Source organism: Balearica regulorum, chromosome 1 (assembly GCF_011004875.1).
Source record: "Balearica regulorum gibbericeps isolate bBalReg1 chromosome 1, bBalReg1.pri, whole genome shotgun sequence".
In the NCBI taxonomy this organism is placed as follows: Eukaryota; Metazoa; Chordata; class Aves; order Gruiformes; family Gruidae; genus Balearica; species Balearica regulorum.
The window spans coordinates 138,057,557-138,345,914 of NC_046184.1; the positions used below are offsets into that span (position 1 = coordinate 138,057,557).

At 40.7% G+C, this 288,358-nt stretch overlaps 1 protein-coding gene and 2 long non-coding RNA genes across 6 annotated transcripts; 2 read left to right on the plus strand and 1 right to left on the minus strand.

Annotated features, from left to right (window-relative positions):
* Positions 1–5,055: 5,055 nt before the first annotated feature.
* On the minus strand, positions 5,056–209,935 carry TBL1X (transducin beta like 1 X-linked). 4 transcript variants are annotated; one of them, XM_075776651.1, is made up of 17 exons: positions 209,506–209,935; positions 150,788–150,860; positions 100,378–100,485; positions 64,727–64,834; positions 46,046–46,191; positions 43,086–43,335; positions 36,289–36,421; positions 27,597–27,738; positions 24,678–24,741; positions 24,470–24,567; positions 22,883–22,943; positions 18,515–18,636; positions 16,991–17,065; positions 13,426–13,553; positions 12,100–12,265; positions 10,643–10,744; positions 5,056–9,504 (listed from the first exon to the last, which is right to left on the minus strand). In XM_075776651.1, the coding sequence occupies exons 4-17, from the start codon at positions 64,782–64,784 to the stop codon at positions 9,478–9,480; spliced, it is 1,572 nt and encodes a 523-aa protein (XP_075632766.1). In that variant the 5' UTR covers positions 64,785–64,834; positions 100,378–100,485; positions 150,788–150,860; positions 209,506–209,935; the 3' UTR covers positions 5,056–9,477. The 4 variants fall into 4 exon arrangements, with proteins under 4 accessions (XP_075632766.1, XP_075632774.1, XP_075632781.1 ...); XM_075776659.1 differs by lacking the exon at positions 209,506–209,935 and adding an exon at positions 208,771–208,846; XM_075776666.1 differs by lacking the exon at positions 150,788–150,860.
* A 49-nt stretch (positions 209,936–209,984) lies between these two features.
* Positions 209,985–219,950, plus strand: LOC142605303 (uncharacterized). The gene is made up of 3 exons (XR_012839003.1): positions 209,985–210,159; positions 218,808–218,903; positions 219,767–219,950. It is a non-coding gene; the product is annotated as an uncharacterized LOC142605303 (long non-coding RNA).
* Positions 219,951–227,297: 7,347 nt separating this feature from the next.
* LOC142605306 (uncharacterized) lies at positions 227,298–236,531 on the plus strand. Its single transcript, XR_012839004.1, has 3 exons — positions 227,298–227,694; positions 234,025–234,116; positions 235,546–236,531. It is a non-coding gene; the product is annotated as an uncharacterized LOC142605306 (long non-coding RNA).
* Positions 236,532–288,358: the final 51,827 nt, after the last annotated feature.

Below are 288,358 nucleotides of genomic sequence, written 5' to 3' on the forward strand. Positions count from 1 at the left end.
ACACAACCAACCCATATGTCAGTGCACACATACGTACCACACACATATAAGTACTCCTTAGGTTTTTAATATTACAGCTTCATAGTTTCTGATGATGGGTAAAAGATAGTTTTGTTGTTGTTGTTTTAGAACTTTTTTGGTGGTTCTCCCCCAAATGTTAATGCCTTTTATTAAAACCACCACCACCAAGCTTACCAGAAGATACTACTGAAATGACAGAAAAAAATTCTGTTTACCAAAACTTAAATTTTCATTGACATAAAATTTCAACATGCAATTCACTACTGCCCCCCAATATCCTTCAGAAACACCATCAAAAATTCCAGCAACATTTTCTTACTAAATTGCCATTGCTTTGTCTTCTCAGCACGGTTTTTTTCAGGGCCATTGTCCAACGACAGTTGGGGTGTTTGGTTGGTTTTGTTTTATTTCAACCAACTCAAGCAATAATCTATTACATGGGCCTCCAAGACGCTATGGTAGGATATTTGCTTCGGAGAAGTAAGTCCAAAGAAGTCCATCTTAGACAAGAATCCAGATATACACAGCTCTTGCTGGGCAATAATATCTTCCCCTGCCCAAGACATACAGGGCATAGCAAGGAGAAAGACAGAATTAATGAATTAGGCCAAAATAGTAGAGCAGCAAGCAAGATGTTCTTTATTCTCTTAATTGCATTTTGGGAGCTGATCAGCTCATCTTTCCACTGAAGGAGGAATGAGCACCAACCTTTTTGGGGTTCAGAATGTGGAAAGGAGTGACCAAGTGCCAATATGTAATAAAATGAACTTTTTTCTTTTCTGTTAGAGGTGCTGTTGTGAGTTCAGTTCCTACTGGAATAGATTTGGCTCACGAAATGGATCAGGGTGTTGGTGGGTTTTGTTAAAGTGAATTGTATCTAAGGTTTGGCAGGGAAAGCTGTGGGACACGTCCTCAGCTTAGAGCTGCGCATAGACTAAAACTAAAAACAGGCAGAAATGTGCTGATACATATTGATAGGAATGGAGTTTTTTTGTTGGTAAGGGGTCTTCAGTGATGCGTGCAGTTCATCTTCTATTAGCTTCCCCACTCAGAAGGGCTGGTGGAACTTCTGCAGTGACGAGAAATGCTGGTTTTCCCCATAGCAACACCTTCAGTTTCTGTGTTTGCATGTGGAGAAATACGCCTGAATCTCTCCATCTTTTGCAGACTCTGGCACAGAGTCCAGAGCATTTTTTTTATTCCAACACATTTTTTTAACCACTCTATCTAGGAGATCTAGGATTTTCTGTTAAAACCTGATGATTCTTGTCTGATGCAGGCCCAAGTCAGAATGTCATTCTAAATTTGGTAGATTAGAAGCTTTGATTTTTTTAATTGCTCTGATCTGTATTCCTTGATCAAGTCATAAGACCTCGACCTTTAATGTGGATATGAAAAAAACCACCAATGAGTGTCTGCGTGGTCTGACTGAACCACAGGCTCTCTGCCTGCATCATCCTCCGTGGAGGAAGGTTAGTGGCTGGATGATTAGACATGGTCATCTCATTGTAAAGGGATTTCTCACGATTCTCCCCAAACTAGCCTGTGGGGAAGAAGCCGCCAAGCAGCTGTTGTCCACGACTTAAGAGATGGTAACATCACGCTGCAGACTTTTCCCATCAGATTTCTGTTATTCTCAGGAGTCTGTGATCCTGCCCCCCCTAAGTCACCTCCCTGAGGGTACTCTCTGCAGGGACTCGACACCTTTTTCAATCCACCTGGCAGGACACCATGGCTGTAAGGATTGCAGAAAGTCTCAAAAACCCTTCTAAGGGTTTGACCTTTCTGTTTTGCTCTCGAAGAAAATATTCAGAGTTTTTCAGGAACTGCAACACAGACTGTAGGGACGTGATGCTCTCTTGACACCACTGATTTTTCAGAAACCTACAGTTTTGGAACTGCAGAATGGCAGTGCTTCAGAACTAAATCCATTCTCTTTTGTTGTGCATTTCTTACTGTGCTGAACTACTCTAGCGAAGGACGAGGATGTCAACTTTGTCCCGGTATTTAATGGGAAGGATTTGGAAAGAGATGAGCAGAATCTTTTCTTGATCTTTTGTATTGAGGTAGATACTAATGATTTATATAGGTAGAAGATGTTAGACCTTGCAGCAGGAAAAGAGGATATAGCTGCTTTCCTGTGGTTATTAAGTTTTGTATTCTTTTGCATTTGTGAATATACTCAAAAGGAAATAGAAAAAAACCTATCTCTAAGGAAGCAAAGAGCTTCCTTCCTGTTGGGAAAGGAGTCAGCAAGGATGATAAATTCCTTGCCAAGTGAGTCATTTCTTCACTTAAGAGACTTCAAAGCTTTAAAAATTACTTTTTGTACCATAGAGCTTAGATATGAAATTGCATGTGCTCTTAATGGATGAAGCTGATCTGTCTCTTGACGGGAAATGATACACAGAAAGATGGCAGGGAAGTAAGTGGTTTTGAGTGAGATGCTGCAATATTACATCTTCCCAGAATTGCTCTGACGAATGCTCTTTTATTCTATTGCATGCTGACAGAAGCGAGGAGCAAGTGTTTAGGACGGCTCAATGCTTCCAGTGTTAGTTGTCAAATTGTTAACAGGCTAAATAAATATTTATAAGATAAATAAAGGAAAACTAACCTACCGTTTCAGTCTGGCAGTCATGCATTTTCTTGAAACATGCCTGGAAATGACATGACTGAAAACCGGACCATTGCACAGCGTTTATTTCAGAAGCAGGTAAAGTGAGAGCTTTTATACAGTGTTGGCTATTAAAGCTCTAGCCCCAGCATGGCTGCCTCCTCAGCTCTCATGTTCTTTATTTTGAGAAACTGTTCCAAAAACTGCTGGTGGTTCCTGGTCTTGTGAGAGCTGAACAAACGTATTTGTCCTACTGCTTTCAACCCATACAGTTACACATTAATTGTACATTAATGCTGTGCAAATTTTAGAGCACGAGCTGAGACAAGTGGCATGAAAGGGCATTGCTTTGTCTTTTCTGAGTATTTGATGACGTGGTAAGGTGCTTATCGTCAGCTTACCAGTTTTTCTAGAAGTTGTGCTAGAAATGTTCCAGATGTTGTACATCAATCCTAACTTAAGGCTCTAGGTCCTTAAACATCTAAAAACTAGGTGATGTGACACATCATAGACTGTGTTTGATCTGAGCGCCAGTTCCTTTTGAAGGCTTTTGATAATCTTTCAGCCTTAGCTTAGGCGAATGGTCAGTGTGATACACGGTCACAAAGCAAAAATCCCATGTTTCATGTTGAATCCCCCACTAAGTACCGTGGGTACCATTATGTGAAATAAAAACCAGCTAAAACCCACACAACATTCAGCCTGTTAAAGCTAAAAACTCGTCACCGTCTCCTTTGAGGTGTCGGTGCCACGAGCCCCAAGCAGAGAGAGGGGCTATGAGATGGTGCCCATGGGAGCTCCTGCCGGAGGGGACAACTGCGACCCCACCCTGTGAGCTGCAATATTCTGGAGTTCTTCAAAAACCTCCAACTGCTCAAGCAAAGTTGAATTTAAGCCTTGCTAGCTTAAAGAAAAATGAACATTTTTACTTTGATCAGAATTAAAGTCCCATTTATTTTATCTGCTGAATCTTCCTTTTGAGGAAACTTTTTAAAAGAAACTTTAAAAAATACTTCAACCCAATCTTGCTCAAATTGTTTCCTTATCAGCTGTATGGATTTGCAATAAATGCATCACGGGGGGGGGGGAGAAATAAAAACTGAACAATAAACATGTGATGTGGTGAACTTCCATAAAGGTGACCTGGTTAGAAGGGAAAAAGTACTGAACAAAGGATGTCTGCTGAAATACCGGGAGAGAAATAGCCTGTCAGCCTGGGAGCCGGGAGCCTGGGAACCAGAAGCATCTTTGAGAAGCACGGCCAGCATCTGTGCAGTGCAGCTGGGTACCCAGAAACTGGAGACATCCTGAGATACCCTCTGTAAGTGGAAAGCTAAGGAACTGTAATGGTAACTTATCATCTGAAAAGATGAAAAATAGTCTGGAAAAAGGGGAAAACATCCTGAGAACACAAGAATCGGTAACTGCCACGGGCTGTTCTAAATGCAAGAACAGGAGAAGTCCCAAAAAGTAAGAATTGGTCTAAGAGAATAGAAATCATTGTCATCTACTGGCTGTCCCAGATGAAACCCAGAAATTAGCAGCATCTATTGGCTGTTCATGGTGGTGGTGTCCTACAGCCTCTTAGGTGTCTATGATATAAAAATGACTTCATTTTTATCCAAACTAGAGCAGCTTTCTGCAAGAACTTCCCGTGCTGCAGGTACTTTTCCTTCCTCAAAAAGGTCTGTGAGAACTTTCTACAAGACCTTGGTCCCTCGCTGGGAACACCTGGCTGACTCCGAACTCTCTGACATGGATCATCTTCAAAGTGAGACTCCATCTGTTGTTTTACTGTTCCCCTTGAACCCACACCTGGGGCCGGTTCTGTTTGTCCAGCTCTGGGATGGCTGGGTCCCTCCCTGGGATCGGTTTGTCCCCCGCTCTGGGATGGTTGGGCCCCCTCTGAAATGCACTTGCTGCCATACAGATAGACCTGTGAGCGATCTACCGTATCTGCTGTTGTATTATCGATACGTTTGCTTTGTAGTAACTTTGTCATAAACTGTAATATTACATATATGTACTTTGCTGCTATTATTGGGTGCTGCTGTAATTGGCGCTATAATCGATCGCTGCTGTGTTATTGATTGTTTCTATACTATTGCTTGCTGATAATAATTTCTAATAGCTTCATATATATATTTGCTTTCTTAATCATAGCTAGACTTGCTAGTTGTGATTTTTGTGGTATTTGCGGCTATCTGTAATAAAGTAGAGAAATTTAGAGGATAAAGCCTCCATGGCTTGGTGTATTACAAACTCCTATGAACCTGCAGTGGTGATCTCTCCACACCCGCAGGGCGGGTCACCCCTTAGGTCACGCCGCCACGCTACAACTTAAGTCACCCGACCCCAGCTCTTAAGTGCAGGATGCAAAACAGGCAGGAAAGAATAAGGAACAACAACACACAGAATTCTCTAATATCAAAATATAGCAATTTATTCAAGACACTGAATATGATCTGTTGATTCTCTCCTTAAAACAAATGAGCTACAATACACAAGGTGAATTTGAAGAAAGTGTGGTTGGGGGAGAAACAAAATAAGGGTTGATGTTGTTTCAACAGAACCTGGGAAATGCTGAAATGAGAACCAAGTCTGGCTGCAAGTCTGACACAGACAATAAAAACTGCAGAAGCCAGAATTCAGAATTTCAGTGAGTGGCTGAAAGAACATTTCTGCAATTGACAAAGAACCACATCTTTTAAAAAGGCAAAAGGAAGAAAAAAAGGAGGAAAAAATTAAAAAGGGAAAAAGAAAAAAGAAACCCAAAACCAAAGCAGACCCTTACATTTGACAAAGTGCACTTCACTTGGCTCTAAAATTAGCTATTTTTTTCTTTTTCTTTTTTTAAACAAATTAAAAGGAAATTTCTAAGATGTAGCATGGGGTTAATGTGTGTATAACCCTGTAAGTCAGGCCCTTTAGTGCCCCATAAGGGACCCAGTGTTTTCTACATAAAAGATTCAGTATCCTTCTAACCCCCAGAGTTGAGTGGTTTTTCAGAGACTTTTTTTTTCACTTCGATGCCAGTTCCAGACAGCCAGCAATGATAAAAATCCAGCTAATCTCTCGATGGTTTTACAATCCTGTTTGGTCACTCAGGTTTTGCAATTTCTCTTCTGTTACAAAGAGCTATCAACAAAATTATCAAAACACATTGTACGAAGAAACCGCTGAAGTCCACCAGCCTGCTGCTTCACGGTGTTGTGTTCCAGGGCAGGCGCAGAAAGGCACCGCTGGCCAGGGGATGTCACGGCGGCAGAGGAGGAAAGCCAGAGCTCCCCCGAGGGTGGTTCTGCAGGGCTGGCCTTAGACGTCCACGTTGAACCACAGCCTGGAAAGGCCTCTCTCTCCCCATTGCCCACCTCCTAAAGAAACCAGCTCCGTAGGCTAGGATTAACCTTCGCAGCTACATCTTCTGCCTTCCTTAGGAGCTGCCCTTGTTTTAGCTGAAAACTATCTACGACAGTATCTTTGAGAATTTTCCAGTCTTTAGGGTCTTAGAGAGGGGAAGAAAGATGACTTTTCTTAGCTTCTTGCACAGACTGCTTTCAAATCTGATGGTCCGTACAGAAAACTCTCTGGACCAGCAGCCTCTCTCACACCTAGGCTTTGCAAACCAACTGATTTTCAAATTATGTTTCTCTTCTTCTTACCTCCACATAGGCGGGCAGAGCAAAGGTGGTGTTCTGACAATTTAAAAAAAGGAAAAAGCAAAAAGAAACAGGTATCATGGACACTGCCGAGTTATCTACAGTAGCTGTCCCAGGAGCAAGCACACAACATGGGCTGTGTGGCCAATCAGCCATGAGGCATCGCTGAACTCGGACTGAGCAACCTCATCTCTCTGAGTCCTGAGGTGTGGCCTACGCAGGCGCCACTGGAGGGACAGAGGCAAGGCCAGGGCCCCATCCCCGCTGCCCTCCGCCGCCTGCAGACCGGGACCTTCTGCGTGTTATTCTCAGAAACGCCACCCAAAAGCAGCTTAGGAAGTTAACCGTGTACATGCAAGGATTGTAATCAAATCATCAACCCAACCGTGCTTTATAAAACCACATTAAACCTTTTTATTCAAATTCAAGTCTCTCTTCGAACAAGTACTATTTTTTTTTCCTTTTTAAATAGGGACTTTAAATTAGTAGGTACACGTGGTTATTATAAAACAGTGCAAAACTGCAACGTGATCATCTACAGCCCATGCTCTTGGAGCAGAAAACTAAAACCAACACATAAAAGCATTTAACACCAAAAATAATCCTTGATACCTTCCAGTGTCCAATTCTTTGACACAAATTACAAGCAAGCCTAACTGTCATTACTAACCAAAATCCCCCACATAACTGTTTTCACCTCAGGACTGAGCAGTTACTTTTAGCAGTTACTTCTTTTCTCCTTTCCAAATGTGCATCTTGAAGAAATGCAGCTGAACCTGGCAGTGGCTGGTTCCACTGGAAGGACTAAGATACTGTGCAGATGCGAGTGTAAAGAGAAGAAAACCCAGGAGAAAAAAAATGAGGTACGGATTGCACGATGCCATGATGATGTCAGGATGATACCATGATGCTTGGTGCGTCTTGCACCACCAGTTCAGCAGTAGGGCTCTGGTTTTGGTTTTGCTCAGATCAAATCACCACTTCAGCAGTCGAGGTCAAATTGAAGGGAAGATCCTGTGTTACACAAACTTTGGGCAGGAAGGTACTACGTGATGTTAAGGGGGTTCTCTGTGTCGTTCTTCTCTCTCCTACAAATCCTAGCCTAGCCTGTGGGCTAGAGAGGACACCTGTTTGACTAAGTAATGGCTGCCACCACCCCAAGGTGGCCTTATAGTTTACAGCACTTTCAGTAACCTCTGCCTATGCATCCTTCGTCGCATCCATCATTTGCTCTTCGAGTAATGTAGCATTCTGTAGGCGTCCCTGCAGATGTCTAGCTCGCAGTAAGGAAATCTTGTTCAAAGTGGATAGGTGGTGCTTTGGAAGTCTTTATCATCATTCCGATCATTTCACCCACTATAACTCTGTAGTGGTATACAGGTTGACATACAATTTATATATCCTGTATCCTGTCCTCAGCTAATGGAGAGTTCTATGTTGTCTTCTGAGCACCGCGCTGAGGACACCCTCAAGGCTAATGTGCCTGGACAGACGGGGAGCCCCCAGACCCAGAGCTCTCCTTGTCGCACACGGCACACGCACGGCTGAGGGTGACGGCAGCACCACAGACCACCCGATGCAATGGAAGAGCCTGCTTCTAAGGTGTGTGCTGACCACGGATGGACAGGAGCTTGGCAAGACTCCATTCTTCAACAACGATAGATGCAGTCAATAGATCTCCGCCCGACTGATCTCATTCAGTCAGTGGTAAAATCCCATTGACTTCCTGGAACAGAAACAGCTGAGTGGGATGAGACTGGAAGACGGCGCTGCTCAGCAAGGCCACGGGCAGCCAAACCCACGTTCTGCATGACATTTCACCTATTGCTAGAGGAAAGAAGATACACAAGCGTTTTCCCCTGGCTACTGAGGATAAACGAAAATACGGACTCAAGAAAATGAATGCTATATTTATAGTCTCAAACTTATGAATCCCTTTTAATAAGCGCACATCATCAAACAGCCACGAAAATGAAATGAGACTATATAAATGCCTGGCTGCTGGAAGAGGACTCTTAGTAAATGACTGGCATTTATTGTATCAAACGGCATTTTTTTCTTACAGCACTTTCTGAGAGAGAAAGAAAAAGGATACTGCACCTTTCATGTTCCTTGGACTCTGTGTCATTCTTTTTGCTTGAATTACACAACTGGTCTACATTTGGTGGCCATTTCAGGCTTTTAAAACTGTTTAACATAAAAAATATTTTTTTTCCAAAAATACACTGGGTTCTTTCTGTTAAAAGTCATCTTTCTCCTGTAAAAATCTTCCCCAGCACTGCATTCTTATATAAAGCACTTATTACACAATTTGCTGAAAGTGCCCTTGAGACGCTAAGATCTGAAGCATGGAGGATTTTTTTTTCTTTTCAACGGAGAGAAAGAAAGGAAAAGGAAGAGAGAGAAGAGAGGAGAAGCAGTCTGTCAAAAATTTTCATTGTCATGTCCACCTGGCTGCATCTACTATGGGCATACAGGGAAAAAAAGAAAAAAAAAACGTTAAGAAGAAACAGAAGGAGGAAAAAAAAAAAAGGAAGGAGAAGTTGGGAGTGGAAGGGAGAAATAAAAGGAAAACAAAAGTTTCATCCTAAGCCCGGGATCCTCCAGGCTGTAATATTCCAGCTGATAGAAAAAACACTGAACAAAAAAAGTAGTCTAGAAAATAGAAAGTGTTGTGATTACAAAGTTGAGCATTTCATCAGTACAAACTGGTCTTTGAACGTCCTTTGGGAGAGCAACTGTAGTGTCCAAATTGGAAGGAAAAAATACAACACCGCATGGAGGAGGATTTTTTTTTCCCTTTTGGTTTATCACAGCATTTTTCTTTTTTTTTATTAATTTTTTTTTTGGCACAGCTTTTTTTTTCCCAGCCATCAGAGCAAGTTCTCAGACGCAAACCAAACAGTGCAATGCCTAGCTGGTGGCTTCATGCTTCCAAGGCTGAATGTTCCAGGTGGAAACCATTCCCTCCCCCTCTGAAGTGACTGTGTTTTTACTCCTTGATGAAGGTTACAGACAAAATACTAGACACCTGTGGCCAGGGAGAGTTGGTTTCACGGTACACTCTAACTTTGTTCAAGTTCGTACAGTTCTGGAGCTGTTAAGAATGGTTTTGAAGAGTGCTTCTCCCCACACATTCACTGCTGGTCCATTTGAAATTTCTTCTAAAACATTTCACTTTTACTTCCGCAGATCTAGAACACAAACCTGGAGAGAAAAGACTCAGCATTAAGAACCATTTCTGAAGGTGATGTGGATTCATATATGACCCCACAGACAGGCTGATCAGCCAGCAGTGTGTTATACTCCCAAGCTGCAAAACAGCCTGTCCCAAGTATCAGTTGACACGCACACAAGCAACGGAACAAACCGACGTGGGAGAAAACCCAAGTGAAAACCACGCATTTAACATTTAGCTGGGCTTTCATGGGATTACAAATGTACATTTGGGTGGCATATCCCAAACAAGACTATGGGCTCTATTTAGTTGCCTGAATACGGTGCCCACTTCCATTTCTGAAACACCCAAAGTAGATGCAGCCTGGCAGGTGTGACAGCACCCATAGCAGACACGTGCCCGTTTGGAGCAGCTGTTGGAAGCCAGGCATGGCACCAGCTCAAATGGCACAACTACTAAGCTCAAGCAACTGAATTGTGTCATAGGGGTACCCTTTGTTAAAAACAGTTGAAAAATACTGCTCTAGAGTAGTTACACCAGCCAGCCATGTAGAACTATTTTAAAAAGCTGTAGAGTGTGTTATAACATCTGTGCGTCCTTCACAAGCCGATCACGCTACAATTGAGAATTTTTTAAAGTAGCATTAACAGCAAAACCAGTAATGAGTAACTGGTATCTCTGCAGCAATATTTCTCCTTTACCATGCGATGAAATCTTTGGGTATCATGCTGAAAACTTCCTCTTTTAGGTACTATTTAAGGGTAAACTTTGGGATAAAACTTAGAAAGCTCCAAGACAACTGTTTTTTAGAGAGTTCATTGCTGTGACCTGACCTTCATTAAAAACTGACAGATGAGATAAATAATGACAGAAACAATATTACTGGTGTTCTTATCACATACGTGTTTAAAAGTCATTCCTATCTTCTGCAACATCCACCTATTCCAGAAGCATTCGTCATTTCCAATAGGAACATCACCTCCTAGTATTCAAAACCTTCCAAAGCAGCAGCGTTTTTACTGTACTCCACAGAACTACTTCTTTCTCTCTCGAGCTGCCTACCCTTCAGCTCTGTCCAGAGAAGGCAATATGGCATGCACGGTTTTTGTTGGCACTCTCCAGAAGAGTAATCTCCACCTAACATTTACAATGTGTAAAGCTTCTTACCGATCCATCTGATGCACTTGCTCCCACTTTGTCTCCTCTAGCATTCCAGCAGACTTCAAAGATGCCCCCGGTGCCTCGGTAGCTATGTACTAGAGTTCCACTCTACAAAGCAAAACAGCATGCAAACATTTGATACAGAAGTTCCCCTTCTCTTTCTCTGTTGCATGGCACTACATTAAAAAGAAGAGAGTGGTGGCAAGGTGGGGGCTATTCACATCACCCAACTATTGTCACCTCCGTAAGGTGATGAAGTCAGGAAACTGGTCTTTGATAATGAAGAGAAACAGGCTCCTTGTGCTGGTTTCAGCTGGGATAGAGTTAATTTTCTTCCTAGCAGCTGGTATAGTGCTGTGTTTTGGATTTACCATGAGAATAACGCTGATAACACATTGATGTTTTCAGTTGTTGCCAAGCAGTCGAGGACTTTTCAGCTTCTCATACTGGCCTGCCAACGAGAAAGTAGCGGGTGCCCAAGAAGCTGGGAGGGGACGCAGCCAGGACAGCTGACTCAAACTGGCCAACGGGATATTCCATACCATATGACGTCATGTGCTGTATATAACTGGGGGTTGGGCCGGGAGGTGGGGTAGCTCGGGGCCTTGCAGAGCATTGACTTCAGGTGGCGAGAAATTGTGCTGTTCATCATGTTTTGTATATTCTATTATTATCACTATTATTATCATTATAATTGTTATTATTATCATTATTATTTACCTTTTTTGTCCTATTAAACTGTCTTTATCTCAACCCATGAGCTTTTTGGTTGTTTTTTTCTTTTCCATCCCACTGAGAGGCGGAAGTGAGTGAACGGCTGTAGGGTTGTTTTAGCTGCCTGCCGGGTTAAACCATGACACTCCTCCAGAAAGCAATTTACAGTAGGACTCTTAAGACATCTGTTTTTGTCAACTTTGTAACAGTAAAGGCCTGGGGAGTTAGGCTGAGGTGGTCTTTTCTAAAGTTTGTTGTTAATTCAGGCTGTGAGGCATCAGTATCCAGAATTAAATCTGTGGAACTATGATGTCCCACTTTGGATTTTCCAGAGTATCCCCAGTCCCCAGCCTGTGATAGACCCTTTGGATCTATCACCTCCTCATCACAGAGTATCAGCCAGGTGCATCGGACTCACAACTAAACTCAGCTTGTCACTGAACAAAAGTATCACTTATTTCTAAGAATCAATCCACACTTTTGCTTCACAAAGCTGATGGCACGATACGACGTACCACGCGTATTTTCACGCATGCTAGCGTTTTAGCATACAACGAAGCCCGAATAGAAACGTTCTGGACAGTCACCTCACTCCACCTGAGTGACTCAACTGTTATGCTGGGATTTGTATCAGTCGATACAATCAGGTTCACCTTGGCTGGCAGGTCATACGCTACAGAGGTACATGTATTTTTCATTTAGGCATTTGCTATTAACGTGTCATCTAAACCAGATGTGCTTCACAGTACCTGAGTATTCCATATATGGACACATTTGTCAAAGGACCCACTGGCTAGATATTTTCCATCGGGACTAAAAGCTACACTGTAGACAGGCTCTTGATGTTTTGTTAACGTATGGATGCAGACTCCTCGGTCAACGTCCCACAGCCGGACAGTGGAATCAAACGAAGCACTGCAAGAAGCATTCAAACACAAGCATGGCTTAATTTGAGGGTTAATCAATTTGCAGTTTGATACTGTAAATGTTTTAAGAGAATAACACAGGGTTTTTTCCTTGGCTAAGCAAGAACTAATGTTTCAAAGAGAAAAGCTAATATTCGCTACAGCCTTGAAAAGGACTATATCTACAGAACTGATTTCTTGTATGTGGAACCTTCGAGTTTATCTCAGGGTGCTGCACATAGGTTCAGATCACTGGCCCTAAAAGGGCCAAGCTCCTGCTTTTTGAGATTCTACCTGATATTATTCAGGAAGGTAAAATATATATTGTCATTAATAGGGTAAATGGTTCCAGAGAAATCTTATTCCTAATGGGTTTGTATTATTTAATGAATTAGCAGTCTGTAATTATCTAGAACTGTGGTTCTTCTCACTTTGTTTTCGTGCTGTTTTTTGCTACAATCCATCTAAATCCCAAACTGTGGGCTTAGAAAAAGGCAGGGGAAATAACTGGTATTAAAAATATTAAAAGAAGAACTCTGAGAAAGCAAAGTTCTTCTTCCCTGTCCACTTCCAGACTAAGGAGTAAAATAAATAAAACAGCTTTGATACAACTCCTCCCCAAACTGAATACACCATGAGCTGATTTGATAATCCCATGGCACTACCATCAATTGGCATTCTACAAGTCAACATGTTCCCTAAACTCAAAGAATTTTGAACAGATTTCCAAGTGGACTTTTAAAGATTATCCAAACTTTTCTCTGTTAGATAACAAGATGTAAAACCTGTCAGTATCTGCCCAGGTGAGCTGATGACCCTGGTCAGAACACATTCCAACTGGCTGAATGGGCTGCCATTGGTCTCATAAAGTACTTCAATTCATAACAACTGGATGCCGGATGTGAAGGTGCAATGACAAATTTACAATCCTTTTATCAAGGCAGCTGAAAAGTTAAATATCATAAATACCAGATGACTCAATTTTCCTTCTTTTTCTTCTTCCCTTTTCAAATATGATTCCTTTTCCTTTGTTTCCACCCCTCTGATTTACAAATGCAGGTACTTTTTACTGGAATTGTCCACAGGAAGACTGGCACGGTGACAGTAGAGTTACATGTCAGAAAGATGATCCTCCTTCTTGGCAGGCAACAGAAAGAGGTACATTTTTACCTTGCTAACATGATGTTGGAGTTTGGGTTGCTGGTGCCTGGTCCTGTAGGACTCCATTTGATAGTATAAATCTCTTTGCTGTGAGCCTGAAGATCATGTACACAGGTATCTTGCTTCATACTCCAAATCTGAGTAATTATGAAGGGGAAAAATGGCAACGTAACTATTCTCAGATGAGTTATTTCAGTTCTACGTTTTTCTTACCATTTGTTTATTTAAGATCTCGACACAGATGTACACACATAAACATAAAAACATAACTGAAGTTTATTAATGCAGCAGTTTGGCACATACAGTACACAGATGTTAGAATAACCCTATTAGGGGAAAGAGCTACACATTTAATAGTATTTATTCAATAGATAAGAAGAACTAAACAGTTGCTGTACTGCCCATAATCTTGTATTGGGTTTGCATAGCAAGGTTTTGGTAGCGAGGGGGCTACAGAGGTGGCTTCTGTGAGAAGCTGCTAGAAGCTTCCCCCATGTCCGATAGAGCCAATGCCAGCCGGCTCCAAGATGGAGCTGCTGCCAGAAGGGGGAAAAACCCACCAGGAGCAATTGCAACCAGAGAGAGAAGTGAGAATATGGGAAATGAACAACTCTGCAGACACCAAGGTCAGTGCAGAAGGAGGGGCAGGAGGTGCTCCAGGTGCCAGAGCAGAGATCCCCCTGCAGCCCACGGAGCAGCCCATGGTGAGGCAGGCTGTCCCCCTGCAGCCCATGGAGGATGATGCGGAGCAGATATCCACCTGCAGCCCACGCAGGACTCCACGCCGGAGCAGGTGGGGACACCCGAAGGAGGCTGTGACTCCATGGGAAGCCCGTGCTGGAGCAAGCTCCTGGCAGGACCTGTGGCCCCGTGGAGAGAGGAGCCCACGCCAGAGCAGGTTTGCTGGCAGGGCTTGTGACCCCGTGGGGGACCCACGCTGGAGCAGTATGGTCCTGAAGGTCTGCACCCAATGGAAGGGACCCACGCTGGAGCAGTTCATGAAGAACTGCAGCCCGTGGGAGGGACCCCATGCTGGAGCAGGACAGAGTGTGAGGAGTCCTCCCCCTGAGGACGAAGAAGCGGCAGAGACAGCGTGTGATGAACTGACCGTAACCCCCATTCCCCGTCCCCCTGTGCCGCTGGGGGGAGGAGGCAGAGAAACTGGGAGTAAAGTTAAGCCTGGGAAGAAGGGAGGGGTGGGTAGAGGTGTTTTAAGATTTGGGTTTATTTCTCATTATCCCACTCTGATCTGTTTGGTAATAAATTAGATTATTTTTTCTAAGTTGAGTCTGTTTTGCCTGTGACGGTAATTGGTGAGTGATCTCTCCCTGCCCTTATCTCAACCCACAAGCCTTTTGTTATATTTTCTCTCCCCTGTGCAGCTGAGGAGGGGAGTGACAGAGCAGCTTTGGTGGGCACCTGGCCTCCAGCATACAGAAGCTTAAGTTACTCTATTTAGAGAAGTTTAACCTGAAGTCACACATTGCAACAGCAGTCATCTTAAAGAATGAAAATAAAGTTTCAATAACTGCTTAGAACCTAATCATCTTTTCCTACGCCAGTCAAGAGCCACAGCAAATTTTCTCTTCCCTCCTAACTCCATTTGTTTTCCTGATGTTTTTAACAGCACAGACAATGGAACGAGATCAGCTATTTATGCACTGTTACATGGCCAAATACTTCAGCATGAGATAAAGAATATGCTCAACAGAGACGACAGCTAATTTAGTAGATCTTTTCTTCAGCTAACTGAGAAAACAAGATTAAGCTGATTCACAGCAGGGAAAATAACTCAAATTTAGTCAGTCAATTTCAGAGAGATACCAAAAATGTAGTAATGATTTAACTCACTTGTTGTAAGTCTGCACTATGAGGGAAACGATGTGCTCCTATGCCGATTTTCATCAGCATACCTGAGTCTGCTTTTGGAAATGTTACACAAAGCTTACCCATGTTCTATGGCTAACAGGCAACAGATGCTGCAAGAAGCTGTAGGAAAATATCAAGAACTCCAAAAAAAGAGAAAGAAAAAAAAAGAATCCAGAGAGCACTGATTTCCAAAGGAAAAGGAAGAAGAATAATAATTTCTTGAAGAGGATTTGCAGTCTCTATCACTGAAGGTTTTTAGAAACAAGTGAGGCCAGGGGTAGCAAACCATTAGCTCTTGTGCCAAATTCAGTGGTCAGAAATATGAAGTGGCACCAACAACTCTGAGCCACAGTGGTTTTTAAAACACAGCATGCAACTGGGCACCAAAAAATGTGCTACCTCTGGGTCAGGATGTTTAAGCAGAGCAATACTGGTTACTACCATACTGCTTCGTAGCAGCGTAACAGACAAGGTGCTCTAGTTCAGTCTCTCCTAGCCCTATTTTCTGTAAATTTTAAGTTATATGAACAGTTCAGAATAATACATCTAGAATCCAGAGGGATGAAAACCCGAGTAGGTATTGTGAGAGAGTAGAACTGAGCAGAACTCAGTCTACCTATGAAGAGAAAACATTAATAATCTGATGTTCACTTAGCTCTTCAAGTTTTGCTGCTTTTTCAGTTTCAGTTCTTATTCACAGCCTGTATGCATGCTAGAAGCATCTCTTACCTCAGCTGTGTCCATCAACAGTGGAAAGAGGTACGAGCCTTAATTAACACAACTATACTATGAGGAATCTGTATTACTGGTACAATTCAATCCACAAAACCAAATCCTTCCTGGGATGTTGGCTTTGCTCAAGGAACCAGCATAAATCAACAGTCCAGCAGGGCGACTTTGCTGTTATGACACACAGCTATTCCTAGGTGGATACAGCCTTCACTCAATGCAGCTGGGAAAGGAGAATGAGACCGAGGGGAGTTTGGGCTGGAAAAGCTCTATTGTGAAAAGTATTTCTGCAAGCCCTGACTCCCCCCTGTATAAGCAACAGTTTGCTGGTACAATGCCATGGCCCAGGTGTGCTGGTAAAGAGACCTACGCTGCCTGCGAGCCAGAATCCAGATCCGTTCCATCTCACTTCAGGCACCTAACAGAGGCACATACGTTGGCAGCATAGCTGCCTTAGCCTTCCCATACAGTGCATGGACAAAGATAGGCATTTTCAGAGAGCAATTCAGATTTTTGGTGGGCTCTGAATTTACATGTCCTGTCCCATTGCGTAGTGTTAAAAAAAAAAAAATTAAACGGCTCCAATGAAATTACTTTCAGAAAAAAGCCTCCAAAGAGAAAACTCTTTGTTTTTATATCCTTTTCAACATGAAACAAATAGACTGCTTCTTAGCATAGGGTTGGGCCTCTGTTGACAGGCAAGCGTATGTGTATGTACATGTGTTTATTTAAACTACGACTATTATGTGACACTGACGTATCACTCACTTAAAACTTATTTGGATAGGATGTCTCAGTTTTCCCAGTGGTTGCTTCCCTGTCTTCAATCTTTCAGACTGGCTTTAAGAAATATGGGAAAAAATTAAACTATTGTTTGTGCAGAGTTTTAAGTGATACAGTACCATCATTCTGGAGAAGATTAAAAAATAGACGTAATTTTTGTCTTTTTGAAGATCAGGAATGGAAATTATATTACCTTTAATGTCATATCATCGGAGCAAGATGCTAGTAGCATGCCAGACGGGTCCCATTTGATTGCATTAACCTCGTTCTGAAATAAAAGGTCATATTGATTAACTAACGATTGCAGTTATGTGCATTGTACTGGGCACCCAGAAGAGGGCACTCAAGGTTTATGCATGCCACAGGTTCAACCACAAATTACAGCCCTGGCTGCTGTGTGGATGAACAAAAGCACATGCTATTTAGGTGTCATTTAGGAATGGTAACCGTTTGTGTTTGTGAACAATACACAGTCAGTCTTCTGAGACATGTTCTGGCACAAAGTCTCTCATACTCTTTCTTCATATGGTAGGATTTAAATGAGCCCTCAAACCAGACAGACTGATGATACAGCATTAACTTTGTGAAATTGTGGTATTTCTTTGGTTAATGTTCTGCATAGATCTTGGAGAAACAAATTTTCAATAGAAAATATGGGTGGGGTGTGAAGTTTTGTGGAGTTTATAATTCGTAGTACTGCAGCTCTACAACAATGCTGGTCTCTCTAAACAGAGGTGTATATGTAAATGAAATCCAGGATGGAATATTAAATAGCTTACAATGCTTTCTCTATCAATCTTTCTAGCACTTTGTAATTAACTAAGCCTAGTGTATCCCCTTGGTAATCAGTAAGGTTGCTGTGCTTTTTTGAGGGTCATACATGGGGGGGGGGGAAGCATTTCATAAAAAGGGAAAGATGGGGTTTTTTTAAAATATAAATTGGGTCAGGGTCTCAGTGAAAATAATCCTGGAAAATATTAAAATTTTGCTTTATCCATTTTACATGTTTCAGTCATAATTAAAAGGAACTGTACATATATTTGAAGTGAAAATTTGGATCATGTGTAAAATAGTGCACTTCATATAATCATAAAAAGCACCAGTCTGTTGGGAGGAATGTCATGAAGTATCAGTTTAGTATCAGTTTAGTATCAGTTTAACCATGGACTTGATAAAGGTCTCCAAATTCACAGGTTTTCCTCAGTGGGGAACAAGTTCTGGAAGCTGGTATCTGAATTACAGGTCAGTATATGAAAGCAGTTTTCTCATGAATGAAAGCTAGAAAAACTAGCCTTTGATGGTCATTAAATACCACCAGGAAAAGAAGGGGGAAATACATCCAGATTAAATTGATTCTAAAACTGAACAATGGTTGGAAGTAAATTGTTCTTTCCTTATTCATAGTTCTGATTTACTAAAGGAAATTAAGCCAGTGGGAAACAAAATCTTATTTATTAAAGTGCCCTTAGTATGCAGCTCATGCTACATATAAATAGCCTCACTGTTTAAGCTGCAGGTTTTGCCTCCTACAGTGATTTAGAACAGTTTATCCCCTCTCACAGGCAGTGAGTCACTCCTGAGGAATATGGTTTCAGGGAAGCAATGGGATGTAACACCTTTGGTGCTAGAACACACCCTGCAAACCCATCAGCTGCCATCATTGTTACATGCTGTGGTGACTTGATCATCACTAACATTCTGGAGTTCTTAAACTTACCGTGTGTCCTTGAAAGGTTTTAACAGGACGATCACAGCTGAGTCTGCATACGTGAATGCACATGTCAGTGCTGCAGGAGGCAAAAGTAGTGTTGTTCTGCCAGTCTACATCCAGAGCAGGAGCTGTGAAGTACGAACAACGGAAGGAACATCAGGGAAGACAGCAAAGAAAGAACTACCCCAGGTAATTTTCCTCCTGTAATCCGTCTGGATCAAACGGACTAGAAGCTACTTCTTGGACTATCACCTACTACCAGTTACAGGGATCATAAGGACTGTCTGAAGGGGACAAATTATTTTTTCTCTTGCAGCAGACAAGCTTGATCCTTTGCGTGGCACCTGTTAGTGTTAAGGCTTGGTTTTTTGGGTTAAGTTACATAAGAGGGGGCAAAACAATCTGCCTCCACCCTCCCACCCCGCTCCCAGCTGCACACTGCTCTGGGGCTGTCTCTACCATTCATTCCTCTATAAGCCAGCTCAGGGAAGAATCTGGAAAAAAAACTAATCCAGAAAAAAAACCTGGATAATTTCAGCTGGGTTAGAAAAAATGCTCCTGTGAATGCCAGGCACAGCACATGGGAAGGAGAAGCAGCAGGTGGCCATCTCCCTTTGCGCTAGCTCTTTGTAACCACTGATGCAAACCTATCATTCCGTGCAGACATGTGGATTAATAATACCTACATTCAGTTTAATTTGGTTGGGGATTGATTAAAGATAGGTACATCAATCAAGCTGATCTGAAATGAGAGGAAGAGTTTCTGTAAAGGGTTTGGCATTAACTAGGACTGAGCTAATGAAACCTTGTGCACAGATTGTACATGAACATGTAACTAGTGCCTGTATGCAACACAGGCATTTTGCAAAAAGTGTGGAAAAACAAAAAAACAAAACCCTTTTGCAGCATGTCACTGCAGACTAAAAGCATGCACAGGAGTAGGAGACAACTCCTGACATACAGCTTGCTTGTGTTTCTACAACTGCTGCTTGGTTTTCTGCTCAGGAAAGACTTTAGCTGCCCTCCAGAGGATGACATCAGACTTGCTACAATACAGAAATCTTCATTCTCAGCACACTCCTGTGAGAAGCAAGTGTGTCAGAACAAGAGCAGCATATAGGAAGCAAAGTTGAATCTCTTCCTGGCAACAATACAATGCAAGTTTATCATTAAAATGAAACCAAGAAATGCCTTACTCCAATATGTTCAGAAAAATACTTTTGCAATGCAGAGGTGAAAAGATACCTGTTCTGCCAAGCCTATCATATTTAAATATGTTTTAATCTTGGTATAACTTTTATGAACTGCAAAATGAGATGGATCCCCATCACCTTCTGAATCATCGGGTAGCTCTCTAAATGAGAATGGAGGGCTGAAATTGTTCCATATACGAGTATTTTTTTTAGAATATTAATGAAAAAGGTCAATAATTCTGTGTAACGTGTAAGGAATTTCTGCCTTGCAGAAATTCAAAGAAAGTTTGTGTGAGGAAGGCAAGGTAATTCCGAGATTTCCAATGAAAATGAGTAGGGATCAGGAAACAGCAAAGGATTTTGTTTCTTTAACTGTTTGTGTTTCTTTTTATGCTGCAAGCTTTGTATTACTGTTTCAGAGCAAACAAAAATCTATCTTCATTAATAGCAATATGCCTTCAAGGCTAATATCTAGTATGATATGTATGAGTTGAAAAGTAATTTTCTGAGAGCTACTGGCACCTAAAGCAATGGATTTCTATCGCAGCATAATTTGAATCATAGAGTGTTGATAATTAATACTAATTCACTTACTGGTGTATTTAATCATACGTTTACTGGATAAGTAACTACATAAAATGGTCTGGAAAAAACAACCAAATGTGGGTTGATGCAAGTAATTGAATTGCCAAAGTGTCTCCAAAACCACAGGATACTAGCCAACTGCATAAAAACAATTAGAATGTCATCTAATAAAAGCAGCAACAAATCCTTAAGAAATGCAGCTAAAATAAATCCCAACAATAAAAGTGTTGCAAGAATTATCAGTTAATTTAAGCTTTTTCTGAACAAATTTAGGTGTGATTCAGAATTAGCAGCTCAGAAGAGGATAGAGTTAGGTGTCTGCAGGCAGTGATCCAGAGCATTTAGATGTCTAAAACTGGGTCATACAAATACCTCTTATGGTATCAATGAACCCATTTGTTCCTGCATGCATAGACATCAGTTGACATCTATCACTATGTGAAAATTGGATTACTTCATTCCATTTTAAAGAAATAAGCTTTGTGAATACATATTTTGACCAAATACCCTACAATGACTCATAGTTTTGCAAAGAATAATGAAACCCTAGAAGCTACTTATCCATACTTACATTTTTTGACCATAAAACCTTAACGTTACATGGGATCATCAATGATACAGAAGCCTTCAAGACCCAGACAAAAGTGTCTTCCTTCCGTATTTTAAGATGACAGCTTTGTCCATATGGGTGTAAAACTAAATAGGTTGTAGAGCAGCCAAGAGTAAAAAATTTATGTTATTCCCAGGCCAACTATCTCTAGACTTCAAAGAAGTATGCTAAGAAGTACGCCACACAAGTACGTGTTAAAGGAATTGTACTCCGTCTAGACTAGACTTTTAATTGTTAAAATGCCACCTTTAATCCTTGTGTCAACAAGGTTTCCAGATTCCAGATATGGTAAGGAATCTGCTGCTGTTTGTTCTGGTGCATAAGTGAGGACAAGGCAAGGTCTTCGTGGGTTTAGACTTAATGTGAGGACAAAGACTTCAGCTGATTTTAAGGGGCTTTTTGTAGGACATATGCTTTTGGCCTAACAACAATTTCCTGAATAACTAACTGCTTTACTGCCCTTTGAAAACATATTTGAAATAATGAAAAAACAAAAATAAATTAGCCTCTCCACATCTCCACTTCAGTTGTGTCTCACGGTCTAAAGAGAGACAGCAAGAGTAATAAGAATTTTTTTAAAAAATCTATTAGCAGCAGATGGACATTGGCATATTGCATTGGAAGATGTAATTAAGTTTTCAATGTGCTACAAGGGGAATGGAGTGCTATGTCCTTGATGCACATTGCTGCTGAGACAGCTACATGTCAGTGAACGTGATTCTGAAAGAGCAACCAAATTCTGAATCTGCAACTACTTAGATTAATAGCGATCAGAAGGCTTAAGAGTCAACTACATCGCTATTCAGCACAAAGTTTACTTGTATGAAAGTTATGAAAGATAAATAAATGCCACAGTGAGAAAATCTGTCAGCAGACACTGACTCCTCCAAACTGACAATTGCATTAATAAGGGAGAAGATGAGTGACCAAAGTGCAGTGTATGGATCTGCTATGCACATGGACATACTTTTTGTCTTCTGATGAATAACCATTTAAATTGCTACTGCATATTAATAACATCTGTAAAAATGTGAGAATGAGAACAACTAGAAATTGAGTTGAAAAGCATGTGCAAATTAATGTTTTAGAAGTAGTAGTAAAATATATGCTTTTAAACACCATTAAGCACCTTGTGAAAGTCTGCTGTATTTAAAAATGGATTAGGTACAGTGAACACACAGGAAGATGAACACTGCTAGCATCAGAATCTGGAGTGTTTTGGTGGTTTTAAACTCAGTTTGACTGTGCTCCTTAAAAATTCTTCACTGTGACAACTTATCCAGTTTGGGCCATGAATTCAGTCATCATCTTGCAAGTCTGGTCTCAGGTAAATTTAAGATTATGTCCTTGACTGCCTGTTACTCAAGATTACTTAGTATCTGTGACATGTCCTGTCTTCTTGAAGCAGACCAGATCTACAAATGACCATCCAGGTCAGGTTTTGGTGCAGTGAGGTTTTGAAACTCAAGGTTGGCAACTGACTTCTGATAATCAGAGAAAGCAAATACTGAAGATCTTCAAGATAATAAATTCCTGAGGACCTTCATGCTTCCAGTGGTGAATGCAAGCTTCTGAGAGATATGTATCTGCCTCTGTCTGAAGTCAGCTTCACTGCAACAGGGGCAGAAACAGCAAAACAGATCCCAGAAATCTCCATAGAAAAGTCTCTTCATAACCCACCATTTTAACCTTGATACTATTCAAGCAGATAGATAATGACAGAATCATTCAGCTAGGTAGACACGGCTGGTGTATAAATACTCTCCTAGAGTCAGTTTGACTTTCAAAGCTGATTCTCACAGAACCCCATCTTTCTGAAAAAAAGAATAAACCCAAAGCCACGATACATAGCACAGTTAAAGCACAGAAACCCTTGCTCCGCTATTTACTTCTCTCTGGCAGATAGGTTTTTACAAAAGGATAAATTACACTGACAAAATTAAAAACTGCGTTTTGTCTCACTAAGAAGAGTTATGCAGAAATTACCTGAATGGAAAGGAAACTGCTGTTTAGCTTCGCCTGTGTGAGCATCCCAAATTATTGTTGTCTGCATCCAAAGGAAGGCGGAAAAAAAAGATTAGTGACTGTTCACCTCAGAGAAAACAAATAGAGAGAGCCCTCACTGAGGAGTAATTCTAAAAGATGGACTGATAAAATTATTGACTGCAGAGAGCCTTGTATGCTGAACAGCTGAAAAAACAGAAATCACTTCCAAATAGTACAGACAAATAACCTATGTGTAGATAAAGAAGTATCACCCCTACAGAGGAAGTAATATAACTACTAAGAATGGGCATATTCTCTCTGAATAATGCTAGAAAACAGTACTACAAAATTTTAATAACCACTTTGTTACAGCTGTTTCAGTTATCTTCTTCAAAGATGACTTTTTCCCCTTGTCAAAGAAGCAAGTTGAATTCTATTATAAAACGATGTGATACTCCATTTCTAACAATTAAACCACCCAGTGAAATGTTTATCTAGCAGCAGAATACACACCACTCCTTGCCACTGGTGGGACAGACTGAAGTGTAATTTGCTTACTACAGGTTTAATCCATACTCACAGCACATGTAAGCAACTCTCCTGTAGAGCTCAATACCACCCTCTGAGCGCATTGTCAGTTTATTGGGAGTACATGCTTCCAGAAAATAAAGTCAGGATGCCTCATCTCGCTGATAATCATCTAAAGAATCACTGCTCTTACCAGAAAATTTGCCAGAATAATGAAACTACCCTTGGGAGACAAGTGTAGCTGAATATAAGTCAGTATTAAAAGGAATAAAACTAAGGTTCCATTTTCACAAGTCTGTGAAAATATAGGGATTCACTTAGCCCCCGTATCAGAGGTACAAGCCTGCGCTGGTTTCCGCAGGCTGCCTCATGCAGGTGCTGGAGAGGAGCACTGTCAGTGCCTCTCACGGTAACACAGGCCATGCAACACATCACTTGGAAGTGCCATTTTTCTCCCCAAATTTTATAAAGGAAGCCAAGGATGACATGCATATTGAATTTTTAGACACCAAAAGTAAAGCAAGATGAATGCTGTGTGCTTTCCAGTTTCAATTTTAATGGATTCGTGCTCATCAGCAGCAGTCACCTGCACTCAGCTGAAACTACCATGTTTTGCTCAGTTTTGAGTTCAGAACTACCATTTTTTAGTATATTTGCAAGGGAAGCCATATATATTTTATTCAAATACAAGTGCTTCAATAATTAGATGAACACTAAAAAGTCACGTATCTTTCAGATCACTTCCTTTCTGGAAACAGTCGATAAAACTATAAACATAAGTAGTGGAAGCAGTTTTTTCCTTAACTGAGAAACATTTAAGATTAACATTACACAGGGGACAAGTGGAGTTACCTTCTTTTAAAGTAAAATCTTTTACATAAAAATAGTACACATTTATGCAGCCTGAAAAATGTAATCAACACGCACTAAAACATATTGAGGAAAAGTAAACTCTCCAGGATGCCTGGAGGAGAAGAAAATCATCTTACGGATTTCAGAAGCACAAGCTCATGGAGTCAGTACATTTATATGTTAGAATAATGTATTTTTAAAACTCACTTTATCAACACCAGCACTTAAAATATAATTCCCCTTTTTGTTCCATTTCAGGGCAAATATGGGACCTTTATGTTGACCTAAGGTGCTTGCAAGGTTACCTGGAATAAAGAAAAGGTTAATATTACAATTTGTTTACAAAATTTGTTTACAAATCAGCCAAATTCACTGCTGTTTGATGCTTAAGAACAATAAATGTTGCTTGACTTACCATCTTCTGTCCATATTCTTGCAAAACCATCATATGAGCCAGTAGCCAATAGTGTTCCATCACTCTGTTGGGATATATAAAAATGGCAAAGGTAGATACTAGATGAAATCTGTTTCAACAAACCTTTTTATTTCCTTTTTTTTTTTGGTAAGGTTTGTGCATTGTGATTTATGGGAAATCTGAGTTCACACAGTGAGACAGATTATACTATGATTTAAACTAAAGGTTAGTACTGAAGTCAGCAAAGAGGAAATAAAACCCTCTAACATACTGTGAAATACTGGGCTACACTATCAGATAAGAATAATTTAATCAAAAGGATTAGAAAAAGAAAACACGATATAACAATTTCTATGTGATTCTTCCAGATAACAGATACTACCTCTTAGACATAAAGACCTTATAAAACATCAACAGATCATCTAAATCCTGACTAAATCCTACTTCAGTGAAATCTAGGCACCTATATGTGAAAGAAGGACCTAAACACCTAAGCCACCCACACTCACAGTCGACACCTCACACGCTATCTACCACAAAGCAGCTGCTTCCTTCTTGTCTAAACACAGACTGCCACAGATGCTTAGAGGCACAGCACCATGATAGACAGCCTCAGAAAAGCTGGATTCATGGGTCCCAGGTAGGAGGAAAAAAACCCATGGGAATTGTAATCAGCAAATTACGTGTATTGTGCTGGAGGGAGCCCTTCACTGAAGGATACCTCCTGTGCAGCCAATGAGTTATTGGACCAAAATGAGAATAATTAAAAAGGAATTTGACTCTGCAACCTGGTGAGCTGGAGCTCCAACTGTTGGAGCTGGGCTTTTAGTCTTTAAACACTTCAGCACTTGGATTAGGAGTGAGATTTACCCCATTTATCTCCAGACATCCAGAAGTTAGGAGTTAGTTTAAGAGAGTAACCTGGTCTCCCTCTATAACTAACAGCATCAACCGCCTCTGGAGTGTAATTCATGATCCCACTTGCTTTAGACTCTGCCCAGGCCAGCATGAAGGCATGCGTCTCTGTTTCTGCTGACTTGGAGTCTAGATGACTAGTTGAGATGGTTAAATATAAGGGAGATGAATCCTACCCTTGGTACCAAAGGACATGATCTGAATATGGCCTCTAGGAATAACCTTTCTCATTATAACATAAATCACATAAACCAGAGAAGAACTGATTTAGTATCACCAGTGTGAAAATTTCAGAGTGAAATATGATTAATATTGTGGTTCTAAATAAACAATAAAGGCAGATGGCAATTCTAGCATCATGAATATAAAATTAGGAAAAACCATAAAATAATCCTTTAAAACATATGTCCACTTCAACCCTTCAAAAACAGTGAGTCAGAGCAGTTGTAAATTTAACTCATACGTATAATGATGTAGGGGGGGAAATATCAAAACTTAAGCCACCTTCACTGTGATATACCCTTATCTGGACAGGAGAACAAAGGTGGTAAGAGCAAAAAGAGAAAAGGGAAGGAAAGCTGAGGGATTAGATGTACAGTTTATCCAAATTTGTTGGTGGTAATTCACATTTTTTGGAAAACTCAAATTCAGCTGGAAGCACTTCAAGCGTTGAAATTAGGAACACTTCCTTACATTAAATACCAGCATAATGCAAGTGAAGTATCAGTGATCACTGAAGTCTGGAAAGGTAAGGAACTACTACAGGAAATACTAGAGGATGCCCTATGTGGTTTGGACAACTTTTCTCCTAACTGTTCTGCACCTTTGCATGTTTTCCTTTATCAACCATTCTTTTCCTACTCCTCAATTAGGTTTTTCCAACTATTTTTCCTCACTATGATATCCACAGGAAACAAGTAATGAACATTCTTAGGTTTCATCTCTATTTGCTTTGTTAACCCACCTCTGCTTTCTGTACTATTCACAAACTTCTTCCATTGTGTCAAATGTAAGATGCATAGGGGAAGCTGGTTTGTGCAGTGACCTTATCTTTTACTTTTGAGAAGCACCTAGCTCACCTGAAGGACAATAATATTGCAGCAAAGATTAATCGAATCTTAGCCTCTGGCCAGCAACTCAGACTGTATGTAATTGCTGAGAATCCTTTCTGGTACTTAATTTTTAAACTGTTTTCCTACAAAAACAACACTAACGTGTACTAGTATCAGCAAAACAGACAGTATGTAAGTGATCTCAAAATTAATTAAGGTTTCCGCAAGGTCTTCTAAGTTCCTTTTACAATGCTTGGTGGCAGAAAGGAGACACGAAGCAGCCTTAAAGCTGCCCAAAGACATTGCCCAGACACTGGGGATTCTTAACAATACCTGTCTCCTCTCTGCTCACTTCAGTCTTCACTGTGCAGGACCATATTATCTAAGATAGAAGGTTTTGCAGGAGTAAAAAAAGGATCAGGCCAGAGAGTCCCACCCAGAAGGTGGGTAGGTAAAGAGAGAATGACTACACATGCTCCTACCAAGATAAAGACGATAATGTGAGCATGTTTTGCTATGCACAGCATAATTCAGATGAGAGAGGGTCTTGATAGTCCAACCTCAGAAAAAGCTTCACTGGTGCTTGTATCTCTTCAGATGCCAAAATAAAGTAACTATAAGATGCAAATACATTATTAATCAGGCTTCATTACTACATAGATTGTTTGTTTAATCTTAATTCTTACATTTAGCTAAGCTTATTTTTACCCACGCACCTAAAATAGAGATATAAATACATCATTATTAAGCTTGAAGACAGCAACCGTCCTGGAAAATTATAGCATATAGGGGAAAGTTCAGTCTATTATGAGTATTTGAAACAAGAGGTCAGTAGGTTAGGACAGAGCTTCTGGTCACCTCAGATATAAAAGATATGGAGCAGCAGCTGTAATTGCCTCTGAATTAAATTTAGACAGTTAAAAACCATACACAGTCTTAGAAGTTAGCTTACATTCCAGTCCAATGAAGTCACATCCTTATTGCTGGGGACATCGTGTCCTCCTTCTCTTATGCAGTGCCTCAAAACTAGTTGAGTGGAACCGCTGTTGCTGTTTTCATTGAGATTCCATATTCTGGCTGTTGAGTCTCCAGACCTATAAAAGCAATTGTGCAGGGATGAAAACTCCTCTTGGTGTCAATGCAGGAAACAAAGTAAAAACCTTTATTTCTGTTTTCATTGAGAGAACATAGCAGTCTTTCAAATGTAATTTTTCTTTCCAATTCTGCCCTTCCTGCACTCCCTATACTTATTAAAAAATGCTAGCATGTCTTTAAATTACAGATACCATCTAAAGCCACATCATCACATCATTTGCTTTATTCAGAAAAATTTTACCTAAAAGACATTTGCTTGCTCTCTACATTTTGTTCTGGATACATAAAGCTGATGTAACCGTAACCGAGATACTCTGGTGGAACTCAGCATCACAAACATAACACTGGTGAGACCCCAGTAAGGACACAAACACAAAGGCTGTGCCCACGCGCTTCCCATAAAAAGTGTGCACAGTCCCATTAGCTCCTAATGGCTCACGGAGTCCCCGGAGTTGCCCTGGAGCTGCAGAAGGCTCCGAACACGGATGGCAGGACCTGCAGGGTCACCACCTGCAGAGCTGCCGGCTCCCTGGTCCTGCCCAGGCTCCTCTGACAGCTATGGCAGGAGCAGGAGGTGAACTTAAGGCTGCCTTTAATTCGGCCACGGACCTTTCATAACGTACTGCTGTTCAGGACACCGCAGAACATAACCTCTGATAGAAGTTGCTTGCAAAACAGTCTCTCAGCAGTAAAACTTAAGATTAGGAAAGTAGAAAGGTAATTTAATTTTAAAAATTCATCTTAATTTCATTTTTTAAACTTATGTCTACAGGGTCCTTTGCTGTCTGTAGCCTGGCTGCTTAGCTCACGTTGTCCAAAAAAGTGACAAAAAAATTATTGACTTAATAAAGCAAGACAGAGACAGTATCAGGATTTTAATCTATTTTATAGACCAAATATTTTCTAGGGAGATGTTTTTATTGCAGGCTGAAACCCTGATTTTGTCTTTTGTCTAGAAAATGTTGTGAGGAGGAAGTGAAGAGTTTATCATAATCTGCTTGTAAATAATATATTTATTTTCACTTTGCATAAATCTTTCTTCCAATGAAAAACATCTCTGAGGTCAGAAATCAATTTGCAACGGGGTAGAAGCTACTACGCTTTCTAGTTTATTGGGATTTGTCTCTCGCCCCCCCCCCCCCCTTTTTTTTTTAAAACAATCAATAACAACACCAACCAAAACAATCAAAGTACCCTGGATTGCTTGTTTTGTCCAGAGGGTAATTTTCATTTACATGCAGTAAGTAGACTCTTGGAGCAGAATCAGGATCTCTCTTATCCTTCCAAGAATTCACACAGTCTAGATGAAATTTTACTGTTGATATACCTGATGTGTTAGCTTTTCCTTATTATAAAGTAATGACTAAAGCTTCCTTTCCTGTACACTAACAAGGAGAAAAAGTCTTTCTTTGAAGACTAAAAACCTGAGATCTGTTTTTGCTTTGATAAACCATGTTTTACTGAACAGGAAATCTGTCACAAGAGAATATTAAATTTTCTTCTGGTCTACTAATAAAACATTTTAACTATTTATGCTACAAGTACTGGGCAAATTTTAAACACTTGACGCGTCTTAGTGTGCAAATATTGCCCAATCAAGTATCAAACTTGACTGACCTTTGTGTATTATTTTACCAATAATTTAGCCAAATTTTATAGGAACAACGGTTCAACTGTAAAAGCAAAAACTTCTCTGCCTGTACGAGTGGCTCTGAGCTCCGCTGGGTCACGGCACGCCTGGGCAATGTGCCCCCCATCTCCTCTGAACCCTTTGTGTCAACCTGAGATGCGATGGCTGGCCCGAGCTTTGCCAGGCTAACCACAAGCTACTGCTGTATAGCCAGTCTTTTAATGTTTGGCACAAATCTTTCAACTTTAGCGACTAAGAAATAATTTGAATCAGGATAATTTTTGCCACCACACAGAGCTGTGACTGTGATATAACTCCTTATTTCTTCAGAGGCCTGGAAAAATGAGCAACAATTTTGCACATTGGCTGGAAAATTAACACAGTTAATTGTGAGGCTCAGAAGTTAAGGAACATTTTTAGTTGTGATAATTTACAATAATGGGAACATAAGTCTTTCATAGGCTTGGGTTATTGGTTAATATGCTAAGTAGGAAATTCCTTCAGTGCTGGCTTCTCTGCTATATAGGACTCTGGGCCAGTCCTGTCCTCATTGTAATAATCCAGTTTGTTATTGGACCCTGTGAATAATGTACTCAGCCACTTGGCTATCAAACACAATATCCCATTTGCTAGTTCTAAAGGGTTGTGTGTTGTTTTTCAACAGTTTTATTTAGTCAGCTTTCTGGCGATGCTTGGGCAATCTTATTTTCCAGTATTTTATTTTTGTTTTTCCATTTTCTTCTTCCTAAGGCTACATAAGCTATTACGTGTCCCTGCAGAGAGGCTTTATAAGCCTACCAGTGTGTGGCAGGGGTATTTGTGTGTCTTCCTTTTGTTGCTGGGGAAAATAAAAAAAGAGTATTCTCAGCTCTGGAAAGTGTTCTGATTTCTGTTGAACGATTCAATGAACCCTGCCTTATTAGAGGACCACAGTTCAAGCACAATTCAGAAATATATTTAATCTCCTTAGCCGGCAGAAGCATTTCTATCTGCATGATAAAGCAGCTCATTCCAACATGCAAGTCATGAACACTTGAGTAATAGGTATACTGTTCTGCACTATGGTAGGGTACTGCCAAATTTTAGGAAGGCTTAGTTCTGAAAGAATTTTATTTCATGCTCTCCAGCCTCTGTATAATCATGAATCAAGGTGGGCGAATGTTTGCAGAATTTTATTTGTGACATGTAAAATCCCGATTCCCATCAGCTGGGAGGTTAAAACAGCTACACTTGCGTAAAGAAAATTGCAAGATGATTGTTGACCCCTGGTATTTCTAATCTTCAGCTGCAAGTCTTATAATCACTGCGATTTTGATATGCAATATTGCTAATGTGTATTTAACAGTTCTGGCTCAAACAGGCTAGACTTTTTATTATTTTATTTTAAAAGAGATTATTAAAAGCATAAAGGAAATGAAACTCCTCCTCATCATTTACACTCCTCATTTTCCTTAATAAAACAGGTCTCTTAAAGTAAGTGCTTAAGCTTCCTAGGCAGTCAGTAGAGGGAGGTGCCTCAGAGGTATCCAGAGGGAGATCTCTGTCCCACTGATTCTACAACATTGCTACCTGCAACAGGTTATTCTGGTAGACCTCACCTAATAGCTGACCGCTTTGCATTAATGGACTTGATGCAATGAGGAAGCTGGCCGCAACACAGTCACCTGCTAATGAATAAGCACTTACAGTAAGCAGAATTAACACCTGGCATTGAGTAGAGGGGCGGTGTGTGGAATCAACTCCCTCAACCTGGTAATTCAAAAGGATTATTCAGAAAGGTAATTCACAATGGATCCTAAACCACTGATAGGAGGAATACAGTAACTCGAAGCATTGTATAAAACCCAGAGATGATGACAGGAGATGGCCTAGAAACATCCTTTCGTGCTTCTGAGAGATACAGCCAGAGCTGAAAGATCTTATGGACAAGAGTTTTTTATGACTATTTTGCTGACTAGGGAAGAGCGAAGGTGCACAGAGTGCTCTGCACGAGACAAAGCTCTGCTGTGTGAAAAAGGCTGGTATAGATCAGCAAAGATAAGCAAAGAAACCTGCTGTTGGGTACTGGGAATGAGGCCAAGTCCCTCTGCTTCATGGCTACGGGAATTACTTGAAGGGCACGGCTGGATATAACAGCACGCTCTTGGAAGCAGCAGCTGAACGTGCGGACAGAGCATCCTAAATTCAGCTAGCAAAGCTTTTGGAGTTCAAGGCTCCACCAACCTTGACATTCACAGTCCATCCACTTCCGTACTGGGAAATTCAACCATGTTCAGGAACACTCTGTGTCACTGGACCATGATCACCTATGCTCGCAAACTGAGAGGTGATTCCCTGGCCAGACTCTGGCCTGTTTTAATTAGCACTCTTGCTCAGGGCCCTGATGTTCCCTCTGAATAGCTCCTGGGCATGGCTTGGTGGTTATAATGGTCCAGAGACAATTCCCAATATGCAGTTTGTTTGGCAGCCAGGACAGTTTGCTAGCACAGACACTGGCCATTCTGTGCCAGTTGGCCTCAGTGCCTAGGAATATTCCCAGGCATGGTTAGTTTACTAATGTGGACATAGCTGTAATGGGTTTCTGCACTACCCAGGGAACATAAGCATCTGTAACAATTTACATGTGTCATAAAATTACAACTTACATATTGAAAGATATCTCACGGAAGAAATCAGTCTTTGAAGAGGAGGACAACAGGAATTATGGCCAGAAATGGCCAAATCTTGCGATTTAGCCAAGCATCTCCCCCTTTCTTTTTTAACCTGTCCAAAACACTATATGCAATTATTTGCTTTGGAATGTTGATTTCCTTCATAAAGGGTCATTAATCCTCTTACATGGCTGTATGTATGCACTTTACTGTACTATTATAATGTTTCCATTCATAACATCTAAGCGTTCTTCTCATCAGCATCTGGTGACAGTCATGCCTTTGGCAGCCTTTACTGGCATCTCTAGTCTCCTCCTTCATCCGCTTTAAGGGTTATGGGTGTGGTGGAGGAGGAAGAGCAGCTGCAGAATATATTTTTATGGCTATTTGATCAGAGAAATTCCTGTCTCCATTGTTGGTTTTTTTTTTCAAATAGCCCTTTGCAAAGTTCACAGAGTATATATTCCTGTGCTAGCCTTCACACCCTAAAAAGTCATAGCAATGGAGTAGATGGGACATCAAATACCAAAATTCCTTTCTGTCAGTGGGATACTCACTAAATCTGGAAACCAGTGCTCTAGTTTTGGGTAGTTCATTCTGCAAAGAAATCCCCTTATACAGCTTGCTTCAGACTAAGTTGTGAACCTGCATTATTCTTTAAGTGCTTTGAAGATTACATCAAGTTGCTGTCTAAAGTGCCACTAATTGTTAGAAAAATGTATTGCCTGTATAACAAGGCTTGAAGAAAATACTTTGCCATGAATTGAGATTTGATTGTGCTAGGCACTTTATAAACAGAACAAATGTGTTATTTCCTTTATTTAATAGTTTTTACATGTATTTTTTAAGAAGACAACAGATGGGTACAATCAGGCAGATGGGAAACCAGAAGAAAACTACGGACTGGGCAGCACAATATGGCTATTATAGAATCTAACAATTCGGTCTTCGCACATCAGACTAACTGCAGTTTTCTTTTTTGAAGAATTACTTTGTGAAGGACAAACAGAACTGCAGCATACTGTAGATCCTGGAGAATTTCTCGCCCTCGTTTAATTGGTGCCATAATACATAGTTTACCTGTAGATGATAGCTTGCACTGTTATTATACCAGACATCTCAAACGCTTCTTTGTGCAGTGGCATACTCAGGCACTCAGCTCTCTTCCTTTGGTTTCATTTTCTTCTGTGCATTCTATGCCATTTCAGTCATGAAAGCATCATCAGGCACTCGCTGCTGCATTATGGGAAGGCTAACTGCATCATGTACTTTCCTTCTTGCAAGCAGACTAAAATCTGATCAAGATGCAGACGGTTCTAAATTACTTGCATTTTCATTGCATTGCCATTAGTCTGCATGAGACACAGCACCTGACTGTACTTTCTAACCACGCATGTATTTATGTGCCTCCAAAACCAACAGCAAAGCTTATTAAGAAAGATCTATTACACTGAAGGGTAAAGCTTAATTGAAGGGATAGTGAGATTGTACTCCTCTACCTTAGACATCTGACTAATGGTTCTGATTATCATCCTCCAGGTTTACCTGAAGCTGTGTAAGAAGATATCACTGTCCCAGCGATCCGTCTACCAGTGCCTAGCACCCTGCAGTAAAATTAAACGCCCACTAGTTCCTCCGTCCCTGCAGCACATACTCTGGTTTATTAAATGGTCCACAGTTTAACCTACGCACACTAGGGCTGTGAACCACGGATCCTAGGGAAGCAGTACAGTACGGCAAAAGCACCAGCAGAGACGTGAGTTCGATACCAGGAAGTAGTTACCAATGCCAAAGCCAACAGATGAGGTCTGAGCAGCTCTACTTCGGAGTCTTAACTCCCTGTGTAATGGGTTGAGAGATGTAGGTACCTGCAGAGGGACAGAGCACTTGAGTAGATGCCTAATTTCAGCTGTGCGGATATTCTCCAGAATATAGCAGCGTGTTCATTTCATCTCAGGCGCCACCAGGTGTCCCTAAAGAATAATTCTGTGTGGTATCCTTCTCCCCGATTTTCCTTCAGATAATAACGTGGGTGTGCTAACTGATCGCCTGCAGACTGTTCTCCATATAATTCAAATAAATCCCATAATGGGTAAGTTTACTTGTATTAAAAAGTGTATTGTTTGGGATGACAGGGCTAAAAGAGATCTATTGTATCAACAAATACAGTCCCTTCATTTGAATGATCCTAAATAGGGGAGCTATTGGTGTCAAGACAGCCCATGAAATTCTAATTAATTTTGTCCCCACTAAGGGAAAGCTATTCCAGATTTTATGAAATCTCTAGATTTTCATCTTTAATAAGAAACAACCATGAAAATAATTTAATGGGGTTAACTAAATTCTTCTTAGTTTTTGAGGCTTTCTTCACTATTAGGACATGATTTAACATCTATGGGTAGTCAGGCATACATTGAAAAGTTAGAGGATTAGTACAGAAGCATGTTCATCCAAGATCATTTGATGCTGATTTACAAATCATTATCTAGGCAGGAACATTCCTGTAAATCACAGATTCATTGCCTTCCCCTGATTCATTTATTTTTCCTTGAAAATATCCTCTCAGATTTGGGCCGGGATGATTAAGGAATATCACATGCTACAGTTCTTTCACATTTGTCAATCCTAATTTTTATTTATACATTAAACAGATCTCATTTTATGGCTCACTCAATTGTATGCTGGGAAGAGGGCAATATGAAGAGGGCAATCTGTGTGAAATAACTGTTTTATACTTGCCTATTGTAACTGGAGACTGACCTTAAACATCAGGACTTCCCTTCTTAATAATAATAATTTGCTAGGGATAAGTAATACTGCCAAGAAATATTGCCTGAGACACTAGAAAACTGAGTGGTTAGAGGCATATGGTTAGCAGAAGATACAGCAAATGCATGGTGCAGGAGTGTGGCTGCTATTACTGCTCTTGTCTGTATCATGGCATCACCTGGGGACTCTATCGCAAACCAGAAGACACACTGAGCCTATGAAAAAAAGAGCTGAAACCCCAAGTTTTTCATCCAAACACCCTACATACAGTTTTTGCAAATTCTAATGCTGTATCTATTTAAAATTAATAAATGAAGACACCTAGGTGCTACAGATGCTAAAAGTACTATCAGGCCTGGACATCCCAGAAATGAAGCATATTCAGTAAGATTATATTTTTGAAAAATCCAGTTTGTTATCTGAAATTCTTCTTTGGAAAGTTCTGTCTTCACTCTCTTAGAGATCTGGTGCTGTTTATCCAATCTGGTATTTAGTTTTCCTATTTATTCTTTCTCACGTGCACTCTAATTCCTTATTTTCATGTATTAAGTCAACAAAGACAAGAAGATTATTCTGATGATCTTGCAAAAAGTTTGAAATAAAATAAGAACTCTCCTCTTCCTTCTAAGAAATGTCTTCGATACTGCTAAGCAACTTACAGTGATGAAGACCCATGTCTTTCCTCTAACTTGGATCAGCTTTCCTCCATGTTCCCAGCTAGCCTTCTTAAATTTAGCCTTTGTTTTAAGGTTTAACTTTATGCATGAACAAACACAAATTCCAACAGTGCCTGTATACAGCCCTCGGGGTATGTTTACGTTAGCATTTTTATTTGGATCAGAAGTGCTTTTTGTAAGTCAGTCTCATGATTGTCCCACTTACCACGCTTTGGTTGTCACTGAGAAGTCCTGAAGAACACAAACTAGGTTCCTTTTCAATGACAATAAACCAAAGCACGCTCTCATGATCTGCTCATCATACAAAACTAGGTCCAGCCTGAAGCGCTCCTCCAATACAAACAGTGGTGACATAAGGTCCTCACGCAACAGTATTGCTTTACAGATCTATTCCTGTTTGTGCTGCACTATGCCAATGTGGACATAGCCAAAGAGAACTCCGTTTTAGAGTCTCCATACTTCACAGCAAAACTGGGATGCCAAAAACTTTCTGAGACTCCAATGTGAACCATTAACTAAGTAGGAGTAGATTACATGAACCTCAAATACTCTGAGAATTATCCACAGTTATTTTAAAACCCTTTTAAAAATGTATGTGTATTCAGGGCCATATGCTGCACATCTTAAATGTGCAAATGCTTCATATTCTGCATCACCTTATAATTACTTAAGCCCTACATAGGTACAGGACTACTGAAAGATACAGTTGCAGGCTGAAAAAAGAGTGAAGCGAATGCTCATTCATCTCTAGTAGACACTCGGAAGTTCTTGCATCTCTAAATATACTCTAATTGCAGCAGCTGGTTTCAGTCATGGTCTTACCCAGATGCTAGCAGGTCACTGACAGGGTTCCAGGCACAGATGAACACCTCTGATTCATGGCCCCGAAGGACTGTTGCTTTGTTAGGAGGAATTTCAACATCCCCATCAATTTCCATTGGCTTTGAATGATTATCTGTAAGGAGATATATCAGAATAAGTAGTTTGCAAGATGTTGTTAGGTCTGCTTTAAAAACAAGCTGGCTACCCATAGCCTAAAGCTTAGAGCAACGTATGCACTATAAATAAAATTCTGTGTTATGTCACTGACCATATTACCCTTTTTTCTTCCCTATAATGATTCAGATTTATAGTACTTTCACAGAATGTAGAGCTTTCAGAAATATTTCGTATAAATGCACATAGCTTTTCTTCAAAAAATAGTTAGCATTTATGTCATATAGTTTTTTTTGAAGCTAGCTTCATTAAAAATGACTTACAGATTTATTAAAATAGTGGACTGCCACATTTGAGAAAAGGTTTATGTGTGTACAGCACATACATTTTCTTACACAGTGTCCTGTAAGTAATATGTGTGCTACTCACAGATGAAGAATATACTGAATAAGGGCCTCATTCCCTGAGCACAGCAGGGAAATGGTGAGTGATCACCTTCTCAAGGATATCGTAATATATGCAAAGGTACCAACTGAGGCATAGATATACTTAGCCTGCATGCTGTAATTCTGGGGTTCTTTAGACTGCAGTCTAAGTAACTTTGTTTTTATAAAGCACTTTTATTTCCCGAAGGGGGAAAAAAGTGAATTTAAAATTATTGATTTCTGTTAGTGGCAGCAATTCATTCCAATCTGCATGACGAACAATGTTTTCACTCCAGATTTTCCTTGCTTCAGTATAAATCTTCCTCATTCAGCTCAAACCACACTTCCTGGCAGCAACACGAAAGGTTATTATCCTCTGCGAACAAGACACCAAGCAAGGACAGGTAACAGACTGAAAGAGCAGACAGCAGGCATCGCACGCAGAAGCGTGGCCCATTCCGCAGAAGGCACATCCAAGAGCAGATAGCTGGCAGGCTGGGGGAAAGGCAGCCTCCTGTTAGCTCATCAACGCCTTGGCCAGCTGATCTGCTCTGATTGATCAAAATCCAAGTTCTCATTCTGGGTTAAGTCTTTTAGTTAGTCATTCTTTAATCACATATGGAGATCCATAGGTTCGCAAGTGGAATAATTATGCTCCTTTATTGCCACATGTTTATGGCATTTAAAATCAGCCATCTGTCCCGATACTCGAGCTCTGCGGAGCTATCACCCCTCGACTGGGAAAGCAGGATGTGATGTTGCACAACTGCCATCAGGAGGAAGATCTCTAGATTTCTACCCTTACCCAGGCTTTCAAATACCCTGTTTTGTTCTAATCTATGCCGAGTCACGCAAGTAGCGCTTCTCATTGCGTATTTGGTTAGGTACACTATTGACTATGTCTGTGCTCTATCTACACCAGAGATGAATTGTAATTCACATGTAATTCAATGAGTTGCACAGCACTGAGCATCAACATTAGAAAACAACTAACAGTAGTTTCACAGCTCCCATTTCTAGTTCAAAATACCTATATTTTTAACTACGTCTATTACCTATGGACTTGTTGCATAAAACTAAACATATTACAAATACCTATTTGCAACATCTACACCTATGCTGAGTCCCTACATTAAGCACTGTCCTTGATAACTCCCTATGTATACAAGTACTAAAATCAACACTGTCCAGATATACTAGTATTCGAGATTTAGCCTGCCACTAGCATCTGGGAACTTTGATATGATATGCTCAGAAATCAGGGCAATGAAGAGCAAAGCACTATTAAAACCCACCAGAAAATACGAGTTTGGAACTCACAATCCTCTATTTCTCAGCACAGCACAGTCACCAGGTTTAAAGCATATTTTCATCAGAAAAACAGCAGCATGATAATGGCTATGCATCCATCTGTGTCCTGTTCACAGTGTAAGTTGGAAGCTGGGGGTAAATCAAGAAGTAAGATCTTTCAAGTGTTTTAATTTTAAAAATTTAAATGAGATGCTACTCTCACCACATACCATCCTACTGTTACCTGCCTGGCTCTAAAGGCAGAGCTGCTTTTCACTCTCGACTAAAACCAAGTGACAGCTTGGAAGCAGCATTACTCCCAGGTCCCAGAGTCATGATGTGCTATCAGAGCAAGGCCACCTGATACTGAGAAGTATTCTTCCTTTGTATATGGCCAGATGGAGGAACCTAGATACACACTTTGAATGTTATTAACTGCTGTAAAAAACCCCACAAATAGTCGTGCTGTGAAAAAGACACCTTGATCGGCTGATACCTGAATTAGTACCTGCAAGACTGACTGGCCTCTGGGAGCAATGAAATACCTGCAGGATTATTTTCTGTTGTCTTCCAGTAATGATTTTGACACTACAGCTTTGATGGTTCAGAAGAAAAGGGAGGGAAAGATGAGAAGTCTTTCAGAAATCATTCGCAAATGTTCATGTTATATGAGTTCCTGTTTTCATCAGTAATTTGGCACATTCATATTTAGAGTGTTACTGCTAAGCACAAAAGTTAAAATGCCCCACTGAACAAACAGGACAGTTCATCCTTCTGCGATACTGCTTCAGGCTCTTCTCAGATTCGGATGGACACCAGCAATATAAAATGGATACGATTATGGTAACAAGAAAAAACTGCAGAAACCCCTGAGCACCAGACGGCTCCCTCGTAAGAATGCTGAGCTCATGACACAGCGCGAGCTCTTGTGAGCCCTGGTCTCATCCGAAAATTTGGCTTTCCTAAGGATGCAGCTACAGTGTGTACATGGGGAATGAGGGCAGTTCTACCGAGTGTAACAGATCCTTGTAGATGAAAAACTTGTTTGCAGGTCACGTAGTGGAGGATTCTGCTCAAATGTTAAAACAAACCGTTTTCTAAAGGCCAGCAGATCTTTGGTGAAGTCTATGCTATATTCTTCTAATTATTAAATATTTAAAAAATATCTATTAAAAATCCAAAATAAGTGGAAATTAAAAGTCCTATTCCCCCAAACGATTATGATTAAGTTTCTTAAGAAAATATAATTCTAACATACCAGTGAGTAATACTGACTCTATTTCCTCCCAATTAAAAAAAAAAGATATATTTTTAAGATCTTACCAGTGCTTACCCTGTCTTTTCTCAGGAAATGTGTTTTTTTACTTAAATCTTTGACAGGCCTTTCACTGAAGTTGCTCTTTACAGCTGTAGTTATAATAAATGAACTGGGCTCAGCCTTTTTTCCAGAGCTTTATTTTTCTTAAACACAAGCCAATCCTTGCAAATATAATGAAACAAATGACACTAAAAATATTTGAGTTGGAAAACAATCCGAAGTTTGGCTCCGTTTCGACATGCCAATTTTTATTTTTTTTACTAATTTTTAAAGTGACTCAAAGCTGAAAACATTACTCAGGAAGGAGCAATAGAAGGCAGCAATTTTATTTATTTATTTATTATCTGAATCTACCCTCAAACTGTTGCCATTGTTAGATTTTTTTTCTGCCTGTCCCTTTCTTAAATCAAATCACCCTATCATATTATATTAATTATAAAATATAAAAAAATTATCATATTATATGAAATATATTAACTCTCTTTTGGAAGACTTATAGTGTCATGGAGAACTCCGTGTCAGAATAAATGCAAACTCGGTAACTTTCCAAAGACATCTCTTTCCCCCGCTCCCCCCATCCCACCTTTTTACGACAGGTTGATATATGGGTGACTGCCAGGTTATGACTAAGGACTAGCAGACTAGTCAAAACTGTCCCTATACATGCCAGTTTTATGGAGTCCAACAACAGTGAAAATGAAGGCTTGGGAAGTTTCTCACACCTTTCGTACCAGCGGGCTTTTCTACCCAGTAGGTCTCCCAGCTTTCACCTCACCCGTCTTACGTCCTATCCTAAACTTTTGTCCAATCCTACCCTAGACCTTTTGTCCTCAACTAAGCTCTTGCCAGATCTCTCATCTTAGTCTATCCTGGGCTAACCAGGCTCTCTAAACACAGTGATAACGGAAAAGGTGAGGCTGGATATACAGTTTGCCCTGCATAAACAATGAAAAGGAAGGGTATGACCCTTTTGTTATTTCATTAACGTCACTATATTTTTCTAACTTTACCACAAGAGAGGGAAATACAATTGCGAGAGTGTTAATCGGACCTATGCAGTAAACTGCCAGCTAGATATGTTAGTCTTTATTTCTAGTAGTTTCTGATAATTACTGTGGCAGATCTCTTGGAGTTTATTTAAGCAGGTCTGTTCAAGGGTGAAAATGCCAGATTTGCAGTTCTGTGTGCCTCTCCCATGTATAATCCTCATCTGCAGTTGTGCTACACCACCTTGCTGTTATCCTCCAAATGCCTCAGACGGAAAGGTTCTAGTCCTCCCAAAGCGAGCGAGTCATATAGATCAGACAGTTGGCTGTCCCTGGATTTCTCAGCAGCTTCTTTCCAACGCCTCTTGCTCCTTAAACTGCAGACCTCACCTCTTCACTCAGGATGACCAGCTGGCACAACAGCAGCTGCCAATGACACATGCCAGCTAGCCAGCTACTCCTCAAGGACTCCTGGATTGAGAGCAGCCCTGAGGAGAAGGACTTGGGGGTGCTGGCGGACGAGGAGCTCAACAGGAGCTGGCAATGTGCACTCGCAGCCCCAAAAGCCAACCGTATCCTGGGCTGCACCAAAAGAGGTGTGACCATCAGGTTGAGGGAGGTGATTTTGCCCCTCTGCTCTGCTCCTGTGAGATCCCACCTGGAGTCCTTTCCAACCCAAACCATTCTATGATTTTATCATTTTCTGTCTTCCCATTGCCCCGTTAACTTGTTTGCCTGGTAGGCTGCTTAGCCACAGTAATGCTTTGAAATTTGCTGTCTGGTAGAGCATCTCGTTGGTTGACATGTATCCTACCTCTGTGAAATTTTACTGGACAACACAGTCTCATGTTCTTGCATCCTGCTCCAGAGCTACTGGATGATGTTCAGTCATACAGGACTTTTCCTCCTCAACACTCCAAGAAAGGTCTCCAACTGTTCATGAAAATCCTTCCTACTGAGTATCACTGTGTGAATTTTTATTTTTTAATAATAAAATGGCAGATCTGAGAGATCGAAGCTTAGAGTGTGGTCATACATGTGAACTGATCTGCAAGGCTCTCCTTTTAGCATGTGTGTTTCTTCAGATCAGAAGGAAGTAAGTCTGAGCAGTTCTGTTTTAGTGATGAGCTGATAATCAGTTTTCTACCTTCAGAATTTACTTTTTTTTGGTCCTGGGACAGGAAGACATTCCCCCCAAATTTTCACAAACTAACTGAAGGAAAGTGTCAACAAACAAAATGTCAGCATTTGATACATTTCAAAGCGCTTTCTTTTCTGTTTGCACCATTTCACATAAGAAGTAAGTTCAATTTCAAAAGAAAGGGTCAGTTGGAAGTAAAACATGAGCATTCCATAGTCTAAAAAACAGATTAATATTTTCAATTTTTTCAGAACTTTTAAAAAATTGCTTTCTCAGAAGAAAAATACAATTTACGTCATTGCAGTTTTATTGGGGGAAACTATCCCATCTAACTGGAGAACAACCTGGTTTGAAAGCATTTTTCTCACTGACCCACAGAGGAATCTATTCAGATCAAAGAGAAGATGGAAACCGATAAAGGTATTGACAGTGCAGAACAAATAAAATCTGTTATATGACTACAGTCCTGACCTGTTACTTGTCTAAGCCAAAGAGCTGTTGGGGCTTCCTACAAAACTTGCCATGCATGTTCCTCTGGAATTTCCTTGGAAGACAGTCAGGCATTAAGGTCTCATTTCAGAAGTTAGCCAGTGTCCTAATATGGTTTGCACAGAGAAACCAGAACCATTAATCATATCTGCCTCACAATGTTAGCACAGCCATCAAGATGCAGTTACGCAAGCAGGTATGTCCACTCCTTGTTTTACATGTCTGACTTTAGAGGTCTAAGATACAAGCTCAGTCTCCCTTTGTCAGCAATAAACAAAGGTGAATTCAGAAGTCTTGAGAACTAAGTGTTCCCACAGACCGAGGAAGTCTCAGGAAGGTAGGACCTTCACTTAGGTAGCTGCAGTTGACTGTATGACTAAGCATGTGCTATTAAATAAAAAAGTGAGGAACTCTTCCCTCTGTGACTTCCAAGACAGGCTGGCTACATCCAAGCTGTCCGCTGGGAATGGTCCTTGGCACATGCGACCCTCTATCCTGCGCTTGGCCATGCTGTTCAAGAATGGATAGCTGGTATAGGCCAAACTGTGCCAAGGACTGTGCCAAGACTATGGATGATCACAGGACAGTTAGTGCTCAAGGCTATATTCTGGTCATGATGCTTTTACACAGATATGGCTTGTAGGTCCTAGCCTCTCCACCCATCTCCCTCCTAGCCTGGCCAATATGATTGACTGATCTATCAAATATTTAAAAGCACCTATAAAGCTGCTAATATTAAAACAGTCTGGCTAGCCGGCTCCAAGGAGACAGCATATAGCTCCACTTCATGATACTGGCCTCAATTTGCAATTCTGGAGATATGTGAAGTTTTTGGACTCTGAGAGGACACCAGTAAAACGCAGCACTGTGACGTGAAACGTGATTTTTACTCTGCAGCTTTTCTAGAAATACCCTGTCCTCCTGAAATGATTCCCCCAAGTTCTCCCACCATGCAGACACCAACTAAATACAAGAATATTATTGAAACTCATCTTCTACCCCAGCAGTGGAAGCAGCTGCATGGGTTGGCTTACTTATTGCATGTGCCCCATTCTCCTCTCCATTCACAGTGGCTTCTCCGTTCTTTGGTGTGTTCTGCTGGGAAACAGCAGTCGTCGTTGCTCCCGCTGTTGCTGCCGTTGCCGCCGCTGCCGCTGCCGCACTGGCTTGTTGCTGAGCTAGTTTCTCTCTGAATGCTTGCTGCCGGGTCTGTACAACATCAGGCATCACTGCGTCTATCAGAGACAGTGACTCTATTGGCCTGCCGTCAAATACTGTACCATCCTGCGGGGAAAATGAGCAGAAGTGAAACTGCAAGTTTAGGATCTTCACCACTGCTGATCTTTGAGGTCGGCAAAGAGGTAATGATATAAAGAAACAAAACTGGGTTGTGTGAAGAAACTGCACTTTGACTTAACCAACAGTGACACATTACCACGGACCATCTCTCAGACCTGTGATGGTGGTACTCGTGTTCCACTTAGAAATCTGTTTGGTGAATAAGTCATTTAATGGAATTTTGTAGGAAAGTCAGGTGTATAAACTCTTTACAGATGCAAAAAAATTATGTTGTGGGAAAAAAAGTCTGACTGATGAGAGAAAGTTTCTCTTTGTTTAGTATTTTGAAAAAAAGTCATGGCTAAAGCGATGATAAAGGCAAATGGACTCTGGATGAATTGTTTGTCTTCCTGTACTTGCAGGGGCATAGGAATGGAAGCAGCTGATGAGTAATGAACCTCAGCCAAAAGAAGACGTATGCAAAAATTCTTACACTGCATTCATCAGCCCAGCACCACCAGTTGTAGCTGGTTGTACAGGACTGCTTTTCGATCATTTTTCCTTTTTTTTTCTGCTAGTTTTACTCATAATAGTTATAGCTTTCATTTTGATTTCTGTAAATTAGGCTTCAGGTTTAACAACCAATTGAGTTAACCTTTAAGAGCTGTTTTTTAAGACTCAATACAGACTCAGGTCAACGACTGCTCTATCTACTTAGCTTTGCTTCACTTTCACTTTCCTATTGTCTTAAATATAGGAAAAAGATTTTAGTAGTCTCCATAAAGTGCCATTTTACTGATCTTCTGCACACTTCCCTCAATTCTTTGAAATAATCAAGACCCAGCAGTGAAAGATTTGTGTTTGAGGAATAACAGGTAAGATTAGGATATGGATAGATGAAGCAGCTGGTAAACAATATCATTTTTAATAGATAACTAACTAATAAAGAAAAATATAGCAGTTTGGCTGACTAGTATGCTTCTGTTGGACTGGTCATTGAATTACCCCTTACAATTACAATATTAAGATAATACATATTTGTTTCCTCATGGGGAAGAAAAAGGAGAGGAAAGAGTCATTGGAGAAGAAAAAGACAAGCTCTCTTTCTCCTCAACATTTTTTATGTAAATGTCTCTACCAACATTTATTTGAATCCTGGCTCAAGTCCTTGCTACACAATGAAAAAAATGTTTGCCAATGGATTTTGGCATCTTACATTTTTAACTTTAAAACTGCTTACTGGACTATTTCCATGACTGCCCTTTCACAGATCACAAACAATACTTTCATTTTATACACATTAGTTTATAGACTCACTGATTACTCGCTGCTCTTAAGTAATACACACACACAGAGAAGCGTACATTATTGGCGTTCAGATGTCAGAAAGAATAGCCTTTGCTTTGCCATAATGTATTTGAACAGAATCAAACCAGGATGACAGTAGCATAAATCTTAATGGTGACCACACACGTATTTTTACATTATTCTCTCAACTGAGGCCAACTGTAAAGCTGGATGCACAGGAGCAGACCCCTAGAGCTGTCATACGACCTGAACTGATAGGTGCTGTTCATGGCCGAAAGTTTCTAACTGTGTAGCTCCAGTTTCAGGCACAGGGCAAAATGTTAAGTAGCAGTGAACTGGGATAGATTCGTAACGCTGGTTTGTTATTACAACTGCATCAAAGTGCAGCTTGGCATGAATGTCAAATGTCATTGCCCCAATTAAAAAATAACACGGACACAACTCTTAAACACCGTATTGAGTCATGAAAAGAAAACCACACAGAATGTTAGCGATAAAAACAAGTGAGTTTCCAAACAACACAACCTTTTCTCTATTTTATATTCCTTTGTTCTCACCCATGCTATTCACATGCTACATTCAGCTACAGAGGAAAAAGCAATAGCTTTTTATGTATTAATATTTATTACAGATCTCTGACAATTACGAATGTCTATGGTAAATACTTTGTAATGTGGCACTTGCTTATCTGCCATACTTCACTCCCTCTTGAAGCATCACGCCTTTAAGGTTGGCAGGGCAAAAACACTGGCTTTTCCCACATCCCCTCTTTGTTTCCCCGGGCAGCTCAAGGAGAACAGAGACACTTTGTGGCTGCTCACACAATCCCCACAGACAACCAGTGCCCTGGCCAGGGTTAGAATTTACACAACCGTTTCGCCGTGTACGTGAGAGGATGATGCCTGGTCTTAGACGCTATGAGCCAAAGTCACTGAAATCAGAGAGAAACTCTCCAGCGACCTCCGTGGGTTTTTGATCAGGCTTCTCACGGCTTGCAAGCAGTGCTGCCTGCTAGCAGGTGTCAGGGAGTGAAGGTTTAACCTACACTGCAGGCTTTTCCTGCCAAATTCTGCTGTGACCTTGAAAAGGCAAGACTGTAAACACAGACACATTTTCTTCTTTGCTGCAAGAATCTGTGCATCCTGGACTTATTGACTGGGGTAGCAGAAACAGCACAAAATCCATTTAAGTAGCGCAAAGGCAGCCTAATGCCAGAGCTAAAATTTGAACTCGCTATCTACCTCAGAGCTTTTCAGCTCTCTGCTGGGAGTGGGGCAAAGTCCAAGGAATGAAACCAGATAGACAGAAACAGCAGAGCGGTGGTTTGTGTCTCTGGGCTGTTGGGATGCGTGCCTTTGCAAGCCCCAGTGTGCTGGCCGGGGGTGCCGGGGGTGTCGCGCGTACTTACTTCGTTGATGCTGATCTCAGCCTCCACATACTGGAGCCCCTTCTGGAGGATGGAGATGAGTGCGGCAGGTGGCACTAGTGTTCCGTTGATGTTGGACTGGCTGATGTGGCTCTCGATACCGAAGGTGAAGGCCGAGTGGGAGAAACCTGAGAGCAGGAAAAGGAAGCCATGACATGAAATCTAAATGCATCAGCCAGATACACCTTCACTTCACGGTCTAAAAATAATTCTGCTCCAAGATCTGAGAGACGTTGCAGTGCAAGCAGAAGGACGCGGGCTGGCTGCACGGAGCCCGGGAGGTTAACCAGAGCCATCCTGACCACCCTGCAACCGCCACCGCCCATCCCCCTTCCCTGCACGTATAGGGGAAGCCGTATAGAAATGGAAATGCACGCAGAGAAAAATAACCGGAGCACTGCACTAACTGAAAAGAAAAAACACAAAAAATTAGGAATCGCCACAAGGGCAAGTCCAGCTAAAAAAAAGTGCCTTGAATCTTTATTTCCCTTGCTGCATTTTAGTGTGGGTGTTTTCTGAAGATAAATACTTAAATCCCTATCAGTGCATAAGTTGTATAAAATCAAGCCATAGATTCAGCTGACACAAGGGAGCCATTCCCTTATACCAGGGAGAAGATTTCAAATCCTCTGCTCATTTATTGTCGAGTACAATATGACGTGCAGAGCATTGCCATTAAACTGGGAAACAACTGAAAGGCTGCCCCTGTAAACCTATTTTCTGAAAGTGAACAGTAATAGCAAAAGTAATTAATTGGGATCTGCCAAACAGCAGACAACAAACCAGTGCGGCGGCCTGTCTAACCAGAAGTCTTTCTCTTACTTCTTTCATTTTTGTCATTGTCCTAGAAATAAGGGGTAATGAAGGTGAAGGCACTGAAGATTAAATAAATTTGCCGGACACATTTTAAAGAGCGAGCTGTGCCTTAAACGCTGGCTGAAGCTGCTGAAAACTGTTGCTGGGTATGAAGGCGAGCGCTGCAGAGTGACTGTACGTAGGGGCAGATGCAGGAGGGGGATGGGGAAACAGGATGTAGATATAACTGTAGGAACCCATTTATCACCACACTGTCTCCAGAGCATTAATCTAACATTAAAAGCCTTGGGGAAACCACCCATGCACTGTCTCAGACAGGAAGAGCCTTTGCAGTCTCCACCGACTAGACGAGAAAGAAAAAAAAAAAAAAAAAAAAAAGAAAAAGAAAAAGAAAGCAGTGCTCAAATGAAAATACTTCCGTTAAATATAGCTGTGCCTCTTCCCCTTGTCAACAGTAGCTTCATTTATAGTTTTGACCGTTAAAGGATTTCCCCCATATCACTGCAATGTCCAATTGTGTGTGGGCTGGAGGATGGGATTTTGGGCTCGCTCCACAGTAATGCGTTCTCTCTCTCTCACTCACATTGTTTTCAGGATCCTTTTTGTAGCTAGCTCAATTATGATTGTAGATAGATAGCAAAAACAAGCTGAGAAATAGAATGCCTCCCACATTTGAAGCCGAGGTATGTATTTCTCTGTGATTCTCTCCCCCTACACATTGCATTTTGCCACTGTTTTTCTCCTCTTCCTGGTAACTGCCTCTTATCCTCTCCTTTCCCGACCCTACCTTCCCTTCATGGCACTCCCCCAGTTTTATGGGATGCTTGGGATGCTTTGCATACTTTTTAGCAAGTGGCAGGTCCACCTATGAGCAGAATTACGTAGGATTACAAAGCATAAAAATAAAGCACAGTAAAAACCACCTGAAAACTGCGGTATCATTTATTTAATCCCTGGTCCAATTCTTATCCTGTATTGCTCTTTATGGCCTGGTCTAGTTTATGAGCTGCTGGACCTCCTGCTGCATCCAAAATAGACTGTAAGATCTGCAGAGCAGTGTTCTTCCCTTGTTATTAGTTTTGTAGGACACCAAAGCATATTACTGGGCACCACAATGAGGAAGAAATCAAGCAGTGAGCATACACAGCCTGCGTCCGAGAGCTGGGGCTTGATCACTGAACACTGAAATGTCTATGCATATATAAATAGATGTCATGCAACTAACTGGAATTAGAGAATCAGATCCCACGTAATTTATATTTACGTATATTTAAATTAATCAACAACAGTAACAGCGTTTTCTTGAAAAGGAATGGACTTTAAAATGCATGATGGATAAATCAGCAAATCTACTTAGGAATGGAGAGGAATGAGATAATTAACCTGTTGTCCAGAAGCACGGAAGTTGACTGCTAAAAAAGCCAGCAGCTAGTTTGTGAGTCGGCAGCTCAGAAAACTGTAACATGGTCTCTGATTCAGTCAAAAGGTGGATGGCATAAAAATGGCAACCAACAAACATCAGTAGAAAATGTATAAAAGTGGAAAATCAGTACTGTAGATCTACAGTAGGCTTAATTTTAACTCTGACTTTGTACCTCTCATTATTGCATTTGGTATCTTGCAGACCTTTTATTTGCTGCTGGCATATATCTAGTCCCATCTTTGCCAGCAAAGAGATGACCGTGGCACACTGGTAACCTCTTTGTCTAGTACTGAGCTGCCACATCCCCAAAGAGCGACACATCTCACCTGGCTGCGCGTGAGAGAAGGAACTTCTCAGCACTAAACTCACTTGTGTTATTGCCATGAATCTTGTTATTTTACTGTTTCTCTTGATGCTAAGAAACTACTACCAAAGCACCTGTTAGATGACAAAACACAAAACTCCTCGCCACTTTGTCACTGAAGAGCAATCTCACTCATGCATTTCCAGCACTTGTAACAAACTTTCCTAAAATCTTACCTGATAAGATCCAAATACTGATAATCAACAGAGTGAAACTGCTTGAGTGCTGCTGGACACCGTGGTCCCCGTCCCTCTTGGAAAAATCCTCCCATACAATTGTAATTAAAAGAAAAACAAACACAACAGAAACAACTCAACCAGACCACCGACCGACAGCTAATTACCTCCTGATTTCTTGTACTACCATAGCATTTATGTAAGGCTCATATGAAAGCAAACTGGTTTTAAAAGTAACACACACAGTTAACAAAATCCTGAATGAAGCTGTATCCACGTCAGGTTTCTGATAACGCTGAAAAATCACTTGAGCTTTGCTTTTATAGTTACCAGATGTCATCAGTTCTCTTTGGGGCTCTGCATCTGAGTACACTGAATTATATAGCAATGTTGCAGCTCTATAGTTCAGTCTTAGAAAAAGGTGATTTCTGTTAAATAAAGGCAAGGGTTTTTTAAATGTTAGCTTGTGTTTCAACTGTTAACTTGGCCCTCCTTCTGGAGTTCATGAAACCACATTGGGAAACACAAAAGCCAAGACACGAGCATCCCCGCCCCCCTAGGTGACTCCGTGCAGGCTGTGGAGGCAGTTGGGGAGCGAGCACAGGGATCTGAGGAAAGGACGCGGTAGGGATGACACGACATTACAATAGACTCAAACCTGAAATGCTGTAGTAGTAGTGACACAAATGAAAGTTGCAAACCTATGTCCATATGCATTATTTCTCATAAATTCTGTCATTTCAGTGACTGTAATAATCGCTTTATAAAAAAATAACTTCCATTCAAACAGTACCAATAAATGAAATCAATGTAGTTAACCCTTCGAGGAGACATGCAATGAGATTACGAGCTTTTAAGGTTAAAGACGTGTTCAGAAAGGGCCAAAGGGGAGAGAGCTGAACACACACTGAACCGGTTTTGTACCAGTGAACCAGACAGTCACTTGTGTCGTGACAGGACCAGTGCCCTAAACAGCACTTTTCGGCAGACTTGAGAGAATGGGTCCCAGGTTTTTTTCCACCTCAAAAAAGATGGGAAAACATAAACCGTCAAACTATGTACAATCTGTAAATACACTATCAGACATGAAAAAAATAGCCAAATGAACAGTGCAGAACTTGGTATGATCACTTTACAGGGAGGTGACCTATCAACTGTGGAATAGTTGGTCTTGAAAGATTTTACAAAGCATAAAAGCACAGAGAATATTTTTATGAATGCAGAAAAAATGACTTAAACGACTCTCCCCCAACCCAGAAATTGTTATGCAAGTGGTTTTGACTTGAAAACGGAGTGAAATTCCTCATTGAGAAACTCCTGCACTTCTTTGTACTGACAGTGATAACAGGTCCTGGTTATGTGCTGAATCTTTTCCCACACCGAGGTGTCTGTATATACTCTCAGTGGTATGTACACAGCCATTTGGGAATTCTTGCCCCAGGCAGTGCCAAAAAATGCATATGTAGGGCTGTGTTTTGCAAAATTTCACTGATAGATTTTGCTGTAACTGCAAAAATAGAGGTGATCAAGATTTTTTTTTCCCTTGGCTGCTCCTTTTTTTAGCTAAAAATGGCCACCCCTTAAAACAAGATTTGTCATCGATCATAAGTTGACTAGGTTTTATTTAATGAACATAATGCTGTTGTTTGTGTGCTTGTCTGATCTGCAGGCTACATAGTTTTAATTGTTCTTAATATGCCTGCCCAGGCAGAAATGCCTGTCCAATGTAGGTGCAGGAAAGGGCACTGGGCAGCCACGCAGCCCGGGGAATACCTTGTCTTCTCCAGAGATGTGTCTCACCTCTTCTGGCAGTGAAGGATTCTTCATTTTAGCCACACACCTGGGGTGCTGCTGAGTATTCCCTGTGCTAGCTCATCTGGCACTCACAGATCCATCTAACCAATGTTCACGAAGCGCTCCTTTCCTTTTCCTATCCCTTTAGCATGGTGAAAAGCAGTCTTGTTTAAATCACAATCTTAAATTGCAACAGCTACAGCATCTACTGCTGCATTGGTAGAAGTGAAGGGAAAGAGAAAGAGGGGTCTGTGGAAATGACGACTTCTGAAGTGTTCCAGTCTTTGCTGGTTACTCAGGAATTACCCCAGCGATGCCCCAATTAGCAATAGTTAAGCGATCTATTGAACACAGCACAAGCTTTCCGTTTGTGAACTAACTGGACTTGGTTTTCTCTGGTAAATTTAACTAGTATACTGTTCAAATAATTTTTATAAAACCCAGATGTCTCTAAGTTATTTGCAAATTGTTCAGTTTAATTATTCATACTATCTGATTCTTCACTGAAACATTTGTTACTGTAGAATGAAACAGAGAATAAAGAATTATGAACATCAAATTGCCTTTCACACACATCTCAGGCATCTTTATGATAAACAGCCTCTATCCCAACACTGAGTACAAGTAACAACCCATTCCTACAAATCATTGTATAAGTAATGCCCAGTGTGGCCCTCCTAGAAAATAGTGAGATTTCATACGGAGGCCTGTGTCACTGCTCTTAATAAATTTTCCTATTTCTTTAACTCAAGCAGTTCAGATTGAGGTTTTCAAATCCAGGGATCTTATGTTCGATTTCCAGAAATCACTAAATTAGTGATGTTATTACCTCAATAGAAAGACAGGAAAAAAAAATAAATGAGGAGGCATAAACTATCTGACAGCCCTTTCTTTTTTTTCTGTAACAATTCAACCATCTCCAGGTGGAAATACTCAACATTACTTATTTCACTGATTTCTCTGACATTGCATTGTCTTTCTTTTTGGAAATTCCCAATACCAGCCCTTCCAATCCTGATCTCTGAAGTAACATGCTGTTCTCTTTGAAAGTATATGGCAGGTACAGGATACAAAAATGAGCAAGGTTTTAGAAATGATTCACGCTTTTGGCTCAGTAGAACCCACCTGCAACTGCTAAAATGGGATCCACTGGCAATCTTTAAGTTTTCTGGCTGCCTGAGCACCTATTTTCTTAAGGCACTCTTGTACCTGGCACCACTGCTGAGACTTTGACCGATGTAAAATTCATGCAAGAATGGAAGGCACGTAAGAGCTGACTACAGCTGGACAGGCTGCAAGGAAAAAAAGATGGTTGTGAGGGGGTAAAGGGAAGTCATCTTTATGACCATAAATGGGTATATGGGCAAAAATCCTGGGAGATTTAGACGCATTAAGTAGAAACATTCCACCGTGTAATGAGTCAAAAGAAAATCACACGCAGGAGGAAAAGATGTCCCCACACAGTTCCATTGGCCGCTTTACCGTGTTACCAAACCCAAGTAACTCCAAAGCTGCCCGCACAGCTGCTTGCCAAAGAAACCAGATGCAACCAGTGGAAAAACATCTTCCCAAGTTTGACGTCTGGGTCTTGGGAGTGCCATCTAAGCAGGAAGGCAAGAAGGGAAGAGTGGTGCAATGTGGTGATCTGAAATAAATTAGAGCCCCAGCACTGCAGTTTAAAGAAATTCCACTAAAGAACAGTGAAATAGGACCATTACCAAAATCATTGCCTCCAAATACTAATGACGTATAAAGAGTTAACTCTAAGTTAAGGCTTTTGTAGGTCTAGATTTACCAGTGTAGAGAAGCAAGGGATACCTATCACAAAGGGCATATTTGAATGCTATTTCTGGCTGCAAAAACCAGACGCAAACAGTTTAACTTAGAGCAACTGTATTTTCTTAATCCTGGGTCTAACACACGCTAATCTAGTTCCTGAGGTGAATGACATAATTTCTTGCCCATTGCCCAAGAGACTACCATGATGTTGTTCACTGTACTTGACTGCAGCTGCCATTTTAGAGCCTAGTATTTCGCCTTGCATATGATGCACCGAGTGAGAACTGAGAATGTAACACGGATCCCTATCCTTGCTTCTCCCCACATTTCTGTCTAAATATAATTATATATCCATAAAAATATGGCCATAAACCCCTAGTGTACATACACAGAGGTTTCACAAAAAGGACACCAGTTTCTCCGAAATATGTTCAGTTGCAGTTAATAAGAGTCTGGTGCCTCAAGCCACTGATAAGGTTCTACAAAGAGTTAAAAAACAAACAAAAAAAAAGGTGGGCAAAAATCCCACACCACATCTTGCTTATTATTCACAGCAGACTGAGATTCTTCTTCTAGCTGAGCTTTTTCTTTCTCCGTAATACATCCTAGAGTGCCTCTCTGGTTTTGGCAGTGTCTGCTTATTTTTGAAGACTTACCTTCGCAATTACATAAAGGGCTTAACAAGGACACACATTAGCAATTTAAAATAAGAACTGCAGTTGAAATATATTTTTAGAAAAATCAGCTGAACAATAGGGCTTGTACATTTGTTTCAAGATTAGGCCTGCTGAACGATTAAAATTATTTCCAGAACCCTGGGAAATGTGTCCTGTATTACAAGCTCTTTCACAGTCCCTGGGAAGTACAAAGAAAGGATCTCTAGCTGTAGCTTGTGCCAGTTACCAAAATTATAGTGTGCCTGGTTACCCGAAGTTTTGTAGAAGTGATTATTCACTAATATTAAACGTTACACCCTTTTTTCTTGGATATCTGACCTGTTCACCTTCTGCCAAGAATTCAGAGTAAATGTCTGCTGCCCCAAATTATTTTATTATGCGCCAAAGAATGTTTTTGGCAGGTTTTTTTTTCTTTTTCATGCAGGAAAATATGTTGGAAAAGATTAATACAACTTGGAAATGATATTTTGATGAGCAGTACTTGGCACTCACTATTTAAGCCTTTTTGAGGGCTGCAAATTAACAAAAAGAGAAATACGATACAGACAGAAAACAGAACATGAGCAGTGGAAAGAGGAACTTAAAAAAAATTCTTTTGAAAACAAGGTCTGAAATAATCCCCTTTTTCACACACTCTGTGTAAATTAGACTGACAATTATGAGTAAATGTCAACACAGATCTAGAAATTTAATGCAACTATGGGCAAGGTTTGAAATAACTTACAAAGGCCACAGCAAGAAAAAAAAAAAAAGAATCTTTTCCTTCTAAATTCATGTGATGCTGTTATCTGTAAGCCCTGTCTGTGCAACCAAACATCCAAATAGATGTGCATCGTTTTAAGGATCACATTTATAGAAAAGACTTTCACAGTCATATGTATTTCATTCCTCCCCCCCCGCCCCGTAAGCTATGTTCTCCTACCAGTTCTAATATGCACCTATAAGCAGCGGCAAGTAGGACACCGCAGCTGACGCTCAGTGGGTATTCAGGAACTTCAGCACCAGGATGGTTTCTGCCCATGGTGACTACAAAGGGAGTCCTAATACAGCTGGTTGGGTGCGAGGAGGGGTGACTTGTAACTGCCATGGCCGTGCAGGCAGAACGTCCCCAGCGTGCAGGTTATTAGCACAATTTGAAATGATGCAAGATACAGCTTCTTTCACTGGGGCTGGAGAATTGTAAGGAAAAGCAGTAAAATGACAAATATGTAGCATTTCACTGGTTTTATACCAGCAAAGCCATCTTGACCTATAGATATGTCTTCCACCCACATACTATTTTCTTAATACCCCTATAATACTGCATTTATGCAAGCCTTAAAAAACAGCACATGAAGTGACCAGAACCAAAATCTGTGCTATGGACTAAATTTGCAAAGGTGTAATTGTTTATGGTTGTGTAGCTTAAAAATCACTGTGTTTCCTCAGTGTCTGAGATCCAATGCTGTACAGCAACTTTCAGGCCAAAGAAAAATTAAAATAGCCAAGTGTAGAAAACTGTGAAGAGACCTAGAAGGAAATACCAAGTAAGTACGGTTTTGCAAATGGCAAAAGAACAAGATACTCAGTGTACTTTTTTTTCCTTCACAGGAACTTACAAAATTCTGCACCAAGTATTGCTTTTCTTACATGGTATTTATATTGCTCTTGTTATGCAACAGGGGTAAAAGACACAGAGAAAGAAGTTTTCAGAAGGCCTTGAACTGCACCACAATACAGTTGAAACTAGCGTTTATATGTATGTATGTAAACTAGGTATTTGGTCACAAAACTCTAAGTCCGTCCATATAAACACACATAAAAATGGCCCTCATACAGCTTATTACATTCTTTCGAAAATCTAACCAGAACAAAGTATGACAAAATCAGTAACTTCTGTAGCTGTAAAGATATTTTTCCTCTCCACTGCAGAATTTGGATTTTGGGAAGCCAACCATCAAATACTGCTAGTACGTATTCACTGCTCTACGGAAAAAGTACACAGCGTGGTTTTGACTCACACATTGTTTCACACGATACAGAGGGGCTGTCTGCTTAGAAACCAATTTGCTTATCTTTAAAGGAAGCTGGGAAAAGTATTTATCTTTAACCTATCAGCTTCATCCTTCCCAAGATCTATAGCTTTGATAAGTTTAAAACCAAATGGTTTTGGAACTACAGCCCAATAAGGCTTGTGGTCTTCTAATGCTCACCCTGTTTTTTTTGAAATGTACTTAATATTTGCAAAGAGAATAAATGATTACTAGCAGAGAGAGAAACTGTGCATAATAATACAGTTCTTATTTGAGAAATGGATTTGTCTTTTCAGCAGTCATCCATCCTCCAACTATGAAGTATAATTTACAATTCAGAGTCAGTCCCACTATGTCTGGAATCATACAGTCACTTCCTTCCTAGTTTAAAAGAAATACAGAAAGTAGGGGAGAGATTAAAAAAAAAAGAGCAGGAGTTTATTAAAACCTCTTATAAACCCTTTTGATAGTACACTCTATTTTTACTATGTACGTATTATACAGGGCGGAGTTATATATATTATGTTTCATTATATGGAATATATATAGTTACAGATGGTTTCTCATTAGATGGAAATGTTTATTCTGGGGTGACTTTCAGGGAACACTTTTATTTAAATCAAACGTGTTTTTGTCAAATTTCTCAAGCACTCTTATCCAAGAATCACTGTAACACATATTCCACTGCTAGAACAACACCGTGGCTTTTATTTATCGCAAATAATTCATGACAGGTCACAAATGTTGGTTCTATATCCAACTTGCAGTATATAATGGATTTGGATCAGAAGCTTAAGTCATATTATTTTAATTGAGTAGGCTGGCCCTAAAGAGGATAACACATCATATAAATAGGGCTGCATGCTCACAAATCAGATCTGTGCTAAACCATGAGAATTAAAAATGGAGTTTGCATTGCTCTGAAGCCTAGCTATTGCACAGCTGAGAGGGTCAAAGAAACCCTGCCTACTGTCTTAACGCCAGTTCCTGCATCTCGTTCCCACTGCATTTAGATATATATATTCACCTGTATATATTCACCCATAAATTCACAAATAGTACTTTGAAATAACAGAAAAAAAGTTAAATAGTGTCCCAGCACACCTGTAATAGTCTTTCCTCAGAGAATTTCAACACATTTTAGGACCAAAACCTTTTACCATCTGCTGTGAAGTACCATACACAGTATTAACCTCACTTTCAAACAGGAATACTGAGGCACAAAAATTTTAAATCCAGGTTTAAACACCTAGTTTTTACACGTTTCCTTAAAAAGTGTATTATTTTCTCAGTAATACCTGTTCAGCCCCCAGTTACACTAGCACAAAAGTACCTGTTCAAATAGGTGCTAAGCAAATACTTAAGCGTCTTTCCATGAGTGCAGCTGAGTTTGGTCTATGAACTACAGTTACTCTATACCACAGGCAGACTACACATGGCCCAAGAGCCGGTGATAAGATGTATGTAGACACAAATGACGCAGCCATAGATTGCCATCTATGACAGATGTCATTTCAAGGATGTATTTTTCCCTTCAGCAAAAAAAAGGTCTCCATCCTTGGCAATACTCAAAACCCAACTGGACACAGCCCTGAGCAGGAGAGTTGGCCTAGATGATCTCCAAAGGTCCCTGCCAACCCAAACTATTCTCTGGTTCTGTCATCCCCTGAGATATCCTCCAGCCTCAACTATCCTATGATCCTAATGAGCCAAATCGGAAGAAACCATAAAAAAACAAAAGAAAAATTATTATTCACTGGCTCTACTATCAGCGCACGCTATTGTTTTTACTGTCACACTGGACAAGTGCTTTTACTGACCAAGTGCTTCATTCTTCTAATGAATTATTCTTCAAGGTGTAGGTTTTAGTAATTTAAGCAACACTTATGCACTGTACATTCACCTTCTACCTAGCAGCAGCCTTCCAACGCAAAGGAAGCTGATAGCTTTGAAGCAAATTTAGCTGACCTATATATGCCAGTATTTTATGCTATGCTTAATCTGATTTATTTTCAACATGCACTTTTCTCATCTGTGACTCAGGAACTCTATGCCATACACAGTTGTTCAAAATACTCTAAACGTACCTCACATGCAGAAAAAATATGTACTTCAGAGAAAAATTACATAGGCTTATGTAAGTAAAGACTATTGTGTAAGGTACGAATTCAAAAGAACAGAATATTGATCTTCAGTCATTCCCTATTGCCTGAGAACTTACCGAAGCAAATGCAATATTTACATTTTGTATAAAATGTATTTGTTAAAAAAGAGAATGAGTCATAAAGAAGATATTTTCCTTTAAATGGGGAACAAACAAGAGGACTTGGAGACGTGTGTGTGCCTGCAAGGCTACGACATCATTGGCATTACAGAGACATGGTGGGATAGCTCCTATGACTGGAGTGTTGGGATGGAAGGGTACAGGCTCTTTAGGAAGGACAGGCAGGGCAGACGAGGAGGGGGCGTTGCCCTCTATGTCAATGACCAGCTGGAGTGCGTGGAGCTCCACCTGGGGATGGAGGAGGAGCCCACCAAGAGCCAATGGGTCAGGATTAAAGGGAGGGCTGGGGCAGGGGACATCACAGCGGGTGTCTGCTACAGGCCACCTGGCCAGGGGGACCGAGCAGATGAAGCCCCCTATAGGCAGATAGGAGCAGCCTCACGCTCACAAGCCCTGGTCCTCATGGGGGACTCCAACCACCCCGACATCTGTTGGAGGGACAACGCAGCTGAGCGCAAGCAATGCAGGAAGTTCCTGGAATGTGTCAATGACAACTTTCTCCTACAAGTGGTAGAGGAGCCCACAAGGAGAGGTGCCATGCTGGACCTTATTCTCACCAATAAGGAGGGCCTAGTAGGGGATGTCAAGGGCAGCCTTGGCTGCAGTGACCACGAAAGGGTGGAATTCAGGATCCTCAGGGCAGAGAGGAGAGCACTCAGCAAGCTCACTACCCCGGACTTCAGGAGAGCAGACTTTGGCCTCTTCAGGGGTCTGCTTGGTAGAATACCATGGGACAAAGCCCTGGAAGGAAGAGGGGCCCAAGACAGCTGGCTAATATTCAAGGGTCATCTCCTCCAAGCTCAGGAGCGATGCATCCCAACAAAGAGGACGTCAAGAAAAAACACCAAGAGGCTCCTGTGGATGAACAAGGAGCTCCTGGGCAAAGTGAAACACAAAAAGGAAGCCTCCAGAGGGTGGAAGCAAGGGCAGGTAACCTGGGAAGAATACAGAGAAACTGTCCGAGCAGCCAGGGATCAGGTTAGGAAAGCCAAAGCCCTGACAGAAATTAGTCTGGCCAGGGACACCAAGAACAAGAAGAAAAGCTTCTATGGGTATGTCAGTGACAAGAGGAGGATGAGGGAAAATGTGGGTCCCCTCCAGAATGAAACAGGTAAACTCGTTACCCAGGATATGGAGAAGGCTGAGATACTCAATGACTTCTTTGCCTCAGTCTTCACTGGCAAATGCTTGAGCCACACTGCCCAGGTCACAGAAGGCAGGGAGAATGCAGAACCACCCACTGCAGGAGAAGATCAGGTTCGAGAATATCTAAGGAACCTAAAGGTGCACAAGTCCATGGGACCTGATGAGTTGCATCCATGGGTCTTGAGGGAACTGGCGGATAAAGTGGCCAGGCCACTCGCCATCATATTTGAGAAGTCCTGGCAGTCTGGCAAAGCTCCTGCCAATTGGAAGAGGGGGAGCATAACCCCCATTTTTAAGAGGGGTAAAAAGGAAGACCCAGGGAACTATGGGCCGGTCAGTCTCACCTCCGTGCCTGGCAAGATCATGGAGCAGACCCTCCTGGAGACGATGCTCAGGCACATGGAAAATAAGGAGGTGACTGGTGACAGCCAACACGGCTTCACTAAGGGCAAATTGTGCCTGACAAACTTGGTGGCCATCTATGATGGGGTTACAGCGTCGGTGGATAAGGGAAGGGCAACTGATGTCATGTACCTGGACTTGTGCAAGGCATTTGACACGGTCTCGCACGACATCCTTGTCTCTAAATTGGAGAGACATGGATTCGATGGATGGACCACGCAGTGGATAAGGAATTGGCTGGATGGTCGCACTCAAAGGGTTGTGATCAATGGCTCAATGTCCACGTGGAGAACAGTGACGAGTGGTGTTCCTCAGGGGTCGGTACTGGGACCGGCACTGTTCAACATCTTTGTTGTCGGCGACATGGACAGTGGGATCGAGTGCATCCTCAGCAAGTTTCCTGATGACACCAAGCTGTGTGGTGTGGTCAACACGCTGGAGGGAAGGGATGCCATGCAGAGGGACCTTGACAGGCTGGAGAAGTGGGTCCATGAGAACCGCATGAAGTTCAACAAGGCCAAGTGCAAGGTCCTGCACGTGGGTTGGTGCAATCCCAAGCACGACTATAGGCTGGGCGAGGAATGGATTGAAAGCAGCCCCGAGGAGAAGGACTTGGGGGTTCTGATTGATGAGAAGCTCAACATGACCCAGCAGTGTGCGCTTGCAGCCCAGAAAGCCAACCGTGTCCTGGGCTGCATCAAAAGAGGTGTGACCAGCAGGTCGAGGGAGGCGATCCCGCCCCTCTACTCCACTCTCATGAGACCCCACCTGGAGTACTGCGTCCAGCTCTGGGGGCCCCAGTACAGGAGAGACATGGAGCTGTTGGAGCGAGTCCAGAGGAGGGCCACGAAGCTGATAAGAGGGCTGGAGCACCTCTCCTGTGAGGACAGGCTGAGAGAGTTGGGGTTGTTCAGCCTGGAGAAGAGAAGGCTCCGGGGAGATCTAATTGCTGCTTACCAGTTTCTGAAGGGGCCTACAGGAAAGCTGGTGAGGGACTGTTTATCAGGGAGTGTAGTGACAGGACAAGGAGTAATGGGTTTAAGCTAAAGAAGGGTCAATTTAGATTAGATGTTAGAAAGAAATTCTTTACTGTTAGAGTGATGAGGCACCTGAACAGGTTGCCCAGAGAGGTTGTGGATGCCCCTTCCATGGAAGTGTTCAAGGTCAGGTTGGATGGGGCCTTGGGCAACCTGGTCTAGTGGAGGGTGTCCCTGCCCGCAGCAGGGGGCTTGGAACTAGATGATCCTTGAGGTCCCTTCCAACCCTAACCATTCTATGATCCTATGATTCTAAATTTTATTGGTTCCTTTTAAAAAAAATTGTAAAGAGCATTGGAAATACTGTAATCTAGTACTATTCCAACTATTACTACTACTAGTCCAGCAGTATCTAGTTGGACAACACCACAATGATTAAATCCCAGAAGCTTCAGAATATCCATGTTTTGGATTCTCTCATAGTTTCCAAAGGCAGAATGAGAGTAAGATGCCCTGGATGTGATTAACAGGAAAGGCTCATGTTTGCACGTGCCTACCTCCACAAAGGACTTCGTGCTGTGATTCACAGAAACGCTTCATGCTGTATGTGCCCTTGAGCCTATGCGTAAAACCTGAGAGAAAATCTTATCCTTTAGGAAAACAAGGAAAATCTGTCAACCATAAACCAAATAGACCAACGCTGCTGTCATCCTGAATCTACACAGGGAAAACAACTACGTTATTAGCTGCCTTAATTTGTACGGTTGGGAAGAAAACAAATAGCAATTCTGAAGTATAATGGTAAAGTGTCCCAAGTCAGCAGCTAAAAATTTCATTGACATCTTTTTAGCAAAAGCATCCAGCTAGTGTTTTTATTGTCTTGGACATGGTACGGATTGTACACTGAGGAATATTTTATCAAGTGTATGTCATAAAACATGGAAAAATTCAAACTGAACAGTAAAAGTATGAGCAAAAATGGAAACTGTTACACAACCTGAACACTAACAAGTCACTGCCAGACATCCACTACAATAAATGCCCTACTAGAGAGCAGTACAAGCTGCAGACAGCTGAGGAGCTGATTTTCAGATAAGGATTCTATACTGCAACATGCATGTAAGTGCTAGAACAGGAACACAATTAACTCAATCAATACATCAAAAATACCAAATTTTAAAAAGCTTTAATAACTGAATTGACATGTTGGGCTGGGTAGGGAAGGTAATTTACTGTAGCATTTGGACCTATGATAGGATTTGTCATTCACAACAGATGGCAGCACATTTTAGATTAAAAGGAATGTGAGAGATTTGATTTCCCTTGGTTTTGCCACCTCTCCCCTGCCCCCTTTCAATTTTCCTCGGGATCCTATTACTCCCGTTGCATAGTACTGCTCTGACCATTCCAAAAGACAAGTAATTATCTGTTTCTCTTTTGCGCAGACAAAGCAGAACGGGACAACTCTGTATTCTGAATTCTATACGATCTTGTAGAAACACAGTTCTTCACCCTGAAGAAAACCAATAGAAGGACTATGTCAGCAGTGAAGATGGCTGCTAGCAAAAGTATGCTGCTCAGGAATTTGAAGAGGTGCTAACCTAAACAATGTAATTTGGATGCCAGAACTGTGGCTTTTTTGGTATAGCTTGTTTCACTTCTGTCAATGCACCTGCTTTGTTGGTATAATGACGTCCACCACGGGAGTATTTTGTGTACTCTCTCCACGCTGGTAGTACACTCATAGTGTAGACACAACCTAAGCCTGATTTTAGTAACTGAGGCCAACATTTTCACTTAAAGGTAGCCTTTAAATCAAGACACCTACAAATAATTATAACTTCACTTTTAAAAGTTTGACTCCAGAGATAAACAATGCTGGGAAGCACTCAGCACTTTTAAGAGTTGGGCCACTTTAAATTGTGCACCAAAAGGCTCATATTAAAAAGGAGCAAAGTGAACATTACAGGACTTGACTTTTGGATAGGAAGCAGCAATCTTAAACTGAGATTAATCACTCGATTTCTTTATACCTCAAGAAGGGGGGCATTCATGGTCCTGCAGTGGAAGTGACAACACCTAGCCACCTCAGTGGTGGAATTCCTATGCCATCAACCCATGGACCCTAAATGGAAGTTATGCCTGGCTGCTCTGTTTTTCCGGGCATAGCTAAGCCCTGAGGCAGTCACTTATGTGAAGAGGCAACTATTTACTTACTTATTTTAAAACAGCTAAGCAATTAGAGCCTCAACTTGTCCGAGTCCTGTCTTGTACTGGAGGGATTTGACTGTACTGCCCCTGGACCAGGCATCTTCTCCAGCCTGCTTCTCCAGCAGCAGAAAGCTCAAAGCAGTCTCCCTGGCTGGATTTTTTTTCTGTTAAACCACATGATCAGTCAGTATAACTCATCGAGTGCCACAACTTACCATTTCATTCCATCTGCAAATGTACTCAAATATCATTTTATATTTCCTTCCAGGTAACTGATAAAGCTATTGAGCGGTATCATGCCAAGAACAGATTCCTGTGAGTTCCCACTAGAAGCAACCTGTGAGATGAATATTCCCCAACTCTAATCACTTTTCAAGATGTTTCCGTTAGTCCATTTTTAATCCATTTGGTAACCCTGGATTACACTGATTTTACACACTGTTCTTTCGTTTTGTTTTTTAACCACAGTGTCATCAAGGCTAAGTAAATGCCATAAAGTAGTCCAAGTGCATTATTATCAGCACAGTTGTCTTTGTCAACTTCATTTGTGATCTTGGAAAAAGCAGTATCAAGTTTGCTTGACAAGATCTATTATCCACAAAAACTTGCTAGCTGGCATTAGACGCTGTCATCTCTTCATTTTTTGTTGGAGGTATCTAGTTTCACCCTTTCAATGACTTTGCTTGACCTATAGTTACCTGGATCATCTTGTTTATCCTTTAAAAATTCTGGCACAACATTTGCTTTTTCCAGTTCACTGGAACTCCGCTTGGTATGCCAAGATTTGTTAAAAAGCAACAATAATGGTTTAGACAGTTCAACTCTATTAATACTGTCCTGTGCGAGTTTTCTAGTCTGACAGAGAATTAAGGAGGAAATATAACCACTGAATTTCACTTCTAACTTCAATTTTAGAAGAGCTGAACTTCTACTAGAATGACCTGCCATTTTCATAATGAAGTGTAAAGCACCCATCAGTATCTTTGCTATAATGTTTCACATAATCTCAAGTGTTTCTGTGCCTTGCAGTTGCAAAATACTTGAAATATTACAGGGACAGTTTGCTTTTGACATAGTTGTTCCACCATACGTATTTCCTTTTGTCGTTGCTCTCTTCCTCCCACCACTTGCCTACATTTTATGGGAAAGCCTGGAAGTTTTACAGGATAAGATTAAAGGACAGATACCTAAAAAAAATTTTAACTTTTGTACAGTCTTGTAAGCAACATTTATGGCTCTGTTTGATATAATTTTTAGAAGTTTTGGGTTCAGCTAATGTTAATAAACGATCAATGTAATAATCTTGGTTTTGGCAAATTCCTTTAAACTGCAGGGGTTTGAACAATTTTTTTTACAAGCTCTGTTATTACAGAGAAGAATACAATGTGAGTAAACAGCTACTAACAGAGGCCACAACTTGACTCTCAAAAAGCTGTGTAGAAGATCAAATCCTGATAAAGTATTATAAATCTTCTTCTCAATTTCAGTGGAGATTCTTTGCATAGAGATTTGGGTTCCTGGGATTGAAACAGTCTTGGAAGTAGAAGAAATAAATCAAAATAACATATCTAATGAATGCTAGTTATAATGACCAATGGAAGCAGGCTAACTCAGTATCTTCTAGCTACTAGGATTCTGGTCTCCCGTCCAAGACATCTCGTGTCTGGAGGGTTTATTCTAAAACTGGCTTCAAGTCTTCTGGCAGGAAGACATGGATTTTTCACAGAATTTTTTTTTTGTTTTTTTCAGCATATGAAACAGCAAATATTTTTAGTCGATTCTACTTTTACCAACCCAGGACATAGGGCCAGGACAAACAAAACGGGGATCCTGGCTATACATCCTTTGTCAATGTCTCTCACCTCCTCGATCACCTCTGCACTAACAGAACATTTTCCATTAGTGAACAGAACTTCTACTTCTTGTAGTCAAACAGTGGAATCAAGACTATGAAAACAAAATAGACCCTAAATTTAAGTTTCAATTTCAATGTTGTTTTTTTTTTTTTTGAAGGAAAGATGAAGCTTTCCTTCTAAACAGAAAAGCCCTGTAAAGACATTATTTTCCAATATGAAAACAGACAGAGGTGGAAATGATACTAAGACAGAGCCACTCTGACACTTGCGCAGCTCAGTTTACATATGTAATTACCGTAATGAAATTATTAAACATCAGATGCTTGCACCCAAATTTCCATTTACAGCCAATATAAAACCAATTTAGAGGATCCCTCTTTACTTAATAAGTATCTAACAGAACTAAGTAGCTAAGAAAAAAGATACAAAATCCATGTGCTTTGTGCCTGTGCTGCCAAAAATGTCTGGCTGAGATGATATAACTCTACAAAAACATGTTAACACAATGTTATTTATTTCCTTGTTTTGCCTAACTGCAATGTTTACTTTGTACCTGCGTATGTTTGCATGTTTATTATGTTCAAGACCATGATTTCAAAGAAACATAGGTTTATGCAAGAAATATTTAGTCTGAGTTTATTAGCTTGAAACACTCAACGCAACATCCCTAAAGCAACACCATGCAAAAAGCCAATTTTCCCATTTCATCTATGACCTGAAGTTGTGAGGAAAGACAGGAAATTTACCCGATTCCTGGAGATAGCGATACACCAAGAAATTCACTTCGTCACTGGTTATGCTCATCTTAGCCCAACCTCAATATGATGAGGTTTACGAGAAGTGTGATCCACGCTCTGTTCAAAGGGAAAGAAAAGAACAGGTTTTGTTTTATCTCAATTTAGTTGAAATTTGTTATCAAAATAGAGGTGGGAATTGTTAAGATATTTAAAGATCCCATATAGTTACTAGAGCTGTTACGTCCCAATGTGAGGCACCCATTAAATATTATGAATCAAGTACTCAAGCTGTACTGTACCTTTTATTATAATTAAAGAGCAGTATTTAACATACATGATAGAGTCAGAGCATTTTAAATCTGGGAAGCCTTTGCAAATGTCAACTCTTTTACTTGTGTGGTTTTACTACAGGTTCTCTGGAACTTTTTACTTTTACCTTTTTACTGTGTGAGCATTTGCTTTTCAGAACTGCTGGCAATTACAGTCATGTAGAACACACCAAATCATAACCTTTTTGCAGCCTCAAATTTGTAATCTAGTTTTCTGTCCAGTAGTTCATCCACCAAAAAGACAGATTCTTTCCTTACAAAACCATGTTACGCAGAGAACTTTATTTAAGTTCCCATAAAACAGAAATAAATCTAAATTTAAGACAAGATTATAAATTTTATTACTGGGGGAGGCGAGGGAAGAGAGAGAAAAAAAGAGAGAGAACACCATATACCTTGTGCCAACAAGGAATACAAATATTCTGGCATTATATAAAGTTATAATGTTATAATGTCTCTGCTGATTAATGGTGAGCAAGAAAAAAAACTTCAATTATTCACTTAAGTAATCATAACCTTTAGGATGACAATTTTGTATTACTATTTTGGGCATATAGTCTGATAACAAACCCACTGTTTTTTAGATGATGAATTTGTTTTGAACATTTTCCATTAAATCTTGATGATTCATTTCTGTTTGGGAATCTGACTTAAGTAGTTTAGTTTGAAAAGCTGTAAGCACTTCTCAGACATAAACTTCGCAACTTTGTCAGCCACACCACACCATACCTACAACTAATCATATAAAGATTTGGACGCAGAAGCACACGCTACCCTCTCGTCGCGTATTACAAATGAAAGACAGTAGGCGTGTGCCGTTTGTTTCAATTTCCCGTATGTCTCTTCTTGGCAAGCGGAAAGGTCTTTGTTCATCGAAAACCTCTTCATTAATTCCTGTTGCCTAAAGTAGCACCTGCTACTGCAGGCAATGCTGATCAACTACAAGTTTCCCTTGCTGATGATTTAAACCAGCAGGTCACTCATGACTGTAACAGATGTCTCTGCATATTTATGTAAATGGCGGTCTTTCAAACTCTGGTAAGCCTTTTATTCTCCTGGGCTGCTATATTTCATCAATGGGTGGGATGCAGGTTTTCCATAAGAAGCCATAGCTTGCTAACTTGGGAGACATCTTCCTCAAGTGTTCCAGTCTTTATTATTACAGTTTGCATTTCACGGAGAACAAGAAGAAACAAAATACTGGAAATTGTGCAGTCTTGGTTGAGAAAATTTCATCCACTTTGGAAAGGATGATCACTTTCTGCTAAGATTTTGGACGAGGACAACATCAGCTGTCTCCAAGATCCAGTTCTGTCACACACACCACGTATTGCCCTGGGAAGTCGTTTGGTCTCTTTTCTCCTCAATCCCTCATCTGTAAAATGGGCTCAAATTTCTCTGCCACGGGATCAGGAGACTGGAAGCACCAGTAGCCGCAAGGGCTTTAGTTACCAAGGTTGGTGACTGCAGGCAGTGAAAGCACTATTTTCAGTATAACTTTATACGTACTTCTTCCAGATAAACAGACTTGTTTCTGAATAACTAATAAACTCCTGTGCCCCTTGTTGCACAATCAGCACCATACAATGAAGAACAAGACAGACATTCACAGCAACAGTTAAGGCAGTTTTCATCCCTGAGTACTTAAAATACATTCATATCGCTGCTATGGCCATGATAACAATAAATCAAAAAACTTTGATAGCTGTGGGTTTAAAAAAAAATACCTGACGTAACACTTCTAAAATAATTTTAAAAATAGCAGTTTCAGTATTTGGTGGTAGGAAAGTTGGTAAAGATGAAAAATTTCAAAAATTCAGTTTCAGCAATGACGTACTTTGTGGTAAAATGAACTTTATTAAAAAAAAAATCAAGAAACTACAAATGCTGTTTCTGGATGTATCCTGCTAATTTAAGACAATAACATGATATTTCCCACATACAGAGGGTTGTTTTGGGAAAGGGAAGGGAAAGAAGGAGTGTCATTTTTTGTTTGTTTTCTTAAAGAAGACTTTTCTTAAATTAATTAAAACCAGACAAGATCAGCCTGGCTGCAAAATAAATAGTCTGACAGCCCCAGAAAAACCTCCACAGCAGCTACCTTTGTATCAGAATCCCAAGTGCACCGAGTGGCTGGATTTACAATGCATTTTCCCTGAAGTCAGTCAACAGGAATTACTTTGACATATGTGTCGGATCATATCTTTATACACATTGTTACCATGCCATAAATAACCAGATGATCCCCACTCATACATTGAAGGTTTCTTCCCTCCCACAGATGCCAGTGCAGCAATCAGATACACAACTGTAAAGCTTTTACCCGTCCAAAACGATTCACAGATCTTGGCTTTGACCCAGAGAAATCTATTCATTAGAAATTTGGCTGAGCTATGAAAGACCATACTCAATTTCATTAAGGCTCTTTTTGATTTCCTTCTTCTCTGCTGATAAACACCTCAAATAAAAGAGGCTACAGACAACATGGTGGGGAGGCGAGGAACATATTTATCTTTTGAGTACCTCCAAGTCTGATTCATAAGGAACAAAAAAACTAGCCTCCCCTTCAATACAATTTGTTTTAGTGTAGAAATGCAAACTTCGGTAGAAAATCGCAGAAACCTTTAGTACTCATTGTCATAAATTTATTCCTGCTAATTGATGGTCGCCTTTTGTTACTAGAAATTGGTATTACCTAGATTAATAGTTTTTTAAAAGAAATAAATTAGTTTATTAACAATACTGATGTGCCTTTGCAGACACTTCCCATTTAAATCAGCAATAACATCTTAATTCTTCACAATGTCAAGAGGATTTACAAAAAGCATTCAAACGTGTTTGAGCTTTCTTTACTTGCAACACTTTTTCCTGTACCCAATTACACATAACGGAAAGTTCTACTTTCTTCAACCTCGCCTTAACAATTTGGGTTGTAATCCTGCAGATATTTGAGAATGCCCAAACATGTGAGCAGAGCTCACTAAAGAGTTCCCAAAGTATAATGGATCCTAAACATTCAACACCACCACCACCCCCAGTGGATGGGTTGTCAAGATTACGCAAAATTAAATTTAACACTTATTTTAAATAAACACTCCAATCTCAGTTCTGCTGGGACAGGTTTGCAGAAATGCTTCCCTCACAGAGGTAAAAATCTGGGTAATTAGTTCAGATACGCTACCGTTGTGCTTCTGCGGCTGCCTGGCTTTTGCTGAACTAAGTTGTTCAGTTGGAGTTGAGCTGGGTCCAGCAAAGCCAACCCTGCAGCAAGCTCCCCTGTGCCCTGGGCAACCAGGGCAGCCTATTTCCTCGAGCACACCACTGGACCCGATTTGGCTCTGTGCACCGACATACCACTGTTCTCAAATTAAACCTTCCTGAAGCACTGGGAATCTTGCTAATGGGCCATGCAAGCAGCTCTGGAGAAGGCAGCCCCACGTATAGCTACGGTTCAGCACAGCACTAGTCTGTGAATAAACTAGTTTATTCACATCCCATCTCCTTACTCAAGGATTGCTCTTCCTTCTTCCGGCATATTTTAGCACTGTTGTCATAAATTAGGGAGATCTGGCTGAAGAATCAAGGGAAAGTAACTTTTTCAGCTTTGAAATAGCATCCAAGACACAAGTCCTCTGCCTCTCTTCTAAATCATGCTCACAGGGTCCTCCAGGGCCATGCCCTGACCTCCAGGCTAACCCCAGGGCAGAGGACGGCCGAGGCTATTTCAGGAAAGGAGTTCACATTTGTTACTCGAAGCAGCATTGCCATCCACAGGGACTGGGAGTTACCAGTCCAATCTTCCCCTCAGGAAAGCGGAAACAGGCCAGACATCTAGGGAAAACACCTAAACTAAAACTTAAACCTCAAACCTAAATAGGAAGCCGGGCACTTCCCATTTCTGCATCCAGCCCTGCCGACAGAAAATCATCAGACGGCTCGGCTCGTCTGGCCCTCGTCTTATCCCCTGAAGAGATTGGCAAGCTTCAGTCTGCTTTAACTGAGTGTTGAGCAGTCATCAGCTTCTTGGAAGGATTTTTTTGGGGTCACTACTAGTAGTTAAATAAACACCCTCCCCTCAAAAACCCCACCCAAATCCACAAATTTTCATTTGTCTCCTGGAACGGTTGCACTATTTACCTACTTAGTTGACAAGGCTAGGCAAAATACCTTTTCCCAATCAGTTTTAATGACAACAATATTATCATTAAAATGATGGGAGGCCAAAGGAAATTATGTATTTGTTTTAGGTAAAAAAACCCCAAAGGCAAAAAAATGAGAGATTTCAATAAAATGAAAACATTCAAAAAGTTCAAATATTTAATTTTATCAAATTGATGCCCTGCCACATGGAACCGGAGTTCACGTACTTGTGCTCCCACTTTCTCGTCCAAGATGGCTCCACGCATCAAGCTGCGTCTCTCAGGACCTGCTACTGTCTCCCCATCTCAAAGAAGAGAATGTGAACATGAGAACTAAAATAGACGCTAGGAAGGCACCGTGACAGCATAGCCAAATCAATGTGCTACTGTTTTGCATATGCTCTGTAGCTTAATGAAAAACAACATTTCCCAAAGCCAGAAGCCACTTCTCACAAAACGAGTCACTTCAGTCAATCTCAGTATTTTCTGTTGAAAAATACTTTCATCAGAAACTTTCAATGAGCCCTACACTTCTGTATTTCTAGGCCGTGTCTTACCATAGAGTCAGAACAGAGTCAGCAGCCAGCAGCTCCTCCCCAAAGGCTAAGGAGCTCTGCTTGGCTCACATCACTGCATTCTTCAGTCTTGGCTTTTATTGCAGCTGCCTCTTCTCGAGGAGGAACTCCAGTACGCTTCTTTCCCAAAATGCCCAAACCAAACTTCTGGAGAGAAAAAAAGCACACTCGGCCTTCTCTCCCCTTGCAGTCTCTCCTGCCATTTCAAGAAGCTAAAGAGTAAAGCATCTCTTCTTCACAAGCATCCCGAAAAAGGAATGAGACCATTGCGTGCCTGCTGATTACAAGGTATGGAGCATGTAGGACGGTTCTTTCCAAACTCCACCATGCTAGTCACCAAAGTAACAGCTAGCTTTGTTCAAAATGCAGCTTGTGCATGCATGACTTCCAGACTCCTCCTTGTAAGGCCTGAACTTGACACCTTGCTTTAAAAAAACAAACCTAAAATATAAACAGCTGCCCCTTCTAGAGCTCATGCACTTAAGAAAGCAAAGAAAGATTGCTCACAGTACAACTTGCACCATATCTCCCTGGCTTTTCTTAATGAGGAGGCAAATAGTTAACTGTCCTCATTCTCTAAATGATCACCACAGGTCACCCGAAACCTCTCACAGCTACTGTCCTAGGCTCTTTACAGATGGTCACAGATGCCTTTGCATCACTTCTACTGTTAATATTTTGAGATTTTTTTCACAGACACAATAACGAATCTGACAAAAATGGGGTTTTCATTTAAATAAAATAAAAACTTTGTTCAGAGAGAAGGTCGGTTTACTATGCAATAGCTATAAAGACATGCTTTTGAACAGATGAATCTCTTTTTTTTAAAGCATAACTGTGCCTACTGTGCTTATCCTTCTAAAAATCTGCAATAAATTGTCAAAATGGTTGTCCTGTCCTGAAAAAAATGCTAACAAAGTAATACATAATCCAGTAAAATATCAAAACATTAAAAAATAATCAAACCTAATACAAAAATATTAATAAAAATAACTTGGCCAGTTAAACACTCTGGTGGACATCACTGTAGAAAGTTTGATTTCTGCATGAATACTACTTTTCTTTAAATTACCATTTGGAACCAAACCCACATCTATTTATTCAAAAAAACCCGAAAGGCAACAAGAGATATTCCAGCAATTTCTAAGTGCTATTCAAATGATTTTCAATTGATCAACAATTTCCAGGGCAAAATAATTGTCAACAAAAATTTGGCCTTTCATTGCCAAATTCCCAGCAAACTCTACTTCCTCTAGCAAAAGATGCAGAACTGTGCATCAGCTCTTTCATAAGTATAATCTCTTCATTTGATCAGGTAATTTTTCAGTTCTCAGCTGGTTTGGTTAATTACATCAGCCTCCAGCACTTCAGTTGTAAGAGTTCAAGTGGATCTTTTCCACCTCCCTTTACTGAAGAGTGAAATGGGTTTTCCTGTATTGATCTTTCTTTTTTGGCACTTTGCTGGGGGGGGGGGGGGGGGGGGAAGACAAACAAATCCAACCGCTCTTCTTAATTAGTGCAATTGTGTTATACCTCTTTTAGAGCTTAGTTCTAAGAAGAGGCAACTTCAATTAATTTTTTTCCTCTTTAAAAAAAAAAAAAGTTTACACTAGTATATTGTACGGAAAGCTCCAGGAAGCCAAAAATAAGATTGATGCGAGAGTAAAGGTTGACAGTAGTTCTAGAGCTTGCAAATGAAATGAACTGTTTTAAAATAAATTTTTAAAAAAAGGAAGGAATTACAGAGGCTTGAGAAATCAAACCCCATGATTTGATTTAGTTTGAGAATCAAGATTCCTCATCACTCTTGGAACAACTGAAGTCAATTGGGAATGCTGCCACTAAACAGAACCAGAATTTTCTTCCTTACATGAGCACAAAATGGCAATTAGGACAAACTGGGGGACAATAGCATGTGTCCACTCATTTCAAACCAATTACGCCAAAATACATGATCGTCTGGTTGTGCAGTTACTTGTCTGTGTGTGCATGTGCATTTCCATCTACGTAATGCAACAAGAAATGTGTTTTAAATCTTACAAGTAGTGCTCCACGCTCAAAAAAGTTAAGGAAGATTGCAACTTCAAAAAGATGGCACAACTTCTCTATCAATATTTGATTTTCTTCATTTTTGGTAAGAGGAACAGTGTATTAATACTATCTCAAATTTAACTCTTCACTTAATTTACCTGGATTTTTACAAAAACCTCAAAAAAACCAAAAGGAACAAATATTAGCATTTACATTTTTCATCCGTGCTTCACATTCACAGAGTACTGAGGTGAAAGAAATACGATGGGATGAGTTCCTACCAGAACTGGTTGTACCTATTTAATTTTTGTTCTGTGATCGCAGACATGACTAAAATAACACAGCTGAATGTTTAGAATTAACATTTCTCCAAATATTTAGAATAAAGCACAGTTTCTTTTCCAGCTGTCAACAATTTCTCTGACATCTAACAGTAAAGATCCACTAAAACTTCAATGTGAGTCCCAAGCTTGCCCATAAGAGTGGACATAGACAGACACCCAACTGTGATGAGACAGGCTGAGGTCCAGTTGATAAAACATTTGCTTGTGAGGTGACACCATGTGGCTGGGACAGAAAAGGAACTTCCAGAAACCTCCGTAAGGCCCCAGGCCACCCACTGCATAGGCAACAGGGCTTAGCAGGCATGATGCCCACTTTAAATGAGGCAACGCCATAGCAAGGAATGAAGGGCCTGGAAGGACAAGTGAGAGACAGCCCGAAGGCCTTGCCCAAAAGATGAAATGTTTGAATAAGATTTTTTCGATTATTTTTGCATTTTATCCTGCAACTTTGCAGTTTTAAATGGTACAACTCCAGTAGCAGGGGCCAAAATCCTGATTTTTCCCAACACATCTAAGCGCTTAAATAGGCTGCAGAATTGGGTTGTGTCTTGCTCGTGCGCCTTATATTTGAAGAGTGAGATAAGGATAAAACATCCATGTGTGCCTTTTACCATATTCCTTACATAAACCACTTCTCATACCACCCTGAGGGTGAACCCTCGTTTTAAAAACCACACCGGTATCACCTTACTGGTTTCAATAGTACTGGTGCCAGCTACCGTGGTAGGCATCTCCACTAGCCAACACGTTACGGACAGACACGGCAGGCCTGTCGCATAAACCCCGTGAGACTAGGGAGGTGAGGCACAGTAAGCGTAAAGGGGTTTGAGATCTTTTCACACCCGTAATCTTGCACTTTGTCCCCGAGCTGTGGGGCACAGGAGATGCTCTCCAGGCAAGGGGCAGCAATGCAAACACAGCGGCAACGCCACGCAAAAGCGCCTGTTTGTCCACATACCTGTAGGTTTGTGTGTACTCCTCTCCCACAAGGCCCAGATATTCAGTAAAACCTGGGTTTCAATTCCATGTACATTTGAATTTCATGCTATTTTAGTATCTTTCAGGACGGCTTGACACAGAGAAAGACTAAACGTGAAAGCCATTCTGGTACTACGGTCTCATGACAACACCTATAAACTTGTGTGACAAAACCAATCCTTAGACTTAGCAAAGCTTTACGTAAAAGATGATACAAAACAACAGGAGTCTGCCCTGGGCTAAAAACCTACATTTTTTTAGCCATGTAGGCTAGCCCCACACGGCTGTAGGGTGGCAGAGGCAGTGGACAGGAGAAGCACCAGCATTGCTCCTCACACGTGGGAAGAGGACGGGCACATCCCTGACCGCTACGAGTTGGGGTGGCGAGGCTGCCCAGCGAGCGAGAGCCATGCTAAGGATCTGCGGAGGTCTAGAGACCAGTGGGGAGCCACAGCAGCCCGCCTAGCTCACGTCTGGATGGCCTCAGGCAAAGGGAATGTGCAGCGACATCATTAAGGGGGTGGGTTTTATTAGTTTCTGCTAATAAGCTTAGCAGATGTTACTGGGAACAGTTTGATGTTATTTTTCCATCATTTATAACTTTATTTTTAATTTTTCCCTTACAGCAAGCAAAGGCAGTAGATCTTACCACATATTTCAACCCTAACTTGTTTTCCCTGTAGTATTGCTAAAAGTGTAGCTGAGGATTTGCTTTATTTTTATGATGATGATGATGATGATTATTATTGTACGAAGGGAAAAAGTATTTTTCCCATTTGCCTATAATTCAAAAATAGCTGAAAGGATTACACTCTGAGTTAAAGAGGAAAAAAAACTTTTCAGACTCACAACATGGAAAATTTCTCACACCCCCCAAACAAGTATTTTGTAAATTTTAGAATATGTGAAAACAAAGAATTATAATGGAAACTATTTCAAACTTTTATTATGGCAGATCCTATTATAAACTATTTATAAAGATAGTAACTATGGCTATAAATACTTGATGTTTTCTCTTGAATAATCCTAAGAGAATGTCAATGTTAAATGCTGTAAGGACAAAGATTATATAGCATAGGGCAACTGAACAACAGAAAAATAAATACACAAATTCAGGATATTTTCCTATATCCAACATTTAGTTCTCAGCGGAAATCTGTTGGCTTTTTTTTTTTTTTTTAACACAAGTATCACTAGGTTTACTCCTCGTTTATACTGGTTTGAGCTTTGGAGAAGGGTCACTAAATGCCTCCACTTTTATGGCAGGTATAATAGTACTTCCCTTGTTGGAAGGTGGAGGGGGAAGGAATAAAGATGAAGATACATAATTTGCTTTCAAAGAATGCCTGCAGAAACTTCTAAGCAGCCACTGGAGTAAAGTTACTTTTCTGCATTCACATTGCTAAATATTTCATAGAGAAACTTCCCATAAAAATAAATACAAAGAATTAAGACTGAGACATCTCTGTCTTATGGATACCACCTCAAGCACCAGCTTCAGATACTGTTTTTATTTCTTTTAACTTTTCCTCTGTATGCTCTAGTTCCAGACTGCAAAGAAAAATTCACGCACAGCATATCCATTAGGATAATCCATTTTGTACAACACTATCACACATATTATCTGTCTTTTCATCCATCCTTCTTCCTTTGCATGTTGTAATTGGCCATCAGGTGTGAGGCAGTCTCTCTGTCATTTTAGGTTTTCCTGGGTTTCTGTCTTACTGGTAAAACCAGTGGAATAGTCTGTCCTTCTCTTTAGCTGGAGGGTTTTTAACCTTTTTCACAAACACATCACTGGCCATGTATGGCGGTACCAAATGTACAAAAGTTTTTCCCCCCTCCCAATCTTCTATCAATTTTTGGTACATTTCAAGATGGTATTTTGCTGTTTCCTCCAGTCTAGGGATAGCAGGAGACAAGCAGCACCACTTTGTAAGGTTTGTGTATTCAGATAGTATTTTAAGAGTGACTTGCTAGTCCTCAGTAGGTTTTTTTTTTTTCCATTTGTAGATGGGTGAAGAATGTAGAACACAGAAAGATAAAGAATCACATTTCTGGTGACAGCATCATGAAGTCCTACACAGCCCTAATATAAATAGCAAATTCCATAGATTAAAAGGCAACACTAAGAGGAAAGCTTTTTAACCTACTTTTTAAAAAGCTAAACAGCCTAGAAACTAAGATGAACTCAAAAGTCCTTGGGGAGTCAGAGACAGACATGACATAATCTAAGTTTTTCATAAAAAAATTTCAGCTGAATACTTCTCAGGAAGGATTTTAATATATTATGACACAGTTACTAGTTAGATCAGATTAAATAAAAAAGCACTCCTCTTCTTTAAAAATCAAGATATAGAGAACTGAAGCCTTAAATATATACATACAGAGCTTGAGAAACTTTTAAAGGTTTTAATCCCTAGACAAGAATTGTATCGTCAGAGAATAAAAAGATTCTAAGTTCTTGGCCTTCCCTCCAAGAAGGACTTGAGAGAAGCTAGAGGTGATCAGAAGGGTTGAAATAGATGTCAATCATATGTCTGCTATTACAAAAATACTTTAAAAGCCATTGCACATCAGTAGGATTTTGGGCGTCTAAAGGCTTGAAGGTCACGGGCTGGAGGGGACCTCAGGTCTCTAGTCCCCAAAGCAGGGCCAGGTCTGGGGCCAGACCAGGCTGCTCACGGCTTGGACCAGTCAGGGCTTGAAACCCCCCAAGGACGGAGATGGTGCAGCCTCCCAGGGTGACCTGCTCCACTGCCTCACTCTCCATGGGAACACATAGGAAAATGTTTCTCCTTATACCCAGCCTGAACCTGTTGCAACTTGTACCTCTCGTCTCACCTTCCCACCCTGCACCGCTGTGAGGAGCCTGGCTCCGTCTCCTCAATGATCCCTTGTAGATGCTGGGGGGCTGTTAGGTACCCCTGAAGCCATCCCTTCTCTGGGCTGTCCCATCTCCCCGAGCCCCTCCTCACAGGGCAAGTGCTCCAGCCCCACCGCCTTGGGGTGCTCCCAACCTCCCTCCAGTTCATCCACATCTTTCCTCTGTCAGGTCTCAAAACTGGACGCAGTGCCTAGATGTGGTCTGATGAGTGCCACATAGAGGGGGACAATCCTCCCGCTCACACAGCTCAGATCATTTGTTTCTTCTAGTTCACACAAAGAGAAATTACACTAGTGTTATAAAGACGCAAAACCTCCATACGGCTTTAAAACTAACATCAGTATTGGCGTTAATTGAAAGGAAGTAATTTTTCCAAATTGGAACAGTCTCATTCATTGTCCTCTTTACTAATTTTATTTGGAAAAAGAATTTTTATTTCGAAAAGGCATGCAGGAAGGAAGATGGGGTAACACTCCATACTGTCATTCCTACTGGATCTTCTAAGGATACTGTAACCAAGCGAGTATTTTAGCCATCCAGCTCCTGGAACATCATTCTCAAAGGCAAGTTAGCTATGAAATTCCCTCTACAAGGAATGGGGAAAGTTATGTGCCTGTTTCAAAGATTTATGTGTTTTCCTGTAGCCGTGGATTAGACACTTGTCTGAGACTGGGATTCATTGCTTCAAATTTCCCCTCTAAATCTAGGCTCCAATTTGTATCTTTGGCTGTAGAGAACTGACTCAGTATTTTTATTTGGAAAAAAAAAAAAAGAGAAAGGTGGCAGTGGAAGTGGTATAGGAGATTTAAGAGACTGAAGATTAGAGTATTCACTTAAGAATTAGCAGGTTCAAACTTGCATTTTCCAGCTCTCAGGAGAGCACACTTCACACCTGGTTACACGTTGCTGAAACAAAAACTCTGTGGAGCAAAGAATGTGAGACTCACAAGTCACAAGGATGGGGGAAAGAAACAGAGATCTGTAAACTCTCCTAATGGTCGATCCCATGCTTATTGCAGGTATCTTTCAGCTGAATCATGAACCATACACGTTTCAGTTTTTTCAGCAACAATGAAAAATATGCAGAGTAAGTATGCGCATTCGTGTATTATTTACTCAAAGATTAATTTTCATTATTTTTTTCACTCTTCACTACTATTTTTTACCTACATTTTACATTCCCTTATTAAGAGAAGACAATTTTGGTCTCTTCTTATTTCTACAGAAACTCAAGTCTTTGTAGTATTATGCAAGGAGCAGGCATCAATACCTATATTTAAGTATGACACATTATAAGCTTATATTATCACTTATAATTTGACACCATTTTAACTATTTGGACTGTCAAGCTCCACGGTGAGTGTTTGCCTCAGGCAAAATTTTTTACGGAAGGAATAAGCAAAAATGGTTGAGTCGTTTCAGAGTGAAGGTGGGGAAAACCCCGTTTTGCTGATATTTATACAGCTGCTTCAATGAGAATCTCTAGTGCTTCCACGCTTCAGAGCAGGGACTTGACATTTGGCAGAGAGGTTGCTCTCATGGCAAAGTGCCTTTTCCGTCACAGTGAAAATCCACACAAATTTGACTAAAATAAAACCTCCTGAAAATACTACTTCTATACTCTCTGCACAGGTTTGTTGGAAGCCTGTAATTGAATTACCAAAATATTTTCCTTGCATTGACTTTGCTTCCTACTCAGGTGACAGGAGCTCAGGGTCTTTTTACAGAAGGGAAAGCAGACACATTCTGGTGCAGAAGAAAGGGTGAGGGATGGGACAGGGACGGGGAAAGATGAAGGACATCATGGCTACAGGCTGATGGACCACTGAGTTGGTAGCCTCAGGTGTCTCATCTCTCTCCAGATAGCAGAGAATACTCCCTCTTCCCAACAAATATTTCAGAGGAAAAATATTATAGCTAAAATATAACACTGATTTTGAAATTTCTCTCTTGTTCTTCATATTAATTTTTATTAGTAGTGTATTCCTGCACATTTTGACCGTGTGATCTTTAATGCCTTGTACCTGTATTTATTAACAACTTTTATTATTTTTATGAGTTAAGGATTCTCCCTTCCCCTCCCCCTCCCCAATTACGAGACTTAGCTAGTTTAGGGAATTATTAATAAAAAACAAAAAATTAAAAAGTGTAATTTTTTTTCAACAGAAAGTAATTTTTTTCCCCTCTCCCATTTGTTTTTTCTCAGTTAAGAACAGGCTTAAATAGCATAGCTGTTTGCTTATAAGGACCTGTATTTTACTTTGGTCAAATTTAATTTGAAAATTGCAGAAATTTTTAGCTCTTAATAAACTGCTAATATTTACTCAACTACTTTGAACACCAGAAATGCACACAAACACGCACCATTCGACGCATGCTCATTCTCAGGGACTGGATTCAAAGACAGAAAACCAACAGAACATTTTCTTGTCAATGACACTTTTGAAATGCTGGGTTTTGAGGAGGTACATTTTTAAGTCTTTTCAGCTGTCACTGAGCAATATTTTGGTACTATAAACTAGACAAAAGGCGATCAAATAAAATGCATCAGTGTAGAGCCATCACTTAATTTTTTATTCACTACCAACTTGTACAGAATTGATCTCGAGCTTGAGAAAAGGGATATTCTAAACCCTACTATCTGCAAAGGAAGCAAAGATTTACTCCTAAGACTTTCAGAGTTATGCAAAGGATGATTCTTTTCTCTCCTTTATTAATAGATGCCTTAAAATTTAACCTGATGTTTAAGAATCCTTACAACCCCCCAGTTCCAAAAGACATTTTTTTCCCCACCAAATACACTGATGCTGATGATCCTCCTTCCAATCAAATATCTTGTGAAAGAAAGCTTAAAGAGAGGAAAAGGTCTGACCAATTCCACATTTCATACTAATACATCACCATTACCTGATATGGTAATAGCTTTTTGCTGTCTTTAAGAAAAGGAAAAAAAAATACTACCAAAGATATATTGTAAAGAAATTTTATTTTTTAGCTGCCGATACTATAAATCCAGACCTGTGTGCAAGTCTTAGATGTTTCTGTGTAGGTTTTGGTGTTATACAGAGCTTCTCAGGCTCTCATTAGATGTCAGCCATGACATCTAATGGTTTAACCATTACGGGCATACGTTACCACATCCATTCTCTTCCAAAGTGAAGGACCACAGTGCATCTGTGACGAATGCAAAGCACATGTTTCGCAAATTCACATCTGTAACCTCTCTGATCATTTCAACTGTTAGTAAGAAGCACAAAATCATTTCTACTGTTTCTCAAAAAGGAAAGCTAACCACAGACTTTCTAGTTCCACATCAAGTTATACCATAACATAACCTGCCAATAACGTTACAATGTAAGAATGGCTCTTCAGATACTTGGAGTAATCCTTCTGACACAACGTATGAGAAAAAGACCAGAAACATTCACCCATGTGTCAGCTGTTCACTTCCCCACCTCCCATCCTTCTTTAACCTAGCTTTCAGCTCCTACTGATTCTGCCTGCCACTACAGCAGCGGCAACCAGCAGAGCTGCATCCATCCTCACCAGTGAGCTTCCACAAAGCACCTCAATTAGCACAGGGGGTGGCTGACATGCTCTGGGTGAAGGTTCAAGTGCTAGAGAATCTCCAGATGACTGATCTCTCAACTGACTTGCATATTTTTGACTATAAAAATCAAGGAGAGGTGGAGGAAAGAGAAGCCTGGGGACAAGTAGTCAAATAAATTTCTACCAGCATGGAGGTAGATGTAAATAACACGTAAATCACTGACTTAAAAATAATTCTAATGAACCAAACAGCCCTGTGAATGTGCGCACAGTGTTGTTACTTCATCACTAAATATGGTCCAGTTCCTTGTATTATTAAATTTGTAAAATATTCTGTAAGACATATGGAGTCATTAAGATGCAATGGATATCTATTCATAGTAAATGAAACCCTTAAAACTGCTTTATTTGATGTAAGCTAAGCAGTGAGAGAATAATGGCATGTCTCAATACATCAACTCTTACAATCACTTTTCTAAATAAATACTCAGTTGCAGCAGCTTTATTTTTAATCTGGGGCAATTGGTTTATCTAAAGTGAAATGCACAACTTCTATTTAAGTTTTTTTTAAGGATCCTTTTTGCTTAAAAGGACACTTTAATTTAAATTTTGTGCTCATGTGAAGTCATTCAAAACCAAGTTGCTAGAATGCCTATGAGGTGAAGCTGAAGGGGTAAACCATATACACTTGAGGTCTCCAACCACTAAATCCATAGGATATAGAACCACGTAACACACAAATTGCCACAGAGACACAGCACCTCATCAAGTCACCTTACAATGGGTGATTGTTAAAATTAAAGCTGCAAAGGCTACTAAGTGATACGGCTTCTCCTGCCCCCAGCTGCTGGAGCAGTCACCTTTTCTTCCGCAAAGGCAAACCCACTCCCTAAGCTTCTCTCTGGACCCAGCCAGCTGAGCCGGAGAAGAGGCATCATGAACTTTCGCAGGCCGCAAGGTCTGAGCAGAGTTTGAACTGCGGGGCTTAAATTCAGGGGACTAGTGGCAAATTGCACGGTGAGAGAGCTGACGGGTAGGACCGCATACGTGTGTCTGGGAGCGTGGAAGAAAAGCTTCAATGAAAGGGCAAGGACGGACGTGCAGCGATGAAGGAGGTGGCTGGCAAGTTGTGGGAAGCAGCCTAGCGAGAGCCGTGATGGGCGAGAGTGCCTGCGGAAGTGAGGCTCCATTCCGAGAGCAAAGAAATGGTTTCCTATTTGATTCTTGCTGTTTAATTTCACCCTCTAATGGCATTTAAGAAACACCATTTACTTTGATTACAGGTGAGGCTATAAAACAGAAAAGTTGCACAACTGCTTCTGCCTCCAGTCTGTGTTCCAGCTATTTCACAACTCCTGAAACACCCACACCATATTACCCCACTGAAACCACTCAATGGTGCTCAAAAAACCTGGAAAAAACCCAACCCTGATTTCCCCCTGCCGCCAAGATCACACATGAAAAAAACTTGTATTCAGCAACTGGAATAAATGGGTTTCACACTAGCGGAATTGGTGCCTGTAACTATACCTCTACTGTAAAATGGCATTTTTGTCATCTCAAGAAATCATCCATATTCTTTAGGTACAAGCAGGATACTCACTCATGCCACTTTCAGAAGAAAGGGATTACACACAGAAGAATGGAAACCTATATTCTATGTAAATATTCCCAAGATAGGATCTGAAATATCACTAATATTAGATGTGAATACACTATTCTGAAGATTTTGTCTTCATTCAGACATAAAATCAATCCATTTGCATGAAGCAAGAACACAGTCTTGCACACTACTCTCACACCTCTGGAAAAATAGGAAAGAAGCTCCTCGTGGTACCGAGTAAATATCCCCTATGTTCTTCCATGTTTGAACGAAGTCTATCATTCTTCTTTATACAGTTATAATACAGAAAAACCACACAGGAGACCAAAGAGCTGGGAGTACATCTCCAATCTTGTGTTAATTCAGAAATCAAACTCCCTCTAAAGTCTAAATTGTCCAGCTGTTCCTATTTCCCATATATCAGCTTAATTTTTGGCTGACTCTGGGGTAAACTAACTGGCTGACCAACTCGGGTGGTGATGGTAGAGAACAGTTTACAGACAAAATTTGCTGCTGCAGGCACAGGGGACACAATGGCGTGGACCTACTGAATCTCCAATCTCAATCCAGGTTCAGCCATGTGAAAGATAACACAGTAGTAGTTAGTTTTTACTCAATTAACATGGCAATTCAGACTTTCTTACCTGTACACACCACTCTTCTGGTAGGTAACATAAGTAAGAGGCAGAACAAACCATTAGAGGACTCACAAACTATTTAATAGAATAGCATCCAGGTCCTTCACACTAATACTTTCTCTTCAATATAAACCGGCAGTTTTGAAGTCACAAATGTATGGCGATAATTGGATGCTCAGTGTTAAACAAACCAGATCAGGGAGGTGGTTTACAACTATTCTCTTAATAGTATCTCTTAGGCTTCCTGACAGCATCCTAAATAGTGCCTGGACTGCCTGACATGGCTGGAGAACCTCAACAGCTTTATCCGGCATATCCATTAACAATAAAAACTGGGAAACAGACTTGTTACAGGTTACAGAGTTCAGGTTAAGGACCTCAACAGAAGTCATTTAGGTGTGATACCTCATTAAAATTGTGCTCAAAAGCTGCTATTGTGTCACCTGTGACACAGAAATGCTTGTCAGAAAACCAGTCATTAATATCTCTATTTTTACTCCTGCATAGAAAGGCTGCAATTGAGTTTCACTGTTTATGGCTATTTCTGTTGGTTTAGAATCATTATTTCTAGACTAGGCTTAAAAAAAAAAAAAAAGTCTGAATGTAGTAACTTGTATGACAAATTTGATATAACTTCATTTAAAAACTTTAAAAAACTTTTAAAAGTTTTAAAACTTTTTTTTTTTTAAATTCTTCAGATCTGAGTTAACTTCTACTATCGCTCTCGATGTTTCAGAAATACCAAACCTGAAATCTTAAAATATTAAGAAGAGTCTTAACATTTCCACTGCCTGCACTGAACCACTTCACACGGTCTCCTTCAGGGCATTCAGAAACCGTGTGGTCCAAAGTCTCCTTGTGGATTTCATTCCATGAGATACCAGGCCACTCCCAAGGAAGAAAAGGAGCCTGGTTATTTCCCAACAAGCTTGACACTGTTTTGCCATTTCCTGAATGAGCATATCAGTCCTTGGCCACCACACAAATCATCTAGTCAGGACAGGCTATTTTTATAGTTCCCAGATGGTCTTTATGTACTTTCATGCATGACATGAGCTTTGCAGGATACAACCACTCTGGCGACCTTGGTGCATGTGAAACTGCTCTCTCCAAGCAAAGAAACGTAGGAGCCGTGTTGTGCACGTGGGTACATCTATTCATAGTTATGCCGTGCACTTTAGCTAGCACTGTATCATTTTATTTTCACAAGGTACCTTGGCATTTGTTATTGGCAGGAGTTCAATTTGTGTCATAAAAAATATACTGCCTCCAGTTTCAGTTCATTCTAGTTTTCTGCTGCTTTCGAAGGGAAATGTGACAAGCCATTTGCATTCAGGAGTCGATTGGTACTTTTGACCCCAGCTCCGTATTTTGAGAGTGAACACTCAGCAGTATTACCCATTTCTGAAATTATATTGGAGATACTATCGATATTCAGCGTTGCTGAATAAACTCTTCCAAAAGATTCCCTTGAGGCTGTCTTCACATAGTCTTGGAACTAGTACGGAAAAAAAAGTCCAGATTCAATATTTGGACTTCACCATTATTAAAACTATATGATTGAAACATACCAACCAACTACCTCTAGGAAACTCAACAGAAACATGCCACAAAATTCATTCCTTTCTGAGGATAACCACTTATTCATATAGATTGCTGCTTAACAAAATGGGTAACTTACCACCTGTACAGCAATTCATCTAAATGGACATAAATGGTGTTAGTCCATGCAAAAACCAACAACTTGGATGCAGTCAAGATGCTTATAGCCTCTGAAGGCTCCTTCCACACTACTGAGACCCTAAAGCACAGCAAAGCACGACTGTAGTTTTGGAGACCACAGAGAAGGTGGGGCCTGCTGTACAAAAGTGGAGAGGACTGTTTATCTGCCCGAGAATATGAGTTACAGGGGAAGAATTTGAAGAGTCTCTCTGGTGCCTCAAGTGCCCTTTTTGGCTCATTACTGTGTAGCTCCAGGCCATAACTGAAACCAAACTACACATCAACGAGGGGTATTGACACACGACCGAAAAAGCTCACGGACTTGGACTTGTAACTAAGCCAGCAAATAACAAAAAAGTGCTATTCCAAGCACTTGCTAGACTGGTTTTCATATTCTGCCCCACTTCTGGGCACATCAACTTGCAACAACTTAAAGAAAAGTTGTTGTTGATGATGATGAATGGCATGCTGGTTTCAAATAGCTTTATATATAGAACATGAGAAACATTTTATGGAGCTGGAAATATAATGAAAAAGTGACGGTATGCATAAAGCCACAGGACACACAACATAAAGGATGGAATGTGCCTTTCTTCTCTCACTTGGAACAACTTCATAATTTTAGTAGAGTGTTACAACAAACTTCATGTTTTTTCTCTCCATTAGGGACTCAAGGAAAAACTCTGCTCTGGGTGCCTGAAGTTCAAATTACACTTTCCAGTATTAAACTCCTTGGTCTGTACTTTTGACAGAGAATTGACATTTTCCTTCCTCATGTTCAAAACTCTCTACAGGTTTAAAAGCAAGTCTGGTACTCAATACAGTCACGCATTAATCTCTCTGACCTCAAAACTAAGGAAAATAAATGCCCCTGAACAATCTAAAAGAAAAAATACTACTCTTGGACAGCTGAATTGTGCCCGTAAACATGGCAACAGACTATTACTGGAACCACAGACACATTTTTGTTTGGTTGGCTTAGCTACAGAGATCAGGGCTGAAGGAGAATGAAGTCCCCAGGCATGTGCTTTAGGTGCACCCTGACTTGCAGCCTGGAAGGAGACGTGGGTCTCGCTCCAGAGCTTCGCTCTTTCTCCTGAGCTCTCAGCCACTTTGGGCAGAAGTCTGCAGTGCGGGCAGGGAAGGACCCCAGTGTGCGGGGACACCCCCCGGCTCACAAACTGTGGGAGCAGGCTATGCCAGAGCTTCACCTGCCCTGGGCTCAGGACAAGGTGCTGTGACAAGCATCCAGTCCGTATCAGCTGGGGATTAGCATCCTGCAGCCCCTGGTCTCACCCCTCAGCTGGTAAGTCTGAGCGCTACATTAGATGCTACTTCAATATGAACAGCAGCAATTGATAAAAACAAATGGATAAAACCCAGGATGTTGGGCAGATTTGTTTTGTGACCTTGATTTACACCTGAAAGGGGTGTTTTGTCAGCTTCAGTCAGGAGAGGTAAGGTGGCTTTGGTAGGTGAATGATGCAATGGAGGCGTCATCTGGCAGCAGAAAATACTCCTGCCATGGTTCTCCACACTACAGCCCCAGTCCTGCCACTGAAAATGCCTCTGCACCAGTGTGAACGCGGTGCAGAGGCAGCAATGCCTGTGTAACTCCTACCTAGCAATTAAAGTGCAAAACTGTGTCTTATATTAAGAGACCTATGCGCACACACAAATATTTTTCACTACTTTACTAAAGTGAAAAATCCCGTTTTAGGAAGAATTTCACTGGCATGTTGTGGTGGGTTGACCCTGGCGGAGGGCCAGGTGCCCACCAGAGCTGCTCTATCACTCCCCTCTTTCATTAGACAGGGGAGAAAAAAGTACAACAAAAAAGCTTATGGGTCAAGATAAGGACAGGGAGAGATCACTCACTAATTATCGTCACAAGCAAAACAGACTGAACTGAGAGAGGGAATTCATCTAATTTATTACTAAGCAAAACAGAGTAGAGGAATGAGAAATAAAATAAAATCAAATCTTAAAACACCTCCCCCCACCCCTCCCATCTTCCCAGGCTCAACTTCACTCCCGGCTTCAACCTCCTCCCCCCTCAGCGGCACAGGGGGACGGGAATGGGGGTTACAGTCAGTTCATCACATGGTGTTTCTGCCGCTTCTTCATCCTCAGGGGGAGGACTCCTCTCATTGTTCCCCTGCTCCAGCGTGGAGTCCCTCTCACGGGAGACAGTCCTTCACGACCTTCTCCAACATGAGTCCTTCCCATGGGCTACAGTCCTTCACAAACTGCTCCAGCGTGGGTTTCCCCCACGGGGTGCAGACCTTCAGGAGCAAACTGCTCCAGCATGGGTCCCCCATGGGGTCACAAGCCCTGCCAGCAAACCTGCTCTGGCGTGGGCTCCTCTCTCCACGGATCCACAGGTCCTGCCAGGAGCTTGCTCCAGCGCGGGCTTCCCACAGGCCACAGCCTCCTTCAGGTGTCTCCACCTGCTCCGGCATGGGGTCCTCCACGGGCTGCAGGTGGAATCTCTACACCCCCTCATCCTTCCTCCATGGGCTGCAGGGGGACAGCCTGCTTCACCATGGTCTTCACCACGGGCTGCAGGGGAATCTCTGCTCCGGCGCCTGGAGCACCTCCTCCCCCTCCTTCTGCACTGACCTGGGTGTCTGCAGAGTTTCTTACATCTTCTCACTCCTCTCTCCGGCTGCAAAAGCTCTAAGTGTTTTTTCTCTTTCTTAAATATCTTATCCCAGAGGCGCTGATTGGCTTGGCCTTGGCCAGCAGCGGGTCTGTCTTGGAGCCGGCTGGCATTGGCTCTGTCAGACAGAGGGGAAGCTTCTGGCAGCTTCTCACAGAAGCCACCCCTGTAGCCCCCCCCGCTACCAAAACCTTGCCACACAAACTCAACACACATGTTACAATCTCTATTTAGCTACCAGCTTAAATAATGTAGTTCGAGTCAGATGGTAAATGGAATCCATGGTTAATCCAGCGATTAATTACGAATTGTTGAAGTCTGTTTATATTAGCTTAAAAACATATGTGAAAAAGACATATATTAGTTTTCATATCCTATACAATCCCCCTTGCCTTACAACCTCAGAACTATCCCAAAACTGAGGAACAGCCACCTGCACCCATAGAGGAAAACAGTATTATTCAGAGATAAAATCCTTTGCCATGAAGTCTTACGCTTTGTCTTGTATAATCCCTAAACCATTTTTGTGCCAGAGCAAGAAAAACGCCTGTAGTACTGAAAATTACTACATTTATTTGGAACCACAACATGCTTGTGAATAAAACCATCATTTGAACACTGAAATTAAGAGAAAGTATTTCAAGCTTGCTCTATATTATCCTAATGAAGTATGTTTTCTAATTCAAAATTATGAGAGAAATTAAGCAGTTTAAGCTGAAGACTGATTCCTGAAGATTACAACTGAGCCTCAATTCCAACTCTGCAATCTTGGGAAATACAACTTAATCTTTTTACTTATAGCGCACTGTAAAGTGCTTTATAATAGTTTACGTAGGATTCATCCACCTCACAGGTGTTTTGTGCTTTTTAGCTGGACAAAATTTACATAAAAATTGAAACGAAAAACAAGATGATAATGCAAACCTTATCAAAGGATATAAACCACCACACATCTTCACTTTAAAAATTCCCTTCAAGATACATCACCATCACCATAGTAACAACCCTGACTTTGAATTCAAGGTTGATTGAATTTCGTCACACTCCCAGCCTTCCAGCTTCCTGTTAATTCAAATTATTAATTGGCAGATATCCAGAAGAAGCAGGGGAGGGGAAATCTAATTTGTGCATGTACTTAGACAACTAAAAACTCCCTTTACAATTGCTTATCTCCATATTCCCTCTGTTCATCTTCCAGAAAAGCAACAGAATAAAAGCAGAAGCACTTTCTTAGTGGAAGAAAATGAAGTGCTAAAAGTATAACCCATTTTTCAGCAACTGCAGAAACACACATCCTTGCCTTTTTGCTGCCCTTGTTTTCATCACTGGCATTAGTAGTTATTTTTTAACCACTGCTCAATGTGGCAAGTCCCTCTGACAGGAGATGCAAAGGCAAAGCGTCTTTCCCGAAGAACTTGCGGTTAAAGCTCTCGACTAAACCCACAGGAGTTACTAAAGTAAAGGATGAGACTTGATGGCTCTCAAGTGAAGCAGGGGCATGACAGTGGTCCTGCGGTACCTGCAGAACCTCACCTCTTGCAGGGCTAACGGAGGCACACTTTACAAGGAAGAAGAGGAGGGATGCAGGGGTCTACATGTAAGTGCACAAATAACAAGGGATTACTCCACTTTCTCAGCTCACTCTTTCTTATGTCACCTCCCACGATTATTTTTGTCTTTTATCATTTCTTTGTTATGCTTTTAGAATTTCCCTATTTCCCCTCAGGGTTTGGGGTATTCGGAAGGAAGGTTATATTTACACTGGGGTGGCTGAAACTTTGCCTTTTTCCAAGACACAGTTGACTAAACAGTTGACTAAACTTGGCAACATTTACAGTATCTGCTGAAATCAACACCTGACTTCCTCTACACCAAGTAAAATTAATTAGATAACTGTCATTAAAAAAAAAAAAAGAAAAAGAAAGAAGATGATCACTGTCATCTGCCTCTTTTTGGTATCAGTCACTTTTTTACTGGTACCATTAGAAGAGTGAATGGTTAAATCTGGAAATATTTGTAACATAAAAAAAATACCCAAAAATTCAAACTCAGTTGTGCCAGGTTATATAGGCAGTAGAAGGGCTGGAGCTAGAAGTAGTACATACAATTGTAGAACCATTTAGGTTGAAAAAGACCTTTAACATCATCGAGTCCAACCATACAATAATTGTATTCATCTGCCCTGCAATTTGTCCCTTACTGGAAGCCCTATGAATGCCCAGTGGCCGAAAGCAGAAAGGCCAGGATGTTCCGGCTGCCTCTGTCGGGTGACCCCAGGAGGCTGCAGGCCACCGATGGGGTGGGAAGATCTCCACCGCGAGGAGCTCAGCCACGGTCGGGTAGAACTAGCACAGCGCCGCAGCCCCGCTGGAGAGGTTTTGCACTTCTTGCTGTATGGCCAACAAAGATATTTGAACAGATGGCACTATGGACTTGGGATTTTATGTTGCTTTTCATATTATTCCCATAGTCAACGGGGATAAAACTGACTTTGACGCATGAAAAGTCAACCCACAGACATTATTTTTTTTTACACACCACTGCTAATAAGATGTCTCAAAATAAAATTACCTCAGATCTTTAGGGGCAATACCCCAATACCCCCTTTTGCAGTAGTGTTGCCATACATAGATACGAACAGCTGTAATCGACCAAAACTTATTCAACCACCGGAGTGTTGCACAGGGAGGGCAGGTTACACCTGCCCGTCTTTCGTCAGCACGGACTCCGGCTAACAGTCAAACGCGCAAATATGCAGCAGCACCAGTTCTCCGTATACGGTGAAGATACTCATGTATGAAAGATATCTGAGCTACAAGCCACGCTCTTACTTTCCAGAATCTGCACGCAAATGAGAAGGCATAATTTAGCCTTTAACATAATGAAATACCCTTTCAACGTGAGGGGAGTAATTTCAGTAGGTTTCAGTTTATTTCAGTAGGTTCAACACTCAATTCTAACATTTCAAAAGACGGTCCGTCATTAAGCAAAGCACAAAATCTCAGTTTTCCATTGCTTCCCCTTCCCATATCTTTACGTATTCCGAAATACTTCAGCTGTTCTGCCAGTTCCAAGAGGTAAATAACTTCAGTTGTTGTTTAAACTGACTTGGAAAAAACTGTGCACCCTGTCATCCCTTCCCCGAGCCCTGGGGTGCTGCAAAATCCAGTCACATCTGCACTGCATACAGTAAGTAACCACATCTTGTTTTTAAGTCTTGACCACATCCTTTTACCTCCATTTCAGCTTGGTGGGCCTAATTTAAGTAGTGGTTTACTAATTAGATGAAAAAGCATTCAAAATGCCTGCAAAACCAATCAGGAGTCAAGTCCCAGTGGCTATCTGGCCTTCAATGGGCTAATTTCCTTAGTTGCCAGATCAAAGGTAACGCAGATGGCACGGACGCAAAGAACAGAATTCAAACTGGAGGATTACAGACAATCAAATGCTGCTGATGAGCAAACCAAAACTACTAATTATAGTTTTTATAAAATGCATAGGAAGTAAGAGGTTCAGAAGAATTCTACTGATAGCCCAGTTCCTTTTTGCTCCCAGGTCTGTCTACTTTTACCATGCCAATTGGGTGTAATACAAATAGGGATGAGGGGAGCATAACATTGACTGGTTTTATTCCAATACTGGACTGAAAAGCCTATTAATTATGTGAGATTACACACCATCCACAAGGAAATCACTGTTGTTTTCAACTGTTAAACTGAAATTACTAAGGGGGAAAAAAAGTCACTGTGCTTTTAAAGCAATGACCAAATAACTTTTTACATATTGCCCGTGATCCAGAAGGAAAGGAGGTAATTTCTAAGGGTGGAATATTAATTTGTATGTGCTGTATCAGTTAAAAACTCTACAAGGTAACCAAAACCTATTCTGCATTGTTCAACACAAAACTGAGAGTGGCTAAACTAATAGAACTGTTCAGCTGACAAGATATAGCATACAATAAATTGTCATTGGTTTTATGCCCACTCTTCAGGCTCAGATAATACAAAATACAGGAGTAGGAAAATGTGATCACAGATGCACGAATTTATCTCTTTTATCAGTTCAGTTCTAGTTTAAAGCAGTTTAAATGAGCTTTGATAATGAAAGGCGACGGGACCAGATCCAATAGTGCAAGTGATTTGATTAGCTCCCTGCTAACCATCACAGGTAGATTTAATTTAGAACGGAGTGATCACGTCTGACTGTGGTAAACAGCTCTGCATCTGCCTTCCAAGGTAACACCTTCATAGGAGAGAGCTTGAGATCTGCTGTCTTCGCAAAGTTTTTAGCTAAATCCCCCATTTCAAGCTTCTTGTAACTTCTCCAAATAACTACAATAAAAAGAACGATGCAAGTTTCTAGAACACCAAGAAACCACTTGATGAATAAAATCTGCTGTGTAAACTCTCTCTAAATCTACTGAAAAGTATAATTAAAATTATGTACACAAGCCCTGGGGCTGAGTTTAAGGGTCAACTAGAGCAACTGGGACAAAGCTACAGCAAACCCCATATACCTAAAATACTTCATCAACAAATAAACTCCAGTAGTAACGAACATCCCACAGTACCTGAAATTTTATTTCCTCCATCCCTTTAAAAACAAGGCCACTCCTATTTTGCTCTCTCTTTCAAAGGGATACGTAATTCTTCCACTGCATAGCAACAATGGTTTAAATCAATACAAATGCAATTTCATTTGTCTCCCACATATTTCTGTCAAAATTTTAGGAACGCAAAACATAACACAATGATGCAGACCATCACCTACCAATGAGTTCTTAATATTCGCTCTCCTGTGAAATCCTAAACCAAAACCAACTTAAGAGTCAAGAGAAGAACGTATGCAAAGAGGCTAGACTTCAAAAACCCTCCAGCAAAGTTAGATACTCTTTAGTCACAGTGCTGTATGCAAGGTGAGAGCAAACACTGATTACAGGACAGGCAACCAGAGTACGAAGAGAGAGCTCTGAGTTACACGGCACCGTGAAACCTTTGGGGAATGACTGAAATAAGCACCACAAGAGAAATGGAAATTCTATGTAAAGAGACTTTGTAAATTCTCTAATTATTGACACTGATGGAAAAGCTAATATAAAGGAAAGAAAGATGGTTAGTTTATCCAAAAAAAAAAAAAAAGGAAAACAGTTGGCAAATTTGTATTTATACCTATCACAAAATTGGTAACAGGCAATAACCACAGGCTTAATCTACCTCGGACAGATACCAAGTTTTCCCTCATTTTTGTTTTTTGGCTGCACTAGCTAATCAAGCATCTACAGAGTGGAGAAACTCATAGCATCCCTAGGCTCCAGCCTCCCGTTCTTTCCTCCCCTTCCACTCAACCGCCCTGACCCACTGCTTCTACTGATCCCCTTCCCATCCCTTGGAGCACAGTTCTCAGATCCATGTCATGATGGATAGCTTGCTTCCTTGACTTTTGCTGGTCTGACCTTGGGATATTTATTAAAAACTCATATTGTTACTGTTTTTCTTTAATGATCTTTGCATAATTTTAGACATCTATTTATGGGGAGAATTTTTACTCTTTCAGCTTGTAAAGACTGTATATAATAACACATTTCCATTATCTAATTAGGATGAATTCAAAATATTTGGGCTTACTCTTAAGCAGATAATTTGCAAAGATCTATCAATATCTATAGAGCAAATGCATACATAAAAAGAGAAAACGGCTTCTCCAGTTTACTACTAAATAGAGATTTATCAACTCAAATTGTTTAAAACAGAATCATCCCACTATGACAAATACTTTGATGTAAAGCTAGAGTTGTTATAATCAAGGAAATTAACAAAAATATTGGAATGATATTGTATAATCTGAAAAGGTCTGAAGCAATGTTTTGGGAAAACATGGCTGGAAAGACCTCCTAACATATCAGACACAAGTTTAGCCTTAGTCATATTTTTATCACAGCTGAACTTTTGGCTCAAAAAATAAAGAATTTGCAAAAAAATCATGAAACTGGCAGTGTGAAAGGAGGTTATTGTGCTAAAACCTAAAGTAATACATTTTAAAAACATGGGATTAATTTACATTTGAGGTCAACAAACATTTTGAAGCAAATGATTAAGCCTCAAATGACCAAAGATATTTAATATCTGTATTCATGGAATGTAATGTCACATAAGTAACACAGAGATACTATTTTGCTTAAGGCCAAATTACAATGTTTATTCAAAAAGGTGTACTGAACCCTTCTTTTGTGCCAGTACAAGGATTATTGTTTTTTGCATGATGATGCTGAATTTTTAATATAGAGGAAAAGACTCATCTCAATGTCAAAACGTATTCATGTCAAATCTTTTTTGGAACAAAGCTCGTAACTTGAAAGCTCAAAGGACAAATAAGCATATTTTCTGCATTTCATTTCTCTACAGACATAAGAAGATATTCTAACATTAAGCAAGTCTTTAACATTGAACTTTATTAATAATAAGGCAAGATGATTAGCATGTTTAAAGTCTAGTTTGAGTTATATGGGCAATATGATTCAATTCCTGTATAAAAGCCAGCAGCCACACTAGAATTACACCAAGATTTCTCCAAACTAATTTTGTTTTGCTATCAGCATGGAGCTGAAGAAGAGGCAGAAACAGCAGCAGCATCCTTAAGCTAAAATACCAGAAGCAGCATTTGACTGCTCAAGATGCATTTAATACCATTTGGAAGCAAGTCCTTGCAATACCTTGATCTGGAACAGTATTTCTGAACCAGCAGTCTAGCATCTGTCATTAACTAGTATAGTAGGAATACTTCTAAGGACAGATTGTTGTTTTTCTAATCTTGTCAACTACACTTAATGGGACACATTCTGAACATTCGATTCTGGATAGAACACAAGTTTGCCTTGATACCTTTTGCAATAGCAAAAAGAAGAATTGGTTCGTAAAGGTAAGCTGTAAAACACTATTAAAATACTGAAACACTACAGCTCAGCAGCTGTAAATTACTACTGTAAACAAATTGTAAGTTGATCTTTCACATATTATACATTTTTCATAACTGCCTATCTAAAGTTATTTAATATGTGGTATACTATGTATGTGTATACAATTAAAAAATCATAGACAATATATAATGTAAATAGTTCAGCATAAAAGTATTATTTCATCTGTAGGCCAGTTCCAGTTCCATGTGGGAATAAGGTACGTGATGTAGCTAATCTATTAAGGAGGCTCTCAAGCAGTAACCTAAAGCTTTAATTGTTTTGTTGGGTTTTTTTCTAGTATCTTCCATGAAGCTAACCTCAGGTTTTGCTTGGCACTTTATATTTCAACAGAGAGAGAAAATGTCTAACCAAAGTCTTAGACTCCTTGGAATCAGTAAGAAAGGTGCCAGTGGCCTCAGACCAGCTATTACTAGTAAGGATGAATATATATCAAAAGACTTGAAAACATGGTATCGTTGCCTTTTTGTTTATGTAGAATTCTCAGAGTCAGACTGGTATCTTTTCTGTGTTGTGGAGAATCAAAAATATCTTGTACTTTTAAATTAGTTTTACAATGTTGAATGTAATCAATCTTTAAACACACAAACTAAAAAAAAGGGTGGGTTTTTTTCCGTTTTCCGTCAAGAAATGTAAAAATGATTAAGATGAATCATTATATCCAGGGACCTTGATTATGGGGGAACTGAGTAGGGATTAGAGAAATTATTTTACATTTCCTTGATCAGGAATATACAATCATGTTATAGAAGGCGGCTTCTATGATTGATTATTCTGTTTATTAGGACTGGAAACAGGCTAGATAAAAGGCAAATTAATTTGTGCATGCATCAGTTGAACTAAACTTATTTAAACGGATTTAAGTTGATGATAAACACAATTCATGTTACAGAGATTTGGGATGCTTGCTAATTTACATTGTAGCCCACAGAGTAACCAATATATAAACATTAACCATCTCAGATGTAACAAAAATTATAAATCCACTTTGTTTTATTACAACAGATATACTGTTTGGAAGAGTGTCTTTCCTGTTCCCCATGTATTTTCTAAGTAGGTAACAGCCATATTAACCCAATCTCTTGAAATACTCATTAGGAGAAGATACAACACTATACAGCCCTGGGAAGCCACCTCACGTGTGAAGGTCTGAATGCAGTATGGGTTATTCAAAGGGAATGGGCTTTGCCCAAGTCAATCCAAAGACTATTTTGAGAAATACCGCACAAACTGTTGCACCAATGTAGAATTGAGTGTGCTGCAGCTGCTTGCCTCTGCTTGTTTTAAAACACAAGCTTCAAGTGAACCAACCGTTAAAACGTATTCTTCTTCAGAGGGAGACTCTCCTAATTCTGTTTGGGGAGCAGCAGATTTACTGCACATACACAGCCCCTTGTTACAGGTAATTTGCAGAAGACACTACACCCCTGAAATGTGCTACACGCACAGGGTTTGCATGGTACGTGTACAAGGACATACCTGAATTTTCCAAGGGTGCTGCAGCCTAACCCGGATTTGCTGACCTGAGCAAGTTTCTGCAGTTCTGCCCAGACAGGTTGAGCAGACTTCAGGTGGGTGAAGAAGAACCATTTGCCCTGTGTGCAGTCTGTGTCTCTGCTGATAAAACTCACAGGAGCAGTTTTGGGCAATACAGAGCTCTACTCTCACCCACCCTGTGGCAGCTCCCACACTTCTCAGCAGCAGCAGATTTCAAAAACAGATTTCATTCACACCTATCACTTAATCTGGCACTCTAGGTAAGCTAAATATAAACTTATTAACGATTACAACAAAAATTGTCTTTCTCCACTCTGCGTATCTATTACTAGCACTTTTAAGTGACGGGCACAGTGAATGTGGTATCCTAATGCGCTCTGCAAATCAAAGGACAGAGAACACAGGATTGTCACAGCTCAGTCCTAAAAAGTCTGAGTTATGCCTTAAAAAATCACCAGCTTAGTTTAAAAATCAAAGGATAATGTATTTTACCATCTTATTTTGGAATGCTAGCATCCTCAAGCCTCTCTTCACTATCATAGAAAAAACCTTTCTTGGAAGCTTAGCTGGGGTGAAGAAAAAAAAATTAAAAAAAAAAAAAAAGAAAAAAAAAGTGCAATAATCTCATTCTACTAGCATTAGTTTAAAATGCTACCGTATAAAAGGCAGGCTCAAAGCAAGTATCTCAGAAGTTGGCCATGACTAGAATAGTAGTTTCCTCATCTCTCCAGCACAATGTAAAGGCATAAAATTTGTTACCTAATATACAATTTCCTTTTCTAGCTGGATATACTTTCTTCTGACTTGGCTGAAAGGTCAAAAAATACTGATTAAGTCATATTTAATGAATAATACCAGAGTTCAGTTAACTATGATTCACCAAGTAGCAAGAGAAGTATCAGGGAATATAGAAATAAAACTCTGCCTTAGCCTTGAAACAGCTGCAAATTTAAAGAATGTTTATTTTTATGTCATTTTAAAATATGCTTATTTGTAAAAATAATATGACAACAGTTCACTATTTTTCGTGAACAGACACAATGCCAGGTGACTTTTAGGAATAACCACACACTATGAATAATGAATGCTGAGGAGTCAAAGGGAATAGTTCATATGTAGGCCCACAGGTGCCATATTATTTGTTGACAACACTTGGAAAATAATTTTAGAAATCAAAATCAATACACAGTTTATTAACTAAACCCAAGAACTATGTTGTAAAAGATATTGTTTAAAAGTAGTTTGATTTTTCTAGTTCATACATCTAACTGACGAATGAAATGATTTGGTGGGATCTAGTGCCAACAGCATCTGTTGTTACCATACAGAAAACTTCTCTCTCTGCCCATGCAATACCATTGATAAAGTTCTAAATAAATTAAAACAAACCATTAGTAATCACTAATTGTGAAAAAATTATAAAAGATGTTAAGGAACAAGTGTGCACAGGTATAATACTTCTCAAATTCATGCACTTGCAAGCCAACTCTTTGATGATAGTTTCTTTTACTCTCCTTGTATAAAATGCAATGTTCTTGTAAAAAGAAGAGTCGCATTTCATCAAAATCAACCATCTTAATGCTGACCTATATATAATGAAACATTCTCTTCAATCATACCAAATGAATGCTTCTGAAATGTTGCTGAAAAAATAATGCTCTGGAAATGTATTTCAAAAAGAATATTGAACATTTTCTTATGTTAATCTGTCCCTGTGCACTTCTACCAAAACCAGCCACAACCCGCACTATCACATTTCATTTGTGACTTTCTCAAACCGTGACATTCCAAGCCCCTTCAACACAGAAACCTGTTCAGCGTATCAGCTGACAGTTTGAAATAATCTTCCACTTACATCCTATCCATCTTGTTCTTAAATTCAAACTAACTAATTCATACAATAAACATCAATCTAGTAAAGGGTGATCTGTTTCTTCCCAGGTATCATGTGCGTGCTCCTACTATTTCTAACTGAGCTCCCCCAATTCTGCATGTTGTCACATCTAATTTTGCCTCATCTCTCTGTTTCATCTTGCTTTTTACACTCCAAGGTTTTCTAGTCAAGATACTGTAATTCCCTATGCATTCATACAATGTATCACACCTGATCTTGATATAGTCGGCCTCTTGTTATTGTTACCTCCACCATATCAATAATAAACAATGATAACAGTAAGAATGCATGGGACAAAATTAACATGCCCGTATTTTGTTAAAACAGATTTTGATTAGTCTTGATGGTGATTTTGGCCATGATTTGCAAAAGCCACTACTAACTTAGGGAAATAATTTTGGTGCCTTTGGTACCTAGTAGAAAGTACTAAAGTGGTCTGACACTTACAATGTAAAAATTGTTCGCCTAGCTTGGGCAACTAAACTAGTAAAACACAGGACTGACGAAACTTCTGCAGTCCATTCCCAGGCACAAGAGAAGATCCACTAAAAAGGATTACTAACTCTGTAAAGTCCTAATGTTTTTCTCTGCTTCTGGTTTTCCTTATGCTGGTTCAGATAAGCAATTGTTACAGAACTCTCCAAGTAGATTTGCACCACTCCTCCTAATAACTCTCCAAAATCCAATAAGGAGTTTCTACAACATTTGATGCCAGGAAGTTATAGGAAATTTTCCTGGAGCTTCTTTCTTAGAAACATGACATTTTCTACCTGTATTGGCTCTGCCCTCACTATAGATTAGTGAGAGACGTTCCCTTGCAGAGAGGAAGGTCCCAGTGCTACTATGAGATGGAAAAGTACTAAAGCATGTACCATCACCCCTTGTTACAAAATCTCTGGCTAGCATAAGACCAGCTGCACATGTCAGAAGGAAAATGCGAAAGAGATCCTGGAGATCTGCCTGTACTTCAGAGGGATGGAAAATAAAAAGACTGATGATCAATTACTGGCTACATATCTGGTGAAAAGTTGAGAGGTTCTGGCCTTTGGAACAGCAACTCGCATCCATGGTGAGAAGGAGCCATATTTAGGGAATAAGCTTCATCTCACTGACATGCGGTTACTCTCTGGATAAGGATGACCTAGGGCTTGCAAAAAGCTTCTCAAGTAAACTGGGAGGTGTTAACAGAAACAGACGCAGTACAAACTCAACCCCACACAGGGATGCCCAAGAGGAGGGAACAATCAGATGTTGGGGAACGGGCAAGACAGGCCGTAAACTCTTCTTTAGAAAGTTGTATAGTTGCTATCACTTTACGCTGTTGGGGACATCTCCACAATTAAAACACTAAAACCAGTACTTCTAACTTTTCGGGAAAGGAGAGCCAGAGAAAAAGAAATAGAAGATGGTACTCTACATTATTGGCACCATTATCTCTCAGAATTACTAATAAGCCAGGGGGGACAAGATCTTGAATTCATCTAAGTATTACGCTAGCAGATCCTGGGAGGATATACTGTTGGTAACATGAGATAAAGCAAACCACCAAGCATATCAGAGAACTGAGTAAGTATCCGTAAGCTCCGCAAGTATCTGTTTGTAAAACATGAAAAGACATACGAAGGACATCCATCTGAGAGATGCAAGACAGAAATACCACACAGGCGCTCCTAAATTTTTCTTTTTCTAATACCAAAAGGATAATTACACTCTGGACCTGCGCATTCAACATGTAAAGTTTAGTTAATCAAAAGCATGGAAGTTCATTGGCTCCGGAAACTAGAGGAAAATTCTGCATTTGGGAGAAAGTACAGAGATGAAAATGTGGAAGGACTCTCCCTACCCCACTCCCACCAGGGATCAAAGGCCACTATTAAACAGTCCAAAAAAGGCAACCTGTGGCCAAAAATCACACTCTAATTCTGGGTTAAGGGTATAATTAGATTGAAATATACATTACCCATGAAAAAAACCCACCACACTCAGCTAGAAATTAATTTAAATAGGAAATTTTGGGCTAAAAAAAAAAAAAAACAGACAAGAAAAGCAGAGGGCCTCCAACTTTTGACTCATATTTTAAGAGAATACAAGCATGCTGTGCAGAAAACCCAAAAAACCCTCATACATATTTTCTTCCCTGTAAGTAGGAAAAAAAATGTTTTTACAGATAAGGAGGCCATTAGTAACTAAAATGAATGTTAAAAGACAACTTTAAAATAGCACACCCAGATAATTTGTGCCTTAGAGTCCTAAAAGTGTTTGCTAGAGTATAATTTCAATGATGCTAATTTTCAATACATTTTGGAACACCAGAGAAATTCAGTAAAACTGCTAGCATTTTCTGCCAGTATTTGAAGATGGTAAGCGGTATGATCTCAGTAATTATAGAGCTTTACGCCATTATTAATCTCAGGCAAAATAACCAGCAAACAGATAAAGCATAAATTCACTGGGAAATGACACGAATAAAACTGATGCCAATCAACACCATTTTATAGAAACTTGTTCAGTAAAACAGAAAGTTTGATTTAATCATCTGATAAAGTTATGAACTGTGGTCAATAGAAGTTACTCCACAGATGAAACACGCAGATTTTTGAACAGCATTTAGCTTACAGCCACACAACATTCAAGAGTAAGAAATCATTATCAGTGTCATCAAATGTGATTAAGATATAGATATAAAATAGTAGCTGTTAACAGGAAATCATAATTGAAGAAGAATGTTCTACTACTCTTCCCAATAAAATCACCCCATACTAGCTAAACATTATCTAAGAGTATCATCAAGGGTACAAAAGTAAATATTGTTGTAACAGTTATGGCACAAAAACTGTCAGACTGGTTAATAACAGTAGCAGAGTGGTTATTCAGAGTAATATGGATTGCTTTGTAAGATGGGGACAATGTATGGCAGCCAAGTGAACTTATGTAGCAAGAAAGAATGAATGAATGCAGGCAATACTCAGAAAATAGTGCACAGAAAAAAAAGGACTTAAAAAAGAAATACAATCTTCATGGCACAGAAACAATTCAATACAAATGCCAGTGAAACCTTATTACTTAAAGAGTAATAAAACCCCCACACATGTAAGTGAGTACGAACAGAGATGCTACTTTTGTTCACAGCATTAGTGATACTGGAATAGTGAATTCAGCTGTACAGCCTCTATATCGTTTTCTCAAGATGGCAAAAATCTTGTTTTTTCTTGGTGTTTTCTCCATAATTCGCCAAAAAAGGAGAAGAATTCTGTACCTCCTGAAGATGTTAACCAGAACGCCCCACATGCTGTTATTAGCACAGCAAGGGGTTTAGAAGGTCGCTGTGCGAAAAGAGCACAGCAGCAATTTGAAAAGGCTGCAGAGTACCAATGACTGTTACAGGAACACAGAAACAATGTCTACAGACCATTCCAAGAGGCTAAGAGAGCTCGAGCCTAACGTTAGTGACCGGGCAGTATCAACAGCGGTGCAGCTGCAGTGGTACAACAGATCTTAGCATTGATGTGTTTTGGGGTTATTTCCTACCATAGCAATCACTTAACACCGAAGCCACTTAAGGAATCGTACAGTACTTCTTTGCTGTCCTGTATTTTGGCTCTTCAAACTGTAGCTGAAAAACCAACCCTGATTAAACCTCGACTTTTTGTCAGACATCTCTATTTGAGAGAGCTGGTCTGCCATACCCTTAAATGACAGCACCGGTAGAAGTACATCATCACGTTTATGCGTAGGAACTAGCTGCATGCGTGGCTTCACCAGGGAAAAATGTGAAAGGCAGCTGGGTGGGAAACCATGTTCCCGAGGTAAGCTCCTGTTTGGCGAGATTGCTTTTGGCTTACCTGGTCGTGAGACCCTTGAGCTGCTGAATGCTGCTCCTCGCAGGCTGCTGTCAGGAGTCTGGGGGTTGGAGTTACCATGGAGATCACCGCATCTGACAGCTGAGGGGGCTGCAATGAGAGACAGAGGTACCCGTCAAGCCAGTGTGCATCACCTCATCAAACAAGAGCATTTGCCTCCTTTCACTTTTGGCATTTACCAAGGTACTATGCATCAAGTTAGGACATTTGGCAGGGCCATAAGGGGAAAAACCCAACACCCATCACAGAAGGAATTAGAGAGGCAAGGGCAAGCCCCAGCGACTCACAGCATTCGAGCGCTTTGCACTTCTTCAGGGACATGGAAGAATCCTAATACACCCTGAGCTTGGATCAACAATTTTCAGCCTCTTTGGTCAAGTATAAAATCAGCAAGCACTTCATCGAGAACCACCGCTGAGTACAGGACTGAAACGCCAGTGCGCTGCCCCAGAACAGCAGGGGGGCGAGACACAGAAGTGCTCTCTGAGAAGGCTTCCAGTGGGAACTGATTGAGCGTCACTTCTGTGCAAAAAGAAGTAAGTAGGCCAAAGAAATTATCTTCCTGTTATGTTTTGCGTGGAAAGTCTAAAAGAAAATATTTATGAAAACCAAACATGAAAGATAGCCTGGCATTCTTCTGCAATAATAAACCTGTTTGCAGACTCTTCCATGCCTGCCATTGAGCATGATGAGCAAAGCCTTATTTCCTATTACCTCTGCGATTCGACCGTCATGTGTCTTGACTAGCCTCCTACTCCTGCATTGCAAGCCTTAACTCTTATGCTCAGGTTGTGTCTACATAATCTAATAATTAAATGCTGTAAAGTGAAATGAGATATTCATTGGAGACTTTTTAAACTAATTATACTCTTCCACACAAATGTCTAACAGCTTTTAAACCTATACATTAAGGATCATTTTATGATATAATCAATTTAATAAATAACATATTTAAACACATCATCAGGAGAAGCTTTCATAAATTCAATTCTAATTCTCAGTCTGCAGTACTACAACATGTTCTCATTTACATCACTGTGAGACAAGTACACCATCTAACCAAATACAACTACTCACTTGAGAAAGAGTTATACCTATTCTAATCAGAGGTGAATGACTATGCAAGGGACAAGAAATGACTATTTTAGCACCACAAAGTATTAACAATACCTCAGGTAGAAGTCCATAGTTTTTCTGAGTTTGTCTCCGGAATGCACATGAACCTCCACCTACCTGGCTACCTACGTAATTACCCAGCTAATTCTCAGATGGCACTCTGAGATGACTGTTGTCACCTCTCAATCTTATTTTCAAATTGACTCCCATCTCATTTTTCTGTGGACCATGTTATGTTTATGCAAAATATAACATACTTAAGAAGCGTAACTCTATGTAAATATAAAATCTGAAAATCCAAGCAACAATTACAGGATTTTTCTGTTACAACTTCTCCAAGTCTTATGGGCAAATTGTTAAGAGTATTATTATATTAAAATTATCTCTATTCAATACTCTCAAATTATGCTATGCAACAGTAACTAACACATACTGAGGCTGCTCTGATGACAAATACCAGGAAAATAACTGGCTTGTCTGTGCTAAAGGCTTCTGCAAGATTCATGGAGTTTAAAGGACACTGTAGAATACCAGATACTCATACTGTAGCACTGTAGATGGAAGTATTGTTATTGAAGAAATTGTATTTAATTTATTCTGTCATAATCACACTCATAAATTGGTTGGGCCATGTTTTCATTTGTGCTGTTTACAAATCTTCTATACTGGATCACTGGTAGCTTTTTGTCAGTGATGGGATCACTTAAAGGCCATTCATCTTCCCAGGTTGCTACAGAGCAGGCAGGAGGTACCAGCACGGGCAGCACTGCTAACACGGGCTGGGAGAGCTAATCGAATCCTGCGATAAGCCTGGCTTTGGTTACCCTGCCAGGCAACTGTTTGGTAAAAGCGTTCATACTGGCTCTCTACTGAAAAGGGGTTTTGTGTGAAGACTAGAGCCAAGTAAATAAATTACTTTCAAGAATGAAGCAAGGGGAAAGAGACAAATTAGAGATTAAAAGATATTATTTATTATTATTTTATTACCCATAAGTGTCAGTGACACTTAAAAGTTCCTTAGATTTCCCTTATGATTGGGCGAGAACATACAAGTGGATGGTTGTAATAATTTGTCATGCTAGCAGACATGCCAGCAGATGCCCCTATCTATAAGGCTTTACTCAACAATAAAGGAGTTTCTTAAAATCTAATTTCATACAGAAATAAGTGCTAATATAAGCTTTGCAATAAACAGTATGCAAAACCAGAAAATGTTTTTTAAACTTTCACTGGTAACATTAACACTACAAACTATCAGTACTTACAATGGGATTAAGGTCTCCCCAATTCAGAAAGAAATTGAAAAAGCATCCCAACAGAGATCACAGAATACAGCTGCAAAAATGTTTAGAGCGCTGCAGAAATATTTGGAGAGATCAACTTGTACAGTTTATTAAAAAAAAAAAAAAAAAGACAGATGACCTGATTACAGCACCAAAGAATTTTCACGGGGAGAAAATACTAAGTACCAACTGGCTTGTTAATCTAGCAAAGAAGGGTAATACATAAACCAAATCAGCATCTGGAAGCTGACACCAAATTCAAATGAGAAATAAAGCACATGCTTTTCATCACCTGTGACTAACCATTAGTGCAGCTATCAAAAGAAGAATGCAGAGATTCTCCATTTGTTGGTATCAAGGTCTAGTGGGTCTTTTCTAGATGATTTTTAGTGAAAAAGCAAGGTATCCTGTAGTCACGTACAAGTTACTGGGCTTCATACAGACAGGCAAAGTTTGCAATATGGAGAGAGGGAGATCAGGTGATGTAGTCATCCCTTCCTGGTCATAAATTAAGTATATTATGATCTGAAACAATTGTCTAGCTTTGTAACTGAAGGGCTGCAAGGCAATGAGCACTGTGCATGCTAAGCTGCTGGTGCTAGCCCATACCTAGTGACACATATGCACATATAACCACGCTGACCATATAACCATATAACATATAACACATATAACCATACTGAGAGAGGAGGTGCGTGTTCAGGCCGTATGTGAAGTCAGAGAATTACAACCACCCTTCCAGAGACAGGTGGACTAAACTCTGCTACAAGTAATACTCAAGCTTCTAATTTAGGAAGCTGGTTCTTTCCTCCGTGAGCTGAAAGGACTCGGTCCCACGAGAGCGGTAGCAGGAGCTCTCTTTACACGGGTCATTTGGGGCATCAGTAAGATGACCGAAGGCAATACGAACGCTGCTCTCTGAATCTGCGCCTCTGCTCCACAGGCGTAGAGCAATGAATAACGGTGCTTCGGGTTATTAGCTACTTGCCAGTCCCATCCTTGCAAGCCATAAGCCTTCTGGGCAGAAAAAGCTTCCTACCGGGGTATTTCGGTGGGTCAGAGGAGCAGTTCGGCACCTCTGCTGAAATGCAGGTGCTGCCGTGGCCCCGCAGCACCACGATCCCAGCTCTCTCCCTACAATGGCAGCCTTACTGCGGGCACACGAGTAGCACGGGCTTCTCACAACAGGGGGAATGGGAGAAGAAAAGGAATTAAGAACAAGAAATGGCCTAAACGTTACACCAAACTGCTCTCAATTAGCAACCTTAAAAATTTCATCCCTCAAGCTAAGATAAGGGAAGATATTGGAAGTGTCAATTTAGCTAGCGTTAGTGCTGTTGCTGTGCCTTGGGCTGCTAAGCTGCCAGGAAATTTAACCATGTTTAAATATCAACCAAAAATAATAGCTAAAAAATTTCATTCATTTTTCACTACTTGTAAATCTGGTACACACAGTTTGACTTTGGACGTTGCACTACTTTTGAAAACACACAAGTCAGCCAAACAGTGCAAATACATCTATCAATCTCCTCATCTCCCAGCTGCTCCATCGGACACAACCTCCGTGAAGCAAAACCGTGGAAAACTCGGACATCCAACTCCCATGCAGGCACAGTTGATACAAAAATCCCCGCTTCGATCAGAAGTGCAAATTTAAGTGAAGAATATGGATGTTGCCTCCCACCCTTGTCAGGAAACTGAAATTGGGGGCCAGATTTATAGGAGGCGCTTGAAATTGTGCACGTGGCTAGGGGTAAGAACACCTAAATGGTATAGTAGATTTACTCTTGATTTAAACTCAGAATAGTTAGTCACATCATTTAGGAAGATGTTTTTGTAACTCCTACTAAATCCCTCTAAATAGATTTAGATACTTAAATATTTTTTTTCCAATCTGATTTATGTTTAAATGCTGTTTGTGCGTAGTTTCAACTAAATAATTTGATTTCTTTTTACTAAACAACATAGATGAGGAAAAACCAAACCAGTGACATTACTATTTTGTTTCATCAGATTTCTCTTAATGTTGTTCCATAGCAAAATGCCTTTAATTGGGTGACTAATTTATTATCCGCCTCCTTTCTGGCTTTTAAAGGCACAGGAGAGTTTAAATGATAACTAGGCCATCTTCAACAGACACTGAACTACAGAGGCATTTTTGAGAGATTTCACTATATCTCTGGGAAAGAAATGCAGGATACCTAGTGCAGAACAGGAGTATTTTTCCTTCTTTCCAATTGATAAACAGCTTTAATATTTTCAAACAACCCCTGGGGGATTATACTCATAGTAAACCAGGACTATATGGAAGATTCCAATAGGACACCAATGATTATGCCACCCTCCTGCAAAAAATAACCTAAAATGTATTTTCTAAAGCAATTCCTAAAAAGTGTACGAATCAGTGAAGAAAACATTCCAACATTTACAAAATTTCTGCTGATGTGCTGGGATTTTAATTTCCTTATGGATCAACGTTGTGCATAAATCTAATCCACAGCGGTATAACCAACCACAACAATTAGTCTGTACAAGGACCATGGATAACACTGCGTTCACGTGGAGCCAAATCCAGGACCACCATTTTCAACACAACACAACACCACACCACACCACAACATGCTGGGTTTCTCTGTCGTGTTTCCACAGAGTACCTATGTACTGGAACTGCAATCTCTGTTCAGAAAAAGCCACACAATGCCTGCGTATTGATGTATTTGCCCTCAGGTCTTGTAGAGTAAACAAATATTATTTAATGGCTTGCTATGATAAAAAATTTCATCTCTAGACACTTATGTATCTATCTTTCCCCCATAGCCGCTGCGTCTAAAGGAAGTTAGGAGAGTTTCTTTTATTTTAAATCTACCATAGACAAATGCTCAGATTCGATGAAGGCAGCAAAGTCATGAGTCAGAGTCAACTTTCAAATAAATATTCATTACAGTACTAGTGCAGAAAGTCTTCCCATGGTAAAATCTGAGCCAAAGCAACAAAAAAAAACCCCTCAGAAACAACCTGTCTTCCCAGAAAAACTTAAAATACTTAGACTTGAGAGCTTCTCCCCAAAGTAGTTCAGGTGCGGCTCACAGAGCCTGGGCTGCCACTTCGATGCAAGTGTCTCGAGGGTACACAAAACTGCAAGTGGAAACTCTTTTCATGTTTTCTCTTAACCAATTCTCTCAAAGCTAGTGGACATCATGAAATGAAGAATTTCGGAAGCATGGTCTCATTAATTTGGCTATATCCTGCCACTCCTTTTCTGCAGGCTCCTCCAAAGATTAATTAGCTCCTAGCATCCCGGATAGTAACTCAATACAACCAGTCTTACAGCCAGACTGGAAGCCACAGTTACAACATGGACTCTCAGAATTACCTACCACAGCCAGCGCTTTGCCTCCATGGACGCTTCAACACCTTTAGTCTTTTTCTGCTTCAGCTGTGCATTTCAATGTAGCAGATATTTTCTCTATTGTGCATAACAGTTTCAGAGGCAGGAGATACACGAGCTACCAACCATTATTTGATAGGCTGGTACTTTCAGCAATAATGACGAATTTATGGAAAGCTTAGCTGTCAGTAACCAAGGCAGGTACCAATACTGAAAATGCCTTGTACTATAAGAGGATCTTTTTTCACAGTACACAGATTCAAGGGTGCTGTGGCCTACAACACAGCAATTCTGATTTTTTTTTTATTAGAAAGATATACACACATCAAATAGCATAACTTTTATTTTGGCAGCCCTCAGGCAAACTGAATGCTATTTTTCTAATTAACAAGTCCAGATTAAAAAAAAATACTTCTCTCTTGATAGTAACTCATGAGATTTCTGTTGAACTTTAAAAAACACGAAACAGAAAGCCCAGCATGCCTAGGACTGTTGTGATGGAAACACAAAGAAAAGCACTTAATTATTAAATCTGTGATACTGCAGGTAGGTGGGAAAGAATTATCCCCTTCAGAAGCACTGAACTGTAATCCCCTCGTTTGTCTATTTAGCTCTACCTCAGGCAAAAGCGTAAGAAACAGAAAAGAAGAAATGTAGTCTCCTCGGCATTGCCCTAACAATCACCATTAAGCAATTTAAAAGTAAGTGCAAGCTTAAAAAGAAAAACCACACAATTTAGTTTAATTCATGTAACTTTTTCCCCGAGTAGATCTGTCATTCTAACCTAAGAAATGAACTTTCAAGTCTTTGTGCAAATTCCGCATTGCTTTCATCACGGACACCTTGGAGGTACCCAAGTGCAGAGCAGCACGTGAAAGGATTTGCTGTTTCCCACATCTGGACGATGCAGAGTGTGTAGAGTTTTCTTGAGGTGCATTGGGAATGTGAATTGCAGCCTGCGGCAAAGACAGTTTAATATGTGTAGCCAATATCGTCAGCTTCATTTTGGATTAGCTGCAGTTTCCAAGAAATTTTGAAGGTGGGGTATGATGGGCACTGTGGTAATATAATCTTGATGTTGCGGAGGCATAAATAACCGTTGCAAGGTCAGGCTTTAGGAGAAACGGCTACAATCAACTTAGTAGGAAGAGAGATGGCGGGCACTTTGGACATGCCACAGGGAATCTGGGGAGCGGCTTGTCCCCAAAGGACCTTTTGTAACTTCATCTTGGGTGGAACTCCAGCTACACACCACTGTAACCAGATGCATATATATGGTAATTAATGTATTTAAGTTGCCGTTTCCCCTTACATTACAACAATTGTATGAAACACTGTAGGCTAGAAGCTGCTGAATCAGGAAATGGATCAGAAGCTAACTAAAATGTCTTTCTAGTTATTGATTCCTGCTCTCTGTTTCATGTCAGCTTCCTAGAATCCATCCAACACAAGCACGAAAGGGTAATGAGTTTCTGAACACACACTCTAATAGTGCACACTGCATCAAAGCTTTCAGTAATTGCCTGGATGCTGCTTCCCAGCAGTACTAAACAACTTAAATATAATTAGCTGGAAGCCCTATGGGCTGCATTTCCCCACTGGAACACCTCTTACACTAATCCATTTATCAGGCTGACAGATGACTGAATCGCTGGTACTATGGACCCATTCTACTAATAATATTTCTCAAGCCAACATTTTGGTTCATTCCTTATCTGGTACATTTTTGCAAAGAAAAAACCTGCATTATTTCATGTGAGGAAAGAACCAGACGCATAACACATCCATCTCTTCCCAATACTGAACAATGTTATTTGTTTGATTAGCCCACTAAGTATAAAATGCTGGAGCTATCAGGCAGAAAATGGAAATGAAACATATGCATTATGGAACTGTATATGGAACTGTAATGCCAAAAATAATAGGGAAACACACAAACACTAGAAGGACTTTTGGAATTTTTCCAGCCATTCAAAAGTTTTCACAAGTTTGGATAATAGGATAGTGTTCAGTGTGTCCTTCCTGAAGACGGCTTGACTATAGCTGTCAAGCCATAATTTCTCCATACTATTTATTTCTTGTACATCCTTCTGAATGATAGGTGACAAAAGAAATTTTAAAGCTGTTTGCATTATATGCAAATAGACATGAACCGAACATCATGCTGCCACAGAACTATGCACTTTGCAAGGTGCTAGAGAAGTCTCATAAAAGTACAAAAAAAATATTTAATTTCTTGGGTAGAGTTTTATAATGTTGTAATAAACTATTTTATCATTGTATCCCTGTGGCTTTTATTTCCAGACAGGTTCCAATAAGTGGACCTCTGCAGGGGCTGAAATTTTCAGGACTGTAGGCAAGGTCTTCCCAAATGTGCCACGCTGTTGAAATGAAGTTATTGTAAAAATACTGAATTCTCATCCAATTCTTTTAAATGATGTAAAAATATTACTCTAGGATGTTATAATCTCATGTTTCCTTTCTAACAAGTTGTGGGACAGGAGATAAAAAAGGGACAAAGATGGTAATGGCCAGTAAGAAGACCTAGAAAAAGAGGGGGTTTTAAAAGTGGCCGCCTTCTAGACCCATTATACTGCAGTCAGTAACCCACATTCTGGCTTGGAATCACCAGGACACCAGGATGGAGCGGTAGCGTTGTTTATCTGGTTATTTCCCCTGGATGTTGTCACCAGGGACACAGAAAATCTTGATGTTGCAAAACAACAAACCAAGAAGAAATGACTCCTTGTACTACTTCTACATGAGCCAAACCAATATGCTTGTTGTAAAGCTGACGGCCAACATTGATGAAGTCTCTTAAAAATTCTCTCAACTGCAAGTTGACGTTAACCCATAGGCTCATCCTTTTACCTGGAAAGATGGCCATCAGTAGGAATTCAATTCCAAAGAGTGACTACAAAAGCTATACTTAAACATTTAACAATGAAAGAGATAATTGAAATATAGTTATTCAGGGATCAGAAACAAACTGATTTAGCTTGTGAATCAAGCAGCAGCAAGATGACGTACAGCCAGGACTTCCCTGGATCACAGGCCAACCTCATCCATCTTAGAACAGGGCCAAGGAACGGCAGCTACTCGGACATTACCAGACTTGATTTTTTGAAAATGCAATCACAGGTGTTCACACTGCCTGGTAAAGTACCTAGCAGGTTATAAAATACTGAGCCTTTGGAGAGGTCTTCACGTGAACCCAGGAGCAGACATCTCAGTTTCACATGCACTCTCCACCCACTCCTTCCCTCCGGCCTGAAACTGGAAAACTCATCCCAGAGACACTGACACTTGCACACCCGCCAGCCGACCTCCCTGTCATTCTAAGCCAGCCTCTTCCTTCCCAGCTTCTTCTCCTCTGTTTTGTGTATTTTCTTCTTCTACAAAAGAGCAGACAGTATCCTGAGCAAGGGCTGCCCTGAACCATGTGAACCTCAACACTTGTCAGTCATTCACTTTCACAGGAAACGCAGCATTTTACACTCCTGTTTCCACAGACTCCTTTGAAAGGCAGCAGTATTGAGCAGAACAAACATCAGATCTCATCAAAAGAACATCTTGAAGTAAAAAATGTTGAAAAATCTTCTCCTGATTTTAGCCATTTTTAATGAAACAGATCGTGGTCATGAATTTTGTAAGTAAGAAACTCTCTTTGCCAGGCAGAGAATGTAACATTACTTTCATTCCTATGCTTCACGGAAGGGTTTGCTATATTGTCAGTGAAGTTGAATTTCCTGGGTATTATTTCTCATTTGAGACAATTCTTTAATTCTTGACATAAATAATATCTCTTTAAAGCACTTCCAAAATTATTACATAAACAGATTGTTCCCTTTACTTTAAGCCAGGGGCAAATACACAGCAGCAGCTTTATAGTTAAATAGGTGCACTAATTTCTTGGAGTTTGTTAACAGAAACAGAAAAAAGAGTTTGAGGAAAAGAGAGGAATCATCTAAGAACAAAACCTACAGCTGGAGTCATACTCCACTAACTGCTGTACTTCGTATGGTAGGCAGCGTACACTCGGAAGGACGTGGCATGCTAAGCAGTTAGACACTGCAAACACGCAGAGGATATTGTGAGTGCAAATAAATGGCTGTTCTCAAAAGCATGGCAGAAGTGACCTAATACATTGATCTGCAAACAGAACACATATATGTAATACCTACTTGAAAATTAGACTTTTATATTCAGTAACTACTATCCTTCAGCATTCATATAAATATACGGAGTTTTCTTGCAAGACGACTTCTGTGGAGTCTCCATCTTTGGGCTCCTGAGTGGACCAAACCCAGAACAGCCGGGTCTAACCTGGAGCTGGCCCTGCTTTGAGTCAGGTGTTGGACTAAAGACCTCCTGAGGTCCCCCCCAACCTGAATTATCTTATGATCCTACAACAATAACCTCTCCATATTAAAATTACATATGCTTGCATATTGTGCTATTTACATAGAAAATAAGGAGCTTAATAAGAAACGTATGGGCACAAACTTGCATATTGAATTCAGACAGATCCAAGGTCTTAAAGATATCAAACATGAGATGTTCTTTCCGATCACACAAAGTTTATGCTGGTTAAGCAACTGTAACAAAGCTGAAGACTGATGACTAAAGACACAGAATGTTTTTGTTATACTGCAGATTACCTTCCAACATTACCTTTTCCTTTTACCTAAATCATTTGTAGAGCTATAGGAGTAAAAAGTATTTATATTAAATTAAATTACAGTTTAACTATGTGAATTGCAATCCTCCCTCCAATTAAAATTCCACAAAAAAAACCCAACCACCCCTTCAAAATTATCATTGCATGTTACAGGAAGCAACTTCTCCAAATTTTGGTCCAGTTGATGCTCTCTCATCATCATATGCCTTATAGGAGTTAAATGAATATCTCTACGCTAAGACCAAATTCACCTCTTTTGACTAGCATATATGAGAAAAGTTTGATTGTATAATGAGATTCCCAAAGTATTATCTCTCAATATATGTAATGTTCTGTGCTTTAACACAATTCTGATACCATAAACACTATGATCTAACCATCTTTGTTTTATTTAATTTCATTTTTGCCATGTACTTTAAGAGGTATTTTAGCTAATAAAACTCACAGATTTTTAATGACTCTCTAGTGTCTACTTTATTGAAGATACACACAGAAAGAGTTGTCAAGATCTTAGTATTAGTAAATGGTTATCTAAATGATTTAGCCAATACATAGTTTATATTCCCTATCTCATGGTATGTTCAAACACAGTAAAGTCTGCGAAGTACGTTCCACAGTCATTACAAAAAATTTTAAAGTGAAATTCTGACACTCGATTAAGAAAAAAAACAACCACCAAACAAACGCAAAACCACACCAAAGCTTGAAAATTCAGCTAATTGGTTAAAACTTGTGGAGGAGGGAGAAGGACTTTGAAATGCAGAAAACTACAAAGTTAAGTTTTTTTTGTTTTTCCTGAAGCTTCCTTGACCTTGCTATTCCAGCATGAAAGCCCAAAGGTCCTGATTCTGTTGCTCCAAACATAATTTCTTCAAAGTCTGCAAGGACCAAAGAGCTTAAGAATGGAAAGAGGAAAATGCTTCTTATTACTTCCAGCACCGCAAAGTGTCTCAGTGTTTAATGCCTGCCTGCACACCAACTGTATTTAATAAATTCTTCTAGCTCTGTTCAATAAATAGTAGATCTATTTTTTCAAATGCTAAAGTGAGAAATCAAGACCATCTGAAAGTCATACAGATCAGGACAATAATCTGAATTACAATGCAGACTGCTTATATTTGTGTGTGTCTCCTAATATAACACTGCACCTTCATGTACATTTTATAGTACTGAATTTTATGCAGCCAGCATGTGATGTTACTTTTAGTCAGCACTAAAAGTTGATTTTTCCCAGGGTCTAAGAAGTCCAATTACCATTGACTTCAAAACAAAAGGGAAGCAGCTTGCAGTTCTGGAAACCATGTCAGGTCTTTCATCTTGAAAACTAAACTCTCCTTCTGCAAATTGAGAAAACTGTGAAAAGTGAGAGCAAGTATTTGCACAGAAAGATATCTGCTTTTATTGTGCTGTATTAAATGAAACAGAACGTTTTTGTTTCATGATGGAACATGTCAGGGTTGTTCATACCACTTAACTTTTGATTCCAATTTAAGTGTATGTATATGGGTGCTGATGCCTAAAGCTGGGTTGTATGAATATTCAGTCTTCATTATAATGAGTGGTTTTCTTGTATTACATTAGCAGGAAAAGAAGCATCTAATAGCAAAAGATTCACTGAAGTCAAAGAAGAATTACAGGAATGATAGCACCAACAAAACAAAGGATCATTGAGAGTCTTCTTGCATCTCTGTTTAGAGATTTTGTTTACTTTACATCTAAATGTTTTAGTGAGATGGAAGCTGTTACAGTCATTTTTTACCCTAGCCTTTGAAATTATTTAGGAAAATTCTGAGGCATAGGATAAGAGGCTTAGAAGCTTTGCTTAGATATTTTGGAGGACAGGTATTAAAAAGTTAAATTTCATCAGGGTAGCAGAAAGTCTAGCCATATTCCCTACGCTATCCACTATAGTTTGCAATTTCAGGCTGCAGTCATGCTTCTTGTGCCGAATGAAGCTTCACTGGTGTAGCCTTATTCCCTTGCTTCTCGTAATCACTCTTCCCTTACATTCCTGCCCAACGTTGCTGCCCCTCAGTATCTCTAGAATAACTGCTTATGTCAAAATGATTCTGATTAAAAGAGTTCAGAGAGTTGGTGTTAAAAAGTGTTTAAACTAACTTAGATTACAGTGAACAAATCAGGTTAGGGAGTGACTACATGATCAATTAAATCTCGTGGGAGCAACACTGAACAGTTGTGAACAGTGGAGGACAGGAGCCTGTGCAGCCAATGCAGCTGCTGCCAGAATAACATGTAGGAGACACTGAGAACTGGCCTCGTTCTTAGGTTTTGCCCCTTTATTTTCTTTTCTCTTCCCAATATCTAAAATCCTAAAATTCTTATTCCTGATTCAGGCTGCCAAATTTCCTCAAAACAATTACCTCTCCAGCAGTGCCCGTGTCCAGACCTTTCTAAAAGTCAAGGCACATCGATATGGTGGCTAAAAAAACCCACCCAAAACAAACACCTCCCCCCCCCCACCTCCCCAATCACCACCCCAGTAAACCAGCAATGAGCTTAAACACAGTCATCTTGGCGTCCTCAATTCACCTTGTTATTGCACCTCCAGTTGCTGCAGCACAGACGGGATGCAACATCTCCCACTGTTTGGGGACTGCCCCTAAAGGTGAGCCGTATGTTTTGCAATACCTAGAAACAGCAGGGTAAGATAAGGAAATCTCTGCAGCCTTAAGGCAGAGTTGCTTTGATTTCACTGCTTTGTGGCCTGCCATTATTTTATTTTAGTATTTTTTTTTAAGTGAGAGCTTTTGCAATTTAATTTATCTGGGTTAAGCCTACAGAAAAAAAATATAAATACTGTGTCTGTGTGTGTGTATAGGGGTGTGGGTGTAATGCCTAGGAAATCTCCTGTGTTATCTGTCTGTGTAACATTTTACCTTCCACTAGACAAATATATTTTTAAACAGTCTGGAATCAAAACAACATTCTCAGCATTCAAGACATTCTGTCATCACTGCCCATTTGTTGCCCTCTAGGTTTCTCTCAGCTGGCAAATCTCCCATTTAAGGAATTATCAGATTCATCTGCTTAGACAAGGCTGCAAAATAAAATGAAAAGCTGGATTATTCTAGAGAACTCGTATTTTTCTTTCAGGGCAGAAAATCCAGCGCACAAGAGCTGAGCATTAATAGCAAATGGAACCAATCTCTCAGACTTCACAATTCTACCTCACTATAGTCTGCAAAATCTAATTTTGACCAAGACGCCACAACATTTATTTTACATTTATCCTTTACTTCTTTAAATACGTTTATTGCCACTTATTATGTTAACCTGCTTTGGAGCCCCAAATATTATGCTCATAGGCAATTTTTTTTTTCTGCTGTAGTTCTAGTAAGCATGCTGCTTGTGCATACTGCTGCTTCTATGTCATTTTTCATCAAGAATTACCAATTGCTTTGCTACCGTTTCCCCTACATCATATTTTTTTGCAGAGAAAGTGTAAGAAAAAAAGGAAGAAACCATGTAGAAATGAATAAATTACCAGTTTTCCACAGCAAGATGGCTCAGGATTTTTTGAGTGATGGGAGTAGCTTTCATGTTAGAAGCTGTACTGCAAAACCTTGCTTGTGTTTCTGGGCCCATTGGCTGCAGCACCAAGATTTCTGGAGGCATATGCCATGGTTCTTAGCACTTAAATACACTAAATACACTAAAACTCTACACAACCCTTTTGTATCGAAGTGTGGGAACACTACTTTCTCCCCCTAGGTAGAAAGAAAACTGTGGGAAGGTCTGGAGAAACATCTCAACATCACGTTTCCTTACTAAACAGCTAAAGTAGGTTTCATTTTCTTGCCACAGATGAGGGAACTAACAAAAACTCTGTCAAATTCAGGTTAGGGTTTCACCCAGTGAGTGTGTACACACACGCACGTGCACCAAGTTAAGCAGAAGATGAACATATGAGAAATCGTAAGTGATCCTAACGTGATTAACATACTGCAAACCCATTATGGAGCCAGAACTGCTTTATGGAGACTACTGCCTTCCAGTATTGATACTAAACCACTATCTTATGCTTTCACCCAAGTAAAAGTCTATTTCAAGGTATTATGTGGTTATAACACAGTGATTAATCAACTTCTTTTTTAGAGCCTTCTCTGAGAGCTAGAAATTCATGATTCACTTTATTAGTATTCTGTAAAGCTTTCCGTATTTTTTGAGTGGTATGATTAAATTTATCTGTGGTTGCTAATGGCTGCAATATGGAAAATGCTCCATATGAAAGTCACACACACCAAATGGATCTCCTTAAACACACTGCAAATCCCAAACAAAAAGGACTGCAACTGACAAATACTTTTCATCTATTCTCAAACAGGCTAACCTGAATATGCTGTTTGTGCAAAAGGCAGACAGGGAGGACTTGTGAGTTGTGCACAACTCACAACATTATATTCACCACATCTTAAGGTTGGAGATTAGTCCATAAGCTCATTTTCAGCGTTCAGGCCCTGTCGACTCACATTTTACAAGATAAAAACTCATCCAAGGTTTGATGCCATTAAATGAGGACTACCAAAAAGCATGCTGAATTTGGAAATCTGATGTGTTCCAGTGCATCACTAAATACAAAGATTTTCTACTAGGTTTCAAGGGTCGTCACACTGTCTTAATTCTTTAGACTGCACGTTCCAGTTGTCCAGGCTTGGGCACCAACAGCTACTGAATACACTTTGCCGTTCTGATCATAAAGTATTGAAAAATTATTAAAGAAATCAAGCCAACTGTTTAATAAGATTGAATCCATCAGCCATACAGACCTACAAATACATTTGGTTTTATTGAATGTTGCAAGATATTAGAGCATACAATCTCATTAAAGAGCCAACCGATAAATAATTTTGTGCCATCTGAAATGACAGTTCATTCTAAAACCCAAAGTCATGCCCCAAAGAACAGTAAGATATACTGTAACATAAAACAACCAACGTAAGAGCAGCAATGTCTCAAGGTATCTATCATTAAGTAATACTAGCAACAGAAACCATGGCTGATATCTGAGCAATTTCTCTGTTGCGTGCATTGCAATGTGTACTCTGGAAGCACAAAGTTCATTATGCAGAAGTTAAATGATCTTGTTGTTTCTCCTTTATTTCTTCATGAGCTGCTGAGCCATTCGAAGTTATTTTCAGATGGAAAAAGTACCTTTGTTCCAAAAGAGACACTGGTGTGACTTTTCAGAAATATCATGTTAAAAATAAACCATCATAAAAATTGCATTGTATTGACTCCGTGACTCTAAAAATGCACTCTAGCCTGTCATTACCAGTAAAGGTGATGAATATGTTCTAATTCACTGGTGATTTTTCGGGTACAGGCGTCCCTCCACCAAGGCACTTCACTTCTTCCTCCCTGTGAAAAGGGGGCTCAAATATTATCATCGAGTTGCAATGCAGACCCCCCACAGGGCTAGTGAAGGGGCACTTCATTAGGAGTCTGCTGACAGATGCAAACATACTGCAAAATTCTTTAAAGCAGAAGCATGCCATTAATTTTGATATTTATTGCTTTCTATGAAAGATAAGTGACTCAAGGTTGGGAAGGGCTTTACAAGGCTAATATTTCGTCCCTGTCTAATGCTCTTCTGCTCCGTGATGTGCCTGCCTATTACGAGACTAAACTTATTCCGAAGAATAAATTAAGCAGTAAGACATGACAAGCAGCGCATTTGTAGGCAATTTACTTACCACCTGAGGCATGCTACAGCGGCTCAAGGCCAAAGGCTGAGTAACTTTAACCATTCAATAAATGCAATAATCATTGAACTGAAATGCACAGCATTGGGAGACTTATTTCTATCACGATACAGAATTTATACATAGAACCAAGTGCTTCTGTGCATTTAGTGTCTGTTATTAAATAAATTATATCGTTGAGAAACTTTTTTTAACCATTGTTCTGAAAATGCTATCCAATACAAATTAAATGTGGAGGTTTCTATACGTTGTGCTATGACCAGACATTGCTTGTGAAATGACAGAACTCCCCCCCCGGGGACTATAGGTCCAGTATCAGTTTAAAAAACATCCATGCTGACCTGTATAAATACTAAAGGAGTGGGCAGCATAGGACAGAACAGGTATCAGCCACTCAAGAGAGATTTAGCAACTGGCCTGTGCTATCCTGCTCACATACCAATTAATTAAGGTCTAGTTGTGGAAGCAACAAAGAATTAATTTTAAATAATTTATTTTTTCTAACAACAGCACTACCTCATCTCATGCTGAAGAGACCATGCACAGACATGTGGTTGTGCTCCTGGAACATTGTTGACTTTGTTGCTCCAGCATTAATGAGTAAAATGACGACATTATTTAGGTTCTTGATCTATTCGGCAGTGACAGTAAAGTTCACCTCTTAAGTAAGTAGTGCGACAAGCTGGCTTTAATTTGTACACGGCATCCCAACAATTGATTTCTCGCCTAAACTCACTCTCTTTCTGCTCCACTTTGTGACTACACGGTCTCACCCGATTTAACCATGGTGCAGAGAGCTGCCTTCCATCCATGTTCCTAGAAACTCCAAAAAATTAACACGACTGAGAATTTAAAAGATGTAAAGATCTACTCGTGAGGTGGAAAGACTGGGCTGTAAACTGTTTCACAAGGAAGTGCAGCACCTGATAGTTCTGCTGTCTTCCTTCTGCTCCGATGAGTCTTAATTTGTAAGGAGGGCTATTTTTAAAGATGAAAATAAAAATAGTAATTTCAAAACCTGAGAATTAGCTACTGGATTCTCTTTTCCTGTCTCTTCTAAACAAGGGAAAAAAGTCCATCCATAGTTGAATACTGAATATGAACACAAATAAATAAAACCAAACCCCTTTAAACATCAGCCGACTGATGTTTTCTATATTCATTAGTAAATGAATGGTATCACATCCAAGCTCTTGGATGTTAAAGACAAATGTACAGCTCTGGGACAGGGTGCCATAGCTCCTAATGCTGAACTAAAACATGCTAGCAAAAACCCAAACAAGACTATTGTTGTCTTCTGATTTAAGAAATCACATTCTATAAATATGTTTCTTACAGTTTAGTCCAGACAAAATGTAACTTACAGTCTCATACTAAAAGAAGTGCATTTGTGTTCCAATTTACAGAAGTCATTCTTTTCAAGCATTTTAAAATTTTTAATGTATTTCCCACCAAACACAATTCTGCATAATATATACAATATTTTAAATTATTTTAAATACAAATTTAAAATTAAAAGACCACAAAACCACACTTACTACATCAAGTCAAACATCCACTTTAGCCATACCTCTTCTCTAACTATTGCAAAAGAAGATATCTAATGAAGAACGTATGAACAAAGCAAGGACACAGTGGTACTCTTCCAGCCCCCAACAGCCTACAGCTCTGGGACCTCCTCGTGGTTCCAGCTTCGAGACACACCAGGACATGTTTTAGTGGCACATTCATGCAGACTCCTTGCAATTTATGACCATAGGAAAAAATCCTGCTATAGAGTTGTGGCAGGTATCACTGTCATGTTATGGGATAAAATTATCTAATGGAGAGTTTAGCTATCAACTCTTATTAGTTGAACACAACCCTGACCATAATTTTTATATTTCATGTTCTAAGTATGAAAAAGATTCCGGCATTCAACTCCTCCTTTTGAACCTGGCCCAAATCCAAATCCAAACAAACATGCGAATACTTCTACAATAAATTTGCATATTGAAGCTAAGCATGAGAACTGGGGATTTTCACAAATATTTATTCAACAAACGTGAAATCATCACGTACATGTACAAAAGTACAATTTGTAGAGGTGACAGACCTCAAAAAATTAATCAGAGAAACGCGCTTGCACATTTCTTCTTTTTTGAAAACCTGACTTTAGGAATATTGCGTCTCTGGTAAAATGGTGTTCTTTTCACGTGAGCATAATCACTTGGCATTGCTCCTAAGAACAACCCCAAAGTATGCAGTGATCTTGAGGACAAGCCCATCGCTCACTTACACTCTCCAAACAGTCAGTCCTCAGACTTCTATGAATTTCCTTCAAACTAGAGGGACAGAATTATTCTATTTTAGAGATGAAGTGCCAATGTCTTCTGTTACAGCAGCTGCTGCTGCTGCACTGCCTTCCACTTTATTCTAGCTGAATAATTAAATACCCTTTAGTCCTTCTGACAGTCCTAGACTCAGCATGGCTGTTAATCAATATCACATAAAAGGGAATTAGGCTTAGGCAACAGTTGCGCAAGGCAGAATGGATAAGGCAGGAGGGAAAGAGATCTATCTCCTCGTCAGAGCAGAAGACTAATTTTCTGTAGTTTGCAACACGCTCTCCCACATGTGCACACAGACTGGTGAACACACGATGCATACGTAGATATGCAGGGGAATCTAAATTAACCTCAAGAGATTTGTTACATCATAATGGCAACCAACAGTCACTTCTCCTTCCGTTCTTTCTTAAATTCTCTGCCTTCACGTGTTTTGGGGATCAAAGAAAACTCTCAGTGCCACCATATTTAAAGTATTCAGTTTACAGTGAAAACTTGACTGCATTAAACCATTTCTGAAACTTTTACCACGTGATTGCAAAAGGGAAAGATAAACAAAAGAAGACCTTAAATAAATACTATCTTAATTCTTCTCAGTGCAAAACATTTAGGAAGACTGATGTTTCCAATAATTTTAGGAATTTTTCTAGAATCTCTAAACTGGCCAGAAGTTATGTATTTTTTCAGTCTTTTCTTGTCCTGCAATGAAATCAATAAGGGTATTAAGAGCAATCCTAGGCTGAGACTCCCAACAAATGAAAGATTCACATGAAGGGGTGTAAATTTTCCCCACTCAGCCCTGCCACCATGCTAATGCTCAGATACACCCAGAGAAAAGGAGACGCAGTTCCCAAGTCTCTTCAACAACTCTTTCTTTCTGATTAAATACTCCAGTATTGAATTTAGAAACACTTAAAATTTCCCACATGGCCAAGAAATGAACTCACAAGCTGAACAGCAGCAATTTCAGGTGGTTAAATAAATAAATTAACAGTGATGATTACACCATCAAGCCACTGACGTAGCGGTGAAAGACTCTCTACAGTCCTCTATTCTGGGTGGCCTCTTATATTTCACGTTTAAAGACCTAGTATTTATAAAACACGCTAATTCAACTTTAACCCATGCACAGTGTAAAATGAACAACTCTGAGGAACGAGGAATGGACAGCATTTCAAATGGAAAACATTTACTAAGTAACTGATTATTCTTGGTATTATACTTTCCAAAGCATTTAGCTGAAATTCAATTTTGCAAGAAGCTAGAACAGTATTTTCCCCCAAATTCTACTGGTAACGTGAACTGTGCCTACATGTTCTATATCTAATTTATAACTTATTTCAACTTTTTTGTCTCACCAAGATTCACTTCAAGCTGTAGGAAGTGTGCTCCAGCTAGCATCTCCCTCAAAACGATCCAGAAAACATATTCCATACAGCACGCACTCCACACCCACAAATCACACAAGGAACAGCAAAACAACTTCAAACAAACCTGCGTTTTTTTAGTTTCCTTGGTCCCTACCCTGGAACTGCTTAGCCTCAAGGAAGCGGCCAACTTCTGGCTCCCAAGGCGGAGAAGCGATGGTGGTGTGCCAGAGCTACGCTGCTGAACCGGCCAGGGAAGGCACCAGCAGGAGGGATAGGGCACCTCCGGGCATGAAAAGAGGCAAGGCAGAAGGGGCGGCCACGGCCAGAACAGCCATGGGCTTCGGTACGTGCCCGGAGCGAGCATCGGCTGTGTGCCCAGCCCAACCTCCTCCCGCAGGGCTGCAAAGGGTGCCTTGCTGCTCTCATCTCCCCCTCCCAGAGCTTGCCCGCTTCACTCCAGCCAACACCCTACATGTTTTGTGGGTCTAGGCCAAACAGACTCTGGTGCTGCACAACCATTTACACCCTGATATTTCAGGTTGGGTTTTTTTTTCAGAATTTCTCATCACACGCTCATTACCATATATTGAAATGCAATCTTTACGCCAACTTAATACTGCCGTTTGCTTTCCATGAAGCTGTGTTGCATATATGCCTACAAATAATGTGTACAAAGCCACATTTATTAGTTCTGTGCGCTATTTAGGTGAGAAAGTAATGAATGACCCTTTCTTATTTATATACAGGGTCATTTTTTTTTTTAATGGAAATTGAACTTCAATGAAAATGTAAAAAGAATATTCCATCTTTTAAACAGTAAGATCTTTTGAAGCAATGTTTTACCAGTTAATAAAAGTTCATGTAACATGTGCATGACATTTAATGAAAAGTTCTGCATTTTGAACCAATTCAATACATACAAGAGGAATTATCAGTAGCTATCAAGATTAACTGAACATTTCTGGTCCTTATGTCCTCCAAGATTTTAAAACCAACCGATCTCAGTCTCTCTCAGTTTTGTAATGAAATCACTAATTAGGAGAAAGTAGAGGCTTTCCTGCCCAATAATCTCCCAAGCAGTCTCCATCTTTAAGCTATTTGCTAAATTGATAATCAGAAATGAAGAAAAGCCCTTCACATGCTGCAAAGCCTACGGTTGCCAAATGTGGGTTTACTACCCTGTCCAGATCCAGGTGCATAGTTAGAGTCTTCTCACAGTTGAGTTGATGACTTTCTCTAAAACTCCAGCAGCAAATACTGTCTGAATATTATTTTCATTAGATCAATGAAAATCATAAAATTGCATAGGACTGAATAGGACTTACAGGTCATGATTCTGTATTTCATATTAAATTGCAAAGAAAATCTGTTCCACTTCTAGTAAAAATTCAAATATTTCATTTTAAGGAGATTTATATTGACTTGTGATTCAGCAGAATCTCCTCATGATGCAGCAATCGTCTGGAGTGGATGCAGTGTGTCAGGCGATACTCCTAGACTTGCAGAACGTTGACTAAAAGGCACATCTTAAAAAATGGAAGTGGTAAGTACAATTATAATGAAAGCATCCAGAGAAATCCAAGCAAGAGACTAAAACCAAAGAAATAAATTCACAGCTCAGTTCCCAAAATAGTTTACATTACCAAACTAATCTCTCCTTCTGTAGGGTCACAGTCAAGTGTCATTGTATTTGTAACCTAAACTGAAGCCAAAAATAAATATATATAGAAATAATATTTAGAGCACAAGTATTCCACCTTCAAAACTTGATTTTTTAATGACTACTTTAGGAGATGTCTAAATGGAAAGCAATTTTTTAAAACTATGTTTGACAGAAATGCTAATTCTTGCTTAAAGTGCCTTTATTTAACCCAGCTGACCATGATGTCTAACAATTTAGCTCAGCGTACAAAGACCTTGTTTCTCCCTTCCATCAAAACGGACTGCCACACAGACCAGGCTGTTAAATGGGCATATTCGCCCCTCCTCCAGACAGGTTTCCTCTGATACCTTCCTCTTTTGTTTCTTACAGAGGCTCTGGCTGGGATGGGAGACTGCATGAGACGAACCTTCCTTTAATTAGTGTCAATTGCTATGCTGTGAATCAACAAATACACGCCACCAGCGCTACAGCTATAGTTGTCTTTGTCTCGAAGGCCTATTTGTTTGCCTCCAGTTTCCACTAGAATTCAGCTGCCTTAATCCCCCATATGCCACTCACCTTCTTATTTCACTGTGTGCCAATTCTTCATGCTAAAAGGCAGTCTGTACATGTATGGAATTTTTTTTAATTATGTCTCCAACCTACCAGCTGTCAAACTCTTCTTGACATTTACAATAGTGTCTGCAGAGTAATCTGTATCTATTCCAGTTTTTTCCACTGTGAACTACTCTTGCTCTTACTTTATGAATTCACTTTCATTGTATACTCCTCATATAAACTCATCCTTTTTTGTATACATCTATATTACAGCTGAATACGAAATTTGAAATAGAGAGACAGTTATGTTCTTTATGACGAGGATGAATTGCATAATGTGTGTTGAACAACTCCTCTCCAGTTTGGCAGGCAGAACGCATATTCTTCTCTCTCTGTTCAGGCATTCAACCATCACTTTGGACTTTGGGAAAAAAAGCTAAATTAAGTTTTCAGTGAAGCTTTGCTATAGAGCTCTGCTAAAAAGTAAAAGCTATATCAAGCAACCAACAGTCAGCATAAATCCCAAATGTTTTCATGTTTTGCATTTAAGGTTGGATGATAACTTTGCTCTTTTCTTTTACTGCAGCTCTCAACAACAATGAGCACTCTCAAGAGATGAAAATAGTTTCTTAGTCTGAAAATCATATGGAAAAAATCAACTGCCCTTTAAAAAAAGTTATAAACGTCTGGACAAACTTTTCGCAGATTTTCCTTCTTCAGTTACTTAATGAACATATGGTTATTTATAATGTGAGCTACACTTGTAGTATTTCAAAAATTAGTTATAAACATGCCTAGAGCTACCCAGCTCCTCCCAGGACTGTACTGACCTCACTCAATACCCTTCCAGCATTGTTTGCTTTGGGATCTCTTTGACAGTGAACCCCTGTTCTTACTTCAGCGTCTTTTCTCTGCCTTAAAACTTAGTTTAGTTTTCTTCTCTTAGCAAGCACCTTACAGCAGGTAACTTTAATTTCAGAAAGATCGTAACATCAGATATCAATTCCGACAAATAAAAACCTTGGCCAGCAGGCATAGCCGATTAAAAATATGTATAAAATGAATGCAAGCTCAGCTGCATTTTAAACTAAGTATTTAATGAACAATACGAGTCAACCATTTAGGTTAGTGAAATGCAGCGGAAGCTAACACCTGGGTTGATGTCTTTTTTGACTGACAGGTACAATATAAACAATATGTGTCCGAGTGAGGCTCCTCTCAAAGTTGGGAGATGGGCACTTCCGGAGCACAGCACACCTGATGGGTGAGACTGTGGCCCCAAGGAGAGGGGCTGTGTGCCGGCACGCCTACTTTCCCTCTCACCAGGAATGAAGTCTGGGGTCAGGGATGGCTCGAATTTGACAGACATCTCTGTTCCCTCGAGAAGTTAGGTGAGGTGACCCCACCCAAAAGACCCTATGTTAATAAGGAACAGGGATACAGCTAAGACAGTAGAAACACAGTCTTCTACTTTCCTTTTCCATGTATGTATGCAAGTTTGTGTGTATTTTTTTTTTCCAAACAAAAAGAATTAGGCAACATCACCTTGAAAATCCAAATGAATCTGCTTCCATGTTTATACAGTTTATTTTACCCACTGGTAGTATATATGGGGTTTAATGGAACTTCTCATGTAAATATACTGGTTTGCTCAAACTCCTTCCTGTTTAATGGAGATTTAATTCAATTCAGTGTATCATTTAACTCAATAAAATGGTAAAATGACAGGTTTTTTCCTATGCAATCAACATAAACTGCAGAGGTAAAACGTGTGTCAGAAAATGGCAGGGTTTTTTACTCCAACTTCTACCATTTCCTGAAGTATTCTAGAATACTGTTTTTTCTACTTTTGAAATTCGATCCTACTGTAAAAATAAACCAAACACAAAGCAAAACATTGACTGAAACATGAATGTTGCATATAACCATGATTTCAACTGAAAAAGAAACTGTTCATTTCTTAAATTTCTGCTTAAAGTATATGGAATTACTCTTTGTTATAAATGTTCCTATTCATGGTTAATTGTATTTTATACTTCATTTGGGGATTCCACAGAGCTCTGTCCTTGACTCCCTTATTCTCCACTCAGAAGGGTATCTCATTCAATAGTGATTTTAATTATCACTTGTTGAATAGATTCTCTGTGCTGCAGACTTGCTTCTTCTCCACTGAAGTCCAGAATCCTCATCCATTTCTGATGCAATCAGGACTTTTGGCTGTCATCTCCAGAATCATTTTGAACACTCAATACTCCTTCTCCCCTTGCCCTGCAGCCTAGCTTTTAACGTATACATTATTCCAGATCTCCATCTGGAAAAATCTCCAAATTTATGTAAGTATATTTGTTTTTCTATAAAATCACAGAATCACAGAGTGGTTTGGGTTGGAAGGGACCTCAAAGATCATCTAGTTCCAACCCTCCTGCCATGGGCAGGGACACCCTCCACTAGACCCAGTTGCCCAAAGCCCCATCCAACCTGGTCTTAAACACCTCCAGGGAGGGGGCCTCCACAGCTTCTCAGGGCAACCTGTTCCAGTGTCTATAGTATACCTGAATGCAACTTTTACTAAACACAAAGTTTATGCATAACATTTCTAAGTAACTTACCACTAAACTGCACAATCAACTCGAATGCAAGCATTTTTTATCATTTTTAAGGACTTTCATAGTCCTTCTCTAACCTCCTTTATCTATTTGCATGTTAGTGCCCTTTTCTACTTACTACACTTTCAAACAGTAATCTTCATGTTTCTTCTCATGCTGCCTCTTCTATTGGGAAAATGTTTCCTACAAACATCCATCAAGCTACTTCACTAAGGTCCTCCATATTCTTATTCAGAACTTTAGAAAAGATGAACATTTTGTATGAAAAATGTTGTTTTGGTAAGAAAACCAAAATGGGCTATTCTAATGAGAAAAAAAAAATCAGGTTTTCAATTCAAATAATGTTAAGCCATTTAATTCCTTCAGACATGCCTTTAAAAATGAATGGGAAGAATGGCTACAGTTAAGGGACTCCAGTGACTTGTCAACCAACTCTGTTCAGTCTACCAGTATTATTCCAGATTCACATCCTACAAATTCATTCTGGACTTGTAAGTCAAATAGACTTTCTCTCTCACAGCTAACCAAAGTACTGAAGATTTTCCACGTAAAAACATTTTGCCACCACACCTGTTGTAATTCCATTGACATTACAGAGGCAGCCAGGATAAGGTTTGGCTCAAGACTTGGAATTTAGTTAACAACCTCGCTGATGTCTCAGCCAGAAAATAATTTAATTTACAATTCTTTAAGCATTTCTACATGAATAAAAAAAGCAGTACACAGGATCTCAGCACATTAAAATATAAAGAACGTGAGGATCTGATCCACAGAAAAAGAGCCAAACAAATTAATCTAGAGTACAGGCTTTCAGTTTTGTAAAATAAAATTTGAAGTGTTGAATTTTTTGTACTGTATGCTCTCCTGAACATGATTCCTTGCTTGTTCATGTACTTATTGTGTCCGATTTTACTATATGTTGTGAAAAAAAGCAAAAGCTGTAATTATAGCAGTGTACTCGGACAATGTTTTATGGCACAATGAAAGTCTTTGAAAGCCCAGTCTCTCCAACACCTCCACATCCCCCTCAGATGCTGAACCCAGGTGACACCACTCCTGGTTATTTCATGTTTACCACACAAACACACCATCACCAAGGAAGGAAATTCCAAGGTGTGCTTCAAGAAGCTTTCCAAACAAAGAGCTCTTCTGAGAGATGTTTTATGTTTTAACATATTTTCCTAAGAAAAGCTACACAGTCTTGAAATCTCTCTAACCTGGGCAGCTGCAAGCTCTGGGTGGAATTTCTGCGAATCCATGCGTGGCTTCGTGAGAAAGGCTTTTGATCACCGACATCGGAAATCCCAGGGCAAAGACAATAGCCTGCTAACTTTTTCTTCTCTGCTGTTCCACAATCGCTAACAAAATCAAGATTAGTTAACCCCTCCTCCTCAAAAAAAAAAAAAAAAAAAAAGATGGGTCACAGTCGGAGAGTTTTATTTAGGTAAACCTGTGCAATGCTTTTATTAGGCTACAAGGAAAAGATGAGAGCAAGCTTTTAACATGCACCACGCTTCTAAAAGCTCTTTTGCCTCACTCTCAAATGTACGGCTTATCTAAAAGAAACTGGAGAAAAGGCACAGAAGTAAGATTGGAATGACACATCAGATAGATAAAACACTTCAAATAAATATTAAGTATTCCAAGAAATTGTAACTGATTAAGCAAACTTTCCTGATGTGGTTACTTCTGTTTTCTCTTTGCTCACAGAAGTTAGGGGTTCCCCCCTCACACCCTTTGTGTACTTCTCCAAATTCAGGCAGAACTGATGAAGCATTACAAAGGTGCACTGTTTCTTCTACTCTTTCCTCTCCATACATACTGATCTTTTTGTAAGGAAAGTGTATTACTCAACTGGCTCATGTCCTCCTAAAATACAGTGGCCAAAATGGATAAATAAATCCTTTGAGAAGATTGACAACAAATTGAATATTTAATAAGTGTTGTGGACATTATTAAATATGGGAGCATGCAATGAGATTATCATATTCTGGTAACTGTAACCCAGACACTTGGTTTGCTATAGGTTATCAGATATGCATGCGGGCAGGATCGTTGGACTGGGGTGAGATTTTGTTTTACAGGGAGTCAGCTGTGGGAGATTACACAGTGAGGACAAGCACTGGGATGAAAACTTTCCCTACAACTACACACACACAAACACACACACCCCCCCCTCCTCCTCCTCCAGGGATGGTTGTTCTAGGTTTTGAACAGATCACTCAGAACTTACACAGATGAAGACAGAATAATTTGATGTAGGAAGTTCTGCTTTAATGTAAATTAGCTCTCTGTTAACTTAGAGATGATTATTTCTAACATGTGAGTATAAACTTTTCTCTTACAACCAAGCTGTTTCTTGTTTTCAGTTGAAACAAATACTTTATCCTGCAAATTTGCTTAAAAGAATTTTTCTTTCTCCTATAAAAGCGTGTGCCATATTTTCAGTTCACGTAGATGACTTTGGTTAACTGAATTGTAACAGCTTTTTGCATATGAAAATCAAAGCTTTTCATGCACAGCAGTGTATTTCATGATATATAACACATATTGACAAAATAAAAGAAAAATTAACAACTAATATCCCATATTGCCAACTAATGGTTTATTAATGGCACTAGAGAAAAGAGAAAAGGAAAAGCAAGTGAAAGTTTTAATGTTAAACTATGCATCAAAACCACTGAACAGCTATCATTGTGGCCGTATTGGAAATGGGGAACACCAAGAGCTGGCAACATTCTTTTTTTTTTTCCTGCTCTGCCTCCAGCCCCTGGTGACACCCGCACAGGCATGGCAGATTCCTTTATTCTGGAACGCTAAGAGCAGAAATGATGTGGTATCGCCTACACATGTGCTAAGAATTCACTAAAAAAAGACGACTATCAGGTTCTTTCTGAAAAACTGGCGGAAAAGTGTTTTCCCAGAACACCAACACGTTCTAGACACAAATTTTCCCAGGTTCAAATGGGGTTGGTACCTTGTCCCTCACTGGCCACTAACACTGTCTCCAACCAAGAGATGAACAGTCTAGGAACAGTGTCCAAAACAATGTAATTTGATTCAGGTACTAACAGACTACAACAGCAGCACTGGTCAGCACTTCAGAGCAGTTTGGGGCCACGTTGTTTTATTTTGCTACACACAAGCACAGGCCCACTGAACTTCTCCAGTCCAGCACCACTTCAAAAGAAAAACAACAACAAAAACCCCAAGAAAAAACAAAGACTACGAGAAGTCAAACACTGTAACAAAGTACCAATCAGTCTTATCCTTCGACAAAACCATAATCAAATAAATAAGTAACCTAATATCTCCTTCTGCCTTAAATCCTTCCCCATTCCTCACCGACCCCCACTTCCCTTGAAAACCAGATGGCCTCGGCAATATGCCCTGAAGGTCAACAGATGCACCATGTCTTTGGATGAAGAAAAGGTATAATAATATCTTTAATAATATTTCCAGATGATAAAACTGGAAAACACACAGTGAAAAAAAGCACAAAAACATCTACAGCAAGGAAACAGACCAAGCACAGTTACTGTGTTAAAATATCCAAGACACCAATGAAAATAAAAGCCAAGTAGTGAGCTCTTACTAATGCTATGAATAATAAATAACAAGTGAAAAGAAGATTGATTTTTTAAAAAAAAATTACTGTAAGAAATTACATAAAGAAAGGGTAGTAGATAACTCTGGGGACTGGTAATGGACACGGCTGCTTATTTGTTATGGCTGTCAAAAGTTATGAATTTTAAGATTTCCATGTTTTTATAAAATGTGTCCCTGTCTTTTGGCTTCATAGGAAACTGTGTCAGTGGGTGAGTAGCTGCCCGTGTCCACAGGTGAATAAGCACATGAATGATTTAGCCTGGAGTGGGTTGGCTGAGGCTGCAGTCAGTTCCAGCCTGGAAGGACGTCTGGAGAGAATCAAACGAATTACAGATTAAGCTATTCCACCAGTGAATTTGAGGTCCAAATCCAGGCCTATGACTCTTAACGCAAAAACTGATTCTAGCGACAACATTATTGTGCTCCATGCTTTCTGTGTTCCGCTATTTCCAGATCAAATTTGTCCAACTTACTGATATAAACAACTCTTTAACTGCTGGATCTATCAGACAGTCAGGTACACATCTTTCCTTAGAACATCCATGATAAAATACTTTATTCTGCTCCCTGTCAAAACTGGGAAATTGTATATCCGTTACCTTTTGTGCATGGGTACGGTTGTGATTATCACTGACTGCAGTATCACTCCCTAAGTTGGATCCCAAGACAGAACTGCGTTTTAAGGCTTAGTAACTGAGGTTCTGTAGACATCCTGTAACTCACTACTCATAGGAATAGAGAGGTGTGTCTACGAAGACAGTCTAAGCTCATGGCACATAAAAAGTTGTGCAACTTAACTTAGCACTCTTTCCTCAACATGAAATAACTTGTTAGCCCACAGTAACTTGCTCATGTGTCCTTAATTTAAAACTCTATGCTCCAGAAAAAATACAAGTCAGTTTTATTTCCCCATAGGTTCAGGGCTAATAGAAGTACTAACAAACAAACAAAACCTCTCCCAAGTATATATGCATCAATAAAGTACCCTGAGTAGCTAGATTACAATAAAAGCGGCCTCTTTTCACTTGAGTAGATTTATGCCACCTTTTGAAATAAAACTTTTTGTACTTGTACACAAACAATATAATAAAGCTTAATCCTGTCTGAAACTACAACCATACGAGTCAAAAAGCCTTCAGCTACCTGCTGCTAACAGCACAATGCTGATGTGGATATGCCGCTGGGGCCAGAAGGTGTTAATAACCTTTAGCCTTGGACTGATACCAGCAGTGCAAAGTAGCTTCCACCAAAGCAAACGATGAAAGCCAGACTTCCCTGGGAGGAGTAACACATCTACTTTAGCTTAAACTCTGGAGGCCAGACTTTCTACTGGAGGTCTGACCTTCAGATGTGAGGAGCTGTCTCCATTAGAAAGCCACTTCTGGCCTAGGGGAGATGCCATGTATACAAGTAGAAAGAGTTTGTTCACCAGCAAGGACCCACCACCTTCCCAAACAACACTACGTACAATGGCAGAGGCCTCCACACTTTGGCAGATAGGGCCTCTGCCAGCATCTTTCCTGGCCCTGAGGAGGGCCCGTTCCCCTTTTTCCTGCCCACTCCTTATCGGCAGAGGCCCACGGTGTAGACCAAGGCAGAAAGGGCAGCCATGCTTTCAGGGGACCCAGAACTGAACTGCAAAACAAGGCAGAAACACACCGGCAGGGATGTGCTGGCAGTTTGAAATGCAAGGCACGGGCATACATACAAAATGAAGAGCAACTGAAAAGCCCATAACCAAAAAAGAGAAAAACAAACCAAACCAAACCACACGTGCTTTATAATTTTATTGGGTTTTTTTGCCATCAGTTTAAGGAGAGTAGAGTTCAAACTTGAAAGCAAGCTCTAGAACCACTATTTGAAACAAAAGAAAATCCATTTGCAGACTGCTTAGGCCTCACATAGTCCTGCACACACATGAGCATCGCTATGGAATTTACTTGGTAATGTTAGTGAGAAAATTAATTTGTGTGAGAATATTATTTAAGACAAGTTCTGTTGTATGCTGGAGCTGTCAACATCCTTGTGACTTTTGGTCCTCTGAGTACACTTTTAGAGTCCCGCGTTTAAACACTACAGAAATGGTGCCAAATGCAGAAGAGATAACGGGGCCATTTCCGTCCCTATAAGGGGGTTCAGCATTGAGCTCACAAGCATTTTTCAACAAATCCTTGTAATTTAAATGTATTTGTTCTGTATCCAGGTGGACATGCAAAGGCATCATGGCTTTCAGTATTACTGAAGACACAGTAATACTACACTCTTGAAGAGGGTTTAAAAGCCCTGAGGAGAGTTTTATTTTTCTCTTCCCCCCTCTATGGAAGCCAGACCGTGTGCAGTGTAACATCACTTCAAAGCCCACGTAACACAGAAGCCAGAGTGGGTATATATCAGACAAGAAGACTCAATGCATCCTAAAGCAGTATTGTAAATGTATATTCTATTTCAAGAAAAAATTGAATAAAGTGTTGAGAAATTAAAGCTATTAATCTGAATCATTTTATTCATTTCCATAATCCCACTGTAAAGAGTATGGAATCTGTAGAGAGACTTCACTAGATTTTTCAGTGTGAATAAGGAGTAACATCATTATCATAGAATCATAGAATGGTTTGGGTTGGAAGGGACCTCAAAGACCATCTAGTTCCAACCCCCCCTGCCATGGACAGGGACACCCTCCATTAAACCAGGTTGCCCAAAGCCCCATTCAACCTGGCCTTGAACACTTCCACGGAGGGGGCACCCATAATTTCTCTGGGCAAACTGTTCCAGTGCCTCACCACCCTCATTGTAAACATTTTTTTCCTAGTATCTAATCTAAATCTACCCTCTTTCAGCTTAAAGCCATTACCCCTGGTCCTGTCGCAACAGGCCCTACTAAAAAGTCTGTCCCATCTTTCTTATAAGCGTCCTTTAAGTATTGAAAGACTGCAACAAGATGTCCTCAGAACCTTCTCTTCTCCAGGCTTAACAACCCCAACTCTCTCAGCCTGTCCTCACAGGAGAGGTGCTCCAGCCCTCTGATCATTTTTGTGGCACTCCTCTGGACTTGCTCCAACAAGTCCATGTCTTATGTTCAGGGCCCCAGAGCTGGACGCAGTACTCCAGGTGGGGTCTCATGAGAGTGGAGTAGAGGGGCAGAATCACCTCCCTCGACCTGCTGGTCATGTTTCTTTTTACGCAGCCCAGGATACAGCTGGCTTTCTGGACTGCAAGCGCATATTGCCGGCTCACGTCAACTTTTTCATCCACCAACATCCCCAAATCCTTCTCCACAGGGCTGCTCTCAATCCTTTCATCTCCCAGCCTGTACTGACATTGCGGATTGCCCTGACCCATGTGCAGGACCTTGCACTTGGCCTTGTTGAACTTCATGCGGTTCACGGTGGCTCACTTCTCAAGCCTGTCAAGGTCCCTCTGGATGGCATCCCTTCCTTCCAGCTTGTCAATCGCACCACACAGCTTGGTGTCACATTATGTCAATGGAGCACCATTACAATCTGGGAAATGCCTGTTACTGATGAAATTGAAAAATAAAGCAGTATGCGTGTCAGCCCAGCAAAACAACCAGCTGATTTCTAGGTTTGATTGTGTGAAAAGGGAGAAGTTATATGAGAATAAAAGACTGTGAAAACTGTTCCATTTGTAGAACATTTTACACACAGTAGTTCAGGTTCAGGGCCTAACATCAGCAGCCTAGTAGTTGCATTACATAACAAAAAAGCCAGAAGAGATCTCCAAAGCAGCTCCACATTATTAGTCCATTGAAATATTTATTTGGCAAGACAGAACATCAGTAACATTATCTCATAAGTTTTCTATTCTTTAACATATTTGGAGTTACATTAGATGGGCCTAATGTTCAAACCACTTTGTTGCAACATTTTTTTAAAAGATAAACAAAAACTTCTAGCCAGATCTGAATTATTTATCCTTCTCTTCAAAATTACTAGCCAGTGAATATTGGTGTACAGAAGCTCAGAAGCATCCAATCCAGTTTTCAAGATACAACAGGAGACAGGAAGCCCTGATCAATAATAATGCATCATTACCTGTATTAAGCTGCTGCCTAGGAATCCTAACCATGAGTCTTACATGCAAGATGACATTAAAATCTAGAAAAATCCAGATGAAAAAAGAGACAAGATAATCCTTGGTCCCAGAAGTTATAATTTAAGAATAAAATCAGAGCTATGGGATGGATGTATTCTGGTAGATGAAAAGTACAACAAAACAATTCATATGTCTCCAGGCCACACTGTGAAGGAGATACTCATACCAGCTTGAGTACTGCAAGACATGCTACATCCACGTTATTTAATTTTTCCTGTAGTAAAGTATAACTGGCCCAGGTAAAGCACTGCCCTAAAGAAGCTGCACTGTTTTGCTAACCATGCTAACTTGGGCATCTGTACAAAACGCCACACTGTGCAGTGCTGTTACAGCCAATAAACAAACATTACACAGCATTTTCAATGTGATAATTTGTTCTTCTTTGTTTTACAGTTGATACCTCTTAGAGTCACCTGATCACTGTCGCACTCTGCCCAAATTCTAGTCGTCACAGACCTTGTGGGACCCATCCAAAACAAGGGACATAATGAAAGCAGGCAGCCGAGTAACAAGCCCGCTCCAAAAAGCACTGCAGTGGAGCCTTGCTCTGAGGGACGAAGCAGCTCTGCCAGCTTCCATGCTGGCACAGCAGTATGAAACAGGTATTCTTTCCAAAGGGCTTTTCAAAACAAAACCTGCAGTTTTCTTTCCAGTTACATTTTCAGACTCCTCTGCTCCAGTTGTTAAAAAAGAAATGACAGTGACAGAAGAATAAATGTGAAGAAAACTGTAATACCTCCTACAAATAGTATCCCTCCTATTCCTTTGATACACACACAATTTCAATGTGCAGTTCCTTGAAAAAGCCTTCTCTTCCCCCAAATACAAAAAAAGGTTATCTGGACAGCTCTAGAAAATATAAAGGAAACACAGTGAGGGTTTGATTCACAAGAACACATCTTCTGTTTGATATTGGTACAGCTGCAGTGATCTCTGTGAAGCGTTTTCCCTGGGCCTGCTGCGACACTGAAGCAGCACAGCCAACCTCTGCAAGAGGGAATCAGCTACCTGGGCACTCTTGCGTTTCCAACCCATGTGCAGCATAGCATCCACAGAATTAGAGGTGTTTTGGCATCGGTTTTGCAGTGCTATGTTTAACTGAAAAAAAGGGAGCCAAAATATCTATCTCTCTCTCTCTCCAGCTCTTCATTACAAAATGAAGAGAGTACACTACATTTTGCCTTCAACTGATTTGGACTACATATGTTGTGATTATGCTCAAAACCAACATCGGTCCTGCAGAAAGGGCTTATTGCATTATTGCGTTAAAGAAATGACCGGGAAGAAGAAGAAAAGTCTATTCAAGGGAAAAAATGAGCCCTCAGAAACCAATGTACATCAGTGCCACAATATTGACATTGCTAGTAGTTACCTGAAAACAACACTTTTGAAGTACTGCCTGGAAGCTGGTAGGGAAGCCCACAGTTAAAGGCAACATGCCTGACTGTTCCGGTTTTTTTGGTTTTGTTTTTGCTTTTTTACTCTTTTATTTTTTCCTCTCCTTTATTACTGTGAACAGATGTGGATGATTATGAGCCTGTCAGTTAAGAGCTCTGGTAGTTTCAGACCGGAGAGCCCCCTGCACAACCTACCAGGCAGAAGGGAGCTCACAGGCTAGCTCCCGCTTGCTTCGGCAGGCGATGAAGGATTAAGCCCAGCAGATGAATAAAAGAGGTAATTGTCACATCTTAAACCACCCCATCTAAATCTACCAGACTATATGGAGCAGTTGTTTACATTAAAGGTCCAAATGCCAAAGGAGCTAATCACTCTCTTTAAAAGACTTCCCATGATATTCCAAATAAGTTACTTTCTTGCTCTATGAGAGTTAAGAATTCCTTAAACAATTTCTGCCTTTTTCCATGGGATACTGAGAGAATCAATTCATTAAAGCATTAAGATCCTTTGAAGGACGGAAGGAAACAAACTGCTGCAAAAAGCTAGTACAATTCGCTAAAAATTTTTATTATCCCACCTAATAATGGAGTAATGCACTTGAACAGCAGAGAATTTAGTAGCAGGTTATTCAGAGGGAATTGTTTTCTGCAGATCATTTCTGCATTAATATTAAAAGCTTCTTGGCCTAGAGATACTTCAATGTAATGGTTATGTGCTTTTCTATTTCACATCACATGATGTCTGCTTATAATGCAATGTTATGTCACTCAGAAGGTGAGAAAATGAAGACAGACATTTTTAGAAGCACTAAATACTTTAGAAAACAACACTTCATTAATATAATCACTAAAATGCGATTACAGTACTAGCACCTTAAAGATGACTTTCAAGTCTAAAATCTCACCTTTTACATATATGCATATATATGCGCATATATAGGCACAGCAGCGGGCACACAGCCCATGGGGGAAGGAGGGCACCCAATGAGCCCCCATGAGGGGTAGCAATGGCTACCCCCTTCCCTCCTCCTCAGAGGGAGCCACCATTGAAGCAGCCCAGCCAGGGTCACCGTGCTGAACGGCAAATCTGCAAGGACTGAAGTCAGGCAGCTACCTGGAGAGAAAAAGGATCCTTCACAGCATATTTATAAATGCTAAATGGCCCGGGAAACTGCTGAGAGATTTCTCATGCTCGGATCCTCATTTTCTCTTGCGCGGTCATCCCTGGGACAGCTCTGGAGAACACGGCAGCCATTTTCTCATAAGCTGTTACGCTCAGCAAACCAGATTGAAGTGCTTGATAAGCTGCTGTTCTCTTCTGTGCCTGCAGCGATCGGAGGGGAAAAACAACCCATCACCCACAAACAGGTACAACCACAGCCATTTCGGTACTTGCCTGCTGTGAGTCAGGGCGCAGACGGAGCCGGGGGAGGGGACGGACGGGCAGGCCTGGATGCAAACACATCCATGATATGCAGGGCCACCGCCAGTCCTACCCCCACTGCTCATGCCACGGGTCAGCCCTGCAAAAACTTAGACCTGCTTCTGCATTGCCAAAAATGAACTGCCACTGTTAGAAAATAATTTGCTTCTGCAGAACCTGTGGGTATAAGGTACTGCCTTGTGCACGCTGCGAAAATGCCTCTAAACCTCAGGGTCAGTATGGGAAGAAAGTGATTTTCACGTGCAGTCGGCAGACACGCAGGCGCACAGGCAGGTATATGTGCACCTGTACGCACACACAAACATGACATAATTTTTAGAAGCTACATGGCTGTAAGAAACCTCTCTCACATAATTTCTTAGGGGACCAGACTGTCAAAACCATCAAGCACCCCAACTCTTTCCCGTGTACAAATCTGGATATTCAAAATCGCTAATCACTTGAAACTATAAAGGGCTGTCCCCACAGGTAAGGCAAGAAAGCTATGGAACCTATACTTATATTTGCTTCAGTTTTCCATTATAACCCTCTTTCTTGTCATTTTTGCAAACCTCCCTATTTTGCAGCAGTGTTTTTAAAGCTGGCAGTGAGAAGCCCTGGGCGCAGGGAGAAGCCTTCTTAGTCCCATGTGAAATGTGTTCAGACTTAGCTACACTCAAAGGTGCTGGGGAAGAGACAGCTAAAAACGGGCTGCTAAGTTACCTTGCTACCTTGTGCACACTGCCTGCCCAGCCCTGGCTCTTCCTTTCAACACATGTAACATGAAGTCAGGCTCTGGACAGGCCCTCAGCAGCCTCGGTGCCACTTGCCCAGGCAGGCCTGAGGGAAGCCCAACTGTTGGGGGACACGTGCCCCCATTTGGCCACCTCTGATGCCTTCTGCTTGCCTAGCGCAAGCGTGCTGTGCCGGGCTCCTTCTCCACCCGGAGGCTGCACAAACAGAAGGTGATTCCCTGAGGCCACCGAAGTCCCCACGCCTCAGGCTCTGTGCGACCCACATAGGGTCTGGCAGACCTGCCTGGCTTGGCTCTGTTGGTGCAAGACAGTTCTAATTCATTACTTTCAACTCGCGCAGCTCTCTCCCCAGTGGCTGGCCCACAAGAGACAGCAGTCCAATATTGCTACCTAAGGTACTCGTTTCAGTCAGCTTTAAGAGATTTTGTTATGCAAAATCCCAAAACTAGGACTGCTGACAATGCTAAGTGTTTTTAGCATTACACTTAATAAGTTTCTGTTTTCTACAGAAAACCGTAGAACAGCCAAGGAGATGACACATAAATAAAAATGCTATTAAGACTGTGGAGACCCTAAACATGAGAAAAGCCCACCCAAGCTGTCAAAACCTAAGACATCTCCTCTCTCTTGCTTCCTCCAGCCAGAAGCACAATCCTGCTCTGATCTCTCCCTTCCTACCGCCTCTCCGGGCTCTGGCAGCTCCCACTACCACCCACCGCCGCTCGGGAAAGGGCAGCAGCTGAACTTGGGCAACACTAACAAGGTCATTTCTTGCCCTTGTGCCTGCCCCAGCTCTTAGGCACAAGTGTTAAGTTTGCCCCTGCAACCTTTGCCTTTGCACTTTAACACATGCTTGCTAAGGCCATTTTTAAATCAAGATGGTCCCCAACCCGTCATTCCTAATGCTGCAAACTCTGTAACTGGCTCCCAAATTTACTACATTACTTTACACCATGCTTTGCAATGGGGCTACTATAAAGGAAGGTACTACACCAAAAGTGACTCACTAGCTTTGCAGAACCCCAGTAAGATAGAAAGTCCGAATAAACGCAAGTAGAGCACCCATACTTCAACCATGCGATGCCCTCATCGGTCCCCAAAACTGCTGAAACATAGCCACATCGTACATGTTTAGCTTGTGAAGAACACTTTCATTCTGTGACCATTGATTTTCACTGGGTAAAGCAGTTAAGTCTTGTTTTTCTGCCAAGTATACATGCACCACGGTATTTTTTAATATCTTTTATTTTGGAATGCAGGATAGTGTAAGTTTAAGAGTAGACAGTCTCCTCACGCCACTAAAATTCAAAGTATGTAAAACCACAGCTCTATCAATCATGCCATCTGTGCTAGAAATGCCATTCTTTTCTCTTTTTTTTGCCACAGGACTATTATATCATGTGCAGGTGGTAATGCCTAAAAATATATCAGAGAAGCTATATGTAAAATCAGACTACTCCTTTTCCTGATCAAAACAGTAAGCAGAAATGAGCCCATGCTGATCTAGCTCGTACCTCTTGGCACTGGAGGTTTTCTCACTAGACCTGCAACCCTCGTGCTGAAACGCTGTTTCCAGAAGGGAAGCGCACAGCTCCTCACACCTGTTTCACACCATCAAACCAGATAAAATGGCTTGATCTCTTCCAGGAAGGGAGGAGTTAGGCGGTGGAGCGCGGAGTCAGACAAGCACCATATGGCCAGAAGGGAGAGAAGACAAAAGCAAGGGCCGACCACCTCTCTCAGCGGCAGCAAGAGTTACGTTGGCTCAGCTGTGTTGTCTAATCAAGTATTCTAAATCAATTAAGACTGAAGCCAATTTGTACACATGAATCTTTGTATTTATAAATGAACCTAAATATTCCACAGTAACATTCCATACGGTTTAATTTCTGTAGTACATGGACAGAACCCAAGGACTGGCTCAGCTCATCAGCCATGAAAACATGCAGCTCTATCAGGCAAGCCTTTGTCCAGCAGTACAAAAAATGAGAGTGAATGAATGAACCCCTTCCCACCCTATAAAACAATGGTCCCCAATGCAGGAATGTCAGTTAATGTCAGTTAACAGTCGAGATGCTCTCTCTCAGTTGTTTGGAACTGTCACCAGGGCCGAGCTCCAGCCTGCTGAGGTATTCGTATAACAACAACAATAACAAGAGAGAGTTTATTGACATCAGTCGTCTGGGTGATAAGACTGCCAGTGTTTGTAAATAATTCTCACAGATCTTCCCAGAATCCTAAATTTCCCACAGGTTTTAAAGAAAACAGAAAGATTTCTCTGCCTGGAAAGCGTTTCCCCAGGTTCTTATTTGGGCAGCGATGCTGGAGCAGAGGCAGGGCGGCTGCAGCCACCCGCTGAGATAATTCTCCACGCGTGCCTACCTCGCCTCTCCGCACAAATGGCTGAGCTGCTCATCAAATGGCCCAGGACGGCGATTTATAGCCTGTTCTAGGCAGACCGGATCTGGCAAAGGTTTGCTTTAAAAAGGTGCACAGCAAAGTAAAGCATTTCAGCAGTGACTCAGCGTTGTGTATTAATAGCCAGTCTAAGCTTTATTTAAGACCCTACTGTTGCCATGTGTCGGGGACAGCGGCTGGATCAGACTGTTGATCTGGCTGGAAGCTCACCTCACAAATAAAACCATTTTTCAGCACTGCGCAGCAGCACAATGAGAGAGCCGACAGCACCCAGGGAACGGGAGCACGGGGTCAAGGAGAAGCGGAGGGAGGGCAGGACAGGCCCTCCTGGTGCAGCTGCCTTCCCATCAGCTCAGGTCAACTGCGAAGAGTTGGATTCCTTGGCCTCCAGGAGGAAGCGGAGGCTGAGAAGCTGCTGAAGTTGGGAAGAATTAGGTGCCACATAAGTCTTTATATCCACCATGCAAAGTGAATGGAACAGAAAGCAGTGTTTAGAAGATTCCTGTATACTCATCCTGCAGGCACATAAATACCTGTGTGCAGAAATGAAGAGAATCAGCTCCGGGTATGTGCATTTGGTCAAATTGGAAAGCACAGGGAGGTGAGAAATGGAAAAAGTCACCATAATCTGATTAGCTGTGTAATTAAGACTAAACTGGGATATCAATAAGGGAAACTATAAGGAGGGTTTTTTCAGCACAGTATGCTGGAGAGAAAATGGGAAATCTGGTGGAAATCTAATGGGATAAAGTAACAGATGGTAGGTAGACACCCAGGGGACATGGAATACGTTTAAAGATGATACTGGCTAACAGTATGATTAAGAGTATGTGCAATATCACAATGCACTGAAATTGAACTAGAACGTAAGTAGTAAGGCCATAAAAACCTTAGTATTCTAGGTTAGACTTACATACTTTTATAGACATCTGCAAGACTAATCAGAAGAACACTTAGGAAAAAGCTCCACATAATGCAAGCATCCAGGATATTTTAGGCAACAGCTCTTGGCCTTGAGAAACACGGCAAACGACTGTCTACACATACGACACAGGATACCATAAAGAGGACGAGTAATTGCATGAATCAGCAAAGATCTAACAATAAACAATGGATTCAATATTCAGAAAATAAAATTTGAGTTACGTTTCTAGAACCAACTTAGCAGAATAAGCTCCCAGTGGAGCTGCACAAACCACTGTCATCTGGGTGACCTGATGCCCACCTGACAGCGCATCATTCCACCAGGCCTGTAAGGACTCTGAGGAAAAAAACTAGATCAATTGCCATCCATTCTTTCAAACACAAATACATCAGTAACTTCCAGCAAAATCTTCCACATAACCACTTCCAGTTGGTACGCATGCTCAAAGTCTATAAGCTGAACACACAAGCAGGTCAATTCAAGGTGGCCTCTCATGCTCAGCCAGCACTTTCAATTTTCTCCTGGGTACAGTCAAGTTTGCTATACTGGTCTCATGAAACTATGGTGGTCCTGTGCCTTCCAAATATTTGCCAACAATTAAATAATACCTATAAACAATACAGTCCAGCTGTAGAACTGCTTATGTCTCCATAAAATAAATAAACTTTATATATATAAACTCCAGATATATACAGATAGATGGATACATATATATGTACAATAGAGTGAGTGTTAAACGGAGCAGATGTAAACAAATGATATAAAAAGATGTAAACCAATGCTGCATTATTATAAGCCAGTTATTTATGTAGATTTATTTTAAAATATGTCTGATTGCATTCATAGCACTGATGAAAAGAACAGTAATGCACTAAACATCATTAAACATTTAAAGTAAAATTCCTCCTTGATCGTCCCTTCACAACCAGTTTGATTCCATTTTGCTACCCAGGACAGTAACAACCTCATGACCTGAAGGTCAGAAAATTATTACTGCAGCATAACAGCAAACTGAATAATTTCCAAAAGCAGAGCCCTCTCCCATGCACAACGCTGCTTTTGGCTCTCCCATCTCCGACTGGCACTAATTTAAATTAGGGGACTGGTAGCTTTAGCACTTCAGCTGATATCAATTACCATTATATCATGCAAAGCACTCCCTGAAGTAATCAGGAACCAAGCTGCTTACGGAAATAGTGTAAAAAACGCCCCAGAAATGGAATAGAAGCCAGTACACAGCAGAGACATAACCAGCCCCTCTGTACGAAAAAGAGATTTAAATGGGCAGCTGCATTCTGCATCAGCAGAATTACAACCATTTCTGTGAATGGTTTTAAGGTGCATAGAGAGGTCACTGTCTTCCATAGATTGGATTACTGCAAAGCCAATGGATAATAACTGCAGCAAGGAAGCAACTGGGTGCTGGACTGCCTTAAAACAGCTGAGGAGAAACAGAATAAGCCAGAATGATGCTGACTCTGACGCAGCTTCTAATTTACTCACAGCTAGCTCATGAAAACTTCACAGTGTTTTTACAGCCATAAAACCCAATAAACCAAGCCCCAAAACACAGTTGGTTGGTTTTTTTTTTTTAGTCCTAGTCCAGGAAAATGGTGAGAGGTAATGAGCTTGGGCCCAATTAAATGTGATGTAAGGAACCAACAAGAAGCCCAAGTTGTAACAGCCATCTTGCACTGTCGTGCTTGTGTCTGGTCTTGGTAGCCCACCTAAATGGCTTTTGCCCGCATAGAAAGTATTTTATATAAGGAAACTTAAACCAGTACTCGTCATATAGGGCAAGCTTGCTCAACTGAGCAGCCAGCTGAAGTCATTCAAGGCCCACCTTACGTGTACTGAAAAGGCAGATATAGATAGGCTTCCTGGCACCCTTCCATCCTACAATTTCCTACCGCTATTACACTGATGATTCAAATCTAATTTTAACAAGCAAGCAAGCCTTCTGCTGTCAGCAACCATTGTTCCAAGACAGAAGGAAAATACTTTAAACACATTTTCATGCCTTTCAACATCTGCATTTTTGTAATGCCTTTGTTCCTGGAGAGGGGCACGGAAAAGGAAAATAAGGGAAGCACTTCCCAAGGTAGGGAACTAAGATATCAGTGCTGTCACTTATCACTTCCTAAACAAGCCTAATTTTTCCAAACAATACATGGGTAGGAGAAGGGTATTATTAATTTAAGAACTAATGCTTTGAAAGTCTAAAATACTTGCTGCAGTAACAAAGCAAGTTTCAAAAACACATTCCCTTAAGATCACATAAAAATAATGGGGTTTGTTTCAAAAATACAAAAATATTTTCCACATCCTTTGCTAAAATTGAGTCCTACACAGCCACAATTTTTTTTAATAACTAACTATATGCATCTCTTTACAGTTAAGCTTGTATGTAAATGAAACTTCTCCACCAGTTTAGAGAGAAGCTAAGAATTTCTTTGATTGTATACTATCTCCTAAGAGCAGACCACTCACCATGTTTGTAAGTGTTGGCATAAGAGATCAGAAATAGCAAAAGAATTTGAATATTCTTTTACCTATTTTCAGATGGCCTTCAAAAGCAAATTCAACACGATGAAAAGCTGAGTTCATTAGTTGTAGAGCAAAAGAAGTCATTCCATATAATATGCGTTGGTAGTGAAAAGTTGCAAGGGGTAAGATATTCACTGAACATAATTAGTTCTGAAGATTATTGTAGAAGAAAGACATAAACATGGTTCCAATAACCAAGGAAAAGTCCTCCTGACAAGGAAGAAATAGCCCAGTTTGTTCTCAGTTACAGCACAATCAAGTTAGCTATGCACCATATTCTACTGTTTATATCACATGATTTTAATAACTTAAAATAGAAGATTAAAGCCATCTGCAGGTCTCTGAAACAAAACAAATGCTATACTGTGGTGCTGAAAAATGTAAGATGCTTCCATTACCTAGAATTCATATCATAGAAGGTTATTTATACATTGGAATGGGGAATATTTAATAGCATTTACCACTCTAACAGGTACAGAAAATATTACCTGTGTAACACACTGCCTTGTTTTTGCAGCCCACGTAAAATACACTGCTATACTGTTAACTGGATGGCAGTAGTCAAAACATGGGGGATCAAGTGTTGCGGTCATCTCAGACAGACATTACGGAACCTGTGCAAGGTATTTCATTTGAAGTCTTTGGTCAAGTCAGTGCCATTTGCATTCATCCACATTCAGCAAGTTATTCATCTAAAACCCCTAAGACTCTTTCATTTCTCCTTTTCTTCCAAACTCCATTTATTCTTCTATAGAATTACTGCCATAAATGTTGCATTTAGACGAGCTGTGATACTGCCAGCCAATTTCACTGTAGGTAAAGGTCACAGGAAAAATTATTAAAAACAAAATAACATTTTTTTCCAAATTCTCTACATAAAACATCAGTGCCAAGCATTCAAGTAAACTTTGAACGTCAGTCAATCCTTACTGGGCTCCTAAGTGGGCTGTATGTTTTATCTGCCATAACGGAAACACTGGGCAGAAGTAAAAAATTACTGAACTATTTCTGCACTTTCTTGCACAGTAACTCCTGCGTTGTGACTGTCCTCCTGAAATATAAGACCATCATCTCTGCTAAATAATCTGTGTGTATGAAACCCCTAACCTTAACTGAAGACCTTCATAATCGTGAAGACAAAAAGAGACCAGTACATCATCTAACTGGGTTTCCTCAATAACACAAGTTTCGAAACTCTAACATGCATTCCTGCACTACATGTAACTTTGAAACATTGAAAGAAATCTATATTTTAGAAATTCATCTGAAAAGGATGCAAAAATTTCAGCTAATGGATAATTCTTCATCTCAATTTCAACAACTTTCCAGCTTTAAAATAGCTATGAATATTGGGGGGATAACAAAATCTGTTTCCTGATTGAATTCTACTTTTAGGTTATTTCCAGTGCATCTTTTTATTTCCGTATCTTCCAAACAAAAGAGCCTTCTCATATCATAAATCTTCACACACTTATTAAAAGATGATGACCAACTCACCAATCCAGTCTCTATTTGACAAGATGGACTGGATTTTATCAGTTTCCTACCAGAAAGATAGGCTCTTCCAGAACTCCCAAACTCTCTCCCCAATACGTCCAAACACTTTGAGTTTCAGGTATGAGTACTGCTCCTCCACACTGCACCTCCATACTAGTTAAATATCATCCATTTCATATGGACAGTAAATACACTTTTTTATTTCTTAGTCTTGCAATCAAAACTTCGTATCACAGAATGGCAGACTTATGTGCAAGGTGTACAGTACGGCCGCAGCGCACCTCAAGATACACAAAGGACAACTTCTGAAGGAGCTTTAGATATTATGTGCTTGCACAGATCAAAAAAAACCAAACCAAAACAAAAACAAAAAACCATCACTTTATTCCTCATCACTATCTTCACAACTGAGTAGTATATAACTTGAAACAATAAACTGAAGAGCACAATAAGAAAACTAACATCTAAAATCAGCTGAAGATCTGGAGTAGGGAAACAGGAGAAAACCGCTGGTATTTAGTTCAGAACGAGGATGCTCAGAGACAGCTCAACATAGCTTTTTTCCCAGTGATTACAACTGGAGCCAGTAACTACTGGATTTGCTTACAAATTCAGCCAGTGTTTTAGGGACAGCACGCAGGGCAGGCTTCTGCAAAAGTAGGCAAATACTTAAGCGTGTGTTATTATCATACAGCATTAGCAGAGACGCAGGCCTGTACCTCTGGCTTCAAAGCACAGGAGATACTGAGATCTGCGCCCACTGCTTTCCTCATTGCAGATGTGCACACAAACCACTGGGCTATTTTGTATGAATGCTTAAGGTTGGCTAGACAGATTAGAAGTCACAGAGACAAGAAGGACTTGGGATTTAATGCAATGAAGAGGAAACATAGAAATACAAATGGAGAGTAACAAAGAGATGTTACTTGGGGAAATGCAAGACATAACAAGTTCGGTACCAAAAAACAAACAAACAAACAAAAAAAAATCAGTAATAAGGAAGGAAGGGAAAAAGTGCACTAAGCCATAAATGAAGTAGAAGATATTATGGGCAGGCAAGCTACATAGTAGAATTAAAAAAAAGAAAAGAATCAGAAATGCTAACAGAAAACCCATATATCCTCTATAAATTTAGGAGGACCTGGACTCCTGAATCTCCTGGTTAAATGAAGGAGGGTCTCTAAAAAGCAAAAACTTGAAGAACTGACTTTTGAGTAAAGACTGAGAGATAAATTTGTACAGGTGAAAAATGGCAAAGTGCGGCAAAGAGAAAGTAGGGTAATAGTCTACAAATACCTAAAAGGAGGAATCTGAATAGCAGAAAAAGAAGACATTTTCTATCAGATATGGAAACTCAAGAAAGAATAAATGGAAGTTTTTGTGGGGTTTTTTTTTAAATGGAAAATATTGAGTGACTAGCAGGAAAAGCTTTTTGGAGGGAACAACTGTTGGCCTGTGAAAAAACTGCCAGAGGGAATACTGCAAAGCTAGTGCTGGAGAAAATAACAGAAAACGCACTGATGGGAACAATCCTGTATCAGCAAGGAGAAATGCCTCAGATGATGTGAAAGACCACTTCCCAGTCTGCCCATCTGTACACTGTGCATACTGTAAGTAAGATATATTACCTGAAAATTTGTGCTCCCTTTTTAATATAACACTAATATACTTTATTACTGATTTTAACAGGTTTTAATAGGAGGAAGCATATATTCAATTATTTTATTACATGCTTTGAATATAAATGGCAAGCATCTGCACTCTAGTTTACTCCTTCCGTCCTCGCCCTCTCATAAAAAAAGCACTGGCACATTTCAGAATTCAGAGCAGCCCTCCCCAGCCCAGCCACTTTCTTGGCTGGTTTGCTGGGATCTATATATCCAATCTAATTATTTTGATTCCCATTTCCAACCCTATCAGTGGTGCAGCGGTGCAAGAAATCAAAATGCCAGTCTCCTCAATGTGTTAGAACCTAAAAGCTAACAGCTACTCATTTGCAGAGGCATCACTGTGTGGCCCAAAGCCCCTGTCATCGTGCAATTTATGTTCAACGTTCTGGATGTGACTCGAGAGGAGTTTCCCAGTGTACCAATACTGAGCATTTCATGTAACATTTCAGACAGGCTACAGCTTGTTGCATCATCTTGTTCTGTCACAGCACAACTGACTAACAAAACCCAGCAACACTTCAGTTTAGATTTTGTCTCTCTCTAAAGTCTTCCTTAAGTCCTTCTTCTTTGTTATTTTCCCCTTTGTTTTCTTAAAAGAGAAAAAACAGGATCATACCAGCTTATCTCCCCTGAAGTGATCAGAAGAGAGAGTCAGCAATACTCCTGCCAAAACACCTACTATCCTCTCAAGTCAGGGGGATCATATGTTGCTCGCTAGCTGAATTCCCTTGGGGGTCTTTTCCTTGACTATACGCTTTCCCCCTCTTGAATTACAGTCTTACTTAGATTACTAATGCCTCAGCACCACCAAAAATATTCCCATTCATTTCCACAGCTTTTACAAATATGATAACATGATTTGTGTTTAAATACAAGCGTCCCCGTTTTACTTTTTATTATGAATATCATATGTTTGGCAAGCTGTCTGACCTTCCTTAAGATGATGAATGCCACAGCAAACAATTTGCTGTATCTTTAAAGAAATGGCCAATTCAATTACATTATGCCAGAAGCTTTCAAATCCCTCTCTGCCAAACGTCTTTGCTATATCCTGCCACAGACAGCCCATTTGTATTCCAGCACAGTAGGACACTTGTTTTATTGAAGCATACAGTTCTAGTTAGGTACTATCAACAGAGCACTATTTCAGTTCTCCAGCTCTGTATTCCTTCCATCCCCTCTAGCCCCAGTTATTAGGATTTTCAATTTTACTGACCAAACGTGTATGCATTACTAATTACATGCATGAAATCTGGTAGTTATCAACTGCTACAACAAAATACATTAGTGACCAATTACAGGAGTTCTTGGCAGCAATGGTTATCATTTTAGTGGATTTAATCATTGCACTTAAAGCGAAGCTTGAGATTCCCTTTGAGATTACATCACTAATTGCTTCTGTTTTGCCAGTTACTGCATGAGCTGCTTTGCAAAAAGGATCACTAAAGATGTTTTCTAAATATCGAAGAGCAGTAAACAGATGAAGCACCCTGTAATGAGTCCCCCCCCACCCCCAATAAAACCACAGCGTCAATTCATTCATACCACAACGCCAATCTCCGATACATATCCCCCTTGTCATCCCCTCCTTCCTTCTCATTTCTTGTTATTTGGGCAGACAACAGCAATACAGCTGCATTGCTGCTCACGTCAATTGTGTGACACACTATCATTTATTTATATAGATAGTGAGAATATTACACTTTTTTTAAAAAAAATCATTTCCCCCCTTTTTCTGTGTTTGCAGAGAGGGTACTACTTGTTATTCTTATGACAGATTCTTTGAATGGTCTTAGACCTTTAAGAAAAGAAAAAGAGACAAGAACAAAAAAGAACAAAAAAAAAAAGAAAAAAAAAAGAAAAAAACCACAACAGAAACCAACCTAAGCAAAGAACATGATTTATTACATGCCCAATACCACCATAATAGGCTTCCATTCTCCAGGAATCCCTAAAAACAAACACTCCCCCTCCAAAGGAATTTGCAATATAACATATTGTTCTTTAAAAGGCCACATCTACCTCCAGATCCCCACTAGTGATGAATTATCTGGTTTACAGCCTCATAAAGCAGAAGTGTCTATATATTTTAATACTGAGGCCAACCACAGGACTTTGGTACCTTTCAAATTTAGAGATATACAACTTTCCAAACACCAGTGAAAGGCTGTGACACTTGGCTTCAGGCAAAACAAGGAGATATAATTTCATCAACATTTTAGGTCTGATCAAAATAAGCTGTCTTTCAGAGACAGAAACCAGGGGGGAGGGTTGCAACTACAGTTCTCTTAGCTGTCTGAGAACAAGTTATTTTAATAAATAACATTGTTTAAATAAATTTGTTTCATTCATTTTCACTACAATTTCAGCTACTGGAGCCTTCCATTACTCAAACACCACTTTCTGAACAACAAAGAACCCCTCTCAAAAATATAAAACCCAAAAAATCCTTAACCAAAAATTTCTCATAAGATTAAAAAGCATTCTAGAATTGTCTCAGCAAACATCAGCTTTTTTAGGATTTCAGTAGATGCTAAGTTGATACCACTCTAAGTAGAAACTTAATTGATCTCTGTGAGAGAGATACTGTAGAAAGCTTTAAATCCCCAGAGACTTCTAGACTATGAACAGCAGAACGTATGATACCTTTAAAAACTGTCAGAAACCATACACTACAGTTTACAAAAATAATTATCTCCCCGAAATTAAATGCTAAAAGAAGTTGCAGAGCTTCATCCTACAGTATCAACAGGCTGCGTAGCAACAGTACCAGCCAGCTTCACTTCAGCCTCTAGACTACGGTACAGACTATTACCTACCGATCACCGAAAAAGAACATAATGCAGGACATGGAGGGTTGCATCACAGATACATTTTATCTTGCTTCAAACCCAGATGCAGATTTGCACAAACCCATCGATCTTTTCAGAGCACCAGGCACAAGAACTGCTACATGCAGGATGCTCTCAAAAACAAGGCCAGTTCACTTCCATGCTTAACTGAGAAAATCTTGCCCCAGGGCACTCAATTTCAAGTCTGAATGAGAAAAATTGTAGGTGATGCAGTAACTACAATAACTAGCAAATAATAAACGGGATAAAAAACTAGAATTAGAGCAGAGATCAAGCCTATATTCATAAAGGAATAGGCTACACAATTTAATTGGATTATCCCCATCTCTTAGTTGAATAGTTCTTGACTTCTGCCTTCCTCAAACAACAATTAAGGACAATTTTCAAGTAAAAAGTAACGTAACATTGACATGATATCTTTGTCAAGGCGGAAGCCACTACACCTAGAAATCCTCAAGCCCTGCAGAATGACCACCCTTCTTTTGTATGGGCAAGCTCCCGTCTCATGTACACAAGCACAAAATTTAAACTATAATTCCAAAAAGATTGCAATTGCACCTGGAATTTCTAGTGCTGCCTTCCAAATGAGGAAATGGGAACAAGATAGGAGAAGAAAATATTCCCAAAAGGAACAGCTGAGCTTATGTAGCACCCAAAATACAAAAGATCAGGAAATACCTGTCTTTCATCACTGTCAAAAGCAATAGACTAAAATATGCAGAGTAGGACTGATAACATAGGAAATAAATGAAAACATTTGCTGTGTGTTAGTATAGAAGTTAAAAGAAACAAGGCAAAAACCTCTCTCAAAGGTCCCTGCTGGATTTAAAACAGAGCTGTTGAGCCAATTTTGATTTCAAAACATGCCATTATCATTTAAGAATACTGAACTTCTCTCCTTCAACAAACCTTACACCTGTTCACTAGGCCACAGACCTAATTCCTAAAACCATGCACAGTGAGTGCAAATATGACACGGCACAGTATTTTGCAGGAACCAGCACTTCAGTGAGAACTACAAATGCACAGGAAAGCAACCAGCATTATTTGTGATTCACTACCTAACTTACAAATCGAAGAATGATAATGGTAAATGTTGCTATGATGCATTTCTCAATGAATTAAAAGTCTTCAGTGTGTATAGTTCACAAAGCCTGGCGTATTTTTAAGTTACATATTTAATTCTTTCTAATATAAAAGCAATGAGAGAGTTTTTTGTCTACTTCTCTATTGCAAAGAGATAAACACAGTAAATATGATGGCAAAATGAAATACAGTTTTTTACACAGTGACGTGACAGATACCAATTTAGAAGTTCATGCATTCAGTACAAGAATATGATTAAACCACAGCACAGATTTGGAATAAAATGTACTGATAACAAGTTTATACCAGATTAAATCGAGAGACTCTTAGCTGATAAGTAGTCTGTACAATTTAATGTAGATACCAGTAAGGATATTCAACTTACTGAAGCATTCCAAAACTAAACATAGTTCTTTTAGCATGATAAATGTCAGCAGGAAGAAAAGCTCCAGCACTGGCAATTGTTTCAGAAAACTCAATTAACTTGCCCGTTATTAAAAATATGTTACCAGTAGAAAGAAGTTTCACGATATACTATACTTATCTGCTTATTAATATTACACACATTTCATATATGAATATGTATGACTAGATAAATAAGTTAAATAATACAACAAAGTACCTTTTGGACATGTAACATAATTCATTGTAACCAGGAATAATGCTTGCATTGCCAGAAAAGGAAGTTAGGTGGGTAACTGAAAAATATTCTTCCTGCCTTTTCAGAAGCCTGTGCAGGCTGGGGTTGGGGCTGAGTGGGGACCTTCAGACGCCTAGGGATGTCTGCTACGTGCCCCCTCAAAGCTGATGGAGATAGGCTGTCCCTGTCCTATTTTAAATGAAGCTAAGCCAACTATTTTAATGGAAGCAAACCTAACCGAGACAATAGCTTTTGTCTCAAACAACGTGAAATGAGCATTCACCCTTCCTAAGACAACCATATTAGGCTACCACAAGGTTGCCTTCTCAGCCTTCATCCTCTGATGACCTCATACTTAACCTGACCTCCTCTTAGGACTTCAGTCCTGCTGAATCTCAGTGCCTTACTATGATCACAAACCAACAAGATCGAGTTTAAGAAACAGAGAGGTCATTCAAAATCAGAAATTAGTCTCAAGATAAATACCTGAAAAGGCAAAACACCAAAATACCGAGAAATCCTGCATGTAATCCATGTTTAATTATATGGAGGCTTTAAGGCTAGCGATAAAAGCAAACCTACTGTAAAGCACTAAAGGCTCTATACAACATTCCCTTGAGCTATCCCTAGTACTTCTAGTCTTTTTCAATTCAAAAGCCAAGGTATTGTCTCAAGTTACAGACTGCAGTTAGGCATGGAGATGCTGAAAAATATTAAACAGTTCTAACATTTTGTAAAGCTGATTTCCAGATAAGCATTCACTTACTCAGGTGCAAGAACAGTCAAGCTCCCCAGTTTCCCCCAGATTTTCCCTTCAGGCCAGTTTTATCCTTAGGTACCTGTGTACGATTAAAAAAAAAAAGAAAAAAATCAATTTACATACCTCCTTCTAAGTTCATCTCTTGATTATATCAACTCTTATTGCCCCAAATTGTCAGCAGTTTAAAAATTCAGATATCCAGCTTTTCTAACAGGATTGTTTCCCATCAATTGGCTTAACCAGAAGGAAATGCAAAGCTCTTTTCCCTGCAAAAGGACTGGGGTTTATTTGATTTTTTTAGACTCAGCACAACCTTAAATGAAAGAGTTTTCTGTGGGAAACCTCATGTAAATTCAACCTAGTATGTGGGATGATTTAGGTATATTTCATCACTTGTTTTTTAGGAGTACAAACAGACAGCAACACAGTTAAGGCTTCGGTTGCCACAGATTTAAGTTACCTTAAAACTGTTAACGTGTGACAAGAAAATCCTACATATTCAATTACCACTTTAAAAATTGAAAGAAGGTTTGGGTACAGGTGCACTGTCACTTAGTTAAAATAAAGTTATTCTGCTTTCTCCTGGCACTAGTATATATTAAAGAAACATTTTCAAAATGTGCTATTCAACCATATGGAATCAATTTTTGCAGACATATGGAGCTCCAATTAAATAACTGTGGCTTTGCTGACACAAAAGTCCACCTGCACGTATTCAAATTTTCCAGAATTAGACCATCTAATCTAGAGCAGCCCATCTAACAATAACAGAGTAAAAAAGCAATGCATTTGATATGACACAACCACTGAAACTAGTCTCTTTAAATAGTAATTGCAGCCTTACGTTTGAACATGGTCAAAATATAACCAGACTAGAAAGAAAACCAATATGGAATCAGTTCCCCTAAAACACAATTACTATTACATCAGATCAAAAGAAAATTATCTTTCATATTCTCCATCACACAACTAAATGTATAACTGAAAAAGTAAGCAAGGTACAGTTTTTCAAAGATTTCACCAGGCAATGGCAATTAAAGAACTGACTGTAATTGTGCTTCCTAGTTTTTACATTTTCTTTTCACATTGTGTATCCAGGATAAATATATGGAAAGCATACTATTAAAAAAAAAAAAAAACCTAAAAAAACCCCACAAGGCAACAAGCTATATATAAACACTAACATCCTCACAACCCTAAAATCTTAAAATAAGAAAGGTGTCCAATGAGGTGGAAATGAATAAATTTTTAAGGTAAGCACTTTAGAAGCCCCTATTTTTGTTTTTTTAAGTATCTGGAGTTAACTGGGTCTCATTGTTCATATCTAGTCTGCCTGGCTTTTTATTAGGTGATGACATGCAATGTTTTTCCACAGGACCCTGACCTCATTCAGTGAACACAGTAACTAGAAGAAAAGAGAATACTGAAAATCTACACATTAACTGAATTACATATGGTCACCGCATAGATAACAACAGATTGCATTATAGTCCCCTGCAAAGTACGTCGTATGATGCCCATAGACCGTGAACTTAAAGAATGCAAATTTTGAATTAGAAGCATTACAAACTGTAGTATCCAACCAGAGATTCCTAAAACTCATTTTTCAAAGTAAGTACTTAGCCTTATATAATACTTTAATTTTCTGGGGAAGCTGTATTCATCTGCCTCAACTAGGCAACACATCTTTCTTGTAGCGCATTGCCCCATTCACCACCTGCCTTAGAGTTTCTACAGCAACTGAGGGTAACTGTTCAAAGACCTGCCTCCTTTTCTGTACAGTCTTCATACACTTCTGGCCTAGTAGAAAAGACCATACAGTTGTGAGATCGTATAATTTAAAACTATATCATAATGCATATGTCCAAGGCAGCTCAGTTAACATGTTCTAGACAACCTTAATTCTTCTCCTTCCCAGCTCTGCAGTGCTTGTTTGTAACTCTAACAACATGCTTTAAGACAGCTTTCTGAGCTTGGTTTAATTTCCAGCTCTTTTAAAAGACAGTAACCCTTGAAAACGAGAAGCTCCATCTTGTTCAACACAGACACCCAGAGTCTCCCTCTAAACATGGCCACCTCTACTTCTCATCCAAGCTGTACCTTTGCCAATCCTGGGGACTTGTGCCACCACCCCCCTCACGCTCCTTGTCATCAGGCTCAGGCTCCTATTTCCGAGCTCAGTCCTGTCTCCCTGCCTCTTTAGAGTAATTGCTTCGTTCTTATCAACTTCATTATATGATATATTGCCCTCTCCCCTCCTCACAATCAGAATCCCATTTCCCATGAGCTTCCAGCTCTCATACACTAGTTTTCCTTCCAATTTCTGTGTCATCTCTCAGCTTTCTGTCCCCTTCACACACCTGTTAGCTCTTCTCCGCACTGCTTTTCACCTTCCAATGGTTTTCCCACTGCTTCACTCACCCACTCAGCCTCTTGCGTTTGCCTCTTGCCCTAGCAATATTCAGATTTATTCTCAACAACCAACTCCCTATCTTTCCCATATTTCCTTTCCTGGTTCTTGCACAGTCTTTGTGAGTCTAGTGGGCCATAGCTGTGGCTGCTACGCTTTGTGCAGAACTCACTTGTAATGATGGGCATTAAAGAGATCTGTACAAGGGCTAATGAGTAAGAACACTTAATTTCAGGATCCCAAAAGGACTTGGGCAGAAGACAAGCCAAACCAGCACTGCCATCTGTGCAGAAGTAGAATTTTAGGCACTTAAATCCCTTGCCACTGAAAAACATAGACACCTGTATATTTAGACGTCAAGCAGCTGTATGGAGGCTTTCTGGACTGTAGGTACTTCAGTCTTGATGTTAGATTAACACCATCTACTTTTTTAACTGTTTTTTAGAAAATCATTCTACAAAAACCCCAAAGTTAGAGTCTAAATCTCCACCTAAACTCATTCTACACTTCAGTTAATACAGAGTTATGAATACTTCTCTATATCATTCTTTCTGAAGACAAAAGAGCCCTTGATTCAGTCAATATTAACTACTGGGGGAAGAAGGGATGAATGGTTTTCAATTAAGAACAGGGTTTTCTTGGCACTGTCTACCAAGGATAAGTGTACTTATCTTTATTCCCCTGGAAGAAAGCACATGATAGCATACTTTCACCTATCTTTGCCAGAACGTACGAGCCAGCCAAAGACAAAGAATCACAGAATCATAGAATGGTTTGGGTTGGAAGGGACCTCAAAGGGACCTCATCTAGTTCCAAACCCCCTGCCATGGGCAGGGACACCCTCCACTAGACCACGTTGCCCAAGGCCCCATCCAACCTGGCCTTGAACACTTCCGGGGATGGGGCCTCCACAACCTCTCTGGGCAACCTGTTCCAGTGCCTCACCACTCTAACAGTAAAGAATTTCTTTCTAACATCTAATCTAAATTGACCCTCCTTCAGCTTGAACCCATTACCCCTTGTCCTGTCACTTCACTCCCTGATAAACAGTCCCTCTCCAGCTTTCCTGTAGGCCCCTCCAGGTACTGGCAGGCCGCAATTAGATCTCCCCGGAGCCTTCTCTTCTCCAGGCTGAACAACCCCAACTCCCTCAGCCTGTCCTCACAGGAGAGGTGCTCCAGCCCTCTCATCAGCTTCATGGCCCTCCTCTGGACTCTCTCCAACAGCTCCATGTCTGTCTTGTACTGGGGCCCCCAGAGCTGGACGCAGTACTCCAGGTGGGGTCTCATGAGAGCGGAGTAGAGGGGCAGGATCACCTCCTCGACCTGCTGGCCACGCTGCTTTTGATGCAGCCCAGGATACAGTTGGCTTTCTGGGCTGCAAGCACACACTGCCGGCTCATGTGGAGCTTCTCGCCCACCAACGCCTCCAAGTCCTTCTCCTCAGGGCTACTCTCAATTCATTCTCCACCCAGCCTGTAGCTGTGCTTGGGATTGCCCTGACCCATGTGCAAGACCTTGCACTTGGCCTTGTTGAACTTCATGCGGTTCACACGGGCCCACCTCTCCAGCCTGTCAAGGTCCCTCTGGATGGCATCCCTTCCCTCCACTGTGTCGACCAGAGCACACAGCTTGGTGCCATCGGCAAACTTGCTGAGGGTGCACTCAATAAGTATCTACCAGGTTAAGGCTGAATTTAAGATGATTTTATACAGTTGGGAGAGGTTGATTCCCACAAGATGTAAAATGATAAAGCAAATTAAAAGATGTTTGATTTATTGTGCAAGTCCTGTTTTTAGAATAGTTTCAATATTTGGCTTGGTAACAATAAAGTTTGTATCAACAGAATATGAACTAAATCAACACAAACAGAAGTCAGAATTACGTAATCAATTCAAATATGATGAGAATTCAATTAAGAACATTCTCCCCACCTTTGAATACACAAAAATAGTTCTTTGGATTACTTCATGACATCACCCTCATTTGTAGCAGGCATCTTTTGAAAAGAAGAGGTAACACAAACCTTAATATCGATGAGGTGATCTCAGCTTTTTGGTATCAATGAAAACTAACAGCTAGCCACAGGATTGTTCCTAACATAGATTTATGTATCAGTATCCTAAACCTGTCAGATCTCCCACTAATCTGCCCTTCTACCTAATTTTTTCTTTTCCCATATTTTAGAAATTCTCCTACATCATACAACTCCTCCTCTTCCATTCATGTCCCTATGTTTGTTCCTTCCTCTTCCCCATAATTTCCTCACTGAAACACAACCCAAGTTTCAAATAATGAAGAATTCAGTTGCCTTTCTGTGCAGGATAATCAGTACTTTGCGGGCACAACCCATACATGCTGCAAATGCTGCAAGAGCTTTTCTTTAGCTTTCGTACAATTCATGACTGATATACCAGAGGGGTGAATGTAAAAGAAAATACTAAATTGGTGTAAGTGAATATCTTTGCAAATAGCTTCCAAAGATTTATAATCTTGTTTGGTGCAACCTGTATGTTGATTGTCCAGAAGACAGAAGTTCTGGAAAAATAAGAATCTGGGAGGGTCACACTTGATTTAAAACCAGATCTGTTGTTGATTGTTATCCTCAGCTTATTCTCAGTATTATTCCTTCTTCTTTCAATCCTCCCTCATTCCGGCACACATAGCGTCACATTTTCACAGCACAGTTAACATGCCATTTTGCCTCGCCTGCTGGTAAATTTCTGTGTGCCTAAGCCTTGCGTTTCTTTCACAAGTACAGCATTTGCACTATTTCTACATGGTGTAAAAAGTCACACAGCTTTTCTTCACTTTTTCTCCTGAGCCGCTATACTTCCCTTTCTCATGATGATAAAACAGTAGCCGGTCACATCACTCCTTTTGTCTAACCAAGTAGCAGGTCCAGGCTCCCTTTCCGTCGAATGCAACCTGATCCCTTCAGGGTGACAACAGCAATCTCAGTTCTCTCTCATCTACTTTTGTGCTCCACTGCCGTCCAAAATCTTACTCCTCCCAAACAACCAATGGGGTCTGTTCCTGAATCCCTCAATGTGCCACGCACTGAAATATTCAGGAAGCTGACCAGCGCGCATGTGTGTGTGCAAGCATGTGTGCGAGAGCGGGAGCAAGTACTAGCTCAGGAGGCGAAGGGAGGCAGCCTCTCTTCAGGGCAAAATTTTCACATGCAGCCTGGGAGGTTAAGCTCTAGGATTCTCACAGCCTGTAATAAAACCTGTGCAACTCAACCTCCTTCTTGATTTAAAAATCTTAACCTCCACTGAAATGATGCAGATTCCACAAAGAAGGCACATATCCCTCCTATGCTGCTACTGTATTATGAATGGCCATTTAATAACAGCATACTTTACTTAATGAGTACAGATGAATGATTCAGTGCTAGAAGGTGTCTACTAAATGGGAATTTCTATTACATCTTGATTCTTCCAATACTGAAGCTAAAAAGAAAAAATAACTCTCTGATTTATCCGAATAAAGACAGTATATGGAAGTTACTTTTCATATTTAAATAACAAATCATGGATAATATTTATGTACACTACAACAAGGCGGCCATTCAACATTTTGTGTGTGTCCGATATATAAGTATAAATGCAATATCATCAAAGTATAAGTGCAATATCATCAATGAATGCACTATTTACAAAAAAATCACTCATTTCTCTGTTGAGCCACACCGTGTTAAGTACACTTTAATGCTGAAAGTGGTACCTAATCATCTTTATTAGACCCCGAATCGAACAGGGAACTAAAAATGTTCAAAATACTTGGGTCTTGCTGATAAACACTCAACATTAAAAGGTACATGTCAGGATAACGTAAGATGGTATTTATTCTTATTTCTTCTGAAGAGGTCTCAAACAGTTACACCAATATATTTAATGTTGTACTATCTCTTGTTCTTCAATTTGGTATACTGCCCACTGGTGTTAAAGGTAGAATGAGATTCAGTCATCAGTATGGCCTGACCCTGCAAATCCACCACTGTCATGTCTCACGGTGGAAGCAGGGCTGTTAATATGAATCATGCCCTTGGAATTAGGCTTCAAAACCTGAATAATCCAATGGCTGTAACTCATACAGAAGCCAATTATCACTGGTGATCCTAGACATGTCTCAAAAGTTGACAGTCCCAGTCTCTCCTATTCATCAGCATGTTCACATCTGTTTGGTAGTTAGGGTAACAGTAACTTAAATATCTGTAACTATTAGTAGTACATTGATGCTGAATTTAAAATAAATAAATAAATAAATAAAAACCAAACACAAAAAACCCACTGGTAAACTGACCAAAATTACATAAAACAAATTTCAGTATTTGCCTGCACTGACTTTAGGGAACCCTTCTCCTCTGTTTATTTTCTCTTCCTCCTCACAAGCTCCTGGCATCCCTCGTACCATGGTGTTTACATTTTAGTTTCCATCACCAGTGACATGAAAAAGATGCTTCGTTCACCCACACATACCTCCTTGTCAGAAAGGTCAAGAGAATCATTTATAAACAAAGGTCCATCATCTTCCCCCACAGATTACCCATATGATGCCAAGAATTGTTCCATCCTGTGCCACTGGCTGAATTCAACAGCCGCACTTCATTATGTCAACAAGTGCCTGTGCCTCCCCAGGACCCGCACAACTGAAGGCAAATAATGATTCTTACCATCTAGTGGTTTCCCGGCACAAAAAATTTTGCCAGTATAATGGTGACAGAATCATACCACTGCACTAGTTTAAATGAGGGTGGTGAGGCACTGGAACAGGTTGCCCAGAGGAGCTGTGGCTGCCCCCTCCCTGGAAGTGTTCAAGGCCAGGTTGGATGGGGCTTTGGGCAACCTCATCTAGTGGAGGGTGTCCCTGCCTGTGGCAGGGGGGTTGGAACTAGATGGTCTTTGAGGTCCCTTCCAACCTAAATCATTCTATCATTCTATGAAATCTTCCATGAATGGGTCTAGGGTGGGTTTATTTTTGTAATAAACAGGTTTTTGGCTTAACAACCTTCATCCAAAACAAGCCCAGCTCACCTCGAAACATCTTTCTTGCTAGAGTAAGAGGATTTTAGTGTTATGGCTATAGCAATTATAGTCTGGCTGATGCTAGTTATATTGCCCACACAGATGAGTCCTAGAACTTTTCAGCAAACAAGTGATCAGGGTTTATACTTTGTACAGCCTAAAGCCAATATAGTTAACATTTCTTTGATCCTTGAGCTTCACACTTCAGAGAGCTGTGGGAGACAGGAAGTGCTGGAGGCCTGGTAGTTTCAGGAACCATTAATTATAGGAACTCATCATGAAGGGCATTGCTAGAAGTTCGCTTCAGACCATCTGAAAGTATTAGTGATAATCCCATGGTTTAAACATAAACAACACAGTTGCTGTCACACAGTTGTCCAGGAAACACAAGGTCTCAGTGCTTTTTTTTCCCCCCAGATCAAGGATCTGTAAGGTGTTGAACAGGAAAGAAATTTACCACAGTATAAGCCCCTTCCATTAAAATGCATTCCTTAGCATGTTTTTCATGTTTGATCTCAAACTATAAATCACATCCATTTTTTAACTGTCTACTATTCTATAAATATTATGGCTAAAATTTTCAAAAGACTAGCTATTGAATTCAGTCAGCAAAGTTAAAGTACACACTTGGGAACTCAACTAATTTTTGAAACAGAATTCATCCTAAATGGGAGTCAGTCTTTCTATGGGAAAAACCAAAAGTGACATTCAACTGGCCCAAATTATAAAATTAATGAGCTACTCAAAATTATTTGTCTCATTTTCAAGTAATATATATAAAACCACACAGCAAGTTATTGGTAAAAGCAGGAATAGTATCTTACTTAACTAGTTCGCTTTCTTAAGAGTTCTCTACTGCCTAACAATATATTTTCTAAACATTCAGGTTTATATTACAGTGGTTGCCTATAAGAATAAATTTTTATTATAACAATAGTCACCTAAAGAGTAGAGTCCTTTTCAGAGTCAACTGAAAATCTGGTGGCATGACATGGCCTGAGCCTAAAAAAACCAGCAATGTAAGAAGTTTTTAAGATTTCACTTTTTAATCTGAGTCTCCGGTGAAACGCTAAAAACAAACTTTCTCTTTAAATCCTGTCCAGAATAAAATCTAGAAAGCTGTAGCCCATCCTTTACCAGCTGCTTTTTCACTTACTAATTTAAGAACAACACTTCTTCCTGTTGCACACTTACCAGGAAGCAGCTATGCCACGAATGTGTTATAAACACTACGCATCTCTCAGGCTGCACGGCTTTCTGAAAAACAAGACAACCTAATCGAAGTGCTGCTTTTTATCATCCTCTACTTCCTGCCCACATTCTGGTTATTTAATTCAATATCAAAGTTAGAGCCTGTGAAAGAATTTCACATCTCATTTTCCTTCCGTATTTCCCCTTTCGATCTGAGGTCTTTGATGATATGCTGATTTCCCTGGAAGTCCGCTTTCTCATAGAAATGCTGCAAATGCAAAGGCAGAGAGATAACCAGACTGCAAGGCATCACTCACTGAGAACAATCCTTTTGGGGCATAGGAGAAGACAAATACATATATTCTTCAGACAACGTGACAGAAAAACTCCGCACCAAACAGCAAAGTTTGGGTAGCAGAAATAACGCAACACCTCGCCTGGATCACCAACAGCATTTCAGTGTGTGCCTCAGCATAGCTGAGAGATGCAGGATGGTCCTTCAGGATGGATGTCCAACTGCAGGCAACCACACAATCAATGTTCAGTTCTCAAGTTTCCATAGTATGTCCGCTCCGCGTGCCCTGAACACCACAAAATGCTTCTCAATACCCTACGAAAGGCAAAATAGCTATAGGAAAGGCTATAATTATAGAATACCGTAGAAGGAGAGATGGAGCTGGAGGGCACTATGTCCTATGTCTTTGCAATAGTTGCGCATTTTTTTAACAATTGCCAAGTAACAACTTCTCCTAAACGATCACAGGAAGTCGACCATGCATCGCACAACAAAAGGGGATAAAAATATCTGGTTTATCCTGTATTTCCCGAGAGGGAGCCATTCATTCCTGATCCCAGATCTTGTAATCAGTCCCACGGTGAATGTGAGAAGATGGGGGGTAGAACAGGGAACAAGTAAAATAAGCTGTTATTAAAGGGTTTGGGAGAAGAGCAGGAAAAACATACTTCTTATGCACAAGCAACCGCTGGAAACCCTGAAGCATGTTGTTAGTGCCAAATAAATATAATGAAAACAAACAGTTTCAGCCTCCCTTCAGAGCCCTTGGAGACTTCAATAATGCAAATCCAAAGACTCATCCCATAAACTTTCTATAGTCATTCCAGAATAAAATCTCCTGTATAGCTTACTAAAGTCAGGCTTAAAACTGTTCAGGTTCTTTACCCCACTGTCCTGTTCAGAAGAAATGGTGAGGAACATTCCTATAATTTCTTGTCTAAATTAACTCGGGACCAATTTATAGTATCAATACCAAAAAAAAATGGTTATATTTCAGCTGAAACAGTTCTCCATTCTTGATGTTTACCCATAAATTTGTTTACAAAGAATAACTTAGCCCTTCTCAACCTTCATCTGACTAAGCTGAACAACAAAAGCTTTCTAATTCTCTCTTTGAAAGATAAATACTCTGTTAACTCTGATCAGCCTAGTAGTCTGTCTTGGCACCTCTTCCAATTTAAGTCCATCTTTCTGTTCACTCTAAGGAAAGAGCCAATACTCCAGATGAGGTCTCAGGAAGGCTTTGTGAAATGCTATTAGCATTTCTCCCTCTCTCTACAAAAATATCATGTCTAATGCATCACAGAAGCACATTAGCCTTTTTCACAGCTGCATCATACTGGTGGCTTAGAGCCATCTTAGTGGCATTATCACAGCACTTTACCTAATTCAGACTGCTACAACCATTAAATCATCTACACAACACCCTAAGATGTTAACAGATGTTCTTCTCATTTTAAATATTTGCATATCAAGATAAAGACTAGCATGACCTGTCTGTGACCAGACACCGGGGGCTTGCAGAGCTGAATTAGCAACTAAGACTTTCTGATTCTTAATCCTAAATATACACCTCCAAACACTCCCAGCAAACAGATGAACTACACAGTGCACACTAACAAGGGGACTCCTGTTACTCCACACCAAATGCCTGCACCTGCACTCAAAGGCCATCTCTAAATGAATGGTTATAGATGGCCACTTCTCTCCTCTACCACGGAATCGCATTAGCCTGCGGAGGAGCCACACAGAAGATACCCAGAAAGGCCAAACCTCCACCACCGTGACACGGGGGTGGCCTCCACACTGCTTGCTCTCATCTTCACATCCTCAGCTGGCACTGAAAGTGCCTTTTTGTGGTGATCCCATCTAGACAAGCCTCTAGGTGTTAGGCCACCTCCCCACACATACTTGCTCTTATTTGCCAGAGCAAAAGCTGCTCAATCACAACCACTTCTCATGTTTACACTGATATAGTCTCCTGAAAAATGTTTTTTCAATATTCTGAATTTATAATTTGAATGTTCTTCTTGTTCTAAAATTCAGATCAGACTGAAACTGACAGTCCACAATAAAAAGATGAAAAGATCTAAAAATGCAGGACCACAAATTCAAAGAATAATGATGGACAAAGGAGCTGACTGGTACCAAGCAAACACCTTGGTGGTTCCTACACAAGGTAGCATGTTGTAGCTACTCACATCATAGTGTTAATTTCACAATCAAATACTCCTAATACTATTAATAAAAAAACCTATCTTCTCCAGAATATGAACATTACTAGAACTAGACAGAACATGAATTACTTTCCCTTAAAGCTCAGGATCTCTTAATTGCCTCCAAAATGCCATGCATGTTTTACAGTCACATTCCAAAACATACTTTTTCTTCCAAGCAACTAGCAGAGCCAGCACTGTCCTCCAAGCTAAGACATGGGAGTCTTTTTCTGTAAATAAAGCAAGCATTCTAGTCAAGCAACACACTACTACTTCTCAGAAAAAAAAATCCCAGTTATACTTGAACTTGGTTTCTCTTTTTCGCCCATTATCACATGTATACCTTTAACCATTTCCCATATAGATCTGTAGTATGAGCTGTCCTCCACAGATGAACGTATTCCTGATAAGGGAAAAGGCTCACAAACATCTAAGGCAGATGGGATGACTTCTGCTGGTACCTTGTGATGTAGAAGTCAATGTTAATACCAGTGCTGCACTAAAATGAAAGAGCGTAGCTGTGCAAAGCCTCGAGCATTACCTCATAGAAATTGTAGACTAATATAACTTACTACAACACTTCTACAGATAAAGAATATCTACCTTCTAGATATTTATGTTTTCAGAACACTTTCATGCATCCCTGAAGGAAGGTATGGACCAGAAACAACTGAATTGACATGACCTAGCACATTACCTCTGGTTGGCTGAGCTGAGTCAGTTACAAGGAGGGGTAGGTATCCTTCACGGTTAGCTAATTCCCCAGCAGTGGGGAAAATGTAACTCCAAGGTGGCTTAAGCACATGTCTTTTGCTTTACAGCTGAAGGGATGAAAAAGCCATCATACAGCCAGTTATGCAAAGCCTGATGATGACCCATTTCATACAAAGCTGCAGTAACACCCAGCATTTTATTAATCAGCAGTAGTGCAATTTGCCCCACGCTATAAAGATGGTTTTCTGTCCTCCAAGCCACATGCACTCATTAGTTAGATGTGAATGTATCACTTTGGTCCTTTTGGTTTTGATAATGGAAAAGGTTATGCTTCACTGAAATTGCAGATAAATACCAGGAACAATTCTGGTTAGGTTCTTGGTCTATGACACATGGAATATAAAATACACACACTTTTGACTGAGTGCATGCTCGACTCATTCTGACAAAAAGTAAGTAATCTGAAAACCAGGACAACTATCTCCTGATGTTTACAGGTGAGATCTATGTAAATAAGATTTACATATCAAAATTTCAGAGTCCATAAATCTAGTAAAACCGAAGTGTATTTTTTATTTCTAATACGGAATCTCCATGCAGAAAACCAGCATGATTTCAAACAGATTTCAAAAATGACTTTTGTTTGAATACAAATGCATGTACCTCTTGTAAAGTCCTACCAGCAAAATCCACTCACATTCCTAGCTGGAAAATACATATGCCAAGATACATTTGCAAATAACGCATACAGTTTGCATGTATACAAACATATACTGAAATCTTTGTGTGTATACATGGTAAAAGAAAAACTGCAGTTTGCAAGCAAAAATGAGCAGGCAGTGTTTCAAATTGACAATGTGGTACGGTGTTATCAGGAAGGACAAGAATTAAAGTGATTTACAGTAAATTACCCGTACTGGCCAGGGATGATACACAGTTACGAGACTAAATTAAGGAAGTTTGCATTGCTGCTTTATGGTGCTTGATCTTTCAATTAATGTCTCGAGAATACTGAATTATCTATATCTGAGCACTGTTTGGTTTTGATGTTAGCATGAAAGAAACAGGTTTTTAAAATCACAACACACTTGAACAGATTCAATTATCGTCAATACTTCCATTTCTAGTCACTAAGCCCCACTCATCCCCTCTGACTGACCTCACCACTTTACCTTTTAATCTTTAGAATCTTATAAATCAAAATTATCAAAGTAAGAAAAAAATAAAGCATAGACCCAACACAGAGCCTGTGTCGACCTTAAGGAGCCTAACACCCTTCAAATTCAGGGCATCTAAAGCTCCCAAATGTATGTTTATCTACAGCACACTCCTTTCTGACACTGAAGAGTATCTTGCGATGAATGTATTCTGTGAATGCGGTGTGCATGTATGTGTATGATGTGAGAGAAAGTATAGGTATGACACAGGATAAGGACTCAGTATATGCAAATGTCAGGTGGGATAACCACCTGCAAGCCAGAAACAATAGTGTAGTTAATGGCCATAAAAAGGAAGCAAGAAAGTACAAGAGGAGCACTCAAAAATTTTACAAGTGGTATTTTACCAGGTTTGCTAGGGGCATCACTTCAGTGATACTTTTTGGCTTGAGTTTCCTAACTTTGATCAATTTACAGTACATTTCAATTTGTTCAGAAGATCAAAAGCAAAACACACAAGACCAGAATTACTTCCTTCAGTTTATTGTCTTGCACTTTGCATCAAAGCAACAGCATAGGCAATTAAGATTTCTGAAAACTACTCATGCCACACATACCCACTGAAGTTCTCCATACAGAGTAACCAGCTGGCCACTCAGACACTGAGCAGGGGACCGAACCTGTGTCTCCCATCTTTTTAGGCCATTCGTAACATCCCAGTGCAGATGTTCAGTACTACCAATTAAATGAATATCACAGGTGACATTTGGCAAGGGTGACCACATTCAGAGTCTGAAACCAAACCGTGCTGAACCTCTACATCATGTAGATCTAGCCCCTCTGGAACACATTACAGCTGAGTACAGGGAAATACATTGAAGGTACAGGGAATTTTCCACAGAATGGAGTACCTGATATTTAACATACAAATTTGGATGCTGAAATACAAAGTTACAGCTTTGTTGAAAGATCAGTAGAAATATTTGCATTACTTAGGAACTGAGTAACTCCTAATATCAATTGGTTGGACCTAAATACCTGCTGATATAGTTCCAGCCAAACAGTGATGTATTTTTTATTAGTGCATGAGAGCCAGAGTATTAAACTAGGCTAATCTAATGAAAAGCAGAAAGTATCAGTGTGGAAGAAAAAACATTTCTGAAACACAATTTTATATTATTCATGTAGGACCTACTAATTAAGAAATAAAATAATAAAAATAAAAGGTAATTTCCTAGGAATGTATATTTTTTTATTTTATATGTATATTTTATTTAATAGACTCCTGTGATGCACGTCAGACTAAACAGCCCAGTCAAGACCTTTGAAAATTAGTCTAGACACGAGAAGAGGCATACCCTGCATAGTAAGACTTCTGAAAGGCTTTGAAAAGAAACACTTTGGAGAATTCTTATTGTTTCTGATAAGGCACATAGCATTGCTTTCTCCTGAAGTAATTCTTCATATAAAGATGAAACAGATTTTAAAGCATAACTGTTGGACACCTTCACACTTCTGAAAGCCAACGATTCTGCTCATGGATCTCTTACTACATGCAAAAGAGTCACAATTCACCTCAGCAATCTCCACATCAGTAAAATGCTTATCTGAGCAAGTTTCATGCATGCTTTGGTGTCTGCAGGATTAGGTTTTTGGTTTGCCATTACCTGACATATGGGTCAAACATCTTTATAAAAATATTGGCCAGAAAAGGTTATGTTATCTAGTTAAAGCAACAGAAAAATGATGCAAGATATCAGTTATTTACTTCAGGACCTCCATGCCTCCCTGATGACCAAGCATGCTAATGGCAGGCTACATCACAATTATCCTAAATATCAACACACAACAATAAACCAACCAACGCCATCTGAAAGAGATACGATTTTGTGCAATTAACACTAAAGTATTGGTAAATAACTTAAGATACTTACACGCAGAAGAGCTTTAAAAAGGAGAGATTTCTAATTTCCCTGACACGTCAACTGCACTAGAGACTACTGGCCAGACACTGCTCTGAGTCAATTCTTCCCAATCTCAGACACTAAGTCAATGTTAGAATACTAACGTAGTCACAAAAGATAGTAAAAAACCAAGTCAATGTATTGTTTTCTGGTAAATCCTGTTGAGATTGGGAAGGGCAAATGTGAAAAAAAGAGAGCAGAAGGATTCACTCCAAATTACTTCTCTGCAGGATACCCACACTCATTTCAACATACAGAGAACACTAGAATTTTTCAAGGGAAACTTACTGAAGTAAAAGCAATTACCAATGACACAATGGCTTTTCCACTAAAATTTCTTCTTTTAAAACCTCTGAATATTTTTAGTGCATTATTTTTATTAATTTTTTTTCAGCTTTGGATTCCCATCTTCTAAGTTTCCTCCTCTTGAAGACACAGAGAAAAGAGAAAGTAAGCAAAATGCTTAAAACCAGAATAAGATAGAAATTTTAATCAAGGGTTTAAAATTTCTATCCTATTAAGTCCCAAGGAAATTAGATCTTTTTTTCTATCTTCAGCTATTTTATCATTTGCAGGAAGTATTTTTGCACGTTGTCAAAACAGCCCTTATCAAAATATTTGCAGTCTAACAATCACATTGACCCTGTCCAGTTTGAAGGAAAGAATGGGTGAGTTGACTTGCATGCAACACACAAGCAGAGACCCTAACTGTGCCTGCAAAAAGCAAACCAAAGAAAGAAACCCTTTTATCAAAGCGATGGTATTACCATGTGACATTACAGTTGAAACTATAAGCAGTTTCAAAATAACAAGGGGATCTTCTTCACCTCAAAAGGTGCATGTATTGTGGTTAAGATCTTACTGGGCAAGTAGAAACGGAGAATTTCCCGTGATCTCTGATGCTCAGCTTTCCACAGATTTTCATCGGTACTGCCTCAAAGTCTGCATCAGCTAAATCCCTCTCCAGAGCTGCTGCAGAACTTCACTGACTTCACATTTCACCTTTTCTTCCCGTGGCCCCGATTTCAAGAGGACACATTCGCAAAGAGCCACAGTTTCTCCAGTGACCTACTCTGACAGCAGGTGGTTGAGCCCTGCAAGACGCTATCTGCTGTTCACTACTTATCGGCTCTTCAGAACAACAGAAGTACAGCCACGGAAAGTATCTGAGAGAAAATGTAGGCTCACTCAGTGGTCAAGAACTAAGAATCAACAGTTTACTAAGAAAGGCAACCTCCTAGAAAAAGGAGTGAGATTTTGAACATTATATATGAAATGAGCACTGCTTTGCCTAGTGCAGCACCGCTGTTTATCAAGACACAGTATATGTTTAGACGGAACCAGTTTAATCCCAAAGGGAAAGGGAAAAAGGTACTTGTAAGCATCATTAATACTGGGGGCTGCAGCACAGTGATTACAGGCTTTAAGAAAACAATAGGGATTCTGGCCAAAAGAGCTACTCTGACACAAAAGCTTTTATTTTCAGATCAGGCCAAGTTAAGAGTTAAGATCTTTGTCTCACAGCAACATAAATACTGTATGTGTATTCCTATATTTAGCCATCCCCATGCACTACAGATTAAAAGAAGGAGCCAGATATTAAGTCTATAAAAGAATAATTTTCTTGACCCTAACATAAAAATAAACCAAAACAAGCTATGGTAGAGAAGAGGAGGAGATAAATTTTCGTCTTTCAGACATTTAATCCTTCATTTCCTCGTTTCCTAGTACAAGCCTTGACAAAGGCAGTATAATATTAACCCATCATTTTGAGCGCAGGTTCTCAATTGTTTTGGTAATGAATTATATGCCAAGGGTTCAGGGAACTTTGGAAATTGAAACACGCACATCAGGTTTTTCCACCAGTCTTCTCTAATTAGCAACTCTTGATGGACCAACACCACACAATTTCAGAATGGTGCGAGCCTGCAGTATAGACACACGATACACTAAAGTGAAGTAGGGATACTGGAATTGCTAGCCCTCCAGGGCAGAAACTAAAATATGACCTAATCCTGACATGTAGTTCAAATAACAGATAATGGACAGATTTCTAAGGCAAGCAGGCAGCTAAAAACTCTTCTAGCTGCAGGACGACCCTGCTAAAGCCCAGGAACGCTCATCTTGAACAAAACTGACAAGGCAGCCTTCTCCTACCCCACCATTCCCCGGCAGCGTGGACAGGAATATATGGAAGCCAGGGCAGAGATCCCCCAGCTCACAAATCATTCACTACATTGTGCTATTAAGAAACATAATCTAGGAGTATAAATTAAAGTAAACCTTAGGCCACCGTGAGTTACAATTACTAAGGAAACTGCACAAAAGGAGTTTTGTGCCTGGAGTCGTGACTCTCCGCATGGTACATCTCTGCTCCTCCAGCTAAGCATGCCTCAACGGCAGGAAAGCACCTCACATCAATCACACTCATTTTAAAGGGGAGATCAGAGACAAAAAAATACTTAAAAGAATGATGCTTATTATGAACTACTGTTAATTTGAAAATCTGTATCCAAACTACTGAAATTTACATTAAAAAATAAAGATAATAAAGCCACATTTGTTTTTAGGAAGCTGAACAAGTGAAGAAATAGCCTGTCTCCCAACTTTAATCTCCAGTTTCACTACATGACACTTGGAAGTTCTGATTTAATTGTAAAAAATGCTGCTGTCGAATCTGTTTCCAGTAATTGCTGGAAGCTTGCTTGTGCTCAGAGGGCAACCTACCTGACATCCCTCAGTGGAGCAAAAACAATTCTTCCTTTACTTGCTTCTTTGTACTTCTCTGCTTTTCACTTTATTAGTACTGGATCAGAATGGGGATGTTTTTATTCTGCGGCCATGGCACAGTTCCTGCATCCCAAGTAACTCCCCTCTGGGCCAACAACCCAGAGCAGCAACCGCAGGCAGCTGAACAGCAATTGCTAAGCCAAAGCGTGCCCTACCCCAGGATCTCTCTGCAGCTCCGGAGGGAGAGGTTAGGTTAAATGCCCCCGTACCTCTTAGCGAGCAGCAGAAGGGAGGTGCTTGTCCATACGCCATTGATACTGGGGGCCAACTGCACTGACAAAAGCTCCAGCACTTTCACCAGAGCTTCCTTGCTGTGGAAATCAAGGTGAAAGAGGTGGTGTGTGTTTAGTTCCCATCTAATACAGGTCAGGAGGTAACTGCTATATGAACCCAGCTGCCACCTCATGGCTTGGAAATACTCCTGCGTCTATGGTCTTCTGGCAGGAATTTCTTTCATTTATAGTTTATGCTTGCGTGCTGTTTACTCATATTTTCACGCCTGTTTCCTCCCTAAATACACATCTTTTGGGGGGGTCTAACTTCTTAATCATCTCTTTTAGTTTATCACCCTGATTTCCTGTTCCTCGTCAACAGTAATGATCATTCCTGCCCAGTGTGTTTTTAGCTTCCATCAAAGCATAAACTTCAAGTAAGCATCACGGAAATACATTGATTTGCTGAGGCTCTTTTCAGCTACTGAATTCAATCTCTCCTGTCAGAGGCAACCACAGCATACATTTACTTTCCTAAACTGATCAGTTGCATCATTACCAATGATAAGAAGCCAAAATCTAAAGGAGAGGGGGAGGATTTTAAAAACTCAACACTTATTTTCAAGGTTTTCACCTAGAGATGACCGAAAATTATTGTGTCCAAAGGCTTCTGATATTAGGTCAGTGAGCTCTCTGCACTGTCTCCAGTGTCCCATTGTCAGTAGCAACAAGAGCTTCACCAGAGAAAAATACTGAGAAACGTCACGAAACATCTCAGAGCGGAGACTGTCAAAAGATCTCTTTATTAATGAAAGCCGCTCACATGAGTAAAGCTGTAAAGCCAGGACGGAAGGAGAAAAAACACACATATATACTCTGAACACTTCCCAGTCAGAAACACCAATTAAAATTATTTCATAAATGCAAATGGATTGATATCATGAACTCTTAGAAGCAAGTATTACTGGCAAAATTCTAATCTATTTATCCGCAGTACCAAAATATATATAGATGCTGCACATTTTCAATGCATCTGACGCAAAAGTTAATTGTATAGCCCATCAAATAACAAAAAAATGGGTATCAACCACATAGTTGAAAATGGAAGATAAACAGAGGCTCAACAGACATGGATTTTAATTTGCCTACAAAAGTATTTCCCTAGCTTTTTTAACAATTGTTTTGAGAGGCAATAAATATTTAAATATCATTAGTAAAAGCCATTGTTTAACCGACAGTTCTGAAATCATGTTCTGAATGTAAAATCTTTGAGCCAAAATAATTCTGTCTTAGCACAGCAAATGCTTAGTTACTAGTGAACATATAGAGCAATAGCAGAACACTTCACACTCAGCAAAGTTTAGAATGATATCATTCTGCTTCAGTAAGAATCTAGCAGTAAAAAAAATGGGATATTTAACAAGCTATGCAGGATTTATTACCTTCGAGATGTTACTCTCATTTGCAAGATATAATCATGTTTCCAAGGAACAATGCTAAAATGTAATAAAGGATCCAGATCTGATTCCTTAGCAACTCCTTCCATTTAATCATAAAAAACAAGATAAATCCATTTTACCAAAAATGAAAATATGGACTAGGCAGATAGGAAACAAATCAGTTAAGTACAGACATCAGAAACTAACGTATGAGATGGCATACAAATCCTGTGGTTGACAGAGATAAATCTGTCAGATAAATTCAGAAGAATTAGAACTGACACTAAAACTAAGGCTTGAACAGAAGCTAGTACTAGTGCACAACAGGAAGACTGAAGGAGAGATGTTTCAGAGCTGTCTCCGCTTTGAAAATCCCCTAGCTTTATTGATTTGTGTCACCACTTCATCATCATTTTTAAAATAGTGTCTTTCAGAAAATACTATGTTCCTATAAACTGGGATTTTGAGAACTGGTATTATTTGCATTGCCTGACAGTGCATTCTGAAAAATAACGATATTCCAGTGTTCCTATGAAATATCACAGGTATCAAGTTCAACGGAGACCTTATATAACATACAATAAGCAAATGCAGTACTTGCTGTGCACACACCTACTTTCTAGCAAGGGCTGACAGTATAGTTTTCCTGTAGCTCACAGTAAGGTACTCCTGCCTTAGCTAATGAGGGTAGCATTTTGCTAAGCAAATCAGGAGTAATAGTTAATGAAATTATTTGTGAGCCTGTTGTGCCTTCTCCCTTATTGGGAGAGCAACAAGGTCACAGAGTCTTAGATGAAGTTGCTACTGGTTGCCAAAAAGGTGTTTTTCCACTGTCTGAAGATCAGCAACATGAACCATCCTCCAGCCAGCCCTTTTCCCCGAGCCTTCACAGACTGTGGTGCACACGTCAGCCAGTCCTCACTCCCTTTCACACATGAAGTATAAGTAACTATTCTTCTATGACTCAGAGAGCAAGAGGGCAAAAATTAACAAAGCAAGGAAGTTACCAACAAATTACGCTAATTGGAAAAGGTCTGTCTTGTCCTATGCTTAACCATCACAAGGAATAAAATTCAGTGTCTACCACAGTTACTAACTCACTTTGTCATTCGATGGCGCCCTATAATGCCTAAGGACAACGACGTAAAAGATTAAACATCTAAACCAGTTTCTCTCAATACGGTCTGATGATCACGGGACACAAAGGGAAGGGAATTTTAGCAAGGCCCATTAACAGTTATTTGGCGAAAGGGAAAAACCATCAACGCATGCAAAAAGAGAGTGAAAAACCTAGATGTTTATGTGGATACACCTGATGTGATGACACATGAAGATTATACATTCAGCATTTTCTACCTCTTCCTAACCACCACAGTTTTGTCACAAGCGACGAGGTATTACAAGCTCAGCATTTCAGCATACCAGAGGGACTAATTAAGACAGCACTATGTAATCTCTGCGATTTGCCAGACCAAACCAGGTACCTCTCTATTGGACAGTTTCTTCAACTATCCTTCAGGTGGAGGACCCATTTATGAATTTCTTTGCACACAGCTGGTTGCAGTATGATCAAGCAATGTAAAGCAGCACTGAATATAAGTATTATTTATCAAATATTTAAAAGGCCAAAACGAGTGCAATAGCATTAGTGAATATACTGAAACATGAATGCGTCACATAAAGAGTTAATGCACTCCTCCCCAACTACCTCAACTTACTATCTGAAGCAATAGCTTTCTGATTATTGCAATATTTAATTGAGTCTCAGAATAAACAAAAAAAACCCCCATATAAACCACCACGTGCTAAGATTTTTATGTGGTGAAATTCCTCCCTGTACCAGAGATAATCTTTAATTCAGTTCGACATACTGTTTTCATTACAACAAACTGCAAAGTACTTCCAGCATAATCATAACAGGCAAGGATTATGTTAAACCATATTCTCAGCTGAAGGCCTAGCCTTTCTTTAAGCGACGGCATGACTTTCTCCAAATAAATTAACCCATCCAGTATACATGTTGTCATTTTATATCAAAAGAGAGAACCACACTGTAAATAAAGCCTTACAGAAACACGGGTCAGCAGTGACTTGGCAAAGGTTTAAGACTGACGCAAATATTTCTGGTATGAAAAATAGAAGAATGCTGTAGGTGTGAAGAACACTTCTGTGAAAAGGAAATGGGGCAGGCTGACACCTTAACACTTAGGCAAATGTTGTATTTGATGAGAATGCAGAAAAATGATACAATTGGGTTAAAACCTTTGAGGTTACTACATTTTAGAAAACAAAGCAGGAAGAGAATACAGAAGAAAAACAATTTCTTAAAGAGTTTGGTCTAGGGCACTTATATATGTTTGTCTATGTGTGTGTGTGCATGCACATATATATATATCTGTACATACATGTGCATGTGTTTGTGTGTACAGCAAACACCACTAGCTAATAATTTAAAATATCTCAGAAAAAATAAAAAATACCTTCCATTCTCTCAGATACATACTTCAAAGAACAAGAAATAAGAGCTGCTCAGAAGCATTATACAGAAGTATGAACTTGTGTCGTCCCCCTCTAACACAATAAAAAGAAGGAATAAATAAAGTGTAAGTATTCACAGCACATTAGCAGCGATACAGAACTTCCATATTAGACAAAATTCAGCCTAACACAGTATACCAAATACTCACAGTAGACTTTACTTAAAAGATCCTAGAAAAATAAATAATAGATCTGAAGCATCGTTATTTGTGAGAGGTGTTAGACACATAGCCCAGTCTTTTGCCTTGAGAGCTTGGGGGGGAGAGGCCCTTCCCTCGTTCCCCCTCCGGGCTTCCTGCAGGAGAAAGGGATCCGACCAAGGGAGCACCGGCCAGGTCATCCAAGGAGCTGCTGGCAGACAGCACTACAGCCACCACCCTACAATCCCCAGGGAAAGTCTGCGACGTAGGATGGAGATGAAGGCTGAGGAGCAGAAGAGGAAGGCTGCCTAACCTAAAATGAGTCACTGAGGTTAAAACACTGGGAAGTGCACTGGAGAGTATGTTTTCAGCTAGCAGCCCAAACCCCAACTATTACAAAATCCCAAAGCTGAAGCTGAACAAATGCTTTAAAATCCAAACTGTTCTGGGTACCTCAAGACTATTTCCACTAAGTTAAGTGACCACCTCAAATACAAAGGAAAACACAGAGCAAACAGAGAAAGATGCAGCGATGGGGTTTAAGAGCGAAAAGCAAGAGATTTTCCCTCTGCATCTAATTCAGTTAACAGGAGATCGCCATCACTGAGATAGTCCCCACTGCTCTCCTGGTTGCTGGGCTCTTTCTCACTTGCCTTGGAGCCCGTGCTGCCGTGGCTGCGGCGCAGGGGAGCGGGGAGGCTGAGGAGAAGCACAAGGCAGATCAATCAGTCTAACAGAAAACTACTCCCTCCCACACACCCCTCGAATAACTTTCTGTTGTAACAACGCTTTAATCGGACTCTCCACCATGCAATCACCAGGGTTTGTGTGTTAAAGTCACCAAGGAGATAGCTACGAGGATGGCCCTTTTGGTACCAGCCTGCAGTGACAGCAGGTAATGCGAAATCACAAACCGAGAACGCACCGCCTCTCGCCCCTCTCCTAGAGCCAAGCTAAATTGCCAAGGACCGTAGGGCTAACCGGGAATTACAAATGCGGAACAGACTCCGGTTATTTCCCTTCTGACCCAGAAAGACTAGCAACCCCCTCACAGTCCCAAGCAAAGGAGGGAGGCACTCACATATGACTTCGATGCCTTACAGAGTCATCAGTCATGTTTCTAAAATCTGCTAGCACCTCGAAGCCTACAAGCCTCAAGCGATGCACAAAAAAGGGCAGGGTTGAAGGGAGGAAAGCACAGTGACAGCTATCTGTGTTTCCTCCATTCACTACACCAGTCCTAGGTTAGCTGGGGTTAGGTTTCCTTCTCTCCTTAAACACTCAGGAGAAGATCCACAGTGGCACATAAATTAGGATTAGAATGGATTACAGCTACCCAACCCTCAACCCCAAGAAAGCAATCTGGATTACTTAAACTCCAACTACTTAATCAGGCATGTCTTCCTCTTGTCTGCGAATTCTGCCCGTACTTACGAGGCACGCCTAAACGTGCCCTGATAGGGCTGGGGAGGCTCACGCCCCTTGCGCCCAAGAGCAGCGACCAAACCTTCTGCGGTGCAGTGCTGCCCATTGTCAGGTCCTAGGTGGCTGCTTCTGCAGTAGGTGAGCTTTGCAGGGATCACTCTCTGGAGACATTTAACGCTTCTCTGCAACAGCAAAAACAGCCTCACCATTTACATGAGGTATGTTGAGCAAATTTGTGAGGTACAAGCAACTAAATTTTTAGATGATGCAACACCTACAAGGGAAGGGAGCTGACTGTATTATCTGGATAGAAGGAAATGCTCTAATTAACTCTAATTGGAATAAAATAGTACAAGTGACTAAATTACACTCTGAACTTTATCTCTGACAAAAAGGGGGGGCTACTAATTTAATTTTAAAGAGTCACTTGCACATCTTTGATCACTGATTTGATATCCCTTGACAACATAATTATATCAAAGTTTAATTAATTCTTTACATTAGGTGTAGATCAATTAATTGCAGAGTTTGGTCAGGCAGCTTCTGCTATGGGAGGTCTCCTCTGGGATTTATTTATCATTGTTCAATAAAAGTATTATTCTAAAATTCTTCTAAAATATCTAGTATTAGTGACTTGTATCAGAAACTTTCTTGGATTCACTTCAAAGCAGAGAATTTCAATTGGGCTTATTTCTATTTTATCTTCTGGGAAGCTGATAGGGCCTTTTTTCCTATGAAAGTGAGAAACATTAAATTTTAGAGTAGCAAGTGAAAAAAACTATACTTTCCATCTATTCCTCCACACTTGCAAATCTGTTGTACTAAAGACACGAGGAAAACCTTACAGAGTGAGTTGAGCTCTGAAACAAAACTGCATTACCAGTTAGAGACACTGCCTGGTCTCACAGAACACCTCCTGCTGAAGGAAAGCATTAACAAAACCCTTCATGGTCTTAACAATAGTTGAGACCATTGCAGTATTTGGAAAGTGTTTTCATTTGTTTTCACTGAGAATTTTTTGTGCTATTTTTATTGAGATATCTTGTTGATATTATACTAAAAAAAGGAGAACAGAGTTAAAAGGATGATATAAGTGGTACATAACTAGAGCTTAGCATCAGTAAATGGCCTCCCAAGGATGTAGTAAAATTAGTTTACATGAATCATCCTGCTATTTTTTTTATTAAAACATGATCCATAACTTTTCTAGAGATAGGAGGAAGGTGCATTGCCTCCAATTGTACTGGAGCTGGGAAGCTCAATACTGCCTCCCTAATGAAACACAGCTCCAGATGCAGTAGAGATTGTTGAAAGTTTTAGCTATAGAAAGAGTTGAAGCCAACATGGGTTTCCAGAGCTCCAGTCTTCACAGTGGCAATGATGTTTGGGGTTTTTTTTCTTTTTTTTTCTTAAAAGATAGTTATTTAGCATTTAGCTGTGGTAATCTTGTGCCATACAACCTAGCAGACTTATTTCTGTAGAGATTTAAGTAAGATTTACAAAACACATTGCAGAATATTCTAACAAAGCCTGTGACTTCAGAGGTCACCAACACAGTTCCTGCCATTCCAGAACCAGGCACACAAGTTTCTGGCCACCTCACAGGTTGTGTGAACGTTACACCACACGTCGCACAGCGGGGTCCCTGGCAACACAGCCCTCCACACACCACCACCTCAGGCAGTACAAAGGCACGAGTTACAAATCCACAGGGCTAGGGCCGTGGGTGGTAGCGTGCTCGTAAGCAGGACCAATTAAGTGTAAGTCTTGCTGATTTTACCTGGCGGGATAGGGGGGCTGGGAATCTGTGGTAATTTTTGGTTTTGTCTTTCACACATGTATTTGCATAACTGTTAAGATTACAGAACAGCACCAACAGTTGCAAAATTTAAAACATTTGTATAAGTGGTTTAATTGTGAACATTATCTTGACACATATGAAGATATTACCACTGCTGCACTGTCACTGTTGTGAAAATCCATTCCATCATTAGACAGGTTTTCATTGTCATCGTATAGACCCTAAATATTTCCTTTTTCCGTTGGGTTTCGCATGCATGGTCTCTCGCAAAACGGTATTTTATTTATCTTTCAGAATCGAGTATTATCTGGGAGAAGCTGGGGGGGGGGGGTGTGCCTCAAAATTTTGTAAGATCAGGTTGCAACCAGAAACAAGAGATTTCTTTTATCAAATGATCTTAGTTTTGGTCCAATGGATAAGATAAAGAAGGAGTTTCTATTAGGCTGACAGATTTTACAAATTTCAGCAGCTTGTATTAATTTAAATGTATTTGGCTAAAACAGTCAACACAGATCCAACTGCCTAGAAATTTCAGTAGCACTGTTAACAGAGTGCTCACTTCAAAAAATGCATGTTGTGGTACTGCCCCAGCTGGCAGCCAAGCCCCACGCAGCTACTCACTCCCTCCCTCCATGGTGGGATGGGGGAGAGAGTCAGAAGGGTAGAAGTGAGAAAACTCGCGGGTTGAGATAAAGACAGTTTAACAGGTAAAGCAAAAGCCGCACACACAAGCAAAGCAAGACAAGGAATTCATTCACCACTTCCCATGGGCAGGCAGGTGTTCAGCCATCCCCAGGAAAGCAGGGCTCCATCACTCCTAATGGTGACTTGGGAAGAGAAACGCCATCACTCCCAATGTTCTCCTCTTCCTTCTTCTTCCCCCGGCTCCTTATATGCTGAGCATGACATCATATGGTCTGGGATATCCCTTGGGTCAGTTGGGGTCAGCTGTCCCAGCTGTGTCCCCTCCCAACTCCTTGTGCACCCCCAGCCCACTCGCTGGTGGGGTGGTGTGAGAAGCAGCAAAGGCCTTGGCTCTGTGTGAGCACTGCTCAGCAGTAACGAAAACATCCCTGTGTTAGCAATGCTGTTTGCAGCACAAACCCAAAACACAGCCCTGTACTACATTCATTTTCTTACTATGAAGAAATTTTCCTACTATGAAGAAAATGAACTTTATCCCAGCCAAAACCAGCACACTGTGTACAACATTTTCAATAAAAGTTCTGAGTATCCTGCTTCTGCAAGTAGCTGTTTTTTCCAGTGGTTTTTTAAGTCATATCTGTTTCTATCTTGATTTGTCTAGAGCTGAAAACCCCACTGTAACTGTGAAGCATACCTATCTTAATCAAAAAAGTAACTGACTGATCATTCTAAAGGGAGGAGGAGCAGACTGTAACAGCATGTTACATAAACAGATCAGGTATCTTTTCTATCTTAACCAAAGCAAAACACAATTCTCATCAGCTTTGAACAAACCAACCATATGTAAAAAAATCAGGTTTGTTAAAACACTGAAAGATGTGCTTACCATTAAGCACATGCACAAGTCTTTCATTGTAGTGCTACCTCTACCAAAAAATCAGAAACATTTGACTTAAAAATTAACCTCTTTTTTGTAAGAATACACTCTGGTTTTCTTCTAACCTTCTTTGGTATCTGAACTCTTCCTGAGCATCTATAATACATGCAGCAGTTCCAGGGCTGCCATTTTACAGAGTGCAGTGACCTTGCTTCCTGCTGCAGCTGTACACTCTGGCTACGCAGCAATGCAGCAGAGCTCCCCGTTAGCCCCCACATTTCTCATGAGGTATCTGTTTTGCCAACCTTATGCTTGTTTGTAGCTCGGATCAGCAGCTAACTGCACCCACGTGCATCTCTTGCCTCTCAAACCATTTCTGTTCATCCTGCTATGGCGAAGTCCACCCAAGCCCTCTTCAAGGGGCTTCAAGGACAGATGAAGTATGGTCAACTTCTCCTTTCCAGATTTGGAAGATTAATGTGAGGGATAACACAAGTCCAAGGCTTGTTTATCTACTCTCCTATGCCTGCAATCAGGCCTGAGGAGGTAAGGACCAGATGGGGAGTGGAGAATGGAGCAGAAACAAAAAAACTTATTTTTCGTAAGAGAGAAAGAGTAAGAACTCCATTTTCCCAAGTAGCTTAGACCAGCTGTTCTCCCTCTAGTCAGTGAACAAATGGGACATACTGGCTAAATCAGAGGCACCTTCCCCCTTCTTACTCCATCTGTAGGGATGGCTGAAATTCACAGAAATTCTATATGGCAATACTGCTGGCTTCTGCAAAGATAACTTGCCAAGAAGGTAAGACTGATTTCCATGCACAACATTTTAGTGGCTTAGCATTTTACTCATTTCTGCGTTCATAGATTGAAAACAACTTGATATAAGCACACTTCTTTTTTGGTGTGGTAGTACATCTTCATTCAAAAACTTGTTTGTGAAAAGATCGCCAGAAGATCTCCCAGACAGCTGCACAAAACTGCATACAGTAGCCTTTTTACAAATAAATCAAAAGATTGGAAAGATCAAGTTCTTCACGAGCGCTTAAACCTGTCCTGCCAGAGACATTTCTCTTCGGCACTCAGAGGATACCGTAGTGCTGAAAGCACAGTCCTTCAGTTCAGCCCGTTACTATTACTATGCAAACGTGCATGTACAGCATGTCGTTCTCCATTTTGGGATGAATGGATCTAGAGTACGGGAAGCTTTAGGCTTTTGTTATTGCCAGGCTCTGGTGGCCTGTGTTATGTAATGCTTACACAATAGTACTTTCACATTTAAAAATTAGCTTTGCATGTCATAACTATGGAAATTTTACTACATGTTGCTATAATCATGGTTTTTGGGGGTTTTTTATGTTATTAAGTCAAATGACTTTCTACGGAAGCAGTCTGCATTACAGGATGACTTTATATTCAATTGTACATCACGGATGTATTCTGGAGTAAGGATATGTTTGAGAGACTTTATTTGGGACTAAGGAGACAGACAAAACTGCAGCAAGCAGATGTTTGCAATGCTTTGCCATTGCCACACTATGTTATTTTTTAGTAAGTTCTCTTGTTATATTAGCTCTCTATGCTTTAGCAGGACCACCTGCTAGAAGGAGCTCACGAACTTGTGAACAAGCTGGAATAATTTTTCTAGTGATTCCTGATAACTGAACTGCACCTATACAACCAAGAAGGATGAATGGCCTAAAGCCACTTCCAGAATTAATACGGTTCACTGTTGAATTCACTGGGCACAGATAATAGCATGCATGAGACTAGACAAACAAAATTAGAAGTCAGATTTTTTTTTAAAGTGCTGCCTACAGCAATAACAACCGCAGCTGTATGAGAGCTAAGCATATAATACAAAACAATGTATTTTTCTCTGTAGTGCATTTTAACATGTGGGAGACATGGAAATCACAGAACAGCTTTATTTCCTTGTGAACGCTTATCTATAGCGCTCATAAACATACCAAGAGGCTTCATGGAATCTTAGTCCTCAATGAAAGCAGATAGATTGTAGGAAATAGTATAGAGATGGATAGTGCGTGGTACTGTTTGCTGCCAGGAATATTTTTTTTATTTTATATTTGGTATAAATACAAAGTAGTTACTCAATGCCCATAAAAGGAGAAATCATTTTGCTGGTAAAACACTTGAAAGTACATCTGATTATGGATTTTGGCATAAGAATATTTCCTATCAGTACACAGGAAAATAAATGTTTGGAACATATCCTGCAGAAATTTGATGGAGAAATGCAAAAATAATTACAAAGAGGTATGATGCAAATCCAATTGAAATATATGTATTACAAAATATATTGTATTACTAATAATTTACTTTAAATGAATATCATACATGCTTACTATTGTAGAAATGGTCCAAGCAAAGTAATCAATATAATTGAGACTGATAACTTGCATGAAAATGAAGCATTTTGGTTGTCTATTTTTTTAGTGTTGAATTTTAAAGTATCAGCTTTTCATTTCAATTCATTATAATAAAAGAAGAAAACAAAATCTTAGCATTCCCCATGACTGGTGTCTGACTGAATTTGAGTTAAAAACACCGGAATTTTAAAATAAAGGCTGGGGGGGAGGAAATTACTGTCCCTGGTCCCATTCCTGCTTCTACAAAAAAAGGAAGGATGGGAAGCAATTCACTGCATAACACTGTGTAATAAATCAAGACTGTATCTCCAAACACCTTGAAATTTAGGATAGAGGTCTTCAAGAAAAGTACATGGTTAAAAATGAGATTCATTTCATCTATGAGTATAGTCAGCTGACAGGGGCAAAAGCAGAGTAACACCTAAATTTTGACCCAGAAAACACCAAGAGGGAAAATGGAAGAGAAAGAATACCAAGAGGAAAGAAGACAACAATTATACATGATGCAGTATCATTGGGTCCTGCCATTTTCTTCATATACTGCTATAAATCACAGGAGAGCTGAGAAGGTACGTCACCCTCCCTTCCCCCAGGCACATGTTTCAGAAGGATGCAGACTAGAAGAGACAGGTTAGTGCTGAACAGAAGTAGGATATAAGCGTTAACTGTCAACATTAAAATATCTCTGCATGTGAGAAGTTTTGTTTCAAAATACATACAACATCAAATGAATTATTTACATCTGAAACTCTGCTGTGGTCTGAGAACATAAAAAAGGGGGAGAAAAAAATACATTCCTTTCTGGTCCCGCCCCCCCCCCCCCCCCCGCCTTCAAATAATGACAAACTCTATGGAACCTCCCTGGTATCACTCAATTTCAAAATCTGGGTGGTTTTCTTATACTGTTCCAGTGTAAGAAAATAGTTCTGAGTGGAAACCACCGCCCCCCCCCCCCCCCCCATTAATTCAGAAGTATTATGCAAGTGAATATGACATTTTAGAACAGACTTGTGCAATCACAGCCATAAATGTATTTACACGTTCCACCTCTATTACTTGTAATACTAATGAACACTGGCTGTTGTGACAGGCACACAACATACGCAACATTTAGAGCAAAATTCAGTCAAGTCCTAAAGATCTTCTACACATCCAGCCACCCACCATCTATATAGGAGTACATGAGTGAGAAATAATTTTCCCTGTTGATGACATCAGACAACATTATTACTGTGCAGTTCACATTTTGCATTTGTTTTTTAAAGTAACAAGGGTAGAAAAGAAAATGGGAGCCTCGTTTCACCTGGAACGAGTTAGAAAGGCTCTGAGCAATGACATAATTCTGACACGGTAGCTAAGTTAGTTCAGGTTAAATCAGCCAGAACTTCGTCAGGCTGCAGGGCTGAACCCACAAACTTCAGCACTGAACTGGATCATCTGTCAAAGACTTCTTATAAACATGTGATGTCAATGTTCTTATAATTTGAAAGACTATTTACTACCACTCGCAATTTGCTTGGAACTTTTTTGCTCAGTTATTAAGAGTTCAGAAGAGGCTGAAGGCAGGACCTGGTGCTACTCGTTGGTTAGTGTCATAAACAGTTCTGGTTTTACAGCTCTCCCAACACTGAAGTTCCAAGAGTTCACATATACGCACAAAGCACTGGGATTAGTAGGTTCAATTTCTTGTCATCCATCTGTTGGGGCAGTGGGAGGCTCGAGGGTTTTGGCATTAAAAGACTGACCTAATTAAAGTTGATTCACTCTTCCCAGGTATAGAGTAGCCAAGTTTTTAAGCACCACACCCCATCATATCATGAGGGTGGAAACAGACTGGATCCTTGGAACATCTGCTGACAAGTTTATACCTGAAAAATAATTCATTTGACATAGGATAGCAAGTACTCAGATATCCTTGAGAAAATTCAAATTGAGAAGGATTAGTCAAACTCTGTTTAGATAAACACATATATATACTTATGTACTAATATGAAAATTGCTTACATATGAACTTTCAGATCTTATTTCCATACCTTGTTCCTTTGCTTCCAGTCATTTTTATATTTTTTTCCCATATTTTTGGGTTTCACTTACAGTTTTCCTGCTTTATGAAACCATAAGCACTTTGCTTGAAAACACAATATTGTGTACTGCATTAATTATTTAGTTCATTATTTGCCTCCTGCTACTTATATAGGAAAAGTCAGTGCATAATGAATGTTTATACAAAATCTACAATAATAATTTAGGGGTTGTATTTCTTCTTAATATATATTTTACTAGTAAGAAACTGTAATAAAACTTTTCTCCAACATCAGCATACAACACTTTAATACAGAAAAAAATTCTTTTCATTTCCACAGAAAAAACATATAATGATATATACTGGGTGATATACTGATAGCATTATAAATAAGAGGATGCATTTTTAAAAGTTAAAAGCAGAACAACTTGTTCTTCCTTGAGTATACTGCCAAAATGTTTGACTCTATCACACATTTCTTGACTTCACAGTCTTTCTCTATAATCTGCTACAGTCCATACCAGTCTCACCTGTTTGATTTTTCCAAATAACCCATATACGGGTATGTTTATGTGTCACTGGACTATTAAATATTTTAATCTATTTTTCATTATGCATGCTACCATTCACTTTTTGCAGTTATCAGATAATTATCACCTCCCCCCCCCCAGCTTTCACTTTCATCTTAGTTTCCACTGAATTTCAGTTTTAGGATCACAGATACTAATACAATTCCTCAAGATCAGAGCTCATGTAACAGATGTAAATTGTCTTTTAAAAAAAGCCAGAACTTCATTACCTAGAATTTGGAAAGTTCACCGACCCATTTCAATGGACAACACAATTAGAACATACCCCTACCCTGAGATTGCTGTAGATGTACTCCATAAAAAAAATCCAGAGGCAGAACTAAAGCATGTGACTTTATCCCAGTTTCTCCATCTCTAAAATAAGGTAATTATATTTAACTACTTCACAGAATACTCTTAAGCCCTTATTATACATAAAATTTGTGAAGCTTTTAAAACTGTCAAGACATGACAGAACTGGAATCTGAATAGAGGGACTCCATTATTTTCCCAGTTAGAATTAAATACCAGAAGTTCACAGACTTACACATTACGAAGGCTCAGACAGAATACCTTTTAGCTTTTCGTTAAGCTCAATACCTTAAACTCAAAGAACCTTTTTACTTGAGGCTTGTTTCCACCCTTTAATCATTCTTGTGACTCTTCTTTAAACCTTCATCTATTTTCTTCTTTACTTATGGACAGTACAACTAGAGAAAACAATCCAGTCTTAGTACTCTTAGTGCCAGACAGAGTATCATCTCCCTTCCCCTTCCCAAACTTTCTAGCTTATGTACCCAGTCATCATGTCAGCCCTTTGGCCGCAGAATGGAGTCTACTGCTCTATAAAGACAACCTATGTCTTTGTCTCTTGGTGCACAATGTTATATTCAAAGCAATGATATTGTTTTGTCCAGTTTAACAAGTACAGTCAATCATCAATTTGCTCCATTCACTATCATTTTCTCAGTCTCTGAATCATCTAGAAACTTTGTAAGTGATTATGTTTACAAGGGCATAGACAAAAAAAAGTTCAAGTGTAGAGAGTTGGCAACTCACTGGTACACACAGATACTCAAGGACCTCAAACATAACTGTAATCATCTTCCTTTAGGTCCAATTCAGCTACTGTATGTCTTTCTCACCTTGCATTGTTCTCATTTCTTTATGAGAATGCCAAGTAGCGCCAAGGAAGTGACCTTACAGATGTCTAAATGTCTATTTTCACACTACTTCTTTGTCAACAGCCCTACGTGTAAGCACCTTGAAGACATGGCAAGGGTAGTAGTGTAAGAAGATCTATTTTTAACAAACTCATGCTGACAAACATTAGTTCTATTCTGCGGTTCTCCTCTGTCCTTTATTAACCAAGTCCTTCACCAGTTATTCCACCATTTTACCTGGATCAGTATCTGGGCTTATAATTACCTTGGTTACCTGGTCTACAACACTGGCGTTCACCCAGGTTTCTACTATCTTCCTGGTTTGCCAAGACTTTCAAAAATCAACAGTGAGAGTTCCACATTAACTCCTTTGTCAGCTCTTTTTGGATTAAGCTACCTGCAGATTTTAAAACAGCCATGCTGAAAACTGGATTTCCATCTATATAACCGTTGTCCCAGGCTACAAGCCTCTGGGAGGCAACAACATTTTTACTTCCCATTATTCTACATTTGAAACAAAACATACCCTTCCTATAACCAACTGTCAAGCTGCTCTCAAGTAGGAAAATCCAACAAAACCAACAATGTGTGCTTTTCCTTCTCACCCAAACCTTTTAGTCTGTATAAGCAAAGATACCTCAACAGAAAGTCCCACCAGGGCATTAAAGGAAATAACTGCAACACCAATATTCTTCTCACTGCAGGCTTGGTTTATTCCTTTTATACACGTGTGATTGCAACACAGGCCAATAAAAATGTTAACTGGGCAAACAGAAGGAGGAGGTGCTTAAATTTGCTTGTAAAACTAAAAAGAACTAGAAGTGTTTCCGATACGGGAACACGTATGCCAAAATTCAGATAGACGACTTTGGTTAAAATATGTATAAGGAAGTGTAAGAAAGGAATAGACCGTTACTTTTCAATTTGAATTACTGGAGATACCGTAAATAACCAGGCAGAAAATTTACCTCCCCTTCTGTGTGATGTTCAGCTTATCTGAGAAATAAAGGTTCAAATGGATCAGCTTTGGTATCCAAAGTAGCCAATCTTTTGTGCTGGCAAGCATCAAGATTTTAAAAATGAGGAAAGAAAACCTCTCAGAACAAAAACTGATCGATCACACTCTCAAGCTGATGCTGAACCAATTATCTGCTTGATCTCAGAAACATGTACATCAAATTGTTCTGCTTCTGAGGGTTCTCTTGGATATTTATTTTGCAGATAATCAGGAGTTTTGCTTTATTAATGAGTGGGTTTAGTTGCTGGTGACAGGGACAGGGGTGAGGGAACAGAGGGGAGAAGGAGGTAGATTTCATGCCTATAAAAGACCAATTGAAGATCAGACTAAAGCTCATTTAAAGACTTCCAGTAAGAAACTGTGACCAAGGCTTAAAACACACTAAAGAAGCAGCAGCTTCTTGAACTTCAGGAGCAGCTGTGCTCTCATTCCCCTTCCCCCAACACAGGAAACAGACCTAGAAACAAAAATAAGACAGGAATGCTCCTGTGCAAGCTAATGTTGTTGGCTTCTTAAACATCCAATACTCTTGTGCCAAAAGAAATGAAAACTAGGAGGATTTAACACTTCAAAGGATAGTGGGAGACTGCTTTAAACATAGAATTTTCTACCAGAGACAGATACTCTTTCATTTTGTAAACAAGCTGGAAAAATGTTATCATGAGTGCATGTCAAGACAGATTTCATTTATATTCCTGTACTACTTATGCACAAATACACTATTGCATATTACACTTTTACCTATTTTAGACTACAATTAATGCTGTAGCAATGTTATCTCCCATCAGGAGAAAAAAAATGCAGCACTTGAATCTTCTGATACTTTCCAAAGCATTCTATTACAATATGCAGTTTGAAAGCTTAACACTACAGAGAAATGTTTGACAAAGAAGTTCTCTCCTTATTAAGCAATGATACATAATTATACGTTCAAGGAGAATGTGAATAACATCTTGCCAAAGGAATGTACGGCCACATACACTACTCAGTATTCCCAACTACAAATTATAGTTATGCTTTCACTTGTGTTATTAAGAACTTGGCCTCTGTTCAGTGTATTTCATTTTCTGAACAAAGGTAAAAAGAAGGGAAGTGAGTGGCAGGCTAACTTCTCTAACTTTAAAAAAAAAAAAAAACCACCCTTTATCTAATTTTGACGAGTACAAATCATCTCAGTAGCTTGTTCTGCTTCACTCACCAAAAACAACTCATGTTTTCAACACTTAATTTAATATTTTGCAGGCTAATGGAAACTTTACATAATGCATTCTCCCTCATAAAGTTAAAATGTTAACGCAGATGGGATTGAGATCTTGATATGGAGAGAAAGCAAATGTTATCTTTTCAAAATCTTGAGCCTAATAAACATGATGTGGGGGATGGGATGAGCACTGATGTGAAGAAAAAAAAGGAGAGGAAAATAATCTTACTTATTTTAGAAGAGTGTCTGTATCTCTTTCTGAGCACAGCACCCCCAGCCATACCTCTCTCAACAGTGCTTAATGTTTGATTAGTTTCTTGATCCTTCCTCATTCTGCTAGTGTCCTGTCTGTGGCAGGACATGAAAAACAGTGCAAAACAACAGGCCGATGCAATTGTTAACAGTTATATTTCACTCTCACTTAAAATCTAGTAAGTATTGTCAGATTAGTCCTCAGTCACAACGAATGCCAACTCCAGTGGTTTCTTTCTTTTCTTTTTAAAAAAAAAAAAAGTATGTTTTATCTTTTCTTTGTATATTGAGAGTTCAGGGCCACGCAGCACTTGTGCCTTCAGCACCTGTTAATAATTCCTCAGAGAAATGGATAGAGAGCAAAAGCAGGTGAAGGGAGACTTTCAAGTTTCAGCCATGTCATCCATGAATCACGTCCCATCCAACCACACAGTGCGGTCACTTAAAGCTCCATTTCTTCACTGCTGTACCTAGCAAGAGGGAAATATCTTGCTGTGGGTGTAGCATTTCAAAAAGGGTGCAAAGGTAATGTAAATGATTTTTCAGTTTTAAGGGATTTCATTCTAAATGCAGGTAATTAAATCTGAGCATGATGAAACAACAAAAGCAAGCACTGGTCACGCCCTGGATGTGTCAGTCCAGGAAAGATCATGATCACAGATGGTGAGCTTAATCCTGGACAACCAATTTTTCTCTTGATCTCTCTCCCAGTTACCAATATAATCTCTTGTCTCCAGGATAAAAGTTTGGCAAATTTTTTGCCGGAAGATCTGCATGTTTTCAGAATGCACTGCTTATTGTACTTGAAATGGAACAAAAATAGCTGCTCAATTGTCGACTACATCATCACTTCACAACCCCTTTTTCCCCATTCTGTGTAAAGTCATATATTTACATCTATTACATTTTCTGTAATCATTGCCAAGAATAAACACCTCATTACTAGAGAAGTGGTTTATAATCTAATATAACGTGGTTCAAACCACTTGATACTTGCTGGCTTACAGCAAGGGGACAGGACCAAGCTTTAAACAGATTACAACTGCATTTAAAAAAACCAAACACGGCAGCACCTCTAGCAGAACAACCCAATCTACACAGGTGGTACTAGGCTATCACACTGGTTTTTACACTGTCATCATTACTGGAGCATAAAGCTTCTTATGCCTGGAAAACAATATCAAGAACGGACTGTAAAAAACTCTTTGACGTGACTGCCAAGAGTGAATGTTCCAAAATGCCTGAACTGTCACGTCCCCACATGCAGAGCAGGCTTTCTATCAAAGTCCCTGTCTAAAGGAATGCCTGGGTATTTTTTATTTTCTTCTATGTTTTGCATGGTTACAGGACATATGTTCAGCCTGATCTATGAGATACTAAGCTCTACAAGTCTAGTAACAAAATTAACAGGAGTTACACAACTAAAGAATAGAACAGCCTATTTCAGTTGGAAGGGACCTACAATGATCATTTAGTCCGACTGCCTGACCACTTCAGGGCTGACCAAAACTTACAGCATGTCGTTAAGGACATTGTCCAAATGCCTCTTAAACACTGACAGGCTTGGGGCATCGACCACCTCTCTAGGAAGCCTCTTCCAGCGTTTGACCACCCTCTCGGTAAAGAAATGCTTCCTGATGTCCAGTCTGAACCTCCCCTGGTGCAGCTTTGAACCATTCCCAAGCCTCCTGTCACTGGATCCCAGGGAGAAGAGCTCAGCACCTCCCCCTCCACTTCCCCTCCTCAGGAAGCTGTAGGGAGCAATGGGGTCACACCTCAGCCGCCTTCTCTCCGAACTAGACAAGCCCAAAGTCCTCAGCTGCTCCTCACAGGACATTCCTCCCAGTGCTTTCACCAGCTTTGTTGCCCTCCTCTGGACCCATTCAAGGACCTGAACATCCTTCTGAAATGGTGGGGGCCAGAACTGCACACAGTACTCAAGGGGAGGTCGCACCAACGCTGAGTACAGCAGGACAATCACGTCTTTTGAGGGGCAGGTTATGACATGTTTGATGCACCCCAGGATGGGGTTTGCCCTCTTAGGACAAATCTGGATGAGAACCATATCTTAATTAAATTTAAAAAAATCTACATACTGATGGTGGTAGGCATTTTGTTATATACAAGCTATATTTTGAAATGCCAGCTGGGCCATAATAGAAAAAAATAAAATAAAAATATAAAGAAAATTCACATTCCTATTGTGGGTTAGGGTAAAAACGTAGTCTAAAAACCAAGAAGTCTTTATGTATTGAACATAACACACCAATATCTCAAAGGAGTTTATACATGTTTTTTGTACATAGGTTAGTAACAAAAAGTCCTCATGCAAGTGTTAGAGAAATTAACTACGTAAGAAGTCTTAATTATCATTATAAATTTTCTGGTTGCTTGGTGAACAAAAAAATTATCTGATAATTCTTCACTTCAGCACAGCAATGGATTATTCTGCAGACATTTAGAACTGTGTTACAATTCTATGATGATATACAACACTACAAATACTGTACACCACTAGATTTCAGAACATCATATTGTAAACAGAAGGCTTTAAACTTACAACTTACAAAGCTGCTTCATACCTCTAGCATGTGGTATATGCTCATTTCATCCATCTAAAAATATCTCATTTGTAAAAATCTAATCTCTGGAAATATGACTAGATGGGCTTAAAATAGTCAATTCACTGATGGATTTATAACTTTATCTGCATTTCACAATTACAGTCAAAAGCATATTTTAAAATGAGTAAGTTCATACCCCTTCTGCAAATAGGCATTTGCAACAGCATTTGAATTAAGTTCATACCAGACTGCAGCCCACATAACGAATAAATATGTTGTTCTATAAGCAGCAGAACTAAAGGAATCTGCTTTTTTTACACTTTCATATCCCACGTCTGCTGAAGAACCTCACGAACTTCTGCTATAACCCAGACAATTACGCCACATGCTGCCTGGCTAGTTGGCACGCACAGGCTCCACTGCTAAGTCAGTTGCTGCCCCACAGAATGAACCAAGAGCTGCACTCTTCCCATCTTCGGAGGGAATGGCACGACTTCAGTCTCCATTTCCTCTGTCACTACTTCTCACAACACCTGGAGGAATTCCCTGTCTTTGAGAGTATTAGCAACAGAGCCAACTGTTCTATTATGGGAGGGATGGACAGACAGAGGCAATGCCAGATTGGACATTAGGAAAAGGTTCTTCACTGAGAGGGTGGCCAGTCACTGGAACGGGCTCCCCAGCGAAGTGGTCACAGCACCAAGCCTGTCAGAGTTCAAGAAGAATCTGGATGATGCTCTTAGTCATACTGTTTAGCCCTAGGTAGTCCTGCGAGGAGCAGGACTCAATGATCCTTATGGGTCCCTTCCAACTTGAGATATTCTATGATTCTATGAATGTAAACCACACAAACTTTGTTTCTTAGGAGAACCTCAGTAACGCTTAGACAAGCTCATTAGTACTGCCCAAGGAAAGTTTCTGGACTGACCTATCGTTTAATTTTTACCATACAAACTCTGGCTTCTGCTGGTAAGTGCTGATACCAGGCAGAAGCGACTCTAGCTGTACCCATCTACATGCCCAGGGCACACAAATTGATGATTTCGGTTTCTTTTTCCTCTCAACCTTTTCATACTCTTACGTTCAGGCAGTCCAAGCTACGATCCAGTGAAACAGCTATACTTGTCAGCTAACAAAACACCTCAATAACGTAATATTTCACACCGCCATAGCCTGTCAGGCCATTTGACAAAGGAAAAGCAACATGCTTTATATGTACTTCCTCACTGAGAGTAAAAAATGGTCACTGTCCTCTAGACTTCATCTTTGGCTATTTGGTTTCTACCACTGGTTAACTGGGTACTGGTTGTGTGCAAATACTAAATTCAAACCAATGGGCAAGAAGCAAGTTTCAGAGAAGTCCATACCAGTATTCCACTCTAAATAGCTCTATTTTTAACAGACAATTGGATTTTTAAAGACAGTAATACTGAGATTTTTCGATGCTTAAATAGGATGCATCCATAAAAATATGAGTTATTTAAACCGAACACCATATTATGCTGGTGACCCTAATATGCCTGTTCTTTGATCTACTGTAATTTTGAAGTTACAAATTCCTTTATGTTCTGCCAATTTCAATTCTGATTTTTACTTGAATGGTAACTGGTAAATGATAATCTGGCATGCACTCATTAGCAGAAAAACAATATCTTTTAAAAAGTACAATAAACTAGATAAATTTTCATCTCACACCAAAAGAGTTTAGCTTCTAGTCCAATGTACTGTCTTTACTCTTTCGTTGCTGATTGCACAAATGGCAGAAAAATATTCTATTACACATTAGGCTTTTAGCTATAAGGTCTTCCATTTAGCTATTGCTGTTTCTTCTCCCTTTTCCCCCCCATTTTAAGAGATAATGTCAGTGTGACATCTCAATTTCAAACAAGTAGGGTAGAATAGTTTCACAGGGTAAATCATTCCCAATTCTTATGTTTGCTGTTATGGATTTGAAAATGCCTTTCATCTTATTTTTACTATTTAAAAAATACCCTCACTATTGAGTAAAACGTCCAGCAGACAGGATGAGAAAAAGAGTGACCTTGGAGGACTGCAATGAAACTGTGACAAAAGTGTCTGAAATATGCAAAATAAACAAAAAGGGAAGGGGGAAAAAAAAGATAATTGCATAGGTACATGTATTAAAAGATTTAAAAAAAGAAGAAAATAAAGTATTGTTTTAAAGCTTACGTTCCTTTTAACTTCTAATTAATAGTATCTTTGTTATTTTAGGAGCCTCCTGGGTATTTAGAGGGCTAAATTGCAATAAAACCAAGGTACATAAATGAAACCTATTAAGGTCGCCTTAGTCAATAAAAACTAATTGCACGGAACAATAGGCGCAGCCGAGGGATAGGCCTTGCCAGGGAGCAGGGGTGAGCAGGAGAGGAGGAGGGCACCTCGGAAGCTCCCCACCAGGCAGAGGCGGCTGCCCCCCCCCCCCCCCAGCTGACACCTCCACCCCAGCCTTCCTCACCCACCCACAGGAAGCCATTTGACTGTGCTATTTCAACAGCCGGTGCCGCGCAGGTTTGGCCTCGCTGCCTCACGTTGCCGCTGCTAACGTCCTCCCCGACTTCCCAAAACATCTCCTGACAGGTGTGTTTCACCACAGCAAACACCCATGGTAAAGTTTTCTTCCTCATGCTCTTTGGGGAGAGGCACCGGGGCTCCGTCAAATGTGTTAGACGGTCTCAGATGAAGCCTGATACGAGTCAGAGGAGGTTCGTGCTCCCCACGGCGAGGCTGAGCGGCAAGGAGCCAGCCGGGACAGAGAGGTGGCCTGCGATGCCCAGCACCTTGTGAAGGCAGCTTCTGCCTGGGCCCCAGCACAGGGAGGGGAGGACACCGCCCAAGGGGCTCACCTCACAGCAAATTTGGAAAATATGGTAAACGATGTAGCTTAACAATATCAAAAACATCTACATTGTTTCTCATAAAGGGTTGGGAAATGAAGTTCAGTGCCTACCTTAGACAGAAAGCCTTTGAAAAACCACCTGTTCAGTGCATGAGGGGAAAAGTACCCCAAATATTTATAAACCACTCAAACTCTACCTATACACTCTCTGAAGACTATACAAGTTCCCTTTTTCCTACATTATGACCTAGACTGAGTATTTACAACTGTTTCCTTCATCTGACTAAAGTTTCATCTGCCATCTCCACACCTGTCTTTTTATTTTATCCTTTGAATACCAGTATAATTTATTTCATTCCTTTGGTGACAGTCCTCCTTCATCTCAGAAGGGGAGCATTAACTTCTCTAAGGACAGGAGGAACTAACTGTGACTAGGCAATGTTCAGAATATGCATTTTTTTGCTTTTCGTTGCAAAATGAGTCTGCATCACTAGTGGATACATAAAATTCAGACTGCTAGATGTGGAGATTACTTGAAAGAAACTTTCAAAGCACAATTTTACATAGGTATGTCTCATGAGCAATTAACAGAGTTGCTAACTTTCTCATTACTAAATGCCATGTTATTTACATAGAAGACTCATTCTCCCTTAAGAGCCTTGCGGGCGGCAGTCACAAATCCCTTTACCCAGTCTTTGCTGAGAGGGTACTAGAGGTACACGAACAAAGATAAAACGTAAACCACAAAGACAAACCAGAAGACCGGGCAACTAGTGGTTTGCTGCCCATTGAAAGTTTTTTAAATCTACAAGTACAAGTAAGATGGATTTTAAAACATTTCTACTCCAGACAGGAAATTCTTAGAGATTATAAACTAGCAATTAAGGCCAAGTCCTAAACATACACACACACACACAAAACTTCCTGCAACAAGTAGTGCTGTTTACTTCCACGAAACTACTGTGTGTGCAATTAAGGACAGGCATAAATATTTAATACCTATGGCCAGATCCTGTAAGAAGCAAGTGTCTGGCCTACAATAAAGACACACATTTCACAAAAACATGGTTTAAGTATATAAATACATTTGGAAGGAAAGTCTCTTCCCCTCCCCCTCCCCCCCCCCCCCCCCCTTTTTTAAGTCAAACTCTTTAAGATTCAACTTTTAACATTAAAACCAAAGTACTGTTAGCTGCATTTTGATAAATGAATTGAAGAACTGGAAAGCTAGGTATTAGGGTAGAAATGGCTTCATTAAGTTTACTTCTACACTGAGCTCAAGGAGGAAAGAGACATTGTAACTGGTAAAAAGATCAGTTCTTGGCTCTAAACACAGCTCCTTTTTAGATCAGTGTCAACCTGTACAGTACTGGTAATGATACAACACCTGAAATGGTCTGCAAACTATTACAGCAGCAACCAGAATAAAGGTGTACATGTCTATGTAACGAAGCACGATGGAGAACATCAAAATTTTGGCCTAATTTTGATCTTGTATCAGCAGTCATAATCAACTCCTTCATAAAAGTACTCTTTTTATCATCAGCATTTTAATAAAAATGCTTGCAATTATAATGACAAAATTACAGTTTTGTAAAATTAGAAAACTGTATTTACTGGAAAACTCAGTATATCTTTCCACCAGCCAAACAACTGGATATTATCTAAAGACGCACTGCTTCAAAAAAAAGTGAGGCAATTATTTGATTTGGAAGACTTGAAAACACTAATATGTCATTTCCCTTCTCCCCAAACATACGCGTAAATGTACCAGAATAACCATGAATAGCAACTGTTCTTATGAGAATGTTTTTCATGAAAAGTTCACTTCACCACCCACATGCATCAAGTTGACAATTGAGAATCAAATCAAAATGTAAGCACCTACGTCCTAAGACAACCCCCAGACAACCCTCAGTGCTCAGTTAACAAGTCTGTCATGTGCTTAATTTTGGTTTGGTGAGGGATGTTGAGGGTTTTGGGTTTTTTCCTTTGGTTTACTTTCATTTGTTTTTTTTTTTTTTTTTTAAAGATTCAATCAACATGACAATTTGTAGCCAATTATTAACACTTGCAGAACCAATTTCCTCTTTCAGAAAGGCCACTTCTCAATTAAAGGTTAAAAACCTGCACCCTGTAAAAGCTCACCTTCCAAGAGATCACAGCTTCTTTAAGCTACTGGTTTGCTACCAGCCTTAACCACACCTACCACTGATAAGAATGCCCAAGAAGATCAAACCTGGGGGAAAGGTGGCATGTGTGCGCCTCCAATAAATCCGCACCGTACCAGCAGTGTTGTTTGCTTCTCTCTTACTCCCTCCCCCACTCAAAGGAACATAAAATCTAATAAGTGAAGCAAGATCTGCAGGATCAAAACACAATTTATTTCTCTCCAGCATGACGTGGCATACGCAAACACCTCACTAAACATCACTCTTCACAGGAAGCAACCTAGGCTAGAATAGGCTTTGAAACTATCAGGTTCAAAAACTGTGAAACCAATCGTGAGAGAAACCTTTTTGAAACAGCAATTGCAGAAGACCAACAAAATAATCTGTCAGTTGGGTGAAGGGTTCCTCCTGCATGGACCAAATTATACTCCTTTTCTCTAGCTTACTTTTAACGGTGAAAGGTCTCTTGAAACAGTAGCTTGCTGGTATACTACAAACTGTATTTTTTCACATATTCTTAGGAGGTGAGGGTCCCTCCCAATTTGAACTGAGACCCGTAAAGACATGAAATTAGATGCTGGTACAACTATGGAAACGCAGGTATTACTCATTGATTGGCTTGGGTTGAAGAAATAAATGGACTAAAATGGCCTCTTTCTATCACAATTTGCATGCTTCTGTGACAGGGCGCCACTCTTCACTTTTATTTTTTTACAGCATCAGCTAGACTCATAACTAAGGTTTCTAGGAACTTTTGTGAAAGAAAAAATAAGTACTAATTAACAATTCTAAAGAAAGCAATTAAGTAGTATCTGTAGTGTTGAACAAATAACCCCAGACTGTTTTGCTAGGTCAACAATGCAAACTTGTTAATATTATGATTGGCTGTCAAAGACTGCTGTCAACTAGCAAAAAAGACGATAATCGAAACTTTAAATGTATGTCTAATATCTCATTTCATAGTTTCTGTGGCTTGAAATTAATTGTTGATATTTAAACAGCCTAGAGTACGCCTCGTACAGGTCCACATTCTCAACCTAAACAAAAAGAAATGAGAAAGGAAGTTTAAGTTACTATTTTACGGGTCCTAAACTCCTCTGTGGAAAGGAACAGTTCACCGTATTTCGTTCTTCAAATCAAATTTCTTTTAATAAATAACTTCCACAAAACTCTCTTCAACTAGTATTCAGATATCTCTGAATTAGGTCACTATACCTCATATTCTTGGGGTTTTTAGGGGTTTTGTTTGTTTAAAAAAATAACAAGGTTCCCAGTTGCTACTATTTCAACCACAAAACATGTTTTCATGATTTTCAAGGTAGGAAATATTTGTAATATATACTAAATCAAACCACCATTACATAATAGTACATCTTCCCACAACATCAAATGTTACATTAAATAAAACTAAACACATATGGGAAACAAACTTGTTACCAATTTACCGTAAAGACTCCCTAACTTCAATACAAACCATACACCACCTTCACAGAGTCACCTGCATTTTAAATGTGAGGAGCTGCTTCTGAGGATCAGGACCAAATTTTGCCCTTTCAAGAAACATATGAAGACAGGAAAAAAAAAGAAAAAAAAAAATCAATGCACACACTGGCAGTAGTGACTTGGTAAGATCTTTGTAAAATACTTTTTAAAGTACTACTCTATTTAACATTGAGGAAAAGACGGAGGTGATCTGTTGTCAGAATGTTATAATGCACACCTGTATTTAGACCCCTGAGTAAGAGTAATTACTTATCCAGGCACTAAGCAGCCACTAATTCCTCTGATTTATATTAGACCTGTACATACGCAAAGTTTCTGAAAACCAAGCCACTTATTTAGGTATCTCTGTTTGAAAATGTTGGCCTCCTAGAGCACCCAGCTAGTACACATGCTAGAGACACAAATTATTAACAACATAATCAGCACAAGCCATTGCCAGTATACAAACAGTCTGGAGTGTGTGTCATAAAAGCACAGAAATAACGAGGTGCAGGTAACCTTAGCTTTTACTGCCATTTAGGTTAAACTCAACAGTCTGATCTCGCCTGACAGTAACCCCAAACAACCTCTGGCTTTAGATCCAGGTCACTACATGACGAGAGCAATATTTTGCTGCTAAAAACGTAGTCAAGAAAAGGATATTACCATGTGTTTATCCAGCTTGCTGGTGGTCTAGCTGCAGTAGCCTACTGGTTTTCGGAAAACGGTTTAATGCCACCAAACACCAATTGGATGAGAGTCACAGCTATGCAAGAAAGTTTTAAGCAATTAACTGCCTTTGGAAGAAAAACTGTATCGTCTGAATTACCTTTTGCACTGCATGTGCTAGGATGGTCTTAAGACTGAAGGTAACAGCTGTTATCTCAGTGGGACTGTCTTGTTTTTCTGTGTCATAATTATATGCTAATATTTCTGGAGGGTGTCAAATTTTGTTTAGAAAGCAGAAACAATAACAAGTTGAGCCACATCAAGTCCACAGTGATGAAGCAAGTTGCTGGGATTACAAAGTGGCATTACTGCACCACTTGGGAAAAAAACAATAATGGCACACATGGTATATAGCTTTAAGAAGCCAAAGAAAGCAAGCTTTGGGGAAGGAAATCACATGTACACAAACATTGATAATAAATAATAATAAACAGGAGGTCTGTTCATTACATTATGCAGAACCTGGAAGAAATCATTATTCATCTGCCTGCCTGCTCAGTCTGTATTTTAGTGCAGGCTGCAGGAAATAATTTCCAGTATTAAAAAAAAAAGAAAAAAAGACATGCAGGTGGATGGCTTTGTGTATCTGATTTCATCAGAACTCTGAAACATAAGTGCTGGAAACCAGAATAATCAAATGGAAGACTACAAAGCAGACTAACCTCACTTCAAAATAAATGAAAAAAATGCATGCACATACATGCATTACATAAAAATCACAAAGAGGGACTCAGCAGCAGCTCCTTGAGCAAAAGGTTATCATGCTGAAAACAGAAAATCTAGTTAGCAAAAATATTTTGATTATGCAACTTTCCCTTCAGAACAAACTAGCAAGAAGGAAGGAGTCAAATTTACTCTGTCCTTTTATAGGCAATTCTTGAAGAAAGTATAGCCATACTCATAATTTTCAGTACTTCTAAAATGTCATATTCTAATTACAAAGTGCTGTTAATCTCTACTCTTATGCACACACACAAAAAGGTAAAATACAGTTTATTACATTTCAATCTAAGAGATTAACACATTTCTATTTATTTTCATTGGCAGTGTGCCCAAATAGCCCAGATCTGCAAGATTGATAGCGAAAAGGAAAATATTTCAGGCCTCAAAGAGAGCAGATCTATGGTTGCCTGGAATGTGTAAACAGCCAGCGCCTGTTTTACTTCCCACCCCCTCTCTCAGCACACACACCTCCTCTACCTCACCCCTCCCAAAGCTGACAGGGAGGGCTGCTCTCCAGCATGGGAGACTATGGAAAGGTAGTAACATCAAATAACAAAATTCCTGTCGTTTTAAGATGCAAGGATTTGGATTTGCTGAAATGCAATGGTACCATATAAATGGCTGGAGTCTAAAACAGAAACAGTACTCTGTAAGACCCCCCCCAAAAAAAGAGAAAAGAAAAATCAGTTCAGCAGGCCTGTGTGTGATGGACCTGATAAACACACACTAAGGGTATCCAAATGCTCCTCTCTAGATTATTCTTTGTGCAACTAAAGATCAGCCAGATCTGTATTCTATCAGAGAATACTGATCACAGCCCTGCAGAAGAGAAGGAATATTTTCATAAAAATCTACACAATATAGCAAAACTGATGCCAAAATTTAATGCTGGTATAAATTACCTTCTGTGAAAAAAAAAGACTGTTACTTGCATAATGATACATACACCCACAAAGCAGTAAGTCATAAAAATAGATATCATCACATCCTTAAGAAGTTTACAATATAATTAGATCGGTGGTTTTTAATCTCTTCAAATTTGTGGACTTATAAAGATACCTTGTACAGTGAATTTGAACAGAATGACAATAGACTTCCTTTCTTTTTTCCCCCACAGATCTCTACAAAAACAGCCCACATGTCCCCTAGCAGCTTGCAAGCCACGGTTTGAAACTACAGAATTAGAGAACTGGTAAATATTACTGCTGCTATTTACCTAGTAGCTTTAATCTTCAAAAACAAACCAAACACGATTGTACCAAAAAAAATTTTAAAAAGGAAAAAAAAAAAGAAAAAAAAAGAGCAATTAAAACATCCGAGCAAATGGCTGTGTATGATGGAAAGCTCAGAAAACCTGAGAGAATAAAAAGGGAAAATTTGGAAAGGAAAAAAAATACATTATAGAGTCAAGCACTGAAAGGCAGTTTCATAATGTTGTTTACAAATAATAGGTCACACAGCTCTCATACTTTTCCTTTCTTTTAATTTTGCCATTTTTATGAATGCATTTGGCTAACATTCAAAAGAACACATCCATAGACTAATGAGGGTAAAATGCTGGCTCAAAGGAGACACTAGCAAACGGTCTGTCAGTAGAATATTTGCAAACAGTTGAAATCAATAATAAATTCAATGTAACCAAATGCAATGCATACAAACAGAAATTAAAAGACTGAGGCAATTGGCAAATACATAAATGATGTTTCAGGCCACAGGGCATACTTTCTCACATACGTTAGCACGTTAAATAGGCTGGCAAGACATTCTCTCCACTTAAGACACCAGAGAAATAACCATATGTATTTCCAAAGACAAAAATAACAACCAAGACAATGCTAACAGCAAAAATAATAATATATTTATGTAAAACAACTATTTGTAGAATGCTTGAGTCATCAAATGAAAAAAGTTTGAGTCAGAAAATTTATTTTTAAGGTGAGAAAAATAAACTTACTGCTCCTTCTGCATAATTTTCCTTTTTCCACTGTTGACATACACAGAGGATAAGAAAGTAAATTAAAATAAAACAGGTACACCACATCACCAGTACACAGACATACCCATTCTAGGTTATTTTGGCATTTAGGAGCAGTGAAACCTTCATATTTCTTCCTATGGCCAGCACTTAATATGAAGGATGAAGCATCGCACTATGCAGTGCCAGGCTTCTGCCTTCCAATGCAGCGTCCCTGGTGTCAACCAAGCCAGGGGCAGGACTCAGACCTCCAGAAGGCTTCGCTGAGCTGGCATTAATCAGTCGTCCGAGGTAGGCTTGGCGCTGCAGTCTGCACAAAGCAATGAGACCCAGCCTGATGAGGTTCATTGCAGAACGGATTACAGAAAGCATAGGTCCAGCCTCTGGCCCCTGGTCTTGACAGGTTACATTCGTAACCCTCACCCAAAAGACAAGCATCAGGTGCTGGACCTGAAGTCCTGGGCTTCTCATACGATAGGTCACAGTTGGCAGAATAGTTTTGGGACTATACATGACCTACACAGGCAATGAGGAGAGTGTCCTGCTACTGCTTGCCAGTTGCTCTGTGGGTGGCTGCTGCTAGAGTTTCTTAGACGTTTTGATGTGGGCTGGCCTCAAAAACTAAGGGCACTTGACTGAAAAAGTCATACGCTCCAACCATCCAACTAAGCTGGTCACTCTTCAATGTATGTGCTTGCAACCTCGAATTGCTAAGTCTTACATTTTATGCTGCAAAACATTAAGCCTAAGTAAATTTCAACATAGCCAATACTGTTCCTGCACATTTAAAGAAACTGGGCTCTAAACCTTGACTTCATGCTTGTCAGCTACAGAAACTTCAAAGAACATTATGAGGATTCAGATAAGAATGGCATTCAAAATAGATCCTGGAAGTTATGCCACACAAAAAAGACTACTTATGTGGGCGACGGGAAAGGAGAGGGACACCACAATCTCCGTTTCATTACAAGAACACTGACTGTCAGGACTAAAGCTAAAATCACACATGTCATCCGTTGCTTCAAAAAAAAAAAGGCTCAGATGCGTTCACTCAATCAGTCAAGAATCTGTGCTGCCATCATATAAGGTCCTAGAATCTCCTGCACACACCAAGTATGTTTTTGCAATATCAGGCCACAGGTATAACAGGATTTGTTGAATGTTCAGAACACAAATGTATAATCAACTCTGTCCTTGCTGGCATTACCCATGTATTGTGGAATTGACAGAAAGAAAAACTATGAAACACAGAAAATATCCATTAAAATGAAACCTCTTAAACTGCACTGGAATCTTCAATCGTTTTCGGAAGGGGGGTGTTTTAAAAAAAAGTTTAACAGCAATTACAAAAATACTGGAAAAACTCAAAAGAAGCTTGCTCAGAGATAATCTAATACCGTAAACCCAACTCTGTTAGCCGAGAAACTAACTTACAGATTAACAGTAGATTAACAAATTAATGCAATCATTACTTTTAACTCTAAACTGACCACCAAAAGGGAGATAAAACTTTTTTTCATAATTTTCTTTTGATACTTTGCTATCCTGACTTATAATTTGATGGAAAATGGGATTGTACTTTAGTAAGCAGAACTTTACATTCACACTTTTTAATACAATAGCAACAAAATAAACTGACAATGTGTTTTGATCTTTAAAATTCTTCAAAACCAGTCATTAATAATCCTCATAGTAGTTCTGTAGGATGGGAGGCAGATAAATCATTTACATTCCACTTAGAGTGGAATGTAAATGATTTATCCAGCTGTGGAAAGGAGTGCCCTATCAATTGCCTTGTAAAGATGATAAGGAAAAGTCTTGGGGTTATTTTTTAGTAGATATATATTCAAATTTACTTTAAAAAAACAAAAGGAAAAATTTTGTACTTCAAAATAATCCCATGCAATACAAATACAGGAGCAAACAACTACAAAAGTATTCACTGTTCTTATCTGAATACTTTTTAAATATGTACAGAATACAAGTCAGTATATATTTTTAGAAAGAAGAAATTAATTTTCTTCCTTTCACACTAGACTCCATGTACATAAACACCTGCTATGCACAACAAACCTTATCTACAAAGCCACCATTCCCTAAGCATGATCAAATTGACAATGTATAACTGCATTTAACATGTTGCCATTAGAGAGCACAGAACCCTTCCATGTTTCAAGTGGGTTTTTTAACCCAAAATATACATTGTTGGTAATGTAATAGATACCATGAAGAATATATTGTTCACCTTACGCAAAATTTAAAATAAAAAAAAATTAATCCAGCAGGGAGCACATATGCATACAAATACACAAAACATTAGAAAAACCAGACACACACAAAAAGCCATTGCTGTAACCACAAAATAACGCTAACATATTAGAAAATACCTACATACACTACCATCATAACACTGAAGAAATGCACAGTAGTAAGTGTTTTGAAGGCATGCCATCTTAGCCAAGAACAAAAAAATACAGTTTAGAAAATTCCTAAAATATTTCTGCTGGCTACTTGATGGTCAGCAGGTTAAAATTGCCCATCAGGGCCTAAGCTGCATTCTATTTTTCACCTAACCTCTACCCAGCACTACCAGACTAGGTAGTAAAGACATGAATGTGGTCTCCCAGAAATGTTGGTTTCATTCATCAGCAGTGAGAGTAATCATTATGTTAATGCTTTCGTAAATTTGAGCCGTATCTAATAAATAGGTTCTTTCCTTCCACTCGGATATTGTATTTAGGGCCATCCTTTCAGCTTGCCTTATGTTTTTTTCCAAGCACATAAAATCCTCTGAGAATGAAGCTGGATTAATTTTTACGATACACTGTCATGCACTACTTTTAAACTAATTGGCTCATTTAAATTAACTGGTTATGTAAGATACTTACTGATACAAGCAGAAGTATTAGAGCTGAGCGTGTTTGGGTTTTTTAATATAAAAACAGATTCCTACAAATACAAATGAGCCTTGTTAATGAGTTATAACACCATCAACACCGTCAACCCAAAAAAACAGTAATAGTCAAAATGGAAGTAAAGAAACCTTAAACACTTTTCACAGAAGGACACAAAATCTGTCTCGTGAACGCCACGCAATGTTACCAAAAATGTACCTGCTCTTGTTCTTTGCTTTCATTTTTGAGAACTGGGATAGGAAGGAAGATGTGTTCCTCATGAGAATAATCCTCTGGCCTGCCTTTTATCTGTGCTTTCCAGATTACATTATTTTAGTTCAAAAGTCAACAAATTAAAAAGTAAACTACATAAAACTACAGAAGGTCTTACATTTAAAAAAGGACAAAACTCAATCCAAAAAGTAAAAAAAAAAAAAAAGGTCAAAGTTAAGCTACAATGAAAGAGAGTTGAATGCATGTAATTGGCAGCATTACCAATACCTTCTGAAAAAATTAGAAAAATTAGAAAAGGAGATGGGGAGGAGAATGGACAAAAAACCCTTGTGGGTTGAGATAAAGACAGTTTAATTGGATAACAAACAATAACATATATATATTTATATAAAAAAACCAAGTGATGCACAAATGCAATTGCTCACCACGTGCAGAAAAACACCCTGATGCCCAGTCTGCATCCCAGCAGCAATCCCACCTCCCAGCTCACCTCCCCAGTTCTCAGGGGAGCCTGACGTTCTATGGCAGGGAATGTCCCTGTGGCCAGCCTGGGCCAGCTGTCCTGGCTGTGCTCTCCCAGCTTCTGCTGCACCTGGCAGGGCGTGAGAAGCTGAAAGGTCCTTGACTTGGTGCAGACACTACAACCACCCAGCAACAACTAAACACATCAGTCTGTTATCAACATGATTCTCATCCTAAATCCAAACCACAGCACTGTACCAGCTACTAGAAAGAAAATTAACTCTATCTCAGCCAAAACCAGGACAGTGTGTTTCAATCAATTCTTTAACCAAATCAATTCCTAGAGGTCTAATTCACGTGTGCATGTAAATGGGCATGAGAAGAGTTAAGTTTGGTGACTGTAAAAAGCATCAGATAGATATCCTTGGAAACTAATCCCCACAATATGAACAGGCACTGTCTGTGCTTGGATTCTCTGTCCTACCCCATCAGCAAAGCTCGACTCTATCTGTGGAGAACGCTCGGGAAGAGATTATCCTCTTCCCTGGATATCCTCTACCTCAACCTCTCTGTTGAAATCAAGGTTTAAATTTTACTTCTAAGAGCAACCAAAACCTAAACATATTTAAAAAAAAAAAAAAGTTGAAAAAAAATGAAGAGATTACAATTTTGAAGTTTGAATGCATCCCTCAGCCACATATGGTACCCCAGTTGTCGCCTGCTGGTCTCACCATGCTCGGACAGATCGATGTACAAGCACAGTATCCACTCCTGACTTCATCACATTTTAGCAAGGACACAATTAAAAGGTGCTGCGTCTCTCCTTTCCCAGAACCTGACATCCAGCCTGGCCTACTCCTACATTCATTTCACTGGCGCTGCACCACCTCAGGTGCTGCTGACTGGAGCTTGAAACCCGAGCATATCCTAGTTCAGGGTTTGAGAGCCCATCCACTGCACTCAAGCACTGTCCTCCAACCTCAGGGTGACTCTTTTTTTTCTCCAAAGCTACTTTTTGGACTACCTTAAGGCTATCTACATACATATACGCATATGCACATGCACACACATATGGCAACTAGCGTAGTTCATTTTAAACAATTAGTGTTTGTGAAACTGATTACCAGTCAACAATCCCAACTGAGGCTACCTGCTAACAAATGTGTTAATACTAATGGGTCTCTGGACACCGCATATCCTCTGCCAGTAGCAACTAGACTCAACCAACCCACTAGCATAGATAACAAGCAACTTGTAGCTGCTAAATGACACTGAAACTATCATATGGTTACAACAGTTCCTAATTGTAAGTTCCAACATACATGGAATTGCAAAAAAAAAAAAAAAAAAATCCATATTTTTACTTCACTTTCTAAAAATCTCATGTATCTATTAACTGCACACTGCGAAGGTCAATTCTTTTGGAAGAACGTCTTTGCAATGATTTTGCTGTAGGCTGCAGGTTTGCGTTCAAATTGGCACAAACTCATCAGTGGACACTGCTAAGCATGAAACACAACAGCAGCTGTATACATGTTAATCACAACAATTCCTTTCAGCAGTGCTATTACAACATGATTATTCCGTTCAAAAATATAAATTGTAACTAGCTGGCTTCACTCTTGAACTACAGAGAATATTCTGCAGTCTCCATTCAATGGTAGAGGATTAATGAAGAGTTGACAGTGCTACACAGCAAAATACAGCAGAAGTCAAAGTTGTACATCTAGTGCAGTTTGCTGCCTTCAAAAAAGAGCACAACAAATGTATCATACTGCAGAATGACAAAGGGAATCTATCCACCAAAAGAAAATCCTCTTTGTTTTCTTGAAGATAATGTCAAAGGATATTTTCCAAGTATTTTTAATGCCTAAGGGAAAAGTGTTGCTTCCTTGCTGTACCAATAACTTATTGCAGGTATGGGAAAGTTGTGTTTCAATCGGGGGAAAAAAAATAAAATCACATTTGATGTTACCATATCTTTCCACCTACCAAAATTATGATTTTGTGTAAGAAAATGCATTCTAAACCCACTGCAGAGTAGTAAGAGGTTAAAGTGTAACTAAGAATTAGGAGATCAAATGAAATTTAGGTCAGTAAATGCAATCAAGTTTCGAATGGCAGCGGAGCAATGTATAGACTAACGGTTACATATTAATGGAGAACACTGCTCTTTAAAAAGCCTTGTTTCACCCTGCAATGGCAAAGAGGGTCAACAAAACTCAGCACTTAATTAGACAAAAGTATTTTGAAGAGTATATATACATATAATTACTACACATTATTAGTGCTACTCGTCTGTTCACAAACAGGCCACAAGTCGTGTCATCTAAGCATCAAGAGGCACTGTTTTGTCCACGTGTTTAGTGTACTGCGGACCTTCTCATAGCAAATGAGTAAGATTCAACACCCAAGTCAAATGCTATTTACGCAACGCACTTAGGTAAAACATTAAAATAATTGCTTCTTCATACTACAGCACTCTTATTGTGATTTTATACTGAATGGATACCATAGGGTTCTTGGCATAAAATTTTGTTGTAACTTCACATAAAATGATGAATCTCTATATGCACTCCAATTTAAATAGGACAAGCAGACATGTATTGACTGTCCGTACTACAAACAGAGAAGGTCGAGAAACGGGGTTAAACACTGTGATGCCCCTTTTATTGCATGAAGTCCACAAAATGACAAAAAATGGAAGCCAAATCATCAGATGTGCCTAACCCCAAGCCTCTCTTCAGTCATACCAGTAACCTAGAGCACAGAAAGGGACTGCTGGCTGGGACCTGGACAGAGGATTACAGAGGCAATATACAGACTGCATGTACACCCATATACTCTTCTCTCCTCAAACAGCAAGTGAAGAAATCCAATAATTGCTGCTAGAGTCCAATATTTCTAAAGCATCAATATCACTTAAACTACATACAAGCACACACAAGAAAAGCGATACAAGAAGCCTGTGGTCTTTAACCTTCAAAACCAGCCATGTATCCATTGTTAAACTTTTTCAGTTAAGCTTGCAGAAGCCATTTTTTATATTTCTATGGAATTACTAAATATTAGTAACTATTGTTTATAAATCTCTGGCTAGGATAAGATCTCTACACAAGACGAAAACTGGCAAGAAACAATGACCTTGTCTGAAGAGATTGAATATCCTTCTTTGATTCCACCCGATTTTTTTACACAGTCCTAACTTGAGGGGGCTGCTTGTGTTTGCAAAACAAAATACCGTTAGTCATTCTTAAATGAAATTCCATTATATTAGTGACCAGACTGACACAAAAAAAAAAAAAATCCTTAATGTATTCTCTTGTTTACCAAAGAAAAGAAAAATAATCTAAACCCCATTTTTCTGGATATTTGTTTCAATATCTTTAAAATGACAGATTTTGTATTGACAGAAAGGCTGCTATTCCTAAGTAGAGCTGTATTTCCAATGTTTTTGTTTAATTTCAACCAACTTGTCCAAGTAGGCCATTTGGTAGAAAACTATAAATGGCACCCAGGGGGTCTGGGTTCTTGCTGTAAAGAGGTCAGCTATTTCCTCCTAACTAAAAATAGGCAAGAGAAGGGAGGGGAAGAGGGAATGTAGTTTAATTTAGCAGCTGAAAAGGAGTTTACAAAATTACTTCCATCTTGCCTCATAATGAAGATTATGAAAAAAAAGGAATCTGCCCTCAAGAGTTACAAAACCTTGATCATTTTATAGGCAGGCCGGTGTACGTAATCTAAAATAATACTAGGAATTAAAAGAGTAATAGTAAAGGGAACACAGGGTACAGACTGCACATCGCAAAGGCAAAGGGATGCCCGCAGCCTCTTTGCGCAAAGCGGCCCGATTTATCAGCAGCGGTGAGGCCAGGTGATAACAAGTCTCCTCTCTCCTACCAGCTGAGGTCATATCGTCATCCCGCAGATCGGGTGCTACAATCAGCTGCTGTGCCCCGAGCCAGTTTTTTCCACCATTTGCCCTCCTGGCTTTTTGTCTCCCTCACTGACATTACAATCTTTACAGGGCAAGAACCGTTGCCTACGATATTCCCAAAATGGCCCCAATTTGAATGGGGGGCCCCGTGGCACTACTAAAATCCAAACAACATCAGTTCAATACCAACTACAGCATGAATTCTAGCGCCGTATTTCAGCAGCAGCCAACAGAAAATCGCAAGAGCTAACGGCACCGAAGCACTTGCCCACCCGCAACCTACAGCCATTGCCAGGCTAAAGCCCTGGGATGGGTCTTCCAGCCTCATCTCCACGATGAGCCACATGCAGCACACCGCTAAATCCTAAGCGTATCGCACTGCTGACTTAACTACGGAGAAACAACATCCCACCTGTGCTAAGGGACATTCTCCTCTACTCCTTCCAAGCTCAGGGATGTAGGCCTTTAACGACTGCAGCTGCTGGAGGAGTCTCCGTTCAGGAAGCTCTTCCAGGAGGCACGGCACAGCAGACACATCAAGCAGACAACAAGCCTACTTCTGGCCCCGCCGCCATAGGAAGGGGAAAAGCCCACTGGTAACTCAATGGGAGGATCAGAACTGGGCAAACTGGCGGAGCAGAAGCCTTACAATTCCAGGCGCAGATGTGTCCCCCTTCCCTATCAAGGATTTAATTTGGTTTTGCTCTTTTGATACTCTTATTGTGGTACATACTTGCCACCAGCTGAAAAGAAGTAGCGTAACTCACAGCAGTGGCATGGCAGAGGACATTGGAGTTACCTCACTTAATCAGGTGGGGGAAGGGCAGACGATGGATTCAGATGACAACTTATCTGCAGAGGGTGAGTTTTTTTGTCCTATGAGACTTGGACAGTTGTGTAGTTGCTAGTGTTTACATGTATGTGTAATTTTTAATCCTCTTTGCTTCTGAAACACGCTTTTTCATCTTAGGGAGAGGAAAAACAATCTTGGTTGTTGCTTAGCTCGCTGAAAGCATTAAACAACTACAGCAGCTCTGCTCAAATCTCCACCGGTTTTACCATTATTGCATATAGCTCAAGAAAGATTTAATGTATTTTTAATGTGATAGCATCCTCCCCCTCTCACTTTCCTTTTTCCTCCCACCCCCTCTACAAACCTTCTGTGGGAAAGCTTCCCTTTTTTACTATCACTGCCATTGAGATGTTGCAATTATTATCTGTAATTGTTTTAAAAAAACAAAAACAAAGGGAAAAAAACCCCCACAAACCAACACCGAAACACATCAGGACAATCCTGCTCTCTTGCCAACAACATCTGCTATCACAGAATGAATGTATTTACTTCAAAACCTGCCCTGTGTCTCTGTATTTGACAGCATGCTAACTGTAGGACAGGAAGAGGCCTAAATCCAGCATGTGCAGCCACATGGTAAGCAAGGTATATTACGTTAAATCTTGTACATGCCACACGAGCAGTCTCTGTTAAAGAATTGCTAATAAATGGGCTAAGAAAGACAGATATGACATTATATTTGTCACGAGTAAAGGACCTTGTATTTATTACCTACAATCAGATTTCCCTCTGGCACAATATATTTATTTTCATACTATTAGCCTAAAATACCAGTCTTGAAATTTTAATTTTACACTCCATTTTATTCAAATCATCACTCGAGGAGCGCCCTTTTCAATGGAGTATTTCAGTTTTCTGCCACATTATGCTGCAATATTATTTTTTTTTTGCGAAACACTCAATGAGCTCCACCAAACAGACCATTTCCCCTCCCCCACCAACACACACACACACACACACACACACTCACTTTAAGACTTGCACGTCAAGAAAGGAAAAACGCCGTACAAACCCTCGTGGAGAACAGCAAGAGACATGTTAAGACAACATAAAGGAAAGCCTTTATTCAGTCTAAACACCGACTTTGAGAAATTAAGCACCAAGCCTAACTTTTAGGGTGTGGCTTTGTGGGCTTTTCCACCCCTTTTTGTGCTGTGCAGGATGTCTACTCGAGAACCCAACAACATATAATTAAATAGGTCAAGGGTCACTCGCTTTGCATCATACCACACCGATACTGAGCCGCGCACCGCACCGAACCGAAATATCAGACCAACCGCTGAGATTAAACCAGCACCACAAAATGGGGAACAGGCTGGGCGAGATGACAGCGGTTGAGGGAAAGGTGTCTACCAGCTTCCCGCCCCGCGGGTGGCTGCACCCGGCGCCCCGCTGCCCGCCCGTTCCCCTGCAGAAACCGCGCCGAGGCCGGGCACGCCGGCCCGCAGCAAACTGGTGTGCAACAGGTCTGCAACCCCGCTCCCCCGCAGCGCCCTGCCTCCGGCACCCGGTGCCCCCCGAGGGGCTCCCTCGGCAGCACCCCGCCGCCCCTCTATCAGCCCGCAGCGCCGGTAACGGGGTTGGCAGGAGCGTACATCACCGGGGGGAGGAATGGGGGGCGGGGGGGGGGGGATAACTTGTTTACCTACTTGGAAGTAAACTTCGATGTACGGGAGCGATCGGCCCCTCCGCCCGCTGCTGATTCAAGCCCTGGCGATGAATGGGATCCCCTCCCCCACCCGGGCTCTGCAAACTCCACACTTGAGCGTGAATACCTCGCATTTTTCCCCACTCTGAGCATTTCTTTTTTTTTTTTTTCTCTCCTTTTTTTTTTAATTAAAAAAATACATTAAAATAGTATCTCGGAAGTAGGGAACCGCTCCAGAAACTGCCCCCCGCCCCTGCCCCGGGGTGGGTCAGCGGGCTCTCGCCCCGCTCGGGGACAAACACAAGCACACACCCGCCCCCGAGACGCCAGCCCCACACGCATCTCCTCGGCCCAGCGTTCCTGAAGGAAAAAACAAAACAAAAAAAAAAACCAAAAAAACCCCACAACAAACCAAACCCAAACAGACCCCAAAACGCCCGGGTTCAAAAAACTTCGTCATAACAGGCAGCGGCTGAGCGACCCCCCCCCCACACGCACACACAACCCCCCCCCCATCCCCGGGCGGGTCAGCCCGCCGAGCCAGGGCAGGCTGCAGAGGGGACGCCGGGGGGCGGCGGGCCCCGGCCCCAGGCTCGGCTTGGCTCGGCTCGGGGGGCTGTGCCGGGGAAGGACGTTTGTCACCTCGGCGCGCGTGAGAGAGAGAAAAAAAAAAAGACAGGGGAAAAAAAAAAAAAAAAAGGGTCCCCAGGATGAATAATCCGCCTCGGAAACTCACCTCGCTCAGCGGGCGTTAAAGGCACAGCTCCCGCTCCGGCGGGCGGCGGGGGAAAGCCTCAACTTCTGCGGGCGGCGCTGGCGGAGACTTTCCCTCACTTGCCGCGCATGGTGCAACTCCTCTTCCCCCGGGGTCCCGGCCAGGCTGCGAGGAGACTGTAAATCCCCCCTCGCCGCCGCCGCCGCCGCACACGCCTCCTCCTCCCCCTCCGCGCGCACAGGCGGCACAAGGAAGTCCCGGAGAGTGGGAAGGGGAAAACGGAAAGTTTTGGGGCGGAATGGCGGTCAGGAGGTGCCGCCGCTCGGCGCGGCTCCGCCGGCGGGGGGGCGGTTAGCGGGGCCGGTGCGGGCGCGCGGCGGCGGCGGGAGCGGCGCTGAGGGGAGCCGGCCGCACCCGGGGCCCGCCGCCGCCGCCGCCGCCGCCACTGCCGGGCGGGAGGGAGGGGAGGGCGGGCGGGCGACGGGGGTGGGGTGGGGGGGCACCGGGGGGCGAGCGGCGGAGCCCAGCGGGGTGAGCTGGGCCGGGGTGCGGGGGCGAACCTGCCGCGCCCTCCCCCACCTGGGTGCCGCGTACCCCCACGCACGCCCAGAGACGCGCAACTTCGGGCACCGCGGGTGTCCCCAGCGCCGCCAACGCCCCGCGGGGTGCCCTCAGGTAAACTCCTGCCACTCGCTTCCACGCGTTATTTTCGGTATTGTTGTGCTTTAACACCCCGCGCCCCCCCCCCCCCCCCCCCGTAACAGAAACCCAGTGACAAACCAAGCGCGCGCACACACACACACCCCGCCACCCCCACGCACACGGAGGATCAACCTCCCCCCTCCCCCACCCCGCCGAGGAGCGCGGCGTTAACCTTGCGCGAGCCCGGCAGCCAGGCGCAGAGCCGCCCCGCGCGGCCGGGGACACGCGTTGCCCACGGCTGCCCTCCCCCCCCCAACCCCCCACGCACGTAACAGCCCCCGCAGGCACCCGGGCCCCTCTCACACGCTCCCGCCGGCCCGGATGGCGGCGGTTATTGACATCATTATTGTTGCTGTTGTTGTTATTATTAGTGAAGTTTGAGGCCGGTGGAGGTGCACGGAGAGGTGCCTGAAGCCCGGCTCTGCGGCGGCCGGCCGACATAGAGCCGCATTGTCTGAGCCCCCACGCACATAAACAAGAATAACGCATCATTATTAGTTATTATGACGTTCTGCACACCGAAGCGGGCAGGGTACAATGATCCACGCGGGACACGCTCCCCGGGGCGCTGGGGGCAGCACAACGGGTGCTTCCCCCCCCCCCCCCCCCCGCCACCGCTGCGCGCCACCGGGAGCGACGCTCCCCGCTCCTCTCCGCGGGCCGCCGGTGATGCAAAGGCCGGGGCGCGGGGGGCAGGCGGGCTGACGCGGCCTCCATAGTTGTGAATCAGCAGAAACGGGCTTTATTGCTATCGGTGGAAAGGCAACACCCGCGGACAGAGACGCTGCTGCTCCTCAGCCTCCTGCGTGCCCGTCCTGTCCCCCCGCCGCGTCCCCACCACCCCCACGCGCTGCCGTAGCGGCGCGCAGCCCCGCGCCGGGCGGATGATGCAACGCGGCCCGGCTCCATGTGCTGCCCCTCCCCCGCCCCGGCCGCGGCGGGCGCCGAGCTCCTGGGTTTTTTTCCGCCTGGAGGGTCACCCGGCGGCTGATTGATTCTCCCTTCGCCCTGCTCAGTCATTCGGGGTTGGAAAGTAAATAACAAGTTGACATCATTACCGCGCTCCGCAGTGCCCCGCCGCGCCGCTACCGCGCCGCCACGAGTAGCTGCGCACGCCAAAATCGCCGCCGCACCGGGCCCGGCGCCGCTGCCCCTCCAACCGCCGCCGCCCCCCCCCCCCAGCACGGCGGGGCCCTGTGCCAGCCCCCCCGCCCCCGGCTCGGCTCGTTCCTCCGCAACGCCGGGGTGGGGTCCGGCCGGTCGCAGGGGGCCGCCGCGGTTGTTTTGGTGGTCTGAGGCCCCGCGACCTCCCCAGCCTCTTGGCTAATGTCATGCAAATCATAAGATTATCTGGATGTTGCCTGGGTGTCTGCCTCGGTGGGCTCGTCCCGGTGACAGCGGGGCTCCCTCGGCACCGAAAGTCGTATTCGTTATTGGTTTTTTCCAAGTGACCTTTCCAAATTTTTTTTTTTTTGTCTTATTTTGACATTAAAGGGAATTTCATGCTCATTATACATTTAGCCCAAAGCCTACGTATTTGCCGTCACCGAGAGTTCTTACGGAAAAAATATGATGTCATCCAAGGCAGCACAACAAAGATCGTTGCTACATACATTCATGTATGTGTTGAAACGGGAACTCTCAAAGCACTGGGAAATGTTTTTGTGGGCTAATGTGATTCATATTCATATTCGGAGCCCAGAGATTGCAGCGCGAGGCCGTGGGCACTTAGACAGCCATACAAACAAATGTCTCTCCTTCTAAGTAAGCTCCCATTCCACTTCCTTTTCTTTCAAAAGCAAAACCTACATGAGGTTTTTATTACTTGACAATGTAAACAAACAAAAAAAAAACCCCTTCGGATTTGTAGTGAGATGGCACTGAATTTTTTGTTCTTGTGCTTTTTGTTTGTTTGCTTGCTTTTAAAGTGCCGCGGGCTTACAAATGAGGTAAACTCATCAGAAAATGGTCCCAAGTCAAGACTTGCGTAGCTTCCAAGGGTTGGTCGCCCAGCAAGGAGGCTGGGACCGTTCCCACTCCTCCTGCGTCCTGCGGAGAGCCATTAAGCTCTCACGCCCTCCATTAGGCCCGGTCCTTGCCGCTCAGCCCGGCTAGGCTGGCTCGGCGCTGGGACGCTGGTGCTGCGGCGCGGGAGGGCTGCGTGGCAGGGAAGCGAGGGGACGGGGGGAATGTCCCGAGCAGGCTCCAGCGAGGGGTGGCATTACGGGTCTATCCTGGTGCAGCCTGCAAAGCCAAGTGTTTGGTTTGTCGCTGCTGAGGAGCAGCACGTGCTCATCCTACGCCGTCCGGACGCTCTGGCCGTGTAGCTACCACAGGGCCTGAACCGCGGCTCAGAAAGCCATCGGGTCCCAGCTGGGCACCCGGACGGCTTGTCCCAGGCTGGCCAGAGCCCGGCCACGCTCTGCTGCTGAGCGGGCAGGGAGACGGAGCCGGGCAAGGAAAGACGGGGTGCTGGGGAACAGAAGGAGTTGTGATGGCAGGAAAATTAGATTGCAACCTCACACGGATACAATGAAGTGACTTTTACTCTCTTTTAACTGGGCACAACGGCTGCGTGTTACCCACCCGGCGTAAGTCCTGCAGGAAGCAGGACAAGCAGAAAAGGGCAAGTCCGAAGGGCTACGGCTGCCTACCTCTCCTCGCTTTCTGAACCCGTGCCTACGGCCGGTCCGATTCGGCTGTGCACAGCTGTGCCTGAGCGGCGGCAACGGCGGGCACGGTCACAGCTACGCCGGGAAGCCCGGCAGGCTGCAGCTACCCCCTAGGGAGACGAGGTTAAATATTGATGTAATGCTCGCAGAGACCTTAAAATGAAGTCTGTCAAGGAAGGCTCTTTTTTCAAGCTATGCTTGGCTAAGGGGAGCAGCACAGAACCCATGAGAAAGACCTGGGGTTTTTTTCAATCAAAATTGAAAAAAAAAAACAAGCTAGAAAGTGGCGGTAGACTAAAAGATAGAAGAGTGAATCTCTGCTCAGGACATTACGATAATTTTGCCATTTGTGTAACAGAAGACCCTAAAGTGACCACGTACAAAAGAAATCCCCAGGTTTTCAAGAGTCTTATTTTTTCGGTTTCATAACTCGTGATGCCGCGATGGTGATGGGCGGCCGTGCTGCGGCCCTGCAGCTCCAACCGAAGGAAGCCAGAGCTGTGGTTTCTTACCCTCATTAAAATGGAAACACAAACCTGAAACAATCAAAGTCAAGGGCTAGCAGGGTTGGCCTACTGTGGAGATAATGGGATCGTAAGACAAAATATTTTGCATTTTAAAAGATGAAAGCCATTGTTATTTTTCTAGTGGTTCATCATCATGTATTGTGTTGGTAACTGTTTCTATGTTTCCCCTCCCCCATGTTTTTCTGTTCTCTGACTATGCAGATGAAAGTAAGTTCTGTTGAATAAGTGCATGATTAAAAAATAAATAATTGGTTCTACTTTTACGTAGCTGTAGTTAAATAATTCTCCTCACAAAAAAAAGTCTGAAAAATGGATTAGTTATTTACTCCTATTATGAAATGTAAAAAATGTGGATCTGCTGATCTTGTTAAGCTTTTAAGAGAATTAATATAAAAACTTTTGACATGATAGTGAAAACTGAACTGGTGTTTTAGCTTGAGTAGATGCCTGGAGACTATTTGGATACAGGTGCAGTTTGCAATTTGTATATTGCAATACATAGATGTTCTATAAACTGGAATGCGCCATGTTAGCCACTAGTTCTGCAACACTCAGAAGTATGTTAAACATAAATGCTTAGCTTTCCTATTGTGAGTTGTCCCACCAGACAACTCGTGGTGGGAAAGCAGATTTTTAGCACATTATTGTTGTTGTTGTTATTATTATTTAGCAGATTTGTGGTGGCAAGCTTTTATTTCTGTTTTGTGAGCATATTTACAGTATTTGATATTTTTCAAATAAATGTTCTCATAGAGTCACTCATAGAGCAACTGCTCCGCAGCATCAAAAAATAGTTTCTCATTTAGCCACTTGTTAATACCAAGAGTTTCAATTTTAAAAAATTCTGATTGACTAAGATATTTTCAGGAATTGAGACCATCACTGGTGGTTTTTTTCTTCACATATTACTTCATCGATATCTTTGCACTAGACCAAAAGCTTTTGCTTAATTCACCAACACTTGTGCAAGCAGACCTCTTGAGTTAAAACATTATCAAAAATCAACAAGCAAAGTAAGTGGCAGACCTTGTTTCAAAGCTTTTGGAAGGCAAAACTGTCAAAAATGTTTTGATTTTGCAAAGCAAGCATGGCCTGATCCTTTTTCTATCCTCTCTACCCTTTTTCTCTCCATAGTTGCTTCATGTAGCTTGTAATACCTGCATTTTCTAGTGGTATTTTTTCATCCGCCTTTTCGAGATGTGAAGATCTAGATTCCTTCGGCTCTAACAGGAATTTAATCTAATCTAATAGGAATCTAATAATTTCTGATAAGAATTTTGTTGCTGTTATGCTGTTGCAGAGGTTGCAAACCGGGATGCGCTATTCATAGTTTCTTCCCTGGGCCATTATATAATCAATGCACATCTTCCACTGCTCAGGGACACTGCGTATTAGGTAAGCGTTACGCTGAGTGTATTTTTGCTTCTTTATGTAAGATGATAAGAACATATTCAGTGATTCTTCCAAAGTGCAGTTGCAAAAATCTAGAAAAGTCAGGGCAACACTCCTATTTACTATATGGAATACTGTTTCATATGTGGAACATGTGTAATTGTTATTACTTAAGATAAAATAAATCAGAAACTTTGTTGTATGTAATCTACACTCCTCTGATCTATTTAGTGGGCTGACACGAAGGGCTGAGCTTGCGATATGGGTCCCTTAGGATCCTCAGATGGAACAGAGATTTTTTTTTATGTTGCTCTAATTTACTCTTAGAGACAGTTTGGCCTCCTGCCAGTCTGGGATAGAAAGAAGAGGGAGGTGATCATCTCCTTCCTTGTCTTCCCTCATCCATGCAGTCTTGCATGTCCCCAGCTGTGCTGAATTAATGCCTGGGACAGCTTCATGATTTCAAGCCTTTTTTCTTCCCGTGAAAGATTTTAGAAGAGAAAGTGGTTCTATGAAAGATTTTAGAAGAGAAAGTGGTTCTACCGAGGAGCGGGCTGCAGAGAGTGAAACACCTAGAGAATTAAAGGGATCAGATCTCCTGTGGAGAAGCCAGACTTACACAGAGGTTGTGCTAAGGATGTGAGAGATGTTAGCCACCTATCATCTCCCTTAGTTGCTCAGGTATTCTGGAGGTATACGAGTCCTGAGCTCCTGAGCATTGTGACCGTGCTGTCAGATGTCTCCCCTCGTCCGGTGAGGATAATCTTCCTCTCTGAGGCCAGTGGCAGAAGCAGCCCTGGTAGCTTCTTCTGCTAGCTGCTTCTCAAAGTGGCTAAAACGAGGTGGGAACCAACCTGGAGCCTACCCCTGAAGAAGACCTAATCTTCCTGAAGAGTTCTTGATAATACAGATGACAGAAACAGGCCAGTGGGGACTTTGCCAGGAAAGCCTCAAGGAGAGCCCAGTCCTTCGCGTGAGGAGCGCACATGCAGGGCAAGCAAACCAGAGGTTCATGGAAGAAGATGTGGCTCTGTCTAGATGCGTGGTGCAGGTGGGTAGGATGAAACAGTGGTTGTAAGGACCAAACATCTTCATTGCGCCAACATCAGCCTCCAGACGCCTCTTGGGGCTGGGGGTGTCTAGCCCCAGGCTGGTCCTGCAGACTGTGTGGCAGTTGTTGGCCGGAGCACTTTGGATGCGCTCCTGAGGTGCACCGGCTGGGTTAGTTTCACCTAAAGGGAAGCCGGTTCTCATGCTCAGAGCCTGCCCTGCTCTGCACACCAAGCACAGCAAGGGGAGAGTCAGGAGATTCATTTCAGAAGTGCACTCCTGATACTGAAACTAAGACTGGTGTAGATGCAGCCTGCGATAGTTCCCCGTTTCTGTTGACATTGCATTGTATAGTATTTTACGCTTTAAAAGGTTGCTCTTAATTCAGTGGAATTACTCAGGATTTAAAGCATGATTCACTGTTGGAAAATGTAAGACATATGGATTGCTTCCCTTGCCAAAGGCAAAAACTTTGGTTCGAGAACTCTAAAATGGCTTTTCTTTACACAATCTCTATGGCTACTGAAGCGCGCAAGGTCTGCTGTATCATTTCTAGATGTGAGCTGCCGTTTTTGGGAACAATGAATAGAGGAGCGAAGGTTTCTAGAGAAACTCATACACATGATGCTAATGCTGGCAGAAACCTAACCTGCCTGGGAGCGCCTCATGTGGTGCCATGGCCAGAAGAGCTGCTCTGATTACTGGGCACACAGAAAGGGAAATGCAAAGAAGGAGAATAGAGGTTATGCTACCTCTCTGCTTGGCACCCATTCAATTGTCTGCACTTCAAGAAGGACGATGATAAATTGGAGGAACTACAGAGAAAAGTACCGATAATGACGAAAGGATTGGGAAATGGCTTATTTTTAAAGATAGCGATCTGTTTGACTTCTCAATGAAGTAACTCTAGAAGAACCAACGCGTTGGGAAAAGAGCTAGCAGAGGACTCTTCAATCTATTACACAAATGTAGGGAGATCTACAGCTTGAAGTTACAAAGTGGCAGGTTTTTAAGCACAGAGAAAATCAACCAGAGGAACAGCTGCTGTGGATATTCTCTAACTGGAATCTTAAGTCAAGCATGGCTACTGAGTCTCAAAAGGCGCCAAGAAGTCCTGTGGCCCTCGTTATGGTCTTATATGCTCAGAGTAAACTATTGAAACAGTGCTTTCCAGCCTTAAAAATCTTCAAATACAGACATCTGAGAAGCGTATTTTTGAGAAGCCAAAAGTGTGGTTGGCTAACTATTTACCTGTCGGTGTATTTAATACCAATTCCCATTAAAACTCGATATCCTGACAACAGGGAAGTTTTACTTTGCTTTCCCAGTTTGCACACGCATTATTTCTACAGGTGTGTGTGACACAACTGTCTTTCTATTTTTAACAGGAATAGCTTTTTATAAAACAAACATTTGCCCTGAAGTTTTGGCTTGTTTGGGGGTTTTGTTTGGGAGGGAAGGGGGGGTTTCATATTCCAACATTTTTCTCAAGGACCTTATCCAAGAAAGAGAAGAAATAAAGAAAAATGTAATATCCAAACCCTTTGCTCTAGCAGTAAACCAAACTACTACAAGGGTAATGATTTCCAGTCTTAGTCAAGGATTTCAGTCTTAGTTTTCCTGTGACTGACTTCATACAGCCTGTGTTCGCAGGGTCCAGTGCTCTATGTGGACATGAATAAAAATGCATGAGAGGAAGAAGAAACTCAGCTCATTTTTTATGATTAAATTTAAAATGAAGTACTACTAAATGTTTAAAAGACAGTATCATGGTATTCAAAGTGCAGTAAAAATAAATATTTTAAAAATTCAAAATATACTTCCTAATTCCACACTTTGGCCAGCTGTATTTAAAAACTGGGTATTTAAATGAGGACATTCAGGTACCAAATCTATTTTTAGTCTCTGTCTTGTTCCCCCTGAAATCAACAGTGGTTTTGCCACTACTTCAATGGGAGTATTAGACAGCCCTTCACTTTCAATACCTTGTAACTACTGGAAAAACAGCGGATATAAAAGGATGAATGCACCTCTAATAAGTAATATTTTTTGTACTATTGCAGTTCTTACATAACACAGTAAGTCATTTGAAAGACTGAGCAGCGATGGAGAAACTGGTTCAATAAATCAGTACAGATCTCCTTTACAACCAAAATGATTCCTCAAGTCTTTACTCTCCTTAGTCTCTAAATCAAGTATTCCTCCTTCATCTATCAGTGCGGCTAAGTGAGAACTTCCTTCCTTCCTTCCTTCCTTCCTTCCTTCCTTCCTTCCTTCCTTCCTCCCTCCCTCCCTCCCTCCCTCCCTCCCAGTCACAAGGTAAAACCTCATGCCATGAGCCCCCCATGTGCTGCATCTCCCCCCCCCACACATCCTCCTTTTCATTGAATCCTATAGTGCTGATTTTTTTCTCATTAATTTCAGCATTTCCTTTCCTTTAGGAAAGCTAGCAGGAACGAGGTGGTTCCTGCATGCCCCTCAGCCATCTCCCTTGAATGTCTTCCTAATGTGGCTAAGTTTAACTACGCATTTTCAGACTTCCAAAATCAGACTTGACAGCTTGGGCTTCAAACTATAGCTTCCTCTGCATTGTGTCATGGTAAATTTGTGACTGGCAATATTTTCACAAGCTGCAGTTGCTTATGATTCCTCTGTGTAATTGGCTCTGTGTAGGCTGCTGGCTTTTTTCTTTTTTTCTTGATAAAGAGGTGAAATATTAAGAGGACATGACAGGTTACATTGTTTTGTATTTTCTGTACTAAGTTCTTTTGCTCTTTTGTTTTCAAGCATTTAAACCTTTCATTTAAATTAATTTAAAATTTAGTAATGAAGGACGCAAATCTGTGAGTCACCTTGAAATATTTTTAATCATTTACATAAAATTCCTTGTTATAAAATAATTTCTTTACTTACTCTTAGAATAGAATTAGCTTGTCAACCCTAAGCTTTTTCTTTTTTCTTTTTTCTTTTTTTTTTTAAGGACGCTAACCATCTAATGCTAACTAACTTATCTAAGTTACATCTCTAACTCTGTCAACCATGAAAGACTGGAGAAAACATAACTGAGATATATGAGGTAAGTCCAGAATTTTCATAAATATACCAAAAGCGGAACTGAAAGTACCCTGGGGTATATAGTGATTAAACTTACTATGGTTTGGGGTTTTTTTAAACAGAAAAACTTTGAATTGAAAATAACCATTCTATACATTATAAAAAATTAAATGCTTTTGAAAGGAAGGTTAGATGGAAGGTCAACATTTTTAGACGAGTTCTAGTGTAACACTAATTGCAATCTTTTCCATTTCTATGTTAACAAATTTAGATCAAGCCCTCTGTGTAAGAATAGAGGCAGTGTCTTTACATACTTAGCGTGGCATATTTGTACGTTTATTCACTTGCTTCCCTATTAGAACTGGAAGGGGCCTGATACTGAAATTACCCTGGGGCAAAAATACTTAAACCAATATGCAATATGCAAAGGATATTGCAGGGATACTATCAGGTTAAAAAGATATCAACTCAAATGGCATCTAATTTCAGCGCTAAGTGCTCACAGGATCAGCTTCAAGGTTAGGGTGAGACCGTGTTTTTGTTCAAGCTGATTGCTCTGTAACTTTCCAGATAGAGAAAAGACTGTTGGGGGGTGGAGGGGTGGGGTGGGGTTAAGTCTTATGGACTCTTGGTTTTAGAAATCCCAGTCCCTCCAGATGAGCTTGGACTTAATTGGGAGTAAGAGCAGCTGCAGGATTTTCAGATATCACAATTTCCGTAACAGTCTACATTTGCACTCATCCATGTTTATATTTACTATTGTAAGAGTAATGAGTAGCCCAGCTCGAAAGATTTATCTGCAAACTAGAGCCATGTCAGTGTTTGCAACTGGAGTGTGGTCACTAAATAGAATATAATTACTTTTTATCTCTTTCCTTCACCCAGTGCCAGAAGCTAACCAGCTTGCCTTCCATAAGGGTGAGCTTCTGTGGAAGCTTCCCGATTGCTTGCAAAGGCACAGATTGCCCCAGTCTTTCTGGTAGAGTATATGTTAATTTGTTATCTTCTTTTACTGAGTCTACAACTTGCTGTAAAACAGCAAAGCAATCATCAGATTTATCAACCAAAACAGAACCGTGAAATCACTTATTTTTCAGTATTATTTGAGGGCTCACAACCATAAATGTATATTTGTGTATGCGTATTTGCACACATCAAGAAACACACAGACACAATATGCAAACATGCTTCATTGGAAACCCCACACCGTGGACCTAAGACATGAGCCTTTACCCTCACAAATCAACGGGACCAACGTGCCAGCAGCCCTTTGCTGCATCCTATCAGTTCAAAGAGAAAGGCTTTGTTGTTCCAGTTGCACCGCAAGATTTCTGTTGTTTAGTGATATACCGAGACCCTTATTAACATCCGTCCAGTTATGGCCACGTACTCTGTACTTCTCAGTAGTCATCAGAGCTTGAAGCTTGGGATTAATCTGTGCTCAGGCTCCGATCTACCCAAACCCAAGAACAAAGCAACAATCATTTCTTTATGCTTTTCCTTCATTTTGAGGGTAGCAATTTTATCTTGAGCTTCCTTTTTTTTTCAGAAGATGATGTAGTGACAGAATTGTAGAGAAGCAATTTCCCCTTTTTATTTCTAAAACTAAAAAAAAAAAAAGTTCACATTGCCATCAGCTTACTCTACTTAAGTCCCCCTATTGTCATCAGCGTACTTTATTAAAAAAAACTAAAAAAGCACCAACTTTGAAATGTAGCTACACACTCCAGTCTGTACTTTAGCATCACCGATCATACCATTTTGTTGCTGAACCCGGAGAAGACTATGGGGGGGTGGCGTGCGTGTGTGTGCAGAGATGTACATACACATTTGCCTGAGAGAAAGCTGTGTTTCCACAAGCATTCTCTCACGGAGGATCACAGTAGAAAGAACCATCCCACTTGGTAGATGTACTGGATTGGGTAAGACAGGGCCAGTTTCCTGAAGGCCTGGGTCACCGGCACGGAGAGCTGTGCCACCACCCCCGCCCCGCTCCATCGGTCAGCGTGAGGTCCCCGTGCAGGTACTCCTGAAGAGCGATGGGCAGAGCTGGGTTCATGCGGCAATCCCACGTCTCTCTCAGACGACGCGCCATCCTTCTCGTCCCTCAAAGGTATGCTGAAGCTGAGATAAACAAGGGGCTCGCCTACGCGGGAATACAGGTTTAGTTTTAAGTGAAACTGCCGCTGTGTAGAGGCGTTTGCAGCAGTATCCCTTCCCTTCCACAAGAGAGCAAAATAAACCATATTGAGGTAAGGAACAAGAATTTGTGATGATATAAAAAATACATTAAAATATCACATTCCTAATGAATGTAATTAAAGCAATGTGTTTTCTTCTAATGTGGGTCAATCTGCAGTGACTGCTCAGAGGCAGCAAAGAGAACAGATACCCAAGTGACACCTCAGACCCTACTCTCCAGCTACTGGAAAATACCCCCTCTCTTTTCCTCTGCGTTTGAAATCTTTCAACACAGAGGGAGGATGTCCAGAAGAAGTGTAATGCTGCAGAGCTTCATTAAAGCCAATGGAGTTCTTTCCATTTACAGCAGCGAGGGGCTCATCCCGAATTTCTTTCTGCAGAGGAACGTGCAAAGCAGATTTCAGATATGTATTATGAAATGGTAGACAGGTTGCAGGCTTGACGTACTGCCTAGAGATGGTCCCAGACTATGAAGGAATGACCAAGAGAGAAAAGGGCATCTTGTAGGTGATACCAAATTTGTTTTTTTCCCCCCTAAACTGAATTTTGCACTTTTTTTTGCAGTGAATGTAAGCATCTCATCCCCACAACTGTATTATTCCTAAAGTGGGTTGCTAATACTTGAGAAATGCTGTCAACAAAAAATGGAGTCACGTAAAATGGTTGTAATTATCTCTAAAATTAGTACCCCTTTAAAGACTGTATTTACATGACCCATCAACAGATCAGTTAAGTACTTTCAGTACATTTTATTTGTATTTGGCAGAACAATTTCCTTGCCTAAGTACACCAATGAGTGGGAGAGATTGCAGTTGACAAAGTAAATTAAAAAGAAATGTTTTGAGATTTTTTTTGTCCTATATTCTGTGTAGGATTTGGAAAGAAAAAAAAATAATCTTCGATTCCAAGTTCAAAAAGACCTCACTTACCTTACTGACATTAGCTGTCTTTCTGTTTTAAACCACAAGCCTCTACAGCTGTGAAATAGCGTGAACTTGAAAAGGAAAACAATATAAAGTCCAGTGGGTTCCAAATTCTCGGTATAGACATTCCGCCAGTTTCTGAAAGTTTTAGGGTGGAGTTCTGGCTTTATTAAAAGCCATGCTAAAATTACCGTAGGCAAAATAATCATAGGCATAGCAACACACTTTTAATCTTAAAGGGTAGTTGGTTTTTTGTTGTTTTTTTTTTTAATTAATGAAAGTTGGCACATTGGGGAATGTATGAGATGTCATTTCACCAAGAAAAGCAACAAAAATTAAAAGAGATTAATAAATGAACTTACCAAAGTAAAACTAGAGTTGCATGAGCATATATCATAAGAAATGAGCACTTTTTTTTCCTAAAATGGTGGACAACGTCACTATTAAAGTAGAATGTGATATGTGGGCAAACTTTGTCAATGAGGTATTTAAAAGTATTTTAATTTGTATTTACATTTTTGTTTACACATATGTTTTAGGATTTAATTTTTTTTCCCTCTCTAGTTAGGAATGTGTAAGCTCAGTAGGGCCAAGCTGTATGATTTCCTTTGTGAGAAGGACATACAGTTGCTGAATAATTTATATTGTATTCATAAGATAATTCGTAAGTGCTGGTGCGTCTTACCCCCCCAAATCTGAATGCTTTCCTTATAAATAATGCATTCATCCTCCTGATCCCCTGTGAAATAAGGTGAGGGTATTATCTTACAGAGAAAGTGGCAAACGCATAAAGCAATAAGGTTTTTGACTGTAGTTACAACAATATGATCTTGGTCAGGACATTTTGATGGCAAATCATTAAGTTTAAAGCAGAGTATGCGTGATGTGAATCTGTAGGCAGTTACTGTGGATGCAGACGGGAACAAGTTACAGAAATACAGACTCAGGTCTCTCATGTAGATGAGACCTTTTATCCCTCAGCGAAGATGATTTGGATTTTAGCAGCATTTACTATCTACCTGCACGTGGAACAGGCAAAGACATCCAGCTGGTGTGGGATGAAGTGGGTGGGATGGGAGTGACGGTCGATACGCCGGTGGGCAGGGCCGGGGTTCAGGGGGACCTGGGCAGGTTGGAGAAATGGGCCAACAGGAGAATGTGAAGTTCAACGGGGCCAAAGCAAAGCCCTGCCCCAGGGCTGGAGTACCCCCCTGCAGCAGAAACCAGAGGGGCAGGAGGAAGTTGCGGGCAGATGGGAACAAGTCTTCAGGGGCGCCCGGGGGGCCAGAGCCCACCTCGCCTCGAGGGGAGGACGGGGGGCACGGGAGTGTCCAGTGGGAGAGGAGGGAGCAAGCAGTGTCCTGACTTTGCATTTGGCCCCATGCTGGGCAGGGGCAGGGACAGATGACCCCCTTTCCACCCAAATTTGTGTCAGTCCCTGATTCCAAGTTCACCGGCTGACTCTGCTGGAGCACGGGGACTGGGGCGAGAGAAGCACCTCTGTTACAACAGGATATCCGCAGGAACCTAATTTCTGAGACTCTTAACGCGATGGGAAGGTGTTTGTTTTAGTTCACCCTAAGAGTCTGCTGAAAGGCAAAACCATCCTACACATGCCATAGGGGAAGGCAGGAGTTCAGCACTTCCAACAACAATAAAAAAGGAGAATGTTTGTTTAGAAATCTGAGCATGATTTTAATGGCCTAATATTAATCAGCCAGGTTTGAAAATGATGGTCAAATTATAAATAGAGCTGAGAGGCACAGCGTACAAAAACACAGTTGTATTTGCATTATAAATTTTATATAAATAGAGGGAAGAAAAAGTATTGATTTTTTTCAGGCTCGAATTCCAGCCGCTGTTAATGTGAAACCTGTTTTTTCCCTCGTTATTTTCCATTCCTGCGCCTGTGAAACCTGGGCTGGGACTGGCCGCCTCTCTCTCCCACCGCCTGGTCCTCCCTCTCCAGCCTTTACAGCCCCGTAGCTTCTCTTTCGCTTTGCGTAAGAGAGATCAAGAACAGGTTCAACGTTTCCAATTGCAATCTGCCCCTTCCCATACTAAAATCTACTGTGGGATCGTTAACAAGTGGGTTCCCGCGGAGGTATTTGGGTCTGGCATGGCCGCAGCTGCCTGGGCGAGTATGTTACTTGATTAAACTTTTAAGTGTTCCTTTTCCAGCCTGTGCTCGCCTGTGTGCAAACTGCAACAGCTCAGATTCCCCGGTAGTTTGGAGACAGTTACCATGACTGGGAGTAAGACCCTGATTTTGCTCTGCAGTTGCTGTTCTGTGCAACCCTTTAGACCAGCTGAATGCGTAGCCTGCTCATTACTTAATCAGCCTCTGAAGAAACAAGTGTGGAAAACATTTGGTTTTCCTCTGGAATTTTTCACTGATTTTTAGACAATATCTGTTAAACAAAGTTTATCAGGTGTCGTATGAGCTGTGCTGCCTACTTATCCCTTCATATCCGTTCTCTGGCTTGCCTTTTCCTTCTTGTCTCTCTCTGCTACTGCTAATACACTATTTTCTGCTCCTGTGTTCTTCCTAAGGTGCCTTGACATTTGCACATTTATTCCCTGAATTGCACCAGCATGTCCCCATTAAAAATAAAGTACCGTGTCACCTTGTTTCTGAAATCGCTTAGAGTTCGCTTAGCTTACGTGGTAGCTGTTAGAGTCAGCAGCGCTGCCATAGGAGCCCCGGGTGCTGGGCGGCTTTGGGGGCAGCCCGCGGGGTGCCCCGGCGTCGGGCACGCAGAGCTTCAGCTGCGGCCACCAGCTGGTACGGGGCTTCTCGCTTCGGGGTGAAACGTTCGACTGCTGACGCCAGCGGATGTTATTGCTTTGACTTCGAGAAGAACCAGTCTGGATGTGCATGGGCTTTGGCGAAAATGTAATCCAGCTCACAGAAACTGTTTCTTACTCCTGGGAGGTTTGTTACTCCAACAGGTTGAGAAGCAAATGGCCTGGATTGTAAATTTATTTGTCAGCCCTAAGTAAGTACATTCTGACCTGAAACTCCTGACTTGGGCAAGAGGGAAATGCGTTTTACAGTGGGTCATAATAAACCAGCATCTTTTCCCTTAGTTTTGCATCTGTGCAGCCACTCGTAAGGGTACCGTTATAGATTGGCTCACTCCGTGCCCTTCCTATGGCTATCGTCACCCTTTCCTGCCTCAATTTGCCTATGGTGGGGGCATCAGATCCAATTTTTCTACACACTAAAACATATGGATTCAAGATGTGGGCTGCTCTTGCAGAAGGAGATTGCATTTTTTTACTTTCCCTGAATAAGCAATTGTCACATTGTGCTGAATTTAAAAAAAAAAAAAAAAAAAAAAAAGGTATAAAATGGGAGACTGTGTATGGGTGGCAAAACTGGGCGCTAGGTAAATGTTGTGCAGAGCAAGAATATGCTTATTAAATAGGCAAGAGAGAATCAGAGGAAACTATTTCAGTTTACATTCAAGTATATTATGGGACTGTTTATAGGGCCCAAAAGAACTTCCCGAGCATTAACACATGCAGTGTGAGACGCAGAGGTGGTAGAATCTATATAAAGGTGAATAGACATGTAAAACCAGAATAACTTGTTAGCATTTACATTGTTGCTGCCTTGAGGCTATGGCAACTATTTCACCCACCTTTTAGAAATTCATTCAGCATTTTTTTTTCCTGTGGGGTGGATTAAAAGACAGCATTTTTTTAAGGTCAGGGAACAATGTCAATGATAAATCAAGCTAATCTTATGCTATTCTTTCAGAATAATGAAGGACACATGTGAGAACTGTATAGAAAAAGGTACTGTCACTAATAATGCATTTTGAAAGGAGGAGGGGAAGGTCGGGTTTATGCTCTTGTTCCTTCTCTTTGATTATAGAGGTCAGATGAGGTATATATCTTTGGATTTATATATTTGTGTCGTGGTAGAAATTCATCTCTTATCACCCTTTCCTGGGTGACTCCTCGGAGTCTCCAGACTTCTGAATAAAGAAGAGGAGAAAATTATGACAGCAGAAAAATCTATGCAAATAAACCCTGAGTACTGAGAGGGAAGGTGAGTTTTATTCACACTGTTTGGTTTTGATTTTAACTCAAGTACTGAAAAACACTCAGGAGAAAATTTATCTCTCTGTCTTTCTTCGGGGCAGAAAAAGTTCAAAGCGAGCATGTGAGGTCTCCAATGACTCCTTGAGCAAAGTTATGAGAGAATTAGCCTTCCCGGTAGCTTAAAGGTAAAAAAAACAAGAAGAAAATCCCTTCCTCTTACACATTTTATCACGCATTTAACCTTCTTCATAAATTATTTAGAAACGTGCCAATTAATAGTTTATCTTTTAAAACATTCTTATCTAGATTTTTTTGAACAAATAGAGAATTGTGTGGGCATTCATCCATCTTTTTATTACTTTTTTTCCCACATTAGGGAGTGCTATACATTTCCACACCCAGAACAAATGGTCCCATTTGCTGTGGGATTTGCTCTCAGCTGGGACACAGACTGTGGTATGTCTGTCTTTACTACCAAAAAGATGTCTGTTTTAGAGCAGGGGAATCAGTGTGCATCAGTGTACCTCAGCGAGTTCAGCACTGAACTTCACAATGAGAGGTGACCTTACCCAAGGATTTTAGGATGAAAACTAGAAAGATTTGTTTCCTTGAGGGGAAGGGGGGGGGGGAGGAAAAAAGAAAAAAAATCTCTTAGTTATAACAACAGCAAAATACCCCTCTTTTGTGGGGAGTGGTGGCATCGAAGGTAGATCAGAAACAGAGGGAGGAAAAAAGATAGGCCTTTTGAGTCATCTTGTACACCACTGCATCTTGACTCTCACGATGTGCCCATTTAATGGATTCCATAATTTTAAAATAAAGCCATGTTTTCAACAAGTGTATATTGCTATGAATCCCCTGCAGCCCATGGAGATATGGTACTTACAGTAGTCGAAACCTTGACCTTTTAACCTTTTGCCTTTGTCTATCTATATCACTGCTCTTCCCTTTTTAACTGTCTATGAAAACACAATAAAATGAATTTTTTTATAGCATTTAATTAATGTTTATGTTGACACCCCCCAAAAAAAGCCTGAATGCTCAGGATTTATTCACATATAGGATTTATTCAACATTTAGGGTTTATTAATTTTATCATTAAAACTTAATGGCTACTAGAACTAAGTCTGTACCTGAAGGGACATGCCTATGTAATTAAACTGGCAAACCCTCTTGCTGGAGGTGATCCTTGTGCCGCAGAAAGGGTTCTGTTTCCAGCGTATTTAAGGTAAACTAGCAAAACGCTTTAGCATAGATCAGCTTTTTGCTTCAGTCTTAAAGCAAAGCCTCCATAAAACTTTTAAACTTGAATAAAAAGGAAGAGAAAAGGGATATTAGTGATATCCAAGTTTGGTTGCTGTCGTGTAAGTCAAGTAAAAAGGAATTACACCTACTCTGGGTGGAACGGTGATTCAGATTGTTCACCTTTAAGTTGAAGAGCATCTAAAAGGAAATTTGGTTCTCTTTCTAAGTGGATGTGTGTGGGAGACTGACATTAACACCTTGCACTGAAGAAACTATTCTCTCCGTCTCTTTTCACAGCTGACTAAACACAAACAGCCCTGGTTTAACAAAGAACCACAGACGGCCGGACTGATTATAGCCCACGTTGAATGAGGAGCTTGATTCAACAAGGTAAATGAAGGTCAGATTAATCACGGATCATATTTCCCCTACCCACCAAAGCCCTTAAATTACATTGTACATGTCATTGTGCTACAATTCTAGAACGTCAGCCCAAAGCCTGGATTCTCCACCAGCCTCAGTAGCCCTTGGAGCAGACCCTGCTGACTTTGAGGTCCATACCCAGGTCACCTCACCTCCATGAGCAGTCAGTGTAAAAATACATTACAAGAGCAAGAGAACAACACAGTTTTAAAGGTTTCAGTATCTCTTTCTTAGCTACATTTCAGAGCCATATTAACCACAATGTGAAAGATTCCTTTATTTAACAGGACAGGTATGTACTTTAAAAGATCACTTTACAGTTACCTTTGATAGACGTTCTAGCAGCTTGGGTCAACTAATTTGGGCTCCAAGTCAGAAGTAAAGGCTAGCATAAATTTCTAATTTCCCTGCTCCGGTATTGCTTTAAGATAACCCTATCTGTTCCACTACATTGTTTCCCAATTACTCTACGAGGTTTGACTGCATTTAAGGAGATAAGGACCTCAGGAAAAGCTCTTGACATTCAAGACTTTAAGCCAAATATTTTTATTAAGATTTTTCTCACACCATGAATATTAAATATTTATAGCCATACTGGGCCAAGAAGGCAGCAGCACTCAGGTGCTTCAGCTGGGTTATTTCTATAAAGTTGGCAGACCTTCTGACTATTTTAATGACAGTCTAACTCCGTTCACTTAACATGATTCGGAAAAAAATATTACGAGTGGCCATTAAAACTCTATTTCTCTGTTTCCCAAATCTGCCTCTGATGCCTTTGTCTGACTCTGCAGTGTTCAGGGTAGATACATCTGTATGTTTTCTTGGCAGGCTCTTTGTGTACATTACTCATTTAAATCAGAATGGAAATTTAACTTCAGGCTAACAAATGTAGGGAAAGTTTGAGGGAAAAGGATGGAAGCCTCTAACATGACCATTATAAAGGTTTTTAAAATATTTACTGAAGTTCCTTTGGTTTGGCCTAAAATCATCACATATTAAGTGTATCAAAAAGAGTCCAGCGATGACCACAATGAAGGTTTTTGGTTTGTTGGTTTGGTTTTTTTTTAATGAAAAATATAATATAAAATTCAGGATTTCCACTGTGCATTTTGGAGCTGGTCTTTTGGAAGTACTTACTTGCCTAGGAGTAGAGGAAGGGAAGAGAAAGAGGCCAGAGAAAATGAAACATAAGCAGAAGGTTGAGCATGGCCAGCTTTCAAATCAGGATGGTTTAAGGTGCATGAAGAGACAGGAGTCAGGTTTGCAGCCAGGATATGAATGAATGACTTAAAAAAATAACATGAAGTGCAGAACATAATAACTCTCTCCAAAAGTGAGCTGACAAAAAAATACAGGGAAGATAAGTGGGATGTGTCAGAGGTAAAAACAATAATTATGAGAAGGCTGGGAGACTCTTAGTTGGCAGAATTTTCTAGGACAATTTTGATTTGCAGACATCCTTTCAGTGGCTGTAGGCATTTCCTGCTTTGGCTGCAGTTTACTCAGATGTGTAATGGAAACAGGAAAAGATACTCGATGAAGTTAAATGCAGTCTTTTGAAAAGTGTGAATATAAGTGTGCATAAACCATGGGCTGCTTTTAAAGTCCAATGGAAAAATGCATAAATTCAGGAAATGGTATAAACTGGCATAACTCTATTTGATGGCAATATAGGTGAGTATTTGGCTCTTTTTTGCTCATGTTGTGCCAAGACTTTCACACTCTCAGGGTGATTTTATTAATATACTGCTAGCTATTTATTGAACTCCACCTGGCAAGGTTCAATTACTTCTTCAGAGATGCTGAAAGTCTTGAGTCGAGACTGGAAGCAATATACCTGGGAGGCTTTCAGAATTGGCCAGAACATGTTTTGCACTGTAGAAGACCAGACAGACCCTTTGTGTTCATCTTAAATAAAGCTGATGTCTTGCATTTTGTTTCATAGTTCCACGCGTAATGACCTTGATGCGTTAAAGTGCAAGACTACTAATGAGAAATACTATGAAGAGCTGGAGACTAGAAATCATATGTGGAACAAAACCACTTTGGGGCTATGTAAGTCTCTTTGGATGAGGACTACTGCTTTTATTTTTATTTAATTAACACCTAGCATGCTTAGACCTGGCGCTGCGGCTGCAGCATTTATCAGTTTTCACCACTCAAATAATATCACACAACGTGTGCGCGCATGAGACTTCTAGCCGCATCTTAAACAAGTACCTAACTTGGAGCAATAAAAGTAAATCCAAGTAGATGAATGGAAATAGCTATGTGTTTCTGAGTGCTGCCAGAGCAGAGCGATTGAGGAAGGAGGTCTTGCCAGCCCTCTGAACTCATGAATTCTCAGGTTGGTCCCTACGGACAGGGCACACACTGGGACAGGAAGGGATGAATATGGGAAACTCCTGACCCGTTGTTGAGCCAGGACACTCCTCCTGGGCCTCCGCAGCACGGAGTGAAGGAGGAAGCTGAATGAGGTGATACCAATCCCCATCAGTCCCCACCTACGCAGCATTTATAGGAAAGCTTATTTCCCAGAAGACAAGGTTTTATCTGAGATTGCAATACTAACTTAGAACCACATCATGATTTAATTAAAAAGCTTGTACTACATGGAATTAATATGGAAAGGATTGAAACCTGGGTCACTTATGGATACAAAATGGAGTTATTATTAGAAACATATAAAAAAAGCCTGGCTTTTTTAGTGGGCTTACTAGAGAGTGGCTCCATCTGATGAAAGATCATTCTAGACACTGACATCACATCTGTGCTAATAATGCCTGCAGATGACAGAGAAGTTGTCAGGGTAGTAAATAAGGAAAAAAAAGTTACCTGTGCTGTGCCAGCTGAATGGCTTATTTAGGTTGTTGCAACTAACATGATGCATTTTAATAAAAGTAAATAGAAAATAATACACATGGAGCAAAATCGCACGTCCTGGTTTGAGGATGGGAGACCGTTTTGGCAAGCCGTCATGCAGGGAGGTGTTTAGTAATCTGTGGTAATCGCCTCGAGGTGAATGCTCGCAGAAACTCCATGGACAAGAAAGCAAATGTCCCGCAGGCATCTGTGGGTATCTTGGATCTTGGAGGTAGAGAACCGGGTACCAAACAGAGAAGCAGCTGTGCCCATACATGTAACGCTGAGTGTAAAATGTTATGTCCAAGCAGGATAGTTGCTTTTCAGGAGGAAATTGGAAATTTGAGAAAAAGATAAAAACACAGTAAAATGAAGTAAAAACTACAAGGCAAGTCTCATTATATGCGAGGAATTAAGCTTACAATTTTAGAAGAGAAGATCACTATGGGTAGGCATTTAAACACTGAACAGCTATTTGGTGGTGTGAGCTTTTTGACCTTTCCATAAAGGCGTAATAAAATCTCATCACTGGGAAGTGGAGTTTGAGAAATGGAACTTCAGAATAAGATGTAATAAGATGAGTAACTCCTGGTATCATCATTCTACTGGACGCTCCATTCTGCCATCGTGGTTTTGCGCGTCAAGAAATTATGAGAAATTTATGTCCAGCCACATTTTCAAATTTGACTTTAGTTTATGGAAGAATGTCTGCATGTTCTGATTGAACAAAGACAAAGAAGCCAACAAAACTAGCTAAGAACTACCTCTGTATTCATTAAACAGCATTGGTCCTTATCTGCTTGTTGATTTTAGGTTAGTGATCATACCAAGCAGTTAACGCAAAGGATCACACAACTGCAGGAATCAAAAAACCTAAAAGTAAACATAAATGAAGCCTACAATAATATTCTATTACAAATCCATTACTGGTCCAAACTAAAATATTCATTTAATGAACAGAAATACCTAACCACATTAACTGTTTGGATATATTTTGGCTTGCTTTGTGTTAAGCATATTTCACACCTCAAAGGAATCCATCAACTGTTTACTTCAGAATGCCAGGCTTATTATGTCCACTGTTTTTATACCAGCCTATGAAATCTGTTTGTCTTTTACATTTTAAGGAAATAGAGAGAGTTTCATAAACACCATATGCACTACTGAAGACAAAACTTTCCACATTATTAGGAGTCTTTGTTTCTTGCTGTTGAAACAGATCTTGGGTTTAGATGGGTCAAAATTTAAAAAAAAAAAAACAAACCACCCCTCCCTAGAAATGTATTGAGGATGGACTAACCATTGTAATATAACTTTTGTGGAGGCGTATGAGAATTTCTTTTTAAGGTATGAGCCAGCTAGTAAGCCATTTACCCTTTTAGCAGAACAGTCACTATGAAAAAGGTTGAGCCGATATGGTAGATACTAGTTCATATGTTAACGTGTGACATGGTATTCAACTTTTTAGTATCTGCATGCATCTAAATAAAAGGTATGAAGCTAATGTGGTATTTCATTCACTGCTGGGAGCCGGGTTGCTGGAGGAAGTAGCTTTAGCAATAATAACGTAGAGAATAGGCTGTACTGGTGATGCCAGCAGGTGCGTTACCTGCCCAGCATCACCCAGCTCCCCTGTGTCCCTACTATATCTGCTCCTGATGGGAGACATAAGATCCACATACACCTAAAATTCCTGGTTTTGAAATTTACACCGCCATTAGGCACTGTGCTGGTTTTGACTGGGATAGAGTTAATTTTCTTCATAGCTGCTGTGGGGCTGTGTTTTGGATTTGTGTTGGACACAGCGTTGGTAACACAGGGATGTTTTCGTTACTGCTGAGCAGTGCTCACACAGAGCCAAGGCCTTTGCTGCTTCTCACACCACCCCACCAGCGAGTGGGCTGGGGGTGCACAAGGAGTTGGGAGGGGACACAGCTGGGACAGCTGACCCCAACTGACCCAAGGGATATCCCAGACCATATGATGTCATGCTCAGCATATAAGGAGCCGGGGGAAGAAGAAGGAAGAGGAGAACATTGGGAGTGATGGCGTTTGTCCTCTCAAGTACCTGTTACACGTGACGGAGCCCTGCTTTCCTGGGGATGGCTGAACACCTGCCTGCCCATGAGAAGTGGTGAATGAATTCCTTGTCTTGCTTTGCTTGTGTGCGCAGCTTTTGCTTTACCTGTTAAACTGTCTTTATCTCAACCCGCGAGTTTTCTCACTTTTACCTTTCCGATTCTCTCCCCCACCCCACCATGGGGGGTGTGAGCGAGCGGCTGCGTGGGGCTTGGCTGCCGGCTGGGGTTGAACCACAATAAGCACCTTCAGTGAGAGTTGGATAAGTTGGTTGACTCTTCCTCTAGCCAAATGCTGATTTAAATTCTTTGGATATTAACCTGACTTCTAAGATGAAAATGACTTGAGTCAGCACCATGACTGTTTCTATAATTGTGCATGGGGACGAAAAAGATAAAAGATAATTCTTCAAATAAAGTACTCCTGTGATTGCTGCGTGTGCCGTTATTGTGGTTTGATAGTCTGTATTTTCGTGAACAATAAAATACGGAATTTGACGTAGTAAAATACAGAAAAATCTGCCCTTGAAAGTTATAACTGGTTAGATTTCTTTAGCTTGGTGAGGAGGGTTAAAGAGAAACTAAATACCTGTGTGTGCGTGAGTGTATGCACGTGCACGCGCCTGTGTGCGCCTGTGATGGTAGGGGACCCGTGTGTTAACATTTCCGATAGAGGGGTATTTATCTAACAAACCACAGTCAGACAAATCTCTGCTTTAAATAGGACTGTGACCATAAGATAAGGCACGTAAAAAAGCTATCTTGCTATCTGGTACTATCAGGGCAGAAACATTAAATTCTTACAATGAATGGCTCCAGCAAACACATTCTTAGCAAAACACGGTGTCAGAGAGCCAGAGCCAGAAGAACTTAGAATAAAAATAAGAGGCACAGTTTAGGTAGTGAGGTTAATTAACCACTGAAACTACTTAATCAAGTGTAGTTGAGTCTTCAGAACTTGAAATTTCTAATCAGGATGTACAGTGTTCTCTACAATATATCCTAGCTTAACTCAGGATTATGAGCTTATGGTAAGAATCTATGGGGAGAGTCTGATCTTTCTATGGTATGACCTTTTGGCCCTAAAAGTGTCCAAATTATTTATTTGAAATAATGCTGGCATTATTTGAAATAATTTATGGACTGTGGCCAGTGTCTGAGCACTGCATCAGAGTATTCCCCCAGCCTAGCTTGGCGGAACCTTCTCTCATGTCCTGGTTTGTGATGCTTTGCTGAACTCACAGAAAGGGGTTGATCTCATCTTGTGATGTGGAGAAGCAACCCAACCAAAACTTCAGATGTTCCAGTATATGTCTCTTTTTGAGAGAAAGTGCTGTATTATCTTCATCAAACATAGGCATCAAGAAGGAAGCAACTTGCTGGCCCTGAGTGGGAGAGAGGACTCGATGACCTCCAGAGGTCCCTTCCAGCCAACATTTTTATGCATCTGTGAGTTTGCTTGCTCAGTATTTCTTAAAATATATACATTCTCAGGCCCGTCAGGAAATCTGAGTACAGTCACTGAAGTGGTTTTTTTGTTGCTTATAACCTCCAGGAGCAGAAGTTAGTCTTACATAATTAGCACTTTACACGACATTCCCAAGTAAGATAATTCAGACTTTGGTGACAAAAGTTTGGCAGTTTCCTTCACACTTATGTGGAGCTTCCTCATACAGTCCTGGAAAATTTCAGACATTCCTGACATGAATGGTGGGTATGGGTTTTTATAAACTCTGGAGATACAGAGTTAAAAAAAATTATTAATGATGTGTCTAATTCTGGACATGAAAATTATAAAAAAGTTTACTTTGAAGTTCATACTTGGCACTGTTTTTAAGTTTTTCCTATTAAAGTTGGTTTTAATGTTTTGTTGAAAACAAGAACTAACTTTTCCTGCCTATAAATACAGTTATGAAAATATTTAAAATGAAATTTTACAGTACAAATAAATAGCTGGCACAGCATTGTACTTTCAGCATCTGTATTCCCATTTTTGCTTTGTGTGTCCTTATACTCACCGAGTAGAACAACAACCAATGTGGTCATTCTTTGATGGGCAGATCTTCCACAAAGCACAATCAAATTCATGGGGTTTTTTATCATTCTTATTTAATAAACCCACTAGTTTTAGAATGGATTAAGTAGGAAATCAAAGGCAAAACAGGACACATTCTTGCATGAGGAAACACGAAGGTTATTAACTTAACTCCATACTAAAATAAAGACAGTGAATCATATGTCAGAAAGAAATACAAATAGTAGGACTTTTCTGTAATTGTCAAAAAATATTTTCTTTTTTATGTCTGCGCGTATGTAAAACTCTCGCTTTTTTTAATATCCATGAGACTACTAAAGGTGCCTCGGAAAATAAATCATGTGGGAACCTCAGTACTGGCTGCTGCAGAGCCCAGAGGAGGTTTGGACAATGCTTTGGAAAAGTGAAGTGTTGTGGAAAATATTACAGTGTTGTGGAAGAAGTAATAGTTTATTAAACATAAGGGCTGCAAAATGAAATTATGTGTGGTCTGGCAAATGTTTTCTTTTTAAAGTTATGCATCCTGCTCATCCAAAAATATGCTAGAAGAACCCAGAGCTAGTTGAGGACCAGCAGCTGTACATGCCTGCTGAGCACAACAGTCAGAGGGAGTTAATGCAGATCTGCCCTTAGCACCTCTCTGATGCAGATTACAGCCATTTTTTTCCCTACAAGTAGAATAACAGTGATAAAGAAACCATTTTTAGAGAAATACTGTATATCTTGTAGGATTTATTTTAGAAAGAGTTACCATTATCTACTGCTCTGTGAAAAAACTGAAATTACGTTCTTAGATGACATGCAGTCCCAACACCAACGCTTTGTGTTATTACCTTGTTTCAGCACAACGATCTGTGCCCCAAAGCACGCGCACGTACTGTTGGTGTCCATTGACCTCAGGCTTCTATCGCTGGCGCTGCGACCACAGACCCTCTAAAGTAAAACCAGAAACTGGGGCCGCTGTGAGCACTCGCCCCCTAAATCGCAAGTCCGAAGTCCGAGCCCACGGGGAGAGCATGTAAAACAAATCCGTAGCGGTGGTATGGCACTTAGCACGCGGTCCGTTTGTATCTTTGGGAGCTGATAGCACTATGGCAGAAGAGCAGGAAACGTTCTTTATTCCTGTAGCTCTTAGTGAATCAATGAGTGTCACCAGAGTCCTTTGCAAAAGCTACTCTTACTTAAATGCTGGTTGCTGTGAATGTGCGTTGGTCTGTTAAGTCAAAACATTTTGTGTTAAGTAATTTTCAATTTATAATTGGAAAAATTTGCCCCTAAAATTCCATAAAGAAAAAAAGATGTGGCCCTTGTTTTGTTTTGAACAAACTTGTACAAAATAGTAAAAAAAAAAAAAATTCAGACGCCTTCGTTGCAGGTTTGTGTAGATCTTCACAATGACTATACTACAGCAAAGCCAGTTGGTGTGCTGGTGCAACTGAATTTTTAACACTTCATTAAACAAATAGGAACATGTGACGAAATGAAAGGAACGACACATTTCCAGAGCCCAAATTCCAGAGTGAGAGCTCCTTGGGGTACCTCACCAGCAGAGCAAGCAGTCTGTTCCTTATTTCTTGACCTCTCCAGCACAAACGGCTGCGGTAGGAGTTTGAGATGAAAATCTGATAAAAACTAAATGAGGGCAGAAGGGGATTCTGAAGTGGAAGAACTGCTCTTCAGAGCCTAAAGGGGAACCCTAAATAATTGGCATAAATGGCTGATGTGTCTGAAGACAGCAGGTGCTGAGTGGGCTAGATATATATCATTCCCTAAATAAAATACATGTCAAGAAATAAAATTAGGCTGTCATCCTGAAAGTATATTCTTCTAGTGTTGGTATTAAAAAGCCAGCTATCTTTTCTGTCATCCAGTGTTAATAAAAAATGATTACATTCATGAGCAAAATAATAAAAAATATCCAAAACTTTTAGACAAGCTTCAGCTTCTTTATCTCTGCTTTGCAAAAGCCAATTGTTTCAAAGCTGCAAATGTAAATGCACCACCTCTGACTTCAGCTAAGTCATTTAGTCAGATTAAGTAACATCGTAGCTGAATTGCAAATCTTACATCTTTTTCCAGAAGTGAAGACTTTATAAAAGAAATACGAGAGGGTTTTGAGATGGCTGTTGTCATCTGCTGTTGACACCAGCTTAGGCTTGGCACTGCAAAACATTCTAAACTAGCACAGCAATCCTTTATGTATTGCATTGAAAAAGGATTTTCCTCAGTAGGAAGACAAAGAAAGAATTCAGCAATTCCCTTCTAGACTTATTTGCCCTCTTTATCACTGAATAACTGATGAAGATAGTTGAACAAAATCATCTCCAGCTGAAGCTTCAAGAGTGAAGACAAAATGGCAAAATTTTCTTTAAAAGAAAGAGTAGCTTCTTTTTGGTTAAGCAACGCTTAAAGAATATCGGTGGGATCCTAGAGGGTGCGTTTAGCCTCGTTATGAACTGCGATGCTTTGGGGTCTTTGCAGGCAGTTCTGGCTGCAGGCGTTGGCCGCTGGCGCCTTGCTTGCTCAAGAGGGATAAGGAAAATTCAGCCAGCATTTCGATGCTACGCCCCCAGCTACAGCTGAAAATGAATGGGAATGGCCACGGCCGTGTGGTGACCCACTCTTGTGCACAAAATTCTGAGCACCGCTTGATCCTATTACAATCACAGATGTCTCTACAGAAATGACATCACTCCAAACATATTGGTGACAGTCCTGTTGACAAAGGCCTCATGCTTGTGATAACCTGGACACACCCTTGCAGATGGGACTGCCTCTCCAGTCTGCCCTGTCTTCTTCAGCATTGTGCGTGTTCATTTGTGTAAGAGTTTGGGACAGTTTTAACACAGATCTAAGGCTTGAGTGCATGAGACGATAGAAAACTTTCTTTTGCCCTTTACTTCAGAGACATTTAAAACTAAATATAACAAAACATTATCATAGAATGATAGACTGGTTTGGATTGGAAGGGACCTTAAAGACCATCTAGTTCCAACCACCCCTGCCATGGGCAGGGACACCCTCCACTAGACCAGGTTGCCCAAAGCCCCATCCAACCTGGCCTTGAACACCTCCAGGGAGGGGGCATCCATAGCTTCACTGGGCATTCAAGCTGTTGCAATCAACAATTTTGTAATCATCAGTCATTGTAGCAATGGAATTCAAGACGCAATGAGAGACATTTTTCCAACACCAAATTATCACAATTTAGGCAAGGAAAAAGAGTAACTACGCTATGTTTCCCTAAATCCCCTGTCACAGTGGTTTGGGTTGTGGCCAGTCAATTCATTTAAGCATACTGTGTGAATCTGAACAGGGTTGCAGGCCCATCTTTAGGAAGAATTTTTTTGTTTCTTTAAGTAAAATTTTGGTTTCAGTGCATTAGAAAGACACATTATGGTGGCAAATTGTTAGTGTCCTTCATTCGTCTGTTTTTCAGATAGTTATAATGTTGCACGCAGGTAATTATACCTAGCTATTCTGCCCCTTTATGATTCACTAGTTCCTGCACTACTTTCTTGTTGCAAACCTACATGTTTTACAGATGGTAGTCAGCTAGATTTCATATCATTTCTTTGTATTAATTTCAAGTCTTTCTTTCCATTTTCTGTACGGTGAAACTGTAAACATCTTTCATTTTATACCAGTTTTAGATCTAATAAAAACATGGAGCAAAAAGGCTATTGTTATAAAATTAATGAAAAGAGATCTCCCTGTAGATAGCAATGAAGTGGAAGAAATTAACATAAAACTCTCACGAAAGGAATAATTTTACTGTACAAAACATCAATTTTTCAGCACCTACAATTGTAATAGCACTTCAGAGTACAAGCCCAAAGAGTTTACTATTTCATTTCAGATGCGCTGCAATGTAGAGCTTGCTTCCAAGAGGAAAAGCCTTTTGAGGGATGCAGTTAGGTGACATGTTACTCACTGATGCCAGGGGGGTCAGGTTGCACGCTGAAGTTCAGCAGCCTGTCGGCTTTTTGCAGATAAGCTCTGTTGGAAAAATTGAATTTTAGGTTGCTAACCTTTGCCTTGCTCTGCCACAGCAGTAATAATGTAGCACACCTGGATAACATTTTGAGAGATGAAGACTAATGAAGAAGCAGAAATGAAGGGTGAATTTTTCTGAGCTGGGGACAGATCTGATATCAAACCGAACATTTCCCAACTCTTTAGGGGAGGTGTGGGATGGTGACATAGCAAGCACTGGCCTATCAAGCACCTCTGCTCTTTTGGTGGGAACACACCTTAAAAATCACTTTAATAATCTCCAGTGTCTACATCCTCAGTCGTTGCTGCCACAGTCTCCAAAAAGAGTGAGCAGCTGATACCGGGAGTTGTCAGGAGTGCACGGCTAAGCTACGAGAATAAGAAGAGATTAAAGGGCAACCTAAGACTGTTTGCTCAGTCAGAATCTCTGCTGATGACAAACAGGAGTTTTTGCCTATGATGTGAGGCCATCAGGATTTGGCCTAATAATATACAAAAAGAATTAAGTGGGTGAGATCAGAATCCACTCCCAGTTACACAGCAGTAAATTCAGAGTAACTTTATTCACGGACATCATTGGGGCTGCTCTGGATTTACACCAACTTCAGTGAGAGCTTATAATGGTCTGCTGGGAATTTAAACTTCATGCCTGATTGTGCAAGAGTGAGAACTGGCCGAGTTATGCAGAGCTCGGCACAGACAATTGTGTCCAAAGATAACACTGCAGAGGAGCTTTTTGCCGCCGTTCTTATTGTGCTTCTTGCACTGTTAAACTCTGCTCCTGTTCCAAATGTATCTGTGAGAATGAGATTGCAACTACAAATGGACTATAAATTATTTATTGTTCCTGAGCTTATTCTCAGGATAATATCCAAGGGCCCATAGTTATTAATTCAGCGTATTCCATGGATGGGCTAGATGACCCACCAGGCTCTTCAAATACCAATTTGTTCATTCCTAGTATCTATTATAGCAAAGACAGGATACAGGATAGTCCTTAATATATTATCATAACACTTTGTATTAGTGTGTTAAATACTTCCTCAGTAAGAGGGCACACTACCTCTGCTTCCCATGCTTGAAGATAAATCCTCCAAAAGCTTTTGAAAATCACGCTCTCCAAAGAAGAGCAGCAATGAACAACCTACTGGAATCACCTGTATTCTGCAGCTCAGTGCCAGCTGAGGATGTGAGGAATTCAAAATCAAGTCCCTTTTGGCTGGATGTGGACATGCACGTGTGTCATATGAGATGTGAGCCAAGGAAGGATCATCTAGCGAGGTAGCCTTGTGAAATAAGATAGCTCTATCTCTATAACATGTGTCTGATTTCCATACATCTATTTTTTCCTCCTGTTATCTCTAATATGTACAGGCAGCTGTAAACTGTCAAACTAGGACTCGGAACAGAAGACTTTTTTTAGACAATGCTACTTGTGCCTTAGAAATTATTATCCTGCATTGAAAACTTGATTTATACGATTGCTAGCTGATGACCATCCGAATATTACTGCAATCACATGCCAAATTTACATGTGTATTTAGGTATGTATTTTTGATAGGCAAGGGACGAAGAGAATACAGTCAAAAGAAGATAGGCACAGCACCCATTTAGATTTCTTTCTGAACTTCACTAAGCACCTATGTACCTTAGGCAACACCGTAAATCCTTTCCCTGATCTGTTCTTAACCATTAAGAGAAAGTATCTTTCCCCTAGGGAACTTAAAGTCTGTATTAATGGACATTCCTGAAGAGGTAGGAAACTGTTCAGATTTCTTCCTACAAAGTCACTAAGATTAAGGATGGGCTGCTGGGGACAAGGAGGAAACTGTTCCTCTGTTTTCTTGTTGCGGCGTGGCTCAGCAGTTGATTTGGTTTCCTTAACCAGCACTGCTTCAATTTCCAGCTTGCATGATATGGTGAAAAGTTTGCTTTTATTTTAATAAATATTTTCTTTGAGAAAAATTACTCTTGGCTCAAATTCCAGTCCTTTGCATTCTGAAGCAGCAATTAAGCAATTAAATTAAAGCCTGTAAATAGCAAATGTTTCCATTATAAAACCACTAGCAGCTCCACCTCTTTAAAAAGTGCGATAAAAATGCCTCAGAAATTCTTTGAAATCAGATCTCTGACAAGTATCTAATCTTCATCTTTAAGATAGTGGGAAGAACAGAGGTTATGTAAAATCCACGTATTCCTTCCAAACCAGAAAGCGCTCTGGTTTCCCAGCTACCTAAATTACCTTTGCAAAATTTTATTTAGTATTACTGTACCTAAGGCAGTACTGATATTCAGGTGCTTCAGCGCCATAGACTTTGGTTTTGATCACTAGAAGAAGATACATGTTAATTTTTCTTGTTTCATCCCATCTACTTTGTGGTCTTCGCCACCTCTTTCATTATGCTCCAGATGTAAACAGATTCTAGCTGCAGATTCTCTTCTTTTAGTTCTGCTTTTTTTAAAACAACAGCATTTTTGGCTTTGGCATAGGCATGAGGATAATTACCATGTGGTCTCCATTTGCTTGTAGGTTGAAGACCCCCATCCTAGATCAAAAACAATTTCAGTTGACTGAAACAGCATTTCCCAGCAAATGGAAATGATGCATATCTGGCAACTTTTCAGTGTAAAATGAGTCATCAAAACACACTGAGCGTAAGCATCTTCACCCTTCCTTCCCCACCTCTTAATCCAATAATGGCTAGGTATGGAATAAAGCTTCATCTTCAGTATGTATACAAAATACACAGGGGTACAAAGATAAGCACTTGATTGCAAGGCAGTCATATCATGAAAAAAGCATAGAATTTGAATCAGATTGGGCTGAAATTAAAATTGCAACAAACTATTTGCCAGAGATTCCAACTGCGGAGAGAAAAATTCACTCTTTTCCTAAATTTTTTTTCATCCTCTCTCTCCCCCTCCCTTCTCTCAGTGTAGGAGTTCTGCATTGCTCTTTGTTTATTTGGCTTCTGATTGAAAAAAAATAAATTGAAAAAATCCACTGCCACTCATGCTTCAAATGAAAAGCAAAATTTCAAAAAGATAAGGCTGTCAATGTTTCTCTAAAAATCTCAATGATAAAATATAATCTGCTCTAGGAACCAAAGTCAGAGGCAGTTTGGTAACTGCATGCTGATATGTGGGGCAATACATGGAATCATTGTCTGAAAAAGGGAATGGGAGGGGAGGCTGCAAAAAGCTTTGAGGCTCGGAAAGAGAAATCAGGAATGTACATGTGTCACTTAAAAAGGCTGAAATTTATATAAAAAAAGAATTCTTGGCATGCATGCCTTAGTATCTGGTCAAGCACGTGACTACTGCTGTGTTAGGCTTACGCAGGGGTTCGTTAGTGAGAGCCAGCAGAGCAGTGCCATCCCTGCCGATGAGTCCCAGCTCCTGAGGAAGGACCGGGTGGGTGCCAGCCAGTGGTAAAAGTGATCGTTAGACCCATACTCAACAAACAAGCCACTGTTGTGGATGATGTTTCTGGCCATCAGCTTTGGATGAGTTCATTACCAAGTTTGTGATGGAACAGCTCTGCAACTCTTGAGATTCCTGGAAGCTCCGTAGTAACTCAGGCAGAGAGGGGCGAGAAACCCGCAGCGGTCGTGGTCTGCTCCTGGTGAGGGAGGAGAACCGAGGGTCCTGGCTGACCCTTAGCCCTGTCAGCCACACTTACACCTTTGGTCTATTTGACATGCCTGCAGACTTCAGCCTGTTAAAGAGGCCTGTGACGCACTCATTCTGCTTTGCATCAGAAGTCCTATTGCCTTAGTCAGTGAGTACATGAACCTGCAGCAGTGTCTGAAAGGAACGCTCAGGTGTGGACTCCCTGGCATGGGAAATTTTTTTTTTTATATTTGCCTTTTTACACTTGGTCAACATAATAGTACAACTTACTAAAACTTGGTAATGATTGGGGAAAGCAGAAGAAAGGCATTGCTGTATAATTTGGCCTCTCCTTTAGAGCACATTTGCAAGTGTAGGGAAACTATTCGGCAAGAGGTAAATAGACCTTGGTATGTCACACATACATACCATACATACGTATTCCAGTATTATCCAGCATCCACGACAACAGTTCGCACCCAAAAACTTGTGGTGGTGGGCAAAGGCAGCTCAGGCTACTGCCTGCCCATCTGTGACTTCCACCCTCTTTCGCAGACCGAGGTGCTCTTTCTCGGCACTGGCTCTGAGGGGAAGAGAAGCCGTGTAGCTGCGGTAGCACGGTGCCAACCTCAGGCCGACGCACTTGCCCTCTGCCTCTCAACGAGACCTTCAGATGGTGTCGTTGGCCGGGCGCCACCGAAGCCAACAGAGCAGTGCCGGCGAGCAGAGCGAGGGGTTTGGCCTTGCATTTTCAATGCGTGTCATTGGTTTAGACTATGAGATAGGAGCCGATGATCATCTGAATTGAGAAGCTGAGCATCTTAAAAGATGCAAGAGTGCAGAAAGTGTATCATCTGTACAATTTTTAAAAAAGAGAGAGGATTGTTTTATTTTTTAATTCCCTCTTCCCTCTTTCCCAATCTGTAAACTTCTTTCCCTTTAGCTGGCAAATCTGAGTTTACAGGCACTTTGATTTTGTTTTGAAATTTCGTATATATTTTTTAAATGTGTATGTCCTTGCAAGGCATAATTTTGCCTCAGAGTACACTGGCATTTCATGTTTTCCCTTGTTATGGCTCACATTCAGTGGCAGAGCTCTAAAAGCTGCTACTGTTAATTCACATTTGAGGAAGGAACAAAGGGAGCTTTCTGCAGCCCGTGCACCTGGAATGCGAAGTGCGAATGGTGACTTCTGCACCCGGCTCCTGCCAGGTGGCAGTCCCTCGCTACATCGCACAACCAAGACAAAAAATTGTGAAAATATTAAAGGTTTGGCTACGTTATATTTTAAGGCAGTAACCTTCTTTTATGTTGATTGCATGTTTCATTTTTAGATTTAAAAGCCATACTGTTTTGAGTTGCTTAGCCATCCATCAACAAAAAGCAACAGAACTGTCTGCTCCTGAAGGATTTTGCAGCAACGCTAAGCTACACTAATTGTAAAGTTTCTGTAGAATTTGTGTTATCATGATGCAAAATGCAGACTGTACTTTTAACAGACAGAAAAGGAAAAGCTCCCTTAATGGGTTTAGATGAAACAAAAAGATATTAAAAATGCATTTGTGTTTCTGCCAAAGCTAAATACAAGAGTTACTTGTTTCCTCTAACAATACTTAACATTCATCTTTTTTCAAGGACTTTATAATATTACGTAGCTGTCACTTAGACAGTACTCAGAACAGATTAGGTAAAAGGAGTATGTAGAGACCAGTTGCCCTTGCTTACCCCCAAGAAGTAGTGCAATAGTCAAATCTGAGGCGGCAATATTTTCAAATGTGTTTAAATTTATTAAAGTTTTATCTTCTCTTACAGAAGCATTGCACACTTGAGCTGATGGTTTTGCACTACAATATTGGAAATAGCATCTAGCTCACATTTCTGTTGATTTGGTACTGAAAAGAGCTTGCATGCCAAAACAAAAAGGCCAGAAAAACCTGCTATGTGGTTTTAGACAGCATGGTTGAGATCTGGCAGATACAAAGATCTAAGAATAGTGCTGGAAGCTCTAGCAAAAGACTTTTACTTCTGTTCTGAGGAGATTGATGGATAATACAACTTCAGGATTGGTTCCCCAACAGCTTTTTGGAACCAAAGTCAGAGAAACCTCTCCTGAATTCCCAGGATTAACATTTCATGCTATGTTTAAAAAGTTGTGCCAGTGACTTTTATGTCTTCATGATCTAACTGTTGTTTTTTAATATTCTAAATCCCCTTTCAGGCAATAAGACTCTGTCAGTAACTCAAGTGGAAGTAAAATTTGCCTGAAACTGAATACATCTCATCAGTATCTTGAGTTTTATTTCCTCCAAATCATCAGATAAATATCATCTTTCTCTGTTTACTTTCTGTACTTGAGTATCAGGAGTTGCTTAAAGGCTTGATTCTGATTGCATTTGAGAGACAGATTAAGGTTTTCCTCATTGTCTTCTGCTTGACAGAAACACAGATGTGTTATTTTAAGAGCCTTTTTTGCCCTTCTGGACACATAAAGCCCTCCTGCTCTTCTGGGACTCTCTTGTTTTTCAGAGGCTCTAATTTGCACCTGGGCTGAAATAGTCCCTGGGGGATAATCAGGTGGCTGGGAATAGATCAAGCGCCACATGCTTTGGCTGTACCTATTCATGAGCTGCTTCATCTCCAACAGGCTAGTGAATCTCGGATGACTAGCCCTGTGGAAGTACGGTGTCCTCATTAGGATGGGAAAGCTTTCGGTAGGAAGATCTGCCTGTCTTATCCTCTTATAGAGCAGCGACAATGTAAAGAGTCGCATATGAAATTCCATATGCAACTGGTTAATATATTTTAAAACATTCTGAGCAACATACAGTTTGTACCATGGAGATTTACAAAATTCCCTTTACAAGCAAGTTCTTTTCTCCGTCCCCCTTTCCATCTACATCTGTCTCTTTGAAAGAGTCAGTCTTCATGTTTAGTTGCTAAGTTTTGTATCTTCAGTATGGTTTGGTCAAGTCTGATCAGATGTGATGCAATGTTTAGTTCCTCTCTGGATTCATGTATTTTTATCTCTCCTATTTTCTTTGTCCCACTGCACGCATTTATAGTACATACAAAAATCTCTCCAGTAAACTCATTACTTGGATTTTTTTAAAACCTTCTCCCATATGCTTACTTCCCTTTTGACCGTACAGTGCCTATTTCACCACTTAAAATTACTTCCCACTTAGCTCCTAATTTTAGCAACTTCTTCTTTCCTGCCTTTTGTTCACTTCTCTATGACATGCCTCATACTCCACAGTCACCATGCTCTCCTTTGTCTTACAAATAAGTAAAGCTCCATTAATTGGCTTAGTCAACCTATCCAGCTAGAGTCAGGCAGTTCTTTAATTCAGTGTAGTAATTCATGTGGGAAAAAGCACAGTCCCACTGTGAAAAAGGTCCTCTGCCACATGGTCCATCCCAGCACCACTCTTTGGTTGTCGCTAGGTTGGTTGGATTTTTCTCTTTGTCAGTTTGGATTTCACCACAATTTGTTGAATATGTTTTCATTTAATTTCCAGTTGCCTGTCTTCTCGATATCAACATTTTGATTTTCTGTGCCCTGGACACTTTTGTTCATCCCTTACTTCTACCCAGCTTCCTCTTTTATACGCATTTGTCTCGTCAACATCCGTATTTCATGCACTGTCCCTGAAAAGATTTTGCCTCAAGCAAAAAGCTTGAGCCGTGATCACAAGAAGCCTAAGTATGCTCATGGTCTCACTGTTATTATTTTTACTTCACCATCCCTTCAGTGCAAATCCTATTGGATATGCAATGTCTATATATATTTTGTATACTCTTTCTGGAAAGTCTACAGAGTACCCAGCATACCTTCAGGCACTGTGTAATTTACAGATCAGTTTAAAAGAGAACAAGCTAGAAAGTAATACCGTGTTGCCTTCTATTCCTATTTAGTGATTATATCTTGCTTTTCTTGTCACTGGTAGCCCATTTATTTTCGCTAATCTTTCCTCTCTACTATGCATAGCAGAGGCTCTCCCACTGTGAGGCTACTTTTCTAACTAATGCCGCTCACAAAACATCTCAGGGATGAGCATTTCATCCTCTATGTTCTGCTCTTGCAATTTACAATACTGCTTTCCGAGTCCTACACAAATTCAGTGTACATATGCATGTTTTATATATACATATATGTATATGTATGTAAAGACAGATGCGTGTGCACACACACACAAAAAAAGAGAAGGATGGAAGGTGCAAAATAAAAAGGTTGGAAGCCAGATCTGTCAGGCACTCGACACAAAGAGACACGGGCACCTACTCTGTTTCAGTCCACAGCACGCGAGGCATCTATCCAGCACAACAAAGCACCTACTGGGTAAAAGGAAGGAGTCACAACAGAGAAAGAGCAGGTGAGACAACCTTCACCAGCTACTTCTCACCACTTCTTATCCAGCTGTTGTCCAAAAAGTCAGGCAACAAAAGCAGATTACAAAACAAACCCCATAATTTACCCCTGTTAATCTGGCCCCTCCCCTACTAAAAGTCCAGGCAGCTTTAGCATGGAAACCTATTTCTTCGACTGCCAGACATATTAAATCACATGTTTTTGTGCAAGTGACCACATTTACAACTGTCACATAATTTAATCATGAAAAGATAATGATTTATTCTGGTCTTGAAAAAAAATTTTGGAACCTGTTTGTAGAGAAAATGGATTTAATTTTTGGATCTTTGTTTTAAAGCCAACAGAAACCAGTGTCTTTAATTTTAGGTCTAGTCAGAATGGTGGAAACCAGCATCAGACTGGACTATATCTTTATTACATTTAGTTGGAAAATATTCCTATTTGTATTAACAGTTTTCTTAGCAAATCATGCATTTTAATTTAAAAATGTTTTACTCTTTGGACTAGAAATGTATTATGTAGAACTATAGAAAAGCTCAATCCACCAGCATGACAGTTGGCAGGCTAAAATAGACTGGCACAAAATTAGAGTAAGAGAAAGTAATAATTGCTTGACCTGTAGGTTAAAGAATAAAGAATAAGATATCAGCTCTAGTTATATGCTGTAAAGCTTCAAAAGCTTCCAATTGAATCTCAAGATTCATAGGTTATTTTAAAAAAATCAAATTTAGTTTATAAGACTTATTAGCTTGGAAACAGAGCGATAATAAATAAAGACTTGCAGTAGACCAGAGGTGAACTGGGACTGAATACATTTCCCTTAATATATATCAGTCAAAGGTGGTATTAAGCAGAGTTTTTGTCACCTCTGTGATTATTAAGATACAGGAAAAACTTTCAAGGGAAGCAGAGGAAGCTGTAAGCTTCAAGAGTTTAAAGTGGGAATGCATGTGCATCTGGCTGTACATTGGTTTTCTCAGCTCATCTGCTGAAAGAAAGACCACCTCTAAGTCCTGCTGAAGGACAGTGGGCAGATTAATGGGCTGAAGGCTTCCTACATCCACCTCCTCAGCCCCTTTAAACTTTGCTCAAAAATTCAGTTGATTTGCATACTACTCCTTTGAGAGTAGTATGAAAAATATTTTATTCCTGAAGGTGAGCACATTCAGACCAAAGTAGACATGCTTTCATTTTCACTACTGAGCATAAATTTACCTCATTTACAAATATTGGTGATTGATAGATGTGAAATTTCAGTCAAGATTTATCCCATTAATAACAGGGACAACTTGTACTGTTTATCTCCTCCGCCTTGGCAATGTGAGAAGGACCATGACTAAACTATACATTTGTGCAATAAATTCCCCTTACAAAGCAGGGAGCTCAAACAATTGAGATCCTCCTTCCCAACCCCATCTTAACAGGTGTTTCCTTCGCAGATGCCAGGGTATAAGCGTCTTCCTGGGCACCCTCCGTGGGCCAACACTGGTTTCTGGGACACACCGCTGCCGTCACAGACACACGGCAGCTGGTGGCCCCGGCGAGTGGGTAGTCAGCAAGTGCCCTCTGCACCGGTGTCACCCCCCAGGCCCCATTTCAAATAGGTTGCGTCTCAGCCTCATTCGTGAGCGTCCCAGGCATCCCACATCTAAGCAGCACGAAGAAGCGCACCAAAGGCCACGTCCCCTGCCACTGAGATCTATAGCTCTGCCATGAGCTCGCGCGGTGTTAGGGTCATTTCTACACTAGGCACTTTCGAGAGGAAAAGCACTAATTTAAAGGTATGATAATCTTAATTCTGAAATCTGGACACCGTTAACAGGCCCTGCATGTCATCCCACAGAACAACTGGACTGAAGATTGATAGTAGCTTAAGTGGAAGAATGGCCTACAAAATTATACTCCTGGCATCTCTCTAGCAACACATTTCGAAACACTATTCAGATACAGAATCAATGACTCCATACCTAGGTGGACTGCTCAGCATCAACTCTATTAGCTAAGGCATGCAGTCGCGTGGCTACTTTTTAACCAGGAAAGACCAAGCTGGATCCAGACTGCAGTTTCTCTAGACCTTGCCAAGGTTCCAGATATGTCACGTCTTCTGCTCTTCTGCACGATATACCCTGCACGATTCCAGCCCCTTAGGAGTACTTGTGAAGGTGGTGTGCAACCCACTGATACACTGTTTTCCTACAAGCAGATTTTTACAAAAATTGTATAGTTCTGTACCAGTTGTTCTAGTGATAGGAAACTCTCCAGACAATGTCTACAGTGGTGCTCAGTTAGGAAACATAATCTATTTTTCCTAGGAAGCATTCAGGTTAGGAAAAACAGGTTCCTGAGCTCATGCATCTGGAGCTCATTTACAGCTCAGCTGCAAGGTGTATAAAGGAGGAAAGGAAGAAGGGGGTCTTTTATGGTGGGAGAAGGAGATGGAAATACAGGTGCTAAAGTGGGTGGCTAAGCTTTCATCTAGGTAAGAGGAGAGCTTTGTAGTGGTTTTGTTTAAATGCTGGAGAAAGGGAAAAGTGCAGGTTGCTTCCCTCCTCCCTGGATTTTATTCCAGTAAACAGAAGAAAGAAGCTGTATTAAAACAAGAAAACATTCAGGGTAACATTAAACTGCACAACAGGAAAACAAATGCTATTTTCTATTTCTGAGTGAAGAGCTCAACCAGTGCCATTATACATTTTTTTGGATCAAAGATATATGTATTGTCTGGAGTCACGTACTATATTATTAAGAGTTTGGCTCTGTTGGTAGCGTACTCTTAGGGTGGAAAGAATGAGACAAAGACATCATAGCTGGGTGAATTAAAGTTGAATTTGCTTTCACTCGAACGAAATATTCCAGTGAGACTTGTGAAGGGCTGCACTGGAACTTTACAAAAAGAATGAAAGATAAAACTAATGTACCCCCTCTATTTCTTCTTAATATATAAAATAATCTACAGGTTGCATTTTCAGTGTAATCTTAGTTCCATCTGCATGTTTCTACACCTCTTTTCCATCTAATGTATGAGAATTTGTCTCACTTCTATGCTTTTACGTGCACAGACAAAACCCGTTTGCTCTTGTTCTGTGCACTGATGAGGGTTTTGGTTGCTGCATTCTGCTGTACCAAATAACACGCCAGGAAAAGGAAATCTGAGGGTACAGATTTCTATGTGAAGCGCATATTCCAAAATAACTTGAGATTGAAATGTTACTCTCGGATAACAAAGTTTAAATAAATGGTATTTATTCCTGTGGTCTTATTACGGACCTGAATTGTCCCTTAGAAAAATGTCAGGGTTGTGCTTATGCTTGGTGGCCAGAGACATGCCCAGGCTCTGTGGCTCTAGAAATTCAGGATGCTTCTCTCTCTTCTCCTTAGCCCCTGCCCCGCCACTTGCTTTTCTGTCTCCTGCCTCAGCCTCCTACATATACCTGCCCTTCTTTTTTTTCTTTTTTGCCCATTTTGACCTGGTTTATGCATCCAGCTACCTATCCTTCTGTTTAGTCTCCACTTTTTATCTGCCTATTTCTGTTCCTGGTGCCTCCTCAGAGTTTTTTTTCTTCTTGCCTCACATCTTTCTTTTTCTTCCTTCTCAACTGTCTGTGCTTCTCATCCTCTGCATTTAATCAAGTTGCCACCTTCCTCCACCAAATTAGCTGCCGGAAGCCGAGAAGTATGATAAGCACAAAAGACAACTCTTAGTTTCAACATTAAGCATCACAGTAGTTGTAGTAGCTGTTGACAGCTAAAAAAAATGAGTTGCTGGGAAGGTACTTATGCTACACTCCTCCGTAAATGCATATTCTACAGTGAAGGTCTGTGAGTTATCACATAGCTAAGCTGGATCAGCATTTTGGTTGGAATGATCAGAGAAGAGATATCCCAGGCCCACCTCCATGACCCATTCTTAAGTCACTTCTTCACAGCATGGAAGTGCAACAGATTTCAATGAAGCAGAGATAAGAACATATCTAATATGGAAAAAATAGAGATACTGCTTCATATTTCATTCTTGGCAAAGGGGAAGTTCTGTTAGGTTAAACTTTCCAAGAAAATTCAACTGAAACAAAGTTCAACTAATGTATTTGGCAATAATTTTAACAAGTGAAAATAAACCTTTAACACGTGAAATGATGCATTACGTCTCTGCACGTTCTGCAATAAAAGGGACGCTGGTGCTGCACAGCGCAGTGCTATATAGGTAGTCGAGATTGCTCAGATTAGGTTTCGGTGGCAGAAGCAGAACAGCGAAGCGTGTCTCTCTGCCTGGACTTAGACTCCTTGCTTCCTGATGTCATGAGTCCTGAAGAACAAAAAGCTTTTGCTCAAGTAGAAATTGTTTTTGTGTGAACATTATGCAGTATAGAAACAGGACACTGTGGGTGAGATTTATTTGACCAAATGCAGGTATTTATGACTGAGCCGCTGTACAGATTTCCTTTATGGTTAGCAAGAAAGATTATCATTTCTAGAGTGTGACTCACCTCATCCTAGTGTAGATACCAACATCACTGTCTAGAACTGCCTCTAATTTTCATTCACTTTAAAGGAAGCTTATGGTGACTAGGTCAGATGTAAACACCTAAAGTGAAAAGAGATAGACCCCACTTTCCATCTACAATATTGCGGTTCAAACTGGAAGCTTACTTTTACTCTCTGCAAACACACAGGAATCATGAAACCGTGCTGAGGCACCATTGTGCAACACAAGTCGGCTACAATCTTTGAGCATTCAAATATCATGGATACAATTCATAAGAACCCCTGAAATGCTGAAGAATGAGAAGAGTTACATCCTGAAATCAAAAAGCACATCTGCAATGCCAATGTCCCCTCTTCTTTGTGTGAAATCAGCAATACTTCTTAACCGAGAGAAAAAACAAACTATCTTTTACATCATCATCATATATGGCCCAACTTCAGCGGGACCAGTTTGCAAGACCAGTTCACACAGAGCAGCAGCGGAATTTTAGCATTTGGTTCTGCACAGCTCTCAACGCCGAGCTGTGACCTCTGGGGAAACACAGCGGGAGGAGTTTGCCGTGATATCTCTCAGTATGCGTACTACTTAGGCTTGCTGCATTTTGGTTATGAAAGTACTATGTAAAACCAAATTGCTTTCTTACTCTGTTGGGTTGTTTTTTTTTTTTTCTCCTTAGCGCAAGAGCATTCTTACTGGCTCCAGTAAAAAGGTTCTCAAGTGCGTCGTAGGCAGAAGCAGGAAATTTGCACTCTTCATGGATCAAACAGAGTCGGCACTAATAATACAGCACAGGGAAAGGCAAAAAAAAAGAAAAGAGAAAAAGAAATGTTTAACACTCAGCACTAGAGGAGAGTGAAAACAGAACACACTTTGAAGAATTTCCTTGCTGCAGCATAGCCCCGCATAGGAGCTCCACAGTCAGACTCAACATGTTTTGAAGTTCCTCTGTTTGTTTAATCTTCGGGTCAGGTTTTGGCACTGTGCTATGATTGACACAATATAAAAGAATAAAGGCCCAAACAAGGCAAGGGGGGGAAAAAAACCTTAGGAAAGTGTGAGACTTAGTAAACCAAACTAAGAAGTAGAGCAGCTGAGGTGCTTTAAGGACCGGTGCAAAGTTGTGTCTTAGACCAGAAAAGCAGTATCTAGAGATAGTTCTTTCTAATAACCAAATGACATGGCCTAGCTGGGAGCTAAGAAATGGTCTCCTTAAAATCAATCCTAATTGCAGAGCCTGTGCAATGTGAGAAAGCATGACTTTCCATAAAAAATAAAGAATAAAGAGCTAGAATGTTTAAAATTGCACAAAGTGTGTTACTACAATAATAGCTGAATTAATGTGGTTATATCACTGCAAATACCTCTCAATTGTGACTCTCTGAGGAGGATGTGAAAAATTGCAAAAATTCAAAATCTTCTCCATTTCTTGGTAACAGAGACTCCCTTTACTACCGTTTTGGACTGTGCATAGCCTGACAACTTGTGAACGAGTTCTAAGGAAAACTTGGACTAAATAAAGAGTGCTTCCCCACAAAAGTACAGACGTACGGTATAATTGGAGCCCAAGCCCGTTGTGTAAGGTGAACAATCCACCCCTTGTGAGTAGAAGGAATGAGCATCCCAGAAGGCTGCCGTAACGCAGACTGGCCCTGAGCTGTGTCATCTGAACCTGCTCTAGATACCAGCACAGGGCAGCTCAGCAAAGTGTAAAGCACAGAAGACAAAATGTATTCATTAAGAAACAGGCTGAATCATGATATATGACTAATGTCCCACATCCTCAATCAGAAATCAAATATCCAATATTAGCATTATAAAAGAGAAAAGCAAACCTCCCGTTGTCTTTGGGGCATATGGAATTTTATTCCAAGCCCTAAGTAAATACTAGAAAGTAAGTCTGCTTCATTTACAGCATTTAATATATCCTGTTTCACCAGTGCAAAGAACGCCGGCTTTAGCTAAAGGCCACTCTTCGTTAATAATTATTTTTGACTATTGCATTACTCAGTAAATTTAGTTAGCACATTTGTAAACTATATTAAAAAGGTAGTGCAGCAGATAAAATATAAAGAGATGGAATCTGTTAAACATATATGTAACTACTGTTTCGCAAGGAAACTCTCTGAAGTAAGTACTATTAGGGTTTTTCACTGCATGCAAAATATTAAATTAAAAATGAAAAGTGAGGGTCAGTTCTGTTTGCTGTTTGTTTTTTTTTTTTTTTTTTAAGTGGGAGTAACTTAATTTCTATTGTAACCAGTATATTTCAAAGTTTAATAAAATAGGGTTTACATTTTATGTAAATCTCTTATATGCTATTTTTACTCTAACCATGTATTTCTGACCTTGCCTAATCAGAATTTTTTTTTTAAAATCAAAATATTACAGAATCCAGCAGCTATAACAAAGCTGCTAAACTCTGAAATCACTACTGACATGAATAGATTTACCATGAATTTTCATCAGTGTGGCATTGGGATTTGGCCCAATGTGTACGTGTGGGGAACTTTATTCTATAATGCAAGCATTCAAAGAATCGATACGTTGTAAAAACCCAGGTTCCAATTTCCAGACTGAAAAGATTGGAGTGAAATGTAACCATATTAGGACACTAAAACCCTTAATAACATGGTTCCAGGCAGTAGCAGGTTCTTTTCTCAGCCAATTCACAGAACGACCCTCACCTTTTTATGGCTCAGTTGCAGCTCAGCTGGGGATCTGCACACAGCGAGGCTGTTTTCACCAACAGGGTGATGCCTTTCTACATCTCTCTTGTGTCAGCCTTGAGGTGATGACTACCGGTGAGGAAATTATTATCTTAAGGTGGGGTAGGTTTGACGGATTTCCTTTCAGCAAAACAAAACCATATGTCGACGCAGCTTTTGCTTAGGAGGAGGTGCGCCAGGTAAGAAGGGGAATGCCAGGAAATGGTGATGAAGAAACGTCCCAGACACCTGGGTTACCCTGTTTGCACTGCCCCAACCAACTGCTGCAGCAACCTCACAGGGGCCTACTTGCTCTTCAGAAGGACAAAGTGAGGCAGAATTATTTATTACTCTAAGGATCCTTGGTGAAGAATGGCTATGCACCAGCTGAGCACGTCCCTCCTGGTCCAAAAAGCATCAAACTGAACTTTCTTTGGTTTTGAGGTCTTGGGGACTCGGATAACAGCGAAATTCCCAGCTAGAAGCATTTTACGAAACCATGTGTTTTGAAGGACAGGGCAGCCCCTGTTTCCACGTGACCTCACACATACTGCTATGACCAAAACATACCCCTTGACCTAACTTGGCAACACTACCACCAACAGAGAAAATGTGTGACTGGAATAATTTCTATGAACTAAGAAAGCCATTTAATTTAGAGGTTATAACATTTTACATCATAAAATACACTTTATACTGTACAAATTAAGTAAACCACCTTTTTAAAGTCATCAGTGTTACATGCCAGTCAGAAGTCTTCATCTATCATTAAAAAGGCTAGTAACTCATTTCAAATCCTAAATCTTCTACTTTCTACCTGATGACTGCATGTAACCAAACTATAGAAGCAATCTGTTTTCATATTGTCCCTTCACATGATAGCTGCTCATGTCCATTTATCTTCCAATTTACACAACCTTTTCTTTTTGACCGGAGTCAATGGAGAGTATATTCCTGAGCCTATTTTGGCTTCTACTAAAGGTTATAGTATAGTCACTCCATGATAGGAGGCTCATGGAAGATATATGTCTTATACATCTGCTTGAAAGGCTGAATGAACATGATCTACCAGGAAGCTGATCCTCAGCCATAATTCTACCGAAATAAACAGATTGCAGATGAAATTTATGCTAATAGAGGATTTTTATTCTGCATTACCTTCCCATTTCTGCCTAAAATGATCATACACAAACTTTTTTTAACTTGTTCTTAAGGTAGGAAGGAACAAGACACAGAGGAATGATGTTTGTATGGCTGGCATTTGTAATTTAGGCTCTAAAACAGATTATGATGTCCAGAGAAATACATACAATGCAGTCAGGATTGTATCAAAGAGGGGAGACTGTCAAAGGAGATGAGAGAGAGAGAAAAGGAGTCATTTAGTCACATCATCTACTGCAGCTGGATTACTACAAAGCTGGCACAAGAGGTGGTAAAAAAATCTCTAAATAATAGAATATGAATCAATGGTTCCTTACCTCACAGCTTAAAGTACAGCCCCACAGCTACCACTTCAGGGGATTGAAGGAAGAGAAATAGCTGTGGTACCTACCAAACACTGCCTGCCTTTTTGGAGCAGCCAGCTGGAATTGGCTAAAACGCAGAATGTCACATCAAATCTCATACAGATGAGAGATTTGCTTGCTTTCCAGTGGAGATAACAATCATGATGAGCCAGCAGAACTTAGTCTGCAGCAATACGAAAGACTCGGCGTATGAACATTTACTAACTCTGAATAACAGGATGAGCCAACCTCTAAGTGCACCACACCTTTGTAGGGCCACGAATTTATTAATTCACATATTTTTACTTTATAAAACAATGCTAAGAGCACGGCCTCTTTCTTCTCATCTTTTGTGCACCCAATTCCCAGTCTGGGTCCTAACAACCACAGTTTCCAGAGAATATGGTGTGCTGGCACCATGACAGGTTTTTTTTTCTCTACAGCCTTGGAGAGCCTGAAAATTCCTGTTTTTTTCTTCTGAAACAGCTCGCTGGAGTGCAAGCAAAACCCTCCACAGATGGGGGACAAGCTTGAGAAACAGCAGTACGAGAGGTAATATTTTATAAAGAAAATGATGAATGATTCCAAGAAAGAAATTAGGAAGCAGAAAGCATCTCAGGCGTACGTGGAACAACATCGTGATGTAATGGAAAATGGACTGTATTACGGCTGGTGGTTTGATAATGAAGGGAAAGCTGTGAAGCTCATTTGTGATAATGTAAAAAAATAAAAAAGACAGAGCGTGTTGATAATGAGCCTTGAATATTCTTTCTTTTCTTTTTCCCCTTATTTTGTCACCTTTGGTCTGCTTGGCATTCACCCAAATTAGAACACTGACAATCATTTCTCTTTAATAATCACTCTTGGAAACTCAAGAAGCACTCCCTTTTCAGCTCTGTCAACAGGGAATCATTAACACTGAAAAAAAAAAAATATATATGCTTAATTGTTTTTACTGAAATAAACACTCTGGGTACCCCCTGCCATTTAATGAACATGCACTGGGTTAACTACAAGGGCTGCTACCGCTGCCATCTTTGATTACTTGCTAGTGGCAGATGAAAGCTTAAAACACATGTATTTTTTTGACAGTAAATATGATTTCACTTTTTTGGCTTCCACATCAACCCACCCCTTTCAAAGTAGGGCAGACTAGCAAAGGCTGTCAAAATAAGGCTAGCAAGTAAGTAGAGTAGCAGCTCTCTACAGAGTTTGATTATTCTTCTGTGAAAGAGTCTGTAAACAAAACCTTTAGGCTTTTGTCTACTAAACAGTGCTTAGAAATTCTTCCAGCCCAGCATTTTTAATATGTGGGAACATGACTGCAGTAGGATTCAAGAGCTCTCAATGTTTTTGAAAGGAAGGCAATTTATTTTTGTAACTAAATGTGGTCTCAGAAGCCAAAAATGCAGGCAAAAGGCCACTTTTTTTTAAAAGAAAAGAAATGGTCTGTGTGCATGGACCCTCTGAGCTGTCTGAAAGACGCCTTTCCTTTGCCTTGACTATACATACAAAGATAACAACAGAGCAAAAATTATTTTTGAGCATCAAAATGTTTTAATATCCATTTTAAGTTTGGAAGTGAAATTTAATTGAAAAAATATATTCAGGTCTTATTTTTCACTTCCAGGCTTTGTACTGTGATAAGAAGCCAGCTAGTCTGAGGCTCGATGTCCCTTCAACTAACAATCAGTTCTCTGACGTGGCCGGAACCTCTGGAACAAGTTAGCTGCATTACAGGGCACAAAGACTCAAGTCTTTTCCCTTCCTGGGAAAATATTTGATCTAGGGTTGGGGGGTGCTTCTCTTCACCAGATCAATCCACCAGTTTCTGAACATGGCCAGGAACTGGGTGCAAATTTATGCATGCCTCAAAGCAGAAATCAATGGGATATTTCCATTGGAATTTCCTTCCCATATACCTAGGCCATGTCTGTGAGAGGAAGTTAAATGTTCCCTTATCCATCCTTTGACATGGCAGCCATACCCAAATCCGTACCACTAAGCTCTTTTAGCCTCCAAGGAGGGTATCCACACCAATGCTGTCATGTGGAGACAGTCTCTGGTTTGTGCAATGTCCTGAAGTAAGCTAGGGAAATGTTTGGGGCAGCGATGATGCTTCCAGACCCAAAACAAGCTAAAGAATGCTCTGACCATGTAAGAGAATAGAAGATTTGAGTTCCAGTGCCTGGAAACTTTCCCTGGCACAGTTAAAGTTTTTAGTATGGATGTAGCCATATGCGTCAAGGCGATTTAGACCGCAGCTGAGCCTGGAGTTTTTAACTGCTAGCTTTGCCTAAATATCAGCCTGAAATGTCTAGAAGGGAAACCAGTTGCTAAACAGCACTTCTCAAATTTAGCTCCAAATGGCCAAGTAGTAGATATTGGTCCCACAAGTTTTTTGGATAGGTTTTTGCTTGAGGCTGTAAAAGTTATTGCCAGGGTGAATTTCGTTTGCCTCCTACTATCTGAGATCTGATCACTTTAACATTAATGGCTATCTTTCAATCATCTTTTTCATACATTTTTGTCCTTATTTATTAGACAATTAAGTGCTAGATATGCAATTACAGAAAGCAAGACATAATGAAATCTTTAAAAAGTACTTACATTTGGATTCTTAGAAGGGACAAGATTTTATAATCTGGTTAGCTCTTCCTCACTTCAGTGACTTGCTGAAAATTAGGGATTACTCCATCCTGCTAGTGTTAGTCATCAGTCCTTATACACATCACTAGTGTTACACCCACCTAGTAGGGACAGTTTTAAGTGTCTCTCATAAAAATGTAAATATCAGCCAAACAATTTTTGCAGACTACAAATACTGGTGACAATGAGCCCCCTCCCCGCCTCAGCTGTTCCTCCCAACCTTTTGAATGCCACCAGACTGCTTCTGGCTTTGTCTAAGAGTAATTCTAAAGAGAGTTATCAGTATGATCAAAGACACTTGCATAACGCAGGAAGGACTACAGTAATACATGTCTGTTGCTTATGGCCATGGCAACACCTAAGTTTTAGCTGTCTTGCCACCTATTACAAGTGACTTCAACTAGTGTGACAGGGCAGTGGATGATTCTACGTTCACACCCACATACACATGTACACACACACACCCCCTGCCATCCGTTCCCCATCACTGGAAAAAAGTGACTTCTAGGATGAAGTGCAACTAACAATGCACATCTACATTAAGATTATTGAGCACAATAATTAAGAAAACTCTCGGAAAGTAAAGATTAATATCACAGATATCTTCTGGGGAATATAAGTAAAAAATAAAGTACACAGGTTTTGAAATATTCTTTAGTGATAGTATCATTTTGAAAACATCCCTCATATCTCCTTTTTAAATACGCAGGGATAAAATATCTTGGATTTTATTGAAAGGACCAGAATTTTCTTTTGAGAAAATCCACGTAAATGTTAGTGCAGCATGATTGTGTGATTTGAAGAAAAGCTCATACTGTTAATTTCTGGTCTGTATGTTAATATTAGAGTTGCTTGGAAATAGCTTTTCAATGTAAAGTAGAATTTTATATTTCAGTGATTTTTTAAATTTGTATTTCATTGGAAAATCAAATGGACCCAAATTTTCCTGTTTTTTTCCAAAATTTTACAGTTTCAACTTCTTCTCAGAGCAGTGTAAGAAAATGAAGACTATTTTACTTATATAGTTAAACACTATATAAGAAATAGGCCTTAAAGATCTCATACTTTAAAATGACAATTAGAGAAGATTACTGTTAGATTTTTATGAGGGTATCAGGAGCTCACAATTGGAAAGATAATATCAAAATGACAGTTGAAGACAAAACCCTCCCTTGGCAAATGAAAGTAAACTGCAGTAGACTCTACCAGAGTCAGAAGAGCAGGTCTGCTGTGAGCGGTGCTCCTCAAAGCAGTGCAACATTCTGCAGTATCCCATCTGGATGGGAAGATCTCCAGGGTGAAAGAGACATTTTCAAGAATGTCTTGTGGATAAGTGAGACAATTATTTCACCATTAATAAAATGAAAGTTTTTGCTAAAGCCGCATCATGCTATGTGAATATTCTCTATGTTCTTATTCAATTCAGGACAAAAACATTTCATTGGAACAAGCAGAGAAGAGTTACATGAACACTAAGCAGTTCCTTTCTTCCCTTCTGTCTCCTAGTACAATGTCCATCTCAGGTACATTTCATATACAGTAGTTCTCATGTTCATTGTGGCAGAGAGGGTGAAGATCCATTCCCTGGGCATATCATTAGAGATCTAAGCTCTCATCTGAAATGTCCTTTGTCTTATTTTGTGACAGAACATGCCATGGACCTGAATCCTATTGCTAGCTGAGCCTCCTTTGCATCATGCAGATGTTTTAACCAGGTGTTTTGAAAAGGATTTCTTATTCTCTTATTCTGTATCTGCTTTGTGTTATTTAGACATAACACAGTTAAGAGCCACAAAGAGAGATGTTTTAGATTTTCAGTTTCCAGCTGCAAGGCTTAGTATACAGAGACACTTACTAACTGTAAGATCACACAACCTTTGTCTTAATTGGGTAAACAGGGTGTTTGGAGTATCACACAGCAGGACCAGGCTAATTAAATATCGTTCAGATTTCTCACTGGGGAGTTTATGCAACCACTGAACTATAAGTCATGGTGTTGCAGCTCAGAAACCATGTAATTAAGGTAGGTATTTTGGGGAACGACTACCCTTCCTTTCCTAAAGAAAAGTCATAATCAGCCTGCGGTGTTTTGTTGATATGGAGGTAAGGACAATCTGACTGATCTGAGCTGTTTGAAGCAAAATGCTGCAAATACAGATTTTTTTAAAAAGCAAGCAAATTTTTAACTTACTGGGTCTTCAAATGACAGCCTTTTGCATAAGCACATTTAAAATTGTCATTTTGGGCTAAATTACCACAGGTGAGTGAATTTCATTACTTCAGTTGTATTTCTCTATGCCTGTGCTAGGAACCCTCAATCCCACACATAGGCTGGAGAACCCCAGGAAGATTCACAACGGTATTATCATGCAGGGGCTGACACATCTGTGCTAGATGTTCACGCAGGAGGACAGAGGCAGTGGTGCAGAGCAACTCCCTCCTGAAAGAACGGAAAAGGGAAACAAGAGGGCCACCAAAGGTAAGACTGAGAGAACGCACACTTTCTAGTGACGCGTGGTTCTTCATTGCCTCACGTATGTCACTCTGCAGGTTTTTCCTGCCCTTTATTACTTCAGATAAGATAACAACATATGGGACAAGGACCAAGAATATCAGACTGAAGGCCTTCACAAGAAACCCTCCTATGATGAGACATTTAGGCTACAACTGAACTACGGAACTCCTAAAAACATCCCAACTGCTCAGGTATGTGAGTATCCTCCAGCTGCATCTTGTGTGCATACTGGGAGAGACCAACATGCTCACAATCCCATTCTGCTTCCCAGTTCTCCCCTTCTGTGTTTAAAATCATCTCTGCATGCTCCAGCAGGTTCTCCAGATATCTGTCTGGGACTGCAGATACACAGTAGGAAGTACCTGTGGTGCAGTTTAGATGTAACTTTACAGACTGTAAAGCCAAAGGCCCAAGGGCCAAGCCACAGCTGACACTAGAATTGGGATCCTGTGGGTCTAAACTGGGGTGCAGACCTTCCTGACCCTTGAGTGGACAATGTCTTGATAGTAAATCTCAATCAAAAGATATAATAATGAACAAAGGCATAATCCCACCAATGTGAGGATGCCTCTTCCTCTCCTGTTCTCTTTTTCCTATCACTGACTTGCTAACTGATTTTGATGTTGGAACCTCACCTCAGAAGACAATCAAATGAAATGGGGATAAATTATTGAAAAGAAGGTAGCAGGAGCCTTGATGAACAAAGCCTAAAGTACCTATGCAAACTTCAGATGACCAAATTTTGAGATGGGACTTTACACAACAGCCATACATATTTTTCACACAGCAGCAAAGTGCTTATAGAAACACAGGTTTCTTGCGAGAAATGGTCTTAGAAAATGTTACATGACAAGATCTTTTCAGACAGGTCATTTGAGGCCTCCCAACCATTATCGTCATGTAGACATACCTGCGCTTAATGCTACACGTGGATAGTAGAAACACATTTAACTTATCAGCTAGAGTAACTCCCAGATAACTAGATAGAAGATCTGAAAGAAACAGGTGGATTCATAGGTCTTTCATTTGCATATGGTTCTCTCCAGGGCTCTGTGATAGCTTTACCTCAGATCAAGCAGGTGGGAAAAACAGCAGGATAAAAGGCCTGGGGAAGGCCTTCGTCTCTTTGGGAAGGAATTTCCATTCCCTTCTATTTTAACACATGCCCTAAAAGAAATGAAATGTAGATGCCTAATGAGTTCCGGAAGCTGAGCTTAGACCCTTTACAGGTCTCACAGGCAATGAGTGGTAGTGGAAGTTCTTGAGTCTGTCTTCTGTGCATGCAGGGAAGCATTTAAACTACCTGTAGACACTTTACCTTCGCTCACTCAGGATGATGACCTAATGAAATGGCCATGGGAATAGAGAACTGCTATTCAGTAGTGCAGGACTGGCAATCTTGCCCTCAGTTCCTTAGTGTTGCCATCTGTTTCTGGAGGCTCCTGAACAGAAAAGGGGAAAAAAAAGCAATAGGGTAATTTGCCTATAGCAACTTCAGAACTGTCAATGATTAATTTCATGGCTGCAAGAGAACATCTGGAAAAGAGAAGACATCTCTTGCAGTGATTGCTGACCAGATCAAAAGCGATGATAGTACCAAATTCATGTAACAGAAATTAAAGGTTTTTAACAAAGGTGGATCTTCATCTGCACTTCAAGCAACCAGCAAATGTTAAGTAAATGTTCACTTGTAAATTAAAACATTAAACCAAACTTTTATTTTTATGCATTTTTAATAACCACTAAAAGTTAAGATCTTTAGAGATTTGCCTTTGGCCTAGCTCAGATACTGATATTTCCTCAAATACAAAACTGATTAAGAAATGGTATCAGGTACAGACTATGGATGGCTGATTCATAGCCCAGATGACTGAGAGCAGTGTGGATACTACTTATTTTTTTTGTAAAATCTTATTCACATGCCGATATATTACTTGATAATTTAAACTCCAGGATCGTGGACATTGTAAACTTTTCTCCTGAAAAAAAACCATTTTTATTACAGTTATTGTTGTTGATCATGTTTTTGTTCTCCTTAATAATTTCTCAGTTCTTCTTATTCAAATCAAACCTCAAGGCTAGTCTAAATAGAAGACCACAAGCCAAATTATGATGCCAGTCCAGTGTAAGTAAGTGTAAGAGGCTTTTTGCCTCTGGTGGACAGACTTCATGGTAATTTTGAGATAACTATATGAGTCAATCCAAGCCAAAACTACAATTTAAACTCTTCCTGTAAGATCTACAGTACCCTGTAACCCCCAAGTAGAGATTCACCTGGAAAAGTTGCTTTGCCTGGTGATCTCTTGTGCATTTAGATCATCATAAGAAACCGCTCTTTGCAAACCTAAGCCTAACTAATGCATAGTCTGGTAGTTGAGAGAAGATTTTCCTCTGTGTATTTTACTTCTAGAACACATCTGTCTGCCCTTGAATTAGTTTGCTCTCTGAACCATAATCTCTCTTTTATCTAGAGAATAGCTGTAATGTCCTTCAGTTTTAGCAGTGCACCCTGAATCCAGCAGAGATTTCTTAATACACAGAACAGATGAGAATTTGTTTCTATCCCTTTACTATACCTGGAGCATACCTCAACAATCTCTTGACATTTCCTGCTTTGCTGACTCAAAGTACTAACAGAGAGTAGCAACAGAACTACAAGTAATTTGAGCTATTCTGGGACTCCAGAGCTTTAAAGCAAGAAGTTCGTCCAGCTTGGAAAAGAGGTCAACTTTCAATTTGTTGTCCACTACTGCTGGAAAGAGAGTTACAGTATGAAAAATAATTGCCTGTAGGGATGTTAGATGTGCCTTCAACAACTGGAGATCACAATATGGTTAGCATGAAATTAATGGAAAATATGTATTTTTTCCTTTTCCCAGAATTTAGAAAAACATTTTTGTAAGTTACTGCATTTTTAAATGCCATTCTGAGAGTGTGCCTACACATCCCAACATGTTTTCCAACTGAATTTTGAATGTGCTTCAAAATTCTGTTTTAACAGAGATGAAAAAAATCCAGTAACAATAAATATAGATGAACCTTGAAAAATGCACTGAGCTTTTATAAGTAGAATCCATCACTATGAAAGGTAGGAACGGCAAGGAACAGGATTAGATGGGTTAGGGAGCTCTTACTGCTGGTAAAAAAAAGCAGTATGCAAAGAGACCAAAGGACAATTTTGCAATAAAAAAATAAATATGCAAGCAGCTGCTATCAACATTGACAGAAATTGAATGCCAGCCTACATGGGATTTTCAAAGGCACTTGGCACTGGTTTAATTTACTTTCTGCTGCAGTGGACGGGACTTTTGGTGGTGGAGTTAGCTGAAGCCACGCTTCTGAAAACACCACCCTGAAATCACCCCTACCTCTCCTGCTCCTTGATCCTGGAAAATATCCATATCATCTTTAGAATAAAAACTTTAGATGGAAACTGTTTCTTTGGCATGTGACCTTGCAGCAGCAACTGCGCTGATAACTAGAGTGAGGTTTTTTTTTAGAACTTGGCCTCACGGGTCATTCCCTCTCTGCCCCTCCAGGAGACGGATTTAATTTTGTTTCAACTAAATCCTGTGAGCAGAGCCCGTTGGGCTGAGACTCTGGGCCGGAAGAAAGTTGTTCATCTTTGACAGAACAAAATGCGTGCAGCTGAGCTGAAACTGTGAATCGAGTTTCATTTTCTCTTTGCTCTGCCCCTCTAAGCAAGTTCTGACCTGACCCTGTCCCCTCAGGGTGCCAGGCAGTCTCTGCCTTCTCCTCTCTTCGGCCATGTGGTGGTCCAGCAGAGATGCAACTCTTGGGCAAAGCCAGCTGCTTCCCAGTTACCCCAGACATCTGGTGCCCCAGCGTAAGGGAGAAGTGAAGTGGGCTGTTGAAAGAGGCATGCTAGCAGAGGTGTGGACAGGTTTACAACCATGTAACTTTTTTTATTTTTTGGTGGGGATGGGCACTATTAGGATTTTGACTTTCTCACCAAGCCTTCCTCTTCCAAACCAAATGCAACCAGACTGTTTGCCCCATCCTATGCCCATGTGTAATTACTAGTGTGTGTAGTTACCACTCAGCACACCCTTCAGTGGGAGAAAACAACTGGGGGGTGCCAGAGATGAGGACTCATGAGAAGCAAGAGTGAAATCCTCAATTATGTTTCTGTCCACTGTAGAAGGGGTTGACTGAAATACGCATCACTGCATGGGGTGGCGGAGGAGTGTACTGGCCACCTTGAACAGTTGTGGCAACAGACATACTGTTTCCCAGATGGTGGGAGGTCTCTGAAGCCAAATGCCACTCGGCTTTGCTCTCCACACAACAGCAGCCCTCAGTCCATTCATCTCTAGCAGATCTCCTCCTGAACTCCAGCTTTAATTTCCCTCCGAGCAGGATTACGCCACCGCAATGCAAGCAGGCGTTCAGCTCCCTGTCCCAGAGCAGACAGATGCGGCAAGGGTGAGGGCTCTTTTCCTCCGGAACAATGGCGGGGAAGAGCCTCATGTTTTTCATTCCCTGCTTGAATTTAAGAACGGCAGAAAGCCAAAGAATAGCGTGTGCACCTATGTGAACCGCAGCTGAGGGATTTTCTAATTTTCTAATCTATGCAGCGGCCCTCACATGAGCCTAGGAGGCTGCAGCTCGGCAGCTGGTAACAGTGTTTTCTCAAATATTCACCGGCATAAAACCACGCACTCTGCATTTAAGCTCAAACTCACAGGAATGGTACTAATACAGAGCTTTCCAATTTTACTCATTTTTTTAAAGAAGAATCACACACATTTTTGATTCTGGTAACGTGAATTTTTTTTTTTTCACACCCGCACCTCTGAAACTGCAGTTAGCAAGAGTGTGATTTCACATTCAATACTTCTCTCTTATGGTTTCCTTTTACCATCTATATAATGAATTAGTCCTTTTTTCTCCATTTTCTATGAGAAGAATGCATATTTAAGGAGAGCTTAAAATTAAAACAAAAAAACTCCCTTCATCTTTCCATCTAATAGTGAAAAGTTATTCTGTTTTCGTGCACCAGGTTAGTACTGTGATGATGTCACTCGACATGTTCATGATATTGCATAAAATTAGAGGTATATTACTAATTCTAACCTTAAGAAGAAACAGTTATAAAATTGTCACAGACTTGTCATACAGGGTGGATCCTGGAAAAATAATTTTAAAAAATTTCAATTTCCCTTTGAGTGAAAACCAAAGAACGCCCTGATTTAAACCTGTGACTGATTCATATTTGGAAAATACGCAACTTTTCCCCACAGGGATGTCATGACTTTTGTGCTGCAGTAGCTTCCTGGATGTAGGGTGTTGAAAACATGGCCCAGCTAGTATAAAGAATTAAGGTGAAGGAATAACTGCCTCAAGAAATCAATTGCGCCATTACAGATTACATGCGTATGCTTAAAGTCCAAGTTTCTTAAGGTTAATGCATTAAAGATCAGAGTTGGGCACAAAAGTGAATCAATTGAGAGGTATCAAATATAATAAGTTACCAGTGCTGAAAGTAACAAATTGACTCTGACTTGTGCAAGTAGTCCACGCCATATGCCTTTCTATTCTAATGTTTCAGCGAATTGCTTGAGTAAATAAATTAATTGCACCATCATGAGGAAACACACATGGAATTTGCTTTACCGCAAGGCAGAATGTAACTCGGTAGGTGACCCAAATGGATGAGCAACAGAGCTGTGGGGAGCTTCAGCGGAGTTCTTGGAAAGCCACCGTATTTGCTGCAACAGTAATTAGACAAGAGCTGGCAAGAGCTGATGGTGGTGCAGTTTTAAATAAAGCTTGGTATTTATTAAAACGCTTCAGATAACGGTTGATACTTTTTGCTCAATATTCTTCATTGTTCCAACAGCCCTGAAAGAAGAGTTGCGAGAACTCCAAAAAAGTTCCCATAGCAACAGCAAGGAGACGGGACTATTTTTCTTCTAGCCCTGCATGAACAGACACAACATGCAACTGTGGTAGGCAGATCCTGCCTGTGCTGGGCGGATCTACTCCATTTTGCAATTTCACACAGAAGGGCAATATTTTCACTGTCCCCCCCCCCAAAAAAAAAGAGATGACTGCCTTTTCTGTTAATTATATTATTTTCCCTCTAAGGAGGACAAACCCCCTCTTTTTATCCTCAGGAACAAGAATGACAAAACAAGAGTGCGCACGCGTGCACATCTTAGACTGCAAATAAGGGCAGCGATGAGGCTTGGTCCTCACGGAAACCGCCTCAAATCCACAACCAAAGCAGCTGGGGTCCACCCGCCCGCGAACCCCAGTTTTTCTCCCAGCCCTTGGAATATTCCCAAGGGGCTTTGTGTCTCTGCAGGGACTCTGGGGTACCCCAGAGCCCTGTTGCTGCTGCTGCCATCAGCAGTGGGAGATTTCCCCAGAGGCTTCTGGGTGCATGGAATTACCCTTTTATATAGAAACAGAGATGGCGGTCCAGGCTATGAGATGAAGTGAAATGGCCTCCTTGGACCTTCCCAGCTTAAGATGAGCCTACACAATCTTTTGTAGTTGCCTTCAGGAATGTAATGACCAATCACAGAATCTGAAGAAGTCGTCAGAATGGTCCTGAGGTTCACACACTTATCTGGGTACCATGAATGTTTTATCTACAACAGGCTTTTATGCACGAGAGTAGCAATACCTCCTAACGCAGACATGTTGTAACAACAGAAAATGGAGAACCAGCAATTTGTGTACCCATACTGTGAAAAAGTCTTTCAGAATATCTGGCCTCTATTATTTTGGGATCTCCCAGTACATATAAACAAACTACTCCCTTCTCAAGAGCAAAATTTACTAAAAATGCAAATGTACGTATTACAGTTTATGTGATGTATATGCACTGCATCTACACTCAGGCATTAGAGGTGTCTTGAGCACTCTAATGCAATGCAATATTTTCTACTTCATTTTCACTGTTACCCAGAAAGATCATTGATTTAATGAACTTTTTAATTAACTAAGCACAGTTTCTGCTTACTTGATGTATCAGTTTTTGCAGCCCTTCCCTCATCCAATACTTCCAAACGATTCCGTACATCAATAGGGCTTTTTTTTGTTGAGGTTAACAGCACGTCAGAACCGTACTCACAACCCCAGTATGAATTCTTAACACATGCAAATGTAGGCAATTGTTGGTCCCAGTGTGCGTGCATTACATGCGATGTGCCACACTGGTATATACTGGCCCATTTTGAACAGGGGCTATAACTACGTCTACACAAAGCCTCTCACCCACATAGGTTGGGTTTTGGGGGTTTTTTTGTTCCACCATGCTGACCGGTACAAACGGTAGATCAGACCCTGACCCCAGCTCCAAGGAGATGGCAAAGCAGCAGGAGCCTCCAGCGCTCTGGGGGGTTTCCCTTTCACTGGCACACTCCCCCAGTTGTTCCAAAGGCCAGCACCGAAGGCTGGTGCCTCTTAGAGCCCCCTGACAATGCTGAGCCGTTTCCTTTAGGGCAGTTTTGCAAATGTTTGGGGGTTGTCTGAAATTTCTTACCAACAAGGAAAAAGGAAGAAAGATTTAGATGAAAAAAGTGATTGCAAAAAAAAAAAAAAAAAAAAAAAGATTTTCTGTCTTCAGAAAGGGAAGGATTTTTTTAAAATGCCCTTTGTTTTAAAATTCTAAAAAAGTAAACACAAAAAATATTTTGTGGAATTTTTCATTTTTTAAAAAAATTTTTTCCTTAAAAAGCACTGATGAATTTTCAGCAATGTGAAAGACTTTATTGCAAGAGACTCATTCTTCTATGAAGATGCCTGCTTGCTAGTTTACACTGCAAAAATTTGAACAGTGTAGGACCAACAAAATGTCCTTACAGAGAAGCCTTTCAAAGGAAGTTCTAGCACCTACAACTACCAGGCAGCTATTGACAACAAAATATTTTTTTATGCAGACTTAGGAAAACGTTTGCTTCATATACTTCAGGAACTTCATTTGTAAATGGAGTTACAGCGGTGCACTTTGTGCAAAAAGGAAGCCAGACTCCTACTCTTTCTCCTTGGTTTTAAACACCAATATTATAGATCAGAAATGATTAAGAAATGAAGAAGTCAATGCATTGGCTGACAAATTTCAAGGAAGCTCACAAGAGTTAAACAAGGCTGCAGGGCCTTCCTCCTCCTCCCTTCTACTTCTGTGTCTTCAAACAAGGGTGCTGAGAACAGCTCAAGCGCTGCCCCCCCCCCCCCCGCCCCCAAATAATTGAGCATGCCCTCAGCTCCCATAAAGTCAGCCTGCACAATCCCGCGGGAGGCAGAAATTCCCATAAAAGGATCATTCCAAATCCCCAGGATAAGTTTATTTGGCATGCTATTCAAGCAAAAGGAGCCTTGCAATTGTTTTCCTTGACCTTTTAACCCGCTTTTCTTATCCCAACAGAGGTCAAAGGACAAGAACCCAGCTCCCCTCCCCCAGGCTCTCCCTGCCCCCAGCCCACCGAGGCTCCAAGGGAAGAGTTTAACCCAGGCAGCCACAAACAGATGGTTGCAGTGCCAGGGCTGGGGGAGGGAAGGGAAAGGAAGTGTAGGAAAGGTGACTTGAAGCTGGTATTTATTTAATTGATCATTAAGCCTGGAAAGGAGAGAAAAATCGAAGTAAGTTTTCCTGCAGGCAAAGAAAGTAATGGGGATTAGGGCCCTTTGTGTATCGATGCTGATATAATAGTATTTTTCTTTGCTTGTTTCAGTGGGTCAAATCTTAGCAATGCTTCAAGAGATTAAATCTGAGTCCGTGCTGCTCTCCAGGAGGCAGCGGAGAGGGAAGCTCCTGTGAGGGGATTTCATCCCATTTGCATTCCCCCACAGAAGCCAGAAATAATCCTGTGCTGTGTTTACATTTGGATGCACCCTGTTTGAGCTCCCAGTGGACCTGCAAACCGCTGAAAGACCAAGAGGAAGGCTGCTCTGACAAGGGGGCAAACCCCACAGGGGCAAGAGGCGGCTGTCCCTGTCCACCCAAGGGCTTGCTGCTGGAGCGGCCGTGCTGACAACCCCTCGCACCAACCCAACTCCTCATACCAACCCAACGCCTCACACCGACCCCTCACATGGGCCAGGCCGAACCCGCTGTGTCCGCCCATGTACGTGGTGTCTCCCACGCACCTTCCCTGGCGCTGGTGATGGCGGACAAAATGGAGGCACCAGACGGCAGCGGATGTGGCTGGGGGGGCTCCCAAGCACTGAAACGGCCCAAAGGGCGCCAGGGCTACCTGCTGGTACAAGAAGCTGGTGTGGTGCGTGGGCTGGCTTTCCCATGGCAGACAGCCTCCGACAGTGGGAGAGGCAGGCCGTGGGGCCCACGCTTGCCCAGGCCCGTGCTCAGCCCTGCCCGGATGCCCAGAAACCGCGTCCCCCGCTCGCCGGCCCGGCAGCCCACACCACAGCCCGCGGTGCGTTTCCCTCCCTGGTGCAAGGCCCGGGCAGGGCAGCCGGCGAGGAGTGCCCCTCTCTTCGAGGGTTGTCGGTACCCGCCCGGCGCAGCGGGAGCCGGCGCTGACCTCGCCACAAAGAGCAGGTTCACTCCGCCGCCCCTCCTCCACCCCGCCGGGCGGCGCAGCGCGGGATGGGGGGGGGGGAGGGGCGCGCGACGGGCGCGCGGTGGGGGAGGGGCCACCCCGACTCGCCTCGTGGAGAAGCGAATGTTGGGGGTTTTTGGTTGGTTTTTTTCTTTTTTTTTTTTTTTTTTTTTTTTTTTTAAAGCAGACTGCCTACATTTACAGTTTCCTTTTGCGGCCGGGGCGGACGGTGTTAAAACACGCTGTCGGGAAGCTGGGGACGGGCCGCCCCTGCCTCGTCCGGCAGCGGAGAAATTAAAAAAAAAACAAAACGCAAAACCCTTAAAAAGAGGGGCCCGGAGGCGCCGAGGTCCCTCGGGGGCCGGGGCGGGGGGAGGAGAAGGTGGCCGCCATCTTCCCTGCCCGCCTAGACACGGGGTTTCCCCGTAACCCGCCGCACTTCGCTGAGGCGGGTTTGTAGGGGGCAGGGAAGGTTTTAGAAAAATAAAGGAGAAAACGGACGAGGGAGTGGTCTGAAATCCCCTTCGCTCCTGTGAGGCCGGGTTCAGCGGCTGCCCTGGGGCTCCCTCGCAGCCTGAGCCCCGTCTCCTGCCATGGCGTGGGCCTGCCTCTCCCCGGTCGACCCCCTGCTCAGGTTTTCTTGTTCAATGTTCAGGCAGTTTGGACTGAGGGGTAGTAGCGTGCCGGAGCATTGGTGCCAGTCCCCATACTGTGGTTCCAAACCAAACCAAAACAGAAGAAACGCACGTTTCTGTAACTGGCAGCTCTTTCTGCACCCCAGTAACCCATCGCTTATGCTGTGGGTGCTGCAAAAATGGCCTGAAGTATGTGTTGAAACCAAGAAAGGTATATAGTCAATAGGTTACATTTATATTCACATAGAGCTGCTTATATGTTAGAGTATTTCCTTCTAAATTTCCCTGATTTAAGAGATGAGAGGCAGCCTACGAGTGCCTGCCCAGTCTGGATGGCAATGGTGTGTAGGTACTGCACCACTTTGTGTGCTGAGAACAGGGACACGCTGTCCCTCACAGGACAGCTTCACTGGAATTGTTTGGGGGCTTTAGGCAGTGGGAGCTTAAAAGTGTTTGGACCAGGTGAGATCCCATCCTTCCCTCACCAGGTCAGGACAAGGACTGCAGCCCATCGTCCTCTGAGCTGACTCCTGTGACGCGTAGCTGTGAAACAGCAATCTTGCCCTCCTTATGCCGGTCGCCCTGTGCAGTACCAAAATCTGTGAACCTCACTCCAGCTTCCCTGCACCATGATCTTCCACGTCAGCCCAGAAGGAGCTGGCAAAAGAAACAGTGCGCTGAGCTGCCCATCGTCACGGGACCTCCTGGGAGTGATGGAGCTGCAGTGCCCTCTGCAACCTCAGTCAAAACAACAGAAAAAGGATTATCATTTTGTTGTGATACCAATGCATCACCTCTTGTCTTTCCTAGATATTCACTAAAACAAAACAAGCAAACAAATAAATAAATAAAGCCAAAGTCTGTCAAACGCTGCCTGGAGTGAACAGATTCAAGGAGGTCTCTCCAGAGACCCTGGGACAGATTATACAGCAAAGTCAATGACAGTATGAATCTGCGCTGCAAGAGTGTGCTGTGAAACTCGTTCCAAGGGTAAAAGTCAGACTGATGTGAGTGATGTGGTATTTCATGGGGACGTAAAATTAGGATACATGCAGAGGGCCAGTTTCTCTGCTGACCTAATCTAATGCCATTCCAGTAATCTCAGAAAATTGCACTGATTAACACAAGAACTGACTCTGATCCTGGAACAATGAGAGCAATATTTCAGCAAAAGCAAGTAAAGGGGATTGTAAAGTTCAAGCTTGGTGTAAACTGACGTTTGCTTAAAACAATAATCATGTCCATAATTACCATAGGATCAGTTCAGCCCGTGAGAAGCTTTTGGAATTAGCTTTGAGTGTTAGAGTGGCACCAGTGGAAAAACATTAACATCTACCCCTTTTCTTACTAATTTAAACTTGCTATGCAGCGTAAACCCCAACTCGCATCACAGCTGAATTTGGCAAGTTAGATTTTGTTGGGTTGTTTTAACACATTTCAAGAGTCCTAAATATAATTCTAGTGTAACAACTCTTTTTAAGAAGAAAATAAGGAAAAGCAAAGCTTTTTTGTGTGCTTGAGAAAACTGAAATGGCTATCATGAGTCTAGCATTCATATTATACATTCTGATAAACCATCTTTTGTGGAAATAATTATTAAAACATATTTTTATTTTTATAGACTGTTTGATTTCTTTTGCTGCTGGAGGTATGTTGCCCAGTCTGTTGTCTGAAAGAAACTCATGACAAAGTGGGCAAACTGACAGGAAAATAAGACCTAATGATGGAGAAAATCCAAATGGAAAGCCTGCTGCAATTTGACAAGGATCCACCAGAATCACTGGACACATTACAAACACCACTAATGCTTGCAATCTCAACCAAAGTCATAAAATACTTTTTTTTAAGGGCTATTGAAAATTCATTGTATAGCTAAACAAAATACAGTTATTCTATCCTGAATTTGTTTGGGATTTTATTATTCAGTTTGCCTCACTAATGATACGCAGTCTTGTTTATCTGAGCTAGAATATCAATAAGGTTCAATTTTTGCCCAGGATTTTTTCTGAGCGGTTACTGTCTAATGGAATGAAGTGGGGAGGCCAGAACCCCGGGGTCCTAGGTGTTTTCTCCCTGCTTAAGTAAAATAAAGTACTCTCAGCAGGCTATCAGGAAGACTAAAAAGAAAAATACGCAACTGCAGTAGTCATGGTTGTAGGTCAAATTGTGTTTGTATGCACGTCTGTGTAAGTGTGTACTGGCATTGAGTGGTGACATGTTTAGTTCCGTAAAGAACTTTCCTGCTACACCGTAACAGGCAAGTGCTTCACATTTGGTGCTGGAAGTTGCCTGATAACAGAAACCAGAAGCCTTACCAGCACCTGATCGCTGCTTTTAAAAATGTTTCAATTGCTATTACTTTTAAAAGATAAATGTTTTTAATCACAAGGGAAATACAGGTTCTCTTAGATTTGCTGGGCTGGATTACATAAAGTCCATAGTGCCCTTGGTGGACGTTTTTTCCAAGGGAAGGTAAGAAATGTAATTATTATTTTCCGTTTGGGTTTTGTTGTGTTGATGTGAGCATCCATAAATAGTTTAAGGTCCCATTTATTCTGTAATATTCTGGGTAGTTATGATGGGACGTGCTGAATCATCACATCCTTTGGTCACCTTGCCGTCTTCCTTTTCCCAAATAGCTCCTTGTTTGTAAGGCTGTCCTAGCCCATCTCTCCTTTTTCTCCTTTACTCCACACCAGAGGGGTTTTGATTTTATTTTGCCGCGGGCTGTATATTGCAACTCATCCACTTGTATTGACACTGAAGCAGAGGATTGGAAAGTTGGGGTTCGGCTGGCTCTTGGTGTGAATGTTGCACAGCATGTGGTGGTGCTCGACTTCTAACTATATCCTGAAATCTCACGTAAAAAAGGTAGAGCTAATATTTCTTTCTGTTTACGACTGAAATTAAACCCTGCTTGTTTTCAACAAGCATTCCTCATTTCTTCTTTTCAAAGCCATAAGGATTGTTGACCTACTTTTCAGGTGGAAAAAAGAGACACGGATGCAGCAAGCTGTTTGGTAATATACTGTAAAATGATTTCCTTCCACAAGTGCATAAACAGCTATTTACATTCAAATACGACTGGCCTTCCAAATCTGAGCATTTCCTTTGATTCCTCATATGTTGCTTTTTAAAGTGAGTGGTCACAGATTTAGTGGAATGCAGCATTTGCTCCTTTAAAACAAATCTTTAGCATGTCTGTTTTTTCCTGCTTATCTGAAAGCAGATTTGTTGTTGTTTTTTCAGGCTGGTATTTTGGGGGGGGGTTCAGACAAGGGCTCATATATATGTGTGATCCTCCAGCCTTCAGGCCAAGACAAATTTAGCCGTAGTGCATTTATGAGACCTGTGGGTGTGATCAAGAAGCAGGTTTTTTAGAATCAATGAAACGATGGCGTGTTGTGCTGGAAGGGGAGGCAGAGGATCTGAACAGAGTCTCTGCATGGCTGATACCGTTTGGAAGGGGTCTCTGCTGCAGAGGATCAGCAGCCTGTCATTCGCTGCCTCCCACTTCAGTTTCACCCCATCAGTAGAGAAGTCAGGAGTCTGGAATTCAAAAGCTACTTTCTCAGATTTCCCTCTGACATCCAGTACTGAATGTACCTTCTGTGTCTGAACTGAAAATTTCATCACCTTTTTTATTTTTCTGATTTTGCTCTCCCCATTTTGTTCCTTACATAGAGCAGAAAACACAGGCAAGGAAAAGCAGCCAGAAGGTCCCTCAGTCTAGAGGGGGGTTGGGATGTTGTTCAAGACAATTACTCTGGGAGACTGTGGAGCTATGCAATAGCAAAGCCAAAGAAGGAGCCCTGGGGAATTACATCAGCTTTTTTTTTTTTTTTTTTCTTTCTCCTAAGGGGAAAAATCCTGAATAGGGTTATGAGCTGTCTAACTCTAATCAGCACTGTCCTACTTCACAGTGAAGCATGCAGAATGAACCTAGAGCAGAGCACACAGAGCTTCTGCAACACACGGCTTTCAAAAACCAAGGCGCATAATTTCCTGTGAAGTCCCAAAGAATGGAAGGGATAATATGAAACGCAGGCTTTTTCCTGGTAATCCTGTCTGTGTATACTCTGTTTCACCTTCAATCTGCCTTTGTCTCCTTGCTGTCATTCATGACTCAGCACCGCCTTTCATAAAACCCCTGTGCCTCTCTAACACGCTGACAGCCTCGCGCTCCTCTTGCAGGACTGCAGATCGGCTTCCTTTGTCTGCCCACCTAACCTGACTCATCTCTTCTTGGACGCTGGCCTTTGCCACTCACTTCCTGACAGTACAAAATATCACACTGGGTCAAAAAAAAAAAAAAAAAAAAATCCATTCAGGGACATTAATCTTGTAGGATTACTCAGCTAATCGCAACGCTAACTGAGCGGTGAGTTTCAGCCACATCAGGAGCTGGTACCTCCTGGCCGTGTCTCCCAGGGCCCTGCCAGAGGGCTGCTTGCTCAATGGCACTTCAGCCCATGCTAAAAGCTCAGCCCTGCTTCCTGCAGCATTGTGCCACCCGCACAGCTGGACATAAAAGCCCCAAACCCCTTCATCTCTTCTGCTACACAGTGGCAGCACCCACTGCTAGTACTTTCTTCTGCTTTCACATCACTTGGAGTGCTGTCTCCGCAGGGCAGACATTTTGCTTCACTTTGTGATTATCCAGCACCCCCTCCCCACCTGTGACAATAACGAAAGATTTAAGCAGTTGTCAGCCTAATGGTTCTGACATGCAGACAAAATGAAATAACTCAGAGTGGAGCTGGCAACCAGGAAACTTCAGAAACAAATTGATCTGGCAAGGAGTTTTCATTATGCTTCAGGGAACAGGTTGATCTGACAAAAATAGAAGTTGGCAAATAGATTGCCTCTTGGAAAACGGCACACCGAGGTGGTGCGGTGAGATGAGGGGTGTTGTCTGATCTGACTCCAGGAGGTGGGGTTGGCTGGCTCGGTGGAAACGAGGAGATCGAGCCCTCTTTGGAACAGAGATTTTGTCATTTGTGTGTTTAATAAAGCACAGTGCAGGCTCGCAGCTTTGTCCCGCGGCTCCCCTCACAGTCAGGAGGCTCTGCCAGTGCACATCAGCCCTGGCTTTCTGCAACTCGTTCTGCTCTTGCTCAACACCATCGCAGTGCCTTACATGCTCCTGGCCCTTCCTCGCTCCATCTCCCAGGCTTCTGCTCTGCCTCAGTTTCCCTCCTGAACGAGGCCGTGGAGGGCGAGGAGCCCCGCAGGAGACTCTGCCCAAATTGCCCAATTGTGCTAGGTGCTGTCACATGTACCATATATTTTTATGCCTGCAAAGCACACAAATGTTTAATGCCAGGAGAGGAGAAGCTGTTTATAACCTGATATATAAGCCTGTACCGCTGATGGAGACAGCAGGCCTCCACAACAGTTAAAATATTTTTGCTGTACACAAAACTATTTTCCCATCAGTATCAAACATGCAAACCATTCTTTCTCTTAAAAAAAAAAAAGAAATCCCCTTACATTTCTAGTAATTAAAAATAATTTCTCTGTCTCCACCTGTGAATATAATCTTCTAAAAAGTAGCCTGTTCTTTCTGTAAATTCTTCCTGTCAGCTCGATCTCGTGTTTGTTTTGGTTTTTTTTTTTAACGATTCATCTTTCAGTTACTCACACTTACCTTACATGGTCTTCCTGTATATCTTAATGAATGGTATTCTCCATACCCTGTTTTGATGCTTAGTAAGAACAATAACTTCTTACTATTTTATAACAGTATGGGCATTTTAGCCAGTATGTTGTTTTCCTCAGACTAAGTACCATCAACTAAATAATGTAGCTAAGTTGTATAACAACAGTAAATCTGGGTCTCAAAAATCCTTGGATATATTTTGAGAAAAAATGCTAAAAACTTATGTCATAGCGCATGCAGACATTTTCATACGTATCTAAAGAAGGAAAAATAGGAAATAAAAATAATTACAGAAATATTACCTTCTTTATCTTTTACTATGGTCAGAATGATGTATCTCAGTTAACGTTAATGCACTCTAGTAAAAATTAGTACATAGCACAATCAATGCGTTGCTGCAGGTCCCTTATTCATACTTTGGGAAGCCCTGTGGCCTTCTACTTTCCTGCTAGGATAAGAATATACTTTTCCAGGAGAATAAGCATTCACGAGGATGACAGCAGAGTAGTATAGTAGATCAAACACAGACTATATATAGGAACTCCTGCAATTTTTGCGTTTTCTCCTTTTCTTACTGTCTCTCTGACAATTTCATGGCTTCCTACTGGCAATCCATCTGTTGCACTTTAAGTTGAGGTAATGTATAAATCTTGCAGTAGTTATGAAAGTGTTACAAGGGAAAGGTTTATTTTTTATTTTTTTATGTTATAAAGCAGTTTGGAAAATAAACAGATAAAAATGCCTAACAGATAATGATGACAAGCTGTTATAATAATGATAAACACAAACACGTTATTCTACCAGGGGAACTTCACAAACATATTTCAGTTGTGTGCAACTGTTAGCAATGAGTTGTCCAGGTCAACAACATCTAGATTTTTTTGTGTTATAATTAGTATGTAATCCAATTATGGTTCTGAACACTTTAAACTGTTTCTTTTAATTCATATTATCTTTCAGTAGTCAACATTGACTGCTACTATATTTTTGCCCAAACTGTACTTTCTAGAATTCCTCATGAATTTGAGATTGATGAATCTAAATAGTTTTGTACGATTTGGGAGAAAATATGCCACATTTTTCTCTTGTTTAAAACATGCAGTCTTATTCTTGGTTTTAGTCTTTAGTTCAAAGCAAGCTGAATTACTTCTAACCAGTGCATTGATTATATTTAATAGGTGTGTCATAGAGAATTTTCTAGGTCTCAGGATGCCAAAGGTATTACATACTCAAGGTTTATTAGCCAGCCAGTGAAAACAAATCAGGTTAGCCTAAAAAATTGTTGATGTAACATTGGCTTTGGTGGGTGACTAAAGAGCAATTAGATACTTACAGCCTGTCAAGTCTTAAGCTAGGCTAAAGTGACATATTTCGTGAAAAAGACCTCATGAACATAAATTACTATTGGTTATGAGGACTGCAATATGATTTAAAGTTTGAAAGACATTGCAAAAGCTTGATGAAAAGACTTACATTTTGTAAGGTGGCTTTGCCTTCTGCAATCTTTAATGTCAGTCTGAAGAATCACTGCATTAAAAAAAGGATTTTCTCTCTTTCTTCCATTTGTTCTTCCTTTTCTCCTTCCCCTTCCCATTTCCATTTCCTGTTTCCCATTTCCCATTTCCATTTTCCTTCACCAGCAGTGAAAAAACCTGATTTTTATGTAAAAAGAAGTATATCCATCTTCCTGTCTGACCTGAATCAAGATCAGTAAAAGATCATCTGAGTTAATTTCTGTAGTATTAGTAGATGCAATATGGTATTAGTAGATGCATTATAGTATTAGTAGATGGAGGGTGAACAGATGAGGGGAAAGAAGAGACTCAAGCCATTCCTGCAGTAAACTCCACCAGCTGAAAACTGTGTGAGCTGGGGACTCGTTCCGTTCCTAAACCATTTTCCCCAAGAGAAAAGAAAGTGTATGAGGTTTAAACACATATGCATGTTTTTAAATAATTCCCTTGACTATTTTCTTTATACCAATTGTTCATTACCCAGTTCTTTCTGAGATAAAAAGGAAGTGTTTCATCACTATCCTATCTCTTTTGGAAGTTTTTACAGCCTGTTCTTTGCAATATCACTATCATTTTCACATTGCTGGGGAAAAACATTTCAGTTTCCTTTGCTCAAAAATTTAAAGGTCTATTTTTCAGAAGTATGTTCAGTCATAGAGGAAAAAGAGCCTGAAATGTTATGCTTTCATGAAAATGTGATGCATTTTTTTTTTTTTTCATTTTGATTCTCCTGAAATTTCTCAGGCAAATCTCATTGTGTGATTACTGCTACTAACAAAGGATTGAAGCAGTATGAAAAGAATAAGGCAGGAGGGGAGGGAAGGAAGAGGAGGTGGTTGATTATGAATGTGAAAGCTTTATTTACACACACACACGAACAATCAGCAGCTTTGAAAAAAGAATGCAGAAAAAAAGCACACACACACACTTTTTACATTTCTGTATACATAATGACCCTCTGAAAGAATCAACCAATTTGGTAATTTTACTCCACAGAGGATTTGTTATGCTTGTAAAGAGGTAGTATTTTGAACGACACTGTGTTTTTTCTTCTTCATGCTTAGTGCTCCTGAGATAAAGTTGACAGAAGGGGGAATTTTTCCTGTAGTCATTCAGCACTCAGCATGATGCAAGGCTGATTTTGAGGGATGACACAGGGCAGCTACCTAGTTTTCTGCAAAGCATCAACAGGTCAGATGCAAGATGGATTGAACATGGTTCCACTGACAGATCTCAGAAGCAGCCCACAAGGCCAAGACGTAAGCGAGCGGAGGTGGAAGTAGAGCAATACCTTGTGCTGCTCTTGTGCTGTCAGGGGCAGATCAGCCCTCACCCACACATTGCTGCCTCCTGATCATCCTGTGCCCACAGATTTGGAGGTTGATCCTCCAGCTGATGGCAGTGGTGGCAGTGGTCTCTGTCATATTTAGCACACGGCAGCTTCCCCTCAGGTCTTAGAGATGCTCTGAGCTAAACTGGAGTCCTCCAGGGGTTGGACCCAGCTGTGTGCTTTGTCCTGCAAGCTGGGTGACAGCTGGCAATAGGCAGAAAAGGCTGTGGTGTAGTGAATTGTGATCAATGAATTTTGCTGCATTGTCTGAATCGCTGGGCTCAGCAAAGAGAGTTGAATGCTGCGCAATGAGCATCCATACAATGGCATGTTAAAATCATTAATAAGAGGTGCTGAAGATGAGGATTATGTCTGTGTTTTCTTTTCTGAAGAAACTTTGTGGTTTTGCCAGTATTGGTGCTGCTTTGTCACTGGTGATGGTACGGTGGCTGATGTAGGCTGATGTAAGCTTTTTAATCACCGTGGCAGTCAAGGCTGGCAGTGTGTCTATGTCAGCAGCATGACTGAGATGAAGGTGATGACTGAGATTAAGAGAAGATGCAAGCTGAAGGAAGAAGATGATTGAGATTAAGAGTTAAAAAAACCCCCTATCACTATTCTCCTTTTGTCCCACTTTGCTGGGGGAAAAACCTCCTTGGAAAGGCTTCCAAAGAATCCCCTCATGAATATATGCATGGATGTTTGGGTGGGTGTGTGGGTGCATGTGTGTGTAGAGGCATAGCCACCTGCCAGACAGATTCTTCCTTCCTTCCTTTCAGGTTGGGAATTTGGGGGAGACCAAGATGATTGTTCATTAAATTGGACAGAAATTGTTTTGGAAAGACCCTTCCTCAATCTGCTTTGCACCCTTTTGAAATTAGGAGGGTGAGACCTGAGCAGGCCCTGGAGCTTGACTTATGGAAGTTTCTGCTAGGGAAAGGGAAAGGCTGGAGGAGCCAGGAATCCGTGCGCATTGCATGTGTGTGTGTCTGTGTGTGCATGCGCGTGTGCTTGCACGTGTGCCCTCTGAGCTGTGTTCCTCAACACGACATTTCTCATGAGGGGCAGGCCCATCTATCTGCTCTAACCTTGATGCGCGGTGAGGGCTGGGAAACCCATACACGTGTAGCGAGGTGCGGGTGGGGGCTGTGTAGGGCACAGTGCTATCAGGAACGATACGCTATTAATTTGGTGGGTGTGGGGGGAAGGCCGTGGTGAGGCAGGCGCCTGTTGCTGCTGCTTGTTTGTGTCAGGGTCTTGACGTAGGTCCGAGGCAGCCCATGACCTGTGTTCCCGGTTGCAGGACCCTGTTTCGGAGTGTCAAAGGGTGGGCCATAATTCTGTTATGCCAAACACCTTGCTTGGCTTTTAGGTAATGGCAGGGCACATTGGGATGTTATTTTTCGGTGGCTGAGTTTGAGAATGTTTTCTTGCCCTCAGTTCTCGTGAGCCACGAGACCAAAGGCCTCTCCCTGGGCTGCTTGGGCCGCATTGCATCCCCGTTTTTCCACTCTCCTGTGAGAAACAGCGTTTTTTGTTTAGAGCAGGTGAAGCTGGAAAAATCCATTACAATTTCAGTGAAAGTTAACTGTATTCATGTTGCTGCTGCAGATATTGTCAAATATACAACATATTTATGAGTTACTGCAACAGTTAGGAAGTATGTGGTTAAAATAAAATAAGTTAGTATTTGCCTTTGTTTAAAAATGCAGTATTGCTATTGGGATGCAATTGGAGTTGCATGCATCTCCAGAGGGAATCTAATCTTTTATTTAAAAATGCTTTCTACACAATATTTTAAGTCCTCTCTATCGATTTATCTAGAATGTTAAAAAAAAATAATATAACACTGTGTTAGATACAGCAAGTAATCTTTATTTTTAAATTTGTTATATTACGTTGAAGACACATGGTACTCTAGTGGTATATAGCAGAAGAAAATATGTATTATGCAAAATGTGCTGTGAAGGGTGGACGCTAAGAATACTAAACATTTTCTTCTGTAATTCCTGTCATGACAAAACATCTCTCTTACTGATGAGGTTTGGATAAATATTTAAAATTGAAATGTTTTCCATGGAAAGATGCAGATTTGGCGGCGTGAAAATAGTCTATGGACTTGCGAGACTTTGTTGAATTTCATGTTGAAAAAAATCCAACGCATGCCAAAATAATCTGAATATTTTGCCTCGACTTTCAAAATGAAACTTTCAATTTTTTATTTCAAATGGATTTCCTGCCTAGAACTCTGCTTTCATTAAAAGAAGCTCAAAATTGATGTGTGCAACACTGACAGGATTTTCAGTTCAGTGACAACTGCTTTTTCTGTCCTCGTTCCCTTCTCCTCCCCCAGTGGATTTTTCAGAATTGCCATCAACTAAAAATATCCATGATATTTGTAGGTCTGTGCCTGACTACTCCACTTTCCAGATCTTCCCTTTGCACTGTGTCACTTCCGCATCTATCCCATACTTCCTAAACACTGATTTTCAAAATTTTCACGATTGCTAGTTGTCTGTCTTACCTCCATCACACTGAGGTACCTTTTCTCTGCATCTTAAATCAAGTGACAGAGTCGGAGAAAACTCTGTGGGAGAAACTTATTTCCATCGGTTTGTTTAGGTTTTTCTCTACCTTCCTGAAGCTTCGGGTTTTAGATACTGCCCACTATGAACTGTGCTGTTTCTCGGCAAGTTTCCCCATGTGTTTTGTAATATCAGCAAGGCTGGGATGATGCCTCCAGAATATCAGACATCCCTTTCCAGTGTTTGAAACACAGGAAACTCTCTTTTTTGTGACTCAAGGACCACTTCCCTTCTCCTTTCCATCCTGAGAAGTGGGGCTGTTACAGGGATGAGGGGCAGCGTTCCCAGCTGCTAATAGCAGAGTTCGGAGGTGCTGGAAGCCTGATTCTCCATTTCTGTGCAGCAGGTATAAATATTGCAGCTAAACGGGTCATCTGCTGCAGGTCCCCCACACGGCTGTGCCACGCAGCAGAGTAGTTCTGCAATCAAAAGCAGTTTAAGCAACGCAGAGGTTGGAGCCGTCAGCGAATCTGCAGGGTGACAGGGACTTACCTGTCACTGCGTCAGGTGTTGTTACACTCTCCATCTCAGCTGTTGGTAGGATGTGCTGATTGAACAGTGAGTTGTACCGAAGCAGAATGGCCTCAGTTGACAGCTAATTGCTTTACATCGGAGGGGAAATAATGAGAAAATGCAGGAAAGGGGTTCTTTTTATATGGATTAAACTCCACAAAAGGTGATTCATTACAGGTTCATGATGTGAAAGGCCCAAGACCTTCTCACTGTAAAGCAGTGTTGGTTCACTGATTTCAGCGGGAAAATGCATATTTTCACCTCTCTAGAATCTCATCACTAACAGAGACTTGAAGACAAGATCCCAAGCCTTGCAGTCCGGCAAGAGCAAACTTCGATCGCAAACACAGAAGAGGGGTTGATAAATCACCGTGCAAGGGCTAGCATGCAGCAGGAGGACGGGCCAGCTCCAGGTGGGAGGACGACTGTAGTTTGTTCACTGTTGTGCACTGCAGTTCTGATGTGGGGCCATTCCCTGAATGGGAAAATTGTATTTTTTTACATCAACACAAGCCCGGTTACAACAGCCTTTTCCTCTCAGACATGTCTCCTTTGCAGAGAACCAAGAAGTGGCTGTGTCAGTCCTGCTGCGTTTGGAGATTTATTCAGAAAAAGTGCTTTTGAAGCTGGCTTGTGCTGCCCGGGCATGCTAAAGCCACCGTGTCAGACCAGAGGGACCAGTGCACAGGTCTGTGGGAGCTCCCGTTAGGGGCACTCAACACATGCCCCATCCCTGTGGTCAGCTCTGGCACCTGTCCCAAAGCCCAAGGTGCTGTGGAGACCTGGGTGACCGATCTCTAAGCTAGCTGGGAGAACCACACAGCCTCTGAAAAATGTGCCTGCCTTGAATCCTAGGAAAAATTTTGGCAGAGGATTCCCAATCATAGCTGAACTCTTTAATTCACCATCACTTGGCATCCATGTGCACAACTTTCAGTCACACCTCCAGACTGTAGCATGAACCTGCCCAAACGTGTCTTTATCACAAAACCATCAAGGCACCATGCAGGAGCAATAGGGGCTCCCCATGGTGGGTGACAGCAGGGCTGGCAGCCAGGGCCCGTCCCAGCCCCGGCCAGGCACAGGGCAGCCGGGGGGGCACCGGGGCAGCCCCAGCCCCAGGCATCGGGCACCTCCCTGGGGATGGGGACAGGCCGAGGCTGGGCCAGGACACAGGCCCACGGGTGGCCCTGGCTCGGCAGGGCCCATGGCCAGGCAGGGCAGGGCTGTGGGGAGCTGGAGACCGGCCCTGCTGCAGTGTCGCTGGGGCAGCGGCTGACGGCCCTGGGGGGCTGACATGGGGTCCTGGGCCCTGGGCAGGGTGGGGGGAGCCCCGGGAGTGGTGGTGCCCTGGGGACATCATGGAAAGCAGGCAGGTGGGCAGACATGGTTGTCTCTTGTAGGTGATTTAGTGATAGGCTTATAGTAGCAGATAGAAAAAGCAAATAGCAAGTCTCAGAAGGGTTTTAATATATAATGGCTTATTTAGTCATTTTAGTTAAATCATTTATTTATGTGAACTGAAATTTGGCCCTTTAACTGTAACATGTAGGTCTGGCACATGATCCACTGTGCAGAGTATCTGACTCTCCAGGCAGAGCTGTTTATATTCCAGGATTTTCTAGGTTTCTCTAAGCTGTTTCTAGCATATCTTTGTTAGATAGATTATGCATTTTATTTCTCATTCCTAACAGTGAAATACAAACCTCGTACTTAGGCATTTCCCACAAAGCAAAACCCCTCTGCAACTTAGAAGTGTTGAACGCTGATTTACTGTTCATGTGTGAACAAATAAATTCCCCAGAAATCTGTTGTTTGGAGCACAGGACGCACAGCTTGCCTCTGCAGCTGTGTGTCGTGCGGATGAGGTCATCCCCACCACAGAGCCAGCTCTGTCTGCAGGCCCGCTGCCGAAAAAAGCCCCAGACAGCCTGGAAGAGGAAGGGAAAGCGTGCACAGAGGGTCGAAGACGGCGAGTTTCGTTACGATAAAATTCTGATTCTTGCAAGCCAAGGGATTCGTAGCGTGGTGCTTCTCAGCAGCGGCACTTCCAAAGCACTGCCTCACCTGCCTGAAGAGAGAGCACGTGGTGGTATACACGTCTGTTAGAAAAATAGATCAAAGCAAATTGTTTGAATATGTACGTTAGGAAAATGCATATGAAAATGCAAATAGAGATGCATTGTCATTACTCTTACTCTGTAATGAGCTATCCCATTCAGCTCTAGAAACAGAATGTTTTTTTGGTGATTTTATTGGAGTGGTGCTTAAAGAAGATCCACAAGACCTCGCTGCAGGACCTAGGCTAAAGTCTGAGACCTTACAAACTTTGCGTCTTGACACAAAGCAATATGAACATACAGATGCTAATGTCTTAGTGTAAAGATGTTAACACATTTCACATTTTGTGGAACTTTATGCAGCCTTTTTACACATTATAGTTATATAATTATGATAAACATTTTTACCTGCCCAGAAGCTTTGGGAGCAAGCTCACTGAACTGTGAGTTAGTGAATTTTTGAGCTCTTTGAAAGCAGAATATGATAAATTATTAGTAAAAAAATGAAATACTTTTGTGATAATAGTGCTACTGGCAGTCTGGGAAACTTCAGTTTCTTGGGCATGCCAACAGAAAAAGAGATGAGAGATTTTCTCGTTGTCTCTCTCTTTTAATTTTTAAGCCCGAAATACAAAATACAATTACCTGTAAAGCTGGATAAAAATGGTGTCCATGGAGCCCAAAGAATAACAATAAAAAAAAGTAAAAAAAAAGATTAATAATATGCTCTATTAGAAATGAAAAAAATCTATAAGTGAGAAAACCTACTGAAATAGATTTAAACATGCCAGAGTAAAGGAAAAACTGAAGAAAAAATAAGATCACAAAGAATCTGCCAGTGTGTCAAGTCATGTCACACAAAGCACTGTGGGTGAGGCTGGCATTAAGAAAGGATTTTGTGTGTTGCTGTCAATAAAACAGCATCTAAATTATGCTGCAAACACTTCCCCTGTTTATCCAGGGGGAGAAAAAATAATTTAAACAAATAAGAAAACTTATATAGGAATTCTGATCTCGGAGTCATTCGATTTTACAGAACAGAAGTCTGTTAAAGGAGGCTATGTTACATTAGAGACAAATTTGATATGTCAGATTTAACCTAGTCGCTATAGAGACTGGGATCCCATGGCACGCAGAATGCTATGACTGTAGCATACAGAAGAAGAGATATTTCCACGATATGATGGTTCCCAGAACTTTACATTTAAATAATCACTGAAGAACAAAATGTCATCAGTTGTGAATGATGTTTTGTCCAGTAATGCAATTGGAAGAAAATCCACCATTTGTTGGAAATACATTGTTCTTCATGAAAATGTTGGTTTCTTTTTTTCAGGATGGATAGCTGACATATAAAACCAAAAGCAACTGGAATAGCTGATAGCTAGATGGCTGTAGCACTTATATATAATATGAAAACTTATGATTCTTCACTTCTCATTATTTTGGGCTTGCCTTTCTTGCTTCTCTATAAAAAATTCTAAGTATTCTTTTTGTTGCATGATGGAATGAAAATGCTTTCTAACACCGCTTTTTACTTGAAAGTTTTCTTTTTGCAGTGGCCCACTTATCACTTTTTAATTACACAAATTGTCAAATCAGATCCTATTTGTTCTCTCATTAAAATATTAAACTCATCTTATTATAAAGAAAAAGGTGGGTAAATAAAATTTACATTTTCATGGTGAAACATTTTTCTCTGTCTGAACTGTTGCCTCCCATGTTTGTTCACAATAATGCATGAGATTCCTTCTTGGAGAGTTAGGAGTCTGCAGAGCTGTGGAGAATAAGCATGTTTAATTTAGATCACAGCTCCATGTACATTAATCCCAGATCAGTGCACTGTCAGACTAGACAGCAAATATAAATTAATCTGGATGAGGTATGAGCACACCATCGTATTTTTGCTTAATTATCCAACACAAGCAACATGGTGTTTATGCCACAGTTAGGCTTTATTCTGAGTCAGGGAAGGCAAAAGACATCTGATCCATCATTAATCCACCAGGACGAATTTATTTCTTAAAAAAAAAACCACCCAAAAACCAAAGAAACTGAACAAATATGAACTCTGACTTTAGCAAAGCCTGTGACATGGTCTACCATAGCATCTTCCTAGACAGACTGATGAAAGATGAACTGGCTAAGTGGACGAGAAGGTGGGCGGAAGATTGGTTATACTGTCAGGCCAAAAGTGTAGAGATAGTGATATGAAGTCCCACTGGCTGTCAGTTCCTAGTGGTCTCTCACAGGCATCGATGCTGGAACCACTACTGTTTAATGTCTTTGTTAGTGAACTGAATGATGGGAACTGGTTGATGATTCTGAACTGGGGGGAGTGGCTGGTACACTGGAGGGTGGGGGATGCCATTCAGAGAGACCTTGGCAGGCTGGAGAAATGATCTGAGAGGAACTGAATGAAATTCAGCCCAGTCAAGTGGAAAATTCTGCATTTGGGATGGAGTAATCCCATGCACCAGTACAGGCTGGGGACTGACTGGCTGCAAAGAAGCTTTGCAGAAAAAGGCCTGGTGGTCTTGGTGGATGACCAGTTGAACATGAGTCAGTAGTGTGACTTTGTAGCAAAGATGGTTAACCCCACCTTGGGGTGGAGGAGCTTAGTCAGCAGGTCAAGTGATTTTCCCCCTCTATTTAGCACTTGTGAAACTGCCCTTGTAGAACTGTGTCCCCATTTTGGGCTCCCCAGTACAAGACAGACCCTGACAGACTGGAGTGAGTCCAGTGAAGGGCGACCAAGCTGACCGAGGCTGGATCAGCTGTTCTGACTGGCTCTCCTTGGAGCGGGGGCTTGAACCAGGCGACCTCCAACCTGCACAAGTCTACAGTTCTGTCCAGCAGAGTTTGATCCAGCTCAGTGCTTGCTGTCACGTGTGTGCAAACCTTTAAACTAGATTTGCTGTGCCATGGAACCATGGCCTCATTTTCTTCAGCTATGCTGCTATGACTGTTTTCCCAGGGTTTTAGAGGAAGTGGAAATCCTATGCATTCATGCATGTTGGCTCTGCCGGTTGTACAGGCTGGAGGATTTAGTACAACCTGAAGAATGTGCTGTCTTTCATTTCTGAGCTAAGGACCAAATACACATGAACATGTGCATGCACATTTCCTGGATAGTGAAAAATAAGTATGTATCTGGGATTAAAGGGAGTTCAGGAAGACTTATCAACACTGTCTTCAAGGCAAGCCAAGAAGAATACTTAAAAATGACAAAGGCAATGTATGTATTATAATTTCCTCTCTTGTTACCTTCAGAGTGCATTATCTTAGAAAATGTTATGGATTTTTGAGAATGTTATATCAGACATGAACATAGTGTATGAAATGCACAACCTGTTCATGTATGGTCGTAGTTTTGCAGGGCGTTGTTAACTGTTACCATTGAAATTCAAAATTAGGCAAGGGAGTGTTTCCCACAATGACCTATGGGATGTATCTAACTGCACAGTTGAGTATCTCCAATTTTGTTGCTGTATTTCGCTGCAAGATGATGAAGGGAATGTCTGCATTTTCTTTCCTATGTATTGACTTGAGGACAGTTTTCCCTGTCAGGTGGATGTATTCTCTGAGTGCAGATGTGAGCTGATTTTGACCATATGAAAATTCAATTTCCTTTCTCATCTCATGTATTTAGTTGTCATCCTTTGTCTTACAATGTTTTGTCTTCTTTAGGCCTGTTTGTGCAGTGTTGGACTTGTCCTCAGGAACTGGCAGGGTGTCAGAGATTGTTAACAATAAATAGGTAGATTTAACAACACAAATCAGACAGGTAGATATTTTAGAGATAGATATTTTAGAGCTACTTATAATATAGCTCAACAAAATTCCCCTTTTATACAGCACTCTTTCTTTTAATAATTCTGTCAGTAGAGAAAAAAAAAGGAACCCTATCTTTTCTTTAAACATAAACCAAAAATTTAGGTTTTGGTGAGAGAAGATTAAAATTGAGATGTGGATCTGGACTTTGATATC

Bases quoted from the DNA above. Each gene is read 5' to 3' on its own strand.
- TBL1X (XM_075776666.1), bottom strand. From the start codon at position 64,784: ATGAGCATAACCAGTGACGAAGTGAATTTCTTGGTGTATCGCTATCTC. The intron at 46,192-64,726 runs GTAAATTTCCTG...TCCTGCTCTCAG, and splicing joins TCGCTATCTCCAGGAATCGG to GTTTCTCCCACTCGGCCTTC. The intron at 10,745-12,099 runs GTACTGTGAAGC...TTTGCTTTGTAG, and splicing joins TCCATATATGGAATACTCAG to AGTGGAACTCTAGTACATAG.